General features: G+C 46.9%; 4 protein-coding genes, 1 long non-coding RNA gene and 1 pseudogene across 19 annotated transcripts; 3 read left to right on the forward strand and 3 right to left on the reverse strand.

Annotated features, from left to right (window-relative positions):
• Positions 1-23,034: 23,034 nt before the first annotated feature.
• Positions 23,035-33,198, reverse strand: LOC118675894. The gene is made up of 3 exons (XR_004973965.1): positions 33,006-33,198; positions 32,063-32,081; positions 23,035-23,096 (listed from the first exon to the last, which is right to left on the reverse strand). It is a non-coding gene; the product is annotated as an uncharacterized LOC118675894 (long non-coding RNA).
• Positions 33,199-33,341: 143 nt separating this feature from the next.
• On the forward strand, positions 33,342-165,774 carry ERI3 (ERI1 exoribonuclease family member 3). 14 transcript variants are annotated; one of them, XR_004973906.1, is made up of 11 exons: positions 33,372-33,732; positions 35,798-35,873; positions 47,445-47,722; positions 66,020-66,136; positions 72,388-72,447; positions 76,767-76,858; positions 106,230-106,302; positions 141,172-141,271; positions 155,621-155,664; positions 162,136-162,512; positions 165,259-165,774. XR_004973906.1 is itself a non-coding variant. In XM_036348195.1 (10 exons), the coding sequence occupies exons 1-9, from the start codon at positions 33,598-33,600 to the stop codon at positions 155,638-155,640; spliced, it is 951 nt and encodes a 316-aa protein (XP_036204088.1). In that variant the 5' UTR covers positions 33,372-33,597; the 3' UTR covers positions 155,641-155,664; positions 165,259-165,774. The 14 variants fall into 14 exon arrangements, 13 of the variants coding, with proteins under 13 accessions (XP_036204094.1, XP_036204088.1, XP_036204085.1 ...); XM_036348195.1 differs by lacking the exon at positions 162,136-162,512; XM_036348201.1 differs by lacking the exons at positions 33,372-33,732; positions 155,621-155,664; positions 162,136-162,512 and adding an exon at positions 33,342-33,364 and having other exon boundaries at positions 141,172-141,304.
• Positions 165,775-165,901: 127 nt separating this feature from the next.
• On the reverse strand, positions 165,902-174,680 carry DMAP1 (DNA methyltransferase 1 associated protein 1). Of its 2 annotated transcripts, none has more exons than XM_036348190.1 (11): positions 174,527-174,680; positions 174,226-174,374; positions 173,657-173,748; positions 173,231-173,426; positions 168,287-168,445; positions 167,991-168,158; positions 167,517-167,702; positions 167,294-167,365; positions 166,965-167,037; positions 166,535-166,830; positions 165,902-166,309 (listed from the first exon to the last, which is right to left on the reverse strand). In XM_036348190.1, the coding sequence occupies exons 2-11, from the start codon at positions 174,328-174,330 to the stop codon at positions 166,250-166,252; spliced, it is 1,407 nt and encodes a 468-aa protein (XP_036204083.1). In that variant the 5' UTR covers positions 174,331-174,374; positions 174,527-174,680; the 3' UTR covers positions 165,902-166,249. The 2 variants fall into 2 exon arrangements, with proteins under 2 accessions (XP_036204083.1, XP_036204084.1); XM_036348191.1 differs by having other exon boundaries at positions 174,226-174,335; positions 174,527-174,615.
• Positions 174,681-179,715: 5,035 nt separating this feature from the next.
• On the forward strand, positions 179,716-180,750 carry LOC118676979 (annotated as a pseudogene).
• Positions 180,751-200,864: 20,114 nt separating this feature from the next.
• On the forward strand, positions 200,865-204,745 carry KLF18 (Kruppel like factor 18). The gene is made up of 3 exons (XM_036347296.1): positions 200,865-200,883; positions 201,674-202,951; positions 204,469-204,745. Exons 1-3 carry the CDS (start codon positions 200,865-200,867, stop codon positions 204,642-204,644), a joined length of 1,473 nt encoding a protein of 490 aa, XP_036203189.1. The 3' UTR covers positions 204,645-204,745.
• A 10,452-nt stretch (positions 204,746-215,197) lies between these two features.
• KLF17 (Kruppel like factor 17) lies at positions 215,198-225,330 on the reverse strand. The gene is made up of 3 exons (XM_036352519.1): positions 225,292-225,330; positions 216,591-217,431; positions 215,198-216,255 (listed from the first exon to the last, which is right to left on the reverse strand). Exons 1-3 carry the CDS (start codon positions 225,328-225,330, stop codon positions 216,011-216,013), a joined length of 1,125 nt encoding a protein of 374 aa, XP_036208412.1. The 3' UTR covers positions 215,198-216,010.
• Between the last annotated feature and the right edge of the window lie 56,384 nt (positions 225,331-281,714).

Here is a 281,714-nt window from a genome sequence, read left to right on the forward strand (position 1 = left end):
CCTGGACTTGTAAGTCTATTTCTTTTACCAGGTAGGGGAAGTTTTCTGTCATTATTTCTTCAAATAGGTTTTCAATATCTTGCTCTCTCTCTTCTTCTGGCACCCCTATAATTCAGATGTTGGTACGCTTGAAGCTGTCCCAGAGGCTCCTTACACTATCTTCATATCTTTGGATTCTTTTTTCATTTTGCTTTTCTGGTTGGGTGCTTTTTGCTTCTTCGTATTTCAAATCTTTGACTTGATTCTTGCGATCCTCTAGTCTGCTGTTGGGAGTCTGTATAATATTCTATATTTCAGTCAGTGTATGCTTAATTTCTAGTTGGTCCTTTATCACAACCTCGAGGGTCTCATTAGATTTCTTGAGAGTCTCATTAAGTTTATCGGCGGTTTCTAGAAAATTCTTGAAAAACCTTAAAAGTGTGGTTTTGAACTCTATATCCAATAGTTTGCTTTCCTCCATTTCTGTCATTTGTGTCCTGTTTCTTTGTCTCCGCATTTTTTTATGCTTTGCTGTGTCGATAGAGTGGCTTTCTGTACCAGGTGTCCTATAGGGCCCAGTGGCTCAGCCTCCCCAATTATCTGAGGTAGACACTCTTAGTGCACCCCCTTGTGGGATTTGTGCACAGTCTTGTTGTAGTTAAGCCTTGATTGTTGTAGGTAACACTGGGAGGGATTGACCTCCAGGCCAATTGGCTGTGAGAATCAGCTGTGTCTGCAGTGGGAGAACTTCTGTGCTGGAGACACCTCTCCGGGGCAAGACTTGCTTCAATGGGGCTTTGGTGCTCACTGAGTCTGCCCCCTGAGTGTGTCCTTTATGAATCTGAGGAGCTGCAATCTGGATGGTCCCACTCTTGGGTCATTGTAATTTAACTACCTCCTTAGTACTCTGCCGGGAGCCGGTCCATGCTTGCTGTTTCAAGGGACCTGGCATATATGGCATACTGTTCTTAATATGTTTGCTCACCTTCTTGGCACTATGTGTTTTAACCAAGGTCACCTCTCTGAGAAAGGTTGTTTCCCCAGGTAGGGATTTTCCCCTGAAGTTAGGGAGGGAATAAAACCTCTTAACTAAGTGCCAGGTGGGTAAATTAATCACTTTAACTACGAACAATCATGCTTAAGCTACATAATCTTTACTCCCTGGAATGGAGATAAGAAACGCCCTAACCTTTGTAATAGAGATTGATAGGATTGAATCAACTGGTATAAATACAGATGTAATAAGACAGCAAGACTCAGAACTTAGAATACAGAGCTTAGAACACAGAACTAAGAAGACAGAACCTAGGCACAGAACCTACACAGAACGTTCTCTAGAGACAGAAGAACTTCGCTGGAGAGAACATGGCAAAAGTTCCTGGACAGAAACTGGCCTCAGAACCTAGAGACAGAACCTAGCGAGAGAACATGGCAAAAGATCCTGGACTGAACCTGACTACAGAAATTGGCAAGAGAACCTGACTAGAACCTGGTGACTGAACCTGGCTGGAGAACCTGGTCAGAACCTGGCTGGAGAACCTAGCGAGGGAACTTGGCTACAGAACCTGGCTGGAGAACCTGGAGAACCTGGCTGGAGAACCTAGCAAGAGAACATGGACACAGAACCTGGCTGGAGATCTGAAGCAGAACTTCACTGGAGATCCTGACCAGAACTTGGCTAGAGATCCTGGCTAGGCTGCTGATCAACTGAACACTATCTCCATGTCATTCCTTCTTCACCAACTCCGTCCACACCTTTGGGGACCCCTGGACCTGCTGGGGTTGGACCCCGGCAGTACTCATGGTTCACAGAAGGCACTGGAATGTGGCTTCCTGTTTCACTTGTACCACAAGTCCTGCCTTCATCCTAAGTGACTTCAGAGAAAGACCCATCCAATCTACAATGTCCTCCTACAATGCTAACGCTACCTGGCTACTGAAATACTCCTGAAAGTATTCCTTTTCATGCAGAAATATGATTAGTTACAGTATATACAACAGTCACTCCCTGAACTTTGTTATCACCAGCTGAAACGCCTCTAATTTCTCTACTTTTAAAATCACTAATTCTGGGGGTGCACCAAGAAAGCATAACAAAATGTGGAGACAAAGAAACAGGACAAAATTGTCAATGGAAGATATAGAGTTCAGAACCACACTTTTTTTTTTTTTTTTAATATATTTTATTGATTTCTTACAGAGAGGAAGGGAGAGAGATAGAGAGCTAGAAACATCAGTGAGAGAGAAACATCGATCAGCTGCCTCCTGCACACCCCCTGGGGATGTGCCCACAACCCAGGCACATGCCCTTGACCGGAATCGAAGCTGGGACCCTTCAGTCTGCAGGCCGACGCTCTATCCTCTGAGCCAAACCGGTTTCGGCCAGAACCACACTTTTAAGGTCTCTCAAGAACTGTCTAGAAGCTGCCGATAAACTTAATGAGATCCTCGAGAAATCTAATGAGACCCTCGATGTTGTGATAAAGAACCAACTAGAAATTAAGCATACACGGACTGAAATAAAGAATACTATACAGACTCCCAACAGCAGACCAGAGGAGCGCAAGAATCAAGTCAAAGATTTGAAATACAAAGAAGCAAAAAACACCCAACCAGAAAAGCAAAATGAAAAAAGAATCCAAAAATACGAAGATAGTGTAAGGAGCCTCTGGGACAGCTTCAAGCATACCAACATCAGAATTATAGGGGTGCCAGAAGATGAGAGAGAGCAAGATACTGAAAACCTATTTGAAGAAATAATGACAGAAAATTTTCCCCACCTGGTGAAAGAAATAGACTTACAGGTCCAAGAAGCGCAGAGAACCCCAAACAAAAGGAATCCAAAGAGGACCACACCAAGACACATCATAATTAAAATGCCAAGAGCAAAAGACAAAGAATCTTAAAAGCAGCAAGAGAAAGAAACTCAGTTACCTACAAGGGAATACCCATACGACTGTCAGCTGATTTCTCAACAGAAACTTTGCAGGCCAGAAGGGAGTGGCAAGAAATATTCAAAGTGATGAATGCCAAGAACCTACAACCAAGATTACTTTATCCAGCAAAGCTATCATTCAGAATTGAAGGTCAGATAAAGAGCTTCACAGATAAGGAAAAGCTAAAGGAGTTCATCACCACCAAACCAGGATTATATGAAATGCTGAAAGGTATCCTTTAAGAAGAGGAAGAGGAAGAAAAAGGTAAAGATACAAATTATGAACAACAAATATGCATCTATCAACAAGTGAATCTAAGAATCAAGTGAATAAATTAATCTGATGAACAGAATGAACTGTTGATTATAATAGAATCAGGGACATAGAAAGGGAATGGACTGACTATTCTTGGGGGGGAAAGGGGTGTGGGAGATGCGGGAAGAGACTGGACAAAAATTGTGCACCTATGGATGAGGACAGTGGGTGGGGAGTGAGGGCAGAGGGTGGGGCGGGAACTGGGAGGAGGGGAGTTATGTGGGGGAAAAAGAGGAACAAATGTAATAATCTGAACAATAAAGATTTAATTTAAAAATAAATAAATAAATAAAATCACTAATTCTGCCCAGCTAGCATGGCTCAGTGTTTGAGTGTTGATCTATGAACCAGAAGGTCACAGTTCAATTCCAGGTCAGGGCAAATGCCTAGGTTGTGGGCTCGATCCCCAGTGAGGGGGGTGTAGGAGGCAGCCCATCAATGATTTTCTCTCATCATTGATGTTTCTATTTCTCTCTCCCTCTCTGAAATCAATAAAAATATATAATTTTTTAAATCACTAATTCCAATAGTCCACTCTCTGACCACAATCACCTATCCTTTGAGCTTGCTTATTAAACTAGCCCAATTGCAATTGTTATTCCCTTTCATTTGAATATCAGGATATTGATCCCTTCACCTTGTTTCTATTACTCCCTTCCTGTCTTCACTTCCCTTTTCTCTAGCTTAGCATTTATGCTCCATCATTTCATTCATTCTCTCAGGATTACCCTGAACTCTCTCCTTGAATACACTCTTTCCTTGTCTTCTAAGACTCCACATTCTCCCCATTTCTCTTACTTCTCCGGCAGCCCTTTCACAGACATTTTTTACTGGCTCCTACCTCTCTGCTACTAAACTTTTAAATATCGGAGTGTTTCAAGGATCTGCCCTAGGAGCTCTTGTTATTCAATACTTTCCTTAAGTAATCTCAACTTTTCCATCGCTTTAATTATTACCAGTATACATTTACTCCTCAAATTCATACTTTGAGTTAGAATTATTTGAGCTCCAGAAGGATGTATCTACCTGCTTACCTGACATCTTCAAATGAGTATCTCCAAGGTACCTCCAACTCAGCACGCTCAAAAGTAAACTAATCACTTTCCCATTAAATCTGTTCCTTCTGGAAATCTGAGTCATCACTGACATCTCCCTCTCTATCTTCCCTTTCTCGTATCATCCTATGTATGTAAGAGATTTAGTAAGTGTCGGGCACATGATACATAGTCAATACATGCTAATCAGTGCAAATATGTTGAATAATTCAGTAATTTGAAATAACTGGCCAGCTATTTAGTAAAAATAAAGTTTATCCCTACCTCACTCCTTAGACTCAAAGCGGGGGAAATGAAACCATAAAAGTACTTGATGAAAACATGGGGAGATATTTGTATAATCTTGGAGGTGAAGAAAGCCTTTCAAGACATTTCCCAGCCCTCGCTGTTTTGGCTCAGTGGATAGAGCATGGACCTTCGGACTGAAGGAATCTGGGCTTGATTTGGGTCAAGGGCACATGCCCAGGTTGCGGGCTCGATCTCCATTAGGAGGCATGCAGGAGGCAGCTGATCAATGGCTCTCTCTCATCATTGACATTTCTATCTCCCTCTCCCTCTCCCTTCCTCTCTGGAATCAATCAATCTATATATATATAAAAGCCTAAGTGACCTTTACAACCGGACAACCGCTAGTAGCTATGATGCGCACTGACTACCAGGGGGCAGACACTCAATGCAAGAGCTACCCCCTGGTGGTCAGTGTGCTCCCACAGCCAACCTCCCTCTGCTGGCCAACCTCCCATGGTCCCTCCCCACCTCCCCCACCCCCCCAGCCAGCTGGCCCTGATTGCCCTGAACAGGACTGGGAGAGATGGCCCCGATAAACCCAATTGCTGGCCAGGCTGAGGGACCCCACCTGTGCACCAATTCGTGCACCGGGTCGCTACTAAAATACATATATATATATATATATATATATATATATATATTCCCAAAAGCCAGAAGCCATAAAGGAAAAATATTAACTACATACAAATGTAAAGATTTTACATAATAAGAAAGACTGAAAAATATATAACAAGAAGACTGAAAGATAAAAAACAATAGAGAAAAAGTTATACTTCATTAAAAAGAGCTAATAACAAATATCTAACTAGCTCTTATAAATCAACAAGAAAATATTAGCAACCCAATAGAAAAAGGTCAAACTGCATGACTAGATAATTTACAAAGTAAGAAATACAAATGTCTAAAAGAAAATGTGAATAAAACAATGAGCTAGTATATTTTACCTATAGGTTGGCAAAGATTAGGAAGATTGAATAAACTCACTAAAGGTAAGGATAATGGGCACTCACCTGCACTTTTGTCGGGAGTATAAATTTGAATAACCTTTCTGGAAACAATTTGTCAATGACTAACATAATATAACATGTGTATACCTCCTGATATAGTAATCCTCAAAGAATGCAATAAATTAAAAAGAAAAGGTGTTTAAAAATATAACAGAAGAAATTCTTATGGAAACGGTGTATCACTGCTGTTTTAATTTAATTTCCTTATTTAAAAGTGAACTTTAGCCCTGGCTGGTGTTGCTCAGTTGTTGGAGCATCGGCCTGTGCACAGAAGGGTCATAGGTTCGATTCCCCGACAGGGGTGCGTGCCTGGGTTGCAGATTCCATTCAGATCCCTGGCCCAATTGAGGACACCTGTGGGAGGCAACCAACTGATGGATCTCCTTCACATGGATGTTTCTCTCTCTATGTCTCTCTCTCTCCCCCCTCTCTCTCTTCCACTCTCTCTAAAAATCAATGAAAAAATATCCTTGGGTGAGGATTAACAACAACAAAAAGTGAACTTGAACCATTTTTCAAATGTTTATTAGACATTAATATTGGACACACTTTCTGTGACTTTCCTAATTCATACCCTCTGCCCATTTTTCTATTGGGATGTCCTTTCCTTATCATCATTAGGTTCTCTTAATACACTGAGGATATTAATCCTTTATTATATATCTTACAAATATGGGATCCAAGTCTGTGATGTCTTTCAAATTTGTTTATAGTGTTTTTCATTATATAGAGGTTTAAATTTTTTACTTTGTTAATTTTTTTCCTCTACAGCTTCTAGATTATATGCCTTACTTCAAAGAAGTATTTTAAACACAAGATTTTAAAAGTATTCTGCTATATTTTCTCCTGATTTGTAAGTTCCATCTTTTTCACTTAATCTTTACTTATCAGATTTACATAAACGTATATTACCTGACTTTGACTGTCAGGCTCACATAAACAAAGGAGATGTAACTTTCCATTGTCTAATATGCTTGGGACCCTAGCCGAGGCACCCCATCTCAATCTGTAGGGACCTGGGAAGCAGAATGAGTAAACCAGTAGTACCCTGATAGTATTTCCAGAACTAGTCATTAAGGGAGGGGCATATTTCATCCAGGAGATCAAAATGAGAAGAATGCTGGCTATCTTAACTAGAGATGTATAATGTACAATGGAGCAGGACCTCCCCTGGCCAGAGGCAATACTGGTAAATAGCCCTGAAGACTAATGACTGGCATGCTCAGATTCTCTTGTTTCCAGTATCTTTCTCTCATAGAAAGTGCTGGATGCATTGAGCTAAAGTTTCTCTCTCTGGCTTTCCTCTATTTCGAGCTATTGCAGACCACACTGGCTTTCTTTCCTTAGATGTGTTAATGCCACTGATTAGTAGTCAAGTAACGGGTCCCAAGGGCCTGGGAGACATTGGGTTCCTTTCATCACCTGCTGATTAAGTTAAATTCTCTCTAGGGCGACCTTATTTTCCTTATTTGTAAGTTCTAAGTACTAACTACAATAGTTTATCTGGGAAGAGAAGTCTAAATTGAAGAAAAATTGCTGAACAATACAAGGCAGTATATAACAGATACAGAATTGTATAGTACAAGAGAGTTACTGAAGGTTTTTAGGCATGAAAATGAGTGATGAAAGTGATGAGGAAGACTGGTTTATCAGTCACATGAAGTTGGAGCTAGAGAACAGAGGGGCCATGAAGGCAGAGAGACTAGTCAGGAAACTATTGTGGTAATGCAGACAAGGCCAGCTCCAAATTCTAGACTGAGGGATCTATACCAAATTCATCTTTGTATATTCCTCCCTTACCCCAAAGTGAATTGGAACTTTTAGGTAATTTAAACGATGCTGTGCTAAGATATTGTTTATCCTGTTAATTTACTCATAATTTGGCTCAGCAATACCTTTCTTTGTAATATCAACCATTGATCAAGGGCCCAAATGTAGCAAACATTTAAACATTTTTATATAATCCTTAAAAAAACTCTATAACAATTTGCAGATAAGCAAGACAAAGTTCAGAGAGTCCTGGCTGGTTTGGCTCAGTGGATAGAGCGTTGGCTTGCGGACTGAAAGGTCCTGGGTTGAATCCAGTCAAGGGCATGTACCTTGGTTGCGGGCACATCCCCAGTGGGGGGTGTGCAGGAGGCAGCTGATCGATGTTTCTCTCTCACAGATGTTTCTAACTATCTATCCCTCTCCCTTCCTCTCTGTAAAAAAAAATCAATAAAATATATTTTTTAAAAAAGTTCAGAGAGTTGTAAGACATGTGACTAAGAGTTCCTATTAGGGGTAGTGGCGATTGCATTTTTTGTGTATTATTTAAAAGTCGTGTTTTCTTTGCAGAAATCTTTTTAAACCATCTATCTATTCTATGAAGATGTTTAGCTCAAACTTGTTAATATAATCAGTAAGTCCCTTAATTAGGCACATACTAATTGCAATATGTCATAAACACCACTGTAAACCCCCATGTTGTTGAATTCCTTGTCTCACCTCAGCATGCATTATGTCCCCTACATGACAGGTGACCAAGTGACTTACCAAGTGAGGGTGTCTTTCTATGTATGTCAAATAAACCAAATTTCTTTCTTTTTTATATTAAAAAGTACTTATACATTATAGTTCAATTATTATCTTCCTGACCTAAGGCATCATCTCTGAAGACCCCTAGGCTAGATTGCTTCAAGTAGCAAGGTCAGAACTTTTCTAGTTGGCTTTCTAATTTCCAATCTAGAGTCTCCCTGAAAATGCTGTTCCAAGGAAGAAGCGTGCACATCTCTTTGTCCACGTGCATAGTGGGTGAGCCTACTCTGCCCCTGAAGCATGGGGAGGAGCTAGGGCTTGGCCTGGTCATTTCAATTTTAATGATCCAGGGCCTAGAAGAGTCACAGCAAAACTCTAGAACTCAGCTCTGGTCCTTCATATTCCTGGTGGCAATCATAAGAAGAGACAGAACCTCAAATAGGCTTGTTGATTAACAAGGCTTTAGAACAGTGGTTCTCAACCTTCCTGATGCCGCGACCCTTTAATACAGTTCCTCATGTTGTGGTGACCCCCAATTTCATTGTTACAAATTGAATATAATTAAAGCATAGTGATTAATCACAAAAACAATGTGTAATTATATATGTGTTTTCTGATGGTCTTAGGCAACCCCTGTGAAAGGGTCATTCGACCCCCAAAGGGGTCGCGACCCACAGGTTGAGAACCGCTGCTTTAGGAAAACCTTGTCTCACTGAAGAAGGAGATGTGGGGCGAGGTGCCCCAGGCCCTCCCAAGTCTCTTCCAGGTAAGTATCGTAGCGAACCCTTAATGAGCACTTACTATATTCTGAACATTTATATGGATTAACTCAATCCTCACAGCAAGTCTGACGTACATAGTGATCCACATTTTACGGTGAGGAAACTGAATCACAGAGAAGCTAAAGTCCTTGCCTGAGGTCGCCTAGCTGATTAATGGTGAAGATGGAATTTGCACCTAAGCAATCCAGGTCTAGAGTTCTGCTTCTCACCACTATGCTATGCATTAAGATAAACTTTATACAGCAAATTGATGTTCCCTCAACTTTTGTAAAGTATGACTAAAACATGCTAAAAAATGTTATTGTTCAGTATTATACAAGCGCCACAAATGCAACTTTAAGGTAAGTCCCCCCAGCTGCCTTCTAGTCAAACTGCTGCTGCCTTAAAGACCTTCCTCATAGAAATTCTGGAACTGTTGCTACCAACGCCCTTCATTTTGCTCCTCCTTGAGACCCTTGATATCCCCGTGGACACCTTCCTTGGTGGTCTTGTCTGCTCTCAATGACATTTCTTTTTACTCCTCAAGGGAACACCTGCAGTGCTCACTAGCTGAATGTTTACTCCTCTTTCTGGAAGGAAGATGAAAGCAAGCAAGAAGAGCTGGGTACACAGACATCCATCAATTGGGCTTTTGATCTCCCTGCCTGGGAAGCAGATTTCACACCCAAGCCAACTGCAACAAGTTTTACTAGTAACGTCTCCTGTGATATCCCATCCAGTCTGAATTGAATCTTTGCAGTGGTGAGTCCACTCAATGCCATGCCACCCCAAGAGGCATGCAGTCAATTCCTGTGGAGTTTGAACAACATCAGGCCCCAAACTCAGAGTTTCTAATGTGTACAGAGCTCATCATGTATCTACAGTTACTGCCACAGCCAGCAGAAAAGGTGAGAGACTTGCTGGACACCATGGCCACCTCTGCCCAGGGCTGCTGCCCTTGACCCCTTTAATTCTTATGCAGGATCAGGTAGATAACCTGGGCACAATAAAGAAACTGTCTTATGGCTCTGAAGTAAAGGGGACTCGGTGAGCAGATGAGGGAGATACCAGGAGGAGATGCCAGGTGGTAGCTGGAGAAGAAGAAAAGCAGTCAGTGAAGGCAAGAAGGGCAGGCGACCAGCTGTGGCAGAGGCCAGACAGCTGGCTGGCCAGAAGAAACCCTTTAGGATGTCGTTCAGGGACCGAAATACATCCTCAGCAGGGAAAGTTATTGCAACGCCCTTGCAAATATAAAGTGCTGTACAAACACTAAATCTAGAATGGCTAATAATTTTGTTATGTTAAAGCATTCATGTCAGGTAATTAATGTACTCATTGTGATCATTTAATTTTATGGCAGGTAGTGTAAGGCTGGACAGAAATAGGGCTCTTTGGCCCAGTCCTCTCATTTCTCTTTAGATAAACCAGCACCACATTCTCCCTAATCTGCTGCGCCAAGTTCCTGCTGGAGGGAGCTGCTACAAGGAGCTCAGCACCTGGATCTGGGCCCTCCACGCTTGGGGATTTCAGTTCCTTGACCCCTGGTGCCTAGAGGTCCTAGTGCCCCCTGGTGGTGTCTGGGCCACCACCATTTCCTCAAAGGAAATTCATAGCTGAATTAGTGGGGAAATGAGAAATGGGAACTTCTCCCTTGACAAGTGTTCCTCAAAGCCACCAGTTTGCACAGTAAAGGGGCAGTTGGCACTGCGTGTGGTGCTCCTTGGGGGATCAGCACAGCAAAGGCTTTGTAGCAGCTAGAACACTTGGAGGGAGAGGCCCAGCTATATTGCCCCAGAAAGCCCTGAAGGGGGGCTATTCAGACTCCTGTCCAGAGCACAGGCCACTATGATGCTCTTGTGGAGAAAGTTCTCCTTGTTCTTTGCCCAGTCTACTGATGGTCAAGCTTGCAGCAGTCACCCCATCTTCCCTCTGTGCTCTTTCTTTTTTCTCCCTGCCCTTCACCCCTTTGCCCCCTCAACATATCCCAAGCCAAGGCAACTACTTTCATTCCTTTTCCAAAACCTTTGCCTAATCCTTTCCATGGGAGCCCTTCCTGGTTAAGTAGGTCCCAGAGAAGAACCTCACTTTCTATTAGCTCTCAGGCCCAGTCTGTATGCCAGTCTGGAGCAGGGCTTAATAGGGTGCAAGGCTAGGCAGGCCTTGCTATGCCCTGAATGAGCCCCCAATCTCATACATGCCTATATTCACATAAATGTAGAGACAGCTACCTTCATATTGACCTTCTTATTTATCCTTGTGTGGCTAGAGGTGGTGACCAAAAGGCTTCTTTGTGCTAGATATATTAAGATTAGCTTGGCTAAAGGGTTAAAGACAGGGAATCTTAAAAGCAGCAAGAAAAAAGCAGTTAGTTACCTACAAAGAGAGCTCCCATAAGACTGTCAGCTGATTTCTCAACAGAAACTTTGCATGCCAGAAAGGATTGGCATGAAATATTCAAAATGATGAAAAGCAAGTACCTAAAACCAAGATTACTCTACCCAGCAAGGCTATTATTTAAAACTAGAGGCCCGGTGCACAAATTTGTGCACAGGTGGGGTCTGGCTGGCCCGCACGATGGGGGCCCATCGGGCCAGGCTGGGAGGAGGGAGGGGCACGGGCAGTTGGCAGGCCAGCCCCACCCCCAATTGGGGTGGTGGTGGCCGATAGGGGGGTGGGGCCAGCCAGAGGGAGGGGCAGCAGACAGTTGGCCAGCAGGCCCCGCCCCTGATCAGGGTACTGGGGGCCCATCAAGGCAATCAGGCTGGTTGGCTGCTGCAGTGCATGTCATAGCTACCAGTTGTTCTGCCATTCCAGTCGTTGGGCTTTTATATATATAAATAGGACAGACAAAGTGTTTCCCAGACAAGAATAAGCTAAAGGAGTTCATCACCACCAAACCAGTATTATAAGAAATATTAAAGGGTCTTCTTTAAGAAGAAGAGCATGGCCGGTGTGGGTCAGTGGTTGAGCATTGACCTAAGAACCAGAAGGTTATGGTTTGATTCCCAGTCAGGGCACACACCTGGGTTATGGGCTCAATCCCCAGTAGGGGGCATGCAGGAGGCAGCCGATCAATGATTCTCTCTCATCATTGATACTTCTATCTCCCTTTCCCTTCCTTTTTGAAATTAATAAAAATATTTTTAAAAGAATATTAAAAATATGAATAATAAAATAGCATTAATACATATCTATAAACATTATTTTAAATGCAAATGAATTAAATGCTTCAATCAAAAGATATAGTGTAGCTGAGTGGATAAGAAAACAAGACCCTTACATATGCTGTCTACAAAATACTTCATTTAGAAAGACACAAAACCTGAAAGTAAAGGAATGGAAAAAGATATTTCATTAAAATGAAATAACATTAAAAAGCTAGGATGACAATACTTATACCAGAAAAAACAGACTTTTAAACAAAACCTATAACAATAGATAAAGAAGCAATTCCACTTCTGGGTATTTATCTAAAGAAACTCAAAACACTAAATGGAAAAGACATATCCATCCATATGTTCATCACAGCATTATTAAAAATAGCCAAGATGTGGAAGTAACCTAAGTGTCCATCAATAGATGAATGGATAAAGAAGTGGTGCATATATTCAATGGAATATGACTCAGCCATAAAAGAGAATGAAATCTTGTCATCTGCAACAACATGAATGGACCTAGAGGGTATTCTGCTGAGTGAAATAAGTGAGACAGAGAAAGACAAATACCATATGAGTTCACTTATATGTGGAATCTAAAAAAGAAAACAAGTGAAAAAGCAAAACAGAAACAGACTCATAGATACAGAGAACAATTTTGGCAGGTGCCAGATGGGCGTAGGGTTGAGGAGATGGGTGAAAAAGGCGAAGAGATTAAGAAGTACTAATTGGCCCTAACTGGTTTGGCTCAGTGGATAGAGCGTTGGCCTGCGGACTGAAAGGTCCCAGGTTCGATTCCGGTCAAGGGCGTGTACCTAGGTTGCGTGCACATCCCCAGTAGGGGGTGTGCAGGAGGCAGCTGGTCGATGTTTCTCTCTCATCGGTGTTTCTAACTCTCTATCCCTCTCCCTTCCTCTCTGTAAAAAATCAATAAAATATATTAAAAAAAAAAAAAGAAGTACTAATTGGTAGTTACAGAATAGTCATGGGGGTGCAAAGTACAGCATAGGGAAGATAGTCAATAATATTGTAGTAACTAGTATGGTGTCAGTGCATACTAGATTTATTGGGGTGATCACTTTGTAAGTTACATAATCACTATTTTGTACACCAAAAACTATGGGGGGAAAGATTAGCTTGGCTAGATATTGAGTTATAACATATAGAATTCTTGACTATGGTCATTGTGCTCTCACTCTTTTCCTCTCCCCATTCGTTTTCTGTTGGACTTCCTCATGCCAGGAAATTGAGGCTATAGCAGCCTGCTTGCCCAGTAACTAATATATTATTGGCCCAGAAGGGTTTTGGAGGCACACCCTTTATAGTGACTTTCTTTGCTAATGTTAGCAACAGCTGCCTGATGACCCATAGACACCAGTTTACTTGTAACCTGGTGGGTGAGAGCACAGGGAAGGTAGTGGGTCCAGTCTGTTGACCAGGGCCCTGCCAGTTTCAAAATCAGTGTGTGTTTAGGAAGCTCTCTGCATGGTAGAACCCTACCTTACTCAGTTGATGGCAGGACATGACTACTGCCTTCCAGATCAGTATTTAGCCTAGAGTTACATGCTCACTGGTATGAGTCTCACAAAGGAAAATACTACTACTAGTTATTGGACATCACCTTATGTCAGGGACTATAGAAAAGTACTTTATGTATATTGTCTCATTTAATGCACCCAGTAATCATATTAGGGCCATCTGTGGTCTCATTTTCCAGATGCAAAAACTAAGTCTCAGAGACATTAAATAGTTTGCTTAAGGACACATGGCTGCTGGATGACAGAGCAAGGATTTGAACTCAAGCAGTCTATGGCAAGAATTCATGTGCAAAACCACTATACTGCTTTCTTCTGTGCTGTGTGGATATACTGGCCTTCCATTTAAAATAATTATTCTTGTCTATATTATGCCATGCACTGTGCCAGGCCCTTGGGAGGGGTAGGCTTTATACAAGATTGATTGGCTTACTCATCTTTCCCATTTGCCAGTCACTGTTTTAAGCTGGAAAGGAATCTGCACTGGAGAGTTAATAACTGCCACACCCACAGCTCCTTCTCATGAGAAGGGTCTCTGGGTGCTTCCTTATGCATAAATGATCATGCTTTGTATCAAGCAACTTTAGTACTCTGCCTGCAGCTAACTGGATCGGGGATGAACACTTGACCCAAAGGCAGACATCCTATTGGCTGGCCAGGAGTCCATGAAGCTCTGCTCAATAGTTATTGGCTGGGGTATGGCCAAACCAATTAGGTCTTTTTTTCTTGGGAAATATAAACTCATGTTAGTTGGAAGTGTTAGGTATTGTAGAAGCAAGGCCAGAGTACTAAGTGACTATAATGGTAACTACAAGAGTGGAGATCAATGAAGCAATGAAAACACCTGATTTTTAGAACTATGCTGTTGCCTGAATAACCTTCCAGTTCTCAGGGTTCCTATGGCCTCTGTGAAGTCTCACTGTATTTACCTATATATCTTGACTTCCTTATTTCCATCCATAGCCTCACAATGATCCCCGTGACAAATGCAATCTCAGTGTGTCGTCATTGAGTTCACGATTAAGTGGGTAACACAGACAGACAATGGGGCAATTATAATGAAGTGTAATAAATGCAACCATGGTGGAAACCCAGGAGGCTGTGAGCACGAAGGAGGCACCAGAGAGAGTGCATCTCGCTAGAGAGAATCATCGTCCTTCAGCAAGACTCAGTCCCCATTTTCCTCAATGCAAAGCCATCATCTTTAAAATGGCCCTAAATAATCTAACTCTCTATCCCCACATTATTTCTCCAATTTCTATTTCTGTCACTGTATTCCCTTGCTCACCCTACTCTACCTGAAACATGTTGGCTCCTGCCTTAAGATCTTTGCTCTTACTATTCTCTTTACTTAGAATGTCTCCAGATATCCACTTGTTCAACTCTCACCTCCTTTAAATTTTTCTCAAATCTCATCTTCTTGATAAGGCTACTTTAATACCTGATTTAATACTGCATCCTGTCTGCCAGCTCCTGCATCCAGGACCTACTGATCACCCCAGTGTACTCTATTTTTTCTTTATTCCTTAGAACTTATCATACTTACCATACTCCAACATACTTAATGATTTACTTATGTTTATTGGTTTTTGCCTGCTTCCCCCACTAGAATGTAATGTCAACATGAATAGAGATCTTCTTTTGTTTATTGACTGTCATAGGTCGTATTCCCCAGAAAGCAGATCTGAGACAAAGATTAGCATGCAGGATGTTTATTAAGAGTGATCTTGGGATCAACGTCAGTGGGGGGAAGCAGATTAGGCAGAGGGGGAAGGTGAGTTATAATGCAGTCCCAACAAAGGCCTCAGCCAGTCCTATAGGAGCTCTGGAGCTGAGATGGTCTTTCAAAATTTTTGGAGTTGCGACAAATGGGCTGGATCTCTATGTCCCAGTGTTGATCAGTCATTGATGAGAATTGTCCCTGAAAGAGATGGGACCTTGGACAAAGAAGTTTTCTTCAGCTGCAGCAACAAGGTAATATTTGAGGGCTATCTGCTAGCAGCTCTCCTAGCAAATGAGTCCTTCACTCCCGAAGGAAGATCTAGGCAACAGATGACAGCAACCCCTGCTATCTACCCTGGTAGCACCTGGATTCACTTTCCAATTAGATTCTGAGAGCATCTTCTCCAGGATTTCAGTGGGCCTCTCTTCCTGGGGCAGTGGTCGGCAAACTCTAGTCAACAGAGCCAAATATCAACAGTACAACAATTGAAATTTCTTTTTGGAGCCAAATTTTTTAAACTTAACTATATAGGTAGGTACATTGTTATTACCTTAATTAGGGTACTCCTAAGGTGGCCTTTGCTAAAAACGTCCTCAATCTGATTGAGGTACGTTCGCTGAGGTCGACCCCTTCCAACTCTCCCATCCACACTCGTCTTGTATACTTGTTTCATCTATCTTTTGTCACCCGTGCGCGATTTGCAGACGTGACTAGCACTAACCACTGCACAATGAGACTGCTGACTGGCTCACTCAACTCGTGCATGAATCGTGCCTCCCACGCGATGCGTATCCCAAGGCCCGCCTGCGCCGCGTCTCCTGTTACCTGACTGACTGACACCCCCCACTTCTTCTAAGGCCACTTCTTCAATCGCACTTCACGTGTGCACCCGCACGTGGTATTTTGTGGAAGAGCCACACTCAAGGGGCCAAAGAGCCGCATGTGGCTCTCGAGCTGCGGTTTGCCGACCACTGTCCTAGAGGAAACTTAGGAGAGGAAGGTTTGCAGAATGAACTCTAGGCCCCACTGCTGCAGGTGGTCTTGGGGACACAACTTATCTCCACTATATTCATTTTCTACTCACAATTCTAATTCCTTTTCCCTCAGCGAGTAGATCTGCTGGTCTTGGTAGCTGATCTGGTGTCATGATCCAGACTCTTATCCCTGAGGGATTTCAGGCTGGGGTTGTTGCTCTTGTCCTTAAACCATTAAATTAGGGGAAGGGAGTGTCAATCAGTGCCCAAGTATCAAGTGGATCATCTGGCTGCTCCCACTATGTAACAGCAGCCCTACTGTCTCCTGGTGATCAGAGTCAACTGCCTCTGCCAAGATATGTGACTTTCTTCTTGTCTGTTGCTCCCTTGGCATGAAGAACCTGAAGAAGCAGCAGCCATAAAATAAAGTTCAATGGGACTCTTGCTGTCTCCTAACAGAAGTGCTTCTCCTTTGGAATCAGCTCCTCTAAATTTGCAAAGCACAGAGTGGCACATATTCCACAAGTGGGTTACTAGGAATAATCTTAGCGGAGGCTTGGCTTCTGGACCCAGCTGGGTCCATGTTCCATATGAGGGTCTCCGATTTAAAATGCATACTGTGGCTCTGGCCAGTATGGCTCCGTTAGTTGGAGTATTATCCTTTACACCAAAAGGAACAACCAATCAATGTTTCTCACTCACATTCATGTTTCTCTTCTCTCTCTCTCTCTCATTAGTTTTAAAATAAATTAAAATAAATAAACAAAATGCATACTCTGTCCTAGAACAAAGTTTCTCAACCCTCAATAATAATTTTTTATTATTCAGTCAAGTGAATTTTTTATTATTCAGAAAATGAATATAGTGGATATAAGTTGTGTGTGTGGGGGGGGGGAGGGGGGTGCTGTCCTGTGCATTGCAGGATGCACACCCAGCTTCCACCTACTAAATGCCAGCAGCAGTACCTCTTCATCCCCCTCACCAGCTGTGAAATGAGAAATGTCTCCAGACATTACCAAATGTCCATTACGGGGCAAAACTGTCTCCAACTGAGAGACAGTATCCAAGAAATGTGCTCCATTCTCATAAAATATCACCTCTTAACTGGTGTTCCAGCTGTGCCTTCAAAAGGCCATTCCATTGCTCAATTAGGCTGACAGTTTCTGTGTGTTATAGCATGTGATACAACCAATGAGTCCCATGTTATGGGTTTATACTGTTGTACCTCTTCTGCTGTAAAGTGAGTCCCTTGGCTTGACATGGTGGGTATCACATGGGATCCTAAGCTGGTGGATCAAGGACTCTGTAAGACTTCATTTGGTGATGCTGCCTAAAGACCAGTAGGCAGAAAAGGCAAACTCATACCAGAATATGTGTCTATTCTGTCAAAGTGAATTTCTGTTCCTTCCAGAATGGAAAGGGCCCAAAAAAGCCAACTTGCTATCAACTGGCCAGCTGATCTCTTCATGGATGGTGCCATACTGGAGACTTAGCATTTAAAGGCAGTATATAGTCCTAGCTGGTTTGGCTCAGAGGATAGAGCGTCGGCCTGCAGACTGAAGGCTCCTGGGTTTGATTTAGGTCAAGGGCACATGCCTGGGTTGCTGGCTTGATCCCTAGTAGGGAGCATGCAGGAGACAGCCAATCAATGATTCTCTCTCATCATTGATGTTTCAATCTCTCTCTCCCTCTCCTTTCCTCTCTGAAATCTCTCTCTCTCTCTCTCTCTCTCTCTCTCTCTCTCTCTCTCTATATATATATATATATATATTTTTTTTTTTTTTCAAAGGCAGTATATAGATCAGCCTTGATAAGTAGGAACCCATGGTAAGTGGGGCCTGTGCATAACTTCCATCCACCTCTGCCATCATAGCTACTTCATTCGTGCATTCACTGTGATGACATTGGAATAGCCAATGATATAGGTTGGCTAATGGCAATGGGCTGAGTCATTTTGTTTACTTGATGGTTTGGTGCCCCTTCCATGATGGCACTCTCTGGTGGGCATTAACACGTGATACAAAGATTTTTACACTTTGTGCCCATTCTCTTGTGTCCAATAACCAGCCTCCTTGTCTGTGATCTTCAAATATTGCTCTTTCTGAGTCCATGACCAGTTGGCCCAGTCATTAACCACTGCTCATGAGTTTATATATATTCTATCTTTGAATCATTTTTCTTTCTACAGAAAGTGGATGACCGGTGCTCTGCCCATTGGGAGAATTTTCCTCACTATTGTCTTTCAGTGTAGCCACTGTCAATTTTCAGCTTGCACCCACATATGTTAACTCATCCATGAACCAAAGTAGGGCTTTCCCTCCTATTCCCTGGTCATAAGGAATTTTTCCATGCAAACTAGGTGTGAGCAGAGGAGAGGCACTAGTGCACCAGTGATAGATGACCTGGGAGTCTGGGATACCTGCTCTGCAGCTTCTGCTCTCCAGTCCTGCTCATGTTCAGCCTCACATGTATCTCTTCCATCTTAGAATGGATTGTTACTGGGCTTGCCTAACCTTATGACTTGTGTCTCAGAATCCAGTTTATATTAAAGAATAAAGTTATAGAACCTGCCTAAAAACCATGCAACAGTAGTAAAGTACAGGCCCACAGATAAGGTTTGAACGGATACAAAGTAGAAGTGAAGAGAGAATTAAGATATTTTCTCTACTACTGTTTTTTTCTCTACTGTTTTAATTTTACTCCAGCTGTATAAGTTACTTTCTGTGTACCAGGCACTGTACTAAGCTTTTTACATGAACTATTATGGATTATTAATTTAATCCATGCAACCTATGAAGTAGGTGGTATCATTATTATTATTCCCATTTTACAGAGGAGGAAACTGACAGGGGGAGGTTAAGTTACTTTCTAAGGAGCACAGAGTTGGTGAGTAGTATAGCAAAGTGTGAATCACAGGGCTATCTTAATCCAAAGACTATTCTTTAAATAGCCATACTATTAGCCATTTTCTTCATGCTAGTGTCCATGAGGCAAAATGAGAAAAAAGTGGTGTGTGTGTGTGTGTGTGTGTGTGTGTGCACGCACGGGGAGGGAAGACTTTTCTAGCTATGGCTATGCTATCCTATGCTATGCTATGCTATGCTAAAGAACTTTATGATTTTTGCTAGTTCATTCAGTTCTTTGATCAACAAACATCCTCTGAATACCTAGTTAATATAAAAAGTAGCGACACAGATGTCTTGCCACTATACCCTTGGCACTTCCCCTAGGGAAGGCTCTCTAAGAAGGGAAGGATTGCTGCTCAGGAGAGGAAGAGAGAAGGTAGGGCCTATATGGGAAAAGGCTGTACGCATCTGCCCAGGACTACTCTAAGGGTTGGAGGAAGGATAAGATGGCTTGACTATTTGGCCCTAAGATGCAAAATGCTCTCCTCTGCTCCCAAGAGCTGCCCCTGTGGAGTCTGGGTAGAGGTGTTGACAGTCTGGTCCTCCAAGTTCCATTTGATATAGCCTATGTGTCAGTCTTCCCCTTCTCAGGGATCTCCCTGATGTCTCAGTAAGCACCCTGTCCCACTTCATCATCAGAGCAATTGATTACTTTCTACCTGGTAGGCCCAAGTTTCTACTTACCAAGTGGCCATTTCCCTACTGGTTCCTGGGTGCATCTTGGAGCTGTAGGACCCTATGACTGGCCCATTTTTTTTAGTTAAGCCTGGAAATGTTAACAATCATAATAATAATAACATATTTAGTTAACACTGTGTGCCAGCCCTTGTGCCAAAAGCTCTACGGAAGATTACATTTAATCCTGTGATGGAGGTCCAGGTACTGTTACAATTGGCATGGATAAGCCGCTCTCTTGGCCAGGGTTCTGCTGTCCTGTGCCTGCCCTGCACATTCAGACCACTCTAGGACCCTGGCCTGCCACTCTGGCCTCACATGGCACAGACCACCCCCCTGCTGAGCCCAGGGGCAGCCAGGGAGGACGTTGGTCAGTTTCCCCTTGCCCATTCTTCTCCCTGAACAGGCAGGCATCTCTGCCAGGTCAGCTCCCTTCCCCTCAGCTTCCCTTGTGTTTTTCCTGGCCTTGGCTCATGCTGTTCCTTCTGCCCAGAATTCCTCTTTTCCCTCTTCTGTCTGGTAAAATGCTTATATTTCAAGCCTTGCTTTAATGTCATCCTGACCTCCTGCCCTCCCCTGTCAGAATTAATTGCTCTCTCCTTTGTGTTGCTCAGCAGCACTTACCACTGTGAACTGTAGTTACTTGTTTCTCCGCTCAGCCCGAGGGAAGAGCCAGCAGAGGCCCCGTCTGATTCACCTCCTTGTCTAGGGGCTCAAGGGCCGCCCCCTAAGCGGTTGCTGAAGCCTGTTGGGATTGAGGCAGGAGGCTGTGAAGCTTGACTGGGGACGTGCCTGGGACAGGACCTGAGTTCTCCCTGCATCCCTGCTATCTGTCCAATCTCTTCCTCCCTGACTGGCCAAAACCAGATTTCAGGGACTATGACAGGATTCCCCTCAGCAGGAATATGTCCATCTTCCCTCCCCTCTAGACGAACCTCCTTCTTCAGTGCCTGCCTCCCTCCTGGTATCTTCTCTAGCACAGTGCTACCAGCTCTCCCCATTTAGCAGCATCTGCGGATTTCATTAACTTGCTACTTAACCCCTTTCACTCAGATCAGCTCTGAAGATGATAAATCAGGCCTGGGGCTCATCCCTGCAGCGGCCATCCTCTCCACACCCCCACTCTAACGAGGCTCTGGTTGCCCCTATTCATCACCGGCTGCCCTCTCTTTCTCTTGCAGTTTCATGGCCAGGACCCCCACACCAACACTCACACAGTGTCAGTGTTGTTATAGCCCAGACACTCTGGGTTGAATCCTGGATCCATATTTCAGACAGATCCTGGAGCTGGTGGGCTTCCTAACCCAGACCACCTCTGCCCTAGGGGACTATGGACCTTGGCTTCCCTGGGCAATGGGGTTAGGCCAAAGGCAGCAGGGGAGGGTGGATCCTGGCCTGGGAAAGGATGGAGAGAAGTAAGGGAGCACAGGACTCCATTCTACCCATGAGGCTATGTTCATTTATACATAAGAGGGGTGTGGGAGGAAGTATAGCAATCTGCATTCTTTATTTTTTTTATTCCTCACCTGAGGATATTTTTTCATTGATTTTTTTCAGAGGGAGTTAAAGGGAGTCAAGGAAGGAAAGGAGGGAGAGAGAAAAACATTGATGTGAGAGAGACACATCGAGCAGCTGCCTCCCACATGCACCCCAACTGGGCTGGGGAGTGAACTCACAACCCAGGTATGTGCCCTTGACTGGGAATCAAACTGGTGACCCTTTTGGTTCTTGGGGCCGTGCTCTAACTACTTAGAAACATTGGTCAGGGCTGGATCTGTATTCTTACTCCCTTACTTTCTTCCTCCAGATCTCCAACCCCATCTCAGATCTTCCCAAGAGCCAGCTTTTAAATCTCTGTGACCTTGATAGTCCCACAGGCACCCACCATGTCCCCAGCTCCTCAGAGAGAGTGGGTGAGATGATATTGCTGTCCCAGTGACCCCGGGTAGGGGGTATGCAGAACAGCATCCAGATTCCCCTTCCATCACCCTGCTCTTCTTTTCTGGGACTTCTTTCCCACCTGCATCTTTCTAGCTTACCCTTTTATTTCTCAAAGCTCCCCTGCTACAGTCAACCTGGGACCCCCTCTTTCCTATTGCCACATGTCACTGTGGCTGCCATTCTGCTCACAGGGTGGGTCACCTGGGCCTCAGTGTAGTGTTAGAGCTGGCACACAGTGAGGTTTCCCCCAACTTAGCAGAATGGCCCTTTTCCCTCCCCCTCTCCTTGCTGGCTCCTTCCTTAAGCCCTGCCCACATACCATCGCTAATTCTCCTTCCTCCATGTAAGTACCTTGCCCTCTTTCCTTCAGGCCCCAGATCTCTCCTCTTGACTTCTTTCTCCAACCCTCCCATGCCTCCTCTTCTGTTACCTTCTCCTATTGACAGACATAGAAGCTCTCAAAGGGACCACCCCAATGTCAGGAGCCCAGCCTTTTTGTAGTTCTAATCAGGGTCCTTTTGCTTTTTCTCTGCCCTTAGCAATCTTTTCTCTTGGGCTCTCTTCTATCACCTCCATCTGCCCTCATTCTGTCTCTCCCTTTACCCCCACACAATTCTCACCTTCATTCCATCATTCCAGTCAGCTCTTGAAAAATATCCATTAGGCTCAAATTGGAGTCTTCCCATCCTAGTTCTTTTCCTACCCTTCTCAGGCCCTGTAATTATTCCCTGTTCTCTCCGTTGGCACCCTTCCTCTGGGGCAGGGATAGAGAAAGGGGTGAGGCCATTGGTATTCACTCAGTGCCTCCCCCCACCACCAATGTGTGTTTTTGTCAGACGCTATTTCTACAATGTCTTCATTACCTCCTAATTGGCCAAATCTCTTTTCTTTATTTTTTCTTGTTAAAGACAGATTTAAAGAACGAGTTCAGTAGCTCAGCCATTTTCAGACCATCATTAATTTCCCGCCTTCTTATTTATTAATGGGGCAACTTCCTTGCTGGTATTTCTTGCTCCCTGGATGTCTCTGTAAAAGCCTGCCTGGCTCATGCAGCCCCTGGGACCAGCGCTAACTCACTCTGACTTTGTGCTGCCCTCAGCTGCTCTGGCATACCCTCCACAGCCCCCCTCCCCCCCGGCCCTCCACAGCCCTCCCTGGTCAAGGCCCCTCCACCCTAGACCTACAGGGAGGAGAGGAGAGTACACCTCCTGCATTCTAGGCACAGAGGACTGAGGTCCCCACTTTTCTCTTCCATCCCACCTCTCCTTCCACTGTATTACAGGTCCTACGCTAAGCTGGACACATGCTGTCACGCTGACTCCTCAAGACCTTTAGGAACAAAAGAGGAAACTGAAGTTTAGGGAGCAATGATTTGCCCAGGACCACTTTGCTTAGAAGGGGCCAGGCTGTGGCTCTAGTTCTATCAACTCCATAGCTTGAGCTATGCCAGCCTGCCCGAGGGAAGCCTATGCAGAAAGTTCATGCTTAGGATAAGTCTTGATTCAGATGGAGAAACCAGGACCAGAGAGAAGGCAGCAGCACAGTGCGAAACAGAAGTCAGAGGCCTAAGGGTTAGCAGGACTGTGATTAGCAAACTGTGTTGGGTGGCCCGTCTCTCCCTTCCAAATCTTGACCTCTTTGTGTTCCATGTTCTTTTTTTTAAATGTATTTTATTGATTTTTCACAGAGAGGAGGGGAGAGGGATAGAGAGTTAGAAACATCGATCAGCTGCCTCCTGCACACTCCCTACTGGGGACGTGCCCGCAACCAAGGCACATGCCCTTGACTGGAATCGAACCTGGGACCCTTCAGTCCGCAGGCCGATGCTCTATCCACTGAGCCAAACCGGTTAGGGCTGTGTTCCATGCTCTTATCCTCCCAAGCGGGTGACTCATGTTCTAATGGTGGCCTTACTCACATGTGGGAAGTTAGTTATCCGAGGACCCTTTCCATGCCTCTGAAGGGTGCTCCCTTTGAGGCCTTCTGAATGTGTTCTGTGCTGATGTCTTCTGACACTGGTTCTTCAGGAGCCCTAGCCTTTCTTTCCAGGTGAAGGGGTGGGCCCTGCTGCTGCCCCAAATTGCTGGCCCATGAATAGGAATAGGTAAGAGTTAGTAAGCCTTGGGCTACTTGAGCCAACAGCTACTGCCCCATAGCCCAGGCCTGGGTCTAAGCATATGCTCATTCCCCTGATGACTCCCAAACCTCTGAGCGATGGGGACTTGTGGTATGGTCTTGTTAGGATCCTCCTTGAGCTTTCCATAATCAGGAATACTGTTATGCCCTAGGCTCTAGCAGCCGTGGGCAAACTACGGCCTGCGGGCCGATGCGGCCCGTTTGAAATGAATAAAACTAAAAAAAAAAAAAGACCGTGCCCTTTTTATGTAATGATGTTTACTTTGAATTTATATTAGTTCACACAAACACTCCATCCATGCTTTTGTTCCAGCCCTCCGGTCCAGTTTAAGAACCCATTGTGGCCCTCTAGTCAAAAAGTTTGCCCACCCCTGCTCTAGGGTCTGAGCCCAGGCTCCAGGTAAGGCCTTATCTGGCCCAGGGTCCAGTGGCTAAGGCTGTAACTGTCTCCACATGCTAGTGAGTGATGCGATGGTGATGAGAGGATAGTGATCCCAAGTCAAGGGGGCAGGTCTAACACAGACAGCCTCCAAGACCCTGTGGCTGCCCCCAAAGGCCAAATCATTGCTCTTCTCTTTGGAAATGAAAGCTCTGGACAGGCCTTTCGAAGGATCAAGGGAAGGAAGGAGAAAGAACTCAGGACAGAATTCCTGCCCAGGCTGGAGCCTCGGCTGCCCTCCGGCAGCAGTAGCTGGGAGCAGCAGCGGTGTGCAAAAAGGAGTCCCTCGGGGCCAAGCCCTAGGAGCTGTGTTTTTACACTAAAAGACCTTGTTTCGTGTCTCCTCCTGGTCATAACCCTGCTTAATAGAGACATTAAGATGAATGATTGAAGCTGCCTCTTTCCCTGCAGCTGGAAGGAGGGGCAGCCTGGGTGACCCTGGGTAGAGGGGACACTGTGGGGATGGGTTGAGGTAGGAAGGGATCACAAAGCATCCCCCTCCAACATGGAGCCTCAAGCTTTGGCTGGCTGGAACCTCCTGCCCCAAAGGCTGCCTCATCCAGCTGAGCTTGTCTGTGTTGACCAGCATTAGGGAGGCGGGGGTAATGCAGGCAGGAAAAGCTATCATTCGTGGACAAAGGATGACAGGGGCTTTTACTTATACAGGCTTTCAAAGGGCTTTGATAAGCTTCTATGCACACAGGTTTTCGTATTTATAAAAACAATAGCTAACAATTATTGGGTGCTCCTGTGTGTGTCATGGGCTGTGCTTTATATGTATTGTCACAGCTGACTCTCACAACAGCCTCATGATATAGGAAGAATTCTTATTCCCAGTTTACAGATGATAAAGCTGAAATTTAGAGAAGTTACGCCACTTGTCCAAGGTCACCTAGCTCATAAGTAGTGGAGCTGGACTAAGAACCCAGGCAGTCTGACTTCAGAGCCTGTGCTGGTAACCCATCATCACATGCTGCCTCCAGTTTTACAAACTGACATAGCCTGGAATTGGAGGATGGTTGGGCAGGACTATGGTTTTTGTATCAGAATGGGAATTGATTTAGAGATCAGAGACAACCGTTAGGGATAAACAGGCTCATCTCTGGATGGGGCTGCAGAAGCGGTGGGGCCCCAGGGAACACCTCTGACACAGGTCTCATTTACCATGTTTATGACAGGTCTGGCAGAGGGCAGCTCAGGGAAAGCTGCCCCTTCATAGATGACGTGAACACTTAGGGCAGGAAAAGGCCTTGTTTTTTGTCTTTCCCCAAATCATCCCAACCCCTGCACCTGGTACTTTGCTGGGCATGGAGCAAATATTCAATAAACAGTTTCTAAAATATAGATGCTATAGCAGCCTTGAACCATTTCAGCAGAAAGCAGAATGCTCGTGCCTGCAGATGTGAGTGGACACAATTGGGGAAGGTGGGCCAAAGATTGCACTACCTAAAACCTTGCTCCTCCCGGTGTAGTGTGAGGACCACCAGGGAACTTGTTAGAAATGCAGGATCTGAGGCCTTTCCCAGACCCACAGAATCACAATTTGCATTTTAACGAGGTCCCCATGTGTTTGGAAGGCACATGAAAATTTGAGTAGCATTGCTGTAACGCAGAACTAACCTAGTCACTGCCCTGTTTAAACCCTTCGATGGCTCTTTACTGCCCTTAAATCAAGTCCAAACATATTATGAAGTCTTGTTTATAAGACGATGCATGCTTTAACTCTTGCCTACTTCTTCAAACTCCTCTTTCACCATTTGCTTTGCTATAATTTTTCTGCTCTAATAGTACTCAGTTGCTTCCCATCAACACGTGGGCCATTTCTTTACTTTGTACCTTTGCTCATGTTATTTCCTTCGCCTGGAATGCCCTTTCCTTTTAACTCTTTTCTTCCACTCCTCAGACGTGAGAAATTCCTACCCAACCCTTAAGATGACTTAAATGTCACCTGTGTTGGGAAAACCTTTTCAGCTATGACCAGTGCCTCATCTTCAACCCTTCATTGCAGGTGGTTTCTGTGGTCACAGTTATCCTTTCAGTGACACTGAGTTCTTTACCAGTTTGTCTCCCTCATTAGACTGTAAGTTTTGTGAGGGCAGGGGTTGTGTCTATTGTTCATGTTCCTGTCTAGTACTTTTAGGAGCTCAGCACAACGTAGGTATTCAAAGAATGTTTAAGTCTTTAAAAAGTATACAGTTGGAGAAGGAGGGGGTGAAGCTCTTGGTTACAACCAGGAAAAGTGAGTGCTGGAAGAGGTCCCCTGAAGGCTTTGGATGCCCTCCTAAAAGCCCTACAGCATTCTCAGGTCCTGGGGCTGCGGTCAGGCACTGCCTGGAGATTAAGAATGTTGATTGAGCCCCTGCCCTGTGCACTAGCGAGTGCTGCACTTGGGGGCTCAGAGGAGAAAAAGGAACAGGAAATGCTTCCTGGAGGAGGGTACATTGCTCCAGGAGTTCCACAGGTGGAGAGGGGAACGGGAAGGGCATCCCAGTTGAAAGACCGCCACCAGCAAAGGCATGGAGGCAGAAAAGAGCAAAGCACTGTGATGAGTAACAATTAGTCTCTTTGGCCTGGAAGAGAGGGGGAGTTAAAGAACTACTAGGAAATAAAGCTGGAAGCATAGGTTGGAGCCCGAGTATAGAGGGCTTGAATGTCAAGTCAAGACCAGGAAGGAGTCCTGTGTGAGGAAAAGGCCCTACTAGTCAGAAAAGGCAGTAAAAGGAATTTATTTACTAAATCCTGAGGGGGGAAGGTGTATTGGAGGACCCCAGTGGGTTTGGAGCTGACACTTGGCTACATCCAGTGTGGGGCATTAGGCAACATCCCCTGACCCAAATATCTATTCAACCCACTGCTGTACACGGGGCTGAAAAGCCTCTTAGAGAAAAACAAGTAAATGTGAGCAAAGCCCATTACTGGATCAGGAATATACCACGATGACTAGAGTAGAGGTATATGGACAACCCAAAGGACACCACATTGCTGGAAGGACCAGCAGAGACTCAGAGAGAGACCTAACGATAGAGGAGGGAAGAGCCTGGCAGGTGTCGGCCAGATTCTGCAACAGGACTAAGGATCGAAGAGGGATCATGGCTCTGGTTGAGTATGACAGTTCTCATATAAACTCACGTCTGGTGGTAATAGGTGTGCACAATGAGAATAAAATGGGCTGGTTGAATAAGTGGAACGAGCTGTCTCTGAAACACTTAAGAGCTGAAACAACCCTGCTGAGGAGCTCCATGCCCCCTAGCTGAATGTGCTATGGAGAGAGTCTTCTTACTTTTGAGAGCGTGCCATGCTCTTGCACTGGCATCATGAGAATTGAGCACATCAAACAGCGACATTTAAGGCCAGTATCCACAGTGCACTTAGTGACACAAGCCCTTGGAACATGGTAGCTTGCATTGATCCATGGGCACAACTGAGGATTTTTTTTAAAGGAACATTGTTAGAAACTGGCATTTCTCTAGGAGCAGGCAGGGGCCTAGAATTAGCAAGACTAGCACAGTAATTAATGTTAATGTAAACTCACTGGTACCACCAGCTGGTACAGATGGAAGGGTACATCTGCATTGCTACAGACAGACTACAAGGCAGTCCAGGGAATAGATAGAGAGCCAGAAGCTTGTGAGTGGATTTGAAAAAATGAAGGAGTCTGGCTTTGAAGAGAGAAGCTGGCACCACTCCAAAGGGGCAAAGGTGAATGCTGGCATCTGATCAGTGATGGGAAAGCTCCAGTAGACAATAGGAGAGAACTGAACTTGAGGGTGAGATGGGAACAGGCAAAAGGTGGGAGTGCTGGTGGCTGATGACCAACCTCAAGAGAAAAAGGATGAAGGAAACTTAACTCATTGAGCACCTACCTTACATGGTGGGCACTGTGGTAGATCCCTTCTTCACTTTATTGGTTATGCAGGTATTATCTCCATTTGATAGTGGAGGATACAAGCCCAGAGAAGGTGACTTTCCTTATTCATCAAATATGTTCTTAGAATATAAAGATGATTAAGACACAGTCCTCTTCTTTAAGGATCTCAGATTATTTCAGAAGAGAGCTGTAGAGGCAAATCATTTTATTTTATTTTTTAAAATATTTTTATTGCTTTCAGAGAGGAAGGGAGATGGAGAGAGAGATAGAAACATCAATGATGAGTGAGAATCATTGATTGGCTATCTCCTGCATGCCCCCCACTGGGGATCTAGCCCGAAACCTGGGCATGTGCCCTGACTGAGAATTGAACCATGACCTCCTGGTTCATAGATTGATGCTCAACCACTGAGTCACACCGGCTGGGCTAGAGGCAAATCATTTGATTACAGAGTAATCCTTAGACAAGAGAAGATGTAAGCACAAGGTGCAATGAAACCACAAAGAGGTTCCCCAAGCCACAGGATCAGTATCAGAGCCAGGATTCAAATCCTGGACTATTGGAATCCAAAGCTCAGCTCCTTCCACCACTCTAGCTGCACAACTACAGCTGTCAGGACCCTTAGTTATAGTCTGAGTTCTGAGGAGGGGCAGTAGCCCTTGCTACTGGCAGGGAGTTTTTAAAAACAAGGAGAGGAAATTGGAAATGAAGATGCAGCATGTAAAAGTGACCCAGTAGCCCCCCAGGCCCAGAAGAGGAGATGATGGTGCCCCCGTGGTTACCAGGAGACCTTCCCTGAGACAGGACTGATTGCAGAGCCTACAGGTGGCTCTAGCTATGGAAGCTATTGGAGGCAGGAAACCAGGCTGGTTCTTAGAGAGGCAGATTGGGACCAGAGAATGAAGGGTCTCAAAAATCAAGTTAGGTTTGAGAGGAGAGGCACTGAGAATATGAGAATGAAATCAGACAATTCTTGGGCTGGAAAAACTTTCCCAATCTCTAGGATCATCAACTCCTTTTTGCTTCCGTTGCATTCAATAGATCCTGACAGGATTGTCTGCCTTTTTGAAAATAACTCTTTTTCTTAAAAAACATCCCCTTCTTAGGACCGGATCTGAAGAGGCCTGGGCGCCCAATCTTTTCTAAGGATGCTTTCCTCTGACTAGTGGTTGGACAGCCCAAGCCAACCTTCCACAGTTGGGAAAGGGCTGTGAGCTGGGGCATGTGAATGACAACTCTCTCTGGGACAGTGGGTGAGGCAGGGTGAAGTCAAAGAATCAGAGCTGGGAGGTGAGAACTAGAGAGGGGACAGAGAAGGCAGAGAGTGAAGCAGCTTGGGGAAGAAAGCCTCCCTGGCAGGTGGCTCCATTTGATTTCTGATTTAAAGGGGGAGGCTTAGATAGCCAAGAAGAAAAAGGCTAATAAGAAAAATATTAAACTGCAGTGTGTGTTTCCCCAGGGACTTCCTGTTGCCATGACTGACCTCCTGGAGAGCGCCATTCGTTCCCGAGCATGGCAGCTTTATAGGCACTTGTAGGCCTGCAAAGAACACCAATTTGCTGCTGCAGTTTGTTTTGATAACTGAAACTTTCAATAAATCTATATTAAAATCAAAGGGAAAATTAACTAGGCCCTAGTGAGGGGCACAGAGATAAGGGAGCACATTACCACCCTGGCCTCAGCCACCCCACATCCGTCTCTTAGTTCAGATTCAGGTCACTAGGGAGATGAATGGCTCAGGCTCATGGGGAACAGCCCTGGGGAGAGCAGGGCGAAGAAGGCATGGCCAGGTCCAGCCCTCACTGCTCCTGGAGAAGCAGAGAAGTCGGTGGGAATAGGATGGGGGGGTGAGGAGGTGGGGTGATGGTGGGAAGAACTGGAGAGAGTGATGGGAGAGGGGCAAAAATAACAGAAATAGCCAATATTTGCTGAACTCCAGATACTGTGCTAAGCACCGTTGTAATTAATTCTAACTACAAGTAGGTACTAGTATTATCTCTACTCTATAGATGAAGAAACGGAGCCTCAGAGAGGCATATGACTCACCTAAGGTCACAGACTGAGCCAGGACTCAAACCTGAACAGGCTCTCTCTGAGCTCACATTCCTGGTAACTGCACTATGCTGTCTTTTGTAGCTAACAGAGACTGTGAATGGCAGAAGCCGTTTTTTCCAGTTCTCAGGTAAGAAAGGTTCAGAACTAGTTTGGGTTCTCCCTCTGTGTCAAGTTTGGGGGCTGCCATGTGCTGTCGTTGGGTCCTGGGTTCTCTGCCCGTTGACTGCTAATTAAGGTCCCAGCTTTGATGGTCCTCTTGCTGTTCTTCCTGGTAGTTTGAAAGGGCAGTAGAAGAACCCACTTGGTCCGCTTTTTGGTCCCTGTTCTCAGTGTTCACTTTAGCTCAGTCACTTAAACCAGCAGCCAGGAGGCTGCCCAGGGTTATATCTATGTCTGGGTATTGGGTTCAGCTCATCTGCCTCCAAAAATTCACTTGCCCTGTCTCCACCCCCAACCTTGGGTCGTGGCCACTTACTCTTTGGATAGCCCAGCTGCCACTACTGTCACTCATTTACTAACACATCTGGTTGTCTTAGCCTCCTCTGGGAGGAGGATTAGGTTTTGACAGAGCCTCCAATGTACCCACTGTGGTAGGACTACAATAAGCTCATTTGACCAGAGGCTGTATATGACTCCTCTCACCATTTCTAGCCGCAGATGAACCACTGTGTTTTAGGGTGTGGGATCTGACACCCCCTGCGGCTACCTGAGTGGTGGGATGATACAACCCTCTCTCTCTGTCTGAGAAGTGATGGTTCTACATGGACTGAATGACAAGGCAACTACCTGTGTCTTTTTTGAAGCTCTGGTCAACTTTATACTCCCTATATTTTCTTTCCCTCCTTCCCTGCCTCACTTCCCTTTTCCCTCTCACTCTTGCTGCCCTGAGATTATACTTCCTAATGAAGTCTTACCCCATAAGCTTCGCTTCAGGCTCTGCTTTCTAGAAAACCAGAAAACAGAGAAAATCACAACAGTGTCAAAGGCTTGATGGAGCCAAATGCTGGGTTTGCGGCACTATAAGGCACCAAGCGTAGAGTGAGCTTGTAAACTGTTCTATTATTTGAATGTATGTCGCCTGGTCTTTGTCTAAAAAGAGCTTACAGTCTGCTGAAGTCCTAGAAGCTATGCAATTGAGCTCTAGAGCACAAAGGAGGAAAAAGCACATTCTGGGGGAAATCAAGGTGGCCATGGAAAGTTCCATGGAGAAAACTGGGACTGGGCTTTAAAGAGAGTCTCCAACCCAGATAGTGCAGGTTTACTTCATTCTTACAGACAAGAAGGTTGGCTGTGCCCTATTCTCAGGCCAGACTCAGGATATAATAAAGCCAGAGACAGAAGAGGCTATCTCAGGGCCTTTTATTTGTCTAATTTTATTTATCTACGTACTTACTTATTTATTGTCTGTTTTTCCTCATCCTTCTCCTCTCCAATATAAAAGCTCCACGAGGATACAGGTTTTATATGTATTATTCACCAATTAATCCTCAGCAACAGAAACAGTGCCTGAAACTTAGGAGAGGCCCTATAAATATACTAGTATGTTGACTTACCGATCAACTGGGATTAATATTTAGATGACATTAATGGAGGAGGAAGACCCAATTCCAGCTCCAAGAATCAGGGAATATAGGCAGATGTGCTTCCACCTTACTGACCTAGAGTTAAGTGACATCTATCCCTGCTGATGTCTATTCACCTCATTTTTCCACAAACATTTATTGAGTGCCTGCTTTTGCCTGGCACTGTGCTGGATATTACTGATACAGCTCGAACAATATGGAAATATTGCTTACCTTAAGGGAGTTTACAGTCCTGGGGGAGAGACAAAAAGGAGATAGGCAATTACAAAACAATGTGATGAATTGAATAGGTGCAGAGCAGAATAACCTACGCCATTACATGGGATTAAGAAAGGTATTCCCAGCCCTACCCGGCTTGGCTCAGTGGATAGAGTGTCGGCCTGCGGACTGAAGGGTCCCAGGTTCGGTTCCGGTCAAGGGCATGTACCTTGGTTGCGGGCACATCCCCAGTGGAGGGTGTGCAGGAGGCGGCTGATCCATGTTTCTCTCTCATCGATGTTTCTAGCTCTCTATCCCTCTCCCTTCCTCTCTGTAAAAAAAAAAAAAATCAATAAAATATATTTAAAAAAAAAATAAAAAAGGAAGGTATTTCGGGCTCAAGTGGCAACCATTATGTTAAGGTCAGATCTGAGGTGGCAGGGCCCAGATATGACATGGTTTCTCCTTATTGAAAATATGCAGACAGCAGACAGAGGGCCTGCTAACTGAAGCCTGTGTGGGAGGCTGTCAAAGCCATCACTGGCTTGGTCCAGGTGGGGGTCACCCAGCTCAGACCTGGTCCCTTGACCTCCCAGGGAGCCATAACCCGGATGGAGAAACACAGCTCTGGCTTTGGCCAGCGTTCTCTCCAGCTGGCGGAAGAGCTTGGCAGAGGCTGACTATGGAAACTCTTCACTCTTGCGGCCGGGATCCTTTTAACCTGTAAGTTCCCTCTGGAGCCCACCTGAACGAGTTAATGCCCTCTTCCTTAGGAAGGCCCTTGAGAAGTCTTAGAAAAAAAAACTAAGCATTTTCTTCTTAGCCTAAACACCCCTCTTCTCGGCTCTCCCTCCGCCCCCTGCCCACCACAGAGAGTGAATGCTAAGGACCTGTGGAATGAACAAATCCTGAGAAGTTGTCACCTAAATACAACGTCACCTTGTGAGCCTGTACTCACCTTGTAGAATATAGTTTAAGTTGGGAAAACGAAAGTGGACCTTGGGTTGCTCTAAGCCTTGGAAAGTTTTCGTGGTTTTTTTTGTGTGTTTTTAAATTTCTTTCACAGTCGAAAACGAGGCCCGCCTTCACTGTCTTATGAGTACTTGCCACCTCAAAACTACAAGTCCCATAAAGCCGGCCTCCGGGAACTTCCATCTTGACATCCCTTAGCGCGCATGTCGGCGGGAGAGTTAACATTTGGGGAGAAGAAGCCCCGCCCACCTACACCCCATTGGTCGAAGGAGCCGGTGGCGGGCTCAGCGATTGGCCACTGCGCCCGCCCGTCCACCACGTCGGCCGGGGTCAGAGTGCGCGGAGGTGAGTCGGTGTGTTGTGGACTCGTGGTGCTGGCTGCTGCTTTTGAGGCGGCCGGGATCGGGCGGTGGGAAACGAGCGGAGCTGGCCCTGCCTCTGTCCGGCCGGCGCCGCAGTCGGCGCGGGCCGCGCCCGCTGCCGTAAACTGCCCCGAGCGCCTGCTGGGGCCGAGGGAGACGTCGGGGCCTGCACCTGGAGGGAGCCTGCCGCGCTGGCCCCAAGGAGCGGGCGTTGCCATGGCGACAGCCTCTCCTGCTGCTGACGGGGGGCGGGGGCGGCCCTGGGAAGGAGGACTGGTCTCCTGGCCCCCTGCCCCTCCCCTTACTCTCCCCTGGACTTGGATGGGCCCGAGTTGGGGGCAACACCCTGGGGTGGGTGATGCGGAGAGGCTCCCCAGAGTGGGCCCTGGTTGATGCATGCGGGGTGAGAGGGTCGCGGCGCGCACAGTTTGTGCAGCTTGGGTGCTGGCCCATGTGCTCACCCTGGATGCGTGATCTACTGAGTAATGGTCAGGCGGAGAGGGCGTGGGGCAGGGCTCTGCAAGACAGACGGGTGGGGTGACTAAGGGTACTGACTTCTTACATGGGATTACCAGGGAGGAGGAAGAGAGGTTTGATCAGAGAGGATAGAAATCCAGCTAGGGGAATAGCAGATAGAACATCCCCTTCCCCCCTCCCCAACACCCACACAGACACATAAGGTTAGTTTACCTCTTTGTAAATCTGTAGCGGTGGTAGTAGTGATGGTGGAAGGAGTGAGTGAATAAGGGGCCTAACTGGCTAGCTTTCTGTTTGTTTTTTCCTGCAAATGTTACAGCAACAGGTGCTGTCTTAAAACAAAAAAGCGTGAACTAGGATTGGGGCTTGACTTCGAGTTCTTGCAAAATGTAACTGCTCCTGTTGACTTGGAGGATGCTGAATGTGGCCCCCCATTGGGGGAAGGAGGGTTGGATTCTGTCCTTTGGGCTGGATTTTGCAAATTGATGGTGTCTATCATTGCCTCTACTATAGTTGTCTGGCAGTAGCTCTTGTCAGACATTTTACCAGTCTCCCAGCCGAAGGGCAAAAAAACAGGAATCCCATTGGCCAAAGACTATGCACTATTTGAACTATAGTAGGTTGTGATTGGCTGAATGATTTTTGATTGTAGAGTTTCCACCAGAAATTGGCTTCATCAAATTCTGCTTTATTCTGACTTTATCATACACAGCAGGCCTTGTTTTAGTGGGTTCGTGCCTGGAGCTTAAGTATATTATACCTGAATCCCCTACCATTTAAAAGCCCATTTATAAACAGGGACTTGGAGTGTGACTCCACTAATGTGTGTGTCTGTGATCTTGGTTAGAAACTCACTTGGCTGCCTTTCCTCAGAGAGGTGGGGGGTGGGGGAAGGGAGCTGCCGGGAAGTGATTGATAAGGTTTCCTTTATGGATTCTGTGGTGCTTCACTGGAGCTCAGAGCACTTTGGCAACTTAAGCACTCCAAATTAAAAGCTCATTAACAATTCCCGCCCTAAGATCCTGTAAATAATCGGCTAGCTAGGTCATAGAGCTTGGCTGAGAGCTCTCCTCCCAACTTATAATTCCAAATAAAAGTGCTTTTATTCCTTTTCCTCTTGAAAAGTGTTTTGTTTGTGGTGGGCTAAGTTGATGAGTGACATTTTCTCAGAGAATCTGAGTAGAATAAAGTCTTAAATGTGTATAGAGTGGTAGACAGGAATAGATTGATTCCAAGCCTAGGTGTTTCTCTGTGCAAAGGGCATTTTGCTAGTTTATAAGGGCACCTCTGCAACTTCTAGTCCTTTGGAAGATCTGAATTAGGTGATAAATAATGATAGGTGTTCATCGATGAGTTGATTTGGAATTTGGTTACCTTGATTTTCTAAGAACTTGAGGCAGACCTGGAAGTATCCTGCAAGTGTTTCCTAGTTTATGTGGGCATTTGCAATATGGCTTGTGTGTTTGTGGCAACCCCTCCTCTAATCCTGGCCCTCGGGGGGAAAAATTAGACTAGGTCAGCAAACTTTTCCTGTAAAAGACCTGAGTTCTGAATATTGCCGTCCTTACTAGTGTCCTCTCCTTGACTAGACCAGGATTCTGGGATTATCCAGAGAGCATACAACTTTATGGCCTCTTTCTCAGTCCAAGCTTAGATATTGTAAATGTTTAGTGTTCCTAGGAGGTAAGTCTCTTAGGAAGAAAAATATGCTACTAGAGAACATAAAATTCCTCATTCCAAAAATATATACTACCAGTAGCTTCTGAAACCTCTATACAGGCACTGTCTTCCACATAGATGGCTGTTATCCCAAAGTAGTTTGAGTTTAGGAGTTTGAAGTATACTGGTGGTCTTTAAATTTTTTCGTATAGCAGCCCCATGAGGATTTGATCCTTTGTATTGAAATAGACTTGTTGCAGAGATGTGTATTTATCCACAGCATTGGGGCTTTCCAGCTTTCACAGAACCTTCAGCATCCCCAGCTACCAGCCTTGGCATCTTCGAAGTAAGGAGAGGTGAGAATTCTGCTGCATGGTCAAGTTTGGCTTGACTTCTTCTTTATGAGTATTTGAGCTTGGAGGGTGAGGGGTCGGGGCGGGTGCAGATTGTATTTGTGTATAGCTTTTTCTAATAAGACACCATATGCTCAAAGACCACTGAAACTTACCCAGAGTCTATGTGTGTGAGGGTTGGAGGTAGGGTATCCAGACTCTCAAGTTCTGTCACGATATCTTTGTGGGCATTTCATGAACACCTTTAGGTTCAGAAAGGTTTAATAAGCTGGAATAGTTCTTTATTCTGAGAAACAAACATCTTTAGACAGTAGGAAGGAACACATTCATTTGACTTTTGTTAATACATTTGACCAAGGCCTTTGGGATCATGGTTTAATTTGGGTTGTGAGTCACCTTTGGGTGGCTGGTTAATCCCAGCCTGTCTCCATTTTACACGGATTGGGGCTAGCTAAAAAGGTAGACTCTGATGATTGATATCCAGGATTTCAGAGGCGGTTTCTTTCATAACTAAGGGCCAGACACTTTGCTAGGCCCTGGGATTGTGGTGCTAAATAAGATAGCTACTTCTCCTGACCAAAGAGCTTACAAATTCATGGGAAAGACAGATAGTAAAGTAGCAATATTATACTCTGTGAGTGCTGTAATAAGGTAAGTATAGGTGCTTTGGGAGTACTCAGAAGGGTCCCTCACCCAGACCAATGGACTTAGGGAAGGCTACTCAGGAAGTAACCTCTTCATCTGGAATTAGATGAAAACATGAGGGACCAAGTGTGAAGGTCAGAGCTTTATTGAATTTGAGAAACTGAAGTTTAGTGTGATTGAAAGAGTACTCTGTGGGCAAAGGGTAGGAAGATGGTGAGAAATGAAACAGGAAAGGTAAACAGAGGCCAGGACCTTAAGGATCTTAGAAGCAGATGGTGGGTAGGGGAAAAATTAGACTAGGTCAGCAAACTTTTTCTGTAAAAGACCAGTACATATTAAGGTTTTGTGGGTCTCTGTCACAATTATTTAACTCTACTCAACTCTACTGTAACAACATGAAAGCAGACATAGTACGAAAATGAATGACATGGCTGTGTTCCAGTAAAATTTATAAAAACAATGGCAGCTGGATTTGGCCTGTGGGCCACAGTTTGCCAGCCCTTGGAGCAGACTCTCATAAGAGCAGTAAGAATTCATGAAAAGGTATTAAGCAGTGGACTGATGATATATGTTTTAGAAAGTTTCTCTGATTTCAGTGTTAAGAATGGGTAGAAGGAGACAATACTGGAGCAGAGAGACCAGTAAGGAGACTGTGGCAGTTACGTGGGTAGCATTTTATATTTCCCTCTTTGAGGCAGTATTTTGACACTTAAAGATTGAGTATAACTGAATCTTTGCCTATATGTGTATACTTGTTCTCTTTACTGATTTCCAGGCCATCTACTGGAGCTTAAAAGATGTCTACCAAAGAATTTGTTGGTGATACCAGCTCCCATTTCACAGACTAGAAAAGATGTAGGAAGGGAAAGTTTGTGTCAAATGATCGAAAAGACTTTGGGAACTCGTTCCTATTTAAAGAAATAGGAAATTCATGGAGCCCTGGTAGAGATCTTGGTCTTAGGGCTTATAGCTCAATGACGATTGCTTTGAACTTCCTGAACTGTACACACAGAGAACCACCCATTTTCCTAAGCTTTCTGGGAATTGCCCTCATTGTCCTACTCAGTCTCTCCTTGCTTGTGGCAAAATGATGCCTTTTTTTTCTGGTTTTGGGAATGTTGCTTTGGCACAGGGACGAAATGAAGCCGAGTGTTTGATGAATTGTTTCCTCCTCCTACAAGCCCCAGTGTACTTTAATTGCTGAAGGGAAGCCTGTAGGTTTCTGATACAGTGTTATGTGACCATGGTTAAGTGACTTACCTCCCTGAATTTAGCTTTTCTACCTGTAAAATGGATAATGGAACTTAATAGTGTTGGTTAAAGGATTTAATGAGATACTATATGTAAAGCTCTTAGTACAGTGTATTTAACTTTTGTTACTAATAGTATTTTACACAATAATTTCTTAAAAAGCAGCCAGCAATTGGGTGAGTTGGCCTGTGGCTTAGTATCTTTTGGGTCCTCATAATTGTATTTGTGCCATATGGTAGAAACATAGACCCTGGCAGAGGCGAGGCAGTCAGCAGACAGGAGGAAGTTACAACTAAAGCAAGGCACTGCTCTTCATAATGGAACATTTTTAGAGAGCAGGGATCCCATTTAGAATCCCAGAACTTAGTTCGGTGTGGACCTTAGTCCCCATACCATCAGTGAAGCGAATTGAGAGAGCAGCTACCCAAAAGAAATGCACTGAAGTGTGACCAGTCATCTCTCCCCGTCGGTCTGAGTTATTTATTAGTATTGCCACCCTTGTGGCCTCACATCTTTGTAGCGCCTCTCGGATGTCTTTTATTACTTTTCACAACTCTAGGAAGTGGGTCAGGTGGTCAGCATTGTTATCCCTGCTACCCATTGAGGAAACTGAGGCCCAGTAAGGTTAAGTGTGTTGCCCAAGGTCATGCTATAAGGTATCGTGAGAGCTAGTACAGATTTGCCTCCAGATGAAATTGTTAGTTTATTGCTGTGATTTCTCTTCCTCTGAGTCAGAGATGTGTAGCCACTGCAGAAATGTGTTCTGATGCATGCCTTATCCAGATATGCTGGGCTTAATTTGGGTCCCACTTTATCCTCTTGGTCCTGTTGGATTTTAATTGATGGCTGCTAGGAACAGGCCTGTTGAGAAGCAGATTCCCTTTGGGTCATTGTTTTTAGCTTGTCCTCCTTTGGGGACATTCTTGGGGGAGCCTTGGGTTACAAGAGATTGCTTTGATATGTTCAAAATTGTGCCTTGTGCCCCACAGCTACAGGTAAAATCAAAAGGCGGATAATTTATGGGAGTGTCAGAGCTGGCCGCTGGCACCTCAGGAGGCCATTAGTATGCCTGTTCAGACCCTCTGTGTCCTTGCAATTGATTCCTCTTTGCATGAGCTTGATTTGGGAAGCTGTAGATCTGTGGTAGTGATTGGATGTGACAGTCCAAACGCTGGTCCCTAAATTAATCCTTTTAATAGTATTCTGGCACCAAGGCAATGTTTCTCCCCTTTCTCTTTAACTGAGAGGACAGAATGGGGTGGCTTAGGAGGAAGGAGGGAGGAAGGGAGAGAGAGAGAGAGAGAGAGAGAGAGAGAGAGAGAGAGAGAGAGAGAGAAAGGAGCTTTGATTGGTACTTAGACCCTGCTCTGCTCTAACATGTTCTGTTTCCAGCCCAGTTGACATTATGACTTTGGGCACATACATTCATTCAGCAAACATTGACTCACACTTGCTTGTGCCTGGCTCTGACTGGGAATACAGAAATGAATAAGATGTGGTCCTTGCCCTTAAGGATCTATGTCTAGCTCAGTGTTTCTCATACTTTTTAAACTCATGCAATGTTAGATGGAGAAAACTAATTTTATGCTTTTCTTTAATGCTGCTTGAAATTTTAAAATGCAGCAAAGAGTCTGACCAAAGACAAGTCAAAGAAATTATCATGTCAGATATTATTTTTAAACACACACACACACACACACACACACACACACACACACACACAACTATACCTACTATCTTCCAACCTCACCTTCCTGAAAATGGCTGGTAGGAGAACCAGATAGCTAAAATCTTACAATCTAGTGAGATAAAAGTTATCGAGTGAGGATAAACTGTGCTATTGGATCAATTAACTTTATGATGGTGTCAGACAAAGCTCCCCAAAAGGGGAGATTTGAGTTGGATTTTGAGGAAGGAGCAATAATTTGCCTGGCGAAAATAGAAGTACGTTTTAAAACAGAGGAAGGAGCATTTGCCAAGGCACAGATTTGTAAAAGAAAACATCTAATTTAGGGAACTGAGCAAGAGCTGATTGTCACCTTGCCTCCTGCCAGTTTCTCTGCTCTGTGCAATGGGAGGATTTGCTCCCCTGGAATTGTTGTAGAAGAGGCTTTGTGTTCCTTGTGCTGCAGTTATTTAATCCAGGGTACCCCTTCCTGTTTCTGCTTTTTGTACCCAGGACTGCAATGTGTTTTTCTTGTTAGAATATATTTAAAAATGGTTACGAAAACAAATTTGGATGAATTGGACAAACTTAATTATTGCTTGTGGTTGAGTTAGTTTGAATTAAAGTCACACCTTATCTCCCCCCAAAAAACACACCACACTGAAGTGGATATGCATTGTTATTAGCCTTATGGCTGGCAGAGGGGGGATCAATCCAGTGGGGAAACATGGGCCGTCAAGCATGGGAGAGGAGAACAGGACCCAAAGTGCCTCCGAGCCTCAGTTTTCTCATGTGTAAAGTGGTAATACTGTTACCCATTTTGCTGGATAGTTGAAAGGATTAAATGGGATGAAATATGTAAATTCCTAATAATGAGCCTTATAGTAGATTTTCAGAAAATGTTGTTTTCCTTTCCTCTTTATCATGTTAACAGCAATAGCTCCCTTTTATTGAGCACTTACTGTTGTGCAGAGCACTTTATATATGTTGTGTGTCTACATCAGACCCCTAAGAGATAAATATTTCTATAGCTGTCATTATAAAGAATATGTATTAGAGTTAGGATTAAAACCTAAGCTTGGCTAATACCAGCCTTTTGACAACTAGCTATATGACTCCTTGTTTCTCTATCAGTTCTCCGTCTCGTAAGTAGAAGGTTTTGGGATCAGATGCTGTCTACGAGTGTAGGAGGTGCTTAACAGGGTGAGAGTACCATACCCTGCCCTTCATCCATTTCTCTTATTTATGATGTGTTAGGAAATAAGCCTTTGCCCCTACTTGTATGCAGTGGGGTCAGAATTGACTTGTAGGGTTTTGCAAAGAGATGTTTCTCAGCTTTGGCCCCTCTATGGAATTTGCCAAACTACTGGATGTGGCTGATGGATTGGCAGACAGCAGGCAAATCACAGTCACTTCTTTTTAGTTTTATTTTTGTTTATTTTATTTTTTAATACATTTTTATTTATTTTAGGTAGGAAGATAGAAACATCAATGATGAGAGAGAATCATTGATAGGCTGCCTCCTGCACAGCCCACACTGGGTGGGGATTGAGCCCGCAACCTGACCATGTTCCCTGACCAGGAATGGAACCATGACCTCCTGGTTTGTAGGTCGACACTCAATCACTGAGCCACTCCGACTGAGCACAGTCACTTCTTTTTTGTGCTGCCTTGCCCGTGGAGACAGCCATGGGGAGAGTGAACCTCCAATGGCCTGTGATGCTGCCACCAGAATTTTAAGTTCCTCGAGGTCTTCAGTGACTTTTGCTCTGCTGATAGTTTGGGATTAGCAACTGCTTCTGACATTGGGTGAGCCTTCCCTAGCCCTGTGTTGGAGCCAAAGCAGCTGTAGCTACAGGCCAAGAAGTGACAGGTTCTAGAGAGGAGAATGTTTTGTTGAATTGAGAACCCAGCTTTAGAGTTCCTTCTTCATTCCATTTTGGCGCCATCAGGAAGTTGTGTAGAGGATCCAGTGCATGTCAAGCTTTGTTGTCTCAGCTTCTACCTCTCAGCATATTAGACCTAGCTCTCAGGCCCTTGGCCTCCACTTGGGGGACAGGTGATGAGGCCTTGTGTTGGGGCAGTGGCCCAAGTCCCTGAACTGGGAGTTGGGAGCTCTGGGTTCTATTCTTCTTTCTTGCTTTGTGAACCTTGTGCAATCGTTTCTTTTTCTGGAGCTCCTTTTCACTGGCTGGCTGGACTGTGTCACCTCTTAAGTTTTCTTTCCCCTTTGATAGTCTAATTTTCATCAAAGTGGTCTGACAGTAAGGGTGCATTCATTAGATTGAAGATTATTACTTTTTAAGGCATACGGTTTATTTATATTTTCCCCAGGCTATTTTTAGCTGCCTAAGATAGAGCCTGTGACCGAGTAAGTTCCAGACACGTATTACTGTATTGTCTGTTGATGCGTCTGTGACTCAGGTGCCTGAGCAGTTGTGATACTACTGGTCAGATTGGGATAGAGGCTTGCCCCAGGTCTGGGAACTGGGGAAACCGCAGCTGACCCAGGTGCTTCCAGTCAGCTGGACTCAGAACCTGCCTCTGGTGCCTTGGAGTTTCTCTGGAATCTTCTGCCACCAGTCTGGCTTTTAATGGAATGGATTGAATCCAGGGGTGTACAAACCTTCCTGCCTCCCTCCACCTCCCACCCCCCCATTTCAAGTATATATGGTTGGGGAGATAGGGTGGGAGTAGATCCCGTGTTTCATGATGGGCTTTTCTTCTTTTCCATCCCCCAGGCTCCCCTGGCCTGTGCATGTGGATGTTAAAGGATGGCCCCCCTCCCTTTGCCCTCCCTTCCCCCCTCTAGTAATGGAAGGCTATAAAATGTCTATTTACCCAAGACACCAGAATGACTCCTCTGTGGTTCCACTAATCTGGTGATTTGGTGCTCCTCTGGTCTCTCAGGTAAATACAGATTGAGGCTTTTTATAAAGGCATATTATTCCCCTCATTAAATGTGTGTTTTGGCACATGCGTTATTTACCTGACCGACAGTAATGGCTGCAGAGGAGCCATTGGTGTCTGTTGTGTAAATACTCTGCACAGAGACCATCCTCCAGGGGCTGTGGCTCAGGCCTGTTTCTCCAAATCTGACTAGCCCTGTGGCAGTCCTGTTTACCCCTCCCCTGCCCCTAGGGGGCTGGTCCCTTCATTTTGAGAAGGGAATCATTCGTTTTCCTCCTCACCATAAGCTACTTACTACTGTTAATTTACTAGGAGAAATAAAAGGATATCTGAGAATAAATGGTATAAATCTTGGTCTCTGATGAAAGATTGTATGAAGAAAAACACAGAATCATAAACTGTTTCTTTTGCGTTTTGCCCCTCAACTAGATACTCAAAGTCCCAGTTGATAATATAAGTTCTAGACTTATATTCTGCAAACTTATGACTAAAGTATAAAGACATCAATAGAAAAGAGAAACCCCTAGAAGCCAGAGAAAACGAGGGCAGGTGAAGCTCCACTGCACTTAGGGCTCTAATGGTGGCAGGAGTGCCCAGTGAGGGGCACCAACTGGGGGCTCTGATGGAGTCTCGCCAGCTCCCCCACTAGAGGAGAGCATGCAACCTACCTTCTATGGACAGTATGGGGAGATTGCTTCCTTACATACTGTCTGTTCTTGGTTTCTTTTTTAAAACAGCATTGCATATGGATTAAAAGATAAATTTTAAAAAGTTTGAAATAGACCAAATTTACATAAAAGTTGGAAATTTAATACAAAGAAATTTTTTTGAACCATTTGAGAGTTATGTTGTTGATCTAACGCCCCATCACCCTGAATACTTTGCATGTATTTCCTAATGCAAGGACATTTTCCTGCCTAAACAAAATACAATCATGAAAACTAGGAAATTGACATTGATAACATTACCTCCATCTAATCCTCAACCCCATTCAAGCTTTGCCTGTTGTCCCAATAATGTTCTTTGTAGCAAAATGATCCAGTTCAGAATTGTGCATTGCCTTTAGTTATCGAGTCTCTTTAATCTCCTTTAGACTTACCTAAGTAACTATACCTTGACCTTTATGATCTTGATTTTTAAAAAATATATGTATTTTTTATTTATTTCAGAGAGGAAAAGAGAGGGGGAGAGCGATAGAAACATCAGTGATGAGAGAGAATCATCGATTGGCTTCCTCCTACACACCCACACTGGGGATCGGGCCCGCAACCTGGGCATGTGCCCTGACTGGGAATCGAACCGTGACCTTCTGGTTCATAGGTCGATGCTCAACCACTGAGCCACGTCAACTGGGCCATGACCTTGATACTTTTGGACATCATAGGCTGTCCTTCATTTAGGGTTTTTCTGATATTCTCTGATGATTATATTTAGGTTATACATCTTTGAATATCACAGAAATGATGCTTTGTTCTTCTCATTGCATCTTATATCTTGTGGTACGTGATTTTGCTTTATCCCATTATTAATGATGCTCATTTTGTTCAGTGGATTACGGTGATGTCTGCCAGGCTTCCCCATTGTAAGCTTACTTCCTGTTATAATAAACATTCTGTGGGGAGGTACTTCCAAACTATGTGAATATCCCTTATCAGACTTGAATTTTATTTATTTACTTATATCTTTATGAAGTCATAGTTTCCTTTTTATTTAGCTCATTATAATCTATTAATATCATTATTTATTTTGCCAGATCCCCTTGAAGCTGACTTCTGCATCTTTTTGATATGTTACTATCATTGAGAATTTCCTTGCTTTCTGGCATAAGATATTCCAGGTTCATCTTGTCCCTTTCTCTACCATAGCCCTGGAATTAGCTATTTCTCAAAGAGCTCTGGAGAGTATTATTTAGAAGGCAACTGGGTGCTATGTGTGTTCATTGTTATTGGAGTGTTGCTGCTCCTTGGCCCTTCAGCAGAGCTAGGAAATATATATGCATGTATTTATATATTTGTATATGTACCTGTGTGTGTATATTCATACTCACATTTGTATCTAGCTTTATTTTTATTATGTATCAGAAATTTATCTTTTCCTTTTTCCATATTTTAATTCTATACTCTAATAGTGAGAAATGGGGTTTCCATTACCCTTAATATATGCCCTTCTTTAATTAATTCCTCTTTATATAAGTAATCTCCCATCATTGCCACTGCTCTTTCCCCCTCTTGGATGCCTTTTTTACCCTACCCATTACTCACCACATTGGACTCCTCCACCACTCCCCTGTGGATGCCCTCCACACTTCACATGGGCTCTGACATGCTACATCACCTCCCTGCATTTGCTCTCCTCACCTACGTGGACTCTCATTCTAACCTCGAGACCCTTCTGCTTCCCCCATTCCAATTGTTGTTGTCACCTGCCTAAAGCCATTAGATTGAATTTTTCAGTAAGGAAAGAGGAAGAGGTGCCCTCTGTTTCTTGACTTGAGTTGAACTTGGTTTTTAGAAGTAAGGGAAGTATAGAACCCAGTGACTGCTGACATGTGGAGGCCTGGTCTACTAATGTCTGCTCTCAAGACTTCCTACAAGAGAAACTATTTGATGTGGGTGAAATCAGGTGAGAAAAGCAAGACCTGCCGGAAAAAGGAACTCTGGCCATTAATATGTTGTCCATGGAAGGGTATCAGCATATATATAGTATTGTATATGAGAGATCTAGAGATCCTAGGATGTAGGAGACATTAATGTTACTCTCTGAGGGTGTGTTATGCATTCAGTGGGTTTATAGGCCCAAAGTATAGGGATGTAGGTTTGACCAGGTGGGCATAGCCCAATAAGGTAGTAGTAATAACAGTAAGCTAATATTGATCTATAATTTAGTTGTAATCCAGTTTGGTGCTGGGAGGAGGTGAGTGTAGCGTCCATCTATTCTGCAGCCATCTTAGATTATCCCAATAGTAAGGTAATATTTATTGAGCCCTTATGTGCCAGACACTGCTCTTAGTGCTTTACGTGTGTCCTCTCATTTCACTCTCACTTAAGGAGTAGGAGCTGTTATTGTCATTTTACAGGTGAGAAATCGAAGAATAGAGTTTGCCCATTGTGCCATGGTAAATAACTGGTAAAACCAGGATGCAAGCTTTCCTTAATCATGACATTTAATTGCCTGTAGCATCTGGCAGATGAGGTCTGGTTGATTGTACATACACTATATATACTGTATTTACATACTTGGAGAACATTAAGACTTTCAAAAATCCTTATGCATGGCCTGACCTTGAGCGGTTAGAGAAGTATTCTAAGGCCCTGAAGAACTTTAGACCAAACTAGGAAGCATAATGTGAGCAGACTGGTATCTCCTATCTCATCAAGGCTTCAGTACTGTTCAGGAGTGGGTGATATGAAGAGTTATTTTGGATTCCGGCTTTCAAAGGGTTATTGGCCCATTTCCCTTTCCAAGAGATTCCCTAATGAAACTCAAGCCAGCTCTTGTCTACTCCGGGCTGAGTTTTGGCTGCATTTTTGGAGAGGCTGGGAAGCTATGGTGAAAACAAGCACTGTGCATATGCAGGAACCATGACGAATTTAAAATAATTTTTGGTCTTTGTTCTATTGAATCTACATGGAATCTCACTATAGGGATAGGAAAATTGAGAATGCACACTAGCATATCTATAATAATAAAAATGTAATATGCTAATTAGACCGGATGACCTTCCGGACGGAGGATTGAGGCAGAGGCAGCCACAGAGGTGGCAGGGGCTGAGACCCTTGCATGAATTTTGTACTTTGGGCCTCTAGTATCCTAATAAATGTGCAGGCAAATAATCGTAGCTCATTCAGTGAGTTGGGAGAGCCAGGATGAGAAGTGATACTTGGTATTGTCCCATGTCCACTCAGGTAGTAGTGACCTTGTTGCCTCTGAATATGCTCTGGACTTCACGGACTGCTGTCCCCCTCCACCCTGTGTGAGGGAGCAAGCGCTCATTTGCAGTCTTTCAGAGACAAGCTTTTGGCTCTGCAAGCATGGGGTTCCAAAAGGCAGAAACTATGGCCATTTCTGTATTAGCAGTGAAATTTCTTGTCTGACTTTGAGGGAATTTGAGTATTTGGTATAAAAGAGGGGAAAACACCAAATTTCTGCTTTGTTCCCTTTTTTTTTTTAAGGAAGCTTGAGTTATTTAAAACTTAGGCTTTGATTTTTATATTTCGTTAGCCCTCTAAGGAGCAGACATTCTGCAAATTTAAAGGGAAAACTTGAAAAGTCATTTGGATTTTTTTTTTCTTGCACATGTTCACTCAGAAACTTTACTAGATTTTTAGCAATGCTCCCATTACTGCCACATCTGGGTTTTCTCTTTTTCTTCCCTATTTAAAGAAAGTCCTGCAGTCATTCAAGGCCTCTAGTAGAAAGACTGATTCTAAAGGCAGCAAATGGGAAGGCCTGAGGCTGTTGCCAGCTGTGCTCTGCAGGCGTTTTCATTCTCCCAGGGTGCCACTTACTGGTGTGGGGGCTGGGGAATCAGCAGAATATCATGAGCAAGCTTCCCTGTGATTGGCTGTTTGCTTTCACGTTGGAGAAGGGAGGAAGGTATGTAGAGATGTCAAGATACAGACAGGAAAGCTAGGGGCAAATGGCTCGGAATGGAACTGAGGAGAGAATATTGGGTGTTCTCAGCTGTCCCTTTGAGTCTACTTAGCTCCCAGGACTGATTGTGCAACTGGGTCCCTTCATGTTACTTTGGGAACCTTAGCTTTAATGTTAGCTGTCACCACCTGAGAAGTGAGCACAGAATTTTTCTCTCCTCTCTTTTGAACATGAGAGCTCCATGTAAAGATGAAGGTCAGTGTTGTTTTGAGAATGATCTGGGAAACTCCAAGCTGTCATAATGCGGCAGGGACCAGTATTAGGGTCTTGAACTTCAGTAATGAATACAGTGATTAAGAAAAGGGGCTCAGAAGCAAACGGGAGTGGTTCATATTGTGTGACTATCCCTGAAGACTAGATGGAACAGGGCCACAGTGGGAGGGGAGTAACCCAGGCTCTCTGTTTTTTTATTTTTGTTTTTTTTTGTTTTTAATTTTTCCTCCCCTAAGTTTTAGATGCTTCTGGATGTTCAATGCTAGCACCTTTGCAGACTGGAGCAGCTCGATTTTCTTCATATTTACTTTCAAGAGCAAGAAAAGTGCTGGGCTCCCACTTATTTTCTCCCTGTGGTGTTCCGGAGTTCTGCTCCATATCCACCAGAAAGCTGGCGGCCCACGGCTTTGGCGCATCCATGGCAGCAATGGTGTCCTTCCCTCCCCAGAGGTATCACTACTTTTTAGTGCTGGACTTTGAGGCCACGTGTGACAAGCCACAGATTCAACCTCAGGTAACTGTTGCATCATTGCTTCAGAAAAGGTGGGGTGGGAAGGAGGGGGCGGGGAGGATAGTCTTGCTTCCTGGGACCCAGAGGAACTTTCTCCTGTCTTCCTGGCTTTTAGCTACTAATCTGGAGTTCCTGCCTAGGAAGCAGGACTTGGTTCAGGCATGCTAGGGTAAGGCAGTCTCTGGAGAAAACTGGGTACATTATTTCTCTCGGCCTCACCCTTTGGGAATCAAAATATTTCCTTTGTCCCACCCTTCCTCTCTCCTTTCCTCTTCCATTACTACTGCATGTTCTTGGAGGAATACTGTGGTAGTCAGCCTCCAAGATGGTCCCCCGCAATTCTTGCCTCTTAATATTCATATCCTTGGTTGTTCCCCGCCCACACTGAATCTGCTAGCTCTGTATAACCAATATAGTATAGTGGAAGCCACATTCTGTGGCTAACTCCTAAAAAGCATTGTAGTCCACTTGCTCTTTTGGATCACTTGTTCTTGAAAGCCAGCCACCATGCTATGAGGACATTCAAGCAGCCCTTTGGGTAGGCACGTGTATATAGGAACTAAAGCTCTTAGCTAAAAGCCAGTACCAACTTGCCAGTCATGTTTCTTGGTGCTATCTTGGAAGTGAATCCAACAGCCCCAGTCAAGCCTTTAGATAACTCCAGCCCCAATGGACATCTTACTTCAACCTCAGGAGAGACTGTGAGCCAGACTGGCCAACTGAGCCACTCCTGAATTCCTGGCTTACAGAATTGTGAGAGATAATAAATGATTATTGATGTTTTAAGCCACTAAACTTTGGGATGATTTGTTATGCAGCATTAGATAACCTGAACAAGTACCGCTGTTGGTCTGTTGGAAAGGAACATTTTTTTTTTTCCTTAACCACTGACTATATCAAGAGACCTTTTAAGGTAGTGCTGCTAGGAAGCTTGTATTAGCAGCAGAGGGGCACCTATGCTATGTGATCTTGGAGTGCTTGGTGTTTGCTTTGGAGGAATGATTGGGAGCTGAAAGGAAGTTCATTGTATTGTGGAGACCTTGGTTATGCCTGGCTCTAGGACTGTAATTCCTCCCACTGAGCCTGGGTTATCAGGTGTATAGTTCCGGGATGCATAGACATGTTGATCCTGGGAATAGTAAGAAGGGGGAAAGGAGGACTGTGGCATCAGGCACTTGGGAGACAGGGAGGAATGGGGTCCATTCAAAGATAAACTGGCTTCATTTCTCATGATTAATACCCCCCCCCCCCGAAGGTATTCTTTCTTTAGAATAATATATTGTTTTCCATAAAGCAGATATCAGAACCCTTTTTCCTTCCCATTTCTCCTTTTCTTTTTCCTATTCTCCCTTAAAGTAGTGTCTGCCTTTGGGGCATTGGACTCAGACCTATTTAAGCTTGGGAAGACAGGAGCAGATTGAGGAGCATGTGCTAAGAGAAGGAACTTTGTACAAAAGGAAATATAACTGGGAAGCCACCTGAGCCACATTCACTTTCCCAGTCCATGCTCTAGGGCAGGGGTCCTCAAACTACGGCCCGCGGGCCACATGCAAATATAAATATTGTATTTGTTCCCGTTTTGTTTTTTTACTTCAAAATAAGATATGTGCAGTGTGCATAGGAATTTGTTCATAGTTTTTTTTAAACTATAGTCCGGCCCTCCAACGGTCTGAGGGACAGTGAACTGGCCCCTGTTTAAAAAGTTTGAGGACCCCTGCTCTAGGGTCTTCTCCTCTGCCTCCCAGAACTATTGGTGATTCTGGGGTTGGTGTGCCTGGATGGTGTGTGGGGATTTTGGTTATGTAGATTCTCTTAGGCTAGAATCAAGGATCCATATTCTAATATACCATATTATATCTCTTACTGGTATAGAGTCTGAAACCCAACACATCCCTATTGCATGTGCGTTTATCCCTCATGATTGCTTGGTACCTCCCTTATGGCCTTTACTGTTTTCTACCTCCTGACACATGCCAATGAATGTTAGTTTCTGAACTTTTCAGTTAGATTATAAGCTCGGATAATTATGTAGCTCTGTTCCCTTGTTCTACAGAGGGTCCTACCAATGTTGATGAAGGTGAAGCCTGATTCATGTCTCAGTTTGGTCTGTCAGTATCACCTTTCATCTCTCTTTCAAGGGCACTGTTCTTTTTATTTTTAGTTCTTTTTATTCATTTATTGCAATGCTGAAGACATAATGCAGTACACATTTAAATCACCTGTATCACCAGCTTCCTTCCTAGACTTAGGTACCAAGGCCTTTCAGATCTAGGCTGAGCTAGGGCTTCATGCTGTTTACCAGGATCTGGGCCTGATTAAAGATTATCTACAGAATCAATGAACCCTGATGATGTGATTCCAAGGGCACTTAAGGAATTGGCTGCCCTGCTTCATTATTAGCAAAGCATTAGCTGTTGCTTTAGAGAACTCAGGAAGAAGCATTTGCTGTCTTGCTTATCTTTAAAAGGAGAATACGAATGATCTTGGAAATTATAGACCCGTTAGTTTACTGTGATTCCAGAGAAGATACTTGACCTGATCGTCAGATAATCAATCAACAAACAGCTAGAAGAGCAGAGGGTACTGAGTAATAACTTACATGGGTTTGTGAAAAAGAGCAAATCCTGTCAGATCAATCTAACTTCTTGCCGTGACATAGTGATGGATTTGAGTGGATCTAGGGCAAGTGATAAATGTAATGCATCTCTACTTCATTAAGCTTTACAATGCTGTGATCAACAGGTAGGAAAGTGAGTTTGGGGCCAGGCAGCTCTGCTGGACTACCCATTGAACCAGTCTCAGGAAAGGGATGGGCAGCTCAGGAAAGATTTGAGACTTATTGTTAACTAGAGGCCCAGTGCACTACATTTGTGCACTGGTGGGGTGGGGGTGGGGGGTTGTCCCTCAGCCCAGCCTGCGCCCTTTCACAGTCTGGGAGCCCACAGGGAGCGGGCCTAAGCCACAATCAGACATCCTTAGCACTGCCGTGGAGAAGGCGGGAAAGGCTCCTGCCTCCGCTGCTGCGCTCGCCAGCCATCAGCCCAGCTTGTGGCTGAGTGGTGCTCCCCCTGTGGGAGCACACTGACCACCAGGGGGCAGCTCCTGCGTTGACCGTCTGCCCCCTGGTGGTCAGTGTGCGTCATACTGACCAGTCATTCCGCTGTTTGGTCGATTTGCATATTACCCTTTTATTATATAGGATGGCAACTTACAGCCCCCATCTTACTCTAAAAACAAAAAAAATCTTCCCTAAAGTTTGCAGGAAACAAGATTCTGAAAGGATTCAGAGAAGTTTAGAAGATGGACTGGAGAAGCCGTCAGTCCCTGATATGACAGCATCCTTCCACTGAGGTCATCATAGGTCAGGTTCTCATTAGAGCCTCTGTGGTATTTTGGTCTACTGGTCAAGAAGGGCAGTGGAGAAATTGGTAAAGCTCAGGATAAGAGGAACAAAAATCATCAGAGGCACAAAGATAAGACTTAAGAAGAAAAGAAATTGAATATGGTTTTAGTGACTGATTTCTTGTTCAAACTAAATAAATTCATCATATGGGAATTAATTGTTCCAAGGAGGATGATAATAACTTGCTCCTCATTTTAATAAGGACAAAAAAAAAAGAAATGAATTTAAATGGAAGCAGAGCCCTGACTGGTTTGGCTCAATGGATAGAGCATAGGCCTGCAGACTGAAGGGTCCCAGGTTCGATTCCGGTCAAGGGCATGTACCTTGGTTGCGGGCATATCCCCAGTAGGAGGCGTGCAGGAAGCAGCTGATTGATGTTTCTCTCTTATCGATGAGAGAGAACTATCTCTAACTATCTCTCTCCCTTCCTCTCTGTAAAAAATCAATAAAATATATTTAAAAAAAATAAATGGGAGCAGAAAGATTGAGACTTGGGATGAGAATCACTTCTAGTAGAGACAGTAAAAGCACTAGGAAATGGTGTGCCAGTTAGAACAGCCTTCCCTAGTGCTCTCTCAGAATGGCTTGATGGCTGGCCACTTGACAGAGAGACTTTATGGGCAGATCTGCATGCCTCCTGGAATGGGCTTGGGACTGAATGAGAACCCACCCAGCTCCCCTCCTTGGCTCTCACAAGCTTTCAACACTTAAGGCCTCTGCATAGTACACTTCTGATTCTTATGGGAGTGTGTGTCATAAACAAATTTTGGGCCAGAGCCTATCTGGAGGCTTGGCATTGGGTTCATTCTCTCATCTGTCTCTGGTTTTCAGAAGTCTCTGAATCAACTTATTGGGACTATCCTAAAGGAATGCCACTATGAAAAATTAACAGTTGTAAACTCTGTTGTACTTGGGTGAGTAACAGTATTATTTATAAACATAGTAAAGCATGGTATTTTCCATTTGTCATCATTTTTGTTGTTTATTTTTGTACTTTGTTCAGTTTGGTAAAACTGGAGTGGTCCGTTTGCCAGTAGTAGGCTTTCACTTTCTGGTTTTTTTTCACTCATTTTGTTTTACATGCTTTCATTCAGATTAACATAATAGGTATTGGTTGAATATGAGACTTTTTCTATTTGAAGACATTTTTTCACTTTATTTTTAATTTAGATGGTTTAAAATGCTACATAGACTCTAAATTTGAGGAACACTATTACTTTCTTGCTTTAAGAATTGTTTCTTGATATGGAAGTAGGTTTGGGAGAATCGTGGTCCTTTTATTCTGCTTGCAGAGGTTCATGTTGCTCATTTTGGTGTGGGATGTGCATGGAATGGTGGTGGTTGTGACTCCCAGGCCCAGGGAGCAGCCTGAAAGCTTTGGTGGGATTTTAAATTGTGCATCTTTAACTTGAGGCTACTTCTCTCACCACCTCGGTGTTCAGAAAAGACAAAGCAAATGTAAGTGAGGAAAACGAGGTATAGTCCACTGCAAGAGGAGAGGAGGAAGTAACCTGAGCTGTCCTGGTGGCCAGGGATGGGGCAGCCCAGCTCTCCTGCTCTGGGGATCAGAGGTCCTGGCTGCTGTCTACCCTTCCCTGAGTTCCGTCTGGCCATCCAACAGCCTCCTGGGTGTAGTGTTTTTCTCACTGCTCTTTGGCAGCCTTGCTGACTGTTGTCCTTCTCATCTGTATTCAAGTGCCCGTAACTTTGGAGAAAGATGACCTTTGGGGTTAGGGTTTTTCTAGTGTTTGGTCTTTGTCCACAGGGGCGCTTTTTTTTTTTTTTTTTTAAGGAAACCTTAACGAGATTCCATCTGCATTTTGAGTTAGAACTCTGAGCAAAGGAGTTTCTTTTTTATAGAAAATTGTCCAGGTGCTGGGTTATTTGGGGAGGGCAGGGTGGGGGAGGGTTGATGGTGACACAAGAATGAATAATATAGAAGAGAGGCATTTGGGGAATTTCAGTATGACTTAGAGCTGGCATATCATTATTAGTCTTTTGTGCGAGAGACATTTTGGAAAACTTTATAGGAAATTGATTGAGATTCCTACAAATTAAACTATATTGATTCCCTTCTCCTCCATTCAAGGCTGAAAGGCAGGATCCCCCACCCCAATACACACATATTGCTCTTGCTCTGTACTCAGCTTCTCTTTCTCTCTGCTCTTGATTCCTGCACACACCAAATGGACGGAAAGGCATGTCCCCCGCAAAAGAACACTCCTTCCCTGCCCACTCACTTGTCCTGGCTGCAGCTCCTCCAAGTGGGAGGGGTAGGGCCAGGCTTTTTACAGGAGAGCCCAGTTGTTGGGTTGTGGTCTGTCTGCCTGTGGCCCCAGGCAGCCTGCACTTCTTTCTGTACAGACAGGCGAAGGCGCTGACGCTATTCTTCTAAACTGGGAAATGAAATGCAAAACCGACGTTAATGTAACATTATGGTTGAGATTAAATGCACCAAAATCAGGAAATTCAAAGTTATGCTTCCCACAGCAACTATAACTCAGCCTCATCTGGCGTGTATAGTATTTTGTGTTAGTGTGGATGGTGTTATATGTTAAGACATTAAAGTTAACACCATAAGCAGAGCACAAAATGCTTGAGGGCGCTGAATTATGACGACTATGTGAGCCGTAAGTGTTCTTGCACAGGCTCCCGACTCCTGGAATAATTTTTCCCCTGCCCATCAGACCAATTATTGCCTTTCTTTTTAGTTATATCTTTGCTTTAACACATCTCTTCTTCCAGGGTCACTATAAATGAATTCCCTATTGGTGGCCTGTGATGGTGGTGGGAAGGGGACAGCTCACTAGCCCCTTTTGTCCTTTTTGTTGTTGCCTCCATAAATGTGGTGCTTTCTCCTCCCCCTCTTAAAGCCCCCTCCTCCACCTGCTGTTTCCTGGTGGTCCCTCGTTGAATTGGGCCTCCCCCTGATTACCACTGTGGTTCCTCGCTACTGCTCCCTGAATGGGAGCAAGCATTGGCTGTGTCTGCATCTTGGCCCTGTTTTAACTTCATGTGAAAGCCGAAGGGCCCTTCTTTATTTGGAGCAGACATAGCAATGTAGAAGCAAAATATACATCTCAGGGAGTGGAAACTGATGCATGGTGGTGGTACATTTACATGCGTTATTCAGAAAGCTTCTCTACCTTCTACCTTTAAGCTGCCATGGTGTGTATTTAGGCTGTGGAGTTGCCTAATGGTGGTGTTAGAAATACGGCGAGCTCCCAAATTCAGGGGTCCTGGTAGAAAGCAAAGCATACTCGGGAGCCAGGCAGCAAGGCAAATATCTTTACTTTTGCAGGAGGGTGCGCACACACATGGTCTGGGAGCACGGGCACACTGAGCGGAGCGGTCTGCTTGGCTTTTTATTCCTGATGCACGTGATCTGTCCCTTACTCTTGATTGGTCACAGAGCTTAGGCTCACAGTCTTTCGTGATTGGTTAATTTAAAGGATGGAGTTGACCTTTGCCGTTTCAAATTGGCGGCCCACAGGGGAGCTGCAAGTCACGGGGGCCAAAATGGGGACTGCCTAAACTCCCTTCTTCGGCAGAAAAGATTACTTTTTTATTCTCACAGTGGGACCAGGAACTTTCCTTGGGGAGCACTGGGTCACTGGTAACAAAATCACCACATAATTTAGTGCAAATCAGGAAGCATTCCCTCCGCACTCCCAGCCTCTTATTATCCTGGTGGCCTCCCCAAGGCTGAGACAGCTCTTGGAATGCAGATTTTGTTAGACACTGGAATAAGGTTGGTGGTGGGGAAGAGCTCTAAAGAATAGGGCCATTGATAAATGGTGAATGAAATCGGGGACTGTAAACTCATGGTGACACTGAACTGCCTTTTAAGGTTTTTGTTGGCCATGACAAAACCAATGAAGTGGGCAAAGGAATGGGAAGGACTTTATTGTAATCACCTAAGAAACAATGAAAAGGCCTCTTTTTACTCAGGATAGCAACTTCAAGCTCTGTGTTAGATGCTGGGGATATAAAGACAAGTTAAAAATGCTCCCTACCCTCAAGGAGCTCGTATTTGAGGAGAGTAGACACCGTTTAGCGGTATAACTGCGATCATAGGTAAGTCCTGGGTACAGTGGGGCACAAGGGAGGCGATTGATCAACCCTGCTTACAGTGTAGGGAAGGGTCACCTAGGCTTCCTGCTAAGAGAAACTTAGGCGGCTGGAGAGGGTGGGGTAGGTCTGAGCTTCTCAGAATTGTTGTAAAAGACGATCACAGGATCAGCCAGGAGGGACTGACCTACGTCTGAAAACACTGACTTGGATTGGAATATTGAAAATGAGGAAGAGCAAGGATGAAGGCTTTGAACCTGGCAAATATTTCACCATTTGGTTAGTAGGTTTATCTGTATTAGTTACATGGTATTTCTCACATTCAAGCTAGAAGGTTTTATTGGGATGCTATGAGTGAGAGTTCACAAAGGCTAGAAGAAGTTTAAGAGAATTTAGCCAATAAAATGTGGGCAAAAAGGGTGAAGGTCTGTAGAAATATGTGACCTGAGTCACTGAGGCCCTGAGACATCCTCATGGCAGTTTCATCTGATACCTGAGCTGCTGTTGAAGGCAGCACTGAGTTGGGCTGCTGGGTCTAGAGAGAGGCAAGGGCTGGATAATGACCTGACACCCCACCCCCACCTCCAAAAGTACTGGCATTTTGCATTTGGATCTGTTAGGCATCCCTTGGGAAGACCCACCTTCCATAGATCAGGGAGGTTTATACCCTTCACACAGATAAACGGTTGGGAAGGAAGGATTAATGAAGAGGCAGGAGGCTGGGTATCTAGGGAGGATTTGCTACAGCAGAGATGACTGGGAGGTGTGGGGGTGGGGGTTGCACTCTCCCTCTGAGTAGCTGCAACAAGTACCCAACCATAGAGAGAAAGCCAGTAGGTCAGGAAAGGGTAATGGGGAGGTGAAGTCCAAAGGAGGAGTTAAGCCCACAGGCTTCATTTTTCCCTGTCCCCCATTCTGTCTTGCTTGTTTTTTTTCTCCCCAGTATTGATTACATTTCTTACTTTGTAGACTGATTTCAGTTGTTTGACACGAGGAAACTGATGTTAGGAGATGCTTTCTCCATCTCTGTGTCTTGTTGGGGAAAAGGATCCTACATCATTTTGATTAAGATGCCATTGGGATGATTATTTTTTATTCTTTTATCCTGGGTGTTCACAATACTTTAAAGCCGCCACAGCCATACGTTTATGTGATGTTTTGAGCCCTAGCTGTGAAAATTGAGTCATAGCCTAAAAGCCTGAAATAAGAGTGTTCCCAGATTGACACAAGCCCCCCAGGCTGGCAGGTCTGCAGCAGAAGGGTGAGCAGGATGGGGCAGGCAGGGATGGGTTTGTGTGTACTGAGTGCTTCCACAGGCAAAACCCTGTTAGGTGGTGGGAGAATCAAAAAGGAGGCAAGTCGACTCTGGAGGGAGAGAGAGACAACAGGGAATCTTTCAATCTGAAGGAGAGGTACCTTGGGATGGGCTGCTGTTTTAGTGGAGGGTCTTGGTCTGTGGGCAGCAAAACAGATCTGCTACATGAGTGCTCCACTTCTGCTCCAGGGCTGTGGTCAGTGTCTAGTCCTGGGGAGGCTCTTCTAGCCAAGGCCTGGTCTGAGACTAACTGCTGGCAGAGGCTCTTAGTTGGAAAGCTGAAGTTGCAGAGTTCACATGGAGGTTGGGGCCAAAGTTGGTGAGCCAGAATAGGAAGGGTGAATGTATTGTTGAGTGGGAGGGAAGAAACTGAAATACTGTTGTAAGCCAGAGTTCATGGGAATAGAGGGGAAGGTGTTCCAAGGAGTTAAAAATGGACTTAGGGAAACTGATTAGGAGGCATTATTTGAAAGAGATGTTAGTGGGTTGAACTAAGGTGGTGATGGAGAGAAGTTATGTGTTGGGAAAGAAATGAGTTTGAGAACCATGCTCTTAATAGCGCATAGCTCCTGTGGATCCTAGTGGGCTCCTGGAAGTCAGTGGTGCTAAGAGATTTGGTAAGGAGTGGAGTGTGGAACATAGGGTTGTTGTAAATGGGGTGCTCTGAGCTGAAGATTCAAATCCAGGAGACCTGATAAGGTGAGTTCCTTAGTGGTGATGTAGGTGGTTACTCCTCTATGATCTGTTTGATGAACTGATTGGCCATTGACCTGTGGGAGGAAGGTAGTGATCCTATCTAATAAAGGGTAATATGCAAATTAACCATCAGTCCATCACAAAGAGGGCGGTACCCAGTCCCCTCAGCCCCGCCAGAGTCCCGCAGTCCTGGGGGGGCAGCCGCTGAGAGTGGGCAGCATGAGAGGCCTGGCAGAATGTTGCTTCGTTGCCGCGGCGACAAGGCAAGTGTCCTGCCCCGGCCGTGGAGGGCCTTTGGGCCGCGGAGAGACTCTGGGCAGCGGGCGTGGAGCGGTCAGGCCCTGCAGAGAGTAGAGAACCACGGGGAGTGGGCCTAAGCCGTCAGGGCTCCCAGATTGGAGAGGGCTCCCCTGAGGGCTTCCACATTGGAGAGGGTGAAGATTGGGCTGAGGGACACACACACACACACACACACACACACACACACACGTGCACGAATTTCATGCACTGGGCCTCTAGTGATTACATAATAGGATGATTACTGGCTAGAAAGCTTGGAATCTTGCTCTCCAAAAGTGTGATGCAAACTGAGAATCATGGCTTGAGATCATGGTGTTGGAAATGGAATCCAGGGACTATCTGCATTTTCACAGGTTTTTTCCCCCCACCACTAGCAAGCAGCATTTGAATGAAAAGCTAATTGATGAACTGAAAGGGACTGGTAGTTAGTTGAAGATGGAGGAGTCAGAGACTGATGAATGGGATGAAATATGCCATTTTGATAAGGTCTACTTTCACATGACTAGAGAAACAATGCTGGGGCAAGCCTTAAAGGAAGTTCATGATGATGGTGTGGAATGTGATGGTTGTGGATGTTGGTGAGGAGTGCCCAGCTTGGTGCTTCAGGATATTGCACAAACTTTGGCTAGCATCAGAATCACCTCCAGGGCTTATTAAAACACAGATTGCTGGCCCCACCCTCAGGGCTCCTGATTCAGAAAGTCTGGGGTAGAGGTCAGGAACTTGCATTTTTATTAAGTTCTCAGTTGATGGGATGCTGCCTGTGAGGGAGCATGTGTTGAGAACCACTGACTGCCTTAGCTTCCTCCTCTATAGAATAGGGTAGTCATTCCTGCCTGCCTTACAGAGATGTGGGATCAAACGAGCCAGTGTGTGAGAAAAGTGTTCAATACATTGTGGACAGGATGTCAGTCTGTGTATTGCTTGCTTACTAGTCAGTGATTTTAAAAATCTGTCATGCTAGCTCGGCCATTTCCCTGTCCTGGCATCTGGCTGTCAGGTGTGGACCGAGAAGAGGGAATCTATGAAGCACCTCATGGGAATGCAGTCATCTGGGACAAGACCAGCTGCCCCTGGAGCTATGGATGGGGTTCCTGAGCAGGGCCTCCTGAAGCCCAGCCAGCCTCTCTGGGTTCTTATCCAAGGTTCTTATCCTCTGTCTGCTTGAATGGACCTGGTCCTGTCTTGATCGCCTGTTACTCTCCCCCACCCCTTCACTCCCAGCTAGTGGATCTTACTGTATTTGCATTGATTGGAAAAATGGTCTTTGTCTAACTAAGTCTCCGATTCATCTTGTGGTCTCAAGCATGTTGCATGACTTTTCCCCACCTTGTCAGGTGATTAACAGAACAGGCTTTGGCTGTATATTCCCAGGTCTCAGAATGTGGAATCTGGACCTCCAAAGTGAGGGGAGCTGGGTAGACTCTGTTCAAATGAGAAGCTATATAGCATAGTGGTTCAGAGCATGGACTCCAGAATTGGAACTGAATTTGAGCCTAGTCTCCACCACCTACTAGTAATATGGCTTGCCTTGGGCAAATCGTTTTTACTCTTTATGCCTCACTTGCCTTATTTGCAAAATGGGGTTAATAATAGTACCAATCTGTGCCTGGCATGTAGCAGCTATATGTGTCAGCTCTTATTAGTAGAATTACTACTAGTATTATTCTGACTCATGGCCTCATAGTAAGCTATTGGAGTACAGCAGGTGGCTGGGAGGCAGGCCCTGCTTCTCTGGGAAACAGAGAAGAGCCTGCAGGCCCTCTATCAACATAGTGGACAGAGTCAGACACTACCGGGAAGGTTTTTGTTTGTTTTTTTCTCCAATGGAATGGTAAGTTGGATTTGGCATCCTTCCACTTCCATGCCCTCCCTTAGTGCTGCCTCCGGGGACCTCTCCTGCACAAAATGTGAAATTTGTTTAAATTAATTCCATGACAAACTGTGGGTATACAGGTAGCTTGAAATAAATTATTTGGTTGTTTGCTGCCCTGAAGGGTTGGCTTCATAGAAGCCACTAATATTTGAACTTATTACAATTGAATATCTAAAAATGTCTAAACTGAGGCTGATCCAGAGTCATGTGCACATAGAGGTAGACATGGGCATGCATACCCCTGGACTTTTGGTTTCCTTCACTTATTGGAATTATATATATGTTTTTTAATTCAGATTTCAGGAAAGTAAATTATCATTCACTGTGTTCCACTCCCAACAAAAAATAGCGGTATTCATTTTCAGCCTCTTTTCTACATTTAAATGCTTTGGAGTCTATGGGGATGGGTAAAGAGGGACATGTAGGTGAAAAATCAGCCTTTTAAAGCTCCGATTTCTTTACCCTTCCTTGTCCTGAAACTTCGAGCATCAGCTCTCATCTGTCAAAGTGTAAATCAGCAATTAAAACCCAAACAGCCAAATGCCAAAGATGACCCGAAGCACAAAGCAACTGACAAACAAGTCCGGACAAATCGACGGGTAATTTATAAGCTTTGCCCTAAAATCTAATTATTTGGCAATTCGAATTTGCAGCCAGCCAGGGCTCGGCAATAAATTTAACCCGCCATAAATTATTTAGGAGCAGGCTGTGGTGTAAATCAAAACCACGAGTGTTTGTTTAAGAAATAAGCTCCTTGTGCATAAAATGTCTTTTTCCCCCCCGAAGAAGAAACTGTTAAGCAAACCATGCCCCATTCATTGCCCAGTGCAGCCCTCACTTCTCACTCTCAACTTCCCCTCTTCACTGTGGCCAGGAGGCTCCTTGATCCCTTGGAGAAAGGAACTGCCTTTGCATGGGACTTTGATCCCAAAACCAAGTATTTGGATACAACCCATGTTTTTGGCAAGTACTACTTTTTCTACCTTGTGGTGTGATGCTACTTTTGGATTTTATCAAACCTTTCTGTGGAGGGGCATACACTTTTTGGAATTTTCTTCAGAAGATGGAGGGAAGGGATAGATCAGTTGTTACTGTCTGTAAAGTGAGGGAATGCAGTTCCTAGGTTGAGAGGGGGAAACCATGAAAAATTATCTGCTCGTTCCCTTATTTCAGACAGGACCATAGAACCATCAGCTCAGGCAAAAGAGAATCTGTATTTTGGATTAAAGTCTATAAGAACACTGTATTATTAAACCCTCGGTCCCATTGTCGAGGGATTCCAACAGTCTAACTTAGTCCCTCCTGCTTAAAATCCTTTTGTTGTTAGTCTAAATTCAACTATAATCTTATCACTGCAGACACTTTAGTTTAAGGGAGTTTGAATACCCTGTGAGCAACCTACACATTTATTGCTTGTAGCCTACAGATGTGGGTGTGAAATTTCATTTGAAATGCTGTTGCAGTTTTGTCCTCAGCTTATCAAGTTTATCTGAGGTTCTTAGTTGAGCAGTTAGAAAGCAGCTACATAGAACCTTTGCTTCAGCTTAAACCTCTGCTCACTTAAAAAGGTGAGAGAATATTTACTTGGTGCTTTGTTTTTGTCTCTCTGTCTTCCCTCCCCTTAAGAAATAGATTTGCAGCTGTCATTTTATTGAGGGAGACAGCGGATATCATTGGTTTAGAACCCTGGATACTTTGAAAATCTCATGTTCTAAGTCTTTTGTCCTTAATTGTCAATTTGTGGCCAGTCCCCATCCACCATCAGCTTTTTGGGTTTATGGTGCTCTACTTTCTGATAACCTAGTGGTGCAGGCAGCTTCTAGATGGTGTGGAGTGACCAACTGTCCCAATTTTAGCCCTGAAAGTCCTGTGTTCCAGGAAACCCTTGGTCTGGACAAACAGAAAGCTGGGACATTGGCAGTTTTTAGCAGTTGAGGGAGGATAAGAAACCGCTTAAAGATGAGAGGCAGGGGATCAGGTAGAAAGTGCTTTGGAGCATTCATTCCATGTTGGGGTTTGACTTCTGGCTTCCATCTTTGTCACCTTAGGTAGATCACCTCTCTGGTCCTACGGAGAACTTGGTCAAAGCAGTGTTTTCTGTTAGAGCCATGTGCTTGGCTTCTGTCTTGCCATTTATCAGCTCCTTCATATGTTTACTCATCAAAAGTTGAGAGAGTGGCCCGAGCCGGTTTGGCTCAGTGGATAGAGTGTCGGCCTGCGGACTGAAGGGTCCTGGGTTTGATTTGATTCCGGTCAAGGGCAAGTACTTCGGTTGAAGGCTCCTCCCCAGCCAGGTCCTCGGCCAGGGCGTGTGCAAGAGCCAACCAATCAATGTGTTTCACATCATTATTTGTCTCTGTCTTTCCCTCTCTCTTCCACTCTCCCTAAAAATCAATGGAAAAATATCCTCAGGTGAGGATTAAAAAAAACAAACAACAACAATAACAAAAACCACAAGAAAAACAAACAAACAAAAAAGTTGAGAGTGAAGTCTGCATGCTAGAATGGAGCTGGGTGCTAGAGATGCAAACTGAAGGCTTAGCATCTGTGTCACTGCAGCCGTAGTGGAGGCTCTTTGGTAGCAGTCCACTAGGGCTTTCTGCCTGGATAGTCCACATTTATTGCTCGGGTAACTTGAGAGCCAGGGCAGCCCTCACTTCTCACTCTCACCCTCCCCTCTTCACTGTGGCCAGGAGGCTCCTTGATCCCTTGGAGAAAGTAGACTGAGCTCCCTAAAGACAACCTTTCAGACTAAAAGAATCAGATCTTTCTTGGCCCTTCAAATTTTGAAAGCTGTTATTCCTACTCTCTTTAGGTCTCATTTTCCCCATTTGGAGTCCCAGCTCTGTCCCTAACTAGCAATATAACTTGAGCAAGTGACAGCTTCTTTTTGGGCCTTAGTTGATTTGTAAAATAGGGATAATAATGATTCCCACCTCATGAGTTGTAAGGGGGATTCAGTGAGATCATTCCTGTTAACATTTAGCAGAGTGTCTGCCACATAGTAAACAATAGATGGAAGGAATGAAATGACTTCATTTTCCGCACATCTCCAAGGATGCCCAGACTCTGAGCACCTCATAGAGAGGAGCCACATCTCACTGTATTTATCTGTCCACACCTAGCCCCTGCCTGGTAAATAGTAGGTGTTTAATAGTATTGGTGTATGACCTCATGATGATGATGATATGACCTATCTTCCAGAATTAATAAGGGTAAAATAAGAAAATATACTTGAAAGCACACTGTAAACTGAAAAGTCTAACACTCGGTATGTTCCTCCTCTAAGATACTTATCTTAGTGCACTGTTCATTATTTGTTCACTATCTTTTCTGCTCATTAGTCTGTGGACTTCTCCAAAGCGGAGACTAAGTCTTTTTTTTAAATAATATATTTTTTATTGATTTCAGAGAGGAAAGGAGAGGGAGAGAGAGATAGAAACATCAATGATGAGAGAGAATCATTGATTGGCTGCCTCCTGCATGCCCCCCTCTGGGGATCAAGCCAGAAACCCGGGCATATGCCCTTGACTGGAATTGAACCTATGACCCTTCAGTCCACAGGCCAGCGCTTTATCCACTGAGCCAAACCAGCTAGGGCTACATCTTAATTCTAAATCCTGCTCCAACACCTGCACAGTGTCTTGCACCCAGTAGATGTTCAGGCAGTTTAGTTTAATGCAAATGACATACAAATGTAAGGAATTGTGAAACTATTAATAGGAGAAGGAAAGAGGACTGGTAAGTGCAAACTGGTTCTTTCCTTCCTGGCACTACCTTTATACAAGCAGACACTCAACTACTCCTTAAAAAACACCAAAAAAACCCCTTTCATCATTTTTCATCATTCTAAGGGAATGATGAAATTGAGTGAGAGGAAAGGAGAAGGGGCAGGAATAAGTTTCAAATAACTTCAAAACTACTGCCCCTAGAAGCTAGCACTTAAGCACTTCTTCATAAGCTCTTGAAATTAATGCGATCAACCTAAAACTTTGAGGTAACCTCTGTGAGTTACCCGTCTTTTTTCATGGAGCTGAGGCTACTTTTTCCTCCGCTCTAGGAGGGGGATAAGTGTGAGCACTTCAGTTGGCTCTGCTTCCCCAAGAAGCCAGCAGCAGGAAAGTTTGAAGACAACCGCAGTGGGGAAATCCGCAGGCCAAGTTTTCAGAGAATCTACTAGGAATATTGACTCGGTGCTGGTCAGAGCAAGAGCTTACTGTTTTATAAAAAATACTAATGAAATTTAGATCCATAATAACATTTCAGATATCTAAAACAAACCACGTGCTTGTAAAAAAACGAAAAGAGATAAACTTTAAGCCATAAATTCTTGGTAATAGAGGGTTTTTTCCTATTTGTGTTTGATATATATTTTTGTTTCCAGAGGAATGTCAACCCCTAATTTCATAATGTATCACGGGCTTAAGAAAATTGAATTTAATAAAAGCCAGAGATGAATGACATCTTTAAAGGTCCCAACACTTGTCTTTATTAGCAGGACAAACTGCAGGTCTCCAAATACTGCTTCTCTCAAAATGAAAGTTTAAATGAAAAGTCCAGTTGTGTCACAGGTTAAATTTCATTGTGGGTCCAGCTAACATTGTTAGTGAGGAGCTGGCTGTATTTGTTTCCTGAGACACCAGGGCAGCCAAACTCACCAGGCTATGGAGCTCTTTCTCTTGGGGAAGTATTTTTCTGCTTACTGGGAGACGAAAGATACATTAGAAATGGAGGAGTCGGATGAGCCTGACTCAGATGCGCCCCACCTTAGAATTAGCTCTTGGAGGTTTTGGATATCTGATTTTTCAGAGGGACCAATATGTATGTTGTGTGTGTGTGCGCCTCAACTTTGTTTTAAAGCACTACACTCTTCCACCTGGCCAGTTTTGTAGTGCATTGTGGAGAATGAGAGGCCCAGGGAAATGGGGAACATGTTGAGGAGAAGCATCACCCAGTCTAAGCAGCAGCCTGGGCCTCCTCTCGGGCTCCCCCTCCCCCCACTTGGCTTCAGCCTTGCAGCCTCTCTTCCTTCCTATTTTGAGGGGCTCCTGTCAATTTTCCCATCTTTGGGGATCACCCCAGGGAGACCAGTCAACCAGAACTTTTAGTTTCTCCAACGTGAAATCTGACTGGCTTGATTTGGTCTTCAGTCCTGCTGTAATGTGTTGGATAAAAATGGGTGCTTTACAAATCAGCCAGATAATAGTGAGTATGTTTAGGGGGCTGGAGGAAGGATATCTGGCTACCCTGGGATATCAAGGAGATTGGCCATTTCTCCTGTCTTTCCATGTGCTTGATTCCTGAGTGTAGTTAGGTATTAACCGTTCACTGTTGCTTCTCCAGGCTTTCCCTGGACAGAACCAATTTGCCTTGATTTTAGTGATACTGGAAGGGTTCTCTCCAGAATGGGGGACTTGGGATAGGGATGCTCCTGGAACTGACTGCTGGGACCACTTGGGCAGAGCGCTCGCGCGCGCTCTCTCTCTCTCTCTCTCTCTCTCTCTCTCTCTCTCTCTCTGCAGTGGAGGCCTTTTCCACATGCTAATTTTACTCGGAGGATTTTGCTTTTATTTATTTTTTTATTATTTCCTATTTGTCTCTTCCAGATGTTTTCAGGGCAGTTTTTTTGTGTTGTAAACTAATTCCATTCATGTTTTAAAAATTTATGAAAGCGCTAATAAAAATGTCAAAGTGGTAAAAATGTTAGCTTTTCCTCTGCTTTGATTAAATTTTGCAAACTGTTTTTGAATATTAAAAAGCAATAATTTTTTTTATTCTCTCTGCTTGCTTTCCCTCTTCTCTCTGGTGCGTGTGTGCTCTCTCCTGCCCTCTCCCCCCTCTGGTGCGTTCCTCCCTTCCCAGGAGCGATGTATGAGGCTTGCTGCACAGCCAGCGTTCTGCAAGCCTGTTTGCACACCAGGACCTTGGTGCTGTGCATCTCTATTAAATAACGGAGACAAATTAATCTTAGAGACACCAAACAAATTGTCACTCCTCCTTCTCTTCCATTACGTTCCAGTGGACTGGGAAGGGCTGGTTAAGCGATTTGGGGTGGGGGAGCTGCCTAGGGGGAGGGCTTGCTGCCTGAAAGAAAGGTGGGAGGCACTAGCTCTTACTCTTATTCAGTTTTCGCCTCTTTACTATCCCCTTTGGCTTTATTTATTATGTTTTGTTGTTATTGTTTTTTATAAAAACTAATGAAACTCCTCAGCTCTGTTTAGACTTCATATACAGGAGGCTGTGCATCGGTCTGATGGCTGATTGTCTATATGGCTGGACAGTCAGGCCTCTTCCACGGCAGGGACCTGGGTCAGGGGAAGTAAGGGCCCCCTTTTAGGGGCTCCAGTGAACCACTTGCTAGAGAACCACTTGGGGAAACTGGGGCAGATTGTACCAGTGTCTACCTTCTTTCCAGAGACAGCGGGGATGGGGCATGTGTCCAGTCCCTGGAACCTGAGCATGTTCACAGTGGGAGGGTTAGGACTTGACTGAGTTAGCATCATCTCACTCAGTCTTGGGTTTGGCCTAGCAGGAGGTACTGAGTTCAAAACACTCTCTCATTCTTAACTCTGCGTTATTATTTGAAATGGTTGATTTAAAAAATAAACAAACACTTCTTCTGTGTATTTGCCATTCCAGGAAATCATCGAGTTCCCCATCCTGAAGCTAAATGGCCGGACCATGGAGATTGAGTCTACTTTTCACATGTATGTCCAGCCCGTAATCCATCCACAGCTTACTCCCTTCTGCACAGAGGTAAGGGCCCTGCAGGTGGCAGCAACGGCCACTGGGGCAGGAGCTTTTGGATCATTGGTATATAGGCTCATTAGGGAAAGTTAGGTCTTACCAGCAGTTTAGGCCGGTGCACATTGGACCCAGCAGTTGGCTCTTTACAAAGTCTGCCACTCCATTTGGGCCACTCTGGTCATTGGAGACCCAGGGAGAACAGTGGCACAATCTGTCCCAGTTTCCCCAACATTTTCCCTTTCTTGTAATTCCTACCCTTCCTGGTGATGGGGCAGTTGGAGTCAAGGAGCAAGATGGTGCTTCTGGGGCTCAGATTTCTTTTCAGTTTCATTTCCCTTAGGATCCCTTGACAAGAGGTGAAGATTTCAGCTTCTTAGAAGGAGAGGTTCAGGGTTTCTTAGCTTTCTGACGATGTTTCTCTGTCTGAGGAAACTAGCCCTATGTGAAACATCAGTTGAGTTTGTAGGTAGGAAGCACACTCCATCACCGAGGAAAGAGAAGGGCAATCCAGTGGGGGTATGAGCACAGCCTGGCCAAGGCTGAACTGTCCCTGTCCTTGTCCTAGGCTGGCACTGAACTCAGCCACCTTGTCAGCAGGTCAGCATTAGCCCCGTTTTCCAGTCTGGGAAACTGAGATCTTAAATGTGCTTGCTGGAGGCTCAAATGAGCTATTGGCAGAGAGGCACCCTGAAGAGTTCTGACTCATGACTGTACAGAGAGCCTTCTGTGCCTGCTTTCCCCTGTGATGTGTTATGTTATACTCTGGTGGCCACAGGCTGTGGTGAAATCACAAGAATGGTCAGGAATATGTAGTAACAGAGGTGATGGGGGAACATGAGTATTTCCAGAATCCTTTCAGAATTTGGGGCTGGGACACATTAAGACTTTGTGCCTTCAGTTAGAGGCCTACTTTTACATATGAATGAAACAGGAGGAAAGAAGTTCTTGAGAAACCCCAAAACAATCTTGGTTGGAGGAAGCTGGGGAAGGACCTGCCTGCCATGGTGGGAGGGACCGACCAGATACGGGGTTCGGCGGGTCATTCCTGGGCTTGATTCCTGGGCCAGTGTTTGCTGTCTGACTCAGGTGGGCCTTTTGTTACAGGCATCCGCCTGCCAAGGTGTCTAGTCTCTCAAGTCTTTTGTTGTTCCAGCTAATGACATTGAGGTTCTTTCTCCTTTTGGGAGGTCTACTGTTTTTCCCCCCTTTCCCTGGGAATAACCTATGCCACCAGGGGGTACCAATTGTCTTTTTTGCCCCTTTTGAAAAATCACCATTTTAATGATGGTGATGAAAATCCCCTTCCTTACAGGAGGAGAAGGGAAAACTTTCCTTAAACTAGCTAGTTACCTGAGCCCTCCATGGGCCTGAAAGTGTAGTATCCTCTGTCCTTCTCTTCCTCCTCTCTGTGTAACTTCCCCTTGGGGGATCCAGCTCCAGCTAGGCTGCTTGGCATAGACAAGGAGGCCCAGATTTGTCAAGGTTTCTTCCTGTTTAGGGATGGAGCAGAGCACTGCTGGAGCTCAGCCTGGGCAAGAGTAGATGCTTTATAGTATTGGGGAAAGGGTGTTTTTTTTTAGAGTAGGGCTGCTGCTTTTTTTTTTTTTTTTTTTTTTTTTTTTAGTGGGGAGGGATTGTTGGACTATGATGAAAATTTCTAGGAAGTTTCACTCAAGGACATACATACATAATTTGGATGGTAGCAGGCATGGTGGTGTTGGGAGATCCTTGTTGTGAGTATGAAAGTGTGGCCAGGCTTCCAGAGCTCAAAACTCTCCCTGACCGGGGTCGCTGCCTTTCTGTCCAGCCTCATATCTCCCTGCTTCATCTTCCCTTCACTTCCCTCATCCAAACGTCACCCTCTCACAATCTACCTCTGCACATGATGGTCCTTTGCCTGGGTGATGCTTCCTCTCTCCTCCCCCAGCCCTGCTTGTCCCCTAAGACTCTGCTCAGGGTCACCTTCTCTGGGAAGGCTGGGTTGTGTTCACCCCAACATAACACTGATCATTTCCATTATACTGTAATTATTTATCTTGTCTCCCCACTAAACTCAGTGAGCAGAAACTAGATCTGATCCATCTTTGTCCCATCATTAGGGCCCGGTACCAAGCAAACACTTAATACATGTTCCTTAAATGGATTAATATTGTCAAGGAGTTATTCGACCACACCTTGCCTCTCCTAGAGTAACAACTGTACTGCTGACTTGCTCTTTTGAGAAGTAAAGTCTTTGGAAAACCTTGGATCATCTAAATATTGCCCTGTCTCCATACCATATGGAACTGCTATGCAGAGAGAGGCATGGACACAGGATGGGGGCCATTGTTCTCAGACCTCATCCAACCTGGCAGTAATGGCCTTTCCAGCTAGAGGGACCCTTTCATTAGTAAGTGTGAGGAACAATTCCAAAGCTCCTGGTTGTGCCTAAGCAACTCCTCTGGTAGAATTTTCTCTCTTGCACAAGTTCTTAAGAACTCTGGCGTGTGTGTGTGTACACACAAATGACACATGAGTACACACATGAGCACATGCTTGTGCTGGGGGAAGGAGATAGGCTCAGTGCTAGCAGGAGGAAGAGGCGTGTGTGTGTGTACACACAAATGACACATGAGTACACACATGAGCATATGCTTGTGCTGGGGGAAGGAGATAGACTCAGTGCTGGCAGGAGGAAGAGGGATTCTGCCTTGGGTGAATCTGTAGCCCACATACACACACTCTTACTGCTCTGTGTAATGAACATGTTACTGGCCTTTTTGAGGTCCTTTCTTACTTTCAGTTGATAGCCTGGAGACATGGTTCTGACAGGGATAGGATGGGATGTGTTTCATTCCTTCCCAAGCCCTATCCCTCCCACCTCTAGAATCTGATCCAGCTCATCAGATCTGTCTCCAGCAGCTGGACTGCCACACAGTCCCTGACATGGGCAGTCTTTTTGTCATTGTCATTGTTGTGGGGAAAAAAAACTAGAAAAATACCCATTTTGCTAAATGCCAGTAAAGGGCTTTGTCTTTCACCTGTACTTATAAAGGGTGAGATTTATTGGTCTTTTTGTCTGAGGAGAAAGAGTGGGTCTGATTATCAGATTGCACACCAGGGACAAGTGCTTATGTAATCAACAAACTGTCTTGGTGTCAGAATACGATTGTGTTGGAGATAAACTGTGAAAGGAGAAAGTGCTGGATGCTGGCATACTATTGGCACCAAGTGTCTTGTGCTGCTTCCTGTAGTTGCTAGTGTTTGTGATGAAGCCAGCTCATTCCTGGACAAAGCCCTTGTGTGGGTAGGGGATCTCAGTAACCAGCCATGTTATCAGTCAGGGTCAAAAGCCCCTCGCCTTGTGGTTTCCGAGTCTGGAGAAGCGGGAGTTAATCTGTAATCCCTCAGTGAAAGGAGCCACAGAACACACATTAATTCTTCCTCTCACCTCTCCTGCTTTAAGTGGTTAAGGTCTCTGAGCTCTGTTTAGCCTGTGAGCTCTGGTTCTCCCCCTAATAATACTTGGCTTTGCTCTAGTACCTTTCATTGCGAGGATGCGAAAGCTTTTTACAAATATATATTAACCCAAGTGGAAATGAGCTTAAACTGTGGCATGAAAGATTTAAGTTATGCCTAAGGTAGAAATTCCCAGTAGTTATTTTATTAAATTGTCTCTTGTCTCTCTCTGTCATAGCTTGTGGTATAAGTCTTACAGGTGTCTTACTGGTTGTCAGTATCAGGTAGAGGGACCAACTTTCTTAATTTCACTCCCTCTTCAGCCAGTGCCTTGGCAGAGCTGAAAAGATAGCAGTCCATCCTTGGAGGAATTGATAATACAGGGGAATGAGGCCTCCCCCTGGAAGACTGCCTCTAGTTGAACCAAGAGCTCAAGCCTCTGTGTCTCTGGGGGTTGAGTCAAGCCCTTTAGGAAGTCAGCTGTAAGCTGTGTCTTGCTGGACCACCAGTGTGGCATGGGTAGCATGGAGAGAGAGGGAGCTGAGCTCACTGGGTTCCTCCCACGCTGGTAATTCTAGGATTACTGACCACTGCAGAGGAGTGTGAGAAAGCCCCAGGACCCTGGCGCCCCACCCCGCCTCCACGGTGGAAAGAGGAGGCCTAGTCTGTGGTGAAGCTCCCACAGAGAGCGCCCTGGTTTTCCTTTTTGGTAGAGTGATGTTTCTTTCCCAAGCCAGGGATTTCCCTAGGGCCCAGACCAGGTGCTTCTGGGGTGTACAGATGCTGACCTGAGTTCCATCTCCAAGGAGGGAGGGTTCTTGGCAAGGGTGCCATTGGTTTCTTGTGTGTCTGGAAGCCTTTGGCATTGATCTCATCTGAGTGACCCTTGGTGGCAGCCAAGAGAAGGAGTAGCCCTCCCTTGTCCCAGAAACTCAGACCAGATATGAGACTGGCCCACAGACCCTGGAGCTTTCCAAGAAATAAGAATGGATGTGGGCCCTCTTCCAGGATAGTCCTGACCCAGAGCTCCGAGCTTGGGGATATAGCTCGGCCCTGAGAGAACTAAGCAGAAGAGAAGCTGGGCCAGAAAGGGCAGTGTGGGTACATGGGTGGTAGTCATCTGGATATGGAGCTGGAGTTGGTAACAAGTCTACTCTGGACTCTGACCCCTGCATGCTGAGGCACAACATGGCCACTGCCTGCTCAGTGTGTGGCTCTGGAAGGTGTACATGCTCTGGGTGGTAGCGGGGCTGGGCATAGGAAAGAGCTGCCAAAAAGAACACAGATCCAATGAAGGTTTTCATGTTTTTCGTTACTGCTGACTCCCTAGTTCCTAGAATGGGGCCCAGCATGGTGTAGGCTCTCCATGAATAGTGGTTGACTAAATCAGAGGAGTCTTAGCACTCCAGGATTAAAGCTGCTGACCCTGGCTCGTCTCCTCCCTGCCCCCAGCCCTCAGTAGACCATCTGTTCTTCTCCTTGGCTCAGCCCTCCCTCTGCTGGGCAATTCTCTGGTCTCCCAAGCAAGGAAAGGGTGTGGAGGTGCCAGCCGGGTGGGCATGCTGTGGGTTAAAGCCTTTTGAAACAACAGTGTAGTTAATCTTTCTAATTTATTTTCCTTTTAGACCATGGGAAGTCTGTAGGCAGCAGCTGTTACCCAATTAAAATACAGATTAATATAAAAACAGTTTCTGGAATATAAAATAGAGTGGCTGTGTCCTTACACTTCCTTAAAATACCACCTAATAATGACTTGATGAACTACAGAAACCCACCTAGAGGAACTCAGCGTTCTTAAAATGAAAATTTCTTCCCTGAAAGGTGTGTATTACCATTCCATGTAAGTCACTATGAGAAAATAACCTTCCCTCTTAGTGCCAGCGGTTCCTGTGAGTTGGGTATTTGGTATTCATTAAATGTAATTATAGTTTAATTGGAGTTTAATCTGCACCCCCAACACTTAAAAAAATAAGAAGTTTCCGAGCAAACCTTCGATGTCTCTGGAAGTAGCCAGGGGCACAGTGGGCATGGTGATCTCCAGCTGAGTCCTGTTCTGTGGATGGGGACCTCCTGCCTCAGATCCTTGAAGCGATATGTTCTAGTCTGTGCTTGAGGGATTTTTTCACTACAAAACAAAACACAACAAAATAAAGCAACAAGCTTGTTTAACCTAAGCCTGCCCTGGGTGGAGCATAGGCCTGTGAGTCAGAAATTCTCTAGACCAGGTTTGTACCTTAGGCCTAATTGCCTGAGTTTCCCCATCAGTTAAAGGTGCCTGTTTCCTGCTTGGCTAGTTGGTATTGAGGCTCCAGGCATACAGGGTGAAGGGTGGAGCTTGTGGGACTCTCTGGCCCTTCACTGGTGTTAGATGGGGAAATGCTGGACATCGAGGCCCAGAGAAGGGGTGGACTTGAAACCAAGTGTGCCTGTCCTATGTGGTTATTCCCTAAGTCCGACCAGAGCTTCTGTGAAGCTTGGAGGTGATTTACTTTAGACTGAAATTTGTGGGGAGTTATTGAGCCTATGGAACACAAAAGACACGTAAAATCTTTTTTTTTCTCTCTTACAAATGAAAGCTGAAACAGGTATGAGACATACCCTGTGATCAGAGGGTAGATGTGTATCTATTTCAGGGCAGGATGTTGTTGGGAAGTTTACAGTGTGTCCTAGGACTTGATTCCCAAGGCTTCTGTCAGGTTCCCAGCCTAAAGCAGTGCAGGTCAGAGTTCTTTACAGTAGAAGGATAAAAACAGAAAGGAAAGGAAAAACAGAAACTCCAGCTTCGAGTTTTCCACTCATTGGCTCTTTATCTTTCCTTTCAGCTCACCGGGATTATTCAAGCCATGGTGGATGGTCAGCCCAGCCTGCAGCAAGTGCTGGAGGTAGGTTGAATGACCTTTAATTCCTGACCTCTGATCCCTTCCTGCTGCCTTTCTCTCCCTCCCCTCCTGAGAATGTAGCTGTGTAATTTGACTATGATTATGGCTTGATTAGAATAACATTTGCTGTCACATCAGTGACATGCTGTTGAGGGTATTGAACCATTGATCTGTCATCTCCAGCTGTTCCCGTCAGGGTTACTGACAAGATGTCCGAGTGCTGCCAGGAGGCTGGCAGAGAGCCCCCACCCCTTCCAGTGCTGGCCAGCCTGCACTGGGCAGGTTGGGGAGGAGCGGAGCTGAGCTGTGGCACTGTGGGACTGGCCCCGGGGACTGGAGGTGTTTTTGTTTAGCTTTAGTGTTGGCTTCTTGTGGCATGTGAGCACTTCATTAACTCACCCAGAACTCCCCATCGATGGCTTTTGTTTGCTGTCGGCTCCTCCAGGAGGTGCGGCTGGGCCCGCCTGCCCCACTGCAGCTTGCTGCTGGACGCATTGTGCCTGTCGGGTGCAGAGGCTGTACTGGGTAATGATTCCTAATCAGAATAATTACAACAATTGCCTGTGTGAGGAAAATCAAATTAAAGGCTTTAGAACCCTTGGCAGAGACCACACTTCTAGGATGTTCTCCTCGGGGAGCTGGTAAAGGTTAGGATGCAGCTTCTTGTGCTCCAGCCTAAGAGGAGGAGGAAGGGCAGTGCTCTGCCTCAGCTTGTCTCCCAGCCCCCTCTGCCTGGGGGTTTTCAGAGAGGGAGACTGTCCCTCTCCCAGGTCCCACACCCACTCCCTTTTCTCTAGGGAGCAGGGAGAAGATTTCCTTGGGTGCTTTATTTCTCTTTAAGACCAAAGCACCCAAAGCTGAACCCCTGTCAGAGCACAGGAGAAAGCAGATTATCTGGGGAAGAGCAGGGCACATCTGCATTGGAGGTAGTTAGCATAGAGGTAAGAGGGTGGTGACAGGAGAGGGAGAAAGAGCTGTTTATTTAGCCAAGAGGGCCTGTCCCACAGGGGTGAGAAGTGCAGACTGAATTTCCTGGGGCTCCCCAGGATGGAACCAGAGCCAGAGAGCCAGGTTTTGGCTCAGCCAGTGGCAGAGTGCTTCTTGTCCCTGACAGTGTGCAAGCCCAGGCTCTGTGACCAGTCAGGTTCTGGGCAAGGAGAGGATTAGGGCACCTGCAGAAGGCTAGGAGAAGATGAGCTCTGAGGTGTCTCCCAACCCTATTGTCCCTCTTTTTTTTTTTTTTTTAATATATTTTTGATTTCAGAGAGGAAGGGAGAGAGAGATAGAAACATCAATGATGAGAGAGAATCATTGATTGGCTGAGTTCTGCACGTCCCCTACTGGAGTTCGAGCTCCAACCCAGGAATGTGCCCTTGACTGGAATCGAACCCGGGACCCTTCAGTCCTCAGGCTGACGCTCTATCCGCTGAGCCAAACCAGCGAGGGTTTGTTCCTCTTTTTTTGACAGAAGATTCACTCTTATGACTGAGGGGCCTCCCAGAGTAAAGGAGAAAGAAGGGACCTATCCTTCCCTCTGGCACAGCCTGCATCCCCAGATAGGGCCTTGCTCCTGAGGGAGGATAAAACACAGGCAGCTTGTCCCTGGAACGTCTCTGTTTGGTTGGGGTCTTGGGAGGAAGATGCTTGTTCTGGGCCATCACCAAACTGTCAGTGGTGCCAGTTGAGGGGGAGATGTATCTTCAGGAGGCCAGCCCTGGAGAGGAATGCTCAGAGGATTCTGAGTCTCCCCCAGAAAGCTCTTTCTGCTACTTCAGCATACTTTGTGGGAAAGAGGGAAGATTTCTGGCATCAGCCTAAACAGGGAGTCTCTGTCAAGATAAGGAGACCAGACCGGCTCTGCTGATTATAGAGCTAAGGAGCTAACTTTTTGTCTTAACCAGGCCCTGAGCAGGTAGTTAGCTAGGTGTTTGCCTGCCTCATTTGTTCTTTTTATTTTTTTCCTTCACTTAGCTCATTTGGCCTGGCCATCTCTTCCCACCTCCCCTGTCCAGCCTGGAGCCAGCAGAGAGAGAGAGGATACAGGAGTGAGTGGTGGTCATTCCCTCATCCCAAGACAGGGTCAATGGATGGACTTTCTAGGCTCCTGTAAACCCATCCATCCATCCATCCACATAGCCATCCACACATTCATGCCCCACCCATCCACTCATCTATTTACCATCCATAATCCACCCATCAACCCATCCATCTATCCATCTGACATAGATGTTCTAAGGAGGCTCAGGCTGGGTTCCTTTAGACCTTGGGTAGCTGGAGGAGGTCTGTCCTAACCTAGTGTCCAGCCTCAATTCCTGTTCCTCCTTTCTATAGACTGTGGACTGTGGTCACATTACTCCCTACTCATATTTCAATTTGAAAATATCTGGGTTAGAGATTACCATAGTGAATAAGACAGATAAGAGTCCCTGCTTTCATGGTGCTTATAGTCTGGTGAGGAAGGCTGACATTAAACAGATAATTGCTTCTCAAATACACAGTGATTGGGCATGTGCCTCTGCCTTTAGTATCCTTTTCTCTGTTCCACCCTGTCAAGCACCAAACCCCTAATTCAAGTATCTTCTCTTTTTTTAATATGTTTTTATTGATTTTTTTAGAGAGAGAGGAAGGGAGAGGGATAGAGAGATAGAAACATCGATGAGAGAGAAACATCATCTATTGGCTGCCTCCTGCATGCCTCCTACTGGGGATTGAGCCTGCAACCTGGGCATGTGCCCTGACTGGGAATCGAACCAGTGACCTCTTGGTACATGGATCAATGCTTAACCACCGAGCCACACTGGCCAGGCTCAATTATCTTCTTTCTGAAACCTTTATGACTCCTTTCTCTGTAAATGGTAGAGTTAGCACTTCCTTCTTTTGGTCCGGTAGCATTCTGGTCACTTCTTTATTACTGCATCTATTACATTGTATTATGATAATCTGCCTCTCTCCTCTTCTTAGCCTACTGTCTATTTTGTAGTAAGCACTTAAATACATTATTACATTTAATTCTCAAAGCAATCTGTAAGGGGAGTCATCCTACCTCATTTTACAGATGAAGGAAACTGAAGTTCAGAGGGGTTAAATGACTTTTAAACGACTTCCCATCAATGACACAGCCAGGATATTGAAGAGCCAAGGTTAGAACCCATATGTGTCTGACTTTCAATCCTGCATTTCTAACTACTGTGCCATAAAGCCTTTAAAAATGATCCTCCTGCCCTAACCGGTTTGGCTCAGTGGATAGAGCGTCGGCCTGCGGACTCAAGGGTCCCAGGTTCGATTCCGGTCAAGGGCATGTACCTGGGTTGTGGGCACATGCCCATTGGGGGGTGTGCAGGAGGCAGCTGATCGATGTTTCTCTCTCATCGATGTTTCTAACTCTCCTTTCCCTCTCCCTTCTTCTCTGTAAAAAATCAATAAGATATATTTTAAAAAATAAAATAAAATAAAATAAAATAAAAATGATCCTCCTGTGTGAGTGGAGCAGTGGTATGACCTGCTGCCCCATGCTTGGGATCGTCTGAAAAATAGGTGATGCTTCATGAATTCTTTATCATAATTCTGTCATTATATACAGACTTTAGTATTTGTACTTCCAGTGTGAGTGCAAATAATAAAAACCATGAAAGGGATGAAGGGAGAACTAGACTCAAAAGTGTGTTTAGGAGCAATTTCTTTCCCTACCTAGGAATTGTGCTCAGCCTTCAAAAGAATTTCTGAATTTTAATCATCAGTGAGGAGAGGAGAGATAGCAAGTTTGGGGCCGATAATGAGCTTGCTTCCACCCAGCAAAGGGTCTTCTGCTAGAGTCATGGTGGAAATTAACTTCACTTTACTTGGGGAATAACCAAATTCATAAGTTTGGTTAACAAACATTTGGTGGGAGGGTCATATGAATAAGTGAATGAATGAACCTGTGGATTGGAGTCCCTGCTTGGGGATCCAGCCTGTTCTCATGGCCCAGGACAGCCCATGTCTATGCTAGACTCTGCCTTTGAGGACCAAAGGTATTTGGATTGACCTACTGGGATCTGTCCTTATCCTGTCTATGGTAAGTAACAGGGTGTGGAGAAACCCCCATTACCCTTCCCCCCAACACTTCGTCTTGTGGGATCTTCCCATAGGGATTGTCCTGCAAGTGCCTCTATAGTTCCCAGCCAAGGCTGAGAGCCCAGAGCAGAGCCATGGTTGGATAAGATTACAATTTTCTCCTGCTCTGATTACAAGCAGCTTATCTGCGTTTCATTGTTGTGGCTCTTCATGTACTCAGGGCGGGGGGAAAAGAAAAATCTCATCTGTTCTTGTTGTGTACTTTTCAGAGAGTCGATGAGTGGATGGCGAAGGAAGGCCTCTTAGATCCAAACGTCAAGTCAATTTTTGTCACCTGTGGAGACTGGGACTTAAAAATCATGTGAGTATGAGAGGGGCAACTTTGCTGGCAGGGCTTGGGATCTGTGGGACCAGTTCTTGCCTTTCACAGAAATAAGTGCCCATCTGGGCCAGGGAGTCCCTGGATTTTGGGGGCTTCCAGGATAAGAAGAGGGCTGGGAGCCCTGCCTGCCTATGGGACAGCTGTTTTTGCCAGGTGTCACTACTTAGGACAGCCCTTCAGTTGCAGGGCTACATGTCATTGCCCTGGAAGGAAGAAGTTAAAAGAGGGTACGTATATATGTATGTATGTATTTTTGTTAATTCTTGCCCGAGGATATTTTTTCCATTGATTTTTGGAAAGTGGAAGGACGAGAATGAGAGAGAAACATAGATATGAGAGAGATATATTGATTGGTTGCCTCCCACATGCACCTCAACCAGGGCCAGGGATTGAACCTGCAACCCAAGTACGTGCGTGCCCTTGACCAGGTATTAAACCCAGAACCCTTTGGTTTGCGGGCCAGTGCTCTAACCACTGAACACAAGGGCCAGGGCAAAGAGGGTTTTTCTTTTTTAACCAGATGCATAGTGATTATTAGTCTAAGTGCATTAGAAATAGTAACTCATTTTATAACCATAGGTACTCTTATTTCTATTTTTATAGATGAGAAGATTAGAGAACAAAGAGGTTAAGTAACTTGCCCAAGACACACAGGGCCAGGATTCAAACCCAGGCAGCCTATCTCCAGGGCCCTTTCTCTTAACCATTATACTGTGTTATCTTCTTTTTTTTTTTTCTTTTTTTTTTTCCCTTATCTGGGATACTAGGCCCTGATGATTCAACTGAGAGCCAAGTGTAGAATGAGAGAGGGCTACTTCTAGGAAGCTGCCCAAGTCACCAGTCTCCTCTGTTCTCCTTTGTCCCATTGCTTTTCCTCCTTTGTCTCCTGATCCTGGAAGACAAAACTGGTTCCTTTGCTGGGCAGACACTTCTGTGTCTTGTCTGTCCTCATGGATACCTGGCTTCAGACAGCCCCCAGGGAACTAAAGTGGGGTGGAGGTGGGAGGGGCATTGTTTGCTGAGGATTGATAGAATCGATAACTCTGTGTTCTTTGTGACTGATGGTGGCGGCAAAGCATTATGTGTGTGTGTGTGTGTGTGTGTGTGTGTGTGTGTGTGTGTATGTGTGTGTGTGTGTTTATATACGAGCATACACGTGCATGCACCTATGCTTTTGAGCATAGCATGGGGTATTAGTGGGGAGTTGGGAGTAGCGGTTCTGGAGTGATATTTTCTACCAAATTAGGCATTATTTTCTCACCAAGGTCCTTTTTATGCCTTTTGGATACTGGGCATTGAGGCAGAGTTGTGCACCCAGCTTGGTGGGTGTCAGGCCTGCAATTGGATACCAACTCTCTAGGTGAGACAGGAGGAAGAAAAACAAGCTCAGGTCACATAAACACCCACACACCTCATCTCCCACATCCTTAGTTCATGTACACACACTGGCTACACACCTCCAGGTTTGCACACACAGCTCCCAGAGCGCCATGGGATCTTTGTGCTCCCTGATGACATTCATCAGTCAGGGAAATTATACAGGCGGGGCTGGTATGAATCAGAGGCGGGCTCCATGGAGAAAGGAAGAGGAAGGCTGTTGTTCTTGTTTAAGGTGTCCTGGCAGCTTTGAGCACTTGAAGCAGAGAAGGACTTAGTGGAGCTCCATAGCACAGGAGAAGCTGTTTGGGGTCGGGCAGAGTGCAGGCTAATACCAGACTTCTGAGGCTCCTGTGGTCCAGTCCAGAGGCCTGGTTCCTCCAGGTAGCCTCCCGGGGCTCCCACTCCTCTAGTGGTTTTCTAGTGGTCTTTGGCATGTTCATGTCACACAACCCACATTTCAGAATCTTTTGTGGCATGTACATACACAGGGTGGGGCAGAAGTAGGTTTACAGCTGTTCGTGTGGGAAATAATACAGTAATTAATAAATAACAATACAGGAATAAACTCTGTGTTTCATGTTCTCACAATACGAACAGCTACTTTTGCCCCGTCCTGTATGTGCATATGAAAATGTTCCTGGGCATGAAGTTGGGGACTATATGGCTGGGCCCCCTAGGCTTGGAGTCTGGCCACTTTGGCATGCAGTAGCAGTTCAGCCCTTGGCATGGTGGGCCCTGGCAGATTTAGGTGACTCCGGAGGCTGCTCTATATCTTCACAAGAAATGATGTAATCAACAAGGTGTGATCAAGTTTGGGGATTGGGTTGTTCAATCTAAGCATCTATGAAAGGGAACCACATTTTCATGAGTACATAACCATATGTCATTCGGTCCTCCTATCTTCCCTGGTTAGGAGGTAGTATCCCTTTAAAGCTGAAATGAACACACAAAACAAAATTAAAAACTGAGGCTCAAATTGGTAGACTCACAGCTAGGCAGAATTGAATTCTGAGACCATATAACATCCAAAAAGAAAAAAGGGGTTGGGCAGACTTGGGACGCTGGCTTGGGTTTGGATTGGGAAAGCCATGAAGCTCTGAAAGAGTGTGCAGGAGGAAGCAGATGTCAGGTGGCAGGGGTTGGGGGAGGAGAGCACTGTGCTGCCTTTTAGAAGCAGGACTCCGCATAACTGCTGGGAAGGCTCTTAATTAAATGTGTAACAAAATAAAAACAGCCAGAGAGGAAACCTAAGTAGTGCTGCGTGACGGCGCACAGCTTATCCGCGTTCCTGGAACCTCTCGTCAGATGGCTCGTCAGAGCCCTCACCTTTTCATGCGCCTGGTAAAGGCTGATGATGAGCCTGACAAGGGTGGTGTTAGACTGACACCCACAACTTGTTAGTATGTGGCTGACTTCTTATTTTGACATCCATTTTCAGATTTAACTAACTCTAAGGAATTCAGGAAATATTTCCATTTCCCACTCTGGTTTCCCAGAGACATGGCTCCTCACTGCTGTCCTCCCTCTCTCCCAGCCCCCGCTTCCCCCAACCAGCGTCACGTCACTTTTGTTGGAAAGGGCCTGATTAGTGAAGCACTGAGAAATGGGAACTGAAGTGGCAGCAGAAATCCCACCGGAGAAAAGAAATCTCCCATCCTGACAAAATCATTTTGTGTCCATCTTTTGTCAAAACTGGATGAGTTGATACTTCAGGTTTATGTGGGCTTTGATGCTGTAGTCACAGTTCCTGCTTAGGCAGGTGTTAATTTAGTAAGTGCTGATTTAATTTTCTTTCTAAACACATTTAAGATACAGCACTTGTTCTGGCATTGGTCCCTGGTAGCTGGCTCTCACTACCTAAAGCTCCTAATGGGGTTTAACGTTCTTTCACCAGTTTTCTCTCTTCTCTTCTTACCTAGGCAGGAATGTCTCTATAAAGGGGTTCCATCTTTGGCATGGTGGGAGGGTAGGACCCGTGCAGAGTGAGGAGGTGCCACCGTTGAGGAACTCAGATTTTAGCCTGTAGCTTGAAGATCTGGATTCACCAACTGAACAGCACAGAGTGGCCAGAGTCTTTCCCAGTGGCCTGTGAGTCTGAGAAGGGGGGCAGGTCAGGAAGAGAGAAGGGTAGGGTTGAGGGTGAGAATGGAGAGGGTAGGGAAGAGCTGCCACAAAGGAAGGCCTGGCCCTCAGTGCAGTCTGGGAAGAGGACCTTTGGAGAGGATCCAGGTAATCAGACTCAGCTCTGGTGGAGCAGAGTCTAGGGCTGCTCAGAGCCGCTGCAAGGACCCTCATCTAGCTCAGCCTCAACTCTGGAATTGAAAGTGTCAATGCTGGGCTGCCTTCCTCATGAGGGTGCATACTACACCTTTCTGATGGTGCCTGTGCAGTTGTGGACCTGGAACACTTCAGGTTTCAGAAAGTGTAGATCAAAGATACTTGTTCAGATTGCTCAACTTTATTTGGGGGACATGCACTCAGGGGACTATTGAGGGTGCCCTCAGGGCTGCAATCAAGTGGCCAACACTATTGAAGAGCTACAGTCACCTGGAGTGAAGTCCCATAGTGATGGAACCACACACTGGGAGAGAACTGTGGGACAGTGACCGTCCTGTGTGTGTGTGTTGGGGGGAAGTGTAGGATATAGACAAAAGGTTGGGACTTCTCGGCATCATTCAGCTGAGTTGACCACTTCATCCTTGAAATGCTCTTTATCTTTACTTTTCTGTGTCTCCCTTTCCTCTGGCTTTTCCTTCCCAGTGTCATACGGATGCTTTTTCCTTTTTTCTTAAATTTTGTTTCTTAAATATTGGTATTTCTTTGATCTCTGTCCTGGCTGTCTTTTCTTTTTATTCTGCACACTCACACTTACCAGAGTGAGCTCACCTTTTGCCATAGCTTCAAGTATCCTCTGTATGCTGATGTCTTATCATCTTTTTTCAACTGAGAAATGGAAACTGACATGGCAGCAGAGATCGCACTGGAGAAAAGACACTGTTCCATCTGCCATCTGAACTCCAAACTTTCATATCCAGCTCCTATTCTCTGTCCCCACCTACATGTCCACAGGCCCCTAAAAGCTCCAGGCTTATCTTTCTCTCAACACTAGACCTCCAACATTCCCTCAGATGGCGACTCAGAAACCTGAGAATCATCCTTGATTCCTTTCTCTGGCCATAACCAATTAATTGCCAAATCCTATTGAGTCTTCCTCCCAGAGCTTTCTCAGAGTCATTACCTTCTTTCCATCCCCATTTCCACTGCCCTAGTTAAGGTCACAATATTCTTTGTGGCTTATTAAATGTCTTTTAATTAGTCTTTTTTCATTCCAGTCTTGCTTCTTTTCCAGCAGATTGTGTCACACCCCTGCTTAACACCCTCTCCTTTGTTTGCACTGAGTGGCAGAGCCTTGGGATATTCTCTGATTTTTTTTGGCTGCTGGTACCTGGTCTGGGGTCGGTGGAGGTCTGGATTGTTAGTTCATTTTGATGTGGGGGCATGGTTGGCCAGGAGGTGTGGTGGGGCAATTTGGACTGAGAGCCTCCTTCCAGAGCTAAAAATGAATGAATCCTCAGATCTGTTTTAAGAAAACCACTGCCAGGCCCTGGCTGGTGCAGCTCAGTTGGTTCGGCATCTTCCTGTGCACTGGAAGGTTGCCCGTTTGATTCCCGGTCAGGGCATATGCTAGGGTTGTGGGCTCGATCCCCAGTAGGGGGCTTGCAGGAGGCAACCGGTTGATATTCCACTCTCACATCTCTCTCTCTCTCTCTCTCTCTCTCTCTCTCTCTCTCTCTCTCTCTCTCTTCCCACCCCTTTTACTCTCCCTTCCTCTCTCTCTAAAAATAAATAAGAAAATCTTGAAAAGTATTGCTTTGGGCACTCGGTATGTTTGAAAGCATGCGGAGGTGGAGCCTCTGAGCATGCGGGACATCTTATCATGTCACTAAGCCCATGAGAGCCTTGCCCCTTGCTCATGGGTGTGCCAGAGGGTCCCAGCACTGAGCTATGATTAGCAACCTGCTGGGGGAAGGGGCTTGAGTAAGAACTCCCTGGCAGTCCTCACTTGTCTCATTTCCTGATACTTTTATCTGTCACTGCAAGTGCTGGGGCTCTCCTCCTGAACTAATTAAGTTTGCATGTGTTTAGACACATTGCCAAATAGGGCTTAGCAAAGCGGAACTGAGCTACATCTCTTTCTGAGTAGAGAAGGAAGGGTATATGCATGCTTCCCCATGAGGGCCTGGGAGAAGCGCGGATGACATGGAGTGGGTGTGTGTACAGATGATAGGCATTATGCCCTGGCCCTCCTAGGGACACAGCAGGCCTGCAAAGCAACCTTCTGATTGGCTGGCAGGGCAGGTGAGAGAACAAGAACCAGCTCTCTAAGTGAATTAGGCATTCTGAGAGGGCTGAGGATGGATAGAGGGCAGGCGCTGAGGTATGATTTTTCTCCCAAGCACAAGCAAAACTGAATGTCAGGTTTAGTGGGATTTGCAGCGGGAGTTCATAGGGCTATGTGCTGTTTGCTCCCAGCCTGAACCTACCTAGGCCTAGAGCCACCTGTTTGGCCAGCAGAGCGCAGGTGGCCTTCTTTCTGAGGCTGTGAGAAGTACAGTAGAGACATGAACAACCGTAGGCCCAAGTTTTCCTTTTTGCCTACAAGACCCCAGTTCCCCTGCTCAGTCTCATGATCCTGTGAGATGGTACCAGGTGGAGATTGAGAGGAGGAGAGTGATATTGCCCAGAATCCCCCCACCCTGGAGGTGGGGTTCAGCCAAATGGATCACCATAGTGAGATGATGGCTGACAATACGTTTTTGTGTCAGACTGATTTTCCCTAGTGCTGGGTGGCTTGAGGTTTGAGAGGCACTGTGTCAGAACATACGTGGGTCCTGTCCAGACAGCAGATGTGGGGCATTACCACACTGGGGACTCCCCTGAGGTAGGGAGCGAGGGTATTTTCTACAGAAGGCAGGAGAGCCAGCTGACAGCCATGGTCAAAGCCTCAGTCCTATAGCTCTGAGGCCAATGGGTCAGCTTCTTGGCCATGAAGAGGCTCAGTCAGGCCAGGCTCCCAGTGCACACAGAGTGTGTGCGTGTTGTGGGGTGGGGGGGTTGGGGGGGATTTCTGGAGGTTGTATAGGAATTCTGGGCCTTTGAGCTGCAGCCAAAGCCCAGAGAGAACAAGAACCAGACCTTCTGCCCTCCCTTCAGCTTCCCTAGAGCCCTCTCGTCAGCAAAGGTGCATCGGGTTAGCCCCAAGAAGGCAGCTTGAGTTGATGGGGTCATGTTTCAGCTGCAGCTAATCCAAGTCACTCGATATAAATCTGTCCCTGCTGCCTCTCCTCTCCCTCCCATCCCCAACCCACAGACAGGGAAATGAATCCTGGCCCTCACCCTGAATACATCATGGCAGGCTTGCCTCTAATGAGAGAGGGCCATTCATTGTGGGGTGAAGCTCCCTGCAGAGCCTGGGATGCCATTAATTAAAGAAAAGCCACCTGAAGCCAGTCGTGCGGTACAGCCTGCCACACGCTCAGATGGAGTGGTGGTGGGGTAGCCTCGTTAGCCTGACAGCTCCTTGGGCCGAGAGTTCGTGAGCTTGGAGGAGCGAGGTGTGCCCCGCCTCCACCTGAGCGCTCACATGCCTGGGCGCCAGCATCCTCACAAAGGCATGACACCCACCCCCCTCCACCTGCACAAGTCTTGGGGCCTGGAACTGGTGTAAAGGGGCTCCTGGTTATGGGCTTGGCCGGGGACTATCTGTTTCTCATGGACAGGCCCTAGGGCAAGAGCAGGTTTCTGTGGAGGCTGAGCAGGCTCCTGGTTTCCTACCTGTGTTCCCTTCCACTCTTCTCCATGTCCCTGGCACTACAGGTCAACAGGCAACTCATCTTGCTTCTTTCCCTCAGAGTCTGAGTTTGTGGAAGTTGATCTGCTCTGGGAGGACTTTGGGTCTAGAGGGACACTGTCTCCCTGGCAGACAGAGCCTCTGATGTTCCACCTTCTGGGCACTTGTAGGCTGAAGGGTGAAACTCCAGTGGCAGCCTCATCTCACCTCCTGGGAAAGTGTTAGAGGGTCAAAAGAACTTCAGTGATTATAGGAATCCCTGGAATGGAAGTTTGTCTCAGTTAAAATCCCAATAAAAGATAAAGATATTTGTGCCCAAACGGTGTAGCTCAGTGGTTGAGCATCGACCCATAAAACAGGAGGTCACAGTTTGATTTCCAGTCAGGGCACATGCCCTGGTTGCAGGTGCGATCCCCAGTAGGGGGTGGTGCCAGAGGCAGCCGATTAATGATTTTCCCTCGTGACTGATGTTTCTATCTATCTCTCATGCTCCCTTCCTCTCTCTGAAATCAATAAAAACATACTTTTAAAAAATTTAAAGATAAAGATATTTGTATAGTAAATAATCAGGCTTTGAGATGTTTTGGCAGTGGGAGCCTCATGCTTCAGTCTGCTGGAGAGCTGCTGACAGGGTGGCTCTTTACTGCTTAACTGATCCTGAGGCAAGTGCTGCTGCCTAGGTTCTGGTCCCTGGATTTGCATCTGGAGCTCCCCTTGACCATCTGTGAGGATCTCATCGCCTCCTCTTTGCTGGCAGCAGGGGCTCTCGTCGCTGAGACCTTTGTTATAGCCCAGAGTTGGGGAAACTCAGCCAGTCTCTGCCTGGGTTGTCAAGAAGACAGATTGGTCTTGTGTCTGTGACTCTTCAGAGCAGTCTTTGGAAGTCTGGTTCTATGCTCTATGGCAGAATTTGACAGACAGGCTGCTCAGAGAGCCTCAGAAACAGCTGGGGCCATGGCTTCACCATCCGATCTGACTCTGCATCCCTAGAGCTCGCCAGGTACAGAATAGAGGTTGAGTGGGCCTCCCATCAGGCATGACACTAGGACTTGGGCTGCACTCTTGTGATCTGAACATTTTTGGATCTCTCGAGGCCCTGCCACTGGCTTGGGCCCTTGGCAGATAGAGAGTGAGGCTGAAGGGCTTATGCTCTGAACTCAAGAAGGTGCCACTATTGCTCTCAGAAATTTTTTTCCTTCAGGTGAGATATTTTTGTGTTTTTTTAAAAACTCTGTATGACTCTTGAGACCCAATTAAAAAAAAAAAACTTTCTAGAAATTAAGATATGAAATAATTATAGTGGAGTGCATGAAGTATAAAAATGTGAAGTGTACAGCTCGTTATATCTTTATACACATACACACCTGTGTAACCACCACCCAGATCAAGATGAAGCTTTTCTATCATCCCGGAAAGTTTCCTTGTGCCCCTCTCAGTAATGCCTTCCCCCTGCAAGGTGACCACTGTTCTGACATCTATTACTTTTGCTTATTTTCCTTGTTCTTGACATTCATATAAATGGAATCATACAAAATGTACTCTTCTGCGTCTGGTTTTCTTTGCTCAACATAACGTACAAGAGATTCATCCATGTTATTTTATGTATCAGTTCAACCTGTGTAATATTCCATTGTGTTACTGTACTAAAGTTTATCTATTCTCCTTTTGTTGGACTGCCTACCTTCTTTAGTCCTTGAATACATATTTGTTGAATGAGTATGTGAATGTTCAATCTGATATGAGAATCTTCCTAGGCCTGTCACCTTGTCCCAATCCCCCTCGTCTTTTAAAACCTAACTCCAGTGCCTTGGGCATATGTTCTTTCTTGTCTCTTCTGAAATCCACACTGGACTCCCTCTCCTCTGAACTCCTGTGAATAGGGAGAGGCTGGGCTGACCCAAGGCCTGTGAAGGGGCTTTGAGCCATACTGACCCATTTATTTATTCTGTCAGCAGATGTTTATTGAATGTGCATTATATGCCTTGCACTGTTCTAGGTAGGGGAATGCAGCAGTGATCAAATAGCTCAAACTTCCACAGTATACTCCCTTCATGGAGTTCATGTTGCCCTGCAGGCAGCTAGCACTGTCCTCTGCCTCTTGGACCCAGATGCCAGAGAATCTTAGTCTTGTCCCGGCTGCTCTGTCCTATGGGATTCTGCAGGAGCCACGTGGCCTTGGCCCTTGCCACCTTGCCAAGGCCTCTCTGGGGCTTATGGGCTTTGGTCTCCCTTTTGTGCTGCTGCTACTGCTTGGCATTGAAAGGGTTTCTGAATATTGGTGCTTCCCTTCCACTGGCCTGGAGTCTGATTCCCTCTGTAAGGGGAGAGAATTAATCTCCAACTCTCCATGCCTGTAAGGTGAGTGACCTCTGTTTTGTCAGCGCTTGCCAATCTGTCCTCTAATTCCCAGCCACAGTAATGGAGACATTACTTTGTGCTAAAGCAAAGCACCAGTTCTTTGAGCGCAGATGCTGCACCAGTCCAGGCACTGGGAACAACAGGGAAGCTCTGTGGGGATCTCCTCACAGGTACTCAGGCACCTGGAGGCACCTGGGATTTGGCATCTGAGCAGCCTTGGTACTGAACTGTGGTTGACAGATTCAAGGAATCTGCTCTCATATTCTCCCTGACCACCATCTGTGCCAGAGGGGCAACTGCGTCAGTGTGGTCTGAAATAGATTTCTTTTGTCAGGCTCCTAAGAGCACGCAAGAGTCTGTGAACACCCCAGAAAAGAAGAAGAGCCAGGGAGCAAGGGTCTTGGAAGATGAAGGCCAGGGAACTCCAAGGCTGTGGCTGGCATAGTGGCCCAGGGTTCAATGATCTGTGGACTTGGGCTCAGCTCTGTAGGGCTTTTGGAACGATGGCTGTGAGTGGCTGGGATCAATTCCCAGTGTCCCAGGCTAAAGGGTGACACGACTCAAACTTGTTAGTTCTTTAAAACTGTTTCTTCCAAAGCCTGCAAGGATGTTGGTTTGGGGAAGAAAGCTAGCTAGCCCAGAGACTCCCAGGAGCCTGACAGGCCTTTTTCTCTGCGATTCTTTCTTGCAGGCAGCCTGAGGCAGCCTGTCTCTTTGTTAACAGAGTGACAGCAATGTGACACCATGGAAATAATTACTAACAAATCACGGTGCTGACTGCAAACAGCTCTCTGTCTTCAGAGGCATGTCAGGGTGCATTAGAGCAGGACTGGAGGAGCGGCAATGTGGGGGCTGAGGCGCAGCCCGCACTCCGACAGTCTCCTCCTCTTCCCCCTCCCTGACCCCTTTCTGCTGTGACTGACTTGCCTGCTTTTTCCTACTGGGTCAGCAAAGGGACCAGCTGGATAAGTGGCATGTGGCTAGTCCCGCTTCCTCTGGGAAGGTAGCTAAGACTCCTGTCTTTACTAAGGAACTCCTGGGTAGAGATAAGATCCAGGGATTTTCCCACTGTGGAGCCTCCAAAAGATGGAAGCATACTCCGTTTCTGATTTACTCTCTCTATTTGGGACCAGCTTCATCTGCCAGTGGTTTTGGGGGTGACATCGTATTTTCTGCAGCTGGATTCAGAATATGGGAGGCGCCTTGCATTTCAGTGTTGGTTCAGCTACCTTCCCCCACCAGCCCTGGTTTCCTCTTTACTTGCCATAGTCAATTTTTGGTAAGTCGACTTTGTCCATTCCCTCTTGGTTAGCAGAGTGATTGCTCTGACTGTCAGGGCTGTAAATAATGTTCCTGGCGTGTGTGACTGGAGGCAGCTGTGTGGGGTGGGGAAAGGAGTGGAAGGAGAAGCAGCACTCCGATGGCTCCCTAGCTCGCCCCCCTCCCCTCTCATACAATATTTATCCAGGGATGGGAGTCAGATGCAGCGACCTCAGGGGTCACCCAGTTAAATAGCTTCTGAACCTCCCTGCATTCTAATTGCTGCAGTTGTCCTTTGCTCTGGAGACTTCTCCTCCCCATTGTCTGCTGAGGCACACACTAATGGCTGTCCTCCCTGGCCCTGCTGGGAGGCATGTGTGTATGGGGGTGGGGTGAAGGGCTCATTGCTACCTTCCTTTCCCCAGGGATAAGGGAATCTAGGGCCTATTAACAAGTGGCTTTAGCTAGGAGGAGCACAGAACCCTGCCTCCCCCTCACTTCCTCCCCAGTGCTGTCCAGAGGAGGTCCAAGCCATGGGCTTGGTTAATGGGGCCAAGAGGCTTCACCCATTTCTAACCCTAGTGACTCCTCTGTAGGGGGACAGACCTTGAGTACTCAGTAGAGTACTATGTTCATCATCCTATGTTCCCATGGTCCCACATTCAGGGTTTAGAAACCTCTTATTTTTATTGATTTCAGAGAGGAACAGAAAGGGAAAGAGATGGAAACATCAATGAAAACAGAGAATCATTGATCAGTTGCCTCCTGCACACCCCACACTGGGGATCGAGCCTGCAACCCTGGCATGTGCCCTGATCGGGAATCGAATTGTGACCTCCTGGTTCATAGGTTGACGCTCAGCCACTGAGCCACACTGGCCGGGTGAATATGCTGTATTTTGCCCAAAGATTGGCCACATGCAAGTCTCTTTGGTCCCCTGGAGGTTGGTTTAGGTGACTGACGATGGTAGCAGGTATACCCCATTTGTTCATTTAAGAGGACATGTGCCACATGTCTTCACCCGGACCTTGTAAATGCCAGTTACCCTCCACTGCAGCTCTTTTCTTCTAAAGAGCACTGTTGGAAACTGCCATTGAAGGTGCTAAACACTGCATATCCTGGAAACACCGGCATTTCAGCAGTAGCCTCAAGTTAGGCCCTGTTGAGACCTGCTCTGGGCCCAGTAAAACTGTGCTGGGAACTGTAGGGACCGCCAGGTGACCAGGGCAGGAAGAGCAGCCTGTGCATAAGCACCCACAGGCTAAGTGAGGTAGAATATTAGTATGCTACAGAGAAGATACAAAACAAATACTATGAGAAAGAACCCAGAGGAGCATAGTGGAGACACCGAATGGGTGGTATTTTCTTAAGCAGTAAACTTTTTTAAAAAACAAGACTTGAAAGAAAGCCCAATATTTCAAAATATACAAAAGCCAAGTTGTCCTGGTTGAAGCTGGGGCAAGGCTTAGTCCATTCTTCCTCCTCCTGCCCCAGTCCACAAAGTAGCCTGACATCCCTCCTGGAACCCTAGAGCTCCATGGAGAACAGTTTAAAAACCACTGGCACGTTCTAATGCCCACCCAGAAGTGTGACTCACACGTCTTGAAGGATTCAGGAGAGCTGGGATCAGGGCAGAGTAGATGAGCCAGGGGTTTAGAGGAAACAGGTGTGTCTTTGAGTATATTGGAGCAGAGGTCAGGCTATCCCAGATCTTGAATGCTTGCAGGATGCCTCTCTGCAGAGCCTCCAGAGGGCAATGTAGGACCTACAAAGGCAGCCCAGGCAAAGGGTCAAGATGGCCACAGGCCAGGTAGAGACTAGTCGAGGATGAATGAGGTATCTTGGAGACAGCTCAAACTGCTAAGGAGCTCCTAATTTTCCTGGCCCAAACAGAATAAATAGTTCACCAGCTGAGACACTGACCAAAGTGCTCTGGAAACCTCCCGTCACCTGCTCCCCCCACCTCACTCCCTGCTGCCTGCTGAGGCCTCTGCCTTACCATCTGGCCAGGTTCTGCAGGCACCTCAGCACTTCCCGCGGTCACAACAGGTGGAAGAATTGCCCTGGGAGGAATCCTGGAAAGACACTTGTCTTGTTTCACTGGAGAGGGACTGGAGAGAGACAAGTTATTTGATTTCAGGGGAGTATTTGTGGCACTGGGAAGGTGCATGTTGTATTGTTCCGTAGGATGTTTGTGGCACTGTGTGTGCTTCATGTGGTCATTTGTGTGGGCTCCATTTGTGTAGGAGAAATGTGAGTAGAGACAGTTGGCTGGCAAGTGAGCCAAAAAGCAGTGGAGCAGAGAGGCACTATATACATATCCAGTGCCTTTTGGAGGCTTTGAGCAACTGCCTGGCAATGGGGATTTGAGGTTGGTTTTCTCTGGGAGCACTGGCAACCTGGCCTGTGGGCATCCCTCTGCACCCGCCTGTGTTCTGGTTTCTGTTTGGGAACTCTCCAGAGCAGCATGTCTGGGAACACTTCCAGCTGCGCTGCCAGACCCAGACGCAGGTGACGGCCTTTCGTCTGTACCATAGGGAAACCAAGAGGAAATTAAATGTCATTTGCCCCCTGCATAGCAGGTCGCTGCCAGATCAGACACTGCTGATCAGAGCTGTGCAGATCAGACACTGCTGTGCAGAGGGCACCCAAGGGAAAGCTTGTGCCTGCAGCCATGCCCTCTGAGCTGTGGAGACTCCCAGGTGATGGCCTGGCTCACTCCCAGGCCTTTCTCTGCCAGCCTGGGTTCACCCTGGCCTGGAGCCCAGCTCTGTGCTACATGACAGCTGTGGCCCATGCCAGGCCAGAGGGGTGTGTGTCCCAGTGGGAGCGATTGGAGGGGAAGGGCAGTAGAGGACACATGGGAGACAGTGAGGTGATCAGCCCCTCTTCAGAGGAGCTGCAAAGTATTGTGGAAAAGAGCAGGGCCTTTATTAAAAATTAAGAGACCTGGCCCTAACCGGTTTGGCTCAGTGGATAGAGCATCGGCCTGCAGACTGAAAGCTCCCAGGTTCGATTCCAGTCAAGGGCATGTACCTTGGTTGCAGGCACATCCCCAGTAGGGGGTGTGAAGGAGGCAGTTGGTCGATGTTTCTCTCATCGGTGTTTCTAACTCTCTATCCCTTTCCCTTCCTCTCTGTAAAAAAATCAATAAAATATATTTTTTTTTAAAAATTAAGAGACCTGGGTTCAAGTTCTGGCTCTATTACCTATTAGTTGTGGAATCCTGGGAAAGTCACATTACTCCTCCAAACCTCCATTTCCTCATCTAAAAAGTGGAGATTATAATAAACTCTAGCTCCTGACATCTGCAGGGGAAGTAGCTTCCTGTTGGGACTGGTACCAGAGTTTTGTCACCCCACCTCCCCTCAGTCTGGAAGGATGGCCTGGAGCCCCCCTGCCGTCTGTGAAATGAGTTGACTGGAATTGATGGGAAGTGGGGTAGGTAGTACTCTGTCCAGGAAGGCACAGCTGGTGATCTCTCCCTGCCTGAGGCCTTTCCCTCTGGTCCTAGTCCTCTCAACCAAGCATCATAGGCCGTTATGAATGAGTACGGGTGACGGTGGTCACCCTCCTAATTGTGGGCCTCAGCTGGCTCCCTCCAGACTCACACTTGCACTGCCCTTCCTGTTTGGGAGGGTTTCAGGGCTTGTCCCAACCTCTCCTTTGCCTTGAAGTCCTAGTGGCAAGACCCTCTGCAGTGACATTTATTAACAGAGCTCTGGGAATAGATGTTTTAATACTGTGAGAGTTCTCCCTAGAAAACTACCCTCACTCCTCCCCTACCCCCCCCCCCCCGCCCCATTTGAAGTATGGCCTGCTGGTGGTGAAATTCATTAGTGTTCCCTGACAGGCAGTGGCGACAGAGGCGCTCGCTGTCTGCATCCCGCTCCCTCACTCTCGTGCTCCTGCTTCACGCACACTGATATTTAAAGCTGATGGGATGCTTATAGACTTCTTGTACCATGACAAGTTTGGGGAGGGGCATGGGGGAGGAAGAGACAGACAAGGAGCCAGCTGTCACACTGGTATTTCAAACAGTACTCTCTCCTGACCCTTTGCAGGCTCCAGCAAGTGTATCATCTTTCTGAAGCCTGTGGTTGGAATTGTAACCTGCAGCTGTCCCAGAGGATGGGGGCAAGTGTGGGACAAAGTGGGCTGAGAAGTCGGCAGTGCATTCTCCCAGGGCTGTGCACAGGCAGAGAAGAACAGAGGGACAGTGGGGGGCGGGGGGGGAGGGCGGGGGGGGGCTGAGAGGGGTTTCTAATAAAAAGCACCCTGGACATCTGGTGGAGGGTGGAACTAGAATGCTTTTCTGCCTGTAGATTCAAGTACATTGAACTGTCCAGGGTTGTCTTTAATATGATCACGTTCTATAACCCACTTTGCCCCCATCTTATCCCCCACCCTGCACTGTATCCTATAGCTTCTAGAAGGGGTTGCTGGCATGAGGCTGCTGCCTATGGGCAGTGCCTTTCTCTCCCTTGCTGTCCTTGCCGATCCTGCATTGGCTGAAAGCACTGGGTGCTCAGCCTGCCGACGGTCTTCTGCCATGGTGCCATCTCGCAGGTGAGATGGAAACTAACTGGCTTTGATAAGTAGGAGGCTCAAGCATTAATTTTTTATACATCAGCAGTGGCCAAGTGAGTGAATTCAATTATTAGTCTGCTTTCTCTCTACCTTCCTCCCTCCAATGTGCTGGTTGAGAGCAGAGACTAAAGAACCTGTTGAAATGAGAAACCCTATTTCCTGGCTTGACCCCCTCACTAATTCGGGTTAAATTGCTACGCTATTGCAGTGGTGACACATTGTGCTTGCCTCTGTTTGTATAAGAGTCTGCAGTGGGGGAGGAAGGACCAATTTGTGCAGAGATAAAAGGTGTCACGGGCAGATAACTAACGTCCCAGCCTCGTGCCTGCTCTCATTGTTGCTCAATTTGCTTCATGTGGAAGCCCAGCCTTCCCTCTTTCTCCCTTCCCTCCCCTTGCTCATATTTTACCTCGATGCCACAGTGTAATGATGCCCTGCGTAGTGGGGGAGGAGATAGGCACCTCTGGCTGACAGCCCTTCCTGATAACCAAATTCCAGCCCATCCATCACCAGCTACTCTCCTCAACTTGAGGAAAAGTGATCGTGAAAGGCGGGCCGTTTATCACCCGGGTCTGTTTATCTCCTCTGGGTGGGGAAATAGAAACAGGAGGGACAAAGAGCTGTGTCCCCAGCTCAGTGTGGCCTCAGCTGGGGTAGCCTGCTTGCACTGGATGCAGACTCACAACCTGCTGACTGGAGGCTCTGACTGGGTGGGACTCTCAGACGGGGACCTAGTGGGAATGGAACCTGGCCTGAGACTCAGATTCTTGACTTGGGGAGAAGCCTAGGAAGCTTTGCTGTTCTGAGATGCAGGACAGCCAGCAACAACATTCTGTGGGAATGTTTGTATTGGAATGAGCAAGTGGAGAGACCTTGCATGGAAACAAGCCCCACCCACCCCTCATACATGTCCCCTTGGCGGGCATTTCCATCTGGCTGGTTGGCTGGATCTACTGGTCAACTCCTTCGCCAAGCTAGGCCTTCCGTGCCTCCATGGTCCTGCTCTGACTTTGAAGAAGACAGTGCCTTTTCCCCTGCTCTTCTCCTTTGCTCCTCAAACCCCCCTTTTTCTGTATATCAGACCAGATAAATTAGTTTGCCATGGCAGGTGAGTAGTACATGCATGTCCTAGAGCTTTTGGACACCAGAACGGACAGCCTATATCACTCCAAGGTTTAGGTCACAGCCTTTTCAGAGAGGCAGAAAGGGGTCAAATATGGCTCCAGATTTGGCTGGCCTCCTCCTCTTTAAAGGCTTGAGTCTGCTAAAAGTTAGACATGCGTCTCCCTGACTTGGGGTTGCCCTTAAGACTTGCAGAGAGAAAGGCACAGAGGGAATAGTGCCATGACCTTTTCTAGCACTGGTGCCTGCTCTCCTGCTGGTCCTAGCTGCTGGTGTCTGCCAGTTGGCCTCTCAGACCTCCATGGATGCTGTTGGCCTCCTTGACTCAAGACTAGCAGTTCGAGCAGAGCCCCCAGCTCTGCTTGACCTAATCTTCAAAGCTGAGCTCCTGCTCACAATGGCTTCATCCTGCCCATACCCATTAGCACGGGTGGCGTTCCCTTAATGAGCTAGTCCCCTGCCTTGGCTGGCGTCCAGCTAGTCACACCTGTTTGCCATCAGGGCTGTCTGGACCACGCCTGAGTGCTGGGCTGCAGGTGGTGGGGCTGGATGAGGGGTGGGTGGGGAAGGCTGGACTCCTTTTGCTTTGTATTGTACACTTGTTGGGTGGGGGGGGGCAGTTTTTCATACCCCTGTTCCTTCCATACTGAGCAGCGAGGGCTTTTTTTTGTTACTTAAAAGGATAATAAGGAAACTTGAGGAGTATTCCATCTTTTCCAACTTCCCCCTGGATGGAATAGCGAGGAGCCAGTCAGGTGTCTGTTTTGATGATTTCGGGTTCCAGTGTATTAAGAGCAGGGCCACATGTTTAATTCCAAAGGCGGAGGTCTGGCCCTAAACCCCACAGTATTTGGAAAGTGATCATATCCCTCACTTTAGAGTCCACAAGCAGGACTGGGAGGCCCTTCCTTAAAGGGAGCCCCTTGCATTCATGAAACTGAAGGAAGTTTTGATTTGGTTGAAAAAATCCCATTCCTTTTTACGGCCTGGACATAATTGGCTCTTTTCTATTGGCCATCAGTGATGTCATTCCGACCCTCATAAAGAAGGGGAAATCACACCTGTGGACTTGATGCATAAAATTTCATTGGGCAACAGTAATAAGTATGGCCAGATGATGTTTGGGCAGTTGAGGAGCTTTGTGCCCATGATTCCAGCTGCATGGAGACCTGGGCACCATAAACCTGCCTGCACGTTCATGCCCGCAGGCTAGTCCAGGGCCCACTGCCAGTGGCTCTTTTCTTGGGATCAGTATCTGGTAGGAACTCACAGCATTCAGACCCTTTGTGCCAGGGGGACTTTTGCTCTTTTCCTTTCCAAATTGGTAGAACCATGTACCCACTGGTACCTACTGACTGTAGCCGTAGGATCCTAAGAACCTTGGGTCCAGGTGTGATCTTGAACTACCTCTTCTCTAAGGCCCTAGATCTTGCCTTCCTAGGGACCGTGAAGAGCTCTGAGTGAATGTACATAACTGATGCCTTGTGTAGTCAGAAGACTTAGATTCCATTTCTAGTTCTGCCCTTGGCTTGTTTTATGTTCAAGCAAGTCTCAGTTTCATCTATGTAGGGGATAATGACTACTCAAACCCACCTTCTTCACAGGTTACTCGCTTGGTGCTCTCTAAGCTGGCATAAGATTCTGTCATAGAAATGTATAGCTATCTTCTCATGAGTTTTGGTTCTGTGTCTCTTGTGAAGATGGGCCTGGGCCCTGCTACTTCTGTACACTTGTGTCTTGAAGTCACAGGGCTAGGACCAATTACAGGCTAGAGGACTCAACCAGAATGCTTGTGAGTCTACAAACTGCATGTGTACCTGAGTGAGAGTCCCGTTCTCCTCTGTCTCGGTCAGCCGTGGGTACAGACAGCACTCAGGATTGCTGCTGAACCATACTTGAGGCTAAGTATCCACTCTGACAATCTGTCTGTCTAGTATGTCCTCAGTGTGCCCCCTTTGTTCAACCTCCAATATGAGCAGACAAGATTGTACTGAGCTAGACCCTTACTACCTGGGTAGGAATGTCTATAGCTAATGCCTGCTTTGGAAATCTCTCCCAAGAAGGAGCCTCCCCTCCCTGAGGGCTCGCCACAGACAATAAGATTCCTGGCCTGCGTCAAAGAAAAGACCAGGTCTGGCTAAGGGAGGATATGATAGGTGCTCCAGGACTTCTACCTTTTGCTGGCCAGTTCCCCTGACTGTTCCTTTGTGGAGTCTGCTGCTTCCAGTGACCTTCCCCTCCTTCACTCACAATCCTTAAAGTGATTTTTCAAAAGTAGCTGAGCTCAGCAAGCATTTTCACAAATAGTAAGGATAAGGAACATGAAAAAAAAATTGAAGGAAATAAGAAAATTATCCAAACATTACAGTTCTGCTTAGGCCAGTGGTCGGCAAACTCATTAGTCAACAGAGCCAAATATCAACAGTACGACAATTGAAATTTCTTTTGAGAGCCAAATTTTTTAAACTTAAACTAGATAGGTAGGTACATTGTTATTAACTTAATTAGGGTACTCCTAAGGCTTAGGAAGAGCCACACTCAAGGGGCCAAAGAGCCGCATGTGGCTCGCGAGCCGCAGTTTGCCGACCACGGTCTTAGGCTAGTCACATTCTAGCTCCTAAGACCACTTCTTGTCCTTCAGAACCCTGCCCAGTTTTCTTGTATTCTTTGCCCTTGGTTCCCACATGGGTACATCCTACCTAGATACCCGTTCATCATCTTGACCTCAGAAGAATTCCCCTTCCAGGAAATTGACTGGTTGTGGTTAATGTCACTGTGCCACCTGGATTTTTGAGAAGAACCTTCCCTTCAGGTAAGATATAGTTCTTAGAAAAGTAAATCCTTACTATACTGCTTGACACCTGAGGATCGGCTTCCTCTTAGTGTCTGTCAAATAACTGAAGAGGAATGGAGGGAAGACTGAACTGCCCCGAAACATTCTGGGATGGAATCAGTCATCTCAACTGGATTCCCATTGCCAAGCTTCCTAAAAAAGGAGTTTGCACTTGTAGTCTCCACTTTCTTGCCTCTTACTCACTCTTAAGCACGGTGCAGGCTACCTTCTGCTCCCACCAGCCCGCTGATGCCAAATTCATTGGGCGTTTCTCAGTTCTCATCTTGCTTGACCACTCAATGGCATTTGACACTAATGACCTGCATTTTAAGCTCAAAAATCAGTTCTACACAGTGTGGAGCAAAAGTAGGTTTACAGTTGTCAGTACACGAAGCACAGAGTTTATTCTTGTATTATTACTTGTTAATTATCGTATTATTTTTCCATAGAAATGACTGTAAACTATTTTTGCTCCACCTGTATAGGAGCCCAGATAGGGGAGGCTTGCTTTCACAGTAGTTTAGGTTGACCACTGGTGATGTGAAAAGGTCCAGGAGTCCTGCCTTCCAGGAACAGGGGTGGGTTGGGTGAGTCCTGACTCCTGGTACATTATCTCCTGTGGAATTCTTGAAGGAGCTGAGGGTGTGTGACCAGGAGAAGGGAACTCTGGGGGAAGCTTCCTGGGCTCCCAGATCTTGGGAGGGCTCTGCAAGGAAGAGATGGAAGTCTCATTCTCTATAGTTTCTAAAGACATACCTCAGGACGGAAGTTACAAGGAGACAGATTTTAGTGTAGTACTAAGAAAGGATGGCCTAAGTATTTAAGAAGTCCAAAATTAGAGCTGAGACAGTATGTCTCTTGTGTGTGGTAATGGTTGGGTAGAGGTGGCTTGGTTTCATTTTAGCTCAATAAAACTTACGAGACATGGTCCCTCTGCTCCTCTCGTTCCATATTCTTCCCAGGTGACCTTAATCTATTCTTATGTCTTTAATTTTGCTTCAGTTACATTAATGACTCAGCATTTTGTATATCCAGCCCAAACCTCTCTTTAAAACTGGATATCTAGCTGCCTCTTAGATATCATCCCACTGCTGAGTGTCTCCTAAGCACCTCATGCTCAATAGATATTGAGAGCTTACCAGGTGCCAGGCATCTACCTAAAATTGCATTCCCAAACTCGTGCCTCCTTCCAGTGGTGTACTAGGGGTGAGGCAGTGGGAGCAGTCCACCCTGGTTTGGGCGTAAAGAGGATACAACAATAATAAAATTGACTAAATGTTGGTCTGCTCTGGTGTCAAATATGCTCTCTCTGCCTCTCTCTCCTTTATATCTGTCTTAGTGAGTAGCATGAAGCTAGCCAAGGCACAAACTTCGAATTGGGTTCTACTACTTTCTCTCACTGCCCCACATCCCCTTCAGTCCTCCTTTACACCTCCAATATCTGTTGCTTGCTCGATATCTCTGTGACTACTGTCTCGTCTCCTGGCTACTACCCAGCTTTATTTAGTGTATTGTTCTTGATGCTTCGGAACAGGAACAATCACTGTAAACCACAACTCTTTAAAGCAGCGGTTCTCTACCTGTGCATCACGACCCCTTTGGTGGTCGAACGACCCTTTCACAGGGGTCGCCTAAGACTATCCTGCATATCAGATATTTACATTACGATTCATAACAGTAGCAACATTACAGTTATAAAGTAACAACGAAAATAATTTTATGTTTGGGTCACAACATGAGGAACTGTATTTAAAGGGCCAGAAGGTTGAGAACCACTGCTTTAAAGGCTCTCTATTGCCTGCACCTAAGCTCTTCCCTTAGCAAGAAAACTATGATCTTTCTCAGCTGATATTTCGTGTCTTCCTCCATCCTTCCATGTACTCCAGTGCTCCAACTTAAAGCTGTTCTGTCTACTTCTTTTATTGTCCAGTCCACTGAGCAAACTGTGAGCCCCTTATGGGCAGGCGTTAAGTATTACTCTTTTTTTTTAATATAAATTCTTTATTGTTTAAAGTATTACATAAGTCTCCTTTTTCCCCCATTGACCTCTCCCCGGTCGCCCTCACCCCCCAGCACATGCCCTCACCGCCCCCCCCCCCCCATCTGTGTCCATTGGTTATGCTCATATGCATACATACAAGTCCTTTGGTTGATCTCTTATCCTCTCATCCACCGTCTTCCCTCATCAGTTGGACAGTCTGTTCGATGCTTCTATGACTCTGGTTCTACTTTGGTTCATCAGTTTATGTTGTTCATTATATTCCACAAATGAGTGAGATCATGTGATATTTATCTTTCTCTGACTGGCTTATTTTGCTTAGCATAATGCTCTCCAGGTCCATGCATGCTGTTGCAAATGGTAAGAATTGCTTCTTTTTTACAGCAGCGTAGTATTGCATTGTGTAGCTGTACCACAGTTTTCTAATCCACTCATCTGCTGATGGGCACTTAGGCTGTTTCCAAATCTTAGCTATTATAAATTGTGCTGCTATGAACATAGGGATGCATATGTCCTTTCTGATTGGTGTTTCTGTTTTCTTGGGATATATTCCTAGAAGTGGGATTACTCGGTCAAGTGGAAGTTCCATTTTTAACTTTTTGAGGAAATGCCATACTACTTTCCACAGTGGCTGCACCAGTCTGCATTCCCAAATAGCAGTGAAGGAGGGTTCCCTTTTCTCTGCATCCTCTCCAGTACTTATCATTGTTGATTTATTGATGATAGCCATTCTGACAGGTGTGAGGTGGTACCTCATTGTTGTTTTGAGTTGCATCTCTTGGATGATTAGTGACTTTGAGCATGTTTTCATATGTCTCTTGGCTTTCTGAATGTCCTCTTTTGAAAGGTGCCTATTTAGATCCTTTGCCCATTTTTTGATTGGATTGTTTATCTTCCTTTTGTTAAGTTGTATAAGTTCCCTATAAATTTTGGAGATTAAACCTTTATCAGAGATAACATTAGCAAATATGTTCTCCCATGAAGTGGGCTTTCTTGTTGTTTTGTTGATGGTTTCTTTTGCTGTGCAGAAGCTTTTTATTTTGATGTAGTACCACTTGTTTATTTTCTCCTTAGTTTCCATTGCCCTAGGAGCAGGATTGGTAAAGATATTGCTATGACACATGTCTGCAATTTTGCTGCCTTTGGCTTCTTATAGGATTTTTATGGTGTCCTGTCTTACGTTTAAGTCCTTTATCCATTTTGAGCTTATTTTTGTGTACGGTGTAAGTTGGTGGTCTAGTTTCATATATATATATATTTTTTTGCATGTATCTGTTCAATTTTTCCAACACCATTTATTGAAGAGACTCTCTTGACTCGATTGTATGCTCTTGCCTCCTTTGTCAAATATTTATTGAGCATAATGGCTTGGGTCAATCTCTGGGTTCTCTGTTCTGTTCCCTTAGTCTATATGTCTATTCTTGTGCCAGGACCAGGCAGTTTTGAGAACAGTGGCTTTGTAGTATACTTTGATATCTGGTATTGTGATCCCTCCAACTTTGTTCTTCTTTCTCAAGATTGCTGCAGCTGTTCGGGATCTTTTTTTATTCCGGATGAATTTTTGGAGAGTTTGTTCTAGGTCTTTGAAGTATGCCATTGGTATTTTAATGGAGATTGCATTGAATCTATAGATTGCTCTGGGAAGTATGGACATTTTAATGATGTTGATTCTACCAATCCATGAACACGGTATGTTCTTCCATTTGTTTATGTCTTCCTCTAAGACTTTTTTCAGGGTCCTGTAATTTTATGAGTACAGGTCCTTTACCTCCTTGGTTAAATTTATTCCTAGGTATGTTAATTTTTTTGTTGCAATGGTAAATGGGATTGTTCTTTTAGTTTATCTTTCTGTGAGTTCATTAGTGGTGTATAAAAAAGCCATACATTTCTGGGTGTTAATTTTGTATCCTGCTAAATTGCTGAATTCATTTATTAGTTTAGTAGTTTTTTGATGGAGTCTTTAGGGTGTTCTATGTACAATATCATGCCATCTGTGAATAATGACAATTTTACTTCTTTTCCAATCTGGATGCCTTTTATTTCTTGTTCTTGTCTGATCACTGTGGCTGGCACTTCCAGTACTATGTTGAACAGGAGTGCTGAAAGTGGGCATCCCTGTCTTGTTCCTGTTCTTAAGGGAAATGGCTTTAGTTTTTGCCCATTGAGTATGATGTTGGCTATAGGTTTGTCATATAAGGCTTTTATTATGTTGAGGTATGATCTCTCTATTCCGACTTTGCTGAGAATTTTTATCAAAAATGGATGTTGGATTTTTGTCAAATGCCTTTTCTGCATCAATTAATATGATTATGTGATTTTTGTCTTTCAATTTGTTTATGTGATGTATCACATTTATTGATTTGCGGATATTATACCAGCCTTGCATCCCTGGAATAAATCCCACTTGGTCATGGTGTATGATCTTTCTAATGTAATGCTGAATCTGATTTGCTAGAATTTTGTTGAGGATTTTAGCATCTATGTGCATCAGGGATATTGGCCTGTAATTCTCTTTCTTTGTAGTGTCTTTATCTGGTTTTGGGATTAGGGTAATGCTGGCTTCATAGAAAAAGCTTGGAAGTGTGGCTTCCTCCGAAATTTTTTGGAATAGTCTGAGAAGGATAGATTTGAGTTATTCTTTGAATGTTTGGTAAAACTCTCCTGTGAAGCCATCTGGCCCCAGGCTTTTGTTTGCTGGAAGCATTTTGATGACTGCTTCAATTTCCTCCTTAGTTATTGGCCTATTGAGATTTTTTTTTATTCTTCTTGATTGAGTTTTGGAAGGTTGTATTTTTCTAGGAATATGTCCATTTCCTCTAGGTTGTTTACTTTATTGGCGTAGAGTTGTTCATAGATAGTATTTTTTTTTTACAATCTTTTGTATTTCTGTGGCATCTGTTGTTATTTCATCTCTTTCATTTATGATTTTGTTTATTTGGGTCCTCTCCCTTTGCTTCTTGGTGAGCCTGGCTAGAGGTTCATCAATCTTGTTTATCCTTTCAAAGAACCAGCTCTTTGTTTCTTCATTGATCTTTTTTTTTTTTTTTTTTTTTTTTTTTTGTCTCTATTTCATTTATTTCTGCTCTGATCTTTATTACCTCCTTCCTTCTGCTCACTCTGGGCTTTTCTTGTTGCTCTCTTTCTAATTCTTTAAGTTGTAGAGTTAGATCATTTATTACCAGTTTTTCTTGTTTTTTGAGGTAAGCCTGTAATGCTTTGAACTTCCCTCTCAGGACTGCTTTGACTGTGTCCCATAGGTTTTGGATTGTTGTGTTTTCATTGTCATTCGTTTCCAGGATGTTTTTAATTTCTTCTTTAATCTCTTTGGTAACCCAGTCATTGTTTAATAGCATGCTGTTCAGCCTCCAAGTGTTTGAATTTTTTTGATTATTTTTATTGTAATTGATTTCTAATATTATGCCTTTGTGGTCTGAGAAGATGCTTGATATGAACTCAGTCTTCTTGAATTTGGAGAGACTTTGCCTGTGACCCAATATGTGGTCTGCATTTGAAAATGTGCCATGTGCACTTGAGAAGAATGTATATTCTGTAGCTTTGGGGTGAAATGTTCTGAAGATGTCAATTAAGTCCATCTGATCTAGTGAGTCATTTAGGATTGCTGTTTCTTTGCTGAATTTTTCTCTAGAGGATTTATCCAGTGATGTCAGTGGGGTATTAAAGTCCCCTGCTATGATCGTATTGCTGTCAATCTCTCCCTTGATATCTTCCAGAAGTTTTTTGAGTGCTCCTGCATTGGGTGCATATATGTTTACCAGAGTTCTATCCTCTTTTTTTTCTTTTTAATATATTTTATTGATTTTTTACAGAGAGGAAGGGAGAGGGATAGAGAGTCAGAAACATCGATGAGAGAGAAGCATCAATCAGCTGCCTCCTGCACATCCCCCACCGGGGATGTGCCTGCAACTAAGGTGCATGCCCTTGACCGGAATCGAACCTGGGACCCTTCAGTCCCCAGGCCAACACTCTATCCAGTGAGCCAAACCGGTCAGGGCCAGAGTTCTATCCTCTTGTTGTATCGATCCCTTTGGTATTATGAAGTGGCCTTCCTTATCTCTTGTTATGGCCTTCACTCTGTGGTCTATTTTGTCAGATATAAGTATTGCTGCTCCAGCTTCCTTTTCATTTCCATTTGCCTGAAAGATATTTTTCCATCTTTTCACTTTCAGTCTGTGTGAGTCTCTTGTTCTGAGGTGGGTCTCTTGTAAACGGCATATATATGGGTCATGTTTTCTTATCCATTCAGCCACTCGATGTCTTTTGATTGGAACATTTAGGCCATTTACGTTTAAAGTTAGTATTGATAGGTAGTTCTTTGTAGCTATTTTTATATTTTGTGCCTGTGTTCCTTCTTCCCTTTGTTTTTTTTCTTCTACAACAGCCCCTTTAGTATTTCTTGCATTGCTGGGTTGGTAGTGATAAACTCCCTTAGCATTGTCTGTGAAGCTCCTGCTTTCCCCTTCAATTTTGAATGATAGCCTTGCTGGATAGAGTATTCTTGGATTCAATCCCTTGCTTAGCATCACTTTGTACTAGTATACTTCCTTCCATTCCTTTCTGGCCTGATGTGTTACTGTTGAGAAATCATTTGATTATCTAATGGGAGATCCCTTGCAGGTAACTTCTGTCTCTCTCTTGCAGCCTTTAAGATTCTCTCTTTGTTATTAACATTTGCCATTGTAATTACGATGTGTCTTGGTGTGGGTCTTTTGGGGTACATCTTGTTTAGGACTCTGTGGTTGTGTGACTTTTTCTTCCCCAAATCAGGGAAGTTTTCAGACATTTCTTCAAATAGGTTTTTCTAATCCTTGCTTCTCTTCTTGTCATTCTTGCACCCCTATTATACATATGTTGCTTCATTTCACATTGTACCAAAGCTCCCTCAGGCTCTCCTCCTGTCTTTTGTTTTTTTCTCCAATTGCAGTTCAGATTGGGTGTGTTTTGCTGCCCTGTCTTCTAATTCGCTAATTTGGTCAACTCTGCTTCTCCTAGTCTACTGTTGAAAGCTTCCATATTGCTTTTTATTGTAGCTATATCATTCTTTATTTCCTCCTGATTCTTACATAGGTTGTTGATTTTCTCATCCATTCGGTTTATGAACTGTATGACCCTTATTCTGAACTAGAGACCTGGTACATGAAATTTGTGCACTCAGGGGGCGGTCCCTCAGCCCGGCCCACACCCTCTTGTAGTCCAGGAGCCCGCGGGGAACAGGCCTAAGCCATCAGTTAGACATCCTTAGCACTGCTGCAGAGGCAGGAGAGGCTCCCGCCACTGCTGCCATGCTCACCAGCCGTGAACCTGGTATCTGGCTGAGCGGCACTCCCCCTGTGGGAGTGCACTGACCACCAAGGGGCAGCTCCTACATTGAGGGGATTGGGGTAAAACTGGCTCTCCGACATTCCCCAAGGGGTCCCGGAATGCGAGAGGGTGCAGGCCAGGCTGAGGGACTCTACCTGAGCACAATCAGGGTCGGGGAGGGGTGTGGGAGGTTGGCCAGCCAGGGAGGGGCTGCAAGAGGGCTCCAGGGCGTGTTCGTCCAGTCTCACTCAATCCTGCTTGGCCGGACCCCAGCAGCAAGCTAACCTACCGGTCAGAGCGTCTGCCCCCTGGTGGTCAGTGCATGTGATAGCAACTGGTCGACAAGTCGACTCTCTGCCCCCTGGTGGTCAGTGCATGTCATAGCGAAATGTTGAACGACCTTAGCATATCATTAGCATATTACGCTTTGGTTGAATGCACGACCAGATGACCTGACACTTAGCATATTAGGCTTTTATTATATAGGATTCTTTTTTTGACATATTGTATGCCTTGGTTTCATTTAGTTCCTTTTCTGGTGATCCCTCCTTTCTTTCCTTTGGGGTTTGTTCTTTTGTCTCCCTATTTAGCTTTCATCAAAGGATCTAGGTGTCGAGTCGCATGGAGCCTGTGGCTGCAGTGGTGGGCTTGGTGGCAGGTCACGTGGTTGTGGGCAGCAGCAGCTCCTCAGACGGTTGCAGGGTGGCCACTTCTTACGTGTTCACAGGGCAGCCGCTCCTCACACGGTCACAGGCGTCAGCTGCTCCTCGTGTGGTCATGGGTGGTGGCTGCTCCTTGAGGAGTCGCGGGGCGGCTGCTCCTTGTGCAGTTGTGGGCAGCAGCTGCTCCACAGGCAATCGCGGGCGGTGGCTGCTCGCCCTGTTGCTGGAGTGGTCACAGAGCCCGGGGCTGCTGCGTAAGGCTCGGCTGTTCGTTCTCGCGTTCACACTGCCCAGGGCTAAAGCGTCTGGCTGATGGGAGGGGATTGCCCTCTGGAACTCACATGAGCCGTCAGCTGGGGAGGCTGGAGTCCTGGTGTCCATGGGTCGGCAGCCAAGGCAGCAGGTCCTTGGCCAGAGTGGCTGTAGGATCCCGGGTGGTGTCTGAGAGCACACTGGGTGGAGATGAGGCTGGGCTCCTGGTCACAGCAGCTCTCCCCCTTCAAGATGGTGCGGCCTCTGTGGCACTCCGGGAGCGATTACAGCAGTGGCAGAGGCTGCCTAGCTAGGTGAGCCCATCAGCCAGCCCCTGAGGGTCCTTGAGATCTAGCCCTTCCTCACTCAGACATACACACACACATGTCCACACACTCCCCTTTCACTCCCTCACACTCTCTCCCTCATTGCCATCCTCCTGGCTGCCATCTTGGAATCAAGTATTATTTTTTGAGACCTTAGTGCCTGACTCTTACTAAATATCAGCAAATGTTTGGGTGAATGGATTTATGTGGGTAAAATGGCATCCTCAGCTCAAAGGGGAGACAGTTTATAAATTCTAATTTAAAGAAAAAACAAGAACAGACTTCTTCTCATCCATCTGCATGGTCATGATTTGCAGAAAGCCTATGGAAGTCCCTGCCCAGCTATCTAAATCTGATTTCTCCCCTCTCTGCTGTAACAAAACAAGAGGCTAGTGCACTGGAGAGAACATAGGCTTTGGAATGAGACAGACCTGGGTCATTTCTTGGCACTGTCATGTTTTAAGCTGTAGGATCTTAGGTAACCCCTCTGAATCTCATTTTCACATCTATAAAATGTAGGCCACAGTACCTACCTCACAGCATCATTCTGAAGAATAATGTGAAACTTTTAGGAAGATATTTAACATATTGTAGGCCATCAGAAAATAGTAGCTGCTGATATTATTTTGAACTAGAGGCCCAGTGCACGAATTCATGCACAGGTGGGGTCCAGCCGGCCTGACCCCAATCGGGGTGGATTGGGGCTGAGCCTGCTGAGAGGAGGAGACCGCAGGAGGTTGGCCGGCTGGCCCACCCTGATTGGGGCCCAATCAGGGCCAGACTGCTGGGGGCGATCAGGGGAGGGGCCTGCTGGGGGGAGGATCTTCAGGAGTTTGGCCAGTCAGCCCCACCCCCTTTTGGGGTGGGGGTGCTAATGGGGCGGGGCCGACTGGGGTGGAGGGCTACAGGTCAATCAGGGTGGGGCAGGCCGATTGGAGGTGGGGCCAGCCTGGGGGAAGGACCAAGGGGAGGTTGAATGGCTGCCCCACCCTCGATCAGGGTGGGAGAGTCCAATCAGGGGCAGGGCCGGCTGGGGGGAGGGACCAAGGGAGGTTGGATGGATCCCCCCCCCCGCCCCCCCCATCGGGCCTGTTCGCTGGCTGCAGTGGGTGTTATAGCAACTGGTTGTTCCAGTTGTTCCGGCATTCCGGTTGCTCGCTTTTTATATATATAGATAGTCTTCAGGTTTTCACATTTGGATCTGAGGGCTGGATATGAAGCCCAGTGTCCAGGGTGCTGGAGGTGGGGGCCCTTTCTTGGGTGGGATGGGACCCATGGCTAATGGGTGGGCTTTTTGAGGTCTATTTGTCTATGGACTCTATGTTGGATTTCCTAGCATAAGACTCCATACCTGGGACATGTGTGTGCCCAACTTGTTTTCTCTTTCCTTTTTTGTAGGCTCCCGGGCCAGTGCCAGTACTTGGGCTTGCCAGTGGCAGATTACTTCAAGCAGTGGATTAATCTGAAAAAGGTACTGTGTCTGAGCCCCACTTGGGTGCTTCGCCAGGTTCTCCTGTGCCTCAGATCTCCCCTCCCTTGCTTGCTTTTCTCATTTCTGTTTTTTTCTTTTTGTTGTTCTCACCTTTCCTTTTCTTTCTGTTCTTCTCTTTTCTCAACATCCCTGTTTCCTCTTCTCCAGCTAATGAGCCTTGGAAGGTTGTGGTTATTTCTGGAAGTGGGGAGCTGCTTGTGGGGTCCAGGCTGCTGAGTGGAGTATGACACTTCCCTATTTGGTATCACCCAGATGTGCAGAGAAGTTCCAGTAAGGGGGTTTTCCAGGTTCTTGCCAGAGCTGAATCTCTGGGCTGAACTGCGTTATTGCCAGGAGAGATGCAGTACTAACTGAATCTCTGGGCTGAACTGAGTTATTGCCAGGAGAGATGCAGTACTAACTGAATCTCTGGGAAAGTCTCCTCTTTAGTGTGATTGTGAGTGTGGCCTCTGACCCTTCTGACTGGCCCTGGTATCTTCCTCTGGTTGGCAGGTAGCGTTGGTTCAGGCTGGCTTTGGTCCTGCCTAGCCACAGCAGAGCCTTGCTCACATGAGAAGGGCCATGGAAACTACAGCCCAGTTCCCGACGAGCACCAAGCACCTGGGGAGAGGGCTGAGGCTGTGGGCTGGGAGGTGGGCCGTGGCAGATAATGGATCCTCATAAAACTCTTCTTTCCTAGTGTGTGCTGTACCTCCTAGGTAAACGGAAGAAAGGAGGCGTAGGAATAGACTCCCTAGATCCCTGCTCTAGTGGATCCTTGCTCCTAGAGTGCACTAGGGAGGCTCATCCCCATAAATCCTTCTAAAGTAAGATCAGCAGCCCTGGGAAGCCTCAGGAACCCCATGCCACCAGTCAGCAATGACTCCCAGGAAGCTTGGAGAAGGGAAAACACACCAGCGGTCAGAGTAGTGGCTGCCAGGGGGTTCAGAGAAGAGAGGTTATTGGAGGTCAGGCTGGGATCCTAAGGATTTGGGTCTTGAACTGGGCATATTCAAGGGAGATGCAATATGAATCTGAGGAGGAGAGGCTTTCTAGGCAGAGGAAGTAGTGTGCTTTTGGTGTGTGGGGGTGGGGCTAGAGGTAAGTGAGCATGGGCAGGAGCAGTGAGAGAGAATGACCTTGGACTTTGTTCCATAGGTCTCAGGGCAGCCATTATTTGTGGCAACATTTGTGAACTCTTTTGCTTTTCCATGGTACAGAGGCCTCTGCCCTCTGCATTGTTTGTACTTTGACCCCTACCCATCTTTCCTGACACACATAGCCCCCCCACCGTGTCATGCACCCAAACAACAGCTGCTTACTACCTGCCATCTTTGGCTGTGGAAGCCAGGCGCTGTGCTACCTTCGGCTCTTGGCCTGCAACCTTACTTCTCTGTGAAATGCCCCCTAGTCATCTTCATCGGGTATTTTCCCTCTCCTTAAAGATTCAGCTCAGGTATCACCTCTGCAGTCAGTCTCTTGCCTTGAGGCTCCGTAACACTTTGGATCTTAGAGTGGTGAAACGGAGTCGGTGTGTGTGTTTCCTTACGGCCATGTCTATTTGGAGCACAGAGACTGAATCTGGTTCCTTTCTGTGTCCCCAGTGGCCAGATCAGGGCTAGGTACAGAGTATGTGCTCAGAATGATTGCTGGCTGTCTGGCTGGTCTTTGAGAGCTGGCTCCATAGAGGCCCTCTTACTCAGGATTTGACAGAGTTGCACGTGTGGGCGTGGTTAGGCCTGCGCTCCTAGAAGACAGCATGCCAGCTGTCAGAGTGCATTTGAGGCTGCTTGCTGGCCTTGGCAAATGCAATGTGAAGGCCCGGCCAGGCGAAGCAGGCGCTGACCATGAACAATTGTTCTGTGAAGTTCACTAGACTTTTTGGTATATGGATCGCTCCCTGCCTCTAGGTTCCTTGGCAGAAAGGCAGAAAAGCAGCCGAACCGTGTGGTAACTCATGGCTACCTTGATGCTGCTGCAGGTGGAAGTGGGCTGCCGTAGCCTGTTCAGCTTGGTTCTCTGCCAGACTGTGCTGAACCATAGAGGGGGAATGGGCACAAGGGGAAACTGAGGACCCTAATCCCAGTTGGCCTTGTGATGGCCCCTTGGGAGGTAAACTTAGCAAGTCTGAGAAAAAATAAGAGGTCTAACCCCTTCCTTCCTGCCCTCTAGCCACCTCATGTTGCAGCTTTGCTTGAAGGTCCAGCAGGAGAGATGTCTTAATTCCAGACTTTGGTTCAGTCCTTGCCAGCAGCCATTCAAATAGGGAGGCTACAGGGCCCTGGAGGTCCAGGGGCATGGTGATCTTTCTGTTGTTTATACTGTATGACTTAGTGCAGGCTACAAAGATACCTACTCCCTTAAAAAGAGTAACAATAAAAGCAAAACCAGAGAGATCATTGCCAAGGTTGTGGGAGTATCATGCAAAGGCTTACTCTATGCCTTCTTTCCCCATATGTGACCCACACTCTGACTATCTACAGCAGTGATGGCGAACCTATTGAGCTCGGCGTGTCAGCATTTTGAAAAACCCTAACTTAACTCTGGTGCCATGTCACATATAGAAATTTTTTGATATTTGCAACCATAGTAAAACAAAGACTTATATTTTTGATATTTATTTTATATATTTAAATGCCATTTAACAAAGAAAAATCAACCAAAAAAATGAGTTTGTGTGTCACCTCTGTCACGCGTGTCATAGGTTCGCCATCACTGATCTACAGGATCCTCTCCTGTCCTTGATCTTACTTGGTCTCTCCTTCCTTTCCTTCTCTTCTCAACTCCCCTACAGAGCTTTTCCCCATTAAAAAAGTGGGGAGGGTTCTGGTCTGCTTGGCCACCTAGATCTGCCTAGTAAGTAAGCAACTGCGAGTGAATTCACCATTCCCATTTCCTAAGGCCTCTAATCTGAGGAAAGGCAAAATGTTGTTTTTCAGCCGCCCTCTCCTGTCCAGAAACGGTGCGGGTTGCATCAGGGAAAAGCAGCTTTTAATGACCAGATTTCCACATCTCCCGCCTCCACCTACTTCCCCTGTAGCACAGTGGAGCAAGCCAATGTTTGCTGACATTTGGAGTGTCATTGAATGATCTTATACTCTTATTGAACTGTCAGCTTAGAGAGGACTTGGGGCCCTGCTCTCAGCTCCCTCCAGGAGATCAGAGCTTCACTGAGGGGCCAGAAGAATACATACACACATACACACACACACACACACACACACACACACACGCCCATGTATAGTCATGTGAACGCATACACACAAGTGGGCATACCCAAAATTGCTAATAGGTACACATACAGGCATAATACATATTCACATAGTCACCTGTGGAAATATACAGACATAAATGTGTTTATATAAACATAATCATAGGGTGTAAAGACACATGAATAAAAAGAAACATACACATCTTCATCAATAAACATATCCTTGAGTGCCTTCTGTGTTCCAGATACTGAACTGGGCCCAGGAGATATAACAGAAAAGATGGATGTTAAATAATTTTAATTGTACTATAACAATACAATTGTTAAAAATTTCAGAGTCATGGGGACTCAACCTATGGGGTTGGAGAATGGTTCCCTGAGGGGTGGCTAAGCTGAGATCTGAAGGATGAGCAGGAATTGGCTAAGGTTGTGGCAAGGCCCTGTGGTGAGAAGAAGCCTGGCAGCTTCATGGAGCTAGAATGTAAGTTCCATGAGAGCAGAGAATTTTTGCCTCTTTTGTTCACTATTCTGGCCCCATCACTAATCATTATTTGTTGAATGAATGACTGCCTGAAGCATAGTCGATGTGGGGAAGTGAGGAGGGTGGCATGAGGTGAAACTGGAGGGGGAGCTTATAGGCCACACTTTAGACTTTGATCTTTGTCCGTGGGGCAAGAGGAAGCTAGTAAAGGGCACTAAGCATAGAAGAGGCTTCAAAGGAGCGAGAAAGGGCAGGAGCTATGGTAGGGCAAGTGTGGGGTTGAGGCAGGTTTTGTGGTTTAAGATGGAAGACATATGTGCTTGTTTGTAGGCACTATTAGAGAAGGAAGGGTTGAAAATATAGGAGTAAGAGAGGTCTCTGAGAAGGTGAAAGGAGATAGGATGGGAAGCCCAGTTTCTTGAAATTGGCTGTCTTCAAGAGGAAGGTCCCTCTTCCATTGTGATGGGGGAAGAAGAAGATAGCTGCACATAGATGCAGGCAGGCTTGTGGATTTGATGATGGCAAGTTGAAGTAGTTCCCATCTAATAGCATTTTCTCTGTGAAGTAGATGAGCCATTTGCTGGTAACTAATAGGGGAGAGATGGGAAGGTTTGGAGAAAGTGGAAAAAAATTGCTATATTTTAGTAAATAGAAGTATGAGCTGACTTGAGAAGTATAGTAAGATTTTAGGCAGTGCTCAGGGCTCAGTTGGGGCTGATGACATTAATTTATAGTGGAACTACTGTGTTCAGTGGCATTACTTATTTAGCAGAGCTCAGCTGCCTGGCTATGGGCATGCAGAAGACAGACATTTTAGCCTGGTTGGTGTTGCTCAGTGGTTGAGCGTCGCGGAACCAAGAGGTTGCCCGATCAAGGCACATGCTCAGGTTGCAGGCTTGATCCTAGGGGTGGGGCTGGTGGGGCGGGGCGGGGGGGGGAGCGCTGAGAGGTGAGGGGGGGAGCATGCAGGAAGCAGCCGATTAATGATGTTTCTCTCTTATCAATGTTTCTGTCTTTCTATCCCTCTCCCTTCTTCTCTCTCTAAAAATCAATAAAAATGTATTTTTAAAAAGAAGACAGACATTTAGAGTCATCTAGGGTGGAGATTTTCCCATGAAGTGTGATGAAAGGAACAAAGGAGTTGAAGATATTGTCAAGACAGTGGTTGCCAAAATGGACTATGAGATCTAAAGTGGATATTGAGGGAAGTGAAGATAGCAAGGGGCCTGATGGAAAAAGCAGATAGGTCCTAGTAAGATGAGGAGCAGTTATATCAGGTATAGCTGAATGTGCCAGATGGGAGGATAATAGATTATGGTTAGACAGTAGGATCTCTGAATTAGTGATTTCAGAGATGGGACAGTTATAGGTATTAGCAAGTTCCAAGATGTGCCCATGGGAGTGGGTAGCTAAGGTTGGGTGGAGGAGAATATTATCCTATATAATAAAAGCCTAATATGCTAAGTGTCTGACCGTTGGTTCAACCGTTTGACCAGTCGCTATGACATGCACTGACCACCAGGGGGGTAGACACTCCGACCAGTAGGTTAGCTTGCTGCTGTGGTCCAGCAGATCAGGACTGGGTGAGATGGGCTGGACACGCCCTGTGGCCCTCCCTCGGTCCCTCCTTGACCTCAGTTGTGCACCGATAGGGTCCCTCGGCCTAGCCCAGGGGTGGGCAAATGTTTTGACTCGAGGGCCACAATGGGTTCTTAAACTGGACCGGAGGGCTGGAACAAAAGCATGGATGGAGTGTTTGTGTGAACTAATATAAATTCAAAGTAAACATCATTACATAAAAGGGTACGGTCTTTTTTTTTCAATAGTTTTATTCATTTCAAACAGGCCGGATCTGGCCCGCGGGCCGTAGTTTGCCCACGGCTGGCCTAGCTTGTGCTCTCTTGCAATCCAGGACCCTTCGGGGGATGTCAGAGAGCCGATTTTGGCCAATCCCCACAGGCCAGGCCGAGGGACCCCACCGGTGCATGAATCTGTGCACCAGGCCTCTAGTTGTAAATAAGAGGTCAAGAAATGGATAGGGCAGATGAGACCTCCATAAGGATGTGAATAGATAGATATATACATGCATACATAAAATACACACACACACACACACACACACACACACTGCATATGCATGGAAACATAGGTATATGTACAAATGCATGCCTGCACATATATATACACACAGGTCACGTTCATCAGACTAAGCCATGCAAGTTCGTGCACATACACTCACAAATGGCCTGGAATTCCCTCTGATGTCTGAGCCTGTTTAGATGGGCTTTGTAGAAGCAGGCATGCAGCCTTAGGAGGATTCTGAGTCAGTCCTGGCAGACGAGGCTCAGCCAGTCATGCTCAGAAGTTGTAGGGACGGGGGTCACCTAGAATTTAACAGACCCAGCTATACCAGGGCGTAAAGATTGCTGCTCTACTTTTCTTCTACCATTCTTCTACCATCTGTGCTATATGCCCTTCTGCAATTTCTGGGTGCTCTGAAGGGGTGGGGCTGGGGCCAGCTGGGACAGAGTAAGAAAGAAGAGACCTTCTTGGGTTCCTCCAGAAGTATTTCTGCCTCCCCTCCCCTGGGAGTAGACAGTAGAGAAACTGCTGAAGGGAAGGTTGTTGTCTACGATTGAGTATGACTTTTTCTGACCTTGGAGCATTCAGAGTCCCAATCAGCGCAGTAATAAATTAAGGGCTTATGGAGGAATAAATTCTCGGCCTTAATGAAGTTCTTTGCTGGGGGCCATAGTCAGGTCAGCAGGTCGGGGATGAAGCAGATTGGAGGCTCCAGCAAGTGAGCTGAGCTAGCTGGGCAGCCATCAGAAGTGGAAGGATCTGAAACTCCGTTGGTCAGGTCACTTTTTGGTGTTGTGGGGATAAAGCTACATGAGTGTAGGCAGCCTGACAGAGGCTGGGCTCTATAGAATGCTAGCTGCATGGTGCTGGCTGCAGATTGGGGCTATTCAGAAGCTGATTTGGGAAAAACAGTAATGAAACAAAAAGGAAAACCAAGAGAGGCATGAAGATCTAGGGGCCCTGTGATGTGTTTGTTTTATTTTGGAGTGAGGAGGACCACTCAATGGTAGGAACCAGAGTGGTCCAGGTCTTTGGCATCATCTGAAGTACAGTGTTGTCTGTGGGGCAGCAGGCAATTATAGGCTGCTCTCCTGGTGGGAGCCAGTTCACAGGCCAGGAAGATAAGGGCCTCTAGCTACCTTTGGAAGAAATACTTGTACACACAGGCGCCAGGTATAAATGAGGGAGAGGTGGGACGCAGGCAGTGACAAGGAGAGGACAAGTCGGAGAGCAGCCCGGAGCTTGCTGCTGGATTTGATGCTGTAGTCCCGGGAGGGGCCAGTTTGGGGGCTGGAGGCTACTGAATTATAGAGCTGAAACTAGAAGCCAGGCCTCAAGACTCCACATCCTGAGCTTTTTCTCTTTTCATCCCATCCTCTGCAACATCTACCCTTGGGGATGAGCTCTTGGGATGCAGTCCAGAGGGAACAGTGCTGTATTTGGAGTCAGGGACAGTGGCGCTAGAGAGAATGCCTCCTTTCCTCTCATCTTCCCGCCCGATGGCGGAGTGCCCTGCCTGGGCTTTTCCTTTAAATATGTCTTACAGCTGTCTGAACTCTGAAATTTCTTTCACTCCTTCCCTCGCCTTGTTAACATGTGTTGCCTTTGGGGTAATCAGGGAAAAAATATTATGTCCTTTTACAATTACCGGGTTTTGGAATATTAAAATGTCTCGCTGCATCGGCACTGTTATTTTGATTGGTATTCTAACCTTTGACTAGCCCATAAAGCGCGCCGCTCCTGAAGCCAATATTGCAGGACTGAAATTTAATTCCGAAATGATTCCAGATAATAGGGAGACAGATAATATATGCATGAAGGATATTATGTTTGGACTAACTGCAGCAGGGCCAGGGCTGGGGAGCTGAATAATAGCCCAGAGTGAGTTATAATCTGTGGGACAGAAATGCCTTACTGTCAGGGCCAGGAAAGGAACTCTTAAATCAAAGGCCTGGGAAAGGGTACGATTGCAGTGTGCTTATTTTGACAGGAAGAACACCAGAGTCAAGAGGATAGGTGTAGAAGGCTTTGGCCTGTCCTTTCTCTTTAGCAAGATACCCAAGGCCCTGGATGATCTGGCTCATGGTAGCATCCCTATCTTCATATCTCCTATTCCTCTAACATTCCAGCCATATCAGACTTCTTGCTGCTCTTCAAATATACCCGGTTGTCTCACTTCTCTTTGCTTATTCTGTTCCCTTTGCTTGCATTGCCTTTCTCATTTAGTGTGTTGGAAAAACTCCTCTTCATCCTTCAAAACCCTCTTCTGTGAAGCCTTCACTGATGTTCCCACACCTCTGGTAGACATAGTTAATCACTTCTTTCTTTGTGTGACTTCAGTACTTTGTAATGAGTGTCTCACATGCTTTTGTGATCATCTGCTTCCATGTTTATGATTCCTACGAGACTGAGCAACTTGAGGTCTACATACCACCCATTTCTGTATTTCCGGTGCTCAGCACCGGGCCTGGCACATGCTAGGGATCAACAAGCATTAGTTGGACCCACACTGAGTACAGGGCTTTACTATAAGCTCCAGAGTCCAGATGACTATTCCCCTGCCAGATTTCCCAGACAAATAGACTTAGAGAAGTTAAGTAGCTTGCATAAGGGCACATACCCAGGAAAAGGTAAAGCTAAGATTTGAACGCAGGTAGGTGTGTCCAACCCAGGCATGGAGCTGGAGGCCAGGATAGGAAAGACAGAAACACACTTCCCTGACTTCTTCCTTCCATAGCTCAGGTCTTGAGTCCTCTCTGCTGGAGACTGCACTGGTTCTTAACATTCATGGGACTCAAGTCCTAGAAGGAGTTGTGCCTCCTGTTGCTACTAATAACCTTTGGACAGTTATTTCACACAAGACACTTCTCTATTATGACTTTGTACCTACCTTGAGAAAGGTACCTAAGTGTGATTTTGGAGAGCTCTTAAGGAGGTAGACAGGCAGAGTACATGGAGCTCTTAGTAAAGTCTGAAAATTTCACAGACATCCCCCTCCCCTAAAGCACTTGGTGGAACTTATATTTAGGTGTATGTGATAAAGAAAGTATATAATGAAAAAAGTTACAGTGAATTTGGTTGGCTTTTAAACGGATTTATATTTTGTTCATTACAGTGCTATCTATTTGTCCATAAGCCCAGACAGATAGTAAGGCTATATATGAGACTTACCCTTACCCTTAGTCTTCAGGTGATTCTTGGTGTATACACTGGTCCCTAGGGATGTGGCTCACAGGCTGTAAAGCATTGGAACAAGCGAAAAAGCTTAGGAGCCAGATGAGCCTTGCTCATACTTCTAATATCACTGCCAACTAGCTGTGTGATGGGGATCAGTTCCATAACCTCCCTGAAAATATATCCCAAGAAACCAGAAACACCAATCAGAAAGGATATATGCACCCCTATGTTCATAGCAGCACAATTCACCATAGCTAAGATCTGGAAACAGCCTAAGTGCCCATCAGTAGATGAATGGATTAAAAAACTGTGGTACATCTACACGATGGAATACTATGCTGCTCTAAAAAGGAAGGAACTCTTACCATTTGCAACATCATGGATGGAACTGGAGAGCATTATGCTAAGTGAAATAAGCCAGTCAATGAAGGAAAAATACCACATGATCTCACTCATTCATGGATAATAGAGACTATTATAAACTTTTGAACAATAATAGATACAGAGGCAGAGCTGCCTCAAACAGATTGTCAAACTGCAGCAGGAAGGCCGGGGAGGGTTGCGGGGCAGAAGGTAGGGGGGTAAGAGATCAACTAAAGGACTTGTATGCATGCATATAAGCATAACCAGTGGACATAAGACATTGGGGGATAGGGGAGGCTAGGGGACTGTCTAGGGCGGGGGGATAAAATGGACACATATGTAATACCCTTTGTAATACTTTAAGCGATAAAAAAAATAATAATAATAATAAAAAAAAAAGATGACTAATGCCCTGGTTGGTGTGGTTCAGTGGTTAGAGCGGTTAGCCCATAGGCCTGCGCACCAAAGGTTCGCTGTTCCCAGTCAAGGGCACTTACCTCGGTTGCGGGTTCACTCCCTGCCCTTCGTCAGGGCATGTGCAGGAGGCAGCCAGTCCTGTGTCTCTCATCGATATTTGTTTCTCTCTCTCTCTCGCATTTTCTCTGTCACCCTCCCTCCCTCTCCTTCCCTTCCATTCTCTCTGAAAAGCAATGGGGAAAATATCCTCAGGTGAGGATTTAAAAAACATATTTTTAAATGATATTTTTAAAAAACATTTTTTCAAAATGATGACTAATTTCTTACAACGGAACTTAGTCTCTGGAGTTCAGTAGACTTGATTTAGAATTTCAGCTTGGACTTACTAGCTGTGGGGTTTTAGGAAAGTCACTTCACTTCTTTCAGCCTCAGTATTTTCCTCTGTAACACAGGAAAAACAGTACCCACGCTGGAGTTGTCCTGGGGCTGAAATGACAGCCCTGTGTCTGTGCTCTCCCTGCTCCTTGCACCGTCTTCTTCACCCCTGTCGCCTAGTCGTCTCACCGAGGCTGCAGGCGTGAAGGAGACAGGAGCTCAAGGCAGAGATGCCAGCCTTTGTGGGCAGGAGCTAAGAAAAAGAGGCCCCAGTGGAACCCAAGGGAGCACTGGGGAGGGGGAGCCTGATCCCATCCTTGGACTAACTGACCCTCAGCTCACAGAGGAACAGAGTCGATCATCTCATTGTCCTTGAATTTCAGCCGCCATCAGCATGTCTGTTGTCCAATGAAATACAGCCACATTCACCTTCGGACAGTTACTGGCTCTGTCACCCACCTGTGTAATGACCTTGGACAAGTTAGTTTCCTTCTCATAACCTTGGTTTCCTCATTTGTAAAGTAGAGATAATAATAATAAACAGGTGCTGCTCTAAATGCTCTATATAAATTCAATCCTCAGACAACTCCTTAAGTACAATTATTAGCCATCTTACAGATAAGGAAACTGAGGTACAAGATGTGAAATACCTTTCATAAGGTTCAGCAGTGAGTGATGGAGTAGGCTGGTGCACCTGGGCAGTAGACTGCAGAGACCCTGCTCTGAACTTACTTGCTCTGTCTCCAGTGCAAAGGAGAAGGAGCCATTTTCACTTGGCATGCAGGAGAGAAAGTCAACAAAGGTTCATAAGGAAACACTTGAGTTGAGCCTTAAAAGAAAATAAGTTTTCAGGAGACAGGGTGGAAAGGGTGCATTTCAGGCAGGGGGAGCAATGAACAAAGGCCTGGAAGGGTGAGACAACTTGCTGGATTGGGAAACTACAAACAGTAGTTTTGGGGTCTCTTTAGGCTAGTGATGTGCACCAGCTGTGTGTATACCTCTTACCAGAGGAAAAGCAGAGCAAGCACAGTGAGGAACCATTGCCAAATTCTGCAGTGGAGTGAGCCTAAACTGCCTTCTAAGAATGAGGCAGCTCTAGAAAGCTACCATCCCTTATGGCACTATTGGCTGTGGGCAGACTGCTATGCCAGAAGACCTCAGTGTGCTTCTGGCAAAATGTGCAAATTACAGTGTGAGAAATCAGTTAGGAATGTTTGTAAAGGTCTTCAAGTGCCAGTGCTAGGTGTGTGGGTAGGCAGCCTGGCACAGCCTCAGCCAGGGAGCTGAGCTGGCCTGCCTTGTTCTGCATCCCAGGTAAGTGTGTCAGGAAGGGGGAAGGAGCAGGGGAGGGAGTCAGCTCAAGGCAGGTATGATTCTTTCTACCTTCGTGAGGTTCCCTGCAGCTGCTGCAAATCCACCTTTACCCTGGAGTTGCTTGCAGTGCCCTCAGTGGCGGGTCTTAACAACAAGGCCCACCTCGTGGTCTGTCTGCCTCTCACCTGCTGCTGCTCAGAGTCTGCCCTGTCGAGTGATGCAACCTCTTCGTCCTGGTTCCATTGTGAGCCTCCTCTGTCTTTCTCTTGTGTCCTTGAGGAAGTGACTTTTGAGCTCACTCTGGAACAGGGGAGAGAGGAGCTCTCTCCTCGGTCTGTGTAAGGCCTGGATTTAAACCCAGGCATCCTGTCCATAGTGCCCATACTCTAACCCTCGGGCCAGGTGCTAGGGCCTACAGGAGCCGTGTCCATGCCTCTTGCTTATTGTGTGTGGCCTAATCTGTCTCTGTGCAGGACCACACGCCACTCAAAGAAAGAGACTAGATCTGCTTCTTCTCTGAATCCACAGAGCTAGGCAAGCAGAGGGGACCTCAGGAGGCTAGTAGAGGCATAGATGCTGAGGAAGAGCTGAGGGCACTTTGGGAGAGAGGCGAGGCGGGGTGAGGCAGCAGGGAGAAGTGGACTCATCAGTGTTCAGGATTAAGTCTGAGAAAGCTAAGGGAACACCCTTAAAAATCTCCCAGGAATTTTTGTTTTGCTTTTGTTGTTGCTGCTACTGTTACTCTGGACCCTGGAAACTGGGAGGAGTAACATAAAAGAAGGGTGAAGGACAAGGAGACTTCCTTGAAGGCAGGAGGTACAGCCCTGCCTCCCATCTCCCACATTGCCCTGCAGACCACTCTGGAAAGGCAGTTTGACCAGGTCAATGGGTATTAATAAAAGAGATAAGAGGAGAGCACCAACATATTGAGTCCCAGTTGGTGCTAGCCTCTCTGCTAGATGCTTTACACACATTATTGCATTTAATCCTCAGCTACTCACCAAGGAGGGGGCTGTGGTCCCTATTTTACCAGTGCTGGAATAGAGACTTGGAGAGATTAAGAAGCTTGCCCAAGGCCACATGACCAGGATATAAATCCATTTTCTCTCTTTCCATGGCTTTCTTCTTGTCACTTGTTCCATTGCAGATACCACCTAAGGGCAGTTCCTCTGGCCTGGCCTGGTTTAAGCTGGAGGCCTGGGCAAACACATACCAGCCTTTACTAGTGGTATGATCAGTGAAAGTCAGTGATTAGAGAGGAATAGGAATTGGCTTCCCAGGTCTCTTGGGAGTGCCACTTGTTCTATGGGGATCTGTGTATGTAAGAGGATATGCCCCTGAGCACATGCATGTCTATACATGTTTAAAGAAGTGTATCTCTCTGTGGGGATGTTTGTGTATACTTAGGTGTGTGCACATGCCCCCATGTAGGAATATGAGGATGTAGGTATGGGATCTGTGGTTCAACTCAGGCACCTGGAAGTGGGCAGATGAGGCCCTTGTCCCTAGAGGACAACGTGCAATACAAAGAACCCTGGACTGAACTTGATGCTAGAAGATCAAGACAAGGGCTCTGGTGTTCAGTCATTTGCCCTTTCTGAGGCCTTAGTTTCCTCATCTAACAAATAAGGGAGCTGGATGAAGTGATCTCTTCTACCTTTGCCATTCTTAGATCATTCATGGTACCTTCAGTTTCCTCTTTTTGCTCCCAGTAAAAAATGAGACAGGTGCAAGGAGAGTGAGAGAAGTCCCTCTTTTACCCTGACCTGCTTTGATCTTTAGCATTGAGACTACTCTGCTATTCCACTGGGGAAAGTTGAGGGTCCAGGAAAGGCAGGGAATTGCCTGGCATCAGGTTAGGAGAGCTGGCGCTCAGGTGTTAGGGAACCATTTGGACAACTGGTGCCTGTCGCACTGGGCCTGGACTGGAGCTGCATGCCATTAGGCTTTAGGCCTCTCCATGAGAATATGAGTGAGGAGAAGCTTGTTGTCTCCCTAAGACAGGCCACAGCCCAGGCCCTTCCTCTGGCCTTTGGTCCCCTTTATTGATTGGGCAGATGCAGAGTGATGCCAGGCAGACCAGGAGAGGGAGCTGGACGTGTGTTCACATTCCTGTGGGACTTCCGGCTCAACACGGGGTCTGCTGTGAGCTCAGCTGGTCTGCTCTCAGCTCTCTTTGGGGGAAGAGAGTTTAGAGTTGGGTGCCTTCATTTTCTCGGGCTGATTCCTCCGGGTTGGTCTGAGTGGTTCCTGGAGATGGGACCTTTGTCTGTTTCAGTCTTCAAGTGGGATTATAGCAGGGTTTTGTCTATTCTGTCCCATTAATTAGCTCTCAGTTCCCTGAAATTTCCAGATTTGACTAGCTGGGCCACTAGAGAAGGAACGAGCATTGTGTGGATTTGCAGTGCAGTTCCTTCAGTGCTGATGAGGACTTCTCTCTGCTGGTTGGGCTTAAATCAGTCTGGCCCTAAACCTCAACTCAGGTAGCAAGTGACCTATGCTTTGCCAGGGCCAGGACATTTAAATTAACATCAAGTCACCAGTCACTCACTGAAGCCTTTTGTTAGAGAATTTAGACTCCAGCAAATCAGGTCTGTTTTCCACCTGTACAGAGATCCTGGTCTAGCAAGAAAGATGGGTGGGTCAAGGCAGATTGGGGGGACAGGGGAGCACAGTAGTAGTAGTAAGTGCAGTGATAGGATATGTGAATGGTGTGAGTTAGTGTGTTTTTTAAAATAATTGATTTAAAATTCAGTTCCATATCGAGTTGGAATTTACAAGAGACAGAGTCTACATAAGCATGTCTTTGTGCTCCCCTGCCTGTGCAAATTGATAAGCTCAGAGCTACCTGAATGAGCTAGCTCCTGCTGCAGCCAGCCCTGTGACTTCGTCAAAGACCTTAAGGCAGGGCCCTTGAGAGAGCATAGGCTGCCATACTTGGAAAAGAGAAATGGCCCTCCTGGGGAGATGAGGTCCGGGCTAGTTACTCAGGAAGTGCTTGTGTGTGGGTGTGGGCAGGTGTGCTTTTGAGTGCACAGGTATGAGCTCAAGTGTGTGTATGGCAGTAGCCAGTGGTCTGTCCTCAGCACCAGAACCAGATCTTATAGTGCTAGGCCTGAGCTTGGCACCTACTTGTCTGCAAGCAGGAGTGAAGGCTGTAGGCAGATCCCAGGGCAGCCATGAGGCCTCCCCAGTGGTGTGTTTGCTGTGCCTAATTACCCGGCAGTTGTTTAACTATGCAAGCTGCATGCCTGCCTTTATTGCGCTGTGATTGCTGAGCTGCCTATGGGGAGTGTCATAAAAAGATATAAAATGCCCATTATCTGTCTGATGCCCTCCTCCTGGACTGTGGGTGTTTGTGTTTTATTTTATCTTTATGGCTCGAGGGAAGCTCTGTAGGAAGGAAAGGGAGGGAAGAAAAAGGAGGGGAGAGGAGGCCCTACAGGAATTGAAGAAGCCCCCTTCATACTGTGGTCAGCCATGAGCTGAAGGGCTCTCCTGAACTCAGAGGAGAAGTGGAAATGGCGGGTCTCCAGGCTCAGGATGGTGCTCAGGAAATAAGGCCCAGATCTTCCCCTCCTCATCCAGCTGCAAGTCCTGCAGCTTATTTCCACTCTACCCATGCTAGCCTCCGCCCTACACATGTATCTACTGCCTTGGGTGCAAGGCAATCTGCAGAGGGTTCTGAGAATGATTTGTAGGATGGTCTATATTGCCACTCAGTTCTTTACTGGCTTTGATTATTCAGATGGCCTCCTGCCTCCTAGAGCTCCATAGCTTTGCTTTGGGACAAATATTGTGGGTATCACCTCCTGTTCCTTGAAGCCTTCCATTCCTACAGCTTTAGCTTCCCTTTTCTTGCCAGCTACAGTGATGTGTTCAGGCCAAGCCTATTCAAGAATTGACTGGGTCTTAAGGAATCTTCCTAGACCAGGAGAGGGAAGGGAATTAATGATTTGAGCACCTGCCTTGTGCCAGACAGAACCTGTGTATGGCACTGAGGCAGAGATCAGAGATCACAGGGGTCCTACCCTTGAAGAGCTCATACTATGTAACCAGAGTTCCAGTTTCACAGTAGGTGTTGAATAAATGTTTGTCAAATGGGACTGAATTCAACATAGGCATTCATTCTTATGCAATAAGTGGCTATTGAGCACCTACTGGGTCAGGCACTCTGCCAAACACTGAGATAAAATAGTGAACAAAATAGACAAAATTCCAGCCCTCAATGCTCATTTGAGTTTATTGGGAGAAGGATTAAAAGATTTAAACCCTGGATATCTAACTTCAAAAACCATGCCTTTTCAATCATGACATGTTGTTTACCATGCCAGAACCATCAAACCCCAAGCTATCCCATACTGACTGTCTAACTTCCCTACTTGAAAAATCTTAATGTCTACTGAATGAAGTACAAACTCTCTGTCCCATCCTTTGAGACCCCCAATTATCCCAAGATAGTCTGTTTGGTCCACTTCCAGGCCTTTTTCACATTTGTTTCATTTGCCTATAATACCCTTTGCTGCATCCCTGCCTACTGAACTCCCACTTATCCTTCAAGACCTGACTCCTTTATGTCCTCTGTGAAGACATCCACTTTCCCATTGGGAACTTCCTCCCCTTCAGACATCTATATTGAGTGCCTAAGCACTGTGCCAGAGCTTTCCCTGGCTTTGTTCACTGCTGGTGAGCCTTCTTCTATTATACTAGAGGCCCAGTACACAAAATTTATGCATGGGTAGGGTCCCTAGGCCTGGCTGGTGATCAGGGCCATCGGGGCCTTCCTTCCCCTGGCTGCTGGCTGGGGCCTTCCTTCATTCCACACTGCCCCCTGGTCGTCAGTGCACATCATAGCGGGCGGTCGAACTCCCAGGCAGTTGAACTCCTGAGGGGACAATTTGCATATTAGCCTTTTATTATATAGGATTGTACTTAAAAAGTTTTATTGAAATATAATTCACATACCACACAATTCACCCATTTAAAGTGAACAATTCAGTGTTTCTTTATTCACAGGGTTGTACAACCATCATCACCATCTAAGTTAACAGCATTTTTGTGCCCCCTGAAAGAAACTCCGTTAGCAGTCACTTTCCAATTTCCCCCCAAATACCCTAGCCCTAAGCAACCACTAACCTAATTTCTGTCTCTGTAAATTTGCCTACCCTTGCAATTCTGAGAATTTCTTATATGTGGCCCTTTGTAACTGGCTTCTTTTACTTAACATAATTTTTGAGATTCATCAATACTGTACCATAGGTCAGTACTTCATTTCTTTTTATTGCTGAATAATATTCCATTGTATGGATATGTCACATTTTATTTACTCATCAACTGGTAGACATTTGGATTGTTTCTACTTTTTGCCTCTTATGACGAATGCTGCTGTGACCATACATGCACAAGTTCACTTTACTGTTTTTGCTTTTTTAAAAAACACTTGTCTGTCTTTCCTAGTAGAGTGTGAGCTCCTAACCCTGAGAGTAGGGGGTCACTTCACTGCTGCATCCCCACCACTCAGTCAATGGTTAGCACTCAGTAAATGTCAGTGGATGAATACATGCATGCTTTCTAATTCTTTTTACTCCTCAAGATGTAATAGCAAATTGTGGGGACCTATTTTTATCCCATAACTCAGTTTTCCCTGGATATAACTGCATACACATATCCACCACCCAACTGAAGCATAAGTTCATTTGTCAATATCCTGGATCATGCCCCTTTCATTCCACTGTTGACTCTCTGGTGTAAGTCCTTGCCCAGCAATAGCTGATCTGAGAAATTTTTCTGAGTTGCCCCATGATCAGAGACAGCCTCTAACTCAGCACTGAGGCAGAAAGCGATTCTACCTTCCCCTTTTCTTCCCTCTTTTGCTGAGGGGCCTGGATTGTTTTATACATGGAGGGCTGAGCCTGTTGGAGAACCTGGAGGGAGTATTGGGCTTTCACAGGCTGGCTTTGTGACAGCTCCAAATGCCTGGGCATCTGGGGGAGGAGAAGATGCTACCCCTGCCACCCCAGTCAGTAGCCTCTATGAACTGTAGAAGTAGAGGAATTTCTAGAACCAATAGCTCTGAGAGGTTAGTAAGACTAATATTTCTCTTTTCTTTGTACTAACTCACCCTAATAGTTTGAGCCCATAATTAGAATTGGGCTTTATTAGACTAATTAGGAGGTGGGAATGATGGTAGGAGGACATGCGGAGATGCATAGGGTGTCGGGCAGTAAATCTAGGGTTTTAATAGGTTTGTTCCATAATCAGGTGGTCTGGAAGGCTGGGCCCCCTCCCCTCCCTTCTATTCCCATCACTCCTTGAAGTGGCCTTCACACTTTGCCGTCCTTGTCCTCGATACTGGCAGCAGCTCTGGGTTATGGGGGACTGGGGAGGGAGGGAGGAGACCCCACCCGGAGCTTCATTGCCTATGCACACGCCGTCCAGCCTGGCGGCATGATTACCTTGCTGAGAAATCCGTCCAGGCGCAGGGCTGCTGATAGCAATCATTGATTAAGAGGGTAATTGTCCTGAAAATTCAGATTGATCAGAAGGCAGAAATGATAACTTGTGTAACTGTGTTTAAAGCCACGTCCTGTCAATAGAAAAGACTGAGATGTATCGCGCCAAGAGGGGGGCAGAACGGATGGGTGTGTGCGGGCGGGTGGGCGCTGCCATCCTTCTCTCAGGGCTGAGCAGGATGTTTCTTGTCAGTAACCTGGACTATTGGAGATTCAATCACTTTTATCTCCCCCTCTCTCTCAATCCAAATGCCTTTTCATATTAGGAAATTAGAATCGGCCCTGCTCATGCAAGATTTATTAGCTCTGCTGAGCAGTTGCACCGAAGAGTAAATGATTTTGCTTTGCTGGAGCTTTTTACACATTAGGACCCAACTTCTTCCCTGTTCTGTGCCACTGGCTGCCTGGAGGAGTGGGCTCCAGAACCAGATACTCAGGGAGTGAGCTTTCAAAGTCTGATTAGGGGGAAAGGCATCACTCGGGTCTTGATCTGTCAGAGACCCTGTTGTGTCTGGCTGACTTCCTTCTATCTGATCCCCAGACATCTCCCTTACTGGAGTGTAGGCTGTCTTGCGCAACTGAAGGGGCCAAGCCTCTGAGGGGATGGGGTGCATCCCTCAGAGTTGGATGGCCGTGGGAGGCTCGCCTTGGGAGGAGGCACTGATATGTGTATTAGATAAGGATTGGCAATAGTCGCAGCAAATAGGCGGGGGGGGGGGGGGGTCAGTTGGGAGGGGGGGCGCGTGACCTCTCCTCTCAGAGCCTGGGATTGTTCTCCTGTTGAGGGCAGGGATACAAGGGCTAGACTAGAGCATCTTTCTGAGCCCCTGGGGAAGCTGTCCAGGAAGTTGCCTGGGAGTTTAGAGTGTGGAAACTAGTTAGACTAAGTTTAAGGGTGTCTGGGCCTGCTGGCTGCCTGTGTCTAAAGGGCTGCCGGATTGACTGGCTGAGGTTATCTGATCTGCCGGCAGTGCAGGCTCTTACGGAAGAAAGGGCCTGGGATCCATGCTTTTGGAACTGTGCTATGGCCTTGGACTCAGAGGCAGTGTGGGCCTGTGTGGCCAGCTGGACCTGCCTGCCCCAGAGGCCAGGGCACCAGTGGAGTAGGTTGGTTGTAGAGAAGATCTTTCTCCTTCACTGAGGCTATGTCATTCTCTCTCCTTCTTGCTTTCCCTCTTCAGCCCCCAGCCTCCTTGGGCTGTTTGGACCCATGGACAAACATCAGTCTCTGTCTTTCTTCCACCCTCCTTATCTGCAGGTGTCCGATCGTGGAGGCCTGTTGGAGCAGGTGAAAATGTGGAGAGTCCTTCTGAAATGGGGCTGAGGGGAGGCTAATGGAATTTCTGGATCTTTTGTGAAAGGGTTGTGATTCCAGGGACTACCTTCTGCCCACTTTGCCCTTTTGTTTGGCCCTGTGAAGCTTCCTTTCCTCTGAACTTTTGCATTATTTCCCCCAAGTAGAGGTATAACTAGGCTAACCTGAGAGTCAGGGCTGGAAGTGATGGTACTCCAGGAGTGAATAATGAGAGGAGGCAGCAGCCATTTTGATCCAAGAGAGGACTGTGTTTTGTGGTAGGGGGTAGAGGAAGGCTTTTTAGAAGAAAGAATCTGGCAAGTGTCTGCAAGATATTCCCTAGATGGGACCTGCCTCTAAACAGACCACCAGGTCACCACCTTTCTACTGAGTGTCTGCTTCAGGTCGTCTTTATCCATTACCAGACTCTGTCCTCGGAGAAGCCTTGACTCTCTCAGGTAGCTCCTCCTACTAGGCAGGACTGGGCAAGATGGGCCTTCCTTCCGCACATGTGCCATCACCCTCTCCCCTCCGCTCCCCTCTGAGGGTATGCTGGGGAATAGAGTAGTCGGTGGGGGCTTGGTGCAGCCCCCCCTTCCCCCTCGCACACTATGATGGATTGTGAAGGGAGTGGATGCATAAGACCAACTCAGCTTCCCAGTGTGGGGTGCTTCTGTCTCTGCCTCTGAGCTGGGCTTCCAGCTGCCTAGGAATGCTTTGTAGTCCAGAGGGAGGATTGAGCCATGTTTGGCTTAGTCTTCTGCTAGGGCTGGTTTGGGCAAAGTCAAGAAAGAATGGAAGTATCATGGGCAGCTTGGCCTTGGGAATAGAGAACTCAGAAGACAGGCTTCTAGTGGAGTGAGGGAGACAGATAGTCACTCCAGGTAGTGTAAGAGTTGTTGCCTTCCAGAGCGCAGGAGAGGGAGTGCCTAAATTCTCCTGGAAGAGCTGATGAGCATCCAGAAAGGGAGGGGGGGGGGGCTATGAATTGAGTCTGTGAGGAGGGTGGGCAGTGCACTATGGAGACAAGTATGGACAAGCATCTGGGCAGAGAAAACAAGAAATGTCACTGATCAGTTGTGTTAGGACTAAGGCTCTGGCCAGTGAGTTTTTCTCTGGCACACTTCTTCATCCTTGTTTAGAGCAGGGGTCCTCAAACTACAGCCTGCGGGCCACATGCAAATACAAATATTGTATTTGTTCCCGTTTTGTTTTTTTACTTCAAAATAAGATATGTGCAGTGTGCAGTATTCATAGTTTTTTTTTAAAACTATAGTCTGGCCCTTCAACGGTCTGAGGGACAGTGAACTGGCCCCCTGTTTAAAAAGTTTGAGGACCCCTGATTTAGAGGTATGGGCCCTTTCTGTTTTAGCAAGCCTGATGGGTACCTACTTTCACCATCTACCTGTTCTGCTGGGGGCTACCGGCCTTAGATAGAAGCAGCTGGAGCCTTAGGTTGTAAAGATGTGCTGGACAGAGTTGAGGGAATGGACCCCAAGCCCTCCCTCAACTCTGTCCCTTCTTTCATTCTGCCTCAAGAACAGGGAAGGGAGCAGAGGTTCAGGCTATGGAAATGGCTCTGGTGAAGCATTTAGGCCAGCTTGCTCCACCCGTGCTAAACCCATTCCCAGCCCTGCCTTGTGCTGAGATACAGCTCTGTTGCCAGGGCCTGCCAAGGAGGCGAGGAAGAGACCGGGAAGCCAGAAGACTCATTTTCACTGGAATTTGACCTAAAGCAGGATAGGAAGGGAAGAAAAGAATTTGAACAAAAGTACAGGCAGGAAGGAGCTGTTAATGAGCCTTTCTTTCTCTTGGGGACAGAGCAGAGCGCATAGCGGGGCGCAGCGCCTGCTCTCCTCAGTGGCTCTCTAAGGGAGCTGTAGTCTCTGGCCGCTGCCTGCTCTCGCGCTCTCTCCTTTTTTCCCTCTCCTCTTTCTCGGCTCTCTATTATGGGGACTTGCTCCAGCTCTTTCTCTCTCTTCTGTCTCTCCTTTTGTTCTCTCTTTGTCTATTTATCACACTGTGAAGGTTGAAAGAGATGTTATTAATCTGGGAGAATGAAGGCAGGATTAGTGGTATGAATCGGATTTTGAGAGGTGTAATGATAGAAAGACTCGCTCGGCTGGCGGCCTGCGTGAGCTTGATAAATGGGGAGCACTCCAGACTGACTCGCGCCTTCCTCCGCGCTGTGTGCCCTGCCCGCTGGGGCGTGCCGCGCTCTCAGATCTGCCAGCCAGCCCACCCCGCTCCTACCTGAACCAGAGCAAAAAGCCAAGGGTAAAGCAGACACAAATATCTCCCATCGCACTTGGAGACATCATTGCTTTCAGCACCCTTTTCAAGTGGAGGCCTATCGAGTTCTCAAAGGGGTCTGGGCAGAGGGGGCAGGGACCTAGACTTCTGCCTGCTTCTAGGGCTTGTGAGAGTAGAGCTTCCCTCTTACCCTGACATGGATGTCAGGGGTCAGGGAGTAATAAGGCAGTCCATAGACCAATCATACCAGACCATATGTAATATGCAGTTAAGCCAAGTGCTTCTGGGAGAACTGTGATATGAACTATGGAGGGATTGGACATGGAAGAGGGAGGAAGAGAAATCAGGAAGGGCTTCCTGAAGGTGGTATCTTGGCAGACAGGTAGGATTTGGAGAGAGTAGAGGAAGGCTGCTGTTCTAGGTGGGAAAATAGCATAAGCAAGGTGTGAGGACAGAAATAAGCCTAATTCTTGTGGGAGATGGAAGAGCCTCGGATCTGGTGAATTTCAGATCAAGAAGGGACTTAAGAATTCAAGCAATTAAGTCCCCACTTTCCAATGGGGAAACAGGCCTGGGAACTCGAGTTGCTATTTTCTATTCAAGTCCTGTTGCTTGTGCTAAAGGTGCCCCTTCCCTCATCCTGGGATGATACAGTGAGCCTTTCTTCTGTGGCTTTGGTTACAGCCTTATAACCTTCATCTTTGCAATCAGGAGATCCTGGCTTAGGTTCACTGCTTCTTAGTCGCCAGCCCTTTCCCAGCCTTGGTTCAGGGCTCTCCTCACCCCTGCCCCCAGCCCAATCTGCAGTTTGCAGGGAGAGTTCTGTCCCAGCCAGCTGAGTGCTGCTTGTGTGGTGAGGAGAGGAGTAGAAGGCAGCCCTCCTCATTCTGGACTCCAGATGCCTCTGAGCCTGAGCACTTTCCTCCTTTATATCCCTCTGCAGTTCTCTCTGATCATTGTCTATTGCAGTGACTGGGCACTTACTGGTGTCCATGTCTGTTTCTCCTCAAAGGACAGTGGGTTCTTTGAGGACAGGATCTACATTTGAGTTGCCAGGGTCTGGAAAGCCTTCGGTGAATGCATGTAGCCTGGCATATAACAGGTTCTCAGTAAATGTTTGCTGTGAATGAATCAGTGTGATTCCTAAGTCTATACTCTTCCATCATAACACACCTGAGTAGAGTGAAGGTAGAGTTGACAAAGGGAGGTACAGGGGCCAGGATATTGGGCGTGCCTGGAGAGGAGGCTGTTGCCTCTCAGCCTTCCTTTTTTCCCTCTAAACATCAGAGAAGAGAAGGGCCTTATCTGATGCTGAAGGCATTTATTTTCTTCCTGGCTGATCTTATCTACTCCCACAGTGTCATGCACCACCCATACACTTTCTTTCTTTTTTTAATTTACTAAGGGCCCAGTGCACGAATTCGTGGAACTTGAAAGGAACTGTGGGCCGCGAGGCTGCGGTGGCTACAGGGGTGGGTTTTGGCCCATCCTCCTTGCTCCTGCCCAGCCCCTCCCGCCACTGCCCCTGGTCCCCTGTCTGCCAGCAGCCTCGCTCCTGCCACCACTGCCGCCCCCATGCGCCGGCTCAACTTGTACCCACTGACAACACGGAGCAATTGGGGCTGGCACCAGCAGCGGGTGCCAGCAGGGCTGGCGCCCTCAGCAGGTGCAAGCCACAGCTGCTGCCCCAATCGCCCCTCAGGAGCAGGGGGAGGTGGAGAAGCTCTGAGGGGTGATCGGGGCCAGCAGTGGGTGCAAGTGGTGGCTCTGGCGCCGGCAGCAGGTGCGAGTGGGGCCGGTGCTGCAGCAGGTGCAAGTGCCAGGCAGAACTGCAGCATGCGGGAGCAAAGAATTTTCAGTAACCACCAAAGGCTCACCCCAATGACAGCAACCGGCACCCCACCTTGGTCTAGCACCCCCGCTCACCTGCTCCACCATTCCACTGCAGCCAATTCCCACTGTGTTCCACGCGCAACCCCTGGTGGTCGGCACACACCAAAGCAACCAGTTGTCGGGTTGTTCCGTGTTTGATCTATTTGTATATTAGAGTTTTATATAGAGAGATTTTTTAAATTGATTTCAGAGAGGAAGGAAGAGAGAGATAGAAACATAAATGATGAGAGAGAATCATTGATTGGCTGCCTCCTACATACCCCCCAGTGGGGATTGAGGCTACAACCTGGGCATGTGCCATGACCAGGAATTGAACCGTGACCTCCTGGTTGATAGGTCAGTGCTCAACCACTGACCCACACCGGTTGGGCCACTTACACACTTTCTTAGGACTGTTTTGAACTGAGCTCCTCCTAGTCTACATGTCCACCTTCTCTAGGCAGCCCACCTTGGATGTCCCACTGAAGGCCATCTTGGTCCTTCTCAATAATTTTCCTCCACGCCTGGTTAGGGTTTCTCCTCTTGCAGGGCCTCAGTCCCTCACTGTGTGGTGAGTTTACATACGTGTTTACATGTCTCTTCTTCTAGCTTGGAAGCCCCTTGAAGACAATTTACTTGATCTGTATGTCTCTGGCACCTAGCCCAGAGTTTGACACATGGTAGTTACTCAATAAGTGTGTGTTATTTGAGCAAGCCAGTGAAGAGGGAGGGGGGTCTGGGATGGAGATTTTGGACACCCTTTTCCAAGGAGCAAGGAAGTGGAGGTACATGTGTTGTGCACAAGCATGCACATGCCTTTGTGTTTGAGGGGCGGTTGATGGTGGTGGTGTCACGTGCTCCATAAAGGATTATATTTTAATTTGGAAAGCACTTTAGAAACTTAAAGTGCTTTGCCTAAGTGCTGACTGCTATTAGTGTCTCCTTTTTATTAGGAAAAAGGACATGATTTTTCTCTTTTATCTTCAGGCCTGTCCAACTTCTGAGAGTCAAACTTAGCAAAATGCCTGCCCCTCACTGAGGACTAGTTACATGCCAAGTTCAAAGCTTTGGACTTGAAACACAGAATTTTGCTTTGCAGACTGGTTCTGACACCCCTCAGGGGATTAGCCCAACAGCTCAGTATCAGGAAGGGGGTGGGAGAGACAGGGTCATTTGACATAGTTCAAGCTGCAATCCTGAGCCTGCCCCCTCTCCATATAGGCCTAGGTGGGAGGACATAAGAATCTGAACCATTTTGGGGAATAGGGGAATGACCCCAATGGTTATCAAAACCCACTTGTCATGCAATACGAAGAACCAGACTTTAGAGTGAGAATTGGGGAGGCATGGGCCCAAGAAGAATTGGGTTTGTGTAGTTCATGGATGATAGGACCAAGAGACAGAGACATCACAGCTGCTGGACCTGGTGATGTTGAGAGCTGCTAGGTCAAAGGGAAGGGAGTATGTGTAGCAGTAGCAGGAAGAATTCTTGTCCAGGTGGCCATGAGGCTAGAACTTGCTTTGTGCCTTATAGGAACCTTTGAGGGCTTTGCTGGTTTGAAGGAAAGGTAACACCCTTCCCAAGGAGAAGATTTGGTGCTACAGTGGCACGAGGTCTGGAAGGCTCAGCTGAGCCTTGTCATTGGGCCTTTCTCGGACTCTTTCCTGAGCAGCCACAGGGCAGACCCTGGTCTCAGTCATCTGGCCTATTTCTGCCAGCCCTGGATGCTGAAAGCTTTGCCCATGGTTGAGGCACTGAGAGGTGATGGCTTTGGCCCATCTTGCTCGTGCTCTGCAGTCCCCATCTCCTAATTGGGCCTAATCTTGGGGAGTTAGGGCAAGGGTGGTGTGGGGGGAGTACATTGAGCTCTCTGTCTTAACTGAATTTCCATACCTCCTGTTGTTAATTATAGAGATGTAATAATGCAATTAGTGCACGATTAAAAAAAATCCCTGATATGATTACCATGGATTTAATATCACATGATATATCATTATATCGTTATGCAGTGACAGATGTAATTGAAATACACTTATTGGAGCCAGGGGTGGTGTTTCATTCAATCCCCAGCACCCCGGGGAGGAAAGGGCTGGCTTAAAAGAAGCAATGGGAGAGGAAATTGTAATGAAAACAAAGAAAACTCACAATGTAACTCTCACCCTGGGCAGTTGGCTCAGACTGACCTACTGCCTTGGACTCTGTGACAGTACATGGATCCCCGGACAGGCCAACCTCTTCTGTAGGGCTGAGGCAGCGTGGCTGAGGAGTTCCTTCTCTGGTTCTCATCCCAGAAACCTCAGTGTCCCCAGGTCCCCTCTGACTCAGTGATGACACTCTGGGAATAACTGAAAATAGACTCAGGGCCCTCGTGCGATCAAACTAAGCTGGCCACTGTTCTCCAAAGGTTGTGGACCCTGCACCTGTGGTGCAGCCCCTGCCATTGCTGTGGTGGTGGTCCCATGCATGAGAGGCAGCTGTCCTGTTGTAGGCAGTGAGCAGGAAGGTTCAGTACACAGAGACAGTAATTATCCCACTCAGGTTCTGTTGATGGGCAGAAGCAGCAGCAGCTCTGGGCCCCTGAAGTATGCTGGTAGTCAGGGAACACCGAGCATACAGAAGGGATGAGTCAGACCCTGGCTGGATGGCTCTGTTGGTTGGAGTATCATCCCATGCACCAAAAAGTTGCAGGTTTGATTCCCTATCGGGTCACAAAGCTAGGTTGTGAGTTCCATCCCCAGTTGGGGCACATACGAGAGACAACTGATCAATGTTCCTCTCTCACATTGATGTTTAGCTCTCTCTTTCCTCTCTCTCTGTCTCCCCGCCCCCCCCCGCCCCCCCCCCCCCCAAATCAATAAAAACCAAATCCTCAGGTAAGGATAAAAAAAGAAGAGTTGAGTTAGGAAAGACTTAGTAAAGGAATGTACTTTTGAGTTGAATGTTGAAAGAGAAATATATGTTCATTAGGACAAAAAGTGGGAGAAGTCAGAGAACATTCTCGGTAGGCTGAAGGAATTTCTTCCGTCAAGTCTTAGAGGCATGAACAGCAATCCCAGGACTTAGTGGATGGTAAAGAAGAAGAAGGAAGCAAGATTGACCCCCACTTTTCTGGTAGACCAGGGAGGTGGTAACAACTTTCATTGGGATTTGGAAACCCAGGAGAAGGGGCTATTTGTAGGGGAGATTGTTGAAATTGATTTTTAAACATATTGAGAAGGAAGTGTCTGAGTAAAATCCAAGTGGAAATACCAGATAGACAACAGAATATATATGTTTGACACTCAAGTAGAGGCAAGAAATATTGATTTAGAAGTTGGAGAGGTTGAAGATGAGGAAGTTGAAGAAATCACCCAGGAAAAGTGGTAGAGTGTAGATAAAAAGAAGAAGAGAGAGTGCATGAGTATACACATCGGATGACCAGATGCAAAAGAGACTATATAGGAGATTGACGGGAAAAGATAAAAAAACTCAAAGAATAGGATGTTGAGAAAACCAGAGGAGAAGGGTTTTTTTGCCCATCTGGCATGGCTCAGTGGTTGAGTGTTGACCTTTGAACCAAGAGGTTATGGTTCGATTACCAGTCAGAGCACATGTCTGAGTTGCGGGCTCAATCCCCAATGTGGGGCATGCAGGAGGTAGCCAATTGATGATTATCTCTCATCATTGATGTTTCTATCTCTCACTCCTTTACCCTTCCTCTCTCTGAAATCAATAAAAATATATTTTTTAAAAAAAGAAGAAGAAGAAGAAGCAGGCTGTTGAGTGGTGAAGGCAGCAAGAACCAGAAATTGCCTATAGATGTGGACAGTATGGTGAAGATTTGACCTTAGCAGGAGCTAAGTGGCATAATAAGGCTAGAAATTAGTCTGTAGGAGTTAAAGAGTGATGAGGGAGGTAAATGGGGTGAGCAGAGAAAACCTTGAGAAGTTTGGTTATTAATAGAACAGGCAGCAGCTCCGGATGGGGATATGGAGTCAATGGAGGACTTTAAAAATTATAATCTAGCCCTAGCTGGTTTGGCTCAGTGGATAGAGGGTTGGCCCACGGACTGAAGGGTCCCAGGTTTGATTCTGGTCAAGGGCATGTACCTTGGTTGCAGGTTCCCTCGCCCTGGTCGGGTTGTGTGCAGGAGGCAGCCAATCGATGTGTCTCTCTCACATTGATGTTTCTCTCTGTCTCTTCCTCTTCCTTCCACTCTCTCTAAAAACTCAATGGAAAAATAACCTCGAGTGAGGATAAATAAATAAAATAAAGATTATAATCTCTAATACATAACTTTCAAAGAACATTATATTGGTTTTCCAGTTAGTATTGCTGCATAACTTATGACCCCAAAACTTAGTGATTTAAAACAACTATTTTATTAGCTGATGGGTTCTGTAAGTCAGAAATTCATTAAGTGCTCAGTTAGGTAGTCTGGCTCATGTTCTCTCACATACTTGTAGTCAGTGACTGGAACTGGCACAGTGTGTGGTTGGAGCAGCTGGGGGCAGGCTGGGCATCTCTCTTTGCCTAGTCTTGTGGCTTCTCTCTGTGGTCTCTGCATGAGCTTGTTTGGGCTTCCTCACAACATCGCTGCCTCAGAGCAGTCTAACTACTTCAGGGCAGCTGATGGCTCCAGGGCAAGTCTTCCAGCCAATGAGTAATTGGCCTTAGCATTTCTTTCCTTTTTTTTTTTTTTTTAGGATTGCTGCAGCTATTTGGGGTCTTTTTTTATTCCATATGAATTTTTGGAGAGTTTGTTCTAGGTCTGTGAAATATTCCATTGGTATCTTAATGGGGATTTCATTGAATCTATAAATTGCTTTGGGTAGTATGGACATTTTAATGATGTTGATTCTACCAATCCATGAACATGGTATATTCTACCATTTGTTTATGTCTTCCTCTATCTCTTTTTTTTCTTTTTAAAAATATTTTTATTGATAGCAGAGAGGAAGGGAGAGGGAGAGAGAGATAGAAACATCAATGATGAGAGAGAATCATTGATTGGTTCCCTCCTTCACACCCCCTACTGGAGATTGAGCCCACAACCCAGGCATGTGACCTTGACTGGAACCAAATCTGGGACCCTTCAGTTCACAGGTCAACACTATCCACTGAGCCAAACCAGCTAGGGCCTCTATTTCAACATCCTGTAGTTTTCCGAGTATAGGTCTTTTACCTCCTTAGTTAAGTTTATTTCTAGGTATCTTATTTTTTTTTTTTTTTGATGCAGTGGTAAATGGGATTTTTTTTTAGTTTCTCTTTCTGTGAGTTCATTATTGATATATAAACAAGCCATAGATTTCTGGGTTTTAATTTTGTATCCTATTACATTGCCAAATTCATTTATTAAGTCTAGTAGTTTTTTTATGGGATCTTTGGGGTTTTCTGTGTACAATATCATGTCATCTGTGAATAATGACAGTTTTACTTCTTCTTTTCCAATATGGATGCCTTTTATTTCTTCTTCTTGTCTAATCACTATGGCCAGCACTTCCAATACTATGTTGAACAGGAATGCTGAAAGTGGGCATCCCTGTCTTGTTCCTGTTCTTAGGGGAAATGGTTTTAGTTTTTGCCCATTGAGTATGATGTTGGCTGTAGGCTTGTCATATATGGCCTTTATCATATTGAGATATGCTCCCTCTATTGGATTTTGTCGAGTGCTTTTTCTGCGTCTATTGATATGATCATATGATTTTTGTCTTTCAGTTTGTTTATGTGATGTGTCACGTTTATTGATTTGCGAATATTGTACCAGCCTTGCATCCCTGGAATAAATCCCACTTGATCATGGTGTATGATCTTCTTAATATATTGCTGGAGGCAATTTGCTAATATGTTGTTGAGGATTTTAGCATCTATGTTCATCAGGGATATTGGCCTGCAGTTCTCTTTCTTTGTAATGTCTTTACCTGTTTAGCATTTCTGATATTATATAGCATTGCTGGAGGTTGCAGAGTATTACTTGTACATTACTATGTTGGTTGAAATAGTAAAGTTAAAAAAATATCCTATTTCAAGACTCCCCCTCTTGAGTCACATTATAAGAAGAACATGGGAGATGGGAGACTGGAAAATACAATCTGCCCCAATTGGTGTGTTAGACTGAGCCCAGGAAGGGGAGAGGGAACAGCGTTATCAAAGGCAATGTGCATTTTGGGTGATGGCACCAAGGGTATTTGGAGGTGGCAGGGGGACAGGCATTCCTGAGTGACCGTAGGTATACCTGGAAGAAAGACCACCATTCCATTTTGTAGTACTGAGGCTCGGAGAAGTTTAATAACTCATCCAAAATCACAGTGCCAATAACTGGCAGAACTGGGAACCAAATTCTGGTTTGTCTAACTGCTGAGCCCAGACATTGCCCTTCTGTAAGACTGGGCTCCTGAGCATACCATCCTCATGTTTACCTGTGACCTTGGTACTTGGTTCACCAACTAAAGAACTGTTGGCCAGTTAGATAAAAAGGTTATTAGGTAGTAGTTACAACTGTCATACTTTATCTCCCCTATCCTCCAGAGTATCATGTTTACAGCTTTGTCAGTTGAGTGTTCATGGGAATGGCATTTGGTTTGATTTGGTTCCTCATCTTGGGAAATGGCCCATCAGCCTTAGGCCCAGAGGGTGACAGTCACCCAGAGATCTGCTTAAAGGCCTGCTCCTCCCCAACTTGTGGAGAGATTGGGTATGTCGGTGTGCTGGTGTTGGCTTGGGAGCTCTGGGTTTTGTGGAAGTTGCAGGGTAGTCTGTGCTTCTGTCTGCAGTTTGAGCTGGGTTCTTGCTCCCTCTGTGTCCACCCTACTCTAAGGGCCCTGGTAGGTAGTGAGTGGGTGGGCAGAGACACCCCAGCAGCTGTCGATGCCTCTTCTTTCCTCTTTGAAGGATCTAATGCTGCTGCCGATGAGGGCTACTTCATCTATTAAACCCAATACACTTGTCGCAGCTGCTAAGCCCCCGTAAGCCGCCGGGCGCCGTGTTTGTGATGGGACTGACAGTGCATGGAGGAGGCTGATTATACACGATTCCATTTCGCGGGCCCAGCAATGTAATTTCACAGGGCGATCAGCGTTTGCATGTAATAGCAGGCTGTGCTGAGGTGTCAGAATATTAAAGGCGCTAATGGCAAAGCTCCCTGTTACACAGGGGGCCACCCGCCGCGCCTACAGCAGGGCTGCGTGGCAGGCCCGTCGCAGATGGCTGGCCACTAAGCTAATGGGGCAGCAGCCAAGGCGAGCAGAGCACGAGAGGGGAGAGCCAGCCGGGAGCAGCTCGGCACCTGCTTCCCTGCGCATGGAAATTACAGCAGCCCAGGGGAAGGGAAGTGTGCATGCCTGCCTGGCACAGGGCTGGGAGGGCGCAGTTTGGTGGACCAGCATCTCTCACCACAACTCCACCTACCCTGGACAGGACTTGGGCTCCTCAGACATCCTTCCACCTGCCCCACCCTCTGGTCAGGACCCATCAAGTGGGCCTGACGGCTGACAGAAGTGCAGCTGGAAAGGTGGCACCCAGAGAATTTGGAACCAGCATGAAAAAGGGGCTCAGGCACAGATCTTGGCAAGAGCTCTTAAAACAGATTCCTGCCCCGCACTGATCAAGGTCAGAAATCTACTGGGTCCCTTACCCCGACACCACACAGGCTGGCAGAAGAGAAAGAGTGGAAATAGGAAGCAGTGGGGGAAAGGCGGTAGACCCCTCGATTGATGCCAGTTTGCACAGAGCTGGGAGGCAGCATCTGAAGATATGACTCCTGTCCATGTTGGCTGCCCCAGCAACACCCACGCCCTTGCCTATGCACTCGCCAAGCTTGCTCCTGCCATTCTCCTTTGCCCTTGCTATGTCTTCTACCTGGTGCCCTCCAGGAAGCTTTCCTAGCCGCCTCCAATCCCACATGGGCCTATTTGTCTCCATTGTCCCTGTGGACAGCCTCCTGAGTCATCCGGCTCTGATGGTTCCTGGGGTCCCAGACTTGACTTCCCAGCCAGAATCTGAGACAGAGCCCACACCACCCTGTTCTGAAATGGACTCCCAGGAAGTCTCTGTTAAGAATCCTGGGTGGAGCCCTGGCCGGTTTGGTTCAGTGGATAGAGTGTCGGCCTGTGGACTGAAGGGTCCTGGGTTCGATTCCAGTCAAGGGCACATGCCTGGGTTGCGGGCTCTATCCCCAGTTAGGGGTGTGCAGGAGGCAGCCTATCGATGATTCTCTCTCATCATTGATGTTTCTATCTCTCCCTCTTCCTTCCTCTCTGAAATCAATAAAAATATATTTAAAAAAAGAAAAAAAGAATCCTGAGTGGATGTAATCTCTTAGGGAGGATGTCAGGAGGGGGTGGGAATGGAAGGAGGTGTGCACACTTGCATGGGTATGCACGCTCCGTAGTGCATATATCTGGGGGGAGGGCAGGGACTTTAGAAATGTGTGCTGAGGGTGGTGGGCATGTGGGTACAAGTGCATAGGGCAGCAGGTGTAAGTATTCAGACCTCATATAGGTGGGAGCACAGGTTGCTATAGGACCCTGTATTCGCTGCGTGGCGCTCTGTGTCCACTGGCTGTGCCTGAAAGGTACCTGAGGTGGCAGGGGTAGCTTGAGGTACTGTCCATCTTACTGTGCCTAGGGGTTCCATGAGACTGGTGGTCACGCGTGAAGTTTCAGTTCTGCAGGAGTATGTGGCAGTGCCTGGAGGAGACATGCCAGGATTCTCAGCAGGGCAGCAGAGGGAGAGCCCAGGCTGAAGAAAAGCAGTTTTAATTAACCATTTTTAATATCATTTTGGACTTTGGCTGGTATGTGAAGGCCCCGCTGGAAGCAGCATTTGTAAAAATTAAATCCCTCTTATTAGGAGCTTGCCAGACCCATGTGCACGCACTGCCCCTCCCCCGCCTGGGCCCCCTTGAGGAAGCGCTGGATGAGGCCATGTCACAGCAGCAATTGGTTATCACACTTATCTGGGAATATGAAACTGTGCGGCATGACACCCGCGGCCACGGTGGAGACGCCAATTCATCTCGCCCTGGCTCTGACAAGCTAGACTGCCCTTCCTGAAAGGCATCCGTCAGGCGGGACCCGCGCTGCCGCCTTCCTTGGTGCCCCTGCTTCCTGCCGTGGGTTCTGGCTTGCCCTGGTCCAGCCTGGTCCTCCTGGGCTCGCTGCCCTCCACCCCCCTTCCACATGTCCCAGTCGGGGGAAGTTCTTGGGGAGTCATTATTATAATAATAATCTAATCATACTGACACGCATTGGGGCAAGCGTCTAATGTTATCTGAAGTGGTCTTCTCGCTTAGCTGCGATAAGACTCAGGATGACGTGCAGATAACGTTGAGCTGCCCTGTCCCTGAGCCGAGAGCAGAGCAGAGGGGCCTCAGCAGCCCTGCCGCCCGCCCGCCGCTTTAAGCCGGGAAGCGGCAGCACCTGCTAATGCAAGTGTTTAATATTTGATGGGCTGGGATAAAGCAGGATCACCTTCGAATTGAATTGAGTGTCAGCCGAGAATCTATTACTGAAATTCGGGTGTGATTTGACAGCAAAGTAGACGATGTTATTCTTCACTAGTTACTGCAATCTTCTCCCCGACATCACTTAAATATTTTTTTCTTTGCTTGAGTAAACACACATTATCCTTCTTTTTTTCCCTTCCTTCCCTTTTTCCTTTTTAGAAGGAGAAAAAAAACTATCCAGCTTGCCTTCTCCGGGCTGATAGAGTAGATTGTTATTTCTTTATTTGTCCTATTAAATGGAATTTCTGATCGTTTAATCCGGCCTTTGTAAGTGATTTTAAAGTACTTGAAAGCCAGCCCGCCACTGCTCTCTGGCCCACTGCACTCCAGCCCTGGCCCTGACCATGCATAGCAGCTTCTTCAGCTCTGCACCACCCACTGGCTGCTTTCCCTCCCCGCCTGCGTTCCCAGCTCCAGCTCCGCCCTGGCTCAAAGCCAGCGACCTCTCCCCTGTCCTTGAGTCTCACACTCAGCCCCCAATTTGTGGTTGCAGCTGTGACTTGGGAAAGGGTGGGAGGGTTGGCTGGGAAGTTGGGCTGTGGCTAGTACCTCTGTGGTCAAGGATAATGGCTTTGGAGGGTGCTAAGGGTGAAGTACACTGACTCCTAGCCTTTCAGTTCCCCAGGTGGCCGAGGCTTGGTTCCTGCAGCTGGGAACGAAGGATACTAGCCCTCTGCCCAGCTCCTCAGCCCTGGCACGGACTTTGTGTCCAGCTTCCTGCCTTTGTTTCTGAACCTATGCTGGGTGCTCTCCCTTATGAAGGAGTCTGTGGTGGGCTGGGGACCTCTTGGGCATAGTGATGGGCAGGGGCACTTCAGTGCCTGTCTGCCCATGGCTACGGTCACTTTAGTATCATCAGCGGACTCACCATCTAACTTCTTCTGGGGACTCACCCAAGCTTCATCCCCATTGACCACTGTCCCACATGCTTCCTGCCACTGGGAGAAGGCAGCCTGATGTTTGGAGACTTCTAAAGTGAGTGGAAGGATAATGTTTGAAGTGTCAGCTAGCTATGCAAGCCCACTGGTAGGGGCCCAGGACTTTGCCAGCAGGCTGAGCAGGAATTAAATTCCCAATGGGCCACTTAATGGTGTTCTAACCCTTGTATGTCTCTTCTTTCTGGGTCTCAGTTTCCTCACCTGTGACATCAGGTCATCATGCCTGTAAGGACTGTAAGAGCAGGTGCCATCCCTGTCCTGCCATGTACCTTACTCCTCCTTCCCCATGGAGTTTGGCCGCTGTCAGGTGACAGGAGTAGGGGATGGAGGGGAGCAATGAAGTGCTGGGGGTCTGAGCAGATCGATGCCCCCAGCACTTCCTTCCCCAACCCCAGGAAAACAATTAAGTACAGATCGATGGGTGGCCGCTTTGAATATGCATAAGTGAGCACTTGACCTTCAGCAGAGATCTGCTTCTCCTAACACACACACACACACACACACACACACACACACACACACCCTTCATGTGCTCCCCTCACTGCTGCTTAAGTCACCAGGTGACTTTACCCCTCCCCAGTTGAACACTCACATGGCACTCAGCCTTCTACAGTCTCGCCTGTCTCTGGGTCAAAAGCAACTTGACCACAGGCAGGTGGGGCCCCCCTCACTTTGGTTTTCCTATCTGTGAAGTTTGAATACGTTAGTCTCCAAGTCTTCCGGACCACAGTCTCTGCGACCAGTAATGCTATGGGAGGGGGCCCAGCAGAGTGCTGAGGACTCTGGAGAGGAGGGAATTTAAGGTGAAGGGGGTCCCGTGATGAGAGGCGGGGTCCTGACAAGGAGGGTCTTAGTAACTAGGAGCTCTCTAGAGGAGTTGTGAGGGGGCACCCAGTGAGGGCCAGAGGGAGATGCCCAGGAGAAAGGGAGCTCTAGAGGCAGAAGGGGTTTTGGGTGGCAAGGGGACCCCGTGAGGGGACGATCGTGAAGTGGTATGATGAGAATAAGTCCTTGGGGGAAAGGTTTGATGGGGGGAGTGATGGGTTGGTTCAGGGTCAGGGCCTCTGTTAACCATTCTTGCCTCCTGTCTTCCAGGCTTACAGCTTCGCCATGGGCTGCTGGCCCAAGAACGGACTTCTAGACATGAACAAGGGCCTCAGCCTCCAGCACATAGGCCGGCCCCACAGCGGCATTGGTCAGTCCTTCCACATGTCCCCCTGGCAGCCTGGTCAGTCTCCTGTCCACATGCCCCAGTCCCCTGGCTCACAGAGGGGTTCTCTGGCTTTTTTTGAGCTCTAACAAGGTGCTCTCTGTAGCTGGGGAGAGCGGGGAAAGGGGGGTATGAAGGGAGAATGAAACCAGACCATTGGAAAGGGTCTCTCAAAACAATATTTAGGAGGAGACTGGGGTCTGGGCTTTGGGTGGGTCACAGGTGGCCTTGGATTCAAGCCAAGCTACCCCTGCCTCTGACTGAATCTCTGGTGGGAGATGTCCTCAGAGAGGTGGGCACATGTCAGCTCACCCACCCCCCGTGGAGCTGGAGGAGGCTGTTTAATATTGTTTCAAGTCTGTGGCCACTAAACTGGGCGATCAATGGGAGTTAAGGAGATGAATTATTTAAACCTCACCAGCTTTTAATTAGTCGGGGTCCTTCTGACCGATGGCTCCGTCCACAGGGTATTGACTCCCCCGCAGGAGCAGCAGCCTCCATTGAACGGTGCCTGGGTTGGGAGGGGCCACTTGGGGTACCAGGTGGGGGTGCACCCTCAGGGGGATTACTGCTTGGAAGGAGCTGAAATGGCCGTGGTTCTAGGCATTGGAGGCTCTGCTAGCCTCTGTTCTCTCAGTATGGATACGTGTCTGTCTGTGAGTGACTGTGTGTATGTGTGTGTGTGTGCGCGCGCGCATGTACATTTGGCAACTTCAGCTGCATGTCTCCGTGTGTCTAAGAGTATATGTGTATCCGTGTATGTCTATATTTGAGGGATGCATGTGTATAGCAGTATATCTCTATATTTTCCTGAGGGCATGTGTCTGTATATGGGAGCAGTCATCAGCTTGTCAGAAAGTATGTCTCTTCATTTCTATGTGTCTTATTTTGTGTGCATGTGCATGCAAATGGTTTTTAGCAGGCAAGGCTTTGTTCCAAGTGGGGAGGAACAGGGGTATTCTTGGGTGGCTTTATGACATTATCATAGCCAGTGTACCTTTGGGAAGGTATCAGGGGCTGAAGGAAGGGACTGGCAAGATACACCAAAGGAACCAGTCACTTGCTACAGATGAGCCCCTCATCCTTTCCACAGACATCATTGGTGCCTGGTGGGTGCTGGGCATTCTGAGTAGAAGTTCCTGTCCCCAGGGAGCTCACATCCTGGAGGAGACAGAGATTGAACTGGGCATTTGCTACCCAGGCCACTGAGGGCTGTGTTAGAAACACCTGGGCTGCCCCAAACAAGGTTTTCTCCGTTGCCAAATGGCTTCTCTCCTTCACTTACATCTTACTGACTTCTGGGACGCCCTGTATCATTCTTGTTGGGGGTGGGGTGTGGTCAATGGGCCTAAGGATTTGGGGGGTACACCACAGCAATTGCTGTTGTCTCCCAACTGCTGTTCTGTGCAATCTAGTGTCGACCCCAAACTTAGCAAGGTGATATGCCTGGGAGGTGAGCAGAAAGTTTCCTAGAGAAGAGGACACTTGAGTCAGCAGATCCTTGAAGGATGAATAGGAGTTTGTTAGGCAGAAAAATGGGGAAAGGATTTTCTTCTTAGGGGGAAGTGTACAAAGCCTGAGGGCACGAGGAAGCCTGGCATACTGAGATGGCAGGTGAGACATCTACAAATAGTTTCCAGTGACTGCAGTGGGACCTTTGGGTTAGGGAATGGCTAAAAAATCAGTAGGGACGTAACCTGCCTGGGATGGTAGGTTAAAGGGAGTGGATTTCTCATGAGGTTTTGATGAGACAGGAGGTTTGTGAGAAAACAGCGTGATCAGAGCTCTGATTCAGACACACTGAGGCACTCTGTGCTGCACAAACTACTTCTTAATAGGTGCTCAATAAATCCAGTCAGGTGGTGAATGAACACGTAGATGAGTCAATGAAAGAGTGATGGGAAAGGGAGAGACCAGAGAACGAGGACCAGTGAGAGGACTTGCATTGGCCCAGGGGAGGAGGAACTGCCTGTAATTGAGTTTGCCCAGTGGCAGGGACCAGCCGGACTGGGTTAACTCCCCCTGCACAGGGAGCTGGGTGCCCTCCCTCCATGTATCTGTCCAGGGTATATTTTTGAGAGGAAGGGCTTCCTTGCTTCCACTGTTTGCTGCCTCCTGGGACTCAGTGGTGCCCTTCTTCTCTCTTCACTCATGTCAATTCTGGGTTAGGACCCCTGAGGTGTTCCTTTCTTCTTTATAAGAGAAGGTTTTTCCATCTGGGTGGGCCCTAGGGGACAGCCCAAGGCTGTGAGCGACAACACAGTAGGGCTTTGGAGCCAGTTGTTTTAGTTTTACCGTCCAGAGCCCTGTGACCTTGGACAAGGGATGGTGCTACTGCCTCTCGTGGCTGTTGGGAAGGTTCAGTGAAGTCAGCTGTGTGAAGGGCTTGCGCAGTGCCTGGCACACAGTGGGTACTCAAGGACACTGGGGATTCCTGGTATTTGGTGTTTGTATTTTTGAATGAAGGGGGCTGCCCTGCCAGCTCCTGGTTGGCTCTGAGGTGTGGGTGAGGGTTCTTGGAAGGGAGGGAAGATGCAGGGCATTAATTGGGCTGGGAGAGGCGGGGAGGGGAGGCATGGGTTTTGAGCAGTGAGGTTAATGGCCCTCGCGCCAAAGAGACAGCTTTAATGAGCTTCAGCTGGCGGTGCCCCGAGTTACTGTGCGTGCTAAAAGGGTCGTGCTGTAAGAGTTTGATGTGGACTATTTCCCAGCCCTGGGGTCAGGGGTCAGCTCCTGTCACTGGCCACTCAGGCTGGTCCTCAGTGACATGGTGCTAATTAACTCTGTGAGGAGCTGCCAGCCTGGAGTGGGGAGTGGTATGTATATTGGGGGTGGGGGTGAGGCAGCATTGGTTATGCTGGGCAAGGGTTCTGCAGATCCCATAGCTTAGCCATCTCCAGGATCTGCTTGGTTCTCCCAAATTACCAATGACCCTAAACCCACTGATGATCCTGATCCTCTTTCTTAGGTATGTGTAGCAGGAGGAGCCTGTGGGGTCTGCATTGCGGGGACTCCTGCCAAGCATTGAGTGGTGGGGGTGCTGAGAGAGCAAGGGAGCAGGCATACGGGAGGGGTGGACTGATGGGAGGGGCAGCTACAGAAGGGAGATGGCTGTTAGGATGGATATGGGTGGCTGAGTTGTTTGAGGGGGAGTGTGGGAACGTCCGGGCAGAGGAGTGACCTGGTCAGAGCAGCCTGAGAGTGTGTGCAGGGAAGACTAGTGAGGAGAAACTGCAGAAGGGGAGGTGCAGTAAGGTACATGGGGGTGATGGTTAATTCAGAGCCAGCAGTGGCTGTGGGAATGAGTCAGGACCAAGTCAGTGAACATTTACTTCGCTCCTACTATGGGATAAGTGCTAGAAATGTGTTGGTAAAGATGACAGACACAGTGGGACACAGTGCCCAGCCCTCACAGAGCTCACAGGCACCGTCCAGGAGCGGGTAACGGCTTGGCCCTGGGGACTGAGGGAGAGGGGGCCCAGCGATGGAAGCAGTGAAGCTCTGGGAGGACGGGCTGTGGGCTGTCAGCATGGCCTCGCAGTCAGGAGGACGCCTCTTGGGGGAGGGGATTGGCCTGGTGAGCCTGGTGAGCAGAGAGCTGCTGGAGCGGCTTGTGGGTGAGGAGCGACTGCGTGTGTGTAGAACTGGCTGTTTCGTGGGCTCTGTCAGCTTCCTTGGCTTGGACCAAAGATTCTCGGCAGGCAGCCTCCACAGGGACTGATCAGTGCTGTGCTTCTTTCCTTTCAGCCCAGGGTCAGCAAGACACGCACATTATTTGGGGGGCATTTATGTTAACAAATTTAATTTTCACACCAGTATTATGAAGGCAGACATCATCATTCCCATTGTATAAGGCAGGAAACTGAGGCTTAACTAGTTAAGTTACTTGTCTGAGGTCACTCAGCCAATTGACTTGAGGAGTCAGGATTCAAACCCAGGACCGTATAAATGCTGAGCCTATGTTCTTATCACTGTGCAGAACTGGGAGTACCTTTTAGTGTCAGGCTTTGTGCTACCAACAGAGACAAGAAGGAAGAAAATAAGCTCACTTCCCTCGTTCCCTTCAGTGTCAGTGGAACTTACAGGCCGTGACAAAGCTTCAGTAGCAACAACTGAGGAAGAACGGAAAGGAAGCACTGCCGCCCCTTCTCTCCTGCCGTAGTCGCGCTCAGAGCCAAGGCCCCACAGCCACTAGCTTCTGACCTTTTTCTGACCCCGACAGTCCTTACTCTGTGAGTTCCGTTTGCTCTCTACCTCTTGGCTCAGGAAAACCTGTGCATCTTCCAGGGGCCACCTCCTCTGGGAATCCTGCCTGGCCCCCCCAGTGAGGGCGTACAGAATACACCTTTAGTCCCTGACCATAATTTGTTTGCTAATGATCGGTCCCCACATACTTGACCTCTCTAAGGGCAAGACCCAGGCCTCCTTGGCTGCTTTCTTTTGGGAAGTCTGCAAAGGAAGTGTTCGTAAACCTCACCAGTTGTTGGGACGTGGAGGCCCATGGACTGCTGGTTTCAGCTGTCTGGGAGAATAACTGGAACCTTCCCTCATGTCCAGCTGGGTGGTCCTGCCCTGGCTGCTTAACCCCTCTGCTCAGGAACTCAGGAGGGTCCCTCTGAGGCTCCTGGTAAGGCAGGATGGCCAGACAACAAGTGGATTCTCTCAGGAGTTTGTTGCCCAGCACAGTTTGGCAAGAGAGCTGGGCTGGCAAGTGGCAGGATGGGGGTCTGGCCCCAGGAGGGCAGTACTGGCCTGTGGTCTCCCCTAAAGGAGTGGGGTGTCTATCAAGAGCCTAGTCAGAGCGCATTAGCTCTGTGACATGGATCTCATTAGTGCTCGTGAGAGGTGTCACTACAGGAGAATCGCCGGCTCAGGGAGACTCTTGTACCAAAAGGAAGAAAGGACAGTGACAGCCTTTTCTCTGCTGCTTCTGCCACCAGCTCCCTGGGCCGCCCGCCCTCCTCCTAGTGGAGGTGTGGGGGTGCTGGCTAATGAGCTCGCCTACAGTACAGCTTTGCCTTCCCCTCCTTGAAGTTCTCCGGGTCCCTCTGAAGACCTCAGGCCTAGGATTAGCACACAGCAAACACCAGCCCCCCTCTTGCCCAGCGGGGAGTTCCTTCTGATCACCCTGCCTCTGCTAGCATAGCCAAGGGAAAGGAGGTGGGGCCCAGACAGCCTCTGTGGCCAGCAGGAGGCGGCTTTCACTTGTGGATGGCTCAAGCCCTCTGCCTCCCTTAACCATGTCCACTTCTCTGCGGCGGGCTCTTTCTTCCCAGGTTTGTGATCTCTGCCCCTCCCTTTTCCCTGTGACATCTCCCATCCTGGCAGGGTCTCCATCCCTGTGATAAACCTTCCTCCCAACACAAGGAAGAATTTGGGGACTCTGCCCCAGGGTTCAACAGAATGTGGCTTTTAAATATAATCTAATACAGGACTTTCTGGCTCAGCTTGGATTTCAGAATTAGCAAGAGCCCAGTGTCTGGTTTTCAGATGACCTGATGGTGTGAAGTATTGATATGAGGCCCCAGCAGGCCTGATAGCCCCTCCCTGGCTGTCCTAGAGGGGACCTCCCCTGCTTCAGACAGTTGCCTCGTGGGGAGGGCCCAGTGACAGTGGAGTGCATGCTTCCCCAGCACTACCCCCACTCCTGTCTGTTCTTTGTGGTGTCTCCCAAAGAAAGTGAGGATGATGGATGGCCATGAGAGAAGAGGACTCTCCAGGCACAGAGTCTCCACTGGCCTGCTTGGATGGTGCTCAGGGAGAGGGGTGTGCACCTCCCTCCCCAAGCTGGCACCCTTGGAGCCCCAGGGACATCAAAGACTTTGTCTTTGCCAGACATCATGCTCTGGTCTTCAGTAGCAACTACAGATGGAAAATGGATAGACATATGGATGAGTGGACTAACGGATGGATGGAGGAAAGTTCTGGTATATGTATGTATGTGTTCTGTGTGAGTGCTGCACTGGGAAGTACAATCTTTGTTTCCCTACCTTCCTAGCCCCGGGCCCCAGCCAGGCCTCCCCTTGTCTCTCTCTGTATCTCCTGTCAAACCATCGCAGACGTAAATGACAAAGAAATCAGAAAGACAGATCAATGCCGGCCAAATTAGCACTTGCAGATAGACTGTGCGGGGATGTCAGCGCCCTGACCCCTGGTGATCTTGCTGCCTCCACTGCTGATATTATGCAAATTGCATCCATCTGGCAGGACCCGCGAGCTTGCTGCTCCTACTCAGAGGAGTAATGGGCTGGGGGTGGGCGGGAGTATTGGCGCAAGAGTCGGTGGAGTGAGTGTGTACGTGTGTGTGCATGTGTGAGCATGTGCTTGAGTGTATGTGAGGGTGTGCGGTGCCCACCAAGCACTGGGTAGTGATGGAGTGATTGACAGGGCAGATAAGGGGCTGCATTGGATTCCTTTGGGCTGGGGGATTAGGAGCAGCCACAGATGGGAGATAACCGGACTTCATTTCAGTTTATTTTCCTCCTTATCCCTTCTCCCCACCTTCACTGCCCGAAAAACACAATCTCACTAGTTTGCGTTTTCATCAATATTTGCAAGTCATTACCACTGGTTTAAGGTGAGAGACAATGTCAGGGCCCCTCCCCCAATCTTGTACAGGCCTGTTACCCTGGGAATGGATTCCTAGAGCAGCCCAGACAGCTGTGCTCCAGTGGTGTTCATAGCAGCCCTCCTCCCTTGCCCACAGTATGCATGGGGCGATCCATACCTCCTAGACCAGTCCTGCTGACCTACTTCATCCAACCCAGTGCCCCCTGACAATCCTTAAGCTGGGCACTGCCCCTCCTACCTGTTGCTGCTGTGTGACATCCTTGCCTCTGAGTTTAGGCTCCAGCTTAGGTTCTTCTGCCCTGGTTTTAGCTGTGCCCCTGGGAGCTGTTCTTCATCTTCTGGGGGACTCTGGACCCTTCCTCACAGTCTTCCAGTCCTTAACGCTACTGACCAGGGCCCAGAGCCCAGCTGGGAAGGGTGGGGCCCGGGGCCGACGGAGAGGGGAATGTCTTTGGTTTGGCCTGAATCCCCATCTGTACCAATAGCTTCTACAACATTTGCCAGGTGTCAGATGTAGTCAAGAGGACTTTATGTCTGTTGTCTCATTGAATTCCCAAACCCTGTGAGACAGGAGATACCACCAGGTAGGAAACTGAGGCTCAGGAGGTTGTCATTCACCCAAGGCTACAGAGCAAGGATGTGGAGAGCCAGAATTTAAACACACACCTCTCTAGGGTCAGAGCTCTTAATCGGCAAGCTGTACTTCCTCACTGTCATGCCGCCAACCCCAAGCACACACGCATCGCCACGCCTGGATCCATTTAAAAGAACCTTCCATGTACAGTAGGCAGACAAGTTCCTTCAGGCTGTAGCCTCTGAACACAAACCCTGACCCAGACCAGATCCCCTGCCAGGCTGAACCAGACAGAAGGGAACAGAATTCAAACACCCCCCGCCCTCAGGAGCTGTGTCTGAGACAGTTGGGCTGTAGCAAGAAGGACACACAGAGGACAGAATGTTCCTGCCGCTGAGCCTGCCCAGGGATGTCACAGCACGCGGCACCCAGTCTCCTGCAGTTCTGGGAGGGGCCGAGCAGCTCAGGCCAGTGGCTGAGGTGTAGCTGTCCCAGAGGCCCCTCCAAAACTGGGCTCCAGCTGTACCCACCCACCAGGCAGGGTGGGAGCGGGGAGTGTTGGGAACATGTCCGGGGACACGTGTGCAAGGGGAGCTTGTTCTAATGAGGAGAACATGGCTGCTAGTTAGGCAAGGGGCGGGCGGGGAGCCTCAGAGCTGATTGAAGGCAGGGGCAGGGGTCAGACAATTAGGCCCAGATCCGGCTGTTTGATGTGAGTTCTGAGGCCTCAAAGCCTCCCTCAGCCCGCTCCCTCCACTCCCTCCGCTCCCTCCTCTTTCCTTTCTTCTTCTGCCCAAAGGCAGGAAGGATGGAAACGCTTACTCTCCCTGTTACTATTATTAAACGCTGTGGCAGGCCAGCCAAGCTCAGGACTCCTGCCCACGGGGGGCCCCCAGAACCCCAAGGTTCCTTGGACCCCAGGGGGCATCTGGCCAGCAGCCAAGGCCAGCCTGAGGGCAGGGACAAGGTGAGACACAGGGCAGGGTACCCTTCTGCCGCTCTTGCTTCAGAGTGAATGGGGCCTCCCAGGGGAGATTCGGGCCTGGGGCTGCCAGGGCCACATCTCAGGCCTGCTTGGAGCATCACCTCCTGCAGCCACCTAGTTCTTCTCTGTTCTGTTCTGTTCTGTTCTGTTCTGGGGTTGGGGGGTGAGAGCTCACACCCTATCACACACACTGTTGTCTGTAGCAGCCACACCAAAACCTCGTCCCACACGGTAAAGATCCATAGAGCCCCACAGTACTGTCACACTCGTACACCAAAGGGCAGGCGTGACCCCCACCCCAGCCCAGATGTTATAACCACATATTGAAACAGGGCCCTGCTCTAGTCACACAGCGACTTGTGCAAGAGCCGGGACTGTCCCTAGGCAGGGCCCTCGGAGCTAAGCCCCTCCCCCAGTGGCTGGGAACTGCAATAAGATCTTGTGTCCCGGGTGGGTGGGGGGGTCCTTCCAGTCCCCATCCTAGGAAATAAGCCTTTTGAGCTGGTACTGACCAGAGAGTGGGAGGAAGCCAGATTGGGGGGGCAGCGGGGAGAGGGAGGGTGGGAGCAGAGATAAATGTTAGCTCATTTCTTCCGTAATTAGTTACTCCCTCATCCCCGCGTTGTAATTGTGAACAAGCTGTAATGTTTAATTAGTCTGTAAATGAAACCCCAATTTCATAATGGCCTGGCTGACAGGGCTAAGTGAGCAGGGGAGGCGAGGAGGGGAGGTAACGGGAGGGCTTGCTGAGGGGGAGGGCGGGCTGGTGGGATCACCTCCTCTCCTCAGCCCCAGCCTGGCCTCCGAAGGGAGAAGGCTGAGACTTGGTCCAGCACTTGCACTCGCCTTTACTAGCCTCTCCAGTGGCCCTTCTTGCCAGAGGCAAGGAGAAGGAAGGGAAGGTTCTTGGCATCCTTATTCCACCCTCCCTGCCTCCCCTTCAATTCTGTGGTTGAGATACCACAATCACAGTCCAGCCTGGATGCTTCTGGTTAGAGAAGCTGACTCTGGGGGCCCAGGCTTGTGACCCCAACAAGAAGGATACTTTCTCCCCAGGTCCAACCTTCCTCCTCCCAAATCACCCTGCTAAGAGGCCTTTGCTTAGCACCTGGTCCTCAGGATCTGGTCCTATACCTAAAGAAGCCAGTGATTGGCACCGGATATGCCCCTCCCCATCCACTCGCAGTGCTAGTGGAATCAATGCAGACGCCAAGAGGCCAGGCCTTCTCTCAGGAGGTATCACAGCCGACTGTGATAAACGGGAGCTGCCGCAGGGGGGAGCCCCTGGCCCCACCGCCGCCTCATCGGTCTCTCCCTGTCTCCCCCACAGCATCCTCACTGCCTGCACACACCCCACCCGCCTGCCGCAGCCATAAATCTCAATTTACGAGGGTGGCGCTGGTGGGGGAGGAAGGTAGCGCCGCTAATGACGGCTCCTCAGCCGGATTTTTCATGTTGCACAGTCATAAATTTTTAAGAACAGCATGGGCAGCACGTTAGCGAGTTATCGAGGCTGCCTCTGTGCTGGCTTCCTAGTTCCAAGAGAGCAAGCAGAGTCTGGATAGGGCAGAGGAGGCAAATGGGGCAGGGCTGGGGCCCAGCAGCCAGACTAGTGTGGAGGCAAGGGTAAGGTGGGCCAAGCAGGCAGCTAGCGGGAGCCTTGGCACAGGGTGGGAGTGCTGCCAGAGCAGCTGGGAGCCAGGGACAGGCATGGGTGGGATCAGGCGTGTGGGCACACAGACCGTGGTGTTGGGAGCCTCCGATGGATGCCTCCGCTCCAGGACCTGACACCATGATGTACGGGGAGCCTGAAGACATATGGATTTTCAAAGCGGCCACTTTGAATCGAATTACAAATCCCGACCATGTGCACAATGAGGCGCCTGCCCTGGCAGAGCTGCCCTTGATTCTTAAGCCAGGTGCTTTTTAGGATCGTTCTTGGGAGCTAAGGTCTCTGGAGTCACCGAGAGAGATTCCTAGGGAAATGCCCACAGAGCGGGTGGATCTGTGGATATTCTGGAGCCAGGCTGGCCTCTTGCTAGTTCAGGCTCATCACTTCCAGGTGCGGGTCCTGCGGACGTCATTCACCTTCTTGGACCCCTGGTTCTTCTCTTTAAATTGGGGTTCATGATGGCTCCTGCCTCTCCAGGCTTCCTCTGAGGATTTGAAAGCGCTGTAAAACCCTGAGTACAAGTTAGCTCAGTTGTCTACTTAAATCCCTGGGAGAGTTTTGAGGGGCGTGTCTGGGGAAAAGCTCTCTGCTGGGCATTCGCTTTTGTTCAGTCATTCATTCAGAAGATGTATGTTTACTGAGGTCTTCTGGGTGCCCAGTCCAGTACTGGGTTTTCAGAGGCGAGGGGAGTCGCTTCCTGAGAGGTGGTCTGAGCATGTGTGGCTGCGGTGGGTCAGTGGTCCCCACCCTGTGCCTGGTCTCCCCTTGGGGGCCATGGCGTATCCTGTGCTGTTCGGCCATAGCGCACCTAAGCCTCAGAGTGCTGCAGGGCCCACGCAGGCTCCTCACAAGCCCCCAGGCCAAGTGCTCCCCAGAGTTTCCTGTCTGCATTTGGGGGTTAATGGTCTTGACCATCTCTTGGGAGCACAAAGTCAAGAAATCAGATGTTGCTAAACTCAGCAGAGGCAGTGTGAGTGTGTTTGTATCAGGTGTTCAGGGTGATCCACCAGGACAAATGCTGGTTGTTCGGGGAGAAGAGTGTCTCCCACTGGGCCTTGTTGGTAAAGGGCAGGGCCCTGCCCCTTTTCAAGCCGCGCTCATGTCCCTGTCCCCCAGCACAATGCCCGCCCTCGTTTCCTGGAACCTGTCACACCGTCTCTCACGTAAGGCTTCCCACATTCATTTTTCCCTTGGGCACCCCATTCCCATCCCTTGGCCTAGTTAATACCCACTCATCCTTCGAGCACATCTCAGATTTTGCTTCCCCAGGCAAGTCTTCCTGTCCCCCAGCGTACTCCCTAGCACCCTGCACTCCTTTTACGCACTCTGTCACAGTCATAATTAAGAAATGAGTTGTTTAATGCCTCTCTCCCCCAGTAGATTGTAAGTTCCCTGAGGGCAGGAACTTTCATCTGTTTTGTTCAGCTTGTCTCCCCAAAGCATAACATGGCATCTGACTCATGTAGGCAGATAGTAAGTAAAATGTATTGTTTTTGAATTGAGTTAAATTGAGTTGAGATGGCCCTGGCCCACCCCTGTGTGCCAGGGCAAGGGGAGGCAGATTGAGAAGTGCCTGGAGCTGAGGTGGTTCCCATTAGTCCTCATGATTAATTCACAGCCACACTGTGATGGAGTAGGCTTGTCCCCAGTCAGCAGCTCCGCTGGGGCCCACCTGTTAGCGACAAACAAACAAAGGGGATAAATAATGCATTGGGAGCTGAGCCAGGCAAGGCGGCGGTATTGAAATTAATAGGGATTAGCTGAGCAGCTTGAGGATGAAATATTTACCAGGTGAGGCTGGGCTTAGGGAGGGCAGCCCCACTCTGAGTCCCCAGGCATAGCCAGCCCCGTCTCCAGGGCATCACTGCCTAGGACCAGGAGCCCCAGCTCCATTACTGCTGCCCCCAGTGCCTTGGTTTGCAGGACAGGCTGGTCAGGCTGCTGAGAGCTCGGGTCCCAGCCATCCTCCTGGCACGGCAAGTTTTAGAGAAATCAAGATACTAGGAAGGAGTGGAGGTAGGGAAGGGCCTGGAGCCCGGGTCACTGTAGAAGCTGGGGACGGGATGATTGGTTTTCAGGGCCCAGGCATGTCTAGGCTTCAGGTGGCAAATGCCAGGGCTGGAGTAGGTTCACCTGTGATCTTGTCACCCCGCCCTTCCCTCTTTCTTTTCCTCCATCCTTCCATCCTTCCATTTAATACATACAGACTGGGGCCTCTAACACTAGTGCCCTCAATGGGGGTTGTGGTCTAGCTGGGGGTGACCGAGGCAATCACAATGTGGAAACCCATAGAAGGGGTTCCTAACAAATGTGAGGGCCCATATGAGGGCCCATATAAGGCCCCACAGGAAACAATAGCAAGCCCAGGTTCTGAGGGACAGGAGGAGCGCCAGCAGAGAAGTGGGGAAGTTCCAGGTAGAAGGAAAAGCTGAGAGTGAGGCAGATGGGGACCCAGAGGGCAACCCAGACAGATCCCTGGACTTTCTAAATGAGTTTGGATACTGTCCTGAGAGCAGTGAGGCACTGTTGGAAGTGGTGGTTTGTTTTTTAATTATTAACTCTTAGACTTTTTACTTTGAACTAATTTTACGTTAGCAGAAAAGTTTCTATATATGTTACCCAGCTTTCTCTAATGTTAACATCCTATATAATCACAGTACAGTTATGCGCACCAGAAAATTAATATTAATGCTATACTCTTAACTAAACTAAAGGCCTTATTGAATTTCACCAATATTTCCACTAATGTCCTTCACAGATCATTGAAGGGTTTAAGACAGGGAGAGAAATTCCCAGATTTGTGGTTTGGAGGGACACCATGGAGGAGATTGGCAGGGGCGCTGCTGCCACCTAGGTGACAGATGGTGGTGCCCTGGACTGGGAGAGTAGTAGTGGGAATATAGGTTTAGAAATTATTGGAAATTCATGGTAATTAAAACCTCGGGAGTAGATAAGGTTGCCCAGGAAGAGGGTAGAGAGTCAGAAGGGAAGAGGGCCATGGACAGCTCTGAGCAACACCCACATCTTAGGGGTGCTCAGAAGCAAAGGCATGTACAAAGGAGCTAGGGGAAGGTTGGCGAGAGAGGGGTGGTATCCCTGAGACCAAGAGAAGAATGTTTTGATGTGTAAGTCCATTGGGTCGGATCCATCTAAAACTGAGAAGCTTCCTGTGAAGTCATAGGGATCATTAGAGAAAGCAGTTTGGTGAAGCAGTGGTGAGGGAAGTTGCAGGGTGGAAGAGGAGTGAATGAGACCGTGAGTGTTAACAACTCTGAAATTCGGCTATGAAAGGGAGGGGAGAGGGGGTACCAGCCACATAGGAAAGGATGTTAAAGGGGAGTTGTTTTTAAAGATGTAGAAGATTTTATATATTAACTTGCTAATGTGAAGGAACCAGTGCAGAAGAAACAATTGGGGTTACTCATAATGTCCGGCCCCTGAAAAGGCAGTGGGTTGGATACCAGGTGAGGTGGAGGGAGGGACTTTAGAGGTGACATCAGGATGGGTGCTCTCTTGTAACAGGATGAGAGGAGAGAACTGCACAGATGCAGGAGTGGCTTCTGTACTTCCTGTGAAGGAGACGAGTGTGTGGGTGAGGGGGTCAGGGCTGATGCTGGGAGTAGGGCATTTGAGATTGTAGCAGGGAAAGAAAATTTGAAATTGTCTCTAGGAAGAAAGAGAGAGAGAGTGTGCACACTGACCAGATTGGCTGGGCCATTTTATACAACCAGTTGAGGCTGATAGCTATGATTTTAGGGGTGGAGTGAATCTATATGCTTGTGATTTTTTTCTAATTACAACTCAACCCAAATGCAGGCATAGAGAAGGCAGAGTTTGGGTTTTCCCAGGCAAGGGTGATGGAAGGAAAAGGGGACAAGAGAATTGAGATTATTGGCAAGAAAGGATTGAAATGATGGACCATGGAGGTGGTGGTTTCCTAGTGTGAACATCCTATATAATCACAGTACAGTTATGAGCACCAGAAATGGAATCCAAGTTCCAAAATGAGGTGGATCAGTTATGTCGCTAGGACAGAAATTGATTGATACATATCCAATTCCGTCGTTCTTCTTCCTCACTAAATAGAGCCCCCGTTGAATTAGGGGCAGCAGTGTGTACCTAGTTAAAAAGTTACCTTTTTTAGTTTCTCATACAGTTAGATATAGTTATGTCTCTGTGATAAAAGGAATTATTGTGCGGGACCGCCAGGCACAATACTTAAAAGGAAGTGACTCTCTGGTTAATACATTATTCTTACCTCTTCCTTCTTCCTCTTTCCTAAAATGTGGATGTGGTGGTTGGAGCCCCAGCAGCTATTTTGGACCATGAGATAGCTTGGAAATTAGAAACAACATGCTGAGAGGGGCAGGGCAGGAAGAAGCCCAAGGCTCTGATGACTTTGTGGAGCTGTGGAGCTTTAGTCCACTGAGATTGCAAGCACAGACTGGAAACCTTTCTTAGTGAAGTTGTATTTTCTTTCCTCTCTGTTTTCACATGGGCTCCCACTAAACTGCACTCTTTTTGCCTTTTTAGTAACATGGACTGTATCCTGAGATACAGCAGGAAACAACTTGATCGTATGTATAAGAGCTATGACTGAAATATCAGTGTCCTCATTGACCTTTGCCCTCCCTCCTCTACTCAGCCAAGTTGACATTGTAGGGCCCATTTGTTATACCGTTCTCTTTTCTGCCTGTACATTCTGTATCAGTTAGTATGCTTTCGGCTACCAGAAGAAGGAACCCAATTTAAAATACCTTAAATAGGCAGGGGATCTATTACCTCACAAAAGTCTGGGAGTGAGGAGATCCTCGGGTTGGTTGACTCAGCATCTCGGCGGCGTCAGCAAGGACCCAGGGTTTCCTTTTCTTCTTCTTTTCTTTTATCTTCAGTGTGTTCTTGGCAGGCTAACTCCCCTCCAGGTTGGAAGGTTGGGAGATGCTACTGCAGTCTCAGGCAGGTGCAAACATGCACACGTGAAAACGCCCACAGAATATAAAGGGCTGTGCCCCTTGGGCTTCTCTTTTTAAGAATGAAGAACGTTTCCATGAAGGTCTTTAGCAAGTAGCCAGAACCCTTGGTCACCCCTAGAGTAGAGACTGGCCAGGGAAATAGGGTCACCACAAACGGCTCAGGCCGCGGAGCATTCGCCCTGGTCACATGCGTGAGGAGTGGGCTTTCCAGCTTGGCAGAGGGGCAGGGCTCTTGGGTAAGCAATCAGAAGTGGACAGGGGAAAAGGTGAAGGCAGGAGGGGTGAAGTATATGGAGAAGCAGAGTTGTAAATGGGTTCAAGTGACATGGAAGAAAACATGTTTTATCATCAGAAACTAGGAATATTTGAATTTAATATTTCAAAGGAGGAGCATTAGAGGATGTTGAAAAGGTTGCAGGTGTGATTGTGGAAATGGTGGAAGTAAGGTACAACAGACAAGGTATTCGTGCTGAAGTCAGAGAACCAGGAGGCTGGCAGCAAGTTTCTCAAAGGACAGGAGGTAGAGGCTGTCACAGGCAGTCTCAGGAAGGGGGTGGCCGGGTCTGCACATGCTCACACGGAACCCTCCAGGTAGGCTGCTGGCACACAGCCTAGCCTCTCTATCTCCCGGGGCCCCCATTTTGGAAAGCATCTGCCCTGGTTAGTCAGACCATTAAGGAAGCAGGTGAGGACCCCCAGAAGACAGTCCTACAGGAGACTCCTGGGGGACAGGTTGCAGTGGAAGCTTGGTTGGGGCAGAGGTAGCTGCCAGGTATGGCGGATGTGCTCAGCTGGTCTCAGTAGCCACCTCCGTCCCTGGCCAGGTCCTCTTCACTTAGCTGACCTGGCTATCCTCTGGCACTTCTAGCTGTGGCACCCCAGAGCAAGGAGGAGGGTGAGGCTTCTTGCCCCCTCTACCTGGATGGGGCCTTGGCTAGAAACAAGTGGGGGGAGGCGGGCACCATTATAATGGCCGAGCAGCCTCCCTGTTACTACGGTGTATTTCACTTTTAATTCTGACATATAATGTAATGATCTTTTTTAAGGCCCGATGATATTATCTGCCTGACTAGATTATTGAGTCTTCATCATCTCCAGATAAATTTATGGCCAGGACGAGGCTCAGGATTTATCATCAGTCAATAGAGCTCGATACTCTAACAAGGCGTGTAATAAGATATACATATTTAATGATCCAAGGGGAGGAGCGCTAATGGGAGCCCGGAGTGAGTGGTCCACGGGGCTGGGCTCTGCCCTAGGGCTGCCATAGCAGTGAGGGCATGGATGCCCTGTGGTCCCAACTCTGCCTTTCTCAGGACTGCCTCAGTCTCCTCCTTATCGGGACCCTGAGGGAGAGGCAGCGCGAGGGACAGTCTCAGAGCTGGGCCCGAGACCTCTCCAGCCCAGAGGGTACAGGCGCCTCCCTGGGGAACTCTCCCTGTTTCTGGGCCATGGAGGGCTTGGGGGTATCCTTAGACCTGTATACCCAGGCCCCTGCGCACAAGGGCGGGCCCACCAGGGGAGGGAGTGCCGGGGCTGCGTGCCCAGGCCGCTGATGGTGACGGATGGTTTTTCATTACAGCCTCTCAGGTCCTGCCCGCGCCCTGTGTGGAAATTCTATTTATTCCCTAATTTGTAAAAATTCCCTCTTTATCTGATCCCAATCAGGGCGGGGTAATTGGCTCTCTGGGGCAGCGGCTGGGGTCCTTGATGAAGAGCTATGTGGATGTACCCAGCCCGGCCCCCGCCCGGCCCGCCACCAGGGCCCACAATTAATAATGATTTGCAAATGGCAGACAAGCAATAACACAGAAGGATGTGGCGTCCGCGCGGCCTCTTCATTTCCTCCCCTTGCAGATATAAATGGCCATGGAACAAAAACCCAGCGCTGTAAATCCTGGAATTAGTTATTCACCGGGATAAATGGGCCTGGAGCCACCAGCCCCCTCCTGCCACCCTTCTTGCCTCCTTTCCCTGAGCCAGGTCTGTATCCCCAGGTGTGTTCCGAGCCTGGCCCCTGGCTCCTCAGCATCTTTGTCCCCCCGACTCAGTTCCCCGGCTTCCTCCTAGCCCCTTCCCACAACTCTAGCTGTTGTGTGGCCCAGAGTGGGGCATGGTCACCTGCTCGGGGTCTGTAGCTTCCTCAGCCTCCAGCTCCTCTCACTGACCAACCTGGGTTCTGTCCCCACTCTGCACTGGGATTTGAATGGAGTTGACATACCCTGCCAGGCCTGGGAGTTCCAATTGGGTTGGTCTTGGGCATCCTCTTTGGCTTTGGGGACCAGTCTAGTCATTTGCCTGGCTAAGTCTGAGTTGGGCCCCTGGTGACCAAATGTGATGTCAGTGACATAAGGGGTGTGATGCTGTGCTTACTGGTCAGGCTGTTATGGGATATGTTGGCACATGCATTTCCGGGCGCTCTGCCCTCTCGGCCAGGCGCATCCTCCCCACCCCCCAAGTGGCTGTGAGCTGGCGGGTAATGGGCGTGTAATGGCCTCATTTCCATGCCCGGCCTCCAGGAGCAGCGGTAAGTGTTTGATTGCCTTAATTTCCAAACACATCATTATCCCAGCTTTACCAGCGCTTAATAAACACTTTATGAGGATTTTTTTAAAAACATCTTCGGTCCGCATACTTCTCTGAAGTGATAAACTCTAATTAAGTCTAATATTTAAAAATATGGTAATGGTGAGTTGTTTGAATAAGTGGACTGCATTTCTGTAATTTCATTATTACGTAAAGCACGCTAATTATTTGGAGCGCGCTTATTATGGAGAGAGAAATCGCCTGCTAATCAAGATGAAATTGCCTTTTCCCCTTATTGTGGAACCACCGTCATCCTTCACCATCAGCCCTGTGGCACCTCCAGGCACCTCGGTGGGATGTAGGGGGGTGAGGGGGGCACTGAAGAAGGGGTCACTTTGGAGTTGAGGCTCTAAGGGCCCTGTCTGGGGGGAGGGAATGGAGAGATGGAGTCTTTATCTGGAGGGGAGTGTTACGTGGAACAAGGTGGCACTGTCTGGGGGCCCAGAGGACTGGGGGCGTGTCTGGGACAAGAAAGGGGTTAGGAAATATCAGAGTGTTACTGTTGGAATAACAGTATTATTATTGGTTATTATTAGAGTAACAGCAACAATAATAACTAACCCAGCCACTGTTTTAAGCACTTGACAAAAACTCATTTCATTTTTTTAAAAACCCTTTGAGGGGAGTAATTGCTATAATTATCATTTTTATTCCCATTTTAGAGAAGAAGAAATCGAAACTAGAGAGGTTCACACAGTTGTTAAGTGGTGGCATTTGGATTCGAACCCAGAATATAAGGACATACAGGATCCCTCTGCTGGTTCAATCCTAAATTCACTGTCTTCCCTGTGAGCTGCAGTTTGCTGTTGTATCCTGAACTGACCCAGCTGTAGCTTAGGGTGCTGGCCCCCAGCGGAGAGTTGCCAATTTAGCAAATAAAATATAGGACACCAGTTAAATCAGAATTTCAGATAAAAAAATAATAATTTTATATATATATTAAATTTTATAATTTAATTATATATCTATCTATGTATCTATCTATCTCGGGTGGGGCTGGGGACATATTTAATCTGGCAAGCCTATGTCAGGCAGGTGAAGATCGACCCACCGGCCCTTTGCTCTCCAGCATGCTGCCCAGATGTCCAGACAAGCAGACAGATGTGGCGGTAAAACGAGCTTTTAGAAAGTCTGCACACTCAGGGCTCTTGCTCACTAATTCTTCCCATCGTTCCTGCTCCTTGCACTGTTCTTCCCATCCCCTCCTTGCTGGTCCCTGCTCCACAGGCTCTGGCCCCACTCCCAACCAGCTCCTGGAGGTCACTGATCAGGTGTGCTCCCAGGCTGAGCTTGCAGCCAGGAGGCCTCAGGTTGTGTCTGAGTCGTGTTTAGGCCTCACTGCCTCATGTTTTCAAAGGTCATCAGCTTGTCTCTCTGCTGCCCTGATGTCCCCTTTGCCTCTTTGATCATTTCACGTTCATTCTCTTTTCCTGACTCTAATAGACCCACGTATGGGAATTGTGTGTGTACTGGTATGACAGGTATCATATCAAAAGGGCGAGGAAAGTGCAGGTAGTCAATCCATGGTGATAGAACAAGTGGCTATCCACTAGTGAGAAAATAAAGTTAGCGCTTCTGTTTCTCACCACATACAAAATAAACTCCAGGCAGTTTAAAAAGTTAAACATAAAAACAAGGTATTAGAAGAAAATATATAATGGTTTTCTAATAATACCAGGATAAGGAAGGCCTTTTTAAGCAAGATATAAAGCCTAGAAGACATAAAGGAAATGTCTCATAAGTGTAGATGTCCCATAGGAACCTCAAGACTTAACACATCCGGAGCTAAGTTCATCACTGACCCCAACCTGCACCCTCTCTTGGTTTGCCTTATCTCAGTGAGTGGCACTAAGATCCTGGACTCCTCCCTCCAGCCTGCCAATCCCCTCAGGGGATTGCTCATCCCCTGCTAAGGCTTGCTCATCGTATTTCCTGAAAATCTCTTTCCTCCGTCCACTTCTCCAGATCACCAGTAGACCTCCACCTCTGCCGCCACTGGCCTAGTTCTGGCCTCCACTTCTGGCCTGGACCACAGTACAATCTGCTGATTGGTGTCTCTGCCTTGAGGGTTAGTCCCTCCATCCTCAAATGGTCATTCTGAAACATAGATTTGTTCCTTTCATGCTTCTCCTTAGACATGTTAGTGTCTCCCTGTCATTCCCAGAATAATAAAACCTTTAGTTTCTTAGCTTCTCATTTGGGACTATCATCAGTTTTCTCTAGCCAGTCCCTGCTGGCCTCACTAGCTTCATCTCTTGCCACTCCCCTGCCTCTTATTCTTCATCACCCCACCACCACCACTTGCTAAACTTCACATTTCCCCTCCAGAATGTGCCTATGCTGTTCACTATGCAAGGACACCTCCCCAACTTCAACCCCAACATGCTGGCGAGCCCCGCCCATATGCCCCTCAGACCTCTGCTTAACTTTGTCCTCCCTGGAACCCTTTTCTGATCCTCAGACTGAATGAGGTCCCTTTTCTGGGCCTCCTTTTCTCATAGCACTGTTCAAACTGCACCACCTACAGGTCTGTCTCTGAGCTCTTCGAGGACAGGGAGCTACACTCTGCGCAGCCCTCTGGCCACCGTGGCCCGTGTGCACCCAGCACACAGAAGGTGTCAGTGTGTTTGCTGAATTAATGAGCACACAAATGAATGACCTCCAAGACATTCCTTAGCCCTCTTCCCTCCTAGGGGTAGCGTGGCCCAGGTCCTGCTTCCTGTCCTCTGCTGTTCAATTCCCAAACAAGTGCAGCGAACCATGTCAGCCCGGTGAGCTCTCACTGGGTGTCCTGATGGCCAGAGCTACCCTCCACTAGCGGCTCCTTTGCCCAGCAGAGACAGGGCTATCCTTGGGCCAGCCAACAAGTTATCCTTTGTTAGGTGCTAGCTCTACTCACCTGTCTGGGGGATTTATGCTGCCATACCCCTCCCATTGTGGTCTTGGCAATATAAAAATATTTTCAACATTAAGAATATGAATGCCCATAAAAAGAAGAGAAGAGGGTCATTTTTTCCACAAGTTGATGACCCTGCAAGAACATAGAACAGGTTAGTCTTCTAGAACTTGGAGGTGAGGAAGACCTGTTCTTGGAGGCCTTCCGTGTGAGCACTAGGCTGTGACCCAGCTCTTCGTGTCCCCCACCCCATAACAGCTCCAGGCTCACCTCATTAGCTCAGTGAGAGGTGCCAGAAGGTGGGGCTGCTGCCCCAGGTGGCCCCGGGACCTCAAACAGAGGACTCCCTGCTGCTGTCTCTCTGATCTGTTAAAAGACCCAGATCTGTCTCTGTGCTTCTGCCCAGTTCCCTCATTTTCTAGCCGTGCCAGTGACTGTTTACACTGGTCAGTAAGTAGATTGCGTGGACTTTTATGAAGGCTTCCAGGGCAGAGAGCGAGTCTGTGCTGGAAGCCCGAAGTGCTGTGCCACTGACTCTGGGGGAACTGAAGCAAGTGCCTCCCCATCCGGGCTCCTCTTTCTTCATGTCATAGACCAGTCGCAACAACGAGACTCCACAATTCCCAGTAAACAAGACCGGAAGTCAGTCCAAGTGGGTGAAGTGAGTGATGGTGGGTTTCATCAGGTGTGCCAGCCCACGTCATCCATGCCATGGATTGTCCATTATACACTTTCTCACCATTGGGTCATCCAGAAAGCTAGCATCCCTGTTTTCCCTTCAAGAAGAGGCATTCCAAACAGAAGGCACGTGCAGAGACCCGGTGCATCACCTGTTACTCCTCATAACCCTGAAGGCGCATCCACTGTCACCTGAGGCTCAGAGAAACCAAGCAGGGCTGTCGCCAGTGGGCAGAGTTCAGACTTTAAATCTGTCTAACTCCAGAACCTACTTTGTCATTTTCAGAAAACAGTAAGTGGTTCCTTGACATGGGAAGATAGAGGTTAGGACTTCAAAGAGGAAAGGAGGTGACCAGGTTTGTGTAAGAAAGATCCCTTTGCCAACAAGAGAATGAATTTGAGGGGGAAAGAGGACAAGTTATTGCTGTAAAAGCAAGGAATGGTGTGCTGGTCAAGGCAGTGACTGCCAGATTGACAGGAAGTAGGTGATTAGACAGAAAATAAGAGTCTATAGTTCACACTTGATTAGATGTGGGGAGTGAGGGAGAAGGCCAGGTGTCAGGCCTGACTCAGATTCCTTGTTTGGGCGTTTGGGGGTGCCTTTCACTGGGATGGAGAACACGGGGGAGGAAACCAGTTTATTACTGGACGTTTTGAGGTTGTATGGAGATCTAGAAGGAGATGTTCCAGAGCACTTGGGTCTGTGGTCTGAGCTCAGGAGGGAGGTCCAGGCTGCAGACGGTGATCCTCGGGGAGCTGACGTTCCTCATGTGAATGAAGCCGTGTGTAGTCAGAAGAGGTCAAGGACAGAGGCTGGGGCACAGGGGTCTTCTCCCAGCTCAGGGCCACGCACAGGTAGGAGGTCAGTGCTTGCCCTCTGGATGGCCAGTGGCCTGGGGGCAGGGGCCGGGCACTTCCACTTGGGCCAGGGGAGGCAGATTGAGTGATTTGTCCAGCACTGAGGGAGGAGCCAAATGAAGTCAATAGAAAACTAATTTTCTTTTCTGCTGAAAGAAATGAGGTGTGTGGCCGCTGGGTAATTGCAGATAACGAGGGGTCTTATTCTTAATATGCAGAGCGGCTATGGTCCCGAGTACAGGAGACAGGAAGGATTGGAGGTGCCCGGACAAGACCAGACTTCTTTAGGAAGAAAATCACCGAATCAGAGTTCCTCTGATGGCGTGATCACAGCCCTAGGCCCTATCATAAACTCTCCCCCCTCCCATGGTCCCTCCTACCCCAATCCCACACCCGCCCCTCCTACACCGCCCTTCCAGCCCCATTCCCCTTCCTTTCAACCGCCTACCTCCTCCTGTCACAACCCCCTCCCTCCACTCTCCACCCCCACTGCCCAGGCATACACACTAAGGGAGACAAATGACAGGGCCTCCGATGAGCGGGGTGTGTGTCCGGCCCATAAACCACGGGGATGGGTCACGTCTGGAGTTGCCATGGCCGCCACTACCCACCCATCCGTCTTCCCTCTTCTGCTTCAGACCAGCCCTTGTAGCTTCTTGAGTCTCTGGAGGAACAAGGTGTCCCTGTGACTAAGCCCTCGGTCACACCTCTCCATGCTCACACGTACCACCAATACTTTCATGGTGAGCTCTGCAAGACAGGGCCCAGTCTGGACTAAGCAGGGGCTGCAGAGCTGGTGACTGGCTAATGATACTGGCCCTGGCCTGACCAGAGACTTCTCACAACCATTTTAGCTCTGGTGGGTCCCCTTTCCTAGTCTAAGGTCCTGGCAAGGGCACGTTGAGGGACTCAGTGGAAGGGGTTGGTCCTTGGCAGCTGTGGAGCCTCCTGACCCCACCTTGACCTTACCACCTCCCATACCTGATTATGACATCAATGTGCAATACTTCTGCCATCACAACCATCGATCCCATCAGGGCTGGTGGCAGCTGAGCCCTGATTATGGGCTGGGAACGTCTATGGGAGGTGGGAGAGGGGTGGGAGGAGAAGCTGGCGAAGGGATCAGGAGTTGGTGGCTGCTCTGGGCAGTGGAAAAGAAAAACCCAGGCCCTTGGGCCATTTCTGTCCTGGGCTTACTATAGTGGGACAAGCTCTGGGAAGTTGTATCTCCTGCTGGTGATGACAGAACACATCCTGACCCATGTCCATGATACTAAAGCCCCGGAATACCTGTTCCTGTGACCACCAGGGTTCTGGGACAGCTCTGAGTATGGGGAACAATACTAGTGAAATTGCCCGACAGGGTCTGGCAGACACAGACACATTTAACCTGAGCCACAGCCAGACAGGGCTAAAGCCCTCCCAGCACCAGCTTTGAGCCTACTGGGGTAGGAGAGGCAGGGCTTGGGCTCAGGTGTGTCCAATAGAAGGTTAATGGCCAGGGCGTTAGGGAACCAGGAACCTGGACCCCCTCCACTGGTCTGGGACTGCACAGGAGGAGGCTCCAGGCAGGTTGCTGTTTGAGCACCTGAGCCTGGGGCCCAGGGCAGGTGTCTCCCAGGGCCCTGGCCCAGAAGTGCCGAGGCTTGTGCCTTGTCACCAGTGATTATGGCCTGGGCCACATCTTCCACACACGAAAGTGGCGGCAAAGTCACCCTGGCCGTGGGCGTGATGAATGGCCGCACAGTAATGAAATGGAGACATCAAGGCGGGTGGCGGGAAGACGGAGTGTGGCGGACAAGCCGTCCCCACGCGGCGGCAACAAGAAGGATCGCCCAGCGGCCGGGGGCCGTCAAGGGAGAAATTACACATTTACTCTGCCTTTTTCTTACTGCGACGGCGCCCATACATCACCACTGGGGCCGGGGCGGGACACGCCGGCCAATTTCCAGCATGAATTATGGGACTGAGAAACATTGAGACCAGGCTTCCTGCCCGGCCAGCATCATCCAGCCTGACCTAAAGCTGGAGATGCTGCCACAAGGGAGTGGGACCCCCTAGTTTAAAGTCTGGCTCCTGAATCTGACCCTGCTTCCCACCCCCACCCATGTAAGAGCACCTATGGACAGGGAAGGGAAGGATCTGGGGCCCATCTAAATGTCTTTTCTTTCTCATTTTAGATGACTGCAAGAACATTGCCAACATCATGAAGACACTTGCATATCGAGGCTTCATCTTCAAGCAGACCTCGAAGCCGTTCTGATTGGCCGAGAACGGGATGGGGCAATACAGGGTAGCTGCTTGGCCCAACCCAGAACCCTCCTCTCCCTCACCAGAGGGGAAAAGGGAGAGTGGCACAGCTCTACGTCGAGTGTCCCCAGCCTGCCCTGCGGGCTTGTGCCCTGGGTAAGAGCTTGGCCACTTGGTCCCTCTGGAGCAGATACTTTGTGGCCTCCCATCCCCATCCCACAACCTCAGCCCAGTATTAGCCCCTCCCATTATGGGCCTGGGCTAGGGGGACCCAGGCACTTACTGCCTCTCCCTGGTACACAGGCTTCTGCTGGGGTCACCAAGCCCCCTGTGCCCCCTCCCATCTGTAGTGCATGGTGTGTGGTGCCCCCAGGGCTCCAGGACAGATCTTATGTCCACCCCATCCCCGCTGTGAACGTGCCACTGAATAAAGTCGGGGAAATGAGGCCCTGGGTAATGTGTGCACCGACCATGCTGTGCCTGATGCTGTCAGGAAGGGGAGGAGCTAGTGCGTTCCAGGCTGCTCTGTGCTCAAGGCCACCAGTGCAGCTAGTTGTCACTGACGTATCTCTGAGCCCCCCCAATGAATATGCACAGGACCACAGCCACTGAGAGCATGAGGCTGCTTGAAGCTGCTGGTATCTGAGGCCATGGCTGCATGTGAGCCACCTTGAATGTAGAACCCAGGTGTTCCTAGGCACAGGTGTTTGGGCAACATGGGCAGTGCTTAATGGGTAGAGGGCTGCTAAGGGCCTCCATGCCAGTAGGCCCCAATGCCACCCATAAAGTAAGTGTGACAACTCCCTCCTGCCCACCCTCCCAGCCAGGAGCGGCAGAAATGGTGGGAAAGAAACGGAAGCAGCCCAGTCCACTCAGCAGCTCTATTTACACAGCAGCAGCATCCACAGCCGGTGTGGTCCCTCATGGCTTCTTGGCTTTCTTCACAGAAGAGGAGCTGGAGGCCGATTCCCGTCGCTTCCTCTGAGGATACATAGATGATGATGAGATCTATGGCCAGCCCCTGAGGCCTGATTCAGGCTTGGTGCCTGTGTCTCACACTGGCCACCCACCCACACCCGCCCTGAGTCTCCACCCCTCAGAGTGACAATTCCCATTGCAGGCACTAGAGGGAGCAAGCCTGTGCACACGTGAGCATGCTCATATGCAGGGCCAGTTCATACTCTTCCAGCTTGTCCAGGCTCTTACCGAATTGGGCGTGAGAGGTGCACCCACCACATCAATGATGGTGTCCTTGGTGAGGTCAGGGGTGAGACCAGATTCAGGTACCGCTGACTCAGCAGAGGCCGGGGCCGGGCCTGATGCTGGTGTGGCAGGGGCCCCCAGCACGCCAGCCCGGGCCAGTGCCTCGTGACGGTGCCGCAGCATCTGCAGCTCATACTCGCAGTTGGCACAGGCCTGCTTGAGCTCGTAGAGCAGCACCAGGTCACTCCGCAGCTCATTGAACATGTGCACCAACTCCTCCGTGGGTGTGGGGCTCAGTTCTGCAGGTGGTGGGTGGAAGGCACAGGGCAGAGCCAGGGTGTGCGGGAAGGCTGGCAACAGGAACCGCCCTCCCCCTGCCTTTATCCACGGCCTCGGGAGGGTCCATCCTGAGGGGCCCAGCCTCCACACTCACCCACACCCAGCTCCAACAGCATCTGTTCCAAGGCCTTGATCTTCTTCTGCCCCACAGAGCTTGGCAGCTTCATCTGCAATGACCCAGCAGCTCAGCCCTCTCCCCCACAAGCACCTTAGAATGAAGGGGACTAACGGCAGTGGGGGGGTGGAAGAGAAGTTAACCCCTGGAGGCAGCTCTGGGTCAGAAAAGGAAATAGCCAGCAAGTGGAAGCTATGACCTCAGCCTGGCCACATCCCCGAGGCCCCCTCTACCTGCAGCACATGGCACACCCTCTCCTCCTGCTCCAGCCCAGGGTCCAAACACATTGAAGGAAGTGACACACATACCCGCTGGCTCCTCAGCGTGACACCTGCAGACTTGAAGTCTGGAAACTTGATGCCTGCAGTCTCAGGAACAGCCTGGGGGAGGAGGAGTTAGGAAGTGTCACGGGGAGTGGACCTAGTGTTAGTCCCAGCACCTGCCGGCTCTAGGTGCTCTCGGAGCCTCCCACAGGATCCCCTGTGCCAGGCGACCCCTCCACCCTGAGCTGGGCTGATTTAGTCTCCACACCGGCTTCTCGGCCTCCTTTTTCTGGGGTAGCTTCTTCTTGGGGGCCTTGCGTTCAGTGCGCCGTTGCTCTGCAGTGGTGTCGGCCGCCGTTATCAGCTTCTGCAGGTCCTGACTGCGCTTCTCCCGCTCCTTCTTCCGGGCCTCGATCTTGCGCAACTCCTGTAGCAAGTACTCCTCCTCTGCCACCTGGGAAGGTGAGAGACGCTAAGGCACGTGCAGGTCCATGGGGGAGGGAGGGTAGACGGAGATGAAGGGGTGCTGGGCTCTGGGGGGGAATCTGAGAAGAGATCATGAGGGAGGTGAAGGACTATCAGAGCAGGGAGGGTGGCTAGTGAGGGGTAGGACTGGGGTGGGGGCGCACACAGGTACCAACCAGTGGGAGGTAGGGGGACTTGGGGAAGAGAATTGAGGGTATTGAGGATGGAAGCAATGGATTTGGAGGCATGGAGGAGAGTTTGGGGGCTCAGGGCTAACCTGCTCTGGGGTCCGGTTATAGAGGCGCTCCAGCTGTTCCTTCCGCCGTCGCTCATGCCCAGCATCAAATACTGGTATCTTAAGGTCTGTGCCTGGCACAGCCCGCACATTGGCAAGCTTAGCACAGATGTGGTAGTATCTTTCCTTCAAGTCCTCCACAGAACGCTTCTGAGAATAAAGACATGGGGGATGGGCTGGGCGGGGGGACACTCAGAGGCATGTGCAAGGGCTGGCCTGAGAGCAGTGGGCCTGCTAGGCCTGGGGTTAGGCACACATGCCAATGAACACCAGCTCACCTTGAACTGCTGGTGGTCATACCGGTCATGGATAACTACAAAACGAAGATCAAAGCGGCGGCTGAGATCGAAGAGGTGGTCAGTTTCTGCTTTAGTCCAGGCGTCGTCATGAAGATAGAGCTGGTACTCCTGCTCTGAGTACACGGGCACCTGCACCGTCTACTGGCACAGAGGGGCAGAGCGGTGTCATGTCCAGTGGGCTCCAGTCTGCTTTGACCACAGCCCCTCTTGTTTATTGCCAATCCCTGGGCTAGACAAAAGCAAATCCTCTGCCCGGGCCTTGCACAGGCAGCCTGGAGACGGTGCTCCCAGAGTGAGGGAAGGAACTGCTTGATCAGAGGCCGGGGCAGCCTGCCTCTGCGTTCACACCAGGAGCCGCTTCACCACGCCCTCGGCTCCACAGCCCCAGTAACCGCACACATGCTCCTGCCCCCGTGGTTAAGGTGACAGGCCCACAGGTAAGCACTTCTGTGGAGTCCAAAGGTCAAACATGGAGGGGGGCAGATGGCTAAATACTGGGAAAAGGCCGACTCCTCTCGTCCATGGACACTTGTCTGAAGCACGCCTGCCATCCAGTGGTGGCAGTGAGACTTGCAGTTCCCCCGAGCTGGCTAAGGTCACAGCTCTATAGAAAAGGCACCTGAATCCTACCTTCCAACATATGCACCCCAGCCCAGGCCGGTCCCCTAGACCTCCCTCAGGGACAAGCAGCACCACCACCAGCTGAGTCTGCCAGTCAGAGACCCCATGAAAGAGTCAATGCCAGGTTGGACCAGGGAAGTTTCTCTATCAAAAACCACAGGGCTCTGAACCTGCTCTCAAGACACTTAATTCCAGCTGCCTCTTGAAATTCTGTGGAGGTTCCACATACAACTTAATATGTTCAAGTGACCGATATTAACAAGACTCATTGTGGTGATCATTTTGCAGTATATACAAATATTGAATCATCATGTTGTACGCCTTAAACTAACAATGTTATTTGTCAATTACACCTCAATTAAAAAAAATAAAAACTTAGTACGTTCAGTACTGAGCACATCACCCTCCCTCAAACTTACATCTCCTCCAGTCCAGATGTCAGTCACAGTCCCATCACTCAACCCAGGTGCCCAAGCCAGAAACCGGGGAGGCATCTTAATTCCTACCTTTACCCTTGACCCCCCCTCACCCCCACACCCTCCGCGCACACAGTGAGGGAAGAAACTGCTTGATCAGAGGCCCGGGCAGCCTGCCTCTGCGTTCTCTATCCTCTGGAAATTCTATCCACTGCGACATCCCAGTCGAGATCACCACTACCACTTTCCTGGATCAGAGAAACAGCCCTCCCATGATCTCTGCCTCCATTCAGCCCTCCCCTAAGCAATTCTCCATCTGCAGCCAAGATGGATCTCTGAACAGTGCTTCTCAGAGGACAGCCTACAGGCCAGTGCTGTCTGCACACTGTTATCCCTGGTGTATGGTAAGAAAGCAGAGTAGGCACTTAGAAACCTCTGTAACAATTTTACAGTAATCACACACTGCTGAACCTGACAGAAGGAAACGCGGACTTGTATTTTCTCTAATCTTTTTTTAAATACCCTTTACCATGGATAACTTGAGAAGCATTCTAGAATATATATCTGAGCAGGCCACCCAGCCATCCATTTTTAAGCCCCTCAAAGGCTGCCACTAGTCCAAAAGTACCCTAAACTCGAGAGTAAGGGTTGTCTGGTTCATTTCCTACCTTTTGGGTTCAGCCCAGGGCCAGGCACTCTGCAGATATCAATGAATATTTACTGAATCAATCAGTGAACCCAGGGGTGAAAGAGCCCTCTCTGCACCCATTGTCCCTCCTGGACCTTAAGTTCCAACCAAATGACTAGCAGTGATGTCTCCCTCCGCTTTCGTTGTTCTTGCCTGAACTATCTTCACATTTCCCCATTCCTTCTTCCTAGATAACTTCTTGTCGCCTCTGGGAAGTCTCTGGTTTCCCAGGTTTGGTTAAGTGTCCCTCCTGTGCATTTCAATGCCATGTATTTTAATAAAGTACTCAGGAACTGTGTAGCCAGTCCTGCTCTCAAGGAGCTCACAGTCAAGTGAGGGAGCCATTCATTCATTCAACAAACATTCATCATGGGCCTGCTAGACCTCTGCTGGGAACAGGGATGGCAGTCCAGCTGAAGAAACAACACAGTCGTCTAATGACAAAGGTATGCCTGGGGTGTAATGAGTGACACCTGATCCAGCCTGGGAACAGGGTTGGTCAGGGTGGAGGTAAATGAGGCCTGGTTCAGTCTTAAGGTCAAGCAGAAGTGAACTGGTGAGGGAAGATGGTGGAGAAAATCCGAGGCAGAGGGAGCAACATAAATACAGTGATGAGCGAGAAACAGCCTCATGTGTGCGAGCTCGGCAGTTAGGGACACAAGTAAAGGGCGACACAGGGAAAGGCATGAAGAGTCAGCATAGACCAGCTGCTGCAGGCCTCGTGTGCCCTGAGGGTGACTGGAGCCAACAGGTCAGTTTTAAAGAAAAGAGTGAAATGGTCATGATTCTCTTTTGCAAAGAGCACCCTGGCAGCAGTGAGGACAGACGGGGTGAAATGAGAGCCTGGGAGACTAGCTGGCAGGTTTTAGAATGCATGCAGGTAAGAAGTGAGGCCTGAACTAAATCAGCACAAGTGGAAGGTACAGAAAAGGGCACAGGCTTGAGGCTTTAAAAACCAGAGGACTTGGCAACTGGATGTGCAGGGGGGAGGGAAGTGCTGTCGCTGGTGACTCCTGTGTTTCCGGCTTGAGCAAGAGGGCAGCAGGGAGCCATGGACTAATAAGCAGGACTCCAGGACTCAGCAGTATTGGCGGGAAGATCATTTGTTCACTTATCTCTGACTTCATTCACCACCTGTGGTCATCATGATCTTTCTAAAACTGAAATTTAAAATTTGTCTGGCTACCCAAAGACATCAGGGCAAAGCCCAAACTCCCGGGCCTGGCTGCCTGACCTGGCCCTTCATCTCCCACCATGTTCTACCTTGGGCTTTAGGCTTCATCTACATGGAAATGCCCACAGCACGCCATACCTGTGACTGCTTTTTGTTGTTTGTTAATCCTCACCCAAGGATATTTTTCCATTGATTTTTTAGGGAGAGTGGAAGAGAGAGGGAAGGACAGAAACATCGATGTGAGAGAAACACATTCACTGGCTGCCTCCTGCCTGAGCCCCAACCAGGGCCGGGTTGGGGAGGAGTCTGCAACCTGGGACCTTTGGTCCACAGGCTGATGCTCTATCCACTGAGCCAAACTGGCTAGGGTGTGACTGCTTTTAAATTTGTACCTTTTCCTCATGCTATCCTCTCTGCCTGAAAAAAATCACTGCACTACTTTCTTAATATCATCTGGTGACATCTTTCAAGACTCAACTCAAGCTCTAACTTCAGGAAGCTTCCATGAAGCTTCGACTATAGCATGCATCCTACCAAATCATGATTGCCTATTCCTCTCCCAACCCCTCCCTAACAACACGTACAGTTTCTGGAGGGTAGACATTGTGTCTGATTCATTTTTGTGTCCCCAGTGCCTAGGGCCTGGCTTGGCATGGAGTGGTATTTATTAAATGCAACATGAACATTCTTTTGTCTTCACTTCGAATTGTCTCATCCAACCTTTCCTCCCATTGCCTCAATGCCTCACTTCTGATTGTCCCTTCTCGATCTTACATCTTCAGCCTCTCCCTCCTCTGGACCTGGGGTGGGGCAAGATGGCGGGAAGATAGAAAAAACCAGGTTTGGGGCACAGGGGAGAATGATGGGTCACACCTGGATGTGCTGTGCCTGAGAAGCCACCATGGGGAAGTATCCAGAGCAGTGGGATATATCAGGCTGAGGGGAAAGAAGTCAGGACTTGGGAGGCCTGGGTTTAAGCCCCTCATGCTTTCAGGCTCAGAGCCTCGGCTGCTCCAGGCTGCAGGGAATGCAAGGTCATATTGTACAGTGGCTTAAGCAGAGGCCTAGAAAACCCTTGCCCAGCCCTGCCTCTCTCTGGCTGGCTGAGTCTGGGTAAGGCTCTGCTCCATCTGAGCCTTAAGAATCTAAGCCAGAGGTAATTCAGGTTGGACTAGGGTGCTGACGTAGGGAATTAAAAACAGCAAGACGTCATGTCTTATGGAAACAGAATCAGTAGGACTCAATGAATATCACTCAGTTCTAGCTCAAATGCCACCTTCTCAGAGAGGCCTGCTGTGGCCACCCTATCTAATAAGATCATCCCTACACTTACAAGTTCACCCTATCTCATTTCATATCCTATTAATAGCCTATTTCATTTTGTTCATGACTCTTATCTGAAAGAATCCCATTTCTTTGCTTATATGTTTCTGATCTGTCTTCCCTTACCTTCTTTGTCCTGTTGTTGATTTAAAATAATGTGAGAGCTAAGGGAGAAACTAAGTCAAGAATGATTCCCAAGTTTCTGGTTTGGGCAATTGCATGGGTAGTGGTACCATTCACTGATATGGGGAACAGGTTTGGGGGTAGGGAAGAGAGCACTTACTTGAACTGAAGCACTGTGGGACCTTCAGGGAGAGATGTTAAGTAAAAGATGGGATATGTAGGTAATGATGATTTGGACTGGAGACGTTCAGTTGGGGTCAGTGGCATACAGAGGGTAACTGAAGCCACAGGGCAAATGAGACACAAACAGGGAAAAGTATAGAGTGAGAAGAATAGAATACCTAGGACACAGCTCTAAGGAAGAGCACATTTGAAGGGTCAAGTGAAGCCACCAAAAATCAGCACAGGCCCAGGGAAGGACAAGATCCCATGGCAAACAAGACCCAGAGAGTCCCACCCCGCAGGTATTTGCCTCAGGACCGAGTGGGTAACCACTGTTGAAACAAAGGCTCTAGAGCCCACACAAGTGGCTCAGTGTGTGGACAGCTGTGGCCTACGTCCAAATGGTGGTGGCTCACCTTATTGAACCTGGCGAAGGGGTAGTCTTTGCCCTCCTCAGCTGCTCGTCGCCAGTGGAAGAACATCGCTCCATCCTTGCGGGCTGGGTTGGTGAATGGCATCCACTTCCAGGGCCGTACCTTCTTGGAGCCCAGCTTGGCCTTCACTGTGCGGTAGCCTTGACCAGTGTCACTGGGCAGCAGTGGGGGTGCATCCCTGACAGCAAGGTGTAGGGAGGTGAGAGGTTAGCGTCTGAGGAGTGGAGAGAGCCCTTGGTCTACCTGGGAAGTCAGGTCCTGGAGAGAGATCTGAGCTCCTCCCGCCGCCTCTGAGTGAGCAGCGCCCTGGCCGGGGCAGAGACCCGGGAGAACTGGCGGAGAGCTAAACGTCAGGGACATGCAGTGGGTCGGAGACCAGGGCCTGGGGCTTGGGGCTCTGATACTTGCTTCTTGTCGGAGTACAGCAGTGCGTAGACCTCCCGGTGCATGCCCTCCGGCCTCTTGAAAGTCAGCGTCTCGGAGGACTTCTTGGACTTTTTCTGAGAAGGGAACCCACAGGAGCTGCACGCCTCCCCACCTAGACTCCCTTTCCTGAGAATTCTTTATCCCAGCTCAATCCCTGCACAAACCCGCAGCTACAATGACACACATCATAGTATGACAGAGAATGGAGGCACAGACACCCACTAACAAGGGCACCCCCTCCCCGGCCTCACCTCACTGGGTAGAGTCCAACCTGTCGGAGTAAAGATACTTGCCCACCACCCCTCAGAATGGCACACTCGCTTGGTCCTCTCATCTCTTCCAAGTGTCGCACCCCTAAGTCCCCATTTCCCACAGGTGCCCCACCCCCTCCGCCCCATCTCATCGAGGCAGCACATAGTCCCTGTCCCGTTAAGGCACACATTTACCTCCCATCTCACTAAAGTGTAGCACCCCATCCCCTCGCCCATCTCTTCCGCTGCCACCCCTCCCCACTTCACTGCCGCTACCCAACGCTCGGGCGCCCCTGCTACCTTGTCCGGGTTGATAATGTCCTTCTTGCTGATGGTCCCGGAGGCTGCATCCCCCTCCGGACCCCCGAGTTCTAGAATGTCCCGCACATCCGCGCCAGTAGCCATCGCGCCTGCAATGGGGGGAGCGCCCCGAGGTCAAGGGTCAGCGCCTGAGGAGGGAGCAGGCTCAGATCCGCGGGCAGAACCACTTCTGCCCAGGTGGGGCGGGGTGGCCCGGGTCAGGTCGGGATTCCGCCTGTGTCCCGCCGCTAGGGTCTCCCTAACGGCCCCATCTGCCTCCTAAGCCCCAGCGCCTCCGCACCTGTAAAGCCCAGCAGCCGCCGCCACCGCTCTCCGATCGATCTCTGCAAAGCCGCGGACAGAAACTTCCGGTCGTGCGCAGCAGATACGCGCCCGGCAGGAACACTTCCGGTCTGTGCTTCGTTGAAAAGGAGCCCTTAGGCAGCGCCGTGGGAAAGCTGCTGTACGCAGGGAGCGTGCCCGGCCCTTGGCTTCCCGGCCCGCCGGCGTTTCTGCACTACTTGCTTTCTGGCATTCTCTCTCTGCGTTGCATTTCCGCTGCATTTGGGGCAATGAAAAGAGTTCCCAGAACTTTGTGACCTTGGAAATCGCTTAATTTCTCTGAACCCATTTCTTCATTTGTAAAGTGGAAATTGTAATGGTACCTGCTTAAATGAAGTACAGCTAATCCATGTAAAACATTAACACCGCGCCTAGCACATTTAATTACTTTTTATTATTATTACTTGAGTTACTGGTGTTAATGTCCCCTGTTCATTACGCGCTGAGTATGTACCAGGCACTTTGCTAAGCCACTGGAGAGGAAGAGAGAAACCAGACAAGGCGGGGCTGCCACGATGGAGTGAGGTCTGGCCCCTCACCTGCACGCATTTGATGGAGGTGTCTGTGGGTGGGGGCCTCGTGGGGCTCTCCTGGAACCCAGCTTCCTGAAACTTCACCAGTCCAGGAACTAACTGTATTCGTGTGGATTACAAAGAGGACCAAGAACACGGCCCCTAGCAGGGAGCGGCTGAAAGAAATCTCTCTCAAGGGAAGAAACTTGGAGAGAACCAAGATGGCGGCATAGGTTAACGCCGGAGTTTGCTGCCTTGAACAACTACTTCAAAAGTGAAACCAAAAAACGGAACGGACATCACCCAGAACCACAGGAACGCCGGCTGAGTGGAAGTCCTACAACTAGGAGGAAAGAGAAACGCATACGGACACTCAGAGGAGGCGCAGTGCTGAAGTCAAATTCTGAGGTGCGGAGTGCGCGGAGCGGGCTGGCGGCGGAGGGCGCGGTTGGCGTTTTCAATCGGGAGGGAGTCGCAGTCTCTGAGCTCCAGATCCGGGCGAGTCTTTAGGGACCCAGACTCAAACGGGAGAAGCGGGACTGTCTGGCTTCGGTCAGAGCGAGTGCAGCTTTCTCTCTGAGCTTTGCAGCGGGTGCTGGGACTCAGAGAGGCAGAGCCCCTGGGGACAGGACTGAGAGCCGCCATAACTGCTCTCTCCGGCCCACCCTGTTGATCCTGTGCGACCCGCCCCGCCCAAGCCCTGCACACAGGCATTTGCCGGATAGCCTCAGGCAAAGGCTAGATTAGCACCTCCCTAGAGGACAGAAGTTCTCTCACTGCTGACACAGCTGATTCTCATAGCCACTTGGCCTGGAGGTCAAACCCTCCCTGGAATTAGCTACAACAATCAAGATTTAACTATAAGACTTCGAACAAAGACCACTAGGGGGTGCACCAAGGAAGCATAACAAAATGCGGAGACAAAGAAACAGGACAAAATTGTCAATGGAAGATATAGAGTTCAGAACCACACTTTTAAGGTCTCTCAAGAACTGTTTAGAAGCCGCCGATAAACTTAATGAGATCTACAAGAAAACTAATGAGACCCTCGATCTTATATTGGGGAACCAACTAGAAATTAAGCATACACGGACTGAAATAACGAATATTATACAGACTCCCAACAGCAGACCAGAGGAGCGCAAGAATCAAGTCAATGATTTGAAATGCGAGGAAGCAAAAAACACCCAACCGGAAAAGCAAAATGAAAAAAGAATCCAAAAATGCGAGGATAGTGTAAGGAGCCTCTGGGACAGCTTCAAGCGTACCAACATCAGAATTATAGGGGTGCCAGAAGATGAGAGAGAGCAAGATATTGAAAACCTATTTGAAGAAATAATGACAGAAAACTTCCCCCACCTGGTGAAAGAAATGGACTTACAGGTCCAAGAAGCGCGGAGAACCCCAAACAAAAGGAATCCAAAGAGGACCACACCAAGACACATCATAATTAAAATGCCAAGAGCAAAAGATAAAGAGAGAATCTTAAAAACAGCAAGAGAAAGAAACTCAGTTACCTACATGGGAATACCCATACGACTGTCAGCTGATTTCTCAACAGAAACTTTGCAGGCCAGAAGGGAGTGGCAGGAAATATTCCAAGTGATGAATACCAAGAACCTACAACCAAGATTACTTTATCCAGCAAAGCTATCATTCAGAATTGAAGGTCAGATAAAGAGCTTCACAGATAAGGAAAAGCTAAAGGAGTTCATCACCACCAAACCAGGATTATATGAAATGCTGAAAGGTATCCTTTAAGAAGAGGAAGAGGAAGAAAAAGGTAAAGATACAAATTATGAACAACAAATATGCATCTATCAACAAGTGAATCTAAGAATCAAGTGAATAAATAATCTGATGAACAGAATGAACTGTTGATTATAATAGAATCAGGGACATAGAAAGGGAATGGACTGACTATTCTTGGGGGGAAAGGGGTGTGGGAGATTCAGGAAGAGACTGGACAAAAATTGTGCACCTATGGATGAGGACAGTGGGTGGGGAGTGAGGGCGGAGGGTGGGGCGGGAACTGGGAGGAGGGGAGTTATGGGGGGGAAAAAAAGAGGAACAAATGTAATAATCTGAACAATAAAGATTTAATTAAAAAATAAATAAATAAATTTTTTAAAAAAGGGAAGAAACTTACTGATCGCCCTGGAGAGAAACTTCTGGAACAGGATGTCCGGAAGAAGAGTAGAAGGGATGACAGAAGCAGCTCCCAACTTCAGCTTCTGCAAGTCAGCCTGCAAACAAGGATATACAGTGGGCATTGAGAACTGGGGAGGAAGAGGGGCTTGTAAGGGCATTCAGGAGGCAGGCTCCAGCCAAAGCTTGCTAAAGGACCCAAGCAGGGGCTGAGGAGCAGACAGCCCACACAGGTTGGCTGTCACTGTAGCCTGTTCTGGCTTGGCGGATATAGGACACAGCAGCTGCATCCACAAGCCTACCCAGACCCCCAGACTTTGGAGAACTGAGCCTGGAGGCACAAACCTTGCCTTGTTCCTGAGGCCTGATTTCTGGGTGAATCTTCTGAACTCTAAACAGTTTCCAGGGAGAAACCAGGTCTTACAGCAGAAATTGCCCACAGGGTGAGGGAATGGTCCTTGGAGCTGGAAGCGGACAGAGCAGGGTAGAGGGGCCTGCACCTCTGCCTCAAACAGTTGACTCTACTTATAGTTAATTCATTGTGTAATTATCTGTTTAATATATATTTCCCTACTAGACTCATTTTTGTGAAGACAGTGATCATGGTACATAAATGTATGGATTGTCAGGCCTAGTTCTAGGCTCTGAGGATGCTGTGGGTGAATGACAAACAAATATCTCCTGGTGGGACTTATATTTAGTGGAGGAATAGAAACATTGAGCATATAAACAAAACAGATAATTCAAAGAAATGAAAAATTGAGAACTATCATTAGATACCATTTTTGTCTATCAGATAGGTGAAACTTTAAAATAGTTGTGATATGTATGGTGACAAGGATATGGATGAAATAGACAATCCAAGAAGACCACCATATTTTAACTAATCTAATCAACTGAAAGGTATATCTTCATGTATATTCCACTATGAAGAATGTTTTAAAACTCTATCAATTAAACCATAATATACTATTGATTATTAGATGGCTTCCCATTTCAGAGATGTTAAAATGTGTGTGTGTCTTGGGGCAACATTATGAATGTACTAAATGCCACCAAATTGTTCACTTTATTTTTTTTTTAAATATATATTTTATTGATTTTTTTACAGAGAGGAAGGGAGAGGGATAGAGAGTTAGAAACATCTATGAGAGAGAAACATCGACCAGCTGCCTCCTGCACACCCCCTACTGGGGATGTGCACGCAACCAAGGTACATGCCCTTGACTGGAATCGAACCTGGGACCTTTCAGTCCGCAGGCTGACGCTCTATCCACTGAGCCAAACCGATTAGGGCATCAAATTGTTCACTTTAAAATGGTTAATTTTTTTGTGTGAATTTTGCCTCAATAAATTATTATTTTGTAATATGTTTTTACTTATTTCAGAGAGAGGAATGGAGAGGGAGAGAGAGAGATAGAAACGTCAGTGATGAGAGAGAATCACCAATTGACTGCCTCCTGCATGCCCCACACTGGGGATCCAGCTTACAACACGGGCATGTGCCCTGACTAGGAATTGAACCGTGACCTCCTGGTTCATAGGTCGATGCTCAGTCACTGAGTCACACTGGCCAGGCTCAATTAATTATTTTTAAGTGAATCAATGAAATGTGGTATTCCGTCTCTTTCATGTGATAGGTAGGTGGAAGGTGAAGCAACTTGTACTTGGGAGGGTACACTGTAACACTCCCTTGGACACCAGATCTCCAGAAACATCACCGAGGTGTATTTCATGGGGTTTACCTTATTTCATTGAACCTAAGATGCTTTGATCTTGGCACATTCTTGATTTACCAACAGGTGGTAACAGAGGCTTTCCCAGTTCTCTGTCGCTATGTCCTCCTGCTGACAAGGGTTGTCAGAAGTCACTCATTAGCCTCCGCAGAGGAAGAAGGGCCACTTCTGCAGGCAAGGGAGGGCCAAGGGGTAGGATTTTGTAACCTCCGAGTCCTGAGTCATCCAAATGCTTTCCTTTCTGGTCACCGCTCCAACATGCACATGAGATCTGGCAAGGCTGTGAACGTAACTGATACTGTACTGCAGTATCTCAGTTTCACACTTTGGATTTGATTTTCAGTTATAATCAGCCCCATGGCTGCAAAAGATTAATTATTTTTAGCATAGACATAAAAAGTCAATGATTTGGGACTTACCTTGAGCCAAAATTTTAGGGTTTTGAGCTTGAAATTCTTTTTTCCTTTTGACTCTGTTCAGAGAGACACTCCTCTTCATTGCAGTTTGCAAGTCCCCTCTGCCCTCCGTAATGCACACTTCTCACCCTATAAAAGGTACTTGAGAAACTAGGGAAAGGCTGGAGCATCCAGCTCACAGATCAGGGGGCATAACAGGGTGGGGCTGAAGGGTGAGATAGGAAAGGTACACCAGGGGATGGAAAAGCTGTGCTGGGCAAAGAATTTGCATGAAGACCAGAACTGAAATACATTCACGTGGGTGATTTAGCTCAAGAAGCCTGATCACCGGAAATCATGGAGTCTGGCAAGATGGATTCTCCCAAGAGCATGTGAAAGATGCCCAGATGACAACACAAATCCTAGAGGATATGAGGATTGCAGACTACGAGGCAAGAGCTATAAATCAGATATCGGAGTTCGCCTTCCAATTCTAAACGATGCAAAAATTTATTCAAGCCACGCTAAGAAAGCTACTCTTGATGCAGGTGATGTTCTATTGGCAACCCAGTGTTGCACTGACCAGCTTTTAAACTCTCCTCCCCCCCAAAAAATTTTTTAAATTTGATTTAGCAAGGCAAAAGAATCAAACCTCTTTGCCATTGATAAAGCCCTAGTCAAGGCCTAGATTGCCATTTGATAGATATTGCTCGACTGCTCTAAACTATAGACTGAAGTCTTTTTTTTTTTTAATATATATTTTTTATTGATTTTTTACAGAGAGGAAGGGAGAGAGATAGAGAGTTAGAAACATCGATGAGAGAGAAGCATCGATCAGCTGCCTCCTGCACATCTCCCACTGGGGATGTGCCCGCAACCCAGGTACATGCCCTTGACCAGAATCGAACCTGGGACCCTTCAGTCCGCAGGCCGACGCTCTATCCACTGAGCCAAACCGGTTTTGGCAAGACTGAAGTCTTTACAAAATCGTATTAGTTCTAATAGTTTGTCAATTGATTTTTTTCTTTCTACTTCTGCGGGAAGAATAGCAGTTCCATGGTTAAGTGTTGGTTCAGTTACTAGCAGACCAAGACCACTCTAGGCCCATTGACACCACAAGCCATGTCTGATTCAACTAAGGACTCCAATGTCCCTCATAGGGCAAAAGTTCTCAATACAGATGCCCACTTCAGTCCCCAGCTGTAAAAGCATCAATTCCTGCAACATCCGCAGTTCAGAATGTTCTAATTAATCCATCATGAATAAGACCCCAAAACATTCTTATTATCATTAACATAGTATCACAAAATACCTCCAATGAATCATGAACTGCATTCAAATGAAACATAAAGATGACAATGATGATATGATGATGACTAAGATCATTTGTAATCTAGACTTGATGCATATAACATGTATGCTTGGTCTTGAATCCATTGTTCTGAAATTGAACATGCATGGTGGAAGTTTCAACTTGTTTTAGAAAGTTTAATAGTATTTAATGAGTAAATATAGTTACCATACTTTTCAATTCAGATGTTGGATTTTCTTTAATAGGGTTAGTAATAATTTTTCATTAGCCTGTAAGTATAAAAAAATTAATCACCCAACACATTTTACTGACCAGCAAGTCCTGAAACCACAGACAGACAAGAGCAGTAAGAGAAAAAATATATACATAATTTCATGTCTGAAAAACAAAGCACAAATCCTAAATAAAATGTTAACAAATTAAATTCAACAGTTTATTAAAAGAATACTTCATCAAGTCAAAGAGGATTTATTCCAGCATTGCTAAGATGGTTTAGTGTTAGAATAGTTATAAATTTAACTTATTATATTAACATATTAAAAATGAAAATATTACCTTAAATTCAATACCTTTAATGATATAAAAGAAAAAAACTCCCCTACCAAAGCAGGAAAAGAACAGTCTTAATTTTACATATTGTTTTTTAAAGTGTATTTTTATTTATTTCAGAGAGGAAGGGAGAGGGAGAGAGATGGAAACATCAATGATGAGAATCATTGATCAGCTGTCTCCTGCATGCCCCCTACTGGGGAGCAAGCCCGAAACCTGAGTATGTGCCCTGACTGGGAACCGAACAGTGATCTCCTGGTTCCTAGGTCGATGCTCAACCACTGAGCCACCCCAGTCAGGCCATATTGTTTGTTTTTATTAAAACAATGATAAAAACCTCCAGCAAAGTCATACTTAATGGTGAAACAATAGACACATTCCAATCGAAGTCAGAAACAAGACAAAAATGGCTTTTATCATTACTACTATTCCAAATGGCATCAGATGTTCTAATTCAAGATGAGAAGGAAAGCAATAAGAGGTATAAGCTTTAGAAAATAAGAGGCAAATTGTGATTATTTGCAGATGACACTATTGTTTACACAGGAAAACATAAGAAAATCAATTGACAAACCATTAGAACTAATAAGAGAGTTCAGCAGAATGGCCACATATAAGGTCAACATACAAAAATCAATAGCTTTCCTATATACCAGCAATAACCAATTAGAAAAGGTAATAGAAAATAAGACTCCATTCACAATAGCAACAAAAACTATTAACCACCTAAGAATAAACCTAAAAACAGAATTTATTTGGGGCCCATAAGGATAGTTCAAAATTAGGAAATCCATCAACCTAATTAATCACATTGATCAAGTCAAATTAAAAACCATAAATTATATAAGAGCTGAGAAAATTCAAGAACCATTTTTAGTAAAAACTTTAAGTAAAACAAGAGACAAAGGACATTTCCTGAGTATGATAAAGAGTTGGTTTGTTTTCTTTTCCTGAGAAACTAAGAGCGAACATCATAATAAATGTCTAAATATTAAATGCACTGCCATTAAAGTCAGGAACAAGGCAGGGAGTATTGCTTTCCCTCAAAACTGTTTTGTGTAAAAATGAAATAGAGGATGTGAAAATGGGAGTAACAGCATACAGCAGACTCCATTCCAGAGCCTGCCAAAATATGGAGGGGAATGGCCACCTCTGTAAACAAGACTACTTTGATTTTATATTACACAATAGGATGGAAATTGAAATCTCACCCACATACAGAAGCTTATCAAAAGCATCTTAATTTCCTTTTTCTGTATCAAAGCCATGGCCAAACACTCTTCATACTGCTCTGTCCTCTGCTTGAAGGAAAGATTTTTTTTTTTTTAATCCTCACTTGAGGAGTGAGGATGATTATTTATTTGATTTTTCTTTTTTTTTTACAGAGAGAGTGGAAGGGGGAGGAGGGATAGAAAGTGAGAGACCCATTGATTGGTTGCCTCCCACACACGCCCTAACTGAGGATAGGGATCGAACCTACAATCCAGGTACTCACCCTTGACCAGGAATTGAACCTAAGACCTCCCATGCGCAGGCCAACACTCTAACTGTTGTGCAACACAGGCCAGGCGATATTTTTTTTAATCCTCACCCAAGGATATGCTTTAAAAAAAAAAGTGATTCCAGAGACAGCAGAAGGGGGAGAGAGAGAGAGAGAGAGAGAGAGAGAGAGAGAGAGAGAGAGAGGAGAGAGATGGAGAGAGAGAGAGAGAGAGGAGAGAGAGAGAGAAGAGAGAGAGAGAAAGAGGAGAGAGAGGAGCATGAATAGAGAAGAGAGGGAGAAGATATAGAGATGGAGCAGGAGGAGACGGATAGCAAGAGAACTGAAGAGATGATATAAATGGTCGAGAGGCGAGAGAGCGAAATAGATGCATCGAGAGCTCTCTGCTCAAGCCTCTCAGAGCGCATCGTAGCGATCGGACCGCTCTCTCTATCTCTCAGTACTCGCGCTCTCTTCTCGAGCCTCGAGTTTCCTCGGGCAGAGGCATCGATGTGAGAGAAACATCAATCAGTTGTCTCCCATACATGCCCAAATCTGGGATGGAACCCACGACATTTTGGTGTACAGGATGATGCTCCAACCAACTGGGCCACCGGCCAAGGCCAGCTAAAGACCTTGAAGAGCAAGCTGTGAAACACAGACACTCTGGTCTCTGTTTAGGGAGTACTTTTGGCACCAACACCTGTAGAAGGAAAGGGAAAAGCAGGTTTGGGCTTTTCGATCATTAACATTATTCTATCAGTCAGAAGGAAAAGTTGGAATATCATCTTTTTAAAAAAGAGGTAGCTAAATAGATAGAACATAGTAATTTGCGACTATCCTATATAATAAAAGTGTAATATGCTAAGTGTCCGACCATTTGGTCGACTACTTGACCAGTAACTATGATGCACACTGACCACCAGGGAGCAGACACTCTAACTGGTAGGTTAGCTTGCTGCTGGGGCCTGGACAATAGGGACTGGGTGAGAGGGCCAGACATGCCCTGGAGCCCTCCCGAGGTTCCTCCCCGGCCAGCAGGCCCCTATCGTCCCCCATCGGCCCCAGTCACCGGCCAGACCAAGGGACCCCACCTATGCACAAATTTGTGCACTGGGCCTCTAGTATTATTATAAAGGCAACAAAACAAAATATAAAACTCCCTAAATTCCAAGAGGAATATTTTTTTAAAAGATCCAGAGAGTAAGAGAGAGAGAAGAAGCCCTGGACAGTGTGGCTCAGTTAGTTGGAAAGTTGTCTGTGTACATCAAAAGGCTGTGGGTTTCATTCCCGGTCAGGGCACATACCCAGGTTGCAGGTTGATCCCTGATCAGGGTGGATGCGGGAGGCAACCAGTCAATGTCTGTCTGTCTGTCTCTCTCTCTCCCTTCCTCACTCTCTAAAATCAATAAAACACATATCCTCTGTTAAATCATTTTATAATTGAAAAAAGTTGGTGTTTATCAATAATGTAAATGAGGCTAGCTCACATATTAAACAAAAGTATTTTCAAGCCTAGCTGGTGTGGCTCGGTGGTTGAGCATCGCACATGCCTGAGTTGTAGGCTCGATCCCCAGTAGGGGGCGTGCAGGAGACAGCTGATTGATGTTTCTCTCTCATTGATGTTTCTATCACTCTCCCTTTCTCTCTCTCTAAAATAAACAAAAACATGTTTTTAAAGTATTTTCAAAGTGTCGAGCAAAGCAAAGTTTAACCATATGGTACATATAAGACACACCTAAAAAAACGCTAAAAAACAAAAGGATGGGCAAATAAATACAAGGCAAAATGTAAAATAAATACAAGGCAAAATGTAAACGGAGAGCTCAAGGGTCATGACGTTGATATCTGTCAAGGGAGAATTTTGATCAAGAAGCATTTAAAACGAGCACTAGCTGGTTTGGGCTGTGCACATGCCCAGGTGCGGGCTCGATTCCCAGTAGGGGGCCTGCAGGAGGCAGCTGATCAATGATTCTCTCTCATTGATGTTTCTATCTCTCTCTCCCTCTTCCTTCCTCTCTGAAATCAATTAAAAAAAATTTGTTAAAGAAGCACTAAAAAGAGAAAGGAGGACTTTTTAATAATGCTAATGGTTAAAATAGCAATGGAAATATCTGTCAATAATACAGCAACCAACTTCCATAAGGTAAAAACTAAATGCAGATGTAAGAAAAAGAAACCAAACATATTAACAAGAGAGAAGCTTCACACACTACTCTCATTCCAAGGCAAAGCAAGTGGACAAAAATGAATAAGGATAGGAAACCTCATCCAGTGCCGCTGAAATGTGTTTACAGGCTGATGCCAGTGCGTGCACTGTGGTTACCAGACGCAATGCGAGAAGAAGCTCACTCTGAATGTAAATCAACGTACCACGCCCTTCATTGAGAAAGACTTGCTACCAAAAAAACAAACAAACAAAAATCAGCTGAACTAAATAGTGTCCTTAGCAAACTGGCCACTTTGAGTAGCAGTGACCCAGACAACATAATCAATGGTAAGTTACAAATATGTATCAAATTCTGAAGCACAATATTACAGAATAGAACTCCTTTGGCAGTACACATGGAATGTTCATAAAAATGGATATCTGAGGCCCTAAAGAAAAACTGCAATCAAATACAAACAACACAAGCAGTGCTCTCTGACTACAATGCTGGAAATTGGTCATTATAAAGTCTTTCCACTTGGAAAAATGTTTAAATGCATATACTTTTCAATTATTTCCACAACGAAGGTGAGAAACACAATATGGACTGGATTCCTGACGGCACCCTATGAAGGACTCTGTATGAACTTCTAAGATCCTAGCGCAGGGGTGGGCAACCCCTGGCACACGTGCCAAACATGGCTCGCCAGTAACTTTTGCTGGCACGTGAAACCCTCTCTTATAATCTTCCATTTACAATTGTTTTCTTAATATCGACTTTTTTATTTTTCTGATAAATTCAGTGTAGGTGCATCTTAGATAAATAAATAATTTTACATAACAAGTTATCCTAAAGACCATAGACATGGATTGACGAGAGAGGGGAAGAGCAATTTCTATGCCTCTGCCATAACTCTCTCTGCCTTCCTAGATCCGACCAGTGTTTTGGTTTCATCCACGCTTGTGAATCTTTGTTCTCAGTGATGAATTTTGTTAATTCTCGTAATAGGAGTGGCCTGACGGATGAAAGTAGTAGCTCGTGCATATCTCTGAAGGTCACGAAATATAAACCGGATGTAAAATCTCTGTCATCTGTGATGCAGCAGCAAAAGTCCCCTGATAATATCAAACGGAGTCATAAAGTTTTCTGTCGGACTATCATGTACATGTATACATTAAAAAATAAATGTATTTTTCATCATCATATACTGTGTTTTTGTTGCTCGAATGAATTTTATTGTTTCTTCAAGGTTCTTCACATACGTACACCTTAAGAGATATCAAGTAGGCGTAACATGTTCTCAAAAATTTAGGGTTGGCACGCAGAAGAATTTTGAGTCAGAGATTTTGCTGGCTTTGGCACGCACTCACAAAAAGGTTGCCCGCCCCTGTCCTAGCGTGTGGTAGAGATCTAGCTGCCTTCAGCTGCCCAGGGCAAGCTCCTGTGTCAGTTCCCTCACCTCCTAAACTGCCGCCTACCAATCCGGAGTGCCCGCCTCTCGTCAGTTTCTCCTTGCTCTCATGAGGTGGGAGTGGAAGTGGGCAGTTTTGAATTTCCCAGGGAATTCCCCAGGTTTCTAAACACTTGGAAACGGCTGACACTCAAGTTGACTCCAACAGAGGCAGAAAGTCATTCCTGACAAGGGCCATCACTGGACAGAGGTGGTGCTTTGTGGCCAAGCTTCTGCCTTCAAGTCATATGATTGTTGCAGAATCTCTTAGCAGAATGAAGGCAAACATAAAATACTAATAATAGGTTTAAGGAAACAAAGGGAACTTTTTATGCCATCTTCTTTTTTTAATTTAGGAAGCTCTGTGCTAGCTTTGCAATGCATTTTAATGTCGGGATGAACACTAAGTGAAGTTGGAGAAAAAAATACATTATGCTGTATAAATTTTAAAAAGAACAAACCTTAATCTTGGCAGATTTTTGCCTTTGGTCCATGTTTCTGACTAAAAGCTACAATTCTGTTCCAAATGTGCACTGCTAATTTATTCAAGTTAATTTATTCAATATATTGGCTTTCTTTAGACCAGTACATTGAATAAATGTCTGAATATCTAATATGTAGTTCTTTGGATAGGCTTTTTCCTTCTGGTTAGAAACATGGTGCCTATTTTAGGAGCTAGAAAAAATATAAATTATCTCCAAAGAAAAAACTATATTTAACTTTGAAGGGAGAGAGATAGAAACTTAAGAAACCTACCAACCAAATGCAACATGTAGATCCTGTTTAGATCCTGACTTAAATAGACCAACTATAAAAAGATACTTTGAGACAATTGGGAAAAACTGAACATGAACTGATTATTAGATAATATTAAGGAATTATTATCATTTTTTTCTGGGTATGATCATGAAATTGTGGTTATATTATGATTATAATATTAGTCTACATGTGATGGATATTTTTACTGAAGAATTTACAAGTAAAAAATATGTCTTGGAATGTTTTAAAATACTCCAGCAAAAGAAAAAAGGGAGCCCAGCTGGTATGGCTCAGTGGTTGAACATCAACCTATGAACCAGGAGGTCATGGTTTGATTCCCAATCAAGGCCCATGCCCCGGTTGTGGTTTCGGGCTCCATCCCCAGTGGGCGTGCAAGAGGCAGCCAATCAAAGATTCTCTCTCATCATTGATGTTTCTATCTCTCTCTCTCCCTTCCTCTCTGATATCAATAAAAATATATAAAGAAAGAAAGAAGGAACAAAGGGTGGTGGGGAAGATAGAGTATAAATAAACGCAACAGAATGGTAGTAATTGTTGAAGCTGGGTGATAGGTGCATGGAGGCTCATTGTAGTACTCTCTACTGTCTGCAGGTTTGAAATTTTTCATAATAAAAAGGTATGAATACCCTCACTCATGTCTCCTCATGTGAAGCCATTGAACTCAAAAGAGAAGGATCAAGTATTAGATCAAATAAAAATTGTATAATATAAATTACTTTCTTTTTTTTTTTTTTTTTTTTTTTTTTTTTTTTTAATATATTTTATTGATTTTTTACAGAGAGGAAGGGAGAGGGATAGAGAGTTAGAAACATCAATGAGAGAGAAACATCGACCAGCTGCCTCCCGCACACCTCCTACTGGGGATGTGCCCGCAACCAAGGTACATGCCCTTGACCGGAATCGAACCTGGAACCTTTCAGTCCGCAGGCCGATGCTCTATCCACTGAGCCAAACCGGTTTGGCATAAATTACTTTCTTTAAGTTGCTTTCTTTGGTCTCAAAAGCCTTTTAACAGATAGAAGTTAAAATATTATGGAAAAATAAAAGACCATTGTCACAGTCTGTTAATCCCATATGCTTCCCATGAGAAGGATAAATAGTTATATGGCAGTTTTATGGGATCCAGGCGCAATACAGAAAAATTTCCCAAAGGGCTCTCTAACTCTCCATCTTTCCTTTCCTTTTTGTATTTGTTTGTTTGTTTGTTTGTTTTTTAATCCTCAGTTGAGGATATCTTTTCATTAATTTTAGAGAAAGGAAGAGAAACAGAAGGAGAGAGACAGAGAGACATCATTGGTTGCTTCCCACATGAGCCCCAATTGGGGCCAGGAATGAACCTGCAACTCAGGTACATGCCCTTGACCGGGAATCGAACCCAAGACCCTTGGGGGGGGGGCGGCGATGCTCTAACCACTTAGCAACACAGGCCAGGGCAAGACCTTCTTGAAATGGGTCCAGACTATGCGAATATTTATTCACCTTATGGATCCTCAAAATGCAGGAGACTCTCCATGATCTGATGGACAGGATGACCTGTTCTGGGCGTTAGGCTCATTCTCTAGTCATCCTGGTTTGCTCAATGGACTTATAGATAAAATGGACTTCCCCTTACAAGGTTGACATGCTTATTGCCATTATTGATGCCCAATTTGTAATAAACAGCAACTAATCCTTGGCCCCTTGCCCTTGGGGACAGCCAGACACCTGGAGGCAACCTGAGCACGTCATAACGTGGTGACTTGGCCCCCGCTAGGAGAGGCACTGCTTCTGACTTGGAGTTACTCCCCCTGCTCCGCATCCCTGGCAGCACCTCCGCCCAAGGCTGGTTAGGCGCCTCATGCACAGTTATGGTATCTCACACTCATGAATAGTGTTCATTTAAATGCAAAAAGACACCCACACTCATTTTTTTGAATATGGAATTCTATTCGTCATAGATGTATTCTTATGCATGAAAGGAAAAGAGAAAATTTTCAATCATGCCCAATAAAGAGTACATCTGTGAAATTATAGTATGAGGTTGAAAATATATTTTTCTTGATTGTTGGGAGATGCTATTCTCCTGTAAAGATATTATGTTCTAGGTAGTGAACTCAGGTCACCAACTATATTTTTTTCCCCCACAAAAGCATGTGGCTCTTCTAGGCTATACAGGAAAGATGTTTTATTTTCAGGCACCTACTGAAGGAAAGAATAGCAATAGATCATCACTATGTTGAATAAGACTACACAACCAGAAAACAATATTATGTCAGCTCTTTTAAATAATTTAGTAAAATACAGCCAGGCACCACTAAACAGAGGGGCTACCTTCTGAGAAATGCATCATTAGGTGCTTTTGTCATTGTGTGAACACCACAGAGTGCACTTACATAAACCTAGATGACATAGCCCAGTGGTCGGCAAACCGCGGCTCACGAGCCACATGCGGCTCTTTGGCCCCTTGAGTGTGGCTCTGCCACAAAATACCACGTGCAGGCGCGCATGTACAGTGTGATTGAAACTTCGTGGCCCATGCGCAGAAGTCGGTATTTTGTGGAAGAGACACACTCAAGGGCCAAAGAGCCATATGTGGCTCGCAAGCCGCGGTTTGCCGAGCCGCAGTTTGCTGACCACTGACATAGCCCACTCACTACACACTTCGGCTATATGGTGTAGCCTATTGCTTCTAGGCTACAAACCTGTATAGCATGTTACTGCATAAAACATGAGATTAAAAACAAAACAAAAGCATGAGATTAAATCAAGCACAAAAGAAAATGATATAATCAAGAGACTAGGTAGCCCGGCCGGTGTGGCTCAGTGGTTGAGCATTGACCTAGAACCAGGAGGTGGGGGTCCAGGTCAGGTCACAAGCCTGGGTTGCCGGCTTGATCCCCGGTAGGGGGCGTGCAGGAGGCAGCTGATCAATGACTCTCAACAATGATGTTTCCCTCTCTCTCTCCCTCTCCCTTCCTCTCTGAAATCAATTTAAAATAAAAAAACTTTTTAAAGGATACTCGGCCAGGCTGGCATGGCTCAGTGGTTGAGTGTCGACCTATGAACTGGGAGGTCACGGTTTGACTCTCAATCAGGACACACGCCCGAGTTCGGGGCTCGATCCCCAGTGTGGCCTGCAGGAGGCAGCTGATTGGTGTTTCCTTCTCATAGATGTTTCTCTCTCTCTATCCCTCTCCTTTCCGCTCTGAAATCAATAAAAATCTTTTTTTAAAAAAAGGTATTTTTTTACTAACTTTGTGGCCTCCCTACAAGGTATCCAGGTACAGAAAGCTTTTGTTTAAAAAATTTTTTACACAAGTGATATAATTACAAGAAGGAGACCTGCTTCCAGATGCAAAGGATACTGTTCATTTGCTCCAGCTGCCATAATTAACTATCACAGACTGGATGGCTTAAACAACAGAAATTTATTTTCTCATAGTTCTGGGGGCTAGATGTTCAAGATCAAGGTGCTGGCAGGGTTAGGTTCTTCTGTGTCTTCATAGGGTCTTCCTTCGGCACCTGTCCGCGTCTAAATGTTCGCTTCCTATAAAACACCAGGCAGATTGACTTTTCTACTGACCTCCTTTTAATCTAATTGCCTCTTTAAGACCCTCTCTCCAAATACAGTCCCATTTTGAGGATTAGGAATTCAGCATATCAATTTGAGATGACAGGGTTCATCTCAAAGAGGTTTACCTGCAGGAAGTGATCACTGCGGGGCCCCACCCAAAGGCTCTCAGTTCCCCTTTCTCAGCTCTAAGCTCCCTTTTCCCAGAATCAGAGTCCCCAGAGGTAGGACCAGGCAGTCTGTATTTTTTAAAATACATTTTTATTGATTTCAGAGAGGAAGGGAGAAAGAGAGAGATAGAAACATCAATGATGAGAAAGTATTATTGATCGGCTGCCACCTATACGCCCCACACTGGGGATGGAGCCCGCAACCCCGGCATGGGCCTCTGGAATCAAACTGTGACCTCCTGGTTCATAGGTTGACGCCAACCACCGAGTCATGCCAGCTGGGCTAGAAGTCTGTAGTTTAATAAGCTCTCCAGGTGATTCTTATGAACAAAAGCTAATGCAAAAATGCACTCTCTTAGGACAATGATTTTAAGACAAGGATTGACCTTACATCTTTTTGTTGTTGTTGTTAATCCTCACCCAAATATATTTTTACATTGATTTTTAGAGAGAGTGGAAAGGAGGAGGAGAGACAGAAATATCAACACATCGATTAGTTGCCCAGACTAGGGATCAAGCCGGCAACTGGAGCATGTGCCCTTGACCGGAATTGAACCTAAGACCGTTCTGTCCACAGGCCGATGCTCTATCCACTGAGCCAAATCAGCTAGAGCTGACCTTACATCTTAACGTGCACATTATGAAGAAGGAACGTATAGTCAAGAATACATTGGTTGAAAATTCACTTGAAAAAACAATTCACTTGAAGATTGAATGGCAATTAATAATTTTATTTTGGGCCCTGACTGGGTAGCTCATTTGGTTAGAGCATGGTCCCCGATATGCCAAGGTTGTGGGTTCGATCCTAGGTCAGGGCACATACAAGAATCAACCAACAAGAGCAAATGGAGTAAGCAGCTGAAACTAATAACACCCACCCCGAATTGGCGAAATTACTCCGCTGGTGAGACGGTTTGCAGCCGGGAAGGGCAGAACTCCCCTGGAAAGGTAAAAAAACCAGGGATCTGGGCAGGAAAGTTTGCCAGACCTCTGAGCCCAGAGGGTCAGAGGGAGACCACGTGGCAGACAGCCGAGTTCCTTGGGACAGGCACAGCCCCTGACTGGGGAAAGGAGATCCGCGGGATTCCTGGCACCGCCTGGGGATTTGAGATCTGAGTTCTGTGATCACAGAGGACTGAGCCTAGAGGGGGCAGCCTGAAGAGCTGACCAGACCATGCAGTGCCGGTAAGAGAAGAGCTTACAGAAACTGAGCCTTCCCCGTTTCCGCAGCCGGCGTTTGTTTGTTTGTTTGTTTGTTTGTTTGTTTTCACTGAACCCTGTTCATAAGACAATTCGGATACAGATACAACAGATTGTCAAACTGCAGCGGGAAGGCCGGGGAGGGTTGGGGGGCAGGAGGGAGGGCGGTAAGAGATCAACCTAAGGACTTGCATGCAGGCATATAAGCATAACCAATGGACATAAGACACTGGGGGGTAGGGGAGGCCAGGGGATTGTCAAGGGCGGGGGGGGGGGGGGGGGGAAGGACACATATGTAATACCCTTTGTAATACTTTAAGCAATAAAAAAATAAAAATAAAAAAAATTAAAAAAAAGAATCAACCAACGAATGCATAAATGAGGGGAACAACAAATCCATCTCTCTCCAATAAATAAATGTTTTTAAAAAGAATTTTATTTTCTCCCCTTCTTGAATTTTAATTTATTTGGATGCTCCCAGGTAAACAATGACTACTAATTGTCTCAATATTGCATTAGTCCAAAACCCTAAAGTCAGTCTGCAGTTTTAGATGACGTAATTAATCATTAAAGAATAACATAGTCACTGCTAATAAGAATCCGACAGTGCCCTGGCTGAGAAGGCTCCGTTGGCCGAGCATTGTCCTGTGCACCAAGGAGTTGCTGGTTTGATTCCTGGTCAGGGCACATACCCAACTGTGGGTTTGATCCCCAGTTGGGCACGTATGGGAGGCAGCTGATGTGTGTTTCTCTCTCACATGGATGTTTCTCTTTTCACCTTCCTCTCTTACTAAAGTCAATAAAAACGTATTTTTTTTAAAAAAAATCTGACAGAGAAATATGATCCTTTAAACCTTCACCCAGTTAGTATAGTTAGCATAACACCATAGGCTCACATAATTTTTATTTTTGTCTGAGATTTGCAAGGACAAAATTTATAAAGATATAGTTATTTAAATTATAACTCAACTTAATTGTACACCCATGTTTACATTTAGAATTCTTTTATATATATATATATATATATATATATATATATATATATATATATATAATTGATTTTTTACAGAGAGGAAAGGAGAGAGATAGAGAGCCAGAAACATCGATGAGAGAGAAACATCGATCAGCTGCCTCCTGCACATCTCCCACTGGGGATGTGCCCGCAACCCAGGCACATGCCCTTGACCGGAATCGAACCTGGGACCCTTCAGTCCGCAGGCTGACGCTCTATCCACTGAGCCAAACCGGTTTCGGCTACATTTAGAATTCTTAAATGTTAGTGTAAATAATAAGCTATATGACTCATAAGGCAATTTTAAAGAATTTAGGTGATCCTTTTAATTTAGCCTTTTTATTTAAATCAAATCCAGAGTCTTACATAAATTGAAGTGACATATTTGCATGTTTATTTCTCACTGTGGTAAAATCAAGAAGTCTTATAGCCATCTTTTAAAGCCCTGACTCCCCCAACAGTTTGATTTATCAAAGGGTTTACCTTAAGTGTATTAAATTAATTTTGATGAAATTTTAATTTCCTTGATTTAGCTTACATTTTGAAAAAGATATATTTTTTCTTGTTGGTAGTATTACAGATATCTCCCATCCCCCCCCTTTCTTTTCCTCCTCACAGCCCTTACCCCCCACCCAGGTCTTCACTACCCTATTGCCATGTCCTTGGGCTATGCATACAAGTAGGTAAGTTCTTTGGTTTATCTCTTCTCGTCCCCCCAATCCCACATCGAGGTATGCCAGTCTGTTCCATGCCTCCCTGCTTCAGGTCTTATTTTGTTGGTCAATTCATTTTGTTCTTTAGATTCCACAAATAAGTGAGATCATATGATATTTGTCTTTCCTAGTTTGGCTTATTTCACTTAGCACAATATTTTCCAGGTCCATCCATGCTGTCCCAAAAGGATAGAGATCTCTTTTTTTACAGCTGCTCAGTATTCCATAGTGTAAATGTCCCACAGCTTTTTTATCCAGTCATCTATTGATAAGCTCTTAGGCTGTTTCCAAATCTTAGCTGTTGTAAATAATGCTGCTATGAACATAGGGGTGCATATATTCTTTCTGATTGTTTTTTGGGAGGTTTTAGGATATCTTCCCAGAAGTGGGATTGCTGGGTCAAATGGACGTTCCATTTTTAATTTTTTTGAGGAAACTCATACTGTTTTCCATAGTGGCTGCACCAGTCTGCGCTCCCCCCAGCAGTGAACTAGGGTTCCCTTTTCTCCACAACCTCGCCAGCACTTGTTGTTTGTTGATTTTTTTGATGATAGCCATTCTGGCAGGCGTGAGGTGATATCTCATTGTGGTTTTTTAAAAAATATTTTTATGTATTTATTTTTTTAATTTCTTTATTGATGAAGTTATTACATATGTGTCCTTATCCCATTGTGGTTTTAATTTGCATTTCTCTGGTGACTAGCTTACTTTCTAAGTCTCAGGTAAAAGGCTCAATACAAAAGGATTTCTTAAAGCCTTTTTTTTAGGACTATCAATTGTTGACTTGATGTCAACTTTCATGTCTTCATTCTTTTTTAAAATATGTTCTTTTCATTGATTTTAGAGCAAGAGGAAGGGAGAGGGAAAGAAAGAGAAACATCGATGTATGAGCCCCAATTGGGGTATCGAACCCACAACCTAGGTACGTGCCCTGACTGGGAATCAAACCAGCAACCTTTTGCTGCACTGGAGCCACACTGGCCAAGGCATGTCTTCATTCTTTATCTTCAACTCAGCAAGGATACTAGAGCCTAAGGTAGCTCTTTTCTTTGTTATGTAACAAATGCTTTAGGCAAAGGAATTCCGTTTAGAGGAATACTTTTTTTTTAATTAAATCTTTATTGTTCAGATTATTACATTTGTTCCTCTTTTTTCCCCCCCATAACTCCCCTCCACCCAGTTCCCACCCCACTCTCCTCCCTCACTCCCCACCCACTGTCCTCATCCATAGGTGCACGATTTTTGTCCAGTCTCTTCCGGCATCACCCACACCCCTTTCCCCCCCAAGAATAGTCAGTCCATTCCCTTTCTATGTCCCTGATTCTATTATAATCAGCAGTTCATTCTGTTCATCAGATTATTCACTTGATTTTCAGATTCACTTGTTGATAGATGTGTATTTGTTGTTCAAAATTTGTATCTTTACCTTTTTCTTCTTCTTCCTCTTCTTAAAGGATACCTTTCAGCATTTCATATAATACTGGTTTGGTGGTGATGAACTCCTTTAGCTTTTTCTTATCTGTGAAGCTCTTTATCTGGCCTTCAATTCTGAATGATAGCTTTGCTGGATAAAGTAATCTTGGTTGTAGGTTCTTGGCATTCATCGCTTTGAATATTTCTTGCCACTCCCTTCTGGCCTGCAAAGTGTCTGTTGAGAAATCAGCTGACAGTCGTATGGGTACTCCCTTGTAGGTAATTGACTGTCTTTCTCTTGCTGTGTTTAAGATTCTCTCTTTGTCTTTTGCTCTTGGCATTTTAATTATGATGTGTCTTGGTGTGGTCCTCTTTGGATTCCTTTTGTTTGGGTTTCTCTGCACTTCCTGGACTTGTAAGTCTATGTCTTTCACCAGATAGGGGAAGTTTTCTGTCATGATTTCTTCAAATAGGTTTTCAATATCTTGCTCTCTCTCTTCTTCTGGTACCCCTATAATTCGGGAGTTAGTGCGCTTGAAGCTGTCCCAGAGGCTCCTTACGCTATTTTCATATTTTTGGATTCTTTTTTCATTTTGCTTTTCTGGTTGGGTGTTTTTTGCTTCTTTGTATTTCAAACCGTTGACTTGATTCTTGCGAACCTCTAGTCTGCTTTTGGGAGCCTGTATAATATTCTTTATTTCAGTCAGTGTATGCTTAATTTCTAGTTGGTTCTTTATCACAACATCGAGGGTCTCATTAGATTTCTTGTAGATCTCATTAAGTTTATCGGCAGTTTCTAGAAAATTATTGAAAGACCTTAAAAGTGGGGTTTTGAACTCTATATCCAGTAGTTTGCTTTCCTCCATTTCTATCATTTGTGTCCTTTTTCTTTGTCTCCGCATTTTTTATGCTTCCCTGTGTTGATAAAGTGGTTTTCTGTGCTAAGTGTCCTCTAGAGCCCAGTGGTTCAGCCTCCCCAATGAGGAGGACACTCTTGGTGCACCCCCTTGTGGTCTTTGTGCACAGTATTGTTGTAGTTAAGCCTTGATTGTTGTAGGTAACACTGGGAGGAATTGGCCTCCAGGCCAACTGGCTGTGAGAATCAGCTGTGTCTGCAGTGGGAGAACTTCTGTGCTGGAGACACCCCTCTGGGGCAAGACTTGCTTCAGTGGGGCTTTGGTGCTCACTGAGTCTGCCCCCTGAGTGTGTCCTTTATGTTTCCTCGGAGCTGCAAACTGGATGGTCCCACTCTGACCTCTGGGCTTCCTGGCTCCTGGATCTCTAGGGAGGGGCTAATCTAGCCTTTGCCTGAGGCTATCCAGCAAAAGCCTCCCTCAGGGCTTGGGTGGGGTGGGTTAGAGGAATACTTTTTAACATTTCCCAGTAACTTGGTTGTTTACATAGTTATTTAGATGAAGTTCTAAATTTTAATACATTGTAATATTTACCTTGTAACCAAAGTTTTATCATTCATTCTAATCCAATTTTTTTCACTTGGCAAGCATGTGTTTGTTTTTCAAACAGAAAACCACTACAAGATTCAGACCACTAATGACTAATTTCTTCAATCTATTTACTACATTTCTTTCACCCGTCAATGTAAATTCAGTCAGTGACACTGGATTTGAGAGGATTATGCCCTTTATTTACAATGCTGCTAAGAAGATCAACCAGCCTGCCTTATTCAAAGGTAATTTCCCAGTTTACCCGAAGGTAACCTGGAAAGGAGCCATTTCCTTTGCCCTGGTGGTTGCTCACACCAAGGCTTCCTTGCCTTGTCGTTTCAGAACCTAAAAAGCCAGACTCTTCTGAAACCCGAAGTTCTCTTGATGGCCCCACATCATTCCCTACACTCACACAAGGGGAACGCAATAACTGAAAGGAGCACCCTACTTCTCTCTCCACCTGGAGAATTCTCAAGGCAGACATCCAATGAAAAAAGGCAAGCTTCAGAGTAAGTGCCCAATGATGCCATTTACACAAACTCAAAATCCTATAAAACACTCTGCTTTGTCATGTCTATACATGGAATAGTGAAAGAATGTAGATCAGTGGTTGCCTGCGGATGGAGGGAGGAGGGGTGGTGAGAAAACAGTCTGGATGGTACTTTTATCTCAGAATAACAGCTGTTTCTGAGTGCACGGAGAACAAGGCTACTGGAGGCGTGGACAAGGACAGGCCTCCCAGCAGCTGGGAGCAGCAGCCAGGGTCTGGGAGCCCGCTGGCTTCACCTAACAACCATCCCGGGCCCAAGGCAAAGGGGCGTGGCATTAAAATAAACACACATGCCAAAGAAAAGAAAAATAAACACACACACAAATTGTAGAAACTTATTTCAACACTGCCACCAGTATGTGTTTATTCTATTCTTGCTTGTTAACAACGACAGGGATAGATTCAAATCGAACATATGGGAATACCCAGGCATAGGTGTTCATTATGGAAATGGCTTCAGTGACCAGAAGGGAACTTTTTCAGGTAAAAAGAAGCACAGGACTCGTTTAGTCGTGGAGTATTCGGAGTCTCAGCCTTCGCCTAGCTCAGCAGTCCTGCCGCGGGCAGCTACACCACCGCCAGGCCGGCCTTCTGCCTTTCTGCGCCTGAAGGGTGTGAACGCAGCTCAAAGGACACCACTCTCCCCCCCAAAGGTTCCTGTGCTCCCATGAATTCAAACTCCGTCCGCACAGTCCTCGGCTAACAAAACAAAACAAAACAAACAAAATGCAGAGAACAGAGGCTGTCAGGGAGCCCTAAAGAGAACCGGTCTTCCTATGAACCGCTAAAGCCCCAGGCTTGTGGGTGATGGAAAGGCCATAGATGATGGGACCCAACCCAGACCGGAGCGGAGGGGAAGGGGGTCAGAGTCACTCACACGGCCCAGGCGTGTGCCACCTGCTGGGGTGCGGGGTGCGGATGACGTTACCGTCCAGGCCGACTGGCTCCGTGGGTTGAGCGTCATCCTGTGCGCCCAGGGGTTGGTTTGACTCCTAGTCAGGGTAAATGCCTGGGTTACGGGTTCAGTTCCCGGTGGGAGTGCGTACAGAAGGCGACCCATTGATGTGTCTCTCTCTCCCTCCCTCTCTCTAAACATAGCCTCGAGTGAGGATTAAAAAAAAATGGGATTACCATTTCTAGGCGACCTGATAAGACTTCGTAATTCGTTAAACTCTCAGCCCGTAGCGTGACCGGTTGATTGGCTCCTGAGGTCTCGCGTGTGTTTAACTCAGGCCGATGGGCCTCCCTGTTTCTGCATCGTCTGGTGACGGACACAGAGTCCACCACGTAGGCCGGTGCGGAGGAGGAGGTGGGCTGATCCCTGTCAAATGCTTCCCCCGACGGTGGGAACACTGGGAAGGACTGAGACAGCGACCTCAGGCCACGTGGGCATCCGTGTTCCGAGAGCGGATTACAGCGATGCCCTGGGCTCCGCCCTGGAGGGCATGGCAAGAGAAGGCGCCAATAGGCACGCAGCGCATCTGACTGTGGCTCCATAAGTGCCAGGCCCTGCACCGAGCAACTACCTGCTAGCCGACTTCACCTCCAGACACAGTGGCTCCTGACCGCGCTCCATGAAATGATGGTAAGTCTGCCTTTCAAACGGCTCAAAAGCCCGGGTCTTGGGGTGGGAGGTCAAACGCACAGGTGGCCTGGCTGGCGTGGTTCCATGGTTGAGCGTGGACCTGTGAACCACAAGGTCACGCTTTGATACTGGTTAGGGTACTTGCCAGGGTGCGGCTCAGTGTGGGGCGTGCAGGAGGCAACCAATCAATGATTCGTTCTCGTCATTGATGTTTCTCTCCCGCTCCCTTCCTCTCTGAAATCGACTATATATATATAATTAAATGTAAAACTGCCATTTGACCCAGTGACCCCGCTTCTGGGAATATAGCCTAGGAAACTAGAAACACCACTTAGAAAGCTAATTTGCAATAGCTAAGATCTGGAAGCAGCCCAAGTGCCCATCGGTGGATGAAAAGGCTGTGGGGCCTTTACACCATGGAATACTATACAGCCTTCAAAAGGAAGGAACTCTTACCCTTGGAGACAGCATGGGGGGACCTGGAGAATATTATGCTCAGACAAATAAGCCAGTCAGAAAGGCGAGTATCACATGAACTCACTCATGTGGAATCTGATGAACAAAATAGATCCAGAGACATGGAAGCATAGCATAGACTGGAATTTCAGAGGGAAGGCAGGGGAGAGTGGGTGGGTGGGTGGGTGGGTTTGAAGAGAGCAACCAAAGAATTTGTATGCATATGCGCATAACCCATGGACTTAGACAATAGTGTGGTGAAGGCTGGAATGGGGGTGGGGACAGGCTAGAAGGGGTCAGTAGGGGGGGAGAATGGGGGACTAACGTAATACTTTCAACAATAAAGATTAAAAAAAAAAGATCAGACCCGGCCGGTGAGGCTCAGTAGTTGAGCGTAGACCTATGAACCTGGAGACCATGGTTAGATTCCTGGTCAGGGCACATGCTGGGTTGTGGGTTCCATCCCCAGTAGGGGGGTGTGCAGGAGGCAGCCAATCAATGATTCTCTCTCATTGATGTTTCTCTCTCTCCCTTTCTCTCTGAAATCAATAAAAACATATTTTTTAAAAATATATAAACAAAGATCAGGAAGGTGGGACTCACATCATGCTTTCCTTCCCTCCTTTCCTTTTTCCCCCCAGAAAATCCTTTTTTTATTTTCCCCATCTTTATTGAGGTATAATTGACAAACTCACATATATTTAAAGTGTATCTATACAGGGTTGCTCCAATAATGTATACATACTAATAGCTAATAGCTCAAATGCTTCCCCCGACGGTGGGAACGGGGAAGGACTGCGACAGCGACCTCAGGCCATGCCTGCATCTGTGTTCTGAGCGGATTACAGCGATGCCCTAGGCTCCGCCTGGAGGGCGTAGCAAGCGAAGGGGCAAATTCTTTTCAGATTTAACCCACTGGAATTAATAATGATTCAAAGTGTGTATACATTTTTGGGGACACCCTGCATATACCTTTTTGTTTTTGGTGAGAATGCTTAAGATCTACTCTTAGCAAATTTCAAGCATATAATACAGAATTATTAACTATAATCACCATGCTGTACATTGATCCTCAGAATGTATTCATCTCATAACTGAAGTTTATACCCTTTGACGTTTTACCAACATTTCCCATTTCTCCACCCCCCCCCATTCTACTCTTTGATTCTGAGTTCAACTTCTTTAAAATTTACCTTTATTGTTGAAAGTATTACAGATGTTCCCTTTATTTCCTCCTCAACTTTTTTTCTATATTCCACATATGCACTGCAGTATTTGACTCTCTCTGTCTGACTTATTTCACATATTATAATGCCCCCCAGGTTCATCCACATTGTTGCAAATGACAGGGTTTCCTTTCTGTTTATGGCTGAATAACATTCCGTTGTATGTATACCACATTTTTTTAAATCCATTCATCATTGACAGGCAGGCTGTTTTCATATCTTAGCTACTGTAAATAATGCTGCAGTGAACATGGGTGTTTAGCTATCTCTACAGTATACTGAATTCATTTTCTTTGGATAAATACCCAGAAGTGGAATGACTGGATCATATGGTAGTTCTATTATTTATTCTTTAGGAACTCCCATCCTGTGTGTACCAACTTACATTTCCAACAGTGGACAAGGGCTCCCTTTCTACATCCTTCCTAGAATCCCTGGGAATACCCAGGGAGGACTCTCAGGGAAATGTCCACAGTGGATGCAGGTCTGTGAGCGCCGGAGCCAGGCAGGTCCAATTCTAGTTAAGAGTCTTCCACGAAGGTCAAGTAACTTCCCTTCCCTGGGTCTCTGTTTTCTCTTCTTGGAAATGGGATTCATCGTGGCTCCTATCATCTAGGGCAGCCGTGGGCAAACTACGGCCTGCGGGCCAGATCTAGCCTGTTTGAAATGAATAAAACTATTGAAAAAAAAGACCGTACCCTTTTATGTAATGATGTTTACTTTGAATTTATATTAGTTCACACAAACACTCCATCCATGCTTTTGTTCCGGCCCTCCGGTCCAGTTTAAGAACCCATTGTGGCCCTCGAGTCAAAAAGTTTGCCCACCCCTGATCTAGGGTCATGGTGGGAATGAAGTGAGATTACACGTTTGAAAGTTCACTAACTTAACCAAATTTCCAGTACCATTCCTGGGAGGCAGGGCATCTTTGGAAAAGTCTCTGGGGCAAAATCTCTTGCAGGGGGTGATGGGGTATTTGTGCGTTCATCTTGATTCCCATCGCCACTGATAAATAGGAGAAGCACAATAGGTGTTTACATTTCAGAAATGTTATTCTGACTGTGGAGGGGGTTGAGAGTGGGTGGACGGGTATGCTGGATACAGTCCATTCCAAACCCAGGCTAATTAACAGGCAAGTGCAGGCTTTTAGGCAAAAGATGATGGTGGCTAGACTAGCATAGGGTCAGCAGGGATGGAAAGGAAGGGTTATGTGGGATTGGTATTTGAGTTAGGTAGGATCCCTGAACTTCTAACTTTTTTGCAGAATCCCACAGCTGAAGACCTAGTTCAGTTATCCGGCAACTGCCAAGAGACTCACCCTTTACCTCAGGAAATTGAGGAGTTCGTCCTGGAATTCTCTGAGACACATGAGTCAAGAACTCCAGCTGCACCAGAGCCACAGATCTATATGCCTCTGACTGCCCATGGTGACGAGAGCCAACATGAGTCCATTCAGAACCAGGTGATGGCTCCTTTGAGGCCCACAATGATGGCTTCTGCATGTTCTAGTATCCCTGGGACAGTCCTTGACCAGAACTCAATAACTCTCCCTGTTAATGCCTTCGATAAGCCCCCTGGAGAACTAAATGAGACTGTCTCCATGGACCAGAAGGTGACTTCCTTTGACCAGAGAAAACCCACAGCAACCTCCTGGATGATAGGTGTTACTGACAACCCAAAGACATTGTTCACTGATTGCCAAAAGACAACCATCACTGCAAACAACATGACAATCTCCAAAGAAGGTAGCCAGATGAAGACCCTCAGTGATGAACAGACCCGTTATGGAGGCCAGATGATGTTTGGTGGGGACCAGACCCGTTATGGAGGCCAGATGACCTTTGGTGGGGGCCAGACCCATTATGGAGGCCAGATGACCTTTGGTGGGGATCAGAACCGTTATGGAAGCCAGATGACTTTTGGTGGGGACCAGACCCGTTATGGAGGCCAGATGACTTTTGTTGGGGACCAGAACCATTATGGAAGCCAGATGACTTTTGGTGGGGACCAGACCCGTTATGGAGGCCAGATGAGTTTTGGTGGGGACCAGAACCGTTATGGAGGCCAGATGACTTTTGGTGGGGACCAGAACCGTTATGAAGGCCAGATGACTTTTGGTGGGGACCAGAACCGTTATGGAGGCCAGATGACAGCTCTTAAAGGGGGCTATCCAGTGACCTTCATTGGGAACCATACCTTCACTGGGGGCCAGATGACAACATACAGCAGTGACAAGACTCTCTATGGGGGTCAGATGGGGACCCTTAAGGGGGACCAGATGAGAGCCTTCACTGATGACCACACTCTCTATGGAAGCCAAATGATGCCATGTCAATCGTCATCGTTGTCAAACCCAGGATTCCTGTACTGTTCAAGTTCCCATTTGACCCAAGGACAATCTCTAGAAGAGCAGAATTCAACACTCAAAACCCAGAGATGTCAGTTCAAGGAGAATCTTGACATTTTAAAGCCCTACATTTGCACACACCAGGACTGTCAGAAATCATATTCAAAGAAGTCCTGTCTCCAAATCCATGATCGCAAACACACAGGTGAGTAAGGGTTAAGGGTTAAAGGTGACAGGTAAATCTAAAGATTTGTACCTTTACAAAGCTTTGGGGTCATTTGAAATTGTTGTCCCTTTAAGACTGGAACCCTAGCCTGGCCAGTGTGGCTCAGTTAGTTGAGTGTTGTCCCATGTACCAGTTTGATTCCTGGTCAGGGCACATGCCAGGGTTACGGGCTCGATCCCCAGTAGGGGTGTGCAGGAGGCAGCAGATCCATGTTTCTCTCTTATTAATGATTCTAGCTCTTTGTCCCTCCATCTCTCTAAAATCAATTTAAAAAAATTTTAATTAAGAAAGACTGCGGCCCTAGTAGATCCTAGTAAAAGCTGGCAAATTTGAAAGGGTGGATAAAGCAGTCTAAGGGATAGCCTCTAGTCCTGAATCAGAGCCAAGCTGGCTGCAGCCTTTCGTGTTGTTGCCTGTGCTGGGATGATGGGAATAAGTGGAGGGATTTGTTTGACCACTTATGAATGGTTTTAACACTGCCTCTACTGGGACTGTCACTTCATGGACCTCTTCTTAAATCCAACAGACCCCCTCCGTCAACCTCCCTATCTCTCCTTACTCTCCTGACCCCTACTTCTCCTATTTTCCTTTTCCTCTTTCTTTCACACCTTTCTTCCGTCCTTCCAGCTCATGCTGCCCTCCTTCTCTTCCTCTTTCACTCACCCTCCATTTGTGTGTGTGTGTTTTTTGTTGTTGTTTTAAATAATATTTTGATTTCAAAGAGGAAGGGAAAGGGAGAGAGAAAAGCAGCAAAACAAGACAAGCCACAAGCGATGCCTTGGCTGACTCAGGACCAGCAGCATGGACTGATGACCCCCTGCCCTGGGGCCAACCAATCAGTAGAGACCAGGACCCTGAAAGTACAGGCCTCGAAAGCTGATGACTGTTCTATTGGGATCCTCCCCTGAGACCTCCAGATAAACACCCTCAAGATGAGGACCCAGGGCAGTAGGCAACTCTCTATGGAGCACTCCTGTGTCTTCCCCCACCCCCTCCCCCCAGGCTCCTTTTCCTTGCCTCTCTCTTTCTCCTAAGCTCCAAGGGCCCTTTTGGCTTTGTAACTTGTTCCCTGAGCGCATGCAGCTCAGTTCTTCGCGACTCACTTGTTCAACATCTGTGACTTGCTAAATAAACTTTTCTTGTATTTGAAAAAAAAAAAAAAAAAGAAAGGGAGAGATAGAAACATCAATGATGAGAGAGAATCACTGATTAGCTGCCTCCTAAACACACCACACTGGGGATCGAGCTGCCAACCCAGGCATGTGCCCTGACCAGGAATCGAACCGTGACCTCCTGGTTCATAGGTTGATGCTCAACCACTGAGCCACCCCAGGCGGGCCATGTGTGTGTGTGTTTCACTCACCCTGTGCGGTCTCCTCTCTGGCTCTCCCTCTTGCACACTAGCATACTCAAAACCTTTCTCTTCTCCATTCACTTTCAACTTCCTTGTTCCATGCTACCTGACGCATGACAAGTCTCTTCCTCTCTGGTTCCAGGAGAGAGGCCCTACAAATGCAATGTGAAGGGATGCACATGGGAATTCGCCCGTTCAGATGAGCTCAAGAGACACAACAAAAAGCACAGTGGGGAGCGACCCTACCTGTGTACTCTGTGCGACAGGCGTTTTGCACGATCTGATCACTTGAAGCAGCACCAGAAAGTCCACCAGTGACTACGAACCTGAATCCATCAGCCCATGAGGAAACAAGATTCTCCCTAAGCCTTTGTGTGCTTAGCACCTAGCATTGTGTCACCCCATTGTAGGTGCTTCATATTACTTGTAAACTTTTAAGGTTTTTATTTTTTATTTTCTAAAACATAGGAGAAATAGCCCAGCTGGTGTGGCTCAGTGGTTGATTGTCAATCCATGAACCAAGAGGTCACTTGCTTGATTCCTGGTCAGGGCACATGCCCAGGTTCAGGGCTCAATCCCAGTGGGGTGCGTTCAGGAGGCAGCCAATCAATGATCCTCTCTTATCATTGATGTTTCTATCTCTCTCTGCCTCTCCCTTTCTTGCTGAAATCAATAAAAATATATTTTAAAAAAATTTTTTTAAAAGATGTCTTTCTCGCCCTGGCCGGTTTGGCTCAGTGGATAGAGCATCGGCCTGAAGACTCAAGGGTCCCAGGTTCGATTCCAGTCAAGGGCATGTACCTTGGTTGCGGGCACATCCCCAGTGGGGGGTGTGCAGGAGGCAGCTGATCGATATTTCTCTCTCATCAATGTTTCTAACTCTCTATCCCTCTCCCTTCCTCTCTGTAGAAAACCAATAAAATATATTTTAAAAAATAAAAATAAAAAAATAAAAGATGTCTTTCTCTATCCCTCTCCCTTCCTCTCTCTCTAAAGATCAATTAAAAAAATTTTTAAAGCATAGAAGAAATACATGTATGCATTTCAATAGAATCAGAAGCATTTAATTTATTCAAAAGTTGAGCCTCTTGCCCTGGCTGTTGTTGCTCAGTTGAGTGTCGTCCTGTGCACCAAAAGGTTGCTGGTTTGATTCCCATTCAGGGCACATGCCCAGGTTATGGGTTCAATCCCAGTCTAGGTGTGTATGGAAGGCAACCAATCAATGTTTCTCTCTCTCCCTCTAAAATCAATAAAAACATTTTTTAAAAAGTTGAACTTCGTGTCATAGCTATTTCTCCTCACAAGCAAAGTGTCTCCTATTCCCCTCCATCTGCTCAATATACTGTCAGAATACTGGGGAGGGGAGGGAGACATTGGAGGAGGATGGTCGAGTGCTGGCTAAGAGGGGAAGGAGCTATCTTTTTCACTGGGCCTGGGCCCTTCATTGTTTCTTCTGACACGACTGCAGCAGGGGTGACCTGCAGCCTGTTTTTCTTTGCATGGACATGGCTTGTCAACTGCTTCGGAGGGGTTCAGCCATCTTCCCTCTGACTAAGTCCTTCTCCCATCTCTTGCAGGCCCTGGCCTCTTAGGTCTGGCTTTGACCCCCATGCAACCCCCAGCTTGTATATCTCCGCTGGCAAATCAACAACAACAACAAAAAACAACTCTAAAGTCATGGATGTCACTTATCCTACTTCTTATTTCCAAGGGGGACACTTTGAAAACTCTTCACTCAGAGCCCTAAAAGAGAAATGAACCACATATTCCTAAGGCTTCAATTTGCCCTGCAACATTCCAGGTTCTTCCTGACCTACCCACGCACCTTACAAAGGCCCCAGAAGCTAGATCCCTGCGTCTTTGAGGGACCCAGACAGCATTTTAAACCAGCAGGGTGGGCAGTTATTTCTTTTTCTCCCCCAGGCAGCCAGTATAGTTTTGGGTAGATAATAGCATTAGCCATTGGTAAGTAATTGGGTAGGTTCATGGGTCATCCATGTGGCCCACTAAAATGCAGCAGTTCTTATCAGAGATTTGGGGCAAAGGCAAGCAGCAGTACACATAGCTAATACATATATACCAATAACACATTCAGTGAGGGAGCCATACACAGCAAAGGAGGTGTGTAAAGTCCGGAAATGACCCACTGGGCTTGGACAAGGTGTGTACCAGTGGTAGCGGCCTCAACCCCAGAACCAAAGACCTTTCTCTGCTTCCCCCGCATCCTGGAGCCAGGGTTTCAGGAATCACAGTCGCCTGTGCACAAGCAGCCAAACCCCAGGAAGTGCGTATGTCCCTCACATCCTCATTGACCTTTGACCTTGGCATAGGGTCTCCAGTTCCCCATGGGGACAGAAGGACCTTCGCCTAACCCCTAATCTTATTTATGTTCGAATGCCAAGAGGTCCAGGCAAGATTGGCAGTACTCTCCGATTCATCTCCAGGACCACACAGAGCTCCATCAAGTGTCCCATGGCCTGGCACTTGGCCCTGAATCCCTCGGTCTATTAATCTCCTCCTTTGAGACTGTCTGCCAGTAATCAAATTCAGATCTTTGGGGAAGGCCTTTGCCCAGGTTGTCCAGGAGAGGGCACTAAGTCATTACTCTTAGCTGCTCTTTCTCCTGGTCAGTCTTTGTTATTTTGCCAGTTGCCACTGTTTTCATCTCCGGGAATTGGTCAGTTAAGGCTTGGACTGTGTTTTGGACCAATTTATCTGACCTCGAGAAGAGGTTTAAAGGGCCCCCATGACCAGCACCAGCAGGAACAAATTTGGAAATTTGAGTCTGGCTAGCAGTCCTTACATCTGCTGTTCTCAGTCCCACACTGTAGACCAGTGGCTCTCAACCTTCTGGCCCTTTAAATACAGTTCCTCATGTTGTGACCAACCATAAAATTATTTTCTTTTTTTTTTAAATTTTTATTAAACCTTTATTGTTCAGATTATTACAGTTGTTTCTCCCCCCCCCCCCCCATAGCTTCCCTCCACTTGGTTTCCACCCCACCCTCTGCCCTTAACCCCCCTCCCACTGTCCTCATCCATTGGTGTACGATTTTTGTCCAGTCTCTTCCTGCACCCCCACACCCCTTCCACCCCCCAAGAATAGCCAGTCCATTCCCTTTCTATGTCCCTGATTCTATTATATTCACCAGTTCATTCTGTTCATCAGATTATTTATTCACTTGATTTTTAGATTCACTTGTTGATAGATGTGTATTTGTTGTTCATAATTTGTATCTTTACCTTTTTCTTCTTCCTCCTCTTCTTAAGGTATCCACCTTTCAGCATTTCATATAATACTGGTTTGGTGGTGATGAACTCCTTTAGCTTTTCCTTATCTGTGAAGCTCTTTATCTGACCTTCAATTCTGAATGATAGCTTTGCTGGATAAAGTAATCTTGGTTGTAGATTCTTGGCATTCATCACTTTGAATATTTCTTGCCACTCCCTTCTGGCCTGCATAGTTTCTGTTGAGAAATCAGCTGACAGTCGTATGGGTACTCCCTTGTAGGTAACTGACTGTTTTTCTCTTGCTGCTTTTAAGATTCTCTCTTTGTCTTTTGCTCTTGGCATTTTAATTATGATGTGTCTTGGTGTGGTCCTCTTGGGATTCCTTTCATTTGGAGTTCTCTGCGCTTCCTGGACTTGTAAGTCTATTTCTTTCACCAGATAGGGGAAGTTTTCTGTCATGATTTCTTCAAATAGGTTTTCAATATCTTGCTCTCTCTCTTCTTCTGGCACCCCTATAATTGGGATGTTGGGACGCTTGAAGTTGTCCCAGAGGCTCCTTACACTATCTTGATATTTTTGGTTTCTTTTTTCTTTTTGCTTTTCCGGTCGGGTGTTTTTTGGTTCTTTGTATTTCAAATCTTTGACTTGATTCTTGCGAACCTCTAGTCTGCTTTTGGGAGCCTGTATAATATTCTTTATTTCAGTCAGTGTATGCTTAATTTCTAGTTGGTCCTTTTTCATAACCTCGAGGGTCTCACTAGATTTATTGAGGGTCTCACTAAATTTATTGGTGGTTTCTAGAAGATTCTTGAGTAGACTTATAACTGTGGTTTTGAACTCTATATCCTGTAGTTTGCTTTCCTCCATTTCTGTCATTTGTGACCTGTTTCTTTGTCTCTGCATTTTGGCTGCTTCCCTGTGTTGGTAAAATGGCTTTCTGTGCTAGGTGTCCTATAGGGCCCAGTGGCTCAGCCTCCCCAATTTCCTGAGGGGGACACTCTTGGTGCACCCCTTTGTGGGCTGTGTGCACAGTCTTATTGTAGTTAAGCCTTGATTGCTGTTGGTATCACTGGGAGGAATTGACCTCCAGGCCAATTGGCTGTGAGAATCAGCTGTGTCTATGGTGGGAGAACTTCTGTGCTGAAGACACCCTTAGGGGCAAGACTTGCTTCAGTGGGGCTTTGGTGCTCACTGAGTCTGCCCCCTGTATGTGTCCCTTATGGATCTGAGGAATTGTAATCTGGATGGTCCCACTCTGACCACTGGGTACACTGGCTCTTGGATCTCTAAGGAGGTGTTAATTTAGCCTCTGCCTGAGGCTACCCAGCAGGAGCTATGGAGAGATCTGCAGATTCCTCTTCTTTGTTTGGAGTTGGAGGTGCCCAGATGAGGCCCAGCTGTGAAGCAATGCAAGCTGCTGTGGGGCCTTGGGCCTTCTTTTGGATGTTCTGGGTCTCTCTGACCCAGCTGAAGTTTGTTAGGTAATTTTAGATTGCAAAGGGCCAGACCATTCATATGCAAAAGCAGCTGCAAGCAGCTTGGGTGGGGCGGGGTCTCAGGGAATCAACAGGGCGGAGCAAACAGCTATGGCTGATCCTCAGCCCTGCCCCAAGAGGCCCAGGGTCTCAGTCTCCCAGTAATCGCTGCAAGCACCTCTAAGAGAAAGCCACCCTCGAGTTCCAACCAATGCCAGACAGTCCAGTTTCTCCCCGTATGAGTCTGGATCCCCAGAGACTCGCCCAGAACTGGAGTTCAGAGCAGTCGGGAGCTTGTGTCTCCCTCCCGATTGAAAAAGACAACCACGTCCTCAGTTGCCAGCCCTTTCCGTGTGCGCCTCCATACCTCTGCACTTTACTTCTGCACCTCCTCTGAGTCTCAGTGTGCTTTTCTCTTTCCTTCTAGTTGTAGAATTTCCACTCAGCCATCCTTCCTGTGGTTCTGGGTGATGTCCATTTTGTCTTTTAGTTGTATTTTTGAAGTGGCTGTGCGAGGCAGCAATTTCCGGTGTTTACCTATGCCGCCATCTTGGTTTCTCCCCATAGAATTATTTTTGTTGCTACTTCATAACTGTAATGTTGCTACTGTTATGAATCGTAATGTAAATATCTGATATGCAGGATGGTCTTAGGCGACCCCTGTGAAAGGCTCGTTTGACCACCAAAGGGGTCGTGACCCACAGGTTGAGAACCGCTGCTGTGGACCCAAGGGGCCACAAGGATGGTTTGCAGGAATGCTAGAGCCTCTGCAAGTGTGGTCCAAACAAGAAACTTGTTACAGATGAGCCAAACCTTCAGAGACAAATAGTACCCACTGAGGAAGAAGGTTTCAGATATTCACACTCTCTCATCCACCTCTTCCTCTTCCTCCTGGGGCAAAGTGGCCACTGTCAGGGCTCCTCCGAAAGCGGGTTTCTGTAGTAATGTACTCCACAAGGCACTGCTCTCCATCACTGAGTTTAACAAAATGATATTTTTCATTATGGAAGCAAACTATCCAAGTCACTAAAGGTCTCTTAGTGATTCCAAGAGACGACACTCTCACTGAAGGCATGAGTCATACCACCACGCAGTGTCGCAGGATGTCCTGAGTCCCAGGGACCTGCTTAGAGCCAGTAGTTATTGGATGCAATTCAGCATGTGAGGCTTCTGACAGTTTTTGGTCCCACTGATGCAGGACCATGAACAGCAGCCAGAGAACTGCTTCTGTAGTTTTCCTTGAGTCCCTATGTTGGATTTCTAATTTGATCCACTGGGCGAACCCAGACAGGAATCTGAGGATAAAGAGGACCAATGGTTCCCCTCAGAATGAAAAATGTCTGCAACTAATCCACCAGCACTCACAAAGGCCCACTGGCATGACTGAGAGTGTCCTTGGGACCTCAGACTTTTTATTCTTTCAGAACAGCTTTGTGCTCAATTGGCCACCCTGCTCACTTCATCAATTTGTTGAGAGGAAGGAAAAAGAATCCAGGTGCAATAAAAGAGGACTGGTAAAATTATAAATATAAATATACATTTGTCACATGGCAAAAAATATAGCTAGCTAGCCCTGGCTGGGTGGTTCGACTGGTTGGAGTGCCATCCCATACACCAGAAAGGTGGTGGGTTTGATTCCCGGTCAGGGCACACACCTAGGTTGCAGGTTTGATCCCCAGTTCAGGCACATGTAGGAAACAAAGGATCGATGTTTCTCCCTTTCTCTCTCTCTAAGAATCAATAAAAGCATATCCTCAGGTGAGGATTTAAAATATAGATGGTAGATAAAAGCAAGACAACTGGCAAATTCTTAAAAACTGAGAGAAAAATACTTCAAAACCCAGATGGAAAAAAGTGGACAATCACAAAAAATAATTTAATAGTCTATAAATATATGAAAAGAAATCTAATTATCATTCATATTTTGAAAAGTATAAATTAAAACTACAATGAAAGTGAAAGTGGTGGAGTAGGGACCTCCAAAATTTTTCTCCTCCATATGAGCAGTGAGAACACTGGCAAAATTGTTAGAATCATCTTTTTTAGAACTCAGGAAATTAATCAAAGACTCACAGCAATCCAGGGAGCATTTATTTGTGAATATTTCTCTCTCTTCCACATCCAGCATGGCTAGAGAGCGATCCGGTTCCTGAGTAGGGGTTGCTGGGGATTGTGAAAATGAAAGAGACAGACACAGAGTTGGAAGGAAAAAGCTGGGCCCAGGTGGGACCACTGTCCTCTGATGGAGAGACAGGGACAGGGACCTAGAGCCAATACAGGGTGTTATTTTATACAGCAAAAAAACAGGAAGTTTTACTAAAAGTCAGGACAAAGGAGATTATGTGCATTCTTGGGTGGGCCTGAGTCATATTCATTCCTGGTGCTTGGCTGGATTTAAATAAAAAAACCTACCCCCTGGCACCTGGGCTGAAGGTCAAGCTGACAACACTCCTGCCTTTTGGCAAAGCGTGTTTCCAGGACATGGCTTTGCCAATGCTACTGGATTCAGTTGACAATAAAGAAATGCCCATGTGCCTTCTCAGGCACTCTCTGCATGTATTCAAGGAAAATGTTTGAATGTCATCAAGAACAATGAGTTTTATATTTCATCTTGTCCTATTCCCATCTACTCTAGCTCCACAGTAGCTTTGGAAACCACCAGTCTGCAGTCACAGCGAAACTAGCAGCCCAGCAGCTACTGGATGCAGAGCAGGACTGGAGTTCCTTTAATGCTCCATTTTCAGAAACAGATCATGAAAATCTGAGTTCAGGAGACAGAGACAGCAGTTGAGAAGACTAAGGAGGCTAGAATTTATGAGGCAGAACACTTGAAGGGATAGAGTTTTGCAAAGAGAGTACGCGCAAGATCTTGAGAGGTCTCCTTGTGAGTCTTTGAGTCCTGACAAAGCCTGAGAATTACCCAAGACTAAGAGAAAGATCACTGAAAAGAAGTAGGCAGTACAATTTCTGGAGCGCACACAGGACTGGGAAAAGTTTGTTTCCACTAGCCAGAATGTAAATATACAGATCAGGCAGAAATCCTCAGGGTTTCACCTTAGTAGTGGGGTTAAGTTAGCCCTAGAAAAAAAGGAGGTTTGGGTCCTGTCCTAAAGATAATTAATTAATTAATTAATTAATTTTAAAAACGCTTAAAAGGCGCATATAAATAAAAATGTCCTAAGGGGAAAAAAGTAAGCCTCAAAGTGATCCAACAAACTCTTAAGAAAAGGCATGCCGGAAGTAAAAGCCAACACTATTTAAAGGAATAAAACAAAACCCTTGCCCTAGCCAGTTTGGCTCAGTGGATAGAGCGTCAGCCTGGGAACTGAAGTGTCCCAGGTTCGATTCCAGTCAAGGGCACATGCCCGGGTTGTGGGCTCGATCCCCAGTGGGGGACTTGCAGGAGGCAGCCGATCCATGATTCTCTCTCATCATGGATGTTTCTATCTCTCTCTCCCTCTTCCTTCCTCTCTGAAATCAATAAAAAATATATTAAAAAACAAAAAACCCAAACAAACAAAAAACAACAACCAACAACCAACAATGCAAATTCACAATTGTCTGGCATCCAGCAAAAATGTATCTACCATTCAAAGAAGCAGGAAAATAAGGACAATTACCAGGATAAAAATCAATCAACTGATACAGACCCAGAAATGATAAACATGACTTAGCATCTGGGGGCATTAAAATAGCTATTGCAATGTTATGTTTCATATGTTCAAGAACATAGAGGAAAGTATGACCATGATAAGGATAGAAGTGGAAAATATAAAAAGGTCCAGACCTTTTGCTAGAGATAAAAAATACAGTATCTGAAATGAAAAACACAAGCATTGGAACTGATAAGACACTGCAGAAGAAAAGACCAGTTAGCTTACAGATAGCTAGAATGAAACAAAAAAAGAAAAAAGACTGAAAAGCTGGACAGAGCATCAGTAACCTGTGGAACAATGTCAAGCAGTCTATTATATGAACAGAGTATGTATCAGGAAAAAGGGAGGGACAAAAAAACAACAACTGAGAAAACAAAGGCCAAACGTTTTACAAATTTTATTAAGACTCTAAGCCTTTGGATTGAAGATCAATGAACCCAAAAACAGAATAAACATAGAGTTCAAACCACATTAAACTAATCACTATATTGTTTAAGATTAGATACATATATGGTAAAAGCAAAACCAAACATATGTAATACTTTCAACAATAAAGATTAAAAAAAAAAAAGGCAAAATTAACCAAAATTCAGGATAGAGGTTATCTCTATGGAGGATGGGGGGATGTGATTAGAGAGGGGATGCTCAAAGGCTTCAAACATATTATTTAGTATCTACTTTTTCTCAAGTGACATAAAAGGGTAGATAAGTTTTATTATTATTCTTTAAATTGGATACATACCAAATAATAGTTTTGCATATATAGCATCATAAAAATAGGAATGAATTAATAAAGTTTGTCCATTCTTCTGTGCTACCTATAACACAAGCCAAAAACCCAGGAGTCATCCCTTGACCATACCCTCAACCAAATCCCATAATCACTCCTAAATCTTTCTAATCTTCTACTTCCACACCCTCATCCAGGCCTCCTTCAACTGCCACCTGGAGCACGGAAACCCTTCCTTTCCCTTAAGGCAGTCAAAGAAAACATTTTTAAAATGTGATTATCGTTTTTGATTCCAATCTTGCCCACTTGCTATCAGCAACAACAGATAATTGCCCAAGACCGCACAGCCAGGAAATGGCAGGATTCAAAATCTATTCATCTTTCTCACCCTTGCGTTGAACAAGATAATACTGGGAAAGGCTTAGCCCAACCTGGCATAGATAGGGTAATCACTGGTTAAAGAATAGATTGACTTCTCCTCTTCCAATCACCCTCTCACCATGGAAAGGACCTAGTGCCCAGATGGGAATAAAAGTTACTGAAAACCCAAGTCCTTGTGGCCAGTAATTGGGTCACAAATGAGCACCCTCTTGTCCCTACTTTTAAAAAAATATATTATATCCACTTGGAATTTGGGTGGAGGACACCTGGAGGCCTGGCCCAGGTACACTGGGGCCGTTAGAACAGACCAAGCTGGCCATGCAGAACAGAGTTTGGGTGCGGGGAGAAGGCAGGCATAGCTAAGGCTCGGGACTTCCCCAGCTGCCCAGAGTAAGTTCGAGCCCGCAGAGATTCAGCTCTTTGCTTTGGCAGCACTTTCAGAATTGCTATCCATTATCTTTCTGTCCTACAGCAGGCACCATTATGTTCTGAGTTCTTAGTGTCTGGCACTAAGCATGACCAGGGTAGGCATCCAGGATATGGCAAGTCTGGATAAGCCCCATGAGCTCTTCAGGTCTGGCTCCGGCAACTCCTCGAGAGGTCTTCTTCCCTGACACACTGTTGTTCCCATGCCGTCCACCATGAATCCTCACAGCTCTGAATTGCAAACTTAAAAATATTTGCTGAGCCTGGCCAGTGTGGCTCAGTTGGCTGATCATGGTCCTGTGGGTTAACCAATCCCTTGTCAGGGCACATATGCCTTTCTGACCTTCCCTTTAGGTGCTCCTCCTCTCCATTGTCACTGCACCTAGGTGGACCTCTCAGCCCCTAGACCAAATGGTTCCTGGACCAAAGGAACCAGTCCTGATCCATCTCACTGTGGCACCACCTAGCAGGGCTTGGCAGCAGACTAAGCACAGGCAACATCTGCAGAAGGCATCATGGTTAAGAGGAATACCTCTGGAGTAGACAGATCCTGGTTGGGATCCCAGCTCTGTCACTTGAGAGCTCACTTGAGACCTTGGGTAAATTCCTCTCAATTAGTTTGCTGGTCAGAAAAGTGGCTGGCTGAGAAGTCCAGAAATGAGGTTCGAACTACCTGGTTGTTAGGATAGCCATTATACACTCAACCCAAGGGGAGGAGCAAGACAGGCCTTTTAATAAAAGGTATCTGGCACCTGAGCTCTGTAAGGAAGAGGCGAAGTTACGGTGGATTTGTTCTTCTCTGCACCAATCTAATGTCCTCTACCCACAAATCACCTAGAAAAGAGCCTAAAACAAGAATGAAGTACTAATACTTTATTTGGGTGGTGTAAACCCAAGGCACTGAGAGGGAGAAAAACAAGGCAGGGGAGAAGGGAGGCAAGGCAAGGCGCCAGCAGGTGGGTCCTGCTTCACGACAAGCCTTGAAGCACAGCGGGTGTGCTCACTGGCTGCTTGGGACATCTCCCCACTGGCTGTACTGTTCGGAGAAACAGTGTCTTGCAGCAATTCAGGGAAGGGAGGAAAGAAGAGGGAATTTCTCTGCCTTGGTCTCTCCCAACTCCCATTAGTCAAATGTTACCCAAGAGGAGGATTAACTCCCCCAGGCTTCTGTGTTACTAGTGGCATCTCACTTTCGATGCCAGATCCCATGCCCTGTGGTGGGGCATTCCATCCAAGTCTGGAAGTAGTGGGAGAAGACAAACTCTGGCCATGTGGCTGGTGAGCTCTGAACAAAATCTGAGTCAAGACATAAGATGTGTCCCAAACGGTCCACTAGTATTTTTTTCACTTACTAGAAGACCTTGGCCAAGGTCTCATGGCTAGTAAGTGGCATATTCAAGATTTGAACATAGCCTGGCTCTGGAAACTGTGGAAGACCAAGATAAGAACCTTGGGTTTTTTTATAGCAGGCAAAGGAGAGTCACTGAAGAGTTTCAAGTTGGGGAGTGACATAAAGAGCTTTTAAATAAAGCTCCCAATCTCTACTTTGCTTCATCTTTCCATGTAGCTAAACTCAGCAACAGTAGGTGGCCCCCAAGAGGTAAGGGCATCCAAGACAGTTTTTGAAGAGTCCCTCATGGGGTCCAGCTCATATGGGCTTCACTCAACACTGCCTCACAATGTTTCTCAGTCTGCAAATAAGCCTGTACCTACTAAGGAGACTAGCTGGTCAGAGGCAAGCAGGATCTAGTGGAGAAGCCAAAATGAAGGGAAGAGGAGGTTGACCTAAAGATCAGAAGCAGGAGGACCAGCTCTCTCTTCATCGTTGGCCTGTGGATTGGGGGATTCTGGCACCCGCAGATGAGTCCTTTGGTGTTGCCTGAGATGGTCAGATCTCATGAACTCTCGGCCGCACTGATCACATTTATGTGGCCGGTATCTGGTGTGTATCCGCATATGTCGTCCAAGCTCATCAGAACGGAAGAAAGACCACGTACAACCTTCCCACTGACATTTATAGGGCCTCTCACCTGGGAAGGGAAAGTGACAAGGGAGAGGAGGAATTAAGTAGAGGAATTTAGGCCAGCAGGTGGGAAGGAAGGGGTCTGACTCTATGAGGCAGAGCATTCATGGTTGAGGCATCAATAGGAAAAAACAGGAAAACAGTGAAGAGGCAACACGATCAGCAGTCCCCATCATCTTGATACAGTCATACTGGACTGTGGGAAAGCAAGTTGGTGAGGACAGTATAGCTTGGTCCCAAAAGTGAAGGATGACAGGCTAATCACCAACCATTACAAACCAGTGGTCCAGCAAAGCCCAGAGACTCCTCCCTCCCACCCGACCTGTCTGACACCTCACTCACCTGTGTGTTTGCGTTGGTGACTCAGGAGGTGGGAGCGCTTGGTGTAAGCTTTCCCACAGTTCTCATACTGGCAGCAGTAAGGCCTTGCAACCTGGGATCTGCTCCTGTAAGCCCTTTCTGAGGCCCCACAATTCTGCTCTGCTCTTTGTGGCGCAGGTATAGGCTGCTCGGGTAGGAAGGGGTCTTCCTGGGAGGCTGGCTGGCTAACAAAAGAGTCCTGGGATTCTAAAGTCAGCAATGATGGGGAGCCATCTGGGGGCATTCCACAGTTGTGGGGATCTCTAGGGGGTAACATCTGAGCCAAAGAGGGGAACCCAGCCTGGCCCTCAGCAGAAGGCACAGTGGCAGGCAATAACATTTTAGGTGTTAAAGAGTCGCTATTAGAAGGTACTGTAGGGTGGTCAGAATAATGCATTGTTGGTGTCCTAATGTGGGGCATTGTGACTGGTGGCCCATTGGGGGGCATGCTCAGATTCCCACTGAAGTTCATGGCCATCCCTGGAATACTGGGCTCTCCAAAGGACATCATCTGGGACCTGTTGAAAATCATCATTCCTGGTTGATAGGGAGACATTCTCTGACAGTAAATCATTTGGGAAGGAGGGAGAGTCACTTGGGGGCAATAGTTCACATTACACTCAGGCAACAACACACTGAACTGTAGCCCCATTTCATCTTCATTCTGCCTGGGCTCCTGAGCAGAACCCAAGGGCATCCTCTCCAGCTGTGGACTCTGAAGGACGTGCTGAATGCCTGATGAGTCCTGGTTCCAAGAGGTGTGCACTCCACTGCTTTCAGGTGATGGAGACATATTTGAGACGCACTTCGACTTCTCAGTATCCTTGGAGAGAGAGGGAGAGAGTCAGATGAGGTGAATCCTAGCTCCCACTCCAGTTCCACATGTCCCTCCCATCTCCTGACCACACCCAGATCCAGGCCCCCATCATCTCTAGTCAGGATTATCCTACCTTCAGGCCATTCTCCAGTCTAGGTTTTTCTTTTATTTTTTATAATCCTCTCCTATGTTATTTGTTTTGTTTTTTATTGACTTCAGAGAGAGAGGAAGGGAGAGAGAGAGAGACAGACAGAACATCGATGTGAGAAAGAAACATTGATGGGTTGCCGGAACCGGGGATCAAATCCTCAACCTTTTGGTGCACAGGAGGACACGCTAACTAACAGACACCTGGCCAGGGCTCCAGCTTGGGCATTTCTAGGATTCAGGTCTGGCTGATAGGATGGTGGAAGCTTAGGTGTGACTTACGCCACTTCTCCTCCTTGGCATGCTTTTGTTTATTATTTCATAAAAATAACAAAGACAGCAAATAAAATATTCCACAAACTACACCTTCAACAGAACTTTGAGAAAACCCTCAAGCTCCAGATTACATGTAAGTGTGAGGATGAAAGAACATACCAAACCAGCAGGATGGGTGCAGAAAGCCACAAAGGTAAGAATAGAGGCTTCAGCCCTAGCCAGTTTGACTCAGTGGATAGAGATTCAGCCTGCGGACTGAAGGGTCCTGGGTTCAATTCCAGGCAAAGGCACATGCAGGCTCAATTCCCAGTAGGGGGCGTGCAGGAGGCAGCCGGTCAATGATTCTTTCTCATCATTAATGTTTCTAGCTCTCTCTCCCTCTCCCTTCCTCTCTGAAATCAATAAAAATATATTTTAAACATAGCCTATCTAATGAAATAGTAATATGCAAATTAGCCATCACTCCATCACAAAGATGGCAGCGGCCACGGAGCTGGAGCGAGCAGGAGGCTTTGGTTGCCCTGGTGATGGAGGAAGCCAAGCTTCCCACCTGCCCTGGCTAGACCTGAGCTCTGCTCAAGGCTGCAAAGTTTCAATTATAGAAGATAAATAAATCCCAGATACCTGCTTCCAGCTCGCGGGCGTGGCCAGCCTGAAAACGGCTTTCAGCCCCTCACCCAGGCTGGTCAGGCACGCCAGTAGGGACCCCCACTGTGAAGGGGCTGTGGCCAGCCTGTAAACAGCCCTCAGCCCCTCACCCAGGCTGGCCACACCTCCATGAGGTGAGGGTCACAGCTGAGGTCTTGGACAGTCATCAGCCCCTCACCCAGGCTGGCCAGGCACCCCAGCGGGGAACCCCACCCTGAAGGGGGTGTGGCCAGCTTGAAAACGCCCCTCAGCCGCTCACCCAGGCTGGCCAGGCACCCCAGTGGGACCCCCACCCTGATCCAGGACACCCTTCAGGGCAAACCAGCTGGCCCCCACCCGTGTACCAGGCCTCTATCCTATATAGTGGTCAGTGTGCTCCCTCACAGGGACCTCTGCTCAGCCACAAGCCAGGCTGATGGCTGCCAGCAAGCAGTGGTGGTGGGAGCCTCTCCCACCTCCTCAGCAGCGCTAAGGATGTCCGACTGCAGCTTAGGCCTGCTCCCCGCTGGCAAGTGGACATCCTCTGAGGACTCCCGGGCTGCCAGAGGGATGTCTGACTGCCAGCTTAAGCCTGATCCCCCGGGGAGCGGGCCTAAGCCAGTAGGTGGACATCCCCTAAGGGGTTTCAGACTGGGAGAGAGCACAGGCCGGGCTGAGGCCCCCCCCGAGTGCACAAATTTTTGTGCACCAGGCCTCTAGTACAGTGGTTCTCAACCTTCCTTATGCTGCAACCCTTTAATACAGTTACTCATGTTGTGGTGACCCCCAATTTCATTGTTACAAATTGAACATAATTAAAACATAGTGATTAATCACAAAAACAATATGTAATTATATATGTTTTCCGATGGTCTTAGGCGACCCCTGTGAAAGGGTTGTTCGACCCACAAAGGGGTCACGAACCACAGGTTAAGAACCGCTGCTCTAGTATATAATAAAAAAAATAAATTAAGCCACACATATAATGCAACCCCCCACACAAAGAAAACAATAGACAAATATTTTAAGAATATAGATGCGAAAGTCCTCAACAATAAAACTAGCAAACCAAATCCATTAGAGGATTATACAACATGACCAAGTGGAATGGATCCCAGAAATGCAAGGTTGATTCAACATATGAAAAATCAATCAATGTAATGTATTACATATGTAAAATAAAGGGGGGGGGATTATCTCAATTAATACCAAAAAAAAGCATTTGAAATAATTCAACCCTTTTCATGATTAAAAGACACTCAAAAACTAGAAATGGAAATTTCCAACACAATAAAAGGCATTCATGAAAAACCCACTGCTAACATCATACTCAAGTGAAAAACTAACAGTCTTTCTTCTAAGGTAAGGATGCCCACTTTCTTCTTTTTTAAAATATAGTTTTTATTTTATTAATTTCAGAGATGAAGGAAGAGGGAGAGAGAGATAGAAACATCAATGATGAGAGAGAATCATTGATTGTCTGCCCCCTGCATGCTCCCCACTGGGGATCAAGCCCGCAACCTGGGCATGTGCCCTTGACCGGAATCGAACCTGGGAACCTTTAGTCCACTGGTCAATGCTCTACCCATTGAGCTAAACTGGCTAGGCCAGGATGCCCACTTTCACCACTTCTAGTCAACACTGTATTGGCAGTTCTAGCCAGAGCAATTAAACAAGAAAAGAAATAAAAGGCAATCAAACGGAAAAAAAGTAAAACTATCTGTGTTCTCAGATAACACAATCTCATATGTAGAAAACCAGAAAAAACTACAGACACACTAACATAACCTGTTAGAAATAATAAACAAATTCAACAAATTAGCAGGATACAAATTCAACACACAAAAATCAGTTGCTGCTATACCCTGTCAATGAACAATCTGAAAAGGAAATGAGGAAAACAATTCAATTTATGATAGCATCAAAAAGAATTAAATACTTACAATTAACCAAAGAGGTTAGTGTAATCCCTGAAAACTATAAAACATTACTTAAAGAAATTAAATAAAACTTAAATAAATGAAATGAAAAGACATGTCCATGGGAGGACTTAAAAGTTATGATGTCTGCCAAAACCGGTTTGGCTCAGTGGATAGAGCGTCGGCCTGCAGACTGAAAGGTCCCAGGTTCGATTCCGGTCAAGGGCATGTACCTGGGTTGTGGGCACATCCCCAGTAGGAGATGTGCAGGAGGCAGCTGATTGATGTTTCTCTCTCATCGATGTTTCTAACTCTCTATCTCTCTCCCTTCCTCTCTGTAAAAAAATCAATATATTAAAAAAAAAAAAAAAAGTTATGATGTCAATGTTACCCAAAGCAATCTATAGACTCAATACAATGCCTATCAAAATCCATTTTTGGCAAAAATAGAAAAATCCACCCTAAAATTCATGTGAAATCACAAGGGACCCCAAAATAGCCACACACACACACACAAAAACACAAACAAACAAACAAACAAAAAAACACCTTGAAAAAGAACAAAAATTGGAAAATTTACACTTCCCGATTCAAAACTTACTACAAAGTAAATAAGCAAAACAGTATGGTATTGGCAATAGGGTAGACCTATAGACCAACAGAAAGAAACAGAGTCCCAAAATTAAGCTTCATATTTATGGTCAAATGATTTTTAGCAAGGTTTGCAAGACCATTCAATGGAGGAAAAGACAGTCTTTTCGATAAATAATGCTGGAATAACTGGATATCCACGTGGAAAAGAATAAAGTTGGAACCTTACTTAACACCATATGTAATTCAAAATGGATCAAGACCTAAACACAAGAGCTAACGCTATAAAACTATTAGAAGAAAACAGGAGGGGGAGCTTCATAATACAGGATTTTGCAATGACTTCTCGAATAGGACACCAAAGGCATAAGCAACAAAAGATAAAATACAAACAACCCAATTCAAAAATGGACAAAGGACTTGACTAGACATTTCTTCAAAAACATACAAATGGCCAGTAAACACATGAAAAGATGTTCAACATCAGTAATCATTAGGAAAATGCAAATCAAAACCACAAAGAGATACTGCTTCACAACCATTTAAAATGATTATAAAAAAAAACAAAAGTGTGAGCAAGATGTGAAGAAACTGGAATCCTTGTGCATTGCTGTTGAAAATGTAAAAATATGCAAGCACTATGGAAAACAGTATGCTGGTTCCTCAACAAATTAAAAAACAGAATTATCATGTGCTCCAGTAATACTCTTCTGGGTATCTATAGTAATAAAAGTGTAATATGCTAATTAGACCAGACGTCCTTCCAGATAACCTTCTGGACGAAGCCGGAGCAGTGAGGGAAGCCCAGGTCCCAGGTGCCGGAGGGAAGCTGGTGCCAGCAGCCGGGGGAAGGAAGGCCTACCCTTGCACAAATTTCGTGCATCGGGCCTCTAGTATACCTATAAGAATTGAAAGCAGCAACTGGAACAGAAATTCATACTCCCATGTTCAGAGCAGCATTTTTCACAATAGCTAAAATGTGGAAACAACCCAAGTGTCCATCAAATGGATAAACAAATGTAGTATGCCCATACAATAGAATATTATTCAGCCTTAAAATGGAAGGAAATTAACACAAGCTTCAACCTGAATGAACTGTGAAGATATTATGCTAAATAGAATATACCAGTCACAAAAGGACAAATAATGTATGATTCCATTTACATGAAGTACTTAAGTCAAATCCAAAGAGGCAGAAAGTAGAATGGTGGTTGCCAGAGACTGGGGGGTGAGGGGGATTGGGAAGTCACTGTTCAATGGTTAGTGAGTTTCAGTTTGGGAAGATGAAAAAAGTTCTAGAGATAGATGGTGGTGATGGTTGCCCAATAAAATGTTAAATGTGCTTAATGCCACTGAACTGTATACACTTAAACATGACTATGATGATATTTTTGTATTACGTAGATTTTACCACAATTTCAAAAAATGTTTTTTAAAAAAGACACTGGCCAAATTTGTGAAAATTGGAGAGTCAAAAATAATAATTGTTGATTTTAATAGAAATTAAAATGGTATCAAGCTGAATGATACCATAAGAAAGCAATCTGATAAATGTAGAAAAAGGAACATTCTATAAGACAAAAATCAGTATCATGAAAAAAGGAGTTAGTCAGGAAAAAGAACTCTGTGAAAATTCATGAGCCAAAAGTGACTAAGGATCAGTTCCTATCCCGGCTTCAGACATGTGAATTGAAGTGAAGCAATGAAGTATTTATTCTGTCTTTCTGGTAGGAAACTGTTATTTTGAAATCACCAAATGATTCCAGTTGTTTAAGAAAAATCCTACTTTGCAGAAGAACACAAACTAATAAATGTGGAAGGAATGGTGGAACTGCAAAATCATTATTTTACAACCCCTAATGCAACTCTGGATTGAGGAAAAATTAGTATTTGGTTGAAACCACTAGGTAAATACTTGGTGGGGAACTGGGACATTTGGATGCATCAAAGGTAACATACATAGATTCCTTTGTGACTGCAAGGCTAAAGATAAGCTTGAATAGAGATCAGGCTTTTCCCTACCTCAGTTCAAGGCCAAGCCTCGTGTCACCCAGGGTGGAGAGCCAGATGAAATGCAAGATGAAGCTCACTGTAACCATGAGACATTCTTACCAAAAATCAAGAATCCAGTTAAGCTTTAAGACCTAACTCTAATTTAGAGATAATACAAGAGATAGAATACAAGCTAGATGATATCCTCAGAAAGCAACCTGATAAATCCAGAAAAAGGAATATTCTATACGACAAAAATCAGGATCATGAAAAAAAGGAAAGTTAATTAGAAAAAAAAAGAAAACTATTCTAATGTCAAAGATACCCAAAGGACAGAATAACCAGGCACCGTGTGTGGTCTTAAATTGGCTCCTGGTTGGGACAAGTCAGCTTAAGGACATTTTAGAGACAACTAGTGGGATCTGAATAAGACTTGCAAGAAGATGTTATTAAGAGATTGTCATTCGTTTTTATAGATTTAATGGTGTTTTGACTATGGAGGGTGCGGATTTTTAAACCCCTCAAGTGTTAGGGAGATCCTGTTTTATTCTCCACTCTGTGCTCAGCAGCTAGCATAAGTAAACACATACACAATAGGCCCCAGATAAATGTCTATTGGATGGTATTTGGGGGATGCTCACCCCCTTTTCCCCACTCTCAGGAGTGGCCCTCTTTTATTTTCGTTATCCTGCACAGGCAAACTTCTTGGGAAGTGTCTAAACTCACCGTTACCGCCCCCTCACTTATTATTCCCCCAAATTTACTACATCGCTTCACAGAACCAACTTGCAAAAAGGTCACCGATGACCCGCATGTCACCGAGTCCAAAACCGCGTGGGGCTCCTCCTCGCTTGACCCCTTAGGAGTTGCTGAGGTTACTGGGCCCACACTCCTAGGTGTGTTTCCTTCCCTGGGCCTCGGAATGCAGGCAGGAAGACCTGGACACACGAGCCGGCTTCCTCCTTCCCCTCTGCCTGGCCCTCCTCCTCCTGTCTCCTTCGCAGACTTCCCCGGTGCTACTCTCTGGGCAATCTTTCTCATGCTAATGATCCATTTCTGTTTCTATTCCAATTATTCTTTAAACAGTAGCCCGAGGGCAGATCTCCCCTGAATCCTCCAGCTGCCTACTGCTCTGGCCGTTTGGATGACTCACGGGCCCTTTGGACTGTGTGCAAAACTCCTGATTAACCTTACCCACCCCCAAGCCACCCCCAGGGAGAAAAAACAAAACAACAAAAAACTTAATCCTGTTTTCTTCTCAATCTTTCCTCTCTTAAGAGAATGTCACCAATATCTGCACCTACTTGTGCAAGCCAGAAATCTGTGAGGCTGTCCTGGATGCCCCCCTCACCACCTAGATCCGAGTCATTACCAATGTCCACTTTCGAAACCTCGCCGGGACCTCCGTCTCCTGTCTCCTCTCCAGCGAGGCCGCCATTTGCATTTGCACCTGGATTATCTCAATCGCTTCCTCACTATTGCCTTGAATTCTGCCTACAATTGCCAGGGCACTCTTTTAAAAAAATGTAAGTCTTACGGTGGTTCAACTCATCAGTGGCTTCCTACTGGTTTTGCAATAACCAACTCAAGGCCTGCATGACCTCAGTGGTGCGGGGATCCCTGCCTCCCCTTCCCTTGGGCCACGCTCCCATCACTCTCTGGACTGGCCTCACTCACAGTCCATCTTTCCCTTCCGCCAAGGTGGGGGCCTGCAGTCTGGCCTCAGGTCTCCAGTCCCAGACCAAATCCACAGCTATCTCTCCGCGTCCTACACCAGACCACACACCTCTGCTCTCCGCTCCCGCGGCCCCCCGCACTTCTCCGGCACAATCTGTGCACTCCGCGTCATTTGTGGATTTATCAATAAAATGGTATACCGTCTTATGGAAAACTCCCCATGTATTCCCATGTTCCGGCAAAGGCCTGACACCTAGTAGGGCTCCAATAAATGCTTTTTGCTCCCTGAATACATCCCACCGACTTCCTAACTTGGCCTTCTTTCCTCGGTAGGCAAGTCCCTCTCCTGGAAGCTACCTGGAGCCTTCCACCCCAGCGCCCGAGGCGCGAAGGCTCAGTGACTATTCACCGAATAAACGTGATTTTTATTTTTACTTTTTTGGTAGCTGTAGACGGCAATGTCCATGTTGCAGAAACTCTGCACTGTTTCTCAACTACAGTTTACATCCGATATCGCGACACACGATCTAGCATCCCTCCCAACCCCCTCCCTCCGAATCCCAAAGCCCCAGCTTCGCTCCCCTCCCCGCCGCCGCCCGCCCAGCCCCGGGGCCGACGCCCGACCCACCCCCGCCACCTGGTGCGGGGCCGCCGGCCACGGGTTCGCTCGCTCCATCTCCGCCTGGGATCCGCGCGCCGGGGGCTGTGTGCGGGTCCGGGCCACGTCGGGGCCGAGCTGAGCCGCGCTGCTGGGCGTCGCAGGTCGCGTGTCGCGCACCTTCACGCCACAATCGCCGCGCTCCATTTCTACTTCCCGCCGCGCGGGGCGGGGCCGGGGCCGCACCCACCCACCCACCCACCTGCGGGCCCGCCCCACCCCTCCGGGCCGCCACCTCACCCTTCCCCACTGCCTTCGTCTTCTCCTGCCCCGCACATTCCCCACCCACCCTTCAGTCTGAGCCTCTCTGCTTGGCCCAAGTGGGGTTGAGGGCACTGAGGTTTCGGACCCGGCCCGGCCTTGTTGGCCTCGGGACGGGCAGGAGGCTGGAGACAGTGGCAGGTGGGGCTGTGGGGCTTCTGCAGACAGGAGCGCCCCCACCACCCACCCAGGTTAGGGCTCTTGACATAAGCTCCTGGCTCTTCTCCGCCAGGTACTGCTGTCCCCCCTGCGCACAACCCAAAGCTGGGAGCTCCAGGCTGCAGGGAATGCCTCTAGTCTGCCATAGGCATGCAGTTCCTACCACGTGTCCGGAACCGTGTTTGGGAACTAGGGACACAGCGGCCAACAAGACAGAACGAAAGTTCTTGCTCTCAAGGAAGCTTCATCCTCAATGTGCAAACAAGAAGCGAACATAACAAAGTCAATAGTATAATTGTTAGAGGGTGGCGAGTGCTGTGGAGAGAACATAGGAGAGCATGTGACCGAGGAGGAGCTGAAGTAGCTCTCCAAGAAAAAGATGTCGTGGCTTAGTGGGTGCTGATGATGGCGGTCAGAGAATGCCCTAGGACTACATGGGACAGACGTGGTAATGGACTCGAGTGGGAACGGGCTGGGAGGAAAGAGGAATCAAAGACGATTCATAGGTTTTTGACTTGAGCAACTGAGTGGTGACTGCACCACCTGATGTGGAAAAACGGGAAGCAGAGCAATTGTTTAGAATTTTAGCGAGGAGGAGTTACCACAGGCATTATTTAACACTTCTGGCCCACAGTAATAGTAAAAAGCAGATCAACTTTTAGTTGGGTATTATTTTTAAGCTCTTGACAGATATGCACTCCCTTTCAGCCTGCACCTGGGACAGACTGCTGCTCTTCCATTTCTCCCATCTACTATTACTTTATTTTATTTGTATTGTTCTTATTTTTTTGTTGTAATTTTTTTTTGCCATTTTTATCAAAAATATGCCTGGGCCTGTGTGGCCAAGTATTAGCCTTGTGATTTATTATCTATTAATTCTATACATAGATAATCCATGTATTCCATTAAACCCCCTCACCCCAGGCAGGACCAGATATAGCCAGCCTCACCCTTCAGTTCACAGGCCGGTGCTCTACATACTGAGCCAAAGCAGCTAGGGCACCTTCAGCTTTTTTATCTAGAGCCTATTTTTGTGGTGGACATCTGGAACCCCAAGGCTCCTGTCTCCTGCCCCATTATCTGCTGACCCTCCTACAAGAAGCATGCTGGGGCCTGGGAATGACTCAGGGCCAGACATGTCCCCTTGTTCTCCCTGTCACCCTCCCAGAACCTGGGTCATTCTGGACTCTAGTCCTGGGTCAGTGAGACGCCCATCCACCTACTGCTCCCAAGGAAGGAAGGGGGGTCTCGAGAAACTCCAATCTGTAGCCAGTCAGAAGCACAGGTAACAACCTGGGCTTGCTACTGGCCTCTGAAGTGGGGAGCAGGGGCGTCTTGTAGACTGATCTCTTAACCTGTGGACTCCAAAGCTATTTCCAGGTAGACAGTGTCTGAATTGAGTTACATTGCAGGACACCATGCTTGTGTCCATGAAGTGCTTGTTGGTGTGGGGAAGACTTCCCCTCCCCGACATACACATTCAGACACATTGGAATGGGGTCCAAGAACCTAAAAGAGTTCGAGAAAATGTTTGCTCATGATAGATGGTTCTTAATGTCTTACCTCTCCATTCTCTGAAGGGGAAACTAGTTACTTCGGTAAAAATTATAATGAGGTGACTGAGGCTGGACCAGGAGCAACTGTGGCAGAGGAGTATATTGTGTATCAGAATGTTCACATCAACTCTTCTCTTCATGAGAAAACAAAAGCCAATCTTAAAAATCAAACTAAAATGTATGGTTGTATTATACCTTACACAGTGAAATCAGGAAACAGACACGTTCATTATGAAGGCAACTTTTCAGGTCAGTGTAAGGATTAAACCTGGTTTGATTACATGGACTTGGGTTTTATATAAAATTGCTAGTAGTGTCTATGAGAAAGGGGTTTTGTTTTGTTTTGTTTTGTTTTGTTTAACCCATTTAAAATGTTAGAAGTCCTGCTGCTTTGTTTGCTGGGAGTTTGGACAATACTGGATTTATGTAAGCTCTAGTTAGTATCTATAAACCAATCAGAACAAATCTACTTTCATTTGAGTTTTCATAATCTAATTTGAGGGTTTTTTTGTTTGTTTTTAATCCTCCCCTGAGGATATTTTTCCATTGATTTTTAGAAAGAGGCAAACACAGAGAGAAATATCGATGTGAGAGAAACACATCAATTGGTTGCCTCCAGCCTGAGCCGGGCCAGGGCCAGCGGGGAGGAGGAGCCTGCAATGGAGGTACGTGCCCTTGACCAGGTACGTGCCCTTGACCAGATCCAACCTGGGATCCTTCGGTCCACAGGCCGAAGCTCTATCCACTGAGCCAAACCAGCTAGAGCCATAATCTAATTTGTCAGTACCCATAGGAGGTAGATTCCACATTTGCACAATGAAATTTAAGGCTTTACTCATTTATAGGCTTACAGATGCCCAGAGTTCACAGCTTCAGCTTTACAACTTCAGTCACTACTCAGAGTGGACGCAGAACCACAAACACTCTGGACACAGAACCAGTCCAGATCTCAAGGGGCTCTTCTCCTTTCCACCGGGCACAAAATATTTTAGTGATTCGATCCCTTAAATCAATGATCAGAGGATCAAAAAAAAAAAGTAACAAACCAGATTCTCTGTCGCCTCTCACCCTACAGAGAGACTTCACCCTCCACCCAGCAGAGATCAGCAATGATCAAACCATAACACCAGCTCTTGACCATTGCTGCTTCCCAGTGGGAAAACGCATTGGCCTGCATAAATTAGACTCTGTATACACAGACTGCCCTCTTAGCAGTCAGTCTAGACTGGCCAAGTGGTCTAACACCCTCTTGTAAAGGAGGATTTCCCACCTCCTAAAAGGCAAACCCCAGTTCTTCCCTATTATGTCTTTATTCCCTGTGTCTCCTTTACTTTCACACAGAACACTTCACTTTCCCACCAAGCAATCTCCAACGCTAGCTGGGTGTCCTACAATTTAACTCAATTCTGACACTGTCTACACAGACAGCATCAGATTCTACAGGTGGAGAACTCCACCTTACAAGACTTCCCCCACCACTTCAGACTCCAGTTGCAAGCCCAGTTGTCACCAGTGCTTCTGTCCTACCTGCTATAGTGGGAGGTTCCAACAACCCCTTCCTTGGGTCTGATTATTTACTAGAGTGGCTCACAGAACTCAGGGAAACATTTTACTTACTAGATCACTGGTTTATTATAAATGGGTACAACTTAGAAACAGCAGGATGTAAAAGATTCACAGGTTAAGGTATGGGTAAGGGGGCGGAGCTTCTACACTCTCCAAGTGCATCACTCAGCCTGAGTCTCCACATGTCCACCAGCCTGGGAGCTCTCTGAACCCCGTCCTTTTCAGTTTTTATGGAGCTTCATTACACAGGTATGATTGACTAAATCATTGGCCAGCGGAGATTGATTCAACCTCCTGCCCCTCTCCTCTCTCTGGATGTCAGGTGTATGGGACTGAAAGTTTCAACCCTAATCACATGGTCAGTTCTCTGGGCACAGACCCAGGAATCCCAAATCACCTCATTAACACAATAGACACTTTCTATTTCCATCACTTAGGAAATTCCAAGGGTTTTCAGAGCTCTGTGCCAGAAACCTGGACAAAGATTTTATATATATATACTAGAGGCCCAGTGCACAAATTCATGCACTGGTGGGGTCCCTTGGTGTGGCCTGTGGGGATTGGGCTGAAACCGGCAGTCCAATGCTGCCTGTTGCTCCTGCCTGCTGCTCCCACTCATCCTGGCCCGCTGAGCCTGCAGTGGGCTCGCGCCCAGTCAGTCCTGATCGGGAGAGGCTCCGCAGCCTGTCCTGAGGGGAGTGTCGGCCCTCTGGGTGGGTGGTAGAACGCCCTTGTCGGCCCAGGATCTGGATCCGTTCTGCTAACATTCACACTGGTTGTCGGTTGTCGGAAGCCACCTGATGGCTGCTTTTATATCGTTTCTTCCTTGTGGAGCGTCTAGGGAGGGGAAGCAGGCGCAGTGCCGGAGGCTGACTTCCAGGAGGCCGGTGGTGCTGTTGGGATCTTGCCGGTGGCGCGGTCCCTTGGTGCCTGGCCCATTCTCCAGAGACTGGACCTGCAGGACTACTGAGGGAGTGAGTGGCTGCTGCCCCGCTGGTGGGCCACTACAGTCAGTCAGCTAAGTTGTGGGAGCACACCGACCACCAGGCCCCCTGGTCATCAGTGCGCATCATAACGACCAGTCTACTGGTTGGTCACTTAGGCATATATATATGATCAACCCATTTAAAATGTTAGAAGTCCTGCTGATATATATATATATACACACACATATATATTTCTTACTATAAATCATAACATCACAATAGGGCACTGGCAGAGTAACTTAATCTCAACTATTATCCCTGGTGGCCACTGGCCTACAGACAACCCCAAATCATGGAGTATGGGCTGCTCCATTGCAGCCTCTTGTTACCCTCCATCTCTCCAATATCTTCTCTTCCTGCTCAACCAGTCACAGAAAGCAGACCAAATCCACTGCATTTTTTGTGTGATACCACTAAGTGCTATTATGCTGTGAGTGCAGCTGTCACTATTTAAAAATTGGTTACTGTCTTTAAAAAAAAAAGGAGTGTGGATGACATGCCAGTCTCCTTATGATTACCTACAACATCACTACAAGTGATTCTCTTACACCTGCTCTCGGGCAGGGCTATGAAATCTCCTCCTCCTCAATCATGCGAAGGTGAAAGAAGAGCCAGGGCTCTCCTCCCTTCCTCAAAGACATGTCAAAGACTCACATGCGTCTGACTTACCTGCTACAGAAGCATGTTTCCCTCTCTCCTTTCTTTTCTTCTGCTTATGTGGAGATGGGGAGTTTGGGATGATGGTTAGGGACAGCAGAGCTAGTGGGTTAACTCAAGTCCTTAAAGGGGTGACTAGCCTTTAATTACTGCAGGGGTTTTTTAAGAATCTGGAGTACTTGACGCTTTGTCCTCAATTTTGGTCCTACTGGGCCCTCTGGAATGAGAGAAAAGTCCCTTTCAACATCCTTTTATAACCATTGCCATTGAATTGTTCTCTCCTCCACGTATAGATGTGAGTAGTTCTTCTCAGTATGAACTGAGAGTCAGAACAAGGTATGCTCTCCGAGGAACATCATGAGTGGTGGTGGTGGTGGGGGGGTGTCTTTATTGACTCTGTTGGAGTGTGTTCCTTATATAAACTGAATTATAAAATCTTCTAGGAGAATGTTCCCAAATGCTTGTAGCCTTTTGTAGCCTTAGGCAGTTTCCCAACTCATTAAGGGCACTCCCTCCAGTTCTTGCTACACTTCTTGAAGGAGACTGGCTCCAGAATTTAGAGAATAAAGGAAAGTAGAGGTCTAAGGTGAGAAGGTGCCCAGAACCGGCTGGACCTCTTGGACAGTGGGTAGGTATGGACTTCCTTTATCTAAACCCACACTTTTCCATTGGCCAGTCCCTACACTATACCGCATTGTCTTAATTACAATGGGTTTGTAATAAATACTGCTCCCTGGCAGTGTCCGTCCGTTAGACAGGACAAGGGTCTCAAGGTCTAGGCCAGTGGTTCTCAACCTTCCTAAGGCCGCGACCCTTTAATACAGTTCCTCATGTTGTGGTGACCCCCCAACCATAAAATTATTTTTGTTGCTACTTCATAACTGTGATTTTGCTACTGTTATGAATTGTAATGTAAATATCTGATATGCAGGATGTATTTTCATTATTACAAATTGAACATGATTAAAGCATAGCGATTAATCACAAAAACAATATGTAATTATATATGTGTTTTCTGATGGTCTTAGGCGACCCCTGTGAAAGGGTTGTCCAACCCCCAAAGAGGTCACGACCCACAGGTTGAGAACTGCTGGTCTAGGTCATCCTTACTAAACGCGATTCTTGCTAAATGTTAACTTGTAGCCCAGTATTTTACAGAACAGTTGTAAACAGGATGAGTTTGACAGTGACTCAACCTGATAAATGCAGCCAAGTACAAAGAAGAAATCAATGTGTAATTGACCAAATAGTGTTATAAGCACTGGCTAAGCCTCCCTTCTGGGAGACAGGGCTTTGGATATGCATCCCCTGTCTCCTTTACTTGCTGTAGGAAATAAAAGTGCCTTGTTTAAACCATGGATCTGTTCTTGAATAGAGCACCCCAAGCAGTGAACCCATTGGTCAAGTGTGCACCCAGCTCAGAGATCAAATCCTCGCCTTTAGTAGTGAAACTCCTACACTAAAGGATTTTTTGTGTGATACCGCTAAGTGCTATTACGCTGTGAGTGCAGCTGTCATTATTTAAAAATTGGGTAGTCTTTCAAAAAAAAATACTGATGACGCCACAAAGGAAACTAAAAAACAAACAAAAACCCTAAACACCTGACCGGGGATGAACCTGTAACTTTGGTCTATCAGAATGATGCTCTAACCAACTGAGCTACCCGGCCAGGGCCCACACTTTCTTCATTCTGGAACCTAGGCAGGTAAAGCAGCCCATATCTAGGACGTCCCACTCATGTCGAGGAGGCAGAACCACAGAATGACTCCTAAAGCTTCGGTCACTTTTACTCACGTTTTATTGGCTACAGCAAGTCTTTTGATCAAGCCCGATGCCCATGGAGAGTAGAAGTATAGTCCTTTCATAGGATGGGGCAACAAACAATTGAAAGCAATGACATGGCATGCTAATATGTTTAAGATTTCTGTATCTACGTTTAGGGGTGAGATTGGCCTACAGTTTTCCTTCCTCAAGCATTTGTCAGTTCTCATCATAAGGAAAAAAAGACTTGGTAACTGTGTATGGGGAAGGATGTTCTCTAGGCTTATTGTGGTGATCATTTTGCAATATATGCAAACATGGAATCACGATGTTGTATACCTGAAACTAATTACAATGTTATATGTCACTTATACCTAAAAAACAAACAAAGAAAAAACACACACCTGGCTGGTGTGACTCCGTGACAGAGCATCGACCCATGGACCAGGAGGTCACGGTTTGATTCTGGGTCAGGGAACATGCCTAGGTTATGGGCTCGATCCCCAGTGGGGGGCATGCAGGAGGCAGCCGATCAATGATTCTCTCTCATCATTGATGTTTCTCTCTCTCTCTCCCTTTCCCTTCCTCTCTCTGAAATCAATAAAAATATATTTAAAAAAAAAAAACAGGAAGAGATACCAGATCTCTCTCTCTCCCTTTCCCTCTTCCTCTCTCTCTGTCCATGCACGTAGGAGAGGCCATGTGAGGACACAGAAAGAAGGCAATCGTGGGCAAGCCAGGAAAAGAAGCTTGACCAGAAATCAACCCTGCTGGCACTTTGATCTTGGACTTCCAGCCTCCAGAACTCTGAGAAAATAAATATCTGTTGTTCAAGTCACCCAAACTGTGGTATTTTTTTCTGGCAATCCGAGCTGACTAATACATTTTCTTACCCAGTTCTATCATAACCAACCATTGCAAACACTTTCAACTCCCTTGGCCAGATCTCAACTTGTATTACTTGCTTGGCAAAACCCAAACTTTGATGAAACCCAGTTCTCCCAGCTACTCCATGCCTGCATCAGTGCTGCAAATATGGCTGAAGAAAAGTGACCATGTTGGCTGGACTACTTTAAATGCATGACCACTTATCTCCAGTGGGCACTTAGCTTCCTAGCAATTATTCTACATTCTTCTAGTCCATTAACTCGCTTAGTTAATTGCTTCACATCTCCTCCCTTTTCATACAGGTTCCATCCTAACTCCCTGCTGCTGACCTTGCTTCTTATTCCTCTAATAGATGCCACAAGGAGAGAGTTGCCATAGCTCCCACTATCAATTCCACCAATCTACCAGCATTTACCCACCAGCCCTCTGCCTTCTCTCCTGGGCTGTCTGTGCCCTCATTTCGCTCCAGCAATTTCTCTAACTCTCTAATGGATAGTTGCCACCAGCATTAAGAAACGCTGTATTATCTCCCAACACCCCTCCCACCCAAGAAAAGAAATAGAAAACAATAAGGCAAAGACTTCCCTTTACCCTATTACCCCTTCTAGCTATTGTACTATTTCTCTGCTTTATTTATTACTAGAGGCCTGGCCGGCAATCAGGGCCGATCTGTGGGGCTCCTGCTCGCACCCACCTTGGCCTGGTGCTGCCCGTTCACTGGCCCCGCCGGCCGCCACTGCCACTGGTCACTCTCTGTGGGGTGACCGGCAGGGCAATTGGGGCCTCTGCTCACATCCACCTTGGCCTGACGCTGCCCGCTCACCTGCTCCACCATCCCGCTGCGGTCCTGCTCTTGTCAGGGCCCATCGGGGCTGGCAGCACCTCCACTGCCACCCACCGGCAGCACCACGTTGCCAATGCCCGCTATGTTCTGCACTGCCCCCTGGTGGTCAGTGCATGTCTAACTCCTGTTGGTCAAACTCCCCGCCATGGGGACAATTTGCATATTAGCCTTTTATTATATAGACTAGGGGCCTGGTGAACGAAATTTGTGCACGGGGGGGGGGGGGGCGGGGGTCCCTTAGCCCGACCTGCACCCTCTCCAATCTGGGAGCCCTCAGGGGAGCCCTCTCCAATCCGGAAGATTCTGTCTGTCTTTGCAATCATATGAGCGAATTGTCTGAGACCCCAACCCAGTTTGGTTTTGTGCTCACACCATAGTAGAGGTCTTTTTTTTTCTTTGCTCCATTGGTGGAGATTTCCTAGAAGTTGCAGGATATCTTCCCTTTAATTTTTCCTCGACACTCTGACTTTACTTATGCCTCTCACCTTTGCTCTCCCTCCACCCCCCACCTGCAACAGTAACTTGCTCCAGGCTCACTTTGCTCTAGTGTCTAGGACAGGGGTGGCGAACCTTTTGAGCTCGGCATGTCAGCATTTTTGAAAAACCCTAACTTAACTCTGGTGCCATGTCACATGTAGAAATTTTTTGATATTTGCAACATAGTATAAAAAAGATTTATATTTTTGATATTTATTTTATATATTTAAATGCCATTTAACAAAGAAAAATCAACCAAAAAAATGAGTTCGCGTGTCACCTCTGACACGCGTGTCATAGGTTCGCCATCACTGATCTAGGAGATCCCGCAATGTGTCTGCCACCAGAACTACGATTCACAGCATTCCTGGTGCTCCCCACACTCTGGGCTTCCACTCCCATCCAGGGGATACCACCAGAACTACAATTCCCAGAATTCCTGGTGCTCCCACACGCTGGGCTTCCACCCCCCAAGCCGCCCGCTCCCTGTCCATTCTCCCGCTCTGCCAAGCCGCCCGCTCTCCCATCCCACCCCTGGCTGCTCAGCACCTGTGTGCATGCGTGCTGCCCACAGGCCCACCATCTTTGTCGGGTTGATTTGCATACTCACTCCTGATCGGCTGTGGGTGTCACGGAGGGACAGTACATTTACATATTTGTTTATTATTATTATAGATGTCGTTGTTGTTGTTAATCTTTACCGGAGGATATTTTCCCATTGATTTTTAGGGAGAGTGGAAAAGAGAGGGCTCAGACCAGAGCCTGCAACCGAGGTACGAGCCATTGACTGGAATCAAACCTGGGACATTTGGTTCTATCAGGCCAATGCTCTATCCACTAAGCCAAACTAGCTAGGGCATGCTGTTTCTCTGTTTTAAAGCAAAATCCATCACAATAAAAGTTGTTGCTCACCATCTCCAGTTTCTCTCTTCTTTCTCCCTGGAAGCCACTTCAACCAGGTTTCCGCCCGCCCCACCCAGCTGGCCACTCTCTGCCCTCATCTCGCTCAGTTTACTCAGAGCAGCACTAGACACAGTCGGTCACCCTCTTCTCCTTGAGCACATTTTCTTCACTTGATCTCCTGGTTATCTTTCCACCTCAGAACCAAAGGTTTTACTGGTTTCTTCTGATCTCCCATGCTTTTTTTTTTGTTTATTTTATTTTGTTCTTTGATTTTAGAATGGTTGAAGAAGAGAGGCAAAAATGTAGATTTGTTGTTCCACTTATTTTAGTTGATTCCAACCCACAACCTTGGTGTATCAGGACAATGTTCTAGCCCGCTGAGCCACCCGGCCAGGGCCACACTCCCATACATCTAATAACAGGAACACACGAGACCATTGCTCTCTTTTTTCATGGAACCTAGCTGTATAGAACTTAATAATAATCTTCCCACACATACCCACATGGCTTTATTCAAAGGTCTCCTTCCCAGTGAAACCTTGCCTTGGCCACGGTACCTAAAATTGTAATCCTTCTACCACATACACACTTTCTATCCCTTTCCATGGCTTTATTTTTCTCATTAGCAATAAGTACTACCTAACATTTTATGTATATAATTTCTGTACCTTGTTTGTTGTCTGTCTTCGCCAGAAGATGTGGGAAGGAATGTTTGCCTTCTTTAGTCACCACTTTATCCCCAGCATCTGGAACAATGCCTGGTATCTAGCAGGTGCTCAGTAAATATTCACAGAATGAATGAACAGTTATACCAACTTTCCCATAAGTACAAGTAGTTCATCTTCTACCACAAGGACACTTGTAAATATTTTTGGTTACTTCTGCCACGCAAAAAAATGTCATTCATTTTATTAGACTTGGTAATTCATGTATGTTTTTAGAACAGACAAACTCAGCAATGGTTTACACAATCACGATTAATTGAAGACTTCTAAAGAACTTCACTGCCAGGTTTAGGCAACTTTATTCTTCTGCAATGATCAGGGCCCTCAGTTTTCAGGTAAAATTGTAAAGAAAAGGTGTAAAGCCTTACTAACACTAATGCTTTCACTGCTCACATCACCCACAATTAGCTCAGTAGAGCCAAAATGATATTTCAAAGACTAAATTGGCCAAATGTGGAGACCAAAATGGCCAGGCATCTTGCTCATAATTCTCAGGAGCATGAGCTATACAGCCAAAAGAAATACTGGCAGACTCATGGAACTTTCTGCTTTACTTCCAGCGGCCATCAACTTGGAAAACATCTATCTTACCTAATAATAGACAAAGATGTAAATTGACCATACCTTCGCTATGCCCACAATTGGCTAATCAGAGCGATATGCAAATTAACCACCAACAAAGATGGCGGTTAATTTGCATACATAGGCTCCAAGCAGTGGAGTGAAGCCTGACGGCCCGGGAGCTGGAGCAGTGAAGGCCCCAGGACCGGCGGAGCAGTGAACGTCTCACAGCCTGGGGCCGGCTCTGGCCAGAGCCCATCCAGAGCAAAGACCTGGGTCCCGGGTGCTGGAGGAAAACCGGTGCCAGCAGCCAGGGGAAAGGAAGGCCTATTGCATTAATCTCTTCGTGCAACAGGCTTCTACTATATATATAAAAGTCTAAGCTACTGTTACAACCAAACAACCAGAAAAACCGGTTGACCGATCGCTGTGACATGCACTGACCTCCAAGGGGCAGACACTCAACACAGGAGCTGCCCCCTGGTGGTCCGTGTGCTCCCACAGTCAGCCAACCTTCCCCAGTCCCTCCCCCTGGCCAGCCAACCTCCCGCCGTCCCTCCCCTGTCCTTCCCTATCAGGCCTGGGCAAGAAGGCCCCAATAGGCCCTGATCGCCGGCCAGGCCTAGGGACCCCATCCATGCATGCATTTCATGCACCAGGCCTCTAGTCTATCTATATAAAAGCCTAAGCAACCATCGCAACCGAACAGACAACCGAACAGGCTGCTTGGGGCGACCAGGCCAGCAGAGGTGTTAGTGAGGGACAACCAAACAACTGAGCAGCAGGCTGCAAAGATGGCAGAGCCCACAGCCAATAAGGATGGAATATGCTAATTGACTGCCACGCCCTCAAAATGGCAGCACCCACAGCCACAAGATGGCGGTGCCCAGTTCCCTCAGCCCTGCTGGAACGGCAGGCATGCAGCAAGGCCAGGCCCACCCCGCAGGCAGGCCCAGCTGCTCCATGTGCCTGCCTCTGGAGTCTCCCAGTCCCCTCAGCCCCCCAGCTGCCCAGGGCCGCCCCAGGCTCAGGTAACCAGGGCCGGCCGAGGCTTGTGCTGCCGACAGTGGCAGCAGCAAAGGTGTGATGGGTGTGTCACCTTCCCCCGATTGCCAGGTTGCCTCCTGCCCCTGAGGGTTCCTGGACTGTGAGAGGGGGCAGGCCGGGCTGAGGGACCCCCACTCCAGTGCATGAATTTTCATGCACCGGGCCTCTAGTTTATTTATTAAATGGCATTTTGCTACATTATTACAAATCATTACTGAAGTGCCCTGGCCAGTGTGGCTCAGTGTTTGAGTGTCATAGCCCATGCACTGAGAGGTCGCTCATTCAATTCCTAGTCAGGGCACATGCCCAGGTTTTGGGTTTAACTCCCAGTAGGGGACCATGCAGGAGGCAGCCAATTGATGTTTCTCACATCGATGTTTCTCTCTCTCTCTCTCTCTCTCTCTCTCTCTCTCTCTCTCTCCCTCCCTCTCTTCCTCTCTCTCTAAAATCAATTTTTAAAAAAACATATTTTGCCCTAGCTGGTTTGGCTCAGTGGATAGAGCGTCAGCCTGTGGACTGAAGGATCCCGGGTTCGATTCCAATTAAGGGCACATGCCTGGATTTCGGGCTCAGTCCCCAGTGGGGGATGGGCAGGAGGCAGCCAATCAATGAAACTCTGTCATCATTGATGTTTCCATCTCTCTCTCCCTCTCCCTTCCTCTCTGAAATCAATAAAAATATATTTTTTAAATGTCATCTAAAAAAATAAAAAACAAATATTTTTTAAAAATCATTACTGAAGTGTGTCAAAACTTTCTATTCACGGGACCAGGAAGGCTAGACAATCCCCTTGGAAAAACTGAGCTAAAATCTACAAACTGAAGCTTGAAAAACATGAAGATTTATCAGAGGAAAGAAGCAGCCCTGAGCTTCACTGGAAGGGACCATCCCAGCTTGTCTTAGCATCACGTGTCCTGGCCCAGGCTTCCCACCTCAAGAAGATGTCTGTGCCATGGGCATGGCAGATTCTTATACCTATTTCATGGACTTTTAACCTTAAGAACAACTTGGTGGATAGTTTATATTGGCTCATTATTCGCTCTCTGCATGCCAACTGATACTTATCCTAACAAAGGGGGCTGGAAGTAAGCCAGTGTGTGAGCAATATAGGAGGTTACAACTTCAACAAGAATAATTCCAGTACTAATCTCTCTTCTGCAAGAGAAACAAAACAAAAAAATAGCGATTTTCCACCCACTAAACAAAAAAGAAGTCCTTGCTCAATTCTTATCTCAAAAATTTATAGACACAGTGAGTATGCTGGTCCCCTCTCCCCTGCGAAGAGACCAAATGTTGCAAACAGCTCCACCAGGCAGTCACCACGGCATCGCCAATGTGGAATCAGTTCCCATGGGACACCCATGGTCCCACTGTCCCTCCTCGAGAAAGGCATTCGGAGCCAGAGGACACAAAAAAGTTCTTCCTGATAGCTCCTGGAATAGGACCAATAAAACCTTCCGAATGCGTCCCGTCTCCAGCGTAATTTCCAATACTCCCGTACTCTTTCCACAAATAGCTATCACCATTAAAGGGTTTTAATGTTTCATTCAAAATGGATTAGTTCCTGTGGCCAGTAGCCAATGTAATTATAATGAATGTTGTATTAATTCTTACGATATTTCCCTGAATTCAATACATCACTCTATCTTAATCTTCCGCTATTCAGTTGCTCAATTGCCCAATTAGACTGTTGGTGATCATTTATGGGGACTTATTTCATCTGTGGAACATGAGCTTACTTTTGGCACCCAAGGAATCGGTCTGGCGTATGTAATTATGGGGATATTATCCGGTTCTGCACCACTTCCAGTCTCTCCCCCAAGCAAAATTATAGAATCTCGGAGAAATAACTGAAACGGAAAGGCTTTGGACATTAACTTTCCCAATATATGGCATCACCAGGTCCATTAAGAAAAATTATCTAACATTTTAGAATAAGTTGGTAATGTCACATATAGTAATACTCTAGATATTACAACAAAAAGACTTAGTATGGCTCACTCGAGTATTTTAAAAAGCCCTTCTACTTTAAAAAGCACATACTAATACTGCCTGGCCAGTGTGCCTCAGTGGTTGAGCATCATCCATACACCAAGAGATCACCTGCTTGATTCCCGGTGAGAGCACATGCCGGGGTTATGGCTTGATCCCCAATAGGGGGCATGCAGGAGGCAGCCAATCAATGATTCTCTCTCATCAGTGATGTTTCTATCTCTCTCCCTCTTCTTCCTCTCTGAAGAAAATAAAACATATACAAATATTTTTTTAAAACATACTAACACTGAATAAATTTCAATAAATACATACTCATACACTTTGCTGGAACTTCAAGACACTATGGAAAATCTCCAGGAGCCTAAAACAGATTCAAAGAGGTGAAATTAGTGATATACCAACATGGAAGCTAGGCTATCCTGGGAAATTGCCAAAACCAGAAACTTGGAGTTTGGGGGTTAAATAGACATTATGGGAAATGGAGGCAAGTCTTGGGCCTATACAAATTAGAGTGATAAGAAAATCCACATCCTATCTGTCTTGGTTTTGAGTCTGAGTGAAAATAATAATAATAATAATAATAATAATAATAATAATAAATAGGCTCCCCAGAGAAGTTTTAACCATGAACCTGCCCTCTCAGGAGTCTGGGGTTCAAATTTATATAATCTTAACCTTACAGATTGTTTAGCCAAATATTAGCAAACAATAAAAAAAAAGAAAATATGAGGAAATAGACCGCCATAAGATGGATTCAGCAGAAACAACAAAACAGATTTAGAGTTTAACCTTTAAAAAGCAATCAGTGTGATTCATCATAGATTAAAGAAGAAAATACAAGATAATCTCATTAAAAGAAGAAAAAAGGCATTAGATAAAAATCCAACATTACTGTGAAAAAAATTAAATGGTGGAAGGATATGCTTTACCAAAATTTATTATAAAATATAATAATTAAGACCTGAAGGCATTAGTGCAAGCACAGAAAAATGAGATAAAATATTAATCCAGAAACAAACGCAAGCCCATTTGGCCTGTTGATATATGACAGAGCTGTCATGAGAGCAGTGGGGTAAGTGGTGCTGAGACGATTGGCTATCTGTATGGGAAAAGTGAGCTTGGACTCCTATGTATATCTCATACCATCTACAAAATCATTTCCAGGTAGACTACATGCTTAGGGTGCTGTCGGGCAAAAGAAACCATGCTAGTAATTTGAACTGGGAAAATTTAACACAAAGAATTACTAACTGGCTCAGTGGACAGAGCATCGGCCTGTGGACTGAAGGGTCCCAGGTTCGATTCCGGTCAAGGGCACATGCCTGGGTTGCAGGCTCAATCTCCAGTAGGGGGCGTGCAGGAGGCAGCTGATCAATGATTCTCTCTCATCATTGATGTTTCTCTCTCTCCCTCTCCCTTTCTCTCTGAAATCAATAAAAATATATTTTTTAAAAGCTAATTCGGGAAGTATACATACATTATGACACAATACTTTGAGAACTTATACAATACTCAAAGACACAACATTTAACAATATTTTTAGGGTTATGTACATAATGTGTAATAAAATGATCACAAGAAGCAAGGGGATTTTACTCACAAAATGTATAATAGTCACTATCCTTGCAGAGGAGGGAGGGGCATGCAATTGGGAAGGATCTTCCAAAAGGTTTCAAAGCTATTGGTGAGGCTCTACTACCCACGCTGGGTGATGGGTGCACTGCCGCCCCTTTATGCCTTATGCTCCGTATACATTATCATTCCCTAGAGCAGTGCTTCTCAACCTTCCTAATGCCGCGACCCTTTAATACAGTTCCTCATGTTGTGGTGACCCCAACCATAAAATTATTTTTGTTGCTACTTCATAACTGTAATTTTGCTACTGTTATAAATCGTCATGTAAATATCTGATATGCAGGATGTATTTTCATTGTTACAAATTGAACATAATTAAAGCATAGTGATTAATCACAAAAACAATATGTAATTATTTATGTGTTTTCTGATGGTCTTAGGCGACCCCTGTGAAAGGGTCCTGGGTTCGATTCCGGTCAAGGGCACATGCCTGGGTTGCAGGCTCAGTCCCCAGTGTGGGGCATGCAGGAGGCAGCAGATTGATGATTCTATAGCACCACTGATGTTTCTATTTCTCTCCCTTCCTCTCTGAAATCAATAAAAATATATTTTTAAAAAAAGAATAGTAAAAAACATTCCAAAAAATTTCAAAGGAAAAGTATCAAACACCAAACTGAAAGTTGAGGCCTATAATCTTGGATTGATATTTTACTGAGAAAACTAGGAATAAAATGACATAAGGAATCCTAATTATTTTGGGAGTAACAGTTTTGCTAACATAGTAATAGTTATATGTTAATTAATTATAATAATATATAATTATTATAATAGTTATATATTATATAATAAACTCATTCATTATTAAGAACAAAATAGGATTATATCCTAATGTAAAGAAACATTTTTTTGGTCCTGCCTTGAATAGAAGGAAAGTTTAGGTCAAGGTCACAAACTGGTATGGGGGAAAAACTTACAGTACAAAGAGAGTACAAAACTCTCAAGAAGCTGAGAGTATTTATCCAGGTGCCAGGTTGATAAATTCTTTAGGAGATAAGATGAAGAAGGATGCGCAGTACTTTTAACCCAATAAGCAATGCAAAAAGCCTTGTTGACCAGCTGGTCAGTCTGGGCAGAAACTAGAGTTCCGAGTGAAGTTCAATTTTAATTGCTCTGCTTTTAATAGAATCAGGGGCGTAGAAAGGGAGTGGACTGACTATTCTTGGGGGGGAAGGGGTGTGGGGATGCGGGAAGAGACTAGACAAAAATTGTGCACCTATGAATGAGGACAGTGGGGGAGGGGGGGGAGGGCGGAGGGTGGGAAGGGAATCGAGGGGAGGGGAGCTATTGGAAAAAAGAGGAACAATTATAATAATCTGAACTATAAAGATTTAATAAAAAAAAAAAAGGAAATTGCCGGAAGCTGGTCCATTCTTGCTGCTTGACACAGTCACTTCAGGGAAGAAACATCTGCACAGCATATGTTTCAAGGGACCTGGGGTATATGGAAGGGGTCCTCAAACTTTTTAAACAGGGGGCCGGTTCACTGTCCCTCAGACCGTTGGAGGGCCAGACTATAGTTTAAAAAAAACTCTGAACAAATTCCTATGCACACTGCACATATCTTATTTTGAAGTAAAAAAACAAAACGGGAACAAATACAATATTTGTATTTGCATGTTGCCCGCGGGCCATAGTTTGAGGACCCCTGGTATATGGCATACTGTTCTTAATATGTTTGCTCCCCTTCTTAGCGCTATGTGTTTTAGCCAAGGTCACCTCTCTGGGAAAGGTTGTTTCCCCAGGTGGGGATTTTCCCCTGGAGTTAGGGATTAACAGGACTAAGGAAGGGAATCAGTAAAACCCCTTAACTAAGTGCCAGGCAGGTAGTTAATCACTTTAACTAGGAACAATCACGCTTAAACTACATAATCTTTACTTAGGATAATCTCCTTCAGTTACTTCCTTGTAGCTTAACAGAACAATAGAGTAGTGACCTTGGAATGGAGATAACAAATGCCCTAACCTTTGGAATAGAATGGATAGGCTTAAAATCAAATGGTATAAATATAGATGTAACAGGAGAATAAAAAAAGAGACAGAACTTGGCTGGAGATCCTGGCTAGGCTGCTGATCAACTGAACGCTGTCTCTGTGTCATTCCTTCTTCACCAACTCCATCCACACCTTTGGAGATCCCTGGACCTGTTGGGGTTGGACCCCAACATCTGGCGCCCGAACAGGGACCCTTAGGATGCAGACTCACCTGTGTGGATTCCAGACCGTCTAGTCGGACCTTATGTCTCACTGCCCTCTGTCTCCACCTCACCCTAGCACACCTGACCAGTGCCAATGTGCAGCCCTGAGCTGGAACAACCTGTCCATTGGGAGGATCGCATGTGTCTGTCCATATGTCCCAGCTTTGCCCCACATCTCCTTTCCTTTTTTTTCTTTTCTTTCTTCTTCTTCTTTTTTTAAAATCTGACTACTTGTTTGCTGGTTCTTTGGCCTTTCTCCTTCTCTCCTGAACACAGCCTTTTCTAGAATCTCCCTACCCTACTGTTCCAGGAAGAGCACCTCCTTTCTCTGCCATGACTGGGGGTGTCTGGTATATGCCCCATACGTGGAGTTGTCTTGTGCCAAGAGCCTGACATCCTGGGCTTAGAAAGCCCTGTCCGGGGACTTTCCTTTGTCCAGTATTGGCCCCTTCTGTCAAGAGGGACCACCTTCTCACAGTCCATTTGCCCACAGCTGTTGCCTGGGTGTTCTGTTCACGCTGAGGTTGAGGCCTTGTGGTGGCCAGTGCCATGGATCTGTCTCTCGCCCAATGGTGTGAGCTGGGCCTTCCCTGGAGAAGAAACCTTGGTTCCCCAAGATATGTGACCAGAGCCGGGGCCCCGCCAGCAGGCGACGGGAGCCCAAGGCAGGTGCTGGGCATGGAGGCCATGGGGGCATAGGCTACCAAGGAGACAGAACTGAACCTCTTGCGGGGGGGCGCTGCCCCTCCCTCATTCGCACACCTCACATCACCCTGTTTGGCCCCAGAGGATGGCTGGTTAGCCAGAGACAGGTAAGATTCCTCAGGGAAGGAACAGCCTAAGACAGGCACGTCGCAGAGGGGGCCATCAGGAGACAACTTGGGGGTCAACAGAGGTCGGGCATAGACCCTCACCCCCCCAACTTTGCAGAGGCCTGAACCCTCACCCCTTCTGAGGGAGGTCTCCTGCCCCCATGGCTGCTTCGCTTCCCACGCCCAGCTCAGATCGGGACCCAGGTAAAGACAAACTGGCTGACAGCAGCTGCCCTCTCACTGCAACAGGACTTGTTTCCCATTTCTACCTTGGACCACAGGGAAAGGGGCAGCTGAAGGAAAGGGCTGTGTCAGGATGCTGCCTTCTTCCCTTTCTTCTCCCTCTTTTTTCTAAACGCTTCCACCTCATTCTCCTCGGTATCATCCATATCAGCTGACCCAGAGGGCACAGCTGACTCCTCCCCGGACACTGACACCACCATCAAGCGCAGCCCTGATGGACCCTTTGATCCAGCCCTTCAACTCGCTGACGCCTTGGGAAGCCCATCGCCAATGACGCTGCCTGCTAGCCAGATCAACAAGGACAACCAAACCCCTGACTTGAGGACAGCTGAAATCCCTTGACTGAAGAGGCCAGCAACCTTCTATAGGAACAAGGCTCCGTGTGCACTCCATCCACTATGTTTATAGCCATGCTCACTATCATTACTTGTCAGTCTTCTTCCAAGTCTTAAACAACCCAATCTGAGAGGTGGCCACTGATTTACATGCACTATCATTTTAAAAAATAAAAAAAGGGGGAATTTGCCGGAAGCTGGTCCATCCTTGCTGCTTGACACAGCCGCTGCAGGGAAGAAACATCTGCACAGCATATGTTTCAAGGGACCTGGCGTATATGGCATACTGTTCTTAATGTTTGCTCACCTTCTTGGCACTATGTGTTTTAACCAAGGTCACCTCTCCGAGAAAGGTTGTTTCCCCAGGTAGGGATTTTCCCCTGAAGTTAGGGAGGGAATAAAACCCCTTAACTAAGTGCCAGGCGGGTAGTTAATCACTTTAACTACAAACAATCACCCTTAAGCTACATAATCTTTACTCCCTGGAATGGAGATAAGAAACACCCTAACCTTTGGAATAGAAATTGACAGGATTAAAATCAACTGATATAAATATAGATGTAACAAGACAATAAAACACAGAACTTGGCTGGAAAAAAAAAAGAACCTCGCTATGCTGATCAACTGAACGCTGTCTCCATGTCATTCCTTCTTCGCCGACTCCGTCCGTATCTTTGGGAACCCCTGGACCTGTTGGGGTTGGACCTCAACAGGGAATGAGGAAGTGATGTGGATGGAGAGGGACACTGCATTTTTTAAAATGGGCTAAGCCCTCCACTTTTTAAAAATATGTGTTTTTATTGCTTTTAGAGAGAGGAAGGGAGAGGGAGAGAAAGAATAGAAACATCAATAATGAGAATCATGGACTGGCTGCCTCCTGCATGCCCCCTACTGGGGATTAACCCCAAAACTCAGGCATATGCCTTGATGGGGAATCAAACCATGACCTCCTGGTTCATGGGTCAATATTCAATCCCAGAGCCACAGGCAAAACACTGCATGTTGATGGCAAGAGAATGGAATGGGAGAGAGTAGAACAGAGACAGTATTTGAAACAGGGATGAGTCTAGCCATAATGATGGGATCAAGATAAGGAGATGGAATGTGGGGAGGAGATTAAGATGAGGGACAAAGGAGATAAGACATAGATAAGATGGGATAGATGCACATAGGATAAGGATAGTATATGGGGGATGGTGTGGGATCATGAGAATACCAATGGAGATGAGACTGAATATTTTCTTGAATGAAAAGGGAAGTAGAATGGGCTATAGAAGAATGTAATAAAAATAAGAATGGAATGAGATGGAGTGTGTTATAATGGGCAGGGGGAAAGATTCACTTGTTCCTTCATTCCTAAATATTTACTGAGCAGACACAGGGGTGAACAAGAGCAAGTCTCTCCTTACATAGAATTTATATTCTAATGATGAAGGCAGAAAATAAACAAATCTGTTATATAATGTTGCCATAAGAAAGGCTACAGGAGAAAATGACAGAGAGTGATGGGTCGCTCCATTCTGGAAGGGTGGTCAGGAAAGGTCTCTCCAAAGAGCAGACACCGGAGGGAGTGAAGGGAGAGAGGAGGTCACCCGAATAGCTTAGAAGAGCTGCTGTCTCAGGCAACCTCTCTGCTCGGGGAATAGGTCCCTTCCTCTCCTAACCCCTCAAAGATTCTGGTCTTTGAATATTTCTTCTCTTGCTTCATCAGTCTTTTCCTCTCTACTGGATTAATCCCATAAACATACAGAAATAGTCTGCTGTTCTTTATCCAGCAGACAAACAAACCTTTCATGGCTCTAACTCGTCCTCCAGCTAGCATCTACTTTACTGCACCTTTTAACAGAAAAATTCCTCAAAATAATTGTCTAGCCACCGAACTCCAACTCCTCTCTGTCCGTTCTCTTTGGAATACTCCCATGAGCTTTTGCTCATACCATTTTCTAAACTGCTCTGGTCAACACCACCAATGACCTTCCTGTTATTAAATCCAGTGGCCAATTCTCAGACCTCAGTTTACTTGGCCTTTGACACAGTTGACCACTTCCTCCTTCATCAAATCTCTTTTCTACGAAGCTTCCAGGATGCTGCGTTTTCCTGCATTTATTCTGCTTTTCCTCCTACATCACTGTCTTTTTCTTCGGGGGCTCATCGCTCCTGCCCCTTAATATTGGAAGGTCGTGGGCCTCTTCTGTTTTCTATCTACCCTTATATCCTTGGTGGTCTCATCCAGTCTTCTGACTTTAAATTCCACTTTCACACTGATAATTCACAGCTCAGGTCAGTCCCCTGAATCCAGACTCATACACCCAACTGGATTCCTAACAGGCATTTCCATGAGCTCATCCAAAACCGAACTCCTTACCGTCCCACCCAAACCCACTGTCTTCCCGACTCTGTTAGCAGAACTCATTCTTTCTAGTTACTCAGGCAAAAACAAACAAACAAACAAAAAACAACAACACCCACACACTGGGAGTAATCTTGGGCTCCTTTCTTTTTATCTCCCCACTTCCAAGTCTATCAACAAGTCCTGTTGTATCTGCCTTCAAAGTATGGTCAGAATGTCTCCAGTTCTTACCACATCCATCATCATCACCTAAATCCAAGTCACCGTATCTCTGGCCTGGCTCTTATTGTCCCAGAGAAGGAGGAGGAGAGGGAAAGGGCAGTCCAAGCAGCAGAGGGAAGGAACCCTGTGATGGGGCAGAGAACCAGTTCCGGGCAGTTACACAGGATTGGAGCTGAGAGTGGGTGACAAACAGTGGGGAGAACTAATGCTGAGGAGGTGTCAGGAGCCACAGTGTGGAAAGCCTGAGATGCCACCTTAAGGAGCTGGGCTTATCCTGAACCAATGAGGAGCCATTGAAACCTAGCACAGAAAGCCACTCTATCAACACAGGGAAGCAATAAAAAATGCGGAGACAAAGAAACAGATCACAAATGACAGAAATGGAGGAAAGCAAACTACTGGATATAGAGTTCAAAACCATGGTTATAAGGTTTTTCAAGAATTTAGTGAGACCCTCAAGGATATGAAAAAAGACCAACTAGAAATTAAGCATACACTGACTGAAATAAAGAATAACATACAGAGATCCAACAGCAGACAAGAGGATCCCAAGAACCAAGTCAAAGATTTGAAATGTGAAGAACCAAAAAACACCCAACCAGAAAAGCAAAAAGAAAAAAAGAATCCAAAAATATCAAGATAGTGTAAGGAGCCTCTGGGACAACTTCAAGCATCCCAACATCCCAATTATAGGGGTGCCAGAAGAAGAGAGAGAGCAAGATATTGAAAACTTATTTGAAGAAATAATGACAGAAAACTTCCCCTATCTGGTGAAAGAAATAGACTTACAAGTCCAGGAAGCGCAGAGAACCCCAAACAAAAGGAATCCAAAGAGGACCACACCAAGACACATCATAATTAAAATGCCAAGAGCAAAAGACAAAGAGAGAATCTTCAAAGCAGCAAGGGAAAGACAGTCAGTTACCTACAAGGGAGTACCCATATGACTGTCAGCTGATTTCTCAACAGAAACTATGCAGGCCAGAAGGGAGTGGCAAGAAATATTCAAAGTGATGAATAGCAAGAACCTACAACCAAGATTACTTTATCCAGCAAAGCTATCATTCAGAATTGAAGGTCAGATAAAGAGCTTCACAGATAAGAAAAAGCTAAAGGAGTTCATCACCACCAAACCAGTATTATATGAAATGCTGAAAGGTATTCTTTAAGAAGAGAAAGAAGAAAAAGGTAAAGATAAAAATTATGAACAACAAATACATATCTATCAAGTGAATCTAAAAATCAAGTGAATCAAAAATCTGATGAACAGAGTAAACTGGTGAATATAATAGAATCAGGGGCATAGAAAGGGAGTGGACTGACAATTCTTGGAGGGGGAGGGAAGGGGGGGTGCGGGAAGAGACTGGACAAAAATCGTACACCTATGAATGAGGACAGTGGGGGGGTAAGGGCAGAGGGTGGGGTGGGAACTGGGTGGAGGGGAGCTATGGGGGTAAAAAAGAGGAACAACTGTAACAATCTGAACAATAAAGATTTATTTTAAAAAAATAAAATAAAATAAAATATCAGTACCTTGGGTCTACCCATGTGCTCCTCTCCTATCCAGTACACATGCATCCCCAAGACGTCACCACTATCTGAGGGTTTTATTACATAAGTAGATGCTTAAGGAAGATATTGTTTGGTTATCTTTGTTTTCCATCTTTATGAAAACGTAGTTTTTTGAGCCCTGGCCAGTTTTCTCAATGGTTAGAGCATCGGCTCGCGGATCAGAGGGTCTCAGGTTTGATTCCCAGTCAAGGGCACATACCTTGGTTGCAGGTTCCCTGGCCCTGGTGGGGGTGCATGCAGGAAGCAACTAATCAATGTTTCTCTCTCTCCCCCTCCTCCCTAATTTTCCACTCTCTCTAGAAATCAGTGGAAAAAATATCCTCAGGTGAGGATTAAAAAAAAAAAAAGAGTAGTCTTTTGAGATGTGCTTTTTCACTCACAATTATGCTACCAGGAATATTCTGTGGTAAACGGATATTTGAAGTGTTCCATTTTTTGGATCTTACAGATAGTGCTATTGGCAACATCCTTATCACATGTCTTCTGATGTGCAAGGCAAAATTTTCCCTTGGGTATATATCTCAGAGTTGAATTTCTTGGCATGTGACTGTGCAATAGCATAAGATAAGGCCAAATTGTTTTCCACTGTAGCTGTTCAATTTTCAAACCCACTATTAATGTATAAGAGATCTCATTGCTCAAAATTCTCTTCAGAAGATATTGTCATACTTAGTTTTTGCCAATTGAATGCATGTAAAATGGTATCTCATTCTGGTCTTGATTTACATTTCCCTGATTATTAATACAGTTAATCATTTTCATCAGTGTATTGACCATACATGATTCATTTTCTGAGAATGCCTTTGTCAATTTTTTCACAAAATTGCTTCCCTTTTTCTTATTGTTTTAGAGGAGTTATTTATACATACCAAATATTAATCTCTTGTTGATTACCTGAGTTGTAAATATCTTCCCCTTATTTGTGGTTTGAATTTTTATTTTTTCTGAGGTGTCTTTTAATAAACAGAAGTAATATTAAAGAGTAGTAAAGAGCTATTAAAGAGTATTTTGATTAATGTTATAAGTGCTGTTATACCAAACAATTCTCTAACATAGGAATTATGATAAAATTTGATCACTTGTTCAGATTTGTATTATTTAAAGGATTATCAGAGTTCCTTTTTGGCATTGATTTTGATATTATTCTCTTTTTTAAAGACTTCATTTTTTTTCAGTTACAGTTGACATGCAATATTACATTTGTCTCAGGTGTACAGATAGTGATTAGACATTTACATAACTTGCAACATGAACCCCTGGTATGTCTAGTACACATCTGACATCATACATAGTTATTACTGACTTTATTGACTATATTCCCTATGCTGTGCTTTACATCCTCATGTTTTGTAACTACCAATTTGTACTTCTTAATCCCTTCACCTTTTTCACCCAGCCCTTTAAACTTCCTCCCATCTGGTGACGGTCTATTTATTTTCTGTACCTGTGAGTCTTTGTTATAGCAGCCTGAGCAGACTAACATAGTTATGTTTGCACTGATGTGTTCAAGTTGTAATGCATTAAGCTACACTTTATGATTTATGAATTTTTCTGTGTAATGATTTCAATTAAGTTCGTTAAACTAATATGTTTATGTATTATTTGCACACACAAAGCTAAAAAACTTAACATCATTATCAAAATAAGTCAACTTTTCAACCTTTCTAATTTATAGATGAATCTTACTGTGTTCATAAATTAAGTATTATTAAATTATACCGTGGCCAAAGACAATTTCACCAGGAGAAATTTGCCACCAGGAGAAATTTACTGGATAGGCTCACAATGAAGCAATTCATTTACATACTTAATAGAAGCCATTCAAGCAAAAAGAATGTTTTCTAAATTCCCGAACACTAATCTGTAACCAATTAGCTTTAAATTCAATCATATCAGAACTAGAGGCCCAGTGCATGAATTCATGCATGGGTGGGGTCCTGCCAGCCCCACCCCCTGGTCAAACTCCTGGTGGAACTCCCGGTTGAGGGAACAATTTGCATATTAGCCTTTTATGATATAGGAAAGTTTCAGGTTCGAAACACAAAGAGTATGGCACCTTCTTAGAAGGAGAAAACAGTTTAAAGACAAAAATAGTGACCGTTAAGAAACCTCTGCACTGACTGGGTGGCTCCGTCGTTTGAAGAGTCCTCCCATACACCAAAAGGTTGTGGGTTTGATCCCTGGTCAGGGCAAGTCTGGGAGGCAACTGATGGATGTTTCTCTCTCACATCAATGTTTCTCTCGCTCTCTCCCTTCCTCCCTCTCTCTCTCCCTTCTCTCTCTAAAATCAATAAAAACATTTCCTGGGTGGGGATAAAAAATACTTTTTAAAAAGAAGAAACCTCGGAGGAACCAAGATGGCGGCATAGGTAAACACCTGAACTTGCTGCCACGCAACCACATCAAAACTACAACTAAAAGACAAAACAGACATCGTCCAGAACCACAGGAAGGCTGGCTGAGGGGAAGTCTGACAACTAGAGGGAAAGAGAAAAGTGCATTTAGACTGGTAGGAGGTGCAGAGGTGCGGAAGAGCGGAGATACAGAGGCGCGCGAAATGGGCTGGCAACTGGGTATGCTGCGGTCTTTTTCAATCAGGAGGGAGATACAAACTCCTGACTGCTCTGAACTCCAGTTCCGGGCAAGACTCTGGGGACCCAGACTCATACAGGGAGAAACTGGACTGTCTGGCATTGGGCTGGAACGTGAGGGCAGCTTTCTCTCAGAGGTGCTCACAGCGATCATTGTTCCTGCATGGGGCCACAGGACACAGAGACCCAGGGACCCTTCCGGGGCAGGGCTGACAGGCAACCATTGCTGTTTGCACCGCCCTGTGATTCCCTGAGACCCCGCCCTACCCAATTTACAACCCCACCCAAACTGTGCGCATCGGCTTTTGCATAGCATCGGCTTTTGCATATGAGTGGCCTGGCCTTTTGCAATCTAAAACCTAACAAACGGCAGCTGGGTCAAAGAACCCCAGAGCTTCCAAAAGAAGACCTAAGGCTCCTCAGCAGCCTGCATTGCTTCACATCTGCGCCTCATCTGGGCACCTCCAAACCCCAAACAAAGAGGAGGAATCTGCAGATCTCTCTGTAGCTCCTGCTGGATGGCCTCAGGCAGTGGCTGACTTTGCACCTCTTTGGAGATCCAAGAGCCAGTGTACCCAGTGGTCAGAGTGAGACCACACCAGATTTACAACTCTTCAGATCCATAGGAGACACACTCAGGGGGCAGACTCAGTGAGTACCAAAGCCCCACTGAAGCAAGTCCTGCCCCATAAGGGTGTCTCCTGCACAGCAATTCTCCTACTATAGACACAACTGGTCCTCACAGCCAAACGGTCTGGAGGTCAAATCCTCCCAGTGATACCAACAGCAATCAAGGCTTAACTACAACAAGACTGTGCACACAGCCCACAAAGGGGTGCACCAAGAGCGTCCACCTCAGGTGACTGGGAAGGCTGAGCCACTGGGCCCTATAGGACATCTAGCACACAAAGCCACTCTATCAACACAGGGAAGCAGCCAAAATGTGGAGACAAAGAAACAGGTCACAAATGAAAGAAATGGAGGAAAGCAAACTACTGGATATAGAGTTCAAAACCACGGTTATAAGGTTACTCAAGAATCTTCTAGAAATCTCCGAGAAATTTAGAGAGACCTTCAAGGATATGAAAAAGGATCAATTAGAAATTAAGCATACACTGACTGAAATAAAGAATAATATACAGAGATTCAACAGCACACTTAGAGGATCCCAAGAATTAAGTCAAAGATTTGAAATATGAAGAAGCAAAAAGAACACCCAACCAGAAAAGCAAAAAGAAAAAAGAATCCAAAAATATAGTGTAAGGAGCCTCTGGGACAATTTCAAGTGTACCAACATCCAAATTATAGGGGTGCCAGAAGAAGAGAGAGAGCAAGATATTAAAAACCTATTTGAAGAAATAATGACAGAAAACTTCCCCTACCTGGTGAAAGAAATAGACTTACCAAGACCAGGAAGCGCAGAGAACCCCAAACAAAAGGAATCCAAAGAGGACCACACCAAGACACATCATAATTAAAATGCCAAGGGCAAAAGACAAAGAAGGTCAAGGGGGGGGGGGGGAAGGAGACAAATGTACTACTCTTTGTAATACTTTAAGCAATAAAAAAAATTATGTATATATAAAAAAAGAAAAAGGTAAAGATAAAAATTATGAACAACAAAGTGACAGCAAATACATATCTATCAACAAGTGAATCTAAAAATCAAGTGAATAAATAATCTGATGAACAGAATAATCTGGTGATTATAATAGAATCAGGGCACAGAAAGGGAGTGGACTGACAATTCTCGGGGGAAAGAAGGTGTGGGGGTGCGGGAAGAGACTGGATAAAAATTGAACACCTATGGACAAGGACAATGTGGGGGGGTGGTAAGGGCATGGGGTGGGGTGGGAACCGGGTAGAGGGGAGCTATGGGGAGAAAAAAGAGGAACAACTATAATAATCTGAACAATAAAGACTTATTTTAAAAATAAATAAATAAATAAAAATAAAAATATTTATAACACACAAAGAAGAAGAAGAAGAAGAAGAAGAAGAAGAAGAAGAAGAAGAAGAAGAAGAGGAAGAGGAAGAGGAAGAGGAAGAGGAAGAGGAAGAGGAAGAAGAAGAAGAAGAAGAAGAAGAAGAAGAAGGAGAAGAAGAAACCTCTAACTCATTTACTTTTATCTTTCCTTCCCCCACCAAGCCCTTCTTTTCTCCCATTCTGACAAACACCACTTCATTTCACTATGGGTATGATATCTCCTTCTGCTCCGGCTGAGTCAAGGGAATCAGTAGAATCAGAGTATTCCTCATTTAACTGGAATCCACAATCACCAGGCATGCATCCAATTCCACTTGGAAAGTTACTGGCTGTACCTTCGTATTAAAATCACCTCACCCCGTCTGCTTCAAGAAAGGGAAAGTTCCTGCCTCCACAGTCTTTGGTTTTTTCACTTTTTTTTTTTTTTTTTTTGTCATTGCCATCAGCTACTCCCACATTTTGCCTCTAACCATTTTCCTGACTTTTGCTGGTGAAGTTAGGAGAAGCCACACACACACACACACACACACACACACACACACACACACACACACCCGCTATGACCTCCTATGGGCCTGCTGGCTTGCTTTATTTTATTTTATTGTTGACAGTATTACAGATGTCCCCCAGTTTCCCTTGGTGGCTTTAGCCTGCCTTCCTTTGCCACGTCCCAAATCCGATATTGCGTAAATTCCTAAAGTATCCATGAGAGGGCACCATAACCCTGCCTCTGACTAAGTTGTTGCAGAATGGTTTCTGGGAATTCCCAGGGGCATCTTCCTCTTCCTATCTAACTCACCCAGTTTTTCTGATTATCCCTAAGCACCTAAGAAGGAAATAGGTGACAAGAATCAAAGAGGAAGTAGCACCCCATCCATGCCCCTATTCTTGGGCCCTGGCCCCAGGACAAGATACTCTCATGATCCAGGCATTCTTCCCCTCGTGATGTGACTGACGGCAGATGCGTCATTAGTGAAGTTGATTTGACTGCGCTGGATCTTTGTCAATGCTCCAGGGAAAGTCAGCGGGTGGAGTTGGTCTTGGGTATCATTCAAACATAAAGGATTTGTCAACCATGGCAGTCCCATCTCCTGGCCAGGCTGGGTCCTATCTGGACCAGTTCTCCTGGTCGTCACCACTCTTTCCTCCTCCTTCTCCTCCTTGGTCCTCCTCGTCCCACCCTTCACCCCAGGACCAGCTCTTATAGTTTTATCTCCCCAAGTTTTATATATATATGAGAATATTTACTTGATAAATCAAAGAGATAGAAAAAGTAATTCCTAGAAGAAATGGGATTAGAAAACAAGTTCTAGAAGTAGCAGAAGGGCCCTTGGAGCTTGGGAGTGAGGAAGCTAATGGAAACTCCCTGGGGGGGATGGGAAAGGGGAAGGTGTAGAGAAAGAGAAAGGGAAACAGAAAGGGAAAGGGACACAAGGCATGGGTGTGCCCCCGGGAGGGACTGCTCACGGGCTCCTCCGCCCGAAATCCCCAAGGTTTTTTCATGTCATGATTAATCCCTTATCAGCCCACTCAGAGGAAGGGGCGGCTTAATGCTATCAGCGCACGGCTTTATCTTAGAAAAACAAAAATGAGCAAACTTTCATAATGGAAACATTTCTATGACCAAACCTTGCTAACTGTACATCACTTCTTACTGAACATTTAAAAATCAAAACCAACATATCTAAACATAAATACATTCTAGATGGTGGCTGTTGGGAGTGTATGTTTTAAAGCCAGACTGCCTTGGAGCAAATCCTGGATTTGCTCTTTACTAGTGATGTCGCCTTGGGCAAGTACTTAACCTCTGAGCATGGCTTCCTCCGCTGGCTTTTATGTTTTTAAGTTTTTTCTGCTATAACATTTAAAAAAATAAGTGTTTATTGTTGAAAGTATTACATATGTCCTCTTCCCCCCCCCCTTGCCCTCTCTTCCCCCCCCCACCCCCCTGCAAGGGTGTGACCTTTGCCCTTCTCTCTCCTAGGCTCCAAGGACCCTTCTTTTTCTTCTGTAACTTGTTTCCTGAGCCTAGGCAGCCCAGCTGGCTCACCTCTACTACCTCTGTGACTCTCTAAATAAACTTTCTTTTGACTAAATAAATAAATAAATAAATAAGAATATCAGCAGCTGGGGAGAGATCAATGGCGGGGGGAGGGGGAGGAGGAGACATGTAATACTTTAAACCAGTGGTTCTCAACCTTCTGGCCCTTTAAATACAGTTCCTCATGTTGTGACCCAACCATAAAATTATTTTCGTTGCTACTTCGTAACTGTAATGTTGCTACTGTTATGAATCGTAATGTAAATATCTGATATGCAGGATGGTCTTAGGCGACCCTTGTGAAAGGGTCATTTGACTGCCAAGGGGGTCGCGACCCACAGGTTGAGAATCGATGCTTTAAACAATAAAGAATTTAAATTTAAAAAAAAAGAAGAAGAAGAACGTAAGAGTATCTACTCCACCGGATTGTGGTAAAGGTTAGAAGAGTTAATATATATGTATGTGACCCTGTACTAGTAAGTTCTCAATAAGTGTTCGCTATCATTATTATTATCCTTCACCAAATCTTGTGGAAAATTCCTGACACAGGCTGACATCTGTTTCATTTTTCTTTATTTGTATTTCCAAGTAAGCTCATCCTAAATGGAATATCAATAAGTTTTCTAATACAACAAGACTGGGTGATGATGACTTATGTCTGGGTGGCACAAATCTGTGTCCCATCAGCTAGTGATGACATTGGATGATGCGCACCGAGTAAGAGCGATTCCGTATGCTGATGACAGTGTCTGGAGAATATTGAATGGCAAATGACCATGGAAGATATGTACCCTGGATGAAAATGGGTTTAGGATTAATTAAACGGGGCTAAAATAGTTTTAGTGTAACACTGGGTTGTGTGTGAAACTGGGTTATAGTTGAGAAAGGATTTGAGTGACATGGGGTTGTGGGTAAGACAAGATCTAGATCAAAGCAAGTTTTCATGTCAATGGGCAGTAATAACTGTTTAACTATTGTCTGTCCAACAAAAACAAGAAACTCTGAGTTGTAGCCTTTTCATATTCTGTGGTGTAAATATTCCCACAATGGCTATTTCAAGCTCCCACTGAGATAGCACAATGAACCACTTCGAAAGGGCTGAGAAAGAGGAGAGCCTCTGGGATCGAGCTCTGAGCACCTCCACCATTTTAGGATTGGCAGAAGAAAACAGAAGGGAGGCCAAGAAGTTGCCACCAGAAAGGAAGGAGGACAATCAAGCAATTATATTATCAAAAAAGCTAGAGAAGAAAAGTGTTATAAGAAGGAGAGTGGTCAACAGAGTTGAAAGTTTCTGAGAAGTTAAGACAGATTCACTCACAGAAGGCATGTGAGGGCACCCATAGCCCTCATGGATCAGATCCTGCATCAACCCAGGTTCATCCACAACCCCTGCACAAGGGGCATCTGTCATCTTGGCCTGCCCAGGTGGCCTTCTCTCCTGGGTAGCAGCATCCTCCTTGTGAAAAACAACTTTCCCTCCCAATCAGTGGTTCTGGTCTCAATTAGAGCGCCCTGCAAAACACTGGCAATCACAGGGCCACGCTAGCCAATCAGCTGGTCTCTGGATGTCAAAGTGCAGTACTGAAGTGGGTGGGAGGAGCGTGTGCCTTGTCTTCTGACATCACTAAGCCGGCATGATGTAAGACTTTCGGTCATGTGGCTTCCTGGAATGGAAGAAGCCTGTCTGAAATAGAAACTGTAAGTAGAAAGGGAAAGAATGTTTGACTCCCTGAACCCGGATCTATTGTTCTTCTCTCCAAAGGAGTCAACACATTTACTATTGCCAGGCACTATTCTAACCACTGTGCAAGTGTCAACGCAGTCATGCCCATCACCGTGGGAGGGTGCTGCTTGGGTACTCCCTGTTAGAGATGAGGTTGCCCCAGGTCTCAGAGCGTAAGAGCTGAGAGTCAGATAACTCTCTGCTGTGAGGAACTGTCTTGTGCTTTGTGGGATGTTGAGCGGGACCCGGGCCTCTCCCCAGCACTTGCTGGTCGCACACCTTCCCCCTAGTTGTGACAACCAAAAGTGTGTGTCCAGGCACAGCCAAATGTCCCCGGGGAGGGGAGGATTGCCCCCCATTGAAAACCACTGCTGCTGCTCTCCTGCCTCCCAAATCCTTTCTGAATTGCTATCAAGTCACCCAGATCCTGTGTTGGCCCAACTCAGGGTCACCGAATCTGTGTGTCAAATACAAACACAGATGTCCCTCAAACACCCAGTGTCCCTCAAACCCTGGGTCACCTACAATGCATTGCCACCTAGAACCTGTTGTCTAAAATCCCATGTCACCTACCAGTCTGTGTCCTAAACTTCCTGTCACCCACTGTCCTATGGTTGAGATCCGTGTAACCTGTCACCCGTGATCCATGCCCTCTGTCACCAACCAGTTTCCCAGTCATGGCCACAGAGCTCTTCACAGAGACAAGGAGACAGAAACACAGCCGCACTACACAAGGCAGGGAGGGGCAGACACTCACAAAGATGGAGACAAAAAGAGGCCTGACCCCCACAAGGCCACAGCTGGTCATGCTAAATGGGTCACTGGGGACCCACCAAGTTCCCTCCCCCCACCTCTGGATTAGCCCTGGGGGTGGGCAGGCTAGATTCTGAGAGTAAGGAGCTTAGACCCAATGTGACAGCTAATCGCCCACACAAGGCCTCTGTCTAGGTCACCAAGCCCTGAGCGGCCCTACCACCCAGGTTCACTCTTGTTCCTCCATCAGGTACTCCATTGACAAAAACTCATCCTGATATACATGGGGGCGGGAAGGGGGAGGGCGGCTTGGTGGGTAGCGGGGGGGAAGAGGTCAAACCCTCTCAGCTTCCCCTCTAGTTCTTCCACCAGAATACCAACAGGAGGCAAGAGACATCCACCAGCATCTAGCGTGTTGGTGAGGGCTGGGTGGGTGTCTGGACAGAGAGGTTGAGTTTCCCACTAGATTGTGTCAGGAAGGATCTGGCTGGGACCGGAGAAACTTCTTCCTCTGAGTTGAGAGACATGGTGGGAAGTGGATGGTCCCTTCTTTTCAGGACCCCCTAATCCACAGAGCCCCTGAGCATTACCAATATGAGATAACTAGAGGCTCGGTGCATGAAATTTGTGCACAGGGGGAGTCCCCTCAGCCCAACCTGCACCCTCTCCAATCCAGGACCCCTTGGGGGATGTCTGACTGCTGGTTTAGGCCTGATCCCAGGGCAGTCGGACATCCCTCTCACAATCCAGGACCACTGGCTCCTAATTGCTCACCTGCCTGCCTGCCTGGTCGCCCCTAACTGCCCTCCTCCCCCCTCCCCTGCTGGCCTGATTGCCCCTAACTGCCCCCTCTCTGCCGGCCTGGTCACCCCTTACTGCCCCCCCTGCCAGCCTGATCATCCCCAACTGCCTCCTTGCCAGCCTAGTCATCCCTCACTGTTCCCCCTGCCAGCCTAATAGCCCCAAACTGCCTCCCCTGACGGCCTGGTCACCCCATGCAGCCTGCTGTTCAGTCGTTTGGTCGTCCCTCGCTAATCCCCCCTGCCAGCCTGGTTGTAGGCCTCCATCTCGTGAGGGTGTGAGGGTTAATTTGCATATCACCTCTTTATTATATAAGATTAGGCCTATGATTGGGGGCAATAAAAGACTTTAAAGCAGCCCCACCCCACACACATGCTGGCCTGGCCCTGTTGCCATGGTGATGCCCCCGTTGCTCCAGAGGCGGCTATTGGCTCTTGAGGGGGTGGGGGGTACTAGGGGCAATGGATCCTTGAGCTGAGGCGGGTTGGGGTGAGAGGTCAGTGCTGTCTGGGAACATTCTTGAGTGTGGCGGGGCCTGAAAGCCCAGGCTTCGTCTCCACTCCTGCTTCTCTCCGCTCAGGCCCATCTCCACTCACTCCCCTCACCTCCGGGCTTCACACCCCCTGCTGCTCCCGAGAGGGTGTCTCAGAGTCGGAATCCACCTGTAGCTCAAGGCCCAAGTGCAGGCTCTGGTATGAGGGCCGGTCAAGGGGTTCAGGCGGGGAGCACAGCATGTTGCCCCAGGTAAGGACTCAGATTCAGTGAGGAGGATGGAGCGTGAAGGCTTGGCATAAAGGTTCTGGGGGGAAATCCAGGCAAGTCATTTGTTCGAGAGTTCAGTTTTGGGACAGACGTGCCCTGGACATGACATGGGCTTTAGTGGAGGCTCAGGGTTAAGGACCCGAGAGTGAGGGCTCAGGTGGGGCTCAGATGAGGGTCTGTGCTGGTCTCTCCCTTTGGTGGTAATTTGTTACTAAAAACAATTGTTAAAGTACTAAACTTTAGGTGAGTAACTTTTTGAACGTATACATTAAAAGGGATTTAAGGGCAGTTACATGCCTAGAGGCTTCTCTTAACCTCTCTGAGGTTGAGTTTTCTTATCTCTAAATTGTACCTTGCTTATAGAGTCATGGTGAGGATTAAATGAGGAAATGAATTAAAGTTAACATAGAATGATCTCAATAAATAATAGCTTTTTTAAAGCGTGTGCTTAGAAACAGAAGAGATCCAATGAAGAACACCAGTACCGTAATTATGCGGAGCCCTGCCCGGCCAGCCAGCTGATGTTACCGGTCCTGGAGGCAGCAGCTTTTGAATGATCAATGTTTTCCTGCTCATTGAGGAAGACCAGGCTGTACAGGGAGAAAGTGACAACATGCACATTCACCGAAGGAGAGAGAATGTCGTGAACCACTCTGGGAACATGCTGAAAATCTGTAGCTCGTATGCATTGTAATGTAAGCAGCTGATTCTCTAATAGTACATTAATAATAACAAAGACCTCGCGCAAAAAAACAAAGGCTCTTTCTAAAGCTGGATGTAATTGACATATAATATTGTATAAGTGTAAGGTGAACAAGATATTGATCTGATACAGTTATATAGCAATATGATCGCCACTGTAATGCTAACACCTCTATCAAATCACATAACTATCATTTCTTCTAGTCACAGGAACAATTAAGATCTTGTCTCTTGGTAAGTTTAAGGTTTATAATATAGTTGAGTTGTCTTTTTTTTTTTTTTAATATATTTTATTGATTTTTCACAGAGAGGAAGGGAGAGAGCCAGAGAGCCAGAAACATCGATGAGAGAGAAACATCGATCAGCCGCCTCCTGCATATCTCCCACTGGGGATATGCCCGCAACCCAGGCACATGCCCTTGACTGGAACCAAACCTGGGACCCTTCAGTCCGCAGGCCGACGCTCTATCCACTGAGCCAAACCGGTTTCGGCAGTTGAGTTGTCTTTAAAAAAACAAACAAAAAAAACTCTAATTCAGTGGCTCTCCAACTTTTTGAACCCAGGATCCCTTTTACATTTTTTAAAATAATTGTGGACCCAAAGGGTTTTATTTTAGTGGGTTTTATCTATTGATATTTATTGTGTTCTAAATTAAAACTGTAGGAAATTTAAAATATGTATTAATTCAAAATAATAATATAGATGTATTATATGTTAACAGAAAGAAAATAGTTACATATTTTCCAAAATAAAAACTTTAGTGAGGACAGTGTCACTTTTGGAAATCTCTTTAATGTCTGGCTTAATAGGAGACAGCTGGATTCTCAGATCCACTTCTGCATTCAATCTGTTGCAATATGTGTTTTTTGTTGAAATATGTGAAGGAAACCCAGCCTTACAACATACATATTTTGAAAAGAAAGAAGTATTTTAATAGCCCTCTCAGTTAATTGCAGCTATTCTTCTGTGATAATATACCAAAACTCAACAGGTGTAGTTTCTTAAAGGTCAATTGCAGTATGCATCTGAAACTATATAAATGAATTTGTTTCATATTCTGTTACATTAAAATCCATTGGGCAGTCTTGCACTTTTTTTCCTCTTTATTTTGTTATTGGGGGACAGTCTTGTACTTTTTTTCTTTTTTAATCCTCACCTGGGGATGTTTCCACTGATTTTAGAGAGAGAGGAAGGGAGAGAAACACAGATGTGAGAGAGAAACATTGATCAGTTGCCTCCCATACGTGCCCTGACCAGGAATCAAAACTGCCACCTTTTTGGTGTGTGGGACAACGCCCCAACCAGCTGAGCCACCTGGCCTGTGCAAGTCTTTTATCTATGGACAATTTGGTTCTAGTACTAGTTATCTGGTTCATTGACAAATATTGATTGACTGCGTCATGCAACCTTCCAAATATTGACACATTTCATTTAAAAAAAAACAAAAAACACCCACATACATTCGTTAATGTCCTTACCAATCTCATCAAAATTGGGAAGCTTTCAAATTCACGGTAGCAAATACAAATTTTTAAAGTTCTAACTTCCTCTTGAAAGCTCTAATTTTATCATTGGCAACAAACACTAATAGTTTTTCTTTCCTGAAGTGACAGGCTCACTCCATTCATTTTCCAGAAAAATGTATGTCAAACATCCCAGTCTGAATAACTATTTTTTTGTCATTTGTTCTTTTTCAGTGAGAAAAGCGGCTTTCGGCTCACACCTCAACCTCGGGAGTGCTTTTCCTTGATATAATGATCACACTTCAGTAGGCAGCAGACATGCTTTATATAGACTTCACATTAGTCACACAAAATATTAAGACGACATGTACTCACAGGCTGAAAGTTAATAATATCAGTAATTTTATTGCTTCATTAAGGAAATTTCTAAGTGAAACTAGTCTTTTTTTCTTCCTTTCTCCTTCCCTCATCCCTTCCCTTTCCTTTTTTCTTTCTTTCCCGTGCATGCATCTGGGTGAGGCACATGCAAGGACTGCTAGTGCAGCTGGGAGCCACACCTCAGTCCCTAACTGGGTGCCAGCAGCTTACCCACTGCTGCTCTTGCATCATCAGCACAAATATCAACAAAGCGAAAACGGCCAGTCACAATGTAGTTTTCTTATGAAATGATTTTGGCCTGTGGATCCCCTGGAAGGGTCTTGGAGACCCCAGGTTCTGTGAACAACACCTTGAGAACCAATGAGAACCGATACATTCAAATTAAATAATTAGAATAGCTTAATGTCCCTTTTTAATGATTTTTTTGAGATATCACTCAAAGGTTTGTAAAATGCTTTCATAAATATCCCGGGGGTGGGGGGTGGGGAATGAAAGCCAATTCCATTTGTGGTACTATTTACTTTACTTCGCAAAAAAAAAAAAAAAAAAAAAAAAAAGAGGCAGGGGATAGGGAGGAATTAGAACCGGCAGGCCCGTGGGAGTGCATCAGGCATGTAAAGTCATCCATCATGTGTGTCATGGTGAGCACAGTCCTGGGACTGCAAAGGCAAGTGGCGCTGGGAGCTCAGGGCCCTCTGTCACCTCCCCCCACACAGTTTCACTAGCCACACCACGCCCCTCCGCGACACACATACAGGCGGACCGATTTCACAACACACCAATGACGAGCCCAATTATACTCACACCGTACAACCACACAGCCACAGCAAAGCCACACAAAAAGTCCCGACAGCCCCTCACTCAACCTTATTGTGCTCAAAAACAAGTCACACTATTTTACAACTGTGATTGGAGAATTTCAATGGCCATACCCCCAATCATGGTTTCACTCAAACTATCAGTACGGCACAAAAAACCTCTCCTGGGTCACCATGGGTCTGTCTGTGTGCATAATGTCCTCAGGTGAGAACATGGGTTTTGGAGACAGGCCAACCTGGGTTCAAATTCAAGTTCTACCACTTACTAGTTCTGTAATCTTGGGCACGTTATTTAACCTGTGGGAGCCTTCGTTCTAGAAAATGGAGATAACTCCTACCTTGTAAACTTGATGTGAGGGTGACATAAATGACCAGACAAGTGGCAGTGTCTTGTCTGGCCAGATGTGCCCTGGGGACCCAGCTGTAATTGCCATGTATGGCAATTGTCACCAGAGGGCACCAGGGCTCTAAGGTGTCTGTCCAGGTTGCTAGAAGAAACTAGGCCAGAAAAGCCAAGGGTGAGGATGTGTATGAGGCTGCGAAGACTCTGAAAACCCCAGTGAGGCACAAGCCACCCAAATGTGCTGCTGGGTAAGTTGGGTACCTCCTGGGGAGCATCCTGATCTCAGCCAGGAAGCAGGATGGGTACGACCTATATACCAGGCTTTCTTCTATGCCTCCCTCACACATATTTAATCCTCACAATAATACTGTGATTGAGTGGCTACTAGTAGTATTTTTATTGAGGAATGTTAAAGAAACTGAGGTCCCAGTTTACTCCCTATTAAATGGAAGACCTAGGCCAGTGGTTGGCAAACCCGGCTCGCGAGCCACATGCGGCTCTTTGGCCCCTTGAGTGTGGCTCTTCCACAAAATACCACGTGCGGGCGCACACATACAGGGAACGTTGTGGAGTGAAAGAAGATGTAGTGTCGAGGATTGAGAAAGGTATGTTGAGATGGTTTGGACATACAGAGAGGATGAACGAAAGGAGATAGACGAAACAAGTATACAACACGAGTGCGGAAGGGAGAGTTGGAAGGGGTCAACCTCAGCGAACGTACCTCAATCAGATTGAGGACGTTTTTAGCAAAGGCCAGCTTAGGAGTACCCTAATTAAGTTAATAACAATGTACCCACCTATATAGTTTCAGTTTAAAAAATTTGGCTCTCAAAAGAAATTTCAATCATTGTACTGTTGATATTTGGCTCTGTTGACTAATGAGTTTGCCGACCACGGACCTAGGCTATGAATGAGGAAGCCTGGCTTCAGAATTCATATTCCTAACCATTGCTCTACATTGCTCTCCCAGGGACCCTTCCTCTCCTTCTTCCTGGGGCTCTGCCAGGACTCTGACCTGTGCCATCTGTCCTGGAGCTCAGCCAGCCCCAGCTGACCCTTTCCCCTCTCCCAGCCAGGTCTCTGCCTGCTCTCTGGGACAACTCATAGTAATAGACTTATCAGGCATGTGGGCGAGACAGATAAGGCAGGGCCCTTGAGCATGGCCTTATCCAGTCCTGCTATCCCCAGCTGCTGGAAGTTGTGGGGAGGTGCCAACAGATGGAGCCACACCCACCCAGGCAATCATACCACCCATGCCCAAGGCTGCTGTCAATCCCTATGATGTCATAATTCCCTATGATGTCATAATTTGTAGTGACATCATTGCTCTGTCCCTCCTTCAAATCTGAAGGGGTTACTTAATGGGAATTGGGGAAGCAGAGTTAGGCAGGAGCCCAGTCTCCAGGTCACTAGGCCCAGTTGGGTGGCCTGGGCAGAGGGGTCACAGGATCCTCCCCAGGTGGACGGCTATTTGGGTGTTGGTTGTTCCATTTATAGCCACCACTCTTCCTATCTTCCCAATCCAAAGAGGCATTGCATCCAGTGGGGACAGGGGTTGTGGGGAGGACTCTCAGGCCTACTGCAGGCAGCTCTGGGGTCAGCCCGCTGCTCCCCACAGAAAGGCCTGAACCTCAGAACCTGGGGGTCTGAAGGAAAAAAGGCCTTATATCCCATCTTTTGGAAAAGCAGTGAAGCAGGGAAGTTTTATAAGCATGGCCAGACAGATGGATGTAATCAGACCCACTCTGACATGTCAACTTGCTGACACAGTCTGTGCTCACAGCCTCACACCAACACCATCACATGCCAGCAGCCATTCATTCTCACACATGGGCCACAAGCAGCAACATCGTCCCCCAGCGAGACAAAGACAGGCACATTGTTGCATGATCCATATAGAAGAACAGGAGCCCCTTTTCTTTCATGACTATTCCTAGAGATTAGCACAATTCCCAGCACACAGTAAACATACACTCACAGGTGGTGAGTAAATGCACACTCATTACACAGGTCTTGCAACCCCAGGGGGGCGGGGGGGCAGGGCCTGGAGGAAAATCTATCCCTCCTGTTGCCCCTCTTGATCTCTGCAGACCCAGAAAGGGAGCATCAAAGGAACACTGCTGCTGCTTCCAGCACCGCCGCCCCCTCCCCCCCCAGCCCAGCTTCAGTGATGTCCATTCCCCAGGTAGCACCGGTCACTGAAGGGACTTGGGTCATGCAGGACACCACTCCTTCCCCTCCAGGTTCTTTCCCAGTGAGTTGGACATTGGCTCTCTGAGAGTTGGGTGTTGAGAACATTGAGTGGGTCCTAGCTGGTTTGGCTCAGTGGATTAAAGCATCGGCCTGTGGACTGAAGGGTCACAGGTTTGATTCTGGTCAAGGGCATATGCCCGGGGTTTCGGGCCCAATCCCCAGTAGGGGGAGTGCAGGAGGCAGCTGGTCAGTGATTCTCATCATTGATGTTTCTATCTCTTTCTCTCCCTCTCCCTTCCTCTCTGAAATCAATAAAAAAATATATATACTAGAGGCCCAGTGCACAAAAATTTGTGCACTTGGGGGGGGGGGCGCGTCCCTCAGCCCGGCCTGTGCCCTCTTGCAGTCTGGGACCCCTCGGGGGATGTCCACCTGCTGGATTAGGCCCGCTCCCCGGGGGATTGGACATAAACTGGCAATCAGACATCCCTCTGACACCCCGGCAGCTCTTGGGAGATGTCCACTTGCCAGCGGGGAGCAGACCTAAGCTGCAGTCGGACATCTTTAGCGCTGCTGAGGAGGCAAGAGAGGCTCCCACCACCACCGCTGTACTGGCAGCCATCAGCCTGGCTTGTGGCTGAGCAGAGCTCCCCCATGTGGGAGTGCACTGACCACCAGAGGGCAGCTCCTGCATTGAGCGTCTGCCCCCTGGTGGTCAGTGTGTGTCATAGTGACCAGTCATCCCCAGTCTTTCTGCCGTTAGGGTCAGTTTGCACATTACCATTTTACTATATAGGATAGAGGCCTTATGCACCGGTGGTGACCAGCTGGTTTGCCCTGAAGGGTGTCCCGGATCAGGGTGGGGGTCCCGCTTGGGTGCCTGGCCAGCCTGGGTGAGGGGCTGATGGCTGTTTGCAGCTGGTCACACCCCCTTCAGGGTGGGGGTCCCCACTGGGGTGCCTGGCCAGCCTGGATGAGGGGCTGATGGCTGTTTTCAGGCAGGCCACACCCTCTGTAGGGTGGGGGTCCCCACTGGGGTGCCTGGCCAGTTTGGGTGAGGGGCTGAGGGCCGTTTTCAGGCTGGCCAGCGACTGAAGCTCCCAGCCTCTCCTTTTTTTCTTTTTTATTCTGGGGTTTGTTTGGCTTCTATAATTGAAACTTTGTTGCCATCCTGCTCACTCCAGCTCTGAGGCCACAGCTGGCTGAAAGCAGGTATCTGGGGTTTGCTAAGTTCAGGGGTCCTCAAACTATGGCCCGCGGGCCACATGCAAATACAAATATTGTATTTGTTCCCGTTTTGTTTTTTTACTTCAAAATAAGATATGTGCAGTGTGCATAGGAATTTGTTCATAGTTGTTTTTTTTTTAAACTATAGTCCGGCCCTCCAACGGTCTGAGGGACAGTGAACTGGCCCCTGTTTAAAAAGTTTGAGGACCCTTGGTTTAGCTTCTATAATTGAAACATTGTTGCTTTTGGGCTCAGAGCCGGGCCACGGCAGGTGGAGAACCTTGGCTTCCTCCATCACTGGAGCAAGCAAGCCTCCAGCTCACTTCAGCTGCGTGGCTGCCGGTCACCATCTTTGTCGGCAGTTAATTTGCATATCTCGCTGATTAGCCCATGGGAAGCGTAGCGGAGGTACCGTTAATTAACCTTTTTGTCTTTTATTAGATAGGACTTTTTTATTTTATTGGTTTTGTACAGAGAGGAAGGGAGAGAGATAGAGAGTTAGAAACATCGATGAGAGAGAAACATCCATCAGCTGCCTCCTGCACACCTCCTACTGGGAATGTGCCCGCAACCAAGGTACATGCCCTTGACCAGAATCGAACCTGGGACCTTTCAGTCCTCAGGCCGACTCTCTATCCACTGAGCCAAACCGGTTTCGGCTATATATATATTTTTTTAATTAAATCTTTATTGTTCAGATTATTACATTGGTTCCTCTCTTTTCCCCCCATAACTCCCCTACACCCAGTTCCCACCCCACCCTCTGCCCTCACTCCCCACCCACTGTCCTCATCCATAGGTGCACGATTATTGTCCAATCTCTTCCCGCACCCCCCCACACCCCTTTCCCCCCCAAGAATAGTCAGTCCATTCCCTTTCTATGTCCCTGATTCTATTATAATCACCAGTTCATACTGTTCATCAGATTATTTATTCACTTGATTTTTAGATTCACTTGTTGATAGATGTGTATTTGTTGTTCATAATTTGTATCTTTACCTTTTTCTTCTTCTTCCTCTTCTTAAAGGATACCTTTCAGCATTTCATATAATACTGGTTTGGTGGTGATGAACTCCTTTAGCTTTTCCTTATCTGTGAAGCTCTTTATCTGACCTTCAATTCTGAATGATAGCTTTGCTGGATAAAGTAATCTTGGTTGTAGGTTCTTGCTATTCATCACTTTGAATATTTCTTGCCACTCTCTTCTGGCCTGCAAAGTTTCTGTTGAGAAATCAGCTGACAGTCGTATGGGTACTCCCTTGTAGGTAACTGACTTTCTTTCTCTTGCTGCTTTTAGGATTCTCTCTTTGTCTTTTGTTCTTTGCATTTTAATTATGATGTGTCTTGGTGTGGTCCTCTTGGGATTCCTTTTGTTTGGGGTTCTCTGCACTTCCTGGACTTGGAAGTCTATTTGTTTCACCAGGTAGGGGAAGTTTTCTGTCATGATTTCTTCAAATAGGTTTTCAATATCTTGCTCTCTCTCTTCTTCTGGCACTCCTATAATTCGGATGTTGGTACGCTTGAAGCTGTCCCAGAGGCTCCTTACACTATCTTTGTATTTTTGGATTCTTCTTTCATTTGGCTTTTCCGGTTGGGTGTTTTTTGCTTCTTCGCATTTCAAATCTTTGACTTGATTCTTGCGATCCTCTGGTCTGCTGTTGGGAGTCTGTATAATATTCTTTATTTCAGTCAGTGTATGCTTAATTTCTAGTTGGTCCTTCATCACAACATCGAGGGTCTCACTAGATTTCTTGAGGATCTCACTACATTTATCGGCGGTTTCTAGAAAATTCTTGAAAAACCTAAAAAGTGTGGTTTTGAACTCTATATCCAATAGTTTGCTTTCCTCCATTTCTGTCATTTGTGTCCTGTTTCTTTGTCTCTGCATTTTTTATGCTTCGCTGTGTCGATAGAGTGGCTTTCTGTGCTAAGTGTCCCAATTACCTGAGGTAGACACTCTTGGTGCACCCCCTTGTGGGCTTTGTGCACAGTCTTGTTGTAGTTAAGCCTTGATTGTTGTAGGTAAAACTGGGAGGATTTGACCTCCAGGCCAATTGGCTGTGAGAATCAGCTGTGTCTACAGTGGGAGAACTTCTGTGCTGAAGACACCCTTATGGGGCAAGACTTGCTTCAGTGGGGCTTTGGTGCTCACTGAGTCTGCTCCCTGAGTGTGTCCCTTGTAGATCTGAGGAGTTATAATTGGATGGTCCCACTCTGACCACTGGGTACACTGGCTCTTGGATCTAAGGAGGTGCTAATCTAGCCTCTGCCTGTGGCTACCCAGCAGAAGCCAGATGTAAAGCAATGCAAGTTGCCCTGGGGCCCTGGGGAAGCTGCAGTTTGTTAAGTTATTTTCAGATTGCAAAGGGCCAGGCCTTTCATATGCAAAAGCCTCTGTGCAGGGCTTGGGCGGGGCGGGTCCCAGGGGACCAACAGGGCCGGCAGAGCGAGCAGTATGGCTGCTCTCAGACCTGCCTTTAGAGGTCCTGGCAATCGCCGAGAGTGCCTCTGAGAGAAAGCTGCCCTCGAGTTCCGACCGATGCCAGACAGTCCCGTTTCTCCCGTATGAGTCTGGGTCCCCAGAGACTCGCCTGGAACTGGAGCTCAGAGCCTGAGACTCCCTCCCAATTGAAAAAGACAACCGTGTCCTCAGCCGCCAGCCCTCTCCGCACGCACCTCCGCACCTTTGTATTTTACTTCCGCACTGCGCCTCCTCTGAGTCTCGGTATGCTTTTCTCTTTCCTTCTAGTTGTAGAAATTCCACTCAGCCAGCCTCCCTGTGGTTCTGGGTGATGTCCGTTCTGTCTTTTAGTTGTATTTTTGAAGGGGTTGTGCGAGGCAGCAATCTCTGGTGTTTACCTATGCCACCATCTTGGTTTCTCTCTCTGCTATATATATTTTTAAAAGAACATTGAGTTGTCTAGATGTTGGGCTCTGGCCATTAGGCCCCCTGGGTGTGGGCACTGGAGGTTCTGGGTATTGGGAACTCTGAGTTGGGGGTTTTCTACAGTGTGGGGAGCTTTGACACCCTTGACATTTGGGAATTCTGGACTTTGGGAGCTCTAAGGTGTTTAGGTGCCTGGGCCGCCCCACCCCAGGGAGGGCCAAAGTTGGTGTTCCCAGCCTGTATGCCTAATTTACCTGCAGCCACTGAGGTCCAGCCTGGAGCTCTGCTCTGAGCCCCGTGATTGGTTCGTGCTGGCCCGATGGGTCAGGGCCAGAGAAAGTACAACAGAGTGTCCTGAGGGGCACATGGAGCCCTGGAGACAGCTCTTGGATCTAGAACCAATCTAACTTTCTCCTCTGTCTTGGGACAGAGGAGGGAAGGTGCCAGGCACTGATCACTGCGCTTGCTCCAAGTTCAAGGGAGAAAGAACCTGATGGCAGAGCCCAGACAGGCCATTGACAATCGTGTTCTCTAGCTGCTGGGGCTCCTAGGAGGTAGAGACCACTGGTCAGGACAGGCTATGTCCACCTTCCCCCAACTCTCAACAGGGTCCCTCAGCACCCCTCCGCCAAGGTGCCAATGCTGCCAGCTCCTACAGTGCCCTCCAGAAGTGGCCCCCGTCTGGCCTTATCCCTGTTTCTACCAGACACACACCTACACTGAGTCTGTGAGTCCCAACAGAGGCCTTGATCCTGCAGGCTGATGACAAGTAAGGAAACCAGCCAGCACTGGGGATCTGATGCTGGGCGCAGTCTTCCAAGGAAATAGCACTATAACTGGAGGTTCCTGAGACACGCCTCAGTCCACAGTGGGTGGGGCCCAGCCAGCTGCCTTTTCTCTTGCTGCCCTGCCCCGGCAGAGGGCAGGCCAGATATCTGACCCCCGGTAGTCCTCCTGTCTGTTCTCAGGCCTGATCCCCCTGCTCTGTTCACACAGCCTTCCCATCCTGTGAGTCAATTGCCCACATCCAAAGGATGAAGGTCATCCCAGCTCTGACCTGGGCTCAGCCCAGACCTGCCTCCCTTGGGGCCTCTCTCTGGTTGGAAAAAAACAGCTGCTCTAGTCCCTGTCTCATGAAAACAGCTTTTCAAACTAGAATCTTTTCTCACAAGCTTCTCAGGATTCAACTCACTGTGCGATTTCCTGAAACCCTATCTGGATCAGGATGGGTACAATGTACACATTTATCAATCTTTCTAGATGTATACAAATATACTTTCTGTTATGTCATCTGTTTGTCTAAAAAAAAACCCCTTGGGCAATATCTCTAACTTCCCCAAACATCCCAGGGGAAATCTTCTCTTTCCCCCACCCATGGTCTAAGGAACTAGGCTGTCTCCCCATGGTCTTCCTCTCTTCCTGGTAGGGCCTCAGAAGGCTGAATCCTGAGCACCCCACCCCCAGCCAGGCCTGAGGGGCTCCAAGTATCCTGAACACCCCTTCTGCCTCCCTTGTATGGTGGTGCCTCCATGTCTGAGGTGGGAAAGCCCCACTTTCCCTGGGCCATGACAATTTTAAGAACCTTCACTGACACAGTGGTCTCTTCTCACTCCTCCACCCCCAGTCAAAGGGAAAGGAAGCCATGGCCCCCTCCTCTCACTTTCTTCCTTGTCCCCACTCCACTACTTGGGGGTCCTCTTCCAACAGCCTCTTTCCTGCCTTCCCTGTGTGGTGGCCCTTTTTTGACAAGCCTCAGGTGGGAGGGAGAGACCAGAAGCAGAATGTACTAACAGTGATGGCGAACCTATGACACGCGTGTCAGAGGTGACCCGCGAACTCATTTTTTTGGTTGATTTTTCTTTGTTAAATGGCATTTAAATATATAAAATAAATATCAAAAATATAAATCTTTTTTATACTATGTTGCAAATATCAAACAATTTCTACATGTGACACGGCACCAGAGTTAAGTTAGGGTTTTTCAAAATGCTGACACGCCGAGGTCAAAATGTTTGCCATCACTGTTCTAGTATGTCCTGGCAGGAGAGGCAAGAAGGGCTTGGATCAGATCTGCCCAGTCCCCAAAGGTGGGCACACACACCACTACACAGAGCTGCTGCAGTGCACACACAGTCGCTCTTCCTCACAGACACACCTACACAAATCCACAGACACCACAGACTGCTCAGTTAGAGGCGCACCCGCGTGCGTGTGCGCACACACACATGCACACACAAGACACCTACAATTCATTCATAGGATATAAAGCCTAAACATCCAATACCTGCTAGGTGTGGCAGAAAGTAAAAATGAAAATCTTGCTGATGAGACCTGCCTGTCTTCTTGGATCTGATCAAGTCTCCAACCTGAATAGGTTGTAAGTTCTGAGATGCCAGGGCCCTGGGGAAGGTCTGTGGAGTACCTGCCTATGGCTGAGAGTCCGGCCAGCAGGAAGTGCCTGTGCTTGATTCCAGCTATCTTGCTCAGTGCCTCTGATTGTAAGTTAATAAAGTGGACTCTCACCCGTCAATTGATCTTGTACAAGTTTGGCATGTGTGCCTCCGCTGCTTAGAGGTTGATTGTCCCCAGGGAACAAAGAAAACCTGTTTCCTGGACAGACAACAGTGAAGAACGTACTCAGGTAAGGCTGGGAGATCAAGGACTGTTCTGACAGCCAGTCCTTACTGGCCCTTCTCCCTGAAAGCTGGTGGCTCTCACAGGGTAAGCAAATGTGGAGCCCCTTTCCACCACTGCCAAACATCGCTCCCAGAAGAGCCTGGAGCAACGTGTTTCCCATACAAGTATCATTACCTTAGCTTATCCCCTCCATTTCTCCGGGAGGAAACTGAGGCTCGCCAAACCTCCTTTTGGCAAAGTCTCCTTTAGCTGGTATTGGAACCCTGGTCTGTCTCCCCGGGGAGAGAAGAGGAGGCCGAGGTTCGTGTCTGCAGCCCTGTAGCACAATGGCCAGAGTAGGGTTGACCAAGCCAGTGGTCAAAGGAGGGTCCCTGGAGAAAGCATTACCTCTAGAGCTCCAGCTCTGAGGAGCAGGACCAAGGCCTTCACCCAGCTGTGCCCACATCCCTAGCGGCGCTGTTCCAAAGGGAATGGAATCTGCTCAGACTCCTCTCTAGGGGCAACGCAGGCGCAGAAGGCCGGGGGACCTGGCAGGCTAACTGGAGTCCCAGCCCCCGAAGTGGTCCAGGTCTTCTGGCTTCATTCCAGCCTCGCCCGAAGGGGACGACATCTGCTTCCTTCCAGGGCCCCAGCTGGAGGGAAGAGAGGCAGGGACGGAGCAGGGGGCTCCTTTGTGGAGCCCACTCCCAGGGGTGAGAGGGGATCAATCATCTGAAAGCTGGTGTGACTTGTAATTTTATTCCCTGGGAGGAGGAGCCTGAGAAGTCGGCCAGGAGGGGTGGGGATGCGGGGGGGTTGGGCAGCCAGGAGAGCAGTTCTGGGAGGGGAGGGACTTGGCTAGGTCTCCCAAGCCTTCTCAGTCTCTAAACTTTCACCAAAGTCTTGGCCCCCGCCTCCCCGAAACCAAAACACAACAAGCTCTGGAGGAGCCGGGAGCAGCACAGCGGGGCGGGCGGACTCGGGGCGGCACTCAGCCTCGGAGGCTGATGCAACTTTCCCTTTAAGAAAGCCACCTGGGCGCAGCGCGGTGCGGACCCAGCACGCTGGGCAGGGGGCTGCAGCATGGTAAGGGGCTGGGGGAAGGGGGCGCTGCGGCGCGCGCCTCATCTGCCCAGCCATCGATCTGGGTGTTTGGTGGCTCCTCGGGATTGAGCCCCAGGACCAGTGTGCGTGCGGCGTGTGTGTCGGGGGGTTGGGGGGGGGTGTGGGGTGTGTGTGTGTGGTGGTGGGGGGGGATCGAGCATGCTTGCAGGCATCTGTGGGTAAGAGTGTGGGTGCACGCGCGGGGATGTACGTCTCGCCGCTAAGGTCGGGGTAGGTGCGCGCGTCTGGGTGTCTCGCTGTCACCAAGGAGCTGAAGCCGGCAGGAAAGGCGGGGTGTGTGTTTGGGGGGGCGATCCCGGAGTGGGGGCACTGCGTGCGGACGCCCGCTCTGTCGGGGGCTGCCGGCGCCGGGCTGTGCGGGTAGCACCGGAACCAGAGCGAGTCACGGTCCGTCTGGGCGCCGCTGGGTCTGCGCGCCGGGGGTCCGTGGGGGCCCGGAACCCGCAGGCCGTGCCTGCGCCCCGCCTGCAGCTCCGGCCCCATCGCTTCGCCCTGCCGCCACCCTGGCTGCCTATCTGGCCGCTCCAGCCGGCTGGGCTCCCTATCTACCCGCCCACCTCCCGGCCCGTGCGGGGTCCCGGGGGCTCGCCGGTCCCGGGAAGCCGCGCCGAGGAGTCCGGCGCTCCCGGCTCTTTGTCCGCGACTCCCGGCCGTGGCTTTGGAAAGGGACTAGGGCCGAAGAGTTCTTTGGGGGCTGCTACCCCGGGAAGAATCTGCGCCCTCCCCAGTCCAACCTTCATTCTGGGCGCTTACAGGGCGGGCGCGGGCGGCCACAGGTGAGGGCAGGGGCCTAGCAGCCCGGGGCGCCACCCCCAAGCGGCGCCCCGCACCCCGAAGCCAAGGCCAGAGGGAGAACCCGCCGGGGCCGGGGCCGGACGGGAGGGGGCTTGCCCAGAAGGCCGGGCCGGGCGGGAGTCGGCCGGGGGCGGGGAAGGGGGCGGGTACCTGCGCGCCGCGGTACTTTTCCACGGCGGGGGCGGGGGCGGGACCGCCGCCTCCTCACCAGCGGAGAGGCCCACACGTGGTGGCTGATGTAACCCCCTTCCCACCTCACAATCCCGATTACAGCGGGCGCACCCCGCTTCGAGGAACCGGGGCGCTCCGGGTGGTGCCGCAGCCCCAAAAGCGACCGCGCCCCAGCCTGCCGGCCGGGGCCTCCTGGCAGTCTGCGGGCCGCTTCTTAAAGGAGCCGCGCCTACTTTTGGCCTGCTCTCCGCAGGCCACGCCCTCTCGTTGGTCTCTCTTAAAGGAGCCACATCCCCGGCTCTCTGACAGCTCCCGCACAAAGCCTGAGTCTATTTCTTTGCTGAAACAAGCCGGATGCTGCCGTGGCAGCTAAATAAAGATCGGGGTCGGGGGGAGGGGGGCAAGGAGTGGAGGAGAGAAGGACCTGAAATGTTAAAGCCTCCCAAAGTGAGGGACCATCAGAAGGTTGGGGAGTAGTGGGTGAGGGGATGGTTCTGGGAAGGGACTAATCGGCGACACTGAGCATGCCCAAATGTTTACAAGGACTGCAGAGAAAACGCCCCCTTCCTTGGCCTTCACTGCGACTGCGGCGGGACCGCTGTGCCCAGCCCTGGGGACACAAGAGCCGCAGCCCTGCCCTGGAAGATCTCTCCCGCTGGCGGGGCGCCAGGTTTGGACACAAGTAACTGTGCTGCTACACTGTGTGTGACGAGAGTGTTAATCAGATGTACACAGTGTGCTTTGGCGGTACAGCGGACAGGTTGACTGCAATGGGAGGAGAAAAAAGGGCTCTTTGAAGATAGTGGCATTGGGACAGGTTTTGAAAATGGATCGGTCGTATACAGATGGAAATGGAGACAAAGGTGCTCAAGGAAGAGGGAAGCACCTGAGCAAAGGCATGGCGGCAAGAACCCTCTGGGACTGAGGGACAGTCCCACATGGCCGCAGGTGGCCCTGGAGAACCAACCTGGGCTCAAGGCAGAACCAGGGGCCCTTCCCTGCTCCCACAGCCCCTCCGCTCCCTTCATCATAGTGAATGGGGATTATGCTTCCTCCTCTTTTAAATGATGAGGTCCTTGAAAGCAGGGAAAGAGCCTGACTCTTAATTCCCCAAGGAGGACTCCAGGGCTTGGCCCAGATGGACCCTTAAATTGACTGGCCTGGCAATCCTGTCTGGGGAGAGGAAAGACCGAGGAATGAGACTAAAGGGTGCCAGGCCCTGTGACCGCCCTCTCACCATGCACCATTGGGTAGCTCACAGGCAGCTCAAACCCATTTTGTCCCACCCAGCCCATTCTCTCCCTACTCCAAACCTGCCGTATTCCTGTCTCTGGGACTGGCATTGGCTTTTTCCTGTTGCACCAGCAAAAACCAAAGGCCCTTCCTTATCCCTCACTCCCAATATCCAATTCATCACTCATTCCTACCAATGTCATCTATATTCTTCTCAAATCTGTATACCTTTCCCCACCTCAACATCACTTTCCTCCCCAAGACCTCATCTCTGGCCTGGCCTATTCCTAATTGATTTTTTTCTGTTCCATTCTCTCTTCTCACCAGTCCTTTCTCCACGCTGTATCTATGGAGATGTTTTGAAAATGCATATTCCACCAATCGCTCCTCTACAATTACAACTCTGCTTTAAAGCCCAGAATAGCTGCCATTGCCCTCGGGATAAAGACTAAAATCCAGGCCCCAATGGCCCTGACTTTGCTCCTCTGTCCCCCGTCATGTTTGGCCACTTTCTCCCTGGCTATCTGAGCCCCAGCGTCAGCATCTTTCCTATGTCAGTTCATTTGCTTAAATATTTCTTCCTCTTCCTTTCCTCATTATTGCCACTTTGCCTAATTAACTCCTTCTGACTCTCAAATATCATTTCCCCGGGGAAGCCTTCTGTACTCTCAGACAGGTCAGGGACCCTCTGCTTTAAGGACTTTCTCCTTCACACCCTTTACCTCAGTCTTTAATTATATACATTTGAGACACCAGGTTCACTCATTCCCCCTGTCCTGTAAGCTGCAGGAAGGCAGAGACCCATGAGTTCTTGGTGCGAGCACAGGTCTGGCCCAGAGCAAGCCTGAAATAAATATTTGTGGAATAAATGAATTGAATTGTGGCCAGCCTCAAATGACTGATAAACAGTTTGGGCCATATCCTGTTGGCCGTGGAGAGCTATTGGAGAAATCAGAGCTTTGGGGCTGTGGGAATATTTATGGGCTGGAGGGGAGGAAAATGTGAAGGACTTGCAGTCAAGTAAAAAATGAAGAAGCAGAAACTTCAGAATCTATCAAGGATTATTAGCACTATCTTCCAAGTAGAGAATACTGGGCTCCCAGGGGTTCAGTAACTTGCTTGAAGCCATATACCTAGGGAATGGCAGAGCCAGAATGCCAGCCCAGGGGTACCATATCCCAGAGCCAAGCTCTTCATTGTATGCTGAACTTCAGACCCACTGCTTGTCAATGGTGGCCCCTATATGGGTTAGGCCCTGCAGTGGTTCTCAACCTTCCTAATGCCGCGACCCTTTAATACAGTTCCTCATGTTGTGGCGACCCCCAATCTCATTGTTACAAACTGAACATAATTAAAGCATAGTGATTAATCACAAAAACAATACCTAATTATATATGTGTTTTCCGATGGTCTTAGGCAACCCCTGTGAAAGGGTCGTTCGACCCCCAAAGGGGTCGCGACCCACAGGTTGAGAACCGCTGGGTTAGGGATAGGTCCCATGGTGCCTGGGTAATGTGGGTCTCCAACGTCTGGAAGAAGGCCTGGCATGTCATGAGCATTCAGTTGGTTCTTTTGAATTGGGTGTATGGGACCATTTAACATAAATGACAGAGGTGGAGAAGCAGCAAAGCTTTTCACCCAACTCATTCTAGAGCAACCACCACTATTCTGTAAGCACCCCGAGGACATGGGCTGCATTTGCAACCAGTGCTCTGGGTGAGGGCATTCTGCAGCCTAAATTCCAGGAGTGTTTCCAATTTACTCACCTGACCACAAGGCATAATAATTCCCAATCCATAAGCTGGTTCTTAGTGCCATCTGCTATTATAACTGTCATCACTGTCATTATTTGTTGGCTGAAGAGGAACAGCCTTGGGGAAGGCAAATCTAGAACTTATAGCTTGGAGGGAGGGGTGTGGTGAGTGAGGAGGACAAGGGTATGATCTTAAGGGAGTACACCCACCCCCCCCAACCCCCTGACTGCCCCCAAAAGACCAAAGTCACGAGCAGAGACCTCTTGAGGAGGAGTCAGAGAGGCCAGTCTGGTTGACTCACAAAAGGAAAATGGTGATAAGTTACATCCACACTTGCCACAGGCTGTGCGGGAGACCTAGTGGCCAGGGCCAAGGCTTAAGGGAGCCAAGGCTGATTTGCATAATTTCCCCGGTCTCTTTTAGCCTCCCAGAGACTTCCTGGGCCTGTGGGTGAGAGGTGGCCCTTGACAGGTCATTGCAGGTGAGTCAGAAAGGCACAGAACAGTCTTTGGATAGAGCCTGCTCCCCGGGAGGGGAGGGGAGGCTCCAGAGACAGAGCCCAGTCCTTCCTGGGACCAGGCCCAGTGGTGGTTGACCATCCTTATCCATCTGACCCAGGATTTTCGTCCTATGAGAGAATTCTTTGAGTCTCCCTGAAGGTTGATTCATCTCCTGTGGAATCCTCAGGTGGATCCCTCTCCCATGGCCTGTCCAAACCTGCCCTCTATCATCTGCAGCCAACATTAAACCTGTGTACACCTGCACGGTCCTTGTCTGCTCCTTCCTTCTGTCTGCTGCCCTTCCAGCCCCACATTGCCTCTCCGATGCTTCCTACAAGATCTTGGCTGACTTGGACCATCATTCCAGTGCCTGGGCCTTACCCATTTCCCTTCCATTCAACCCACACTTCCCGCAAGCCCAGCACTGTGCTAAGTGCTGGACACGGAGGGGTAAATGAAACACAGTCCCAAGCCCTCAGGCAACTCACTGATTCACGGCTGAGAGACTTAAAAGTAAATTAGTCTGAGTTGATAAGGACACTAGTAGATGTCTGCACCAGACAGAAAACTGGAAGCAATTTGTTTATTTTGGTTGAGGGAAAGGCTACAGAGAAGAGGTGACGGCCCTAAAGGATTTGAAGAATTTCACCTGGTGAACAGGGGGGAAGGTGTTGCAGACGAGACAGCCTGCACAAGGGCAGGGAAGCATGCCCGCACATGGCATGTTTGATGTGCCCAGAGCTTATGGTCCAAGTTAGTGACATAACAACAAGCCCAGCGGCCCCGGAGCCCAAGCTGAGTGGCATCAGGCTGAGGAAAGACCGTTCTGGCTGCTGAGTGTGCTGATCCAAGCTGACCCCGCTTCAGGGAAAAGGTTGAAGCCGTCCACAGACGATGAAAGAATTGGACCCTGTCCAGTTTTCTGTTCTTTTGTCTTTTATAGAATTGGGCATCTGGAGAGTCAAAAATAGACTTTTGCCCCTTGGGACAAGAAGCCTGGAGACGAAGGGATGCAGGGGAAGGGTCGGGAGAAGAGCTAGGGGGGAGCTGATCCAGGGTCATCGAGAAAGGAGCAAGATGAACAGCGCCTGGCGAGGGGTGGCCAGGGTCGGAGGGCAGGAGGCCTGCCAGCTTGTGGTCTGGGCCCTGTACTACCTGCTCTGGAGCCCTGAGGGCCACACAGGCCCTGCCCGGCCCTGCCTGCATGGCTCAGTCCTCACTCTGTGCTCTCTCCACAGCTCTTGATGTCTGTGGCCTGAAAGGTGCTAAAAGCAGAACCTGTGATTGCGGCCTGGGACTCCAGAGCCCGAAACCCACTGCCACCATGGTGGGAAAAGGTGCCAAAGGGATGCTGGTGAGTACGGGGACCAGACTGCAGGGAGCAGGGGGACATGAGCACTGCCCCCTCTGGGGCCTTCTGCCAGCTGCTTGCCGTATGGCAGGAAAGCCTAGGAGGCTCCGTGGGGCCCACGTCTGGCACTGCCAGGGGTCCTGCGTGCTAAGGTTGTCCCAGGCCCTGGTAGGCAGCCCCTCGCCTGGCTGGTTGGTTGGCACCGCAGCCCCAAAGCCACCCGTACATAGCAGGGCAGATTCTGCCATGGAGCCCGTGAGGAGGCAGGAGGCCCACTTCCGGTCCTTTCACCAGAGACACCCTGGAGAAGGCTGTGGATCATCCTGCTGGGAGGACAGCAGAACCACTGGGCTGTCCTGGGGCTGGGACACTCCCACCCCTACCCCACCCCCACCATCACCCCATGCTCTGCCTCCCACAGGGAGTGTTTAGTATGTGCTGATCAAGGGGTCCTCTGGCCCTGGCTGGTTTTTCTGTACTTCCACTCTGAAAAATAACAAAGAATATTTCGCTTAAGTCCACTCCTGAGGCCTCTCAGAAAACCTCCCTCTCCCCCTTCCCCAAGCCATAGTCCTTCCTGGCCCGCTGCCCCAGAGCACAGGAGAGGTGGTGGTGAGGTGCCTTGAGAAGCAGAGGGCGAGAGCAGGGACTGGTGAGGGCTTCCGCTCACGCTGATGGGCCGAGGAGGGTGGCACTGGCAGCAGGAACCAGGGAAGAGATGCCAGGTCCTACCTCAAGGCAGTGCTTGTATTTCTTCTCTCCTGGGATCTTGCCTCAGGGACAAGCTAGACTGGGGCGCTGTCGGGGGAGGGAGCTAGTGACTGAGCATGGCCCCTCCCTTAGTGCCTCCCTTTCCCACATCAATTCCTTCTGCTGCTTTTCTCATTCAGTTGAGTATTGATAGACCGAGGGTCTGTGCTGAGCCTTCCCAAAACAAGCCATCTGTCACCAAAGATTTCTGGGAGTCAACCAATCTGGTCCAAAGGAATGGCTAGGTGGTGTCCTAAGAAACATCCAGAGCTGTAGATAATTGTTGAGTTTACTAGAGGCCCGATGCACGAAATTCGTGCAAGAGTAGGCCTTCCTTCCCCCGGCTGCCGGCACCGGCTTCCCTCTGGCACCCAGGACCCGGGCTTCCCTCACCGCCCCAGCTTCTTCCGGAAGGATGTCTGGTCTAATTAGCATATTACGCTTTTATTATTATAGATTTGGGCCAAACTGACAAAAATTGCTGGGAAGAGAAACCTCAATGGGTGGAAAAAATATTCTGGAGAATAGCAGTTTTGCAGCTTATTTTATACATTATAACCAAAGGCGGTGATGTAAGGGGGGTTACATGAAATTCATTGGTGATAGATTAGGGAGGCTGGAGAAGCAAGGCAGGAGGGATAAAGAGTAAAACAGAGTTGGGCACAGGATAGTTAACCATTAACATGTACAGAGATGGTGTTTGGGAATCCGTGGTCTTGTGCTCTGGTGTGGGTGGTTGTACCCTGAGGGGCCTGGGAAAGGGGGTGACTCTGACATTTCAAAGGTATGTTAGCTTAGTCACAAAAAGACAATGGACAGGCTCACTTAAGGTCAAGATTCACTTTTGTCAAGGTGTGTGGGCACCAGGTGTTAGACCAGTGGAGTCAGATTGGACCTGGGTTCAGCAACCTCAGTACTTGAGTTCTGGTGAGGAAAGAATTCAGACCCAAGACTCAAACTATACGAGAGCATTTTTATTTATAAAATCAGAGGTAGAAGAAGTAATTCATAGAAGAAATGGGCTGAGGAAAGTGAGGAAGGTAATGGCAATGCACCTGGGGTGGGGAGGAGGCAAGGTGTAGGCTTGCTCCTGGGAGGGAGCGCCACTGGGTCCTCTGTCTTCGGGGTTTTAAGGGAGGAGAGGGGAGGGGAGGTCCCAGGGGAAGATCTCAATAGAATATTCAGCAGCTTTCCAGGTGTGTCCTTTCAGGGTCTGGGTCTCCACTGATGATTGGTGAGCGCCAGAGCAGGGGGTCATAACCCAGTGCAGGTGGTCCTGAGTTCAGCCTTGGCATTGCTTGGCTGGTTTCATTGCTTTTCTAGACCTGGAGCTGAAATACACCTGAGGCCTAGATGCTGTCTCTAGGGAGGAAAGGTCACCTCGGTGGTGAGGTCTCATCCTACAATTGTCCTTTGCTAGGCATCCCAGGCTTTCCCCCTGGTGACCTTTTGTAATCTGGCCCATCATTCTTGCTCACTTCATGTCTATCTAACTGCTTACCACAAAGGAAGCTTTTAGTTAGGAATTTTAAAAAATATATATTTTTATTGATTTCAGAGAGGGAGAGAGAGATAGAAACATCAATGATGAGAAAGAATCACCGATTGGCTGCCTCCTGCATGCTCCACATGGGATCGAGCCTGCAACCCGGGCATATGCCCTTGACTGGAATCGAACCCAGGACCC

Source organism: Myotis myotis, unplaced genomic scaffold (assembly GCF_014108235.1).
Source record: "Myotis myotis isolate mMyoMyo1 unplaced genomic scaffold, mMyoMyo1.p scaffold_m19_p_2, whole genome shotgun sequence".
NCBI lineage: Eukaryota > Metazoa > Chordata > Mammalia > Chiroptera > Vespertilionidae > Myotis > Myotis myotis.

Bases quoted from the DNA above. Each gene is read 5' to 3' on its own strand.
- DMAP1 (XM_036348190.1), bottom strand. From the start codon at position 174,330: ATGGCTACTGGCGCGGATGTGCGGGACATTCTAGAACTCGGGGGTCCG. The intron at 173,749-174,225 runs GTAGCAGGGGCG...TTCCCTTCTCAG, and splicing joins ACATTATCAACCCGGACAAG to AAAAAGTCCAAGAAGTCCTC. The intron at 166,310-166,534 runs GTAAGAGCCTGG...ATGTATCCTCAG, and splicing joins CACCTCTCACGCCCAATTCG to AGGAAGCGACGGGAATCGGC.
- KLF18 (XM_036347296.1), top strand. The intron at 202,952-204,468 runs GTGAGTAAGGGT...CTCTGGTTCCAG, and splicing joins CCATGATCGCAAACACACAG to GAGAGAGGCCCTACAAATGC.
- ERI3 (XM_036348192.1), top strand. From the start codon at position 33,598: ATGGCGACAGCCTCTCCTGCTGCTGACGGGGGGCGGGGGCGGCCCTGG. The intron at 33,733-35,797 runs GTGGGTGATGCG...ATTTATCCACAG, and splicing joins GTTGGGGGCAACACCCTGGG to CATTGGGGCTTTCCAGCTTT. The intron at 66,137-72,387 runs GTAAGGGCCCTG...CTTTCCTTTCAG, and splicing joins TTACTCCCTTCTGCACAGAG to CTCACCGGGATTATTCAAGC.
- KLF17 (XM_036352519.1), bottom strand. From the start codon at position 225,330: ATGGAGCGAGCGAACCCGTGGCCGGCGGCCCCGCACCAG. The intron at 217,432-225,291 runs GTGGCGGGGGTG...TCTCTCTCCAAG, and splicing joins GGCCGGCGGCCCCGCACCAG to GATACTGAGAAGTCGAAGTG. The intron at 216,256-216,590 runs GTGAGTGAGGTG...TTCCCTTCCCAG, and splicing joins TCACCAACGCAAACACACAG to GTGAGAGGCCCTATAAATGT.